We start from the raw sequence: 288,358 nt of genomic DNA on the forward strand, positions 1-288,358 counted from the left end.
TATACGAAATCCGGGGAGCAAGGTAGAGTGAGGAGGGAGGAAGGGAGAAGGGAAACTCGAGGGTCCAGGAACCAGGAAACAAGAGATTAGTTCAGAGATAGCGTTGAGACGCGCGGGGCGTGGTCTCTTTGTAGAATGAGCTACATCTGACGTGGAGGCTGGTGGAAGGCGTACCACGTTAGACGGCCATGTTGGAAGTACCAAGGAGTGCAAGCCCCGATGTGACAGGGACCAGGAAGTCCAAAAGGGGCGCGTTCTAGGGATCATGACAGTGGGGAGGAGAGCCAACACAGCCCATTTATTCTTTATATTTGAACACTGACTTTCCTTTGCATACATATTGTCCTTTTCACACTTTTTGTACAAGATATAGGGCAGGCATTAGGTTTTTGTTAGTAGAGGCTATTTTGATTTGATGGACTCAACTAGTACTGTTTTTTTTATTATTTGATGGTCGAGAGCTTTCCTATCCTAGCAATAGGGCAAAGTAGGAGTTTCTCCAACCCCACTGAAACTTTAATAATGGTTTTACAAATTGTACCTTTTGTGTCAGTGTCATACTTGTGATACCATACCTCCCTTACAGGATCCATTACAAATGTAAATTGACTTCATGATGTACATAAATGTTCAGACAATATATAAGGGGTCAGATATAGGTCACCCCACGTTGCCCGTAAGGGATGTGTTTAAAAAATAATTTAGTTGCACATGAAGTTCAGAAGATGGATTGTAGTACCATAAAGTCTAATTTTGACTATTTGCCGTTTCTTCTCTGTTTGAAGACTAAAACCGCCTTGCTTTAATTTAATATAATTTAATATAGTTTAATGGGCCTCATTACGAGTATGGAGGTAGCCATGCCGCTTTTAGCGGCTTGGCTACCCCCATCCCGGGTACCGGGTCTGGGTTCCTGGAATGGGGAAATACTGGTCCATTCTGATCTTGGAGGGCCCGGTATTTCCCCATTCCAGGAACCTGGACCCGGTACATCCCCATTCCCATTTGAGCCCCCATAGGGCTCAATGGGAATGAGGAGGATGCTAACAATGGGCCCGTAAATGATGGGCCCCCTGTTAGCATCTTGGTATGCTAGTGGGTTCCGCTAAGGATGCCTGGTTTTACCAGACGTCCTTAGCGGCACCCGCCAGCAGACCTCGTAATGGGGTGGTAGAGGGACAACGGGGCCGGAAGCTCTACCGGCGCAGTTATCCCTCTACCGCATTCCTCGTAATGAGGCCCAATGTGTTTCTTCCCAGAACTATGTTTATTTCTCCTGCAGCATGGACATTTAACATAGAAGTACAGTCTGCACTAATGAACACATATAAGTATTCTGCAACGGCATATGTCGTGGTTGTCAGGAAAATTATATAAGACCTTGGTTATTATAGCTGATGGTACATTTCATGAGGCCAGTGCGCCATTATGCATTAATCAAGAGGCCTGGACACTGAAACAATGAGAGACTGGTGTACATGTCGATTTGTGGAAATGTGCTGGCGTGTGAGGTAGCCTCAAGGTTACTGTCGCATTCCCCCTGAGACCCTTAACTAGGAAGGTGCCAGAGGGACTACAATCGCCAGATGGCAGACTTATTGGACAGCTCATCATATGCCCCAGACCTATAACCTCTGTCTGTCACTGCCAACACACTGCTATTCACCATCCTGTGGCAGTCGCATCTACCAGTCCCTTTTTTACATCAGGATGCAGCACATTTTTTAGGAATCCCCACCCCTTACTCCGTCCTTTCTGCTCTGTGTATCATCATGAAGAATCCCCTGCAGCGTTGCAGCATCGCCAATACAGAAGGCCTGGTGTGACCTCAAAACCTAGTGAGTTTGTGTCTGTTGGTGGCAGTGGAGGGGAGGTCTTCACTGTGGACTGTGTGAGAAGATCTTGGGACTTGAGGCAGTCATCAACGTAGACCAGGGATTCTAGGCCCTGGCCTGACAAACACTTGCATTTCCCTGCCCAGACGAGCGCTGCCCTGATGGGCAGAAGTCCCAGCAGGCCACTGAGAACAACACCTCAGCATACAGTCACATGAGGCAACTCACATCCTGCTAAGCAAGGTAAAATGGTTGACTGTACTATACATTACAGGTAGTCCATTCGCTGAACCGAAAGTTCTTGCCTCCCATAACCCTTAGCTGTTGCTTATGGCAATTGACTGAACTATACAGATTGCTTAGCCCTTAGCCTCAATCGGCCATCTCACAGATGCTTATTTTGCTGCACATGGGATATAAGGTATGGGAGGGGTAGAGGGGGGATAGACCTCTTATAATACAGATTCCCCCTCGTGCACTGCAACCCATAGAATACAGCGGAGTCCCTCACAAAATGTGGTCCAGCTGTAACATAGTCACTGACAGCAGTCATCTATGTGCCTGAACACAATGCTCTGCATGATTTTTATATTGTTTTAAATTAGTCATCATTGCTAGTAATTGAATAGTCACCTATTGTAATTGCCATTTGCATACAATGGCATGCTCTTTCCATTTCCATGTTAGCACAGACTATGGTCTTCCGAAGGGCTTGCCATCCCACAGCACTTCGAAGACATAACAATGGCAGTAGGTGCTATACAGATATCAAATAACATAAAAAGATGTACACCTTTCTCAAACAGCGACTACAAAAATATGGTTTTATCACAAACGGTCTTCTGAGGGAGTCCAAGTCTTGAACTTAGAAGACCAACAAGACAATTTACAGAGATCTCAGATTTTCCAATGCCAAGTGTGAAATAATGAACCACTCCTTGCTTTCAGGCCCATAGAAAAGGAAACAAAATGCATGTTTAAAAAAGTGTTTGCATGCATGTTTAACCAAGTGTGTGTATATGTCTGTTAGGACCAAGGCGCAGTTTGTGGACACTAAGAGTGACATGATTCAGAAATATTGGGACAGACTGTAGGAGTTGATTTGGGTAATCGCATGATGAAAGGGCAGAGCGGGCATATATTGTTGAGACAGACCCCATATTATTGGTGAGCATTAGCAGCATGAGAATGTGTTTTACAGTGGCAATCCAGGCAAGTATTACTGAGACAAGTCTCCTTACTTTCTTTGGTCACAACCAGCATGAAAGGGGGGCAGACAGTGTGATTTGATTTGGGCAGAACCTGCTTGAAAGCCAGGCCTAATTTTTTGTTTGGGTATACCTATAAGCCAAAACTGCTGTATAACAGTAGAGACAAGGTGGAAGGGTATTTGAGGAGGGGCACATAAGCCGGTAGGTGTTGCTTGGCTACGTGCAGACCCATGGTTGTAGGTCAAAGGATCGACAACCAAAGGGTCGAATGGTCAAAGGATCGACACCAAAGGACCGAAAACTGTATGTAACATATTTCTATGTTTATAAAAGATGGCTTGCAAAGTACACAAACCATAGTAAGGTATGCACACAAATATATAACATTTATATATATTTGTGTGCATAACCTACGGTTTGCCTAGTTTTCAGGCCATCTTTTTTAAACATTTCAGGTTAATAAAAGATGGCTTTGAAAGTACACAATTCAATCCATCATTTATATAGCTTTGACTACGGACAAAATTGTCCGTCGGCAAAGCTTTATAAATATGGCTTGAAATGTGTACTTTCAAAGCCATCTTTTATAAACCTCGAAAATATGTCGAGGAATCCCCAGGTTCGCCGAGGGTTAAAGACGCCTCGGCGACCTAGGGAAACAAAGGGACAGTTCTTCTTCTTCTTCTTCTTAATTATCGGATGCATGGGCGGACCCACGCAGGTGCTTCCCCATCCTAAAGGATGATGTGCACCAGACCCACCAATCAATACTTAGCTTACATAAACTCACAACTCCTCCCACCGCCCCGTTTGCCTCACAAAATCCAACATCACACTATTCCTCCTCCTGCCTCTCTCCCCGTAACCTCCCAGCAAAATCTTCCCACTCAGCTCAGCCACACCCAGCGCAGACAATCGAACCCTCATCAATTCTCTCTCTCAACATGTCTCTCACAGCTAAGCAGAAAATGTCCCTCAGTCTCAGGCACCCCACACACCGCACAATCCCTCGACTCACGCTTCCCCACTTGAAACAGACAATCATTCAGTCCCGCATGCCCTATCCTCAACCCATTCAGCATCACCTCCTCCCCCCTCCTCCATTCCAGACTCCCCGCATCCACCTTCACCGACACTTTCCCACGAACACCAAACATCCACCTGCCCTTCACCCCACTCACCCACCTCTCCTGCCACTCATCCATGACCCATCTCACCACCACCGCCTTCACCTCATCCACACTCAAAGGTAATCTCACATCAACCGCTCCCCTTCTCATACCCTCACCCGCCGCCAGATCCACTAACTCATTACCCAAAACGCCACTGTGACTGGGGACCCACGCCAACTCCAAATCCATTCCCCCGTGCATGCACCGATCAATCTTCCTCCTGATGTCCATAATCACGTCCTTCCTATCACCATCCCCCGCCACAATCGCCTGCAACCCACTCAATGAATTTGAAAATATCACCACCTTCTCTAACCCCAACTCGCACACCCTATCAATCGCCAATGCAATCGCCACCAACTCAGCCGTACAAATTGACACATCATTCGTCAATCGTCCCACTTTATACTCCTCAGTGCTTTCCAGATAATACGCCATACCCACTCTCCCAGACACAGGATCCTTCGAACCATCCGTAAACACCTTGCATCCTTCCTAACCTGCCACATACGCCTGACCCAAAGCTTTGATCTCACCCCGCAATCCTCTCTTCTTCGACACCACATTCGCTAACTCCAAACACACCTTTAGAGACCCCATCATCCACCTCGGCCATCTCTCCAAATCCGTATCCGTCACAGTCATCAAATCGCCCACGCCCCACTGTGCTCCCTTTTCCCACAAGTGAAACCCAAAAGTGCCCCCCTTCCTCCTCCACCGATCCCTATAATAATCAAACCTCCAATTATACTTCAAACATTCACGCACCGGATGAGCCACACTCTTCGCACTGCACTTCACCCACCATCTCATATTCAACGCATCCCTCCTCAACCCCAACGGCATCTCCCCCACAAGCACCTGAACCGCATTCGCTGGAGAGGACCTCATCACACCCGAACACACCCTCAATGCCCTGTCCAACCGCAACTTCTGACACGCCGTGAAATCCACTGACACCTGACATCCAAAATCCATCACACTCAAAATCAACTCCTTATACAACATTCGTAGACCCTTCTGCTGAGCACCCCACTCTTTCCCAGTCACCGCCCGCAACAAATTCAACCTTCGTTTGCTCTTATCCACCATTCCATTCACCTGCAAATTCCAGTTTAACTTCCTATCCAAAATCACCCCAAGTACCGAAACTCTTCCACGCTTTTCACCCTCTCACCTTTCAAAACCAAGTCCAACCCTTGCTGCACTCTTCTCCGTGAGAAAACCATACTCACGCTTTTATCCAGACATCGAAAAGCCCCATTTCCCACACCACTCCTCCATACGCACTATCGCAGCTTGCAACCGATTCTGCACCAACAAAAAACTCCGCCCTCTTACACATACCACACCATCATATGCAAAGAAATCCACCTGACACCTGAAACCCTCCAAGGCTCGAATCAACCCATCCACCATCACATTAAACAGCATCGCACTAATCACACTCACCTGCGGTGTCCCATTCTCCATCTTCCAAACCTCAGACAACACCCCCCTCACTCTCACCTGAAAGGTCCTGTCAGCCAAAAACGTCTTAATCCACCGAAACATCCTCCCCTTCACACCCATCTCCAACAGTCTCACCAGCAACCCATTCTTCCACACCATATCATACGCCTTCTCCAAATCCAAAAAGAATGCCCCCACCATCTCCCCATCACACAACGCCGCCTCCACTCCAGTCACCAACCTCACTAACGGATCTGCCACTGACCGATTCTTCCTGAACCCACTCTGAAAATCGCTCAGACACCCATTCGACTCCAAATAGAACCCCAAGCGCTCAACTACCATCCGTTCCATAACCTTACACAACACGACAGTCAGCGCAATCGGCCTATATGACTTACACTCCGTCGGGACCTTGCCGCTCTTCAAAATCGCTACCACAATCGCTCTCTTCCACAACCTCGGTAAAACTCCACTCTTCCAGATCTCATTGAACAATGCTCACACCTCCAACTTACATTCCACCGACAACTTCTCCAAAAATACATACATGACCCCATCCACCGCTGGACTTGACCACTTCCCCTTCCGAATCGCCCCATCCAACTCTGCCATAGAAAACAGAGCCTCATACTGCTCTTCCCAAGGCCCAACATTCGCCAACAACTCCCGTATCTCCTCCTCAACCACTCCCATACTTAGTCTCACTGCCTCCGGGAAGTTCTCTGAACTGTGCACTCCCGCAAAATGCTCCCCCATCAAATTCGCTTTCTCCCCATCTTCACTGACCACCTCCACCCCTTTCAACAACCCAGACATGCCACCCTGCGGCTTCATCAACCCTGACATCTGCTTGAACTGCTTCCAAACCTCACCCACGTCAGAATTACTCCCCAGAGACCCACAATAGCCCCTCCAATATCCACGCTTTCTTTCCCTAATCACCCTCTGTACCACCGCCTTCGCCTTCTTATATGCCAACAAATCCTCCAACATTCCCATTCTCACCGCCCTGGCCCTCGCCTTCTTACGTGCTGCCACAGCCCGTGAACATTCCACAGACCACCAAGGAACCTCAACCTTCCCCCATTTCCCCTTCTCTACCTCCGGAACTGCCGCTGCCGACGCCGCTCTCATTCCCTGCACCAAATGCTCATTCCATTCATCCACCCCCCCATCCCTATCCCGAGAAACAATCAATTCCTGACACAATCTTTTATACAACTCCCAATCAGCCTTCCTAAAATTCAACCGACTCCCAAGCATCTGGGATCTGACCCCTACCTCACCCCTCACAGTCACTAAAATGCCAGAGTGATCACTCCCCATATCCCCATCCTCACACACCATCCAGTCACATTCACCCGCAATCGCAGCAGACACCCAGGTCAGATCCAAACACGACAACTTCCCAGCCCTCACATCCAATCGTGTGCCCGAACCGTCATTCAGCAAAAACAGACTCAATTCATCCGCCATACCCTCCAACAGTTCCCCATTTGCATCCGTCCGATCACTGCCCCACAACGTATTGGCACGGTTGAAATCACCACATAAAACACAAGATCCCAAATGTCCCCTTATCACTTCAGACAGCACATCCACCTCCACCACCTCACACGGATTATAATAATTCAACACTAAGACTTCTGATCCCCCTACCTGAATCCCTGCACCGATAACCTCCACTGCTCCATCTACCACAATCTCCCTTGCAACCAACCCCTTCCGAACTGCCAGAGCTACACCCCCCCCCTCCCCTCCGTCCTATCCTTACGAAACAACTCAAAACCCGGAATCACAAACCTCAGATCAACCTTTAACCACGTTTCTTGAATACAAACCACATCAACATTCAATTCCCCACACAACACCGCTTTCAACTCCTGCCCATTCCTCAACAAGCTCCTCGCATTCCACTGCAAAATTCTCAGGCCGACACCCCACTCTGTTTCCGCACTTTAGTAACCTTCTTGAACACATCTTCTTCCGACACATCTACAACATTCAAAAACCTCCTCCCTGCTTCCACCACTCCTTTCGTAAGATTCGACACACTGACTGACAAATTCCCCTGAACCAGCTCCAACACATTTATTATAAAACACATAAACTCAGTTTTCGGGACAACCACCATTTCTACGCCTTTCACCTCTCTCACCACTCCCTTCCTTCCCGCAGCCTCATCCACCACCGGCTCCCTCCTACACATCTCACTCACTACTCAAACCGGTTTCACCTTTGCAACAGCCTCTGCCTAAGATAAACCTTCCGCTGCCCTCACCTGCACCACCTCTCTCGCCACCCTTTGACTCTCACACCCCCTAAATGCAGTAGAGTGCCCCCCCCCACAATTCACACACTTCTCCGGAGTTTCCACCTTACATTCTTTGATATCATGATCTCCACCACACCTCCCACAGTGCCTCTCATTCCTGCATACTCTCGCCACATGTCCAAACTGCTGACACTTATAACATCTCAAAGGCAAGGGTACATAAGCTTTCACACGAAACCTCTGATATCCCAACTCCACCACCTCCGGACACTCCACTCTCGCAAACCTCACTGCCACAGTTGTAGAGACCACATCCCCATGTGTATCTCTCCTCCCCAGCCTCCACGCCTCCACTCCCCCACCTCTGCCAGCTGCTCCTCCACCTCAGACATATTCAGTCAACGGTACCCCATACAACACCCCCTTACATGACACACCACTCTGATCAAACACTTGCACCATGCGCCTACCCAGACAACCCACCTCCAGTATCTTAGCCTTACTATCAGCACCCGTTCCCTCCACCAACAACCGACCCCCAGTCACCACTTGCACCCGAGTGACATTCCCCACAGCCTCTTTCATCCATCCAGCAATCACCATCGGATTCTCCCCTTGAAACGTTTTCCCATGGCTATCTGGCTTCAACACCACCTTCCACACACTGTCAAACTGCATCTGCTCCTCCCCAGTCACACTGCTCCCTGAGGCCCCCAGCCCCTCCAAATTACACTTTTCCTGGGTCCCCGACCCTCAGATACCCCGATCCGTCCCCCCTCCATCATCCCTTTGTGGAGACCTGCTGAGATGATGCCCCTCACTTCCCCCATTCCCCCCTCCACAGATGTAGACTTCACAGTCAGCGTCCTCCCTTTTCTCCCCTTCCTCCACCCCTCCCTTCTTTTCAACTTTCCCACCCCCCTTCCCATTCTTACCGCCTCCTTCCAGCACACTCTGCCCCTGCACCCTCCTAGAGAGGTTGCTCTGTTTCCTCAATCCCAGCACCCTCCACCCAGACACCGCTCCGCCCTACCTGGGTCCGCCCACTTCCAGAGTGCCAAAGCATTTATCTCCTCACACGCGGCTCCCACACGCCTTCCGACACGCCTCTTTCCCGCCCTCTTTTACAAAGGGACAGTAACTGCCTCTGGTGACCTCTCGCGCGAGGGGTCACCAGATGCAGTTACTATGACTGACGGAAGTGGCAGCCAGTCACAGCGTCGCTGTGGCTGGCTGCCACTTCTGTCGGCTTGCCTGACTTCATTGCAGGTGCATCTCCCGTCGCGGCCGCGGCCGCGACAGGATAATGCATCCCGCCAATGTTGCGTCTCCACTTTTTGGAGACTGCCGGGGCCCGGCCCCGTCAGGCCTCGGCCCACTTTAAGCACTGCGTACAAGGCAAGAGGCCAAGGCTTGCAATACCAGACCAATCAACTCTCCTCATTTTCATGAGAGACTCTCATTTTCATGGGAAAGCAAATCTCCCACATCCTGGTGCTAAATCTCCCACTTAACTGTTGTAAAATGTTGGATGGTATGCAAACACCCTACCCCAGAACTGCCACGTGCCAAACATCTAGTGTGACATTCAAGAATGCACTCTGTTTTATTAAAGCAAGCCAAGGACAATGTCAAACATAGGCGAGGTATCAGTGCCGGAGTACAAAACTGCCTTTATATAATGCTCATGCTCAATACATCTGCTGTTCAATTAATTACCTTGCCCTTTCATAGTCCTTATGCCATAGCTCTCAACTCACCTGCTTTTGGCGGGAGTCACCCGCCAAAAGCATCCACACACCCGCCCACCAGCTCCTTTGTTTCACCCGCTTCCGCCACCTCACCAGACTTACTCCTGTTTCACTTAGAGCCGCAAGACTCTGGCGCATGCGCAGGCCTCCTGTCTCACACTATTGCGGCCCGAACGCTGTGGAAGATTCTACCCAGCCTTCCAGACAAGAGCACGGCTGCTGCCCAGGGCTGCCTTGGAAGCTGGCCTTCAGGGCTCGTTATACCCTGGCCCATGCGGAAGTCGGCGTGCGTGCATTTTTCTCTCCTGCATCTTTGCACATCACAAAAGAAATAAATATATATATTTCGCAAATGTATTTTAAATTTGAAAAAGTGGCCAGAGAGAGACTCTGTCATTCCACTTTTTCAAATTTAAAATACATTTGTGAAACAGATATATATATATATTTATTTATTTTTAACACATTATAAAGGCCAGACCGGCTAGCATGTGGCTTGGCAGTGAGCAGTTAAACCTTTCTCTTTGTAATGGTTCTGGCAGGAACTTTGCTGCACGTTTTCTCTATTGTGCGTGTTCTTGGACATTTCCATAGTTTTCCTCATTCTAGCCTTGGGATACCATTCCACATGCTTAAAGGCAGCGTACATAATGTTCTTTTTTTATACGTTTTAAGGAATGTCTCCTTTTAAGCTTACCATGTGGCCACACACTACGCAACACCTGCCTTATGCCTCCTGTACCTTGTTAGCCATACAGAACTTGATTATTTCATAGATCCCAAGTGCTGCTTGCACAACATTCCAACGTCCATTCCCATTGCTGTTAGTGGCAACATTTCCCCATGTCCACTGCTTCAGAACCCTCTCACACAGTGAATTCCTTTCTTTGGAGAAGTGATAAAGCACTGTTCAAAGTAGTGAGAAACAAACTCTATGCCCAAGGTAGCTTACTACAATTTAGTTTTGCCGTTCATATTCGTTGGGATTTTTTTGCGCACACCTTCCTGTCATGTCACTTCTTGTGACACCACTTCCTGTGAAGCAAGACGCCAAACCCCAGTGTCCAACCCAGGCTCTCACCCTCCAAGCAGTTGCGGAAGGTTGAGGGCTATGCCTTTTCTGTAACATGGGTGTGATGTCCAGTGACCGCAGTCACGTGGACAAGTAAATAAAAAAGAGGGCGGACCCGCCAAACAGGAGTTCCCGCTCGGTTTACCAACCACCCAGTGTCTGTGTCTCTGTCTGCGCGCTGCGTGCGCCCTGCGGGTAGGCCCTGCCCCAGCACACCACACTGGCGACGAGGCGGGATCCCTCGAGGACCCGCCTGAAGGAAGAAGGCAGCAGGCAGTCAAGATACCCTGGCAGCGAAGCCGGGGAGCGCAGAAAAAAAAAAACAAGCCTGCGGCCGCGGCCTTTACAGTATGTGCGATGCCCCGCCCGCATCCCCGTCGACAGCCGCACCCCCGCCAATGGCCACAATAAAAGGGGGACGGCCCTGCACGCACACATCACACGGGGAACGACAAAAGAGAATAAAAAAAAGCAAAAACAAACGACGAAGGGGAAAAAGCCCGGGGAGGACTGGCCCACTCTGCTCCTATCACTCCTTCTCCTCCTCCATCCGAGGCACGGAACACTTAAGCGCTCCTTCAATGAGGACTGTGCACAGTGACATGGGGAAATTTACTTGTTTTTGTTTGTAAATGCATGCATCTGCCAGTGAGGGCCCAAGCACAAATACTCCCACCAGTGGCAGCAACGTCAGAGGCCACAGCCCAGACCCGCTGATCCGGCCAAGGACCGAGGAATCCAGCAACGCACTCTATTCACCAGCGCCTACAGCGCCCCCACACGAGCCACTGCATATGCTCTGAATAAAATATGACGCACCATTGGAATGGAGCAACGACATAGCACCCAGGCTGCACCCAGCTAACAGAAGGAGCATGGTGGTACACTCGCTCACAGGCTGAAAACAACAGTCCCCTTCGCTGAGACCTAAGGCCCTAAAGCCAGACTGCACCCATCTACAGGCGCAAGTGCAAGAAAAGAGAGAACATGGCAGATGACATCACAACGCTGCAAAGATTGCAGAGCCAGAGCCCTGCGTAGTACCCAGACACGAGCACGTGGCTAGATACCACGCAGGGCACGTTCATGCAAACATTGCAACCATTTGGTGCCCGCTCCGGCCTCCGGTGGGAACTGTGGTTACAGCTAGGGGTGAACCGAAGAGTGAAATTACTATTCAGCCGAATACCGAATAGTTAGTTAAACTATTCGGCCGAAGCCGAATAGTGAGCCGAATAGTTGTTTTTTTAATACATTTTCCAGCACATGGGGAAATACTGCTTCACAAGACATTAAAGAGCATGTGAATGCATGCATCATGGCTGCACACATTCAGCTGCCCCTTTCAACACCATTTGAGCATTTGCACAATCAAAAGAGGCCCTGGAAATAATTTTAAAATTGGCCCCATATTACACATTTTCAGCAAGCCTTATCCTTTTCCTATGGGAAAATGTGGAAATACCACAGAAAAGAGGCACAGTGTGGCAAGGCTTACCGGGAAATCTCTAGAGTTCCCTACAGGCCAGTCCCCCTCTGGTGACACTGGCATTTGCATCCCATCTCTCAAACAGGGCTAGAAGTGCAGCGACTGGGGTCCATAACTGCACTGTTTTAATTTACTGGGAATAGCGTTTTACAGCAGTGCTTACTATGTCTGAGGGAGACCCAGTGCCCACACAGATGCCCCCATTTTCGCTAGTTCACTATTGCAAAAAGCTGGATGTGTGTGCGGCGTGACCTCAAGTTTGAGAACACATCCCGAATGCCAAATTGGGGCATGCATTCCTGTGTGAGTGTTTGTACTGGTGCAGTGGAACTGGCAATGCACAGAAACGCCATTCATGACCCTTCTGTACGTTGCCATAGCCTGACCCTGCAATAGTTTGAGCTGTTGCTGCGTCAGGTATGTCACGTCCTGGTTCTTTGGGATCGAAATTATGGTGTTCTCAACATGGGAGCGATGGCTTCTGCGGATGCCAGCAGGCTCAGCCCTCTTCTGACGTAGATACTGAGAGCCTGTGAATACATAGGCTACTACATTGTGCTGCTTGTCCAGGCCTCTTACGGTGGACAGGAGACGTTTTCAATTGTGTGGTCCAAGCATGTATTGAATATGGGGATCTTTGCACTGTGCAATATATTTGCAACGTACCATTTTTTTCATGGCCGCAGTTTCATCAAAAACTATTATGATTGCTTTTTTTATTCATATGATTACAGATGCGATCTGAATATTACATTTTGGCAACAGGAATGCACCATGCGCTAGGGCAATTTTGCCATCCTTTCAATTTAAAGACATTAACAGGCAGGTGTTCAGGGCAACAACTTGTTGCCCTGAACACCTGCCTGTTAATGTCTTTAAGTGTATCTGTGAATAATGTCTGCATCAGCTTGTTGCCAACAAGCTGATGCAGACATTATTCACAGATACAAAGTCCACGCTCGCAGAAGCCCGAGAGCTGCACCCACCCCAGCCAGCATACAGCATCTCCTGTCTTCAAGAACACTCGCCGAAACCTGCTCGTCTGCGCGCAACACCGCGGACCCACTACTACTAAAAAAGGAACGACCTACACTTTACATGTTCAAAAGCAACGTTGTGTAAGAGAGACAAAAGACTTACCTGATGCCATCTCGATGTCCGTCTTTCCTCGGGCGTCTTCTTCCAGTCTCTCTCGACCTCGGTGCAGGGTATTTTTCCTTGTGCCCCTTGCAGCAGCCAATAAGCTATCAGCTTACTGGCTACTGCTGCGTCCCCAATGTTCTACCTTCTAGGATTGGCTATCTTCTCTCACACTGAGAGAAGATTGCTAATCATAGAAAGAGGACTTCGAGTAAGTGTTCCAGGAACCTTCGGCCGAAGCCGAATAGGTGATTTTCAGCCAAAATTCGGCCTAATACTTACTTGAAGCCAAAGTTCGGTACACCCCTAGTTGCAGCAGTTCAAACTCTCCCTCCACACCCGCAAGATCGAGGACGAAGAGATGAAGAGGGCATTTCTCATGCTCAACCTAGGCACGATGGCACTTTGCATTTTCAATGACCTACCAAATCGAGGTACAGATGACGACTACGTGACAGCCAAGGATGTCCTCATGAAGAAGTTCAAGCCGAAAGCCAGCCACAACCTCGAAAGATTTAAGATGAGCCAGGCCACAACACGCCCACCGGAGAGTATAGACGACTTCCACAGCCGTCTGAGGGAAATGGCGCTGTCGTGTGACTTCCCAAACGAGGAGTTCTCAGTCAGACAACAAGTCATACATGGGCTGTCCTCAGAGAAGCTAAGGCGCGCTGTCCTGGCAGAAGAGGACCTCCCGCTCGACACCATCCTGGCCATGGGGCGCTTACGCCAAAGGACGGACGAGTATGCGGTGGAGATGGAGCAGATTATAAGCCACCTGCCCTTAGACACTGACCTGTCAAAGAACAACAACCTGACGATCAACTCCCTGAGGCAACAGAGACTACGTGTGGGGCCACCCAACACGAGACCGAGAGACTGCATATGGTGCAGAGGACAACACGGCAGAAACAAACCATGCCCAGCATATGGCACCTCGTGCCACAAATGCGGAAAAGAGAATCATTATGCGTTGGTATACCTAAGCTCTAGACCACCCAGGGACAACGCCCTGCGACACAGAGACGATGCAGGAGCCCGAGGATCCACCAGGCACCTAGGGAGACAACAGCACTGCCAAAGAAAACCAACGGAGAGGCCCCGGCGTAGCAGAAGCGGGCGCACCCGTGCCATCGGCGGTGATGGTTCGGACAGCCCCACTAGCAGCGATGGAGACCAGTCCAGCAGAGAGCCATCCCCCAGCCACAAAAGAAGGGCCTACAACCGGAAAAAGGAAAAGGTGCACATGATCTCAGCAGTGAAACCAGGAGACAGCAACGACGGCAGTGGCACCATGTCCCGCCGATGCACTGTGCTGGTAGGCGACATCCCAGTCACCATGATTATAGACACAGGGGCCACCGTGAACGTCATGCCTGTCTCCAAGTTTGCCAAACTTTAGCCCAAGCCGACGCTCCGACGGCGCTCAGTTCTACTCTACGCCTATGGGTGCAAGAAGCCCCTCCCAGTGGCTGGGTATTTCAAAACGACACTCTCACATTGTGGCATCAGCTGTAAGACAAGGATCCATGTTGTGGATGCCGGTATTGAAACTCTGCTCAGTTGCACCACGCCTGGAAGTCATCCAGTTTAACCTTGCCATCCAACCTGAGAATATCGAGCTCCTTCTCAGGAAGCAAAAGAAACTCTTCACTGGCATTGGGTGCCTCAAAGGTCGATCAGTGAAACTCCACATCGACCCGACTATTGAACCCAGGGCAGTGAGACACAGAAGGGTTCCCTTCCATATGAGGGCCGCCGTGAAAGCCAAACTCAAGAAGTTAAACTCTTAACACTTAAAAATGATTGAAAAGCCGTCAGGAGCAAAACCCAAACAACCCAATGCTGTGCGCATTTGCATTGACATGCACCTTCCCAATGCAGCCATCGGTCGAGAGAGACACATCACGCCAACGATTGACAAGCTGATCGTAGACCTCACAGGCGCAACGGTCTTCAGCAAGCTCGATCTCCGATCTGGCTATCATCAGATCCACCTGGCCAAGGAGTCCCGCTACATCACTACCTTCTCGTCACACTTAGGGCTGCGGCGATACCGCCGCCTCAACTTCGGAATTTCCTCGGCGGCTGAGGTTTTTCAGAACGAGATTCGCAGAGTGCTCCAGGATCTGCCAGGTGTCACCAATGTCAGCGACGACATCCTAGTCTACGAAGGAACCGAGGCTGAACACACTGCCCGGCTAGTGGCGACACTGCAACGACTAGAAGAATCTGGACTCACACTCCATGAAGAAAAATGTGAGTTTGCAAAGAGGTGACTTAGCTTTTTCAGCTACGTATTCAACGAACAGGGTGTCTTCCTGGACCCCGTCAAGGTTAGCGACATCAAAAATGCGAAAGCACCGTCCACAGTGTTGGAAGTTAGAAGCTTCTTAGGAATGGCCATGTACTGCAGCCGCTTCATCCCTGATCTTGCCACGACTGCAGCCCCGCTACGTGAGCTCACTAAAGCCAAGGCTCCATGGCAGTGGGGCACCAGTCAAGAACAAGCGTTCCAAAGGATAAAGGACTCCCTTTCCAGCGACGCCACCATGGCGTTCTTTGACATCCACTGCACCACAGAACTGTTAGTTGATGCTAGCCCAGTAGGACTGGGAGCGGTGCTGACGCAGAGAGACAAGAATGGAACAGTCTACACCATCGCGTTCGCAAGCAGAGCACTCACGCCAGCTGAGAAATATTATGCTCACATCGAGAAAGAAGCACTGGCCATCACCTTGGGGTGCAAACACTTCCATGTGTACGTCTTGGGACACCCGGTGAAAGTGCTAACCGACCACAAACCACTCATCCCCATATTTGGAGGCTCGGCACCACACCCACCTGTAAGAATTGAGCACTGGTTGCTGCAAGTGCAGCAGTTTGACCTGAATGTGCAATATTGTGCAGGCGCTGACAACCCCGCAGATTACTTGTTGCGCCATCCACGGCCAGCCACTGCGTCGGAACGAGAGGCAGCGAAAATCACAGAAGAACATGTCTGCCAAATAATCGAGCATGCCAGACCGAAGACCATGAAGCTAGATAAAATACTTAAAGAAACACAAAATTATCCATGCCTGGAACTAGCAAAGACGGCCATTCTGACAGGGGAATGGAAGACATTCCTGTCGGCAGTGGCCCGGAGGGCGCAACCGGCCCAAGAACTGTTACATGCACTGTTCGGGATACGCCATGTGCTGGCCATGTCAGTGGATGGACTGATCCTGAAGGGGAACAGGATCGTTTTTCCATTGGCCCTGCACGAGAGAGCAATCAGACTGGCGCACGAAGGGCATCAAGGAGTTGTCAAAACACTTGCTTACCTCAAATCACGCCTCTGGCAGCCCCAGATGCAACGAAGAGTGATGGCCCTAGTAGAAACTTGCAATGCCTGCCAGTCCTCACGCCGCCCGGGACCGCCAGAACCCATGGAATGCCTGCCACGGAGCAACCGCAGGTGGGACCACATCAGCATTGACTTTTGCACAGTTGCCAATGAAACCTACCTGCTAGTGGCGATTGATGAGCACACAAGCCACCCCAAAGTTGAGCCTGTCCTCTCCACAGACGCTGCAGCGGTCACCACTGCTCTAGAGAACATGTTTGCAACTCACGGTATCCCGTCGGCGATCCGTAGTGACAATGGTACGCCGTTCACAAGCAAGGAGTTCCGACGCCTCATGGACGATCTGGGAAATACGCCACCATCACGTAACCCCATACTGGCCACAAGCCAATGGGGATGCTGAGAGATTTATGGCATCCATTAACAAGACCATAAGTATTGCCAAGAACAAAGGTCGCAGGTGGCTCCCCGAGCTCTACAGATTCCTACGCACGTACAGGCTGACGCCACACTCCTCAACTCACGTCAGCCCAGCGGACATGATGTTCGGTGTCCCCATCCAAGGAGGGCTGACCATACATCAGTCCTGGAAGCCAGCCCCCGTCGACTTGGAGAGCATAGAAACAAGGAGGCAGTTACACAACGCCAAGGAGGACCTGGCCAGAAAGGCAGCACCCAGTGACCTCCAGGTTGGGGACACGGTGCTGGTAAGAACCAGAAATCGGAAGGGGAAGATGTCACTCCCGTACAAATCAGAACCGTGGACTGTTTCCCATTGAGAGCATGGCCTCGTGTCTGCCACCCGAGGGCACGAGTCGGTGTCGAGAAACATCTTGCGCTTCCAGAAAGTCCTGCCAACTCTATGGGAGGAAAGCAAAGCAGACAGCAATTCCAGAGAGGACCAGCCGACACAGACAGACAACTCAAGAGAGGGCCCTGTGGAGGAGGTAACCCCGGAACCTCCTGTCCGCCATGAAGAAGAAAGAAACGGGGACACACCCATACTCCCCACCGCGAGAGGGGAGAGCGGTATGCACTCCCAAAACAACCAGTGCCATCGACGAGGTTGAAAGGCTACGTCCTCAATGTCATCTACGTGCGGCCAGGCCGTGGGACTGAGAGCCAGCCCTGGTGAGAGACTTGAGACACTGCTTCAATGGCAATCCTTTGAACAGTTACATATAGTTTACATGTTTGAATGGCTATCTAAAGGAAAACAGTTACAAATGATTTTCACGTTTGAATGGCTATCTAAAAGTTGATGAGGGATCACGTGGACAAGTAAATAAAGAAGAGTGCAGAGCCTGCCAAATGGGAGTTCCCGCTCGGTTTACCAACCACACAGTGTCTGTGTCTCTGTCCACGCGCGCCATGCGGGTAGGCCCTGCCCCCGGCACACCACAATGGGCACCCTCTTCCTCATCTACTTCTGCAAACACAGCAAAGCACCTGCTCTCTGCCACATTCTGTTTGGCTGGTGGCATTAGGATGCTTTTGCCCAAGCCCGTTTAAGTATCACTCAAAATGTCACACTCAAAATATGGCACTGTCCCACAAAAATACGTTGAAATATGTAAATGTCACACATACGCAAACTAAAACATTGGCAGCCCTGCCTCGTCACAGTGGACGCTCCGCTGTGGTGAGGTACGGGGTGTAATTAGGGTGGGAATTAGATGTAGGAAGGGTTGGTTGCATGGTGTGATAGGCAGGGATGCGGGGCTCAAGTCGAAGGAGCAAACGGGTGGACGGTGTCCACCCACTTTTTTTTCCAGGGGGAGGGTGCCCTCTCCCCTGTATGTTTTGAATTCTTTGATTATAAAAAAAAGAGCACAAGAATCTCTAAACATACTGCTTTGAAACACTCATATGGACTTTCTACTAGACAGGATAGTACAGTGGTAGAAGTGTAAAAAAAAAGTAGTGGACTGATGTTCCTCTGCCTTGCCCCCTTTTATGGCCCACCCCTTTTTCTGCTCCATTCAATCCCCCATCCAGTGACCCCCAAACCCGTGCCCCGCACCTTCAAATCAAACCACCGGCCTGGGTCCTTCCAGTCCTTTCCTCCACCCCAAAAATCTGCGATTTGCAAATGTTCTCCCAGGACTAAAGAAAACGTGGTGAAAGAATATACATTTAAATGACCACCATTAGTGTGTCATTGCCCCCTCAGCATGCAGCAGTATGTAGCCTCCCCTTCCCTTCACCCACTATGCACAACTCTTAAGGGGCATGTACACAACAATAGCCACTGATGCACCCACGCTCCCATTACCTGCAAAGGATCTATGTGATCACTGAGACCATACATAATTGCGACGGCCGAAAATGCCGACTTTTAAAAAAAATTAAACCCTCTTTGCACCATATAGATATGCAGGGAGAGGCCCCCGCAGGCCCCCATATTACTATAATATCCCATACCCCCCCACATATATATGTGGTGTAAGGGGGTATAAAAAAAGTCGCCATTTTGGGCGGTCGCAATTCTCAGGTCGACATTTTTGTAAGATTCCCCTGCTAACACCTCTGCTGTGGCTAAACAAGCCCTTGCCCCTACAGCAATTACCAGATTGCTGTGCGACTGTCTGGGAATAGCTTCATTGTAAGCAGTCCATTTAAATAAACAAAGCTTAGCAAACACTTGTGAGATACCAAAATGTCATTTAACACAGGATTGTTAAACCAGAGCATAGGTTCAAATCCCTGGCAGGGACACTGTTATTTTCTTTTCTTTTGAAGTGGCCTTTCCTACCGTCCTGGAACGGTACTCGACTAGGTCACATAAAGTAAGGGAACTATGACAGATTTCCCCGAGAAGTAAGGGAACGTCGTACCCTTAAGTTCCCTCACATTTTGGCCTCTGAGACAGGACATATTTTCGTACACAATTTAAGATGTAAAAGGGGCGCCCCTTTTCTATTTAGCAAACAATGCTTTAAGGCATCATGTTGTCATTTATGTTCACGTCCTGCGACATAACTCCCCACTACATGTGACAGAGTCCCCTCTTTTTTTTTAGTACTCAAGCCTTTCAGATATTAATTTGTAGACAGGTGAATTATAGAGGTTTTACTGGACAGTTGATGGCAACTACCGCCTACTTCTCTCTCCCACCCACCTTAACATACCTCTCACACGCCACTTAGCCAGCTCTCAGCTCCATACACGCCCATAGGAATCAATGGGCTGCCACCCGCCAAATACAAAATCGGGTGTTTTCACCGCCCAAGGGCCATGGGAGGTTGAGAGCTATGCACCGACTCCGCACCCCCCTCTGCCTCACCGCTGCCCTAGCTGCCTGCCTTCCAGGACCGACCTGGGGGTAGAAAATTAGACAGGCATAGATGCCTGTGTGGTTGGAAAGGACTGTGGACGAGATGGAACGAGGACAGAAAGACGAGTAGAGGCAGCGGATATAGCCAGCTAAGCGAGACAGACGAGTTCAGTTATGCAAAAAACGTGCAGACTACAGGCTGGTGTGGATGGTCCTCCTGTTCAATAGGTGTCGCTGTGGGTCTGGTCCGGTTTATGTGTGTGGCTCTATGGTTGCCAAGACTTCAGAGAACAGTGTAGGGGAGGCTGGGGAAGGAGAGAGGATGGAAGCAGAAGCTGGCAGCGACCAGGCGTTGCAGGTATTCAGCAACCCTCAGTCCCCCGCCTATATTATAAAGTATTTTTTTAAAGCTATAGAGACATTTTAAATATTTCCTCTTTCATGTGCCCCGGGAAAATCACACACAGGATGCCCCTCTGAATGTTTTTCAATCATTGGGGTCTGGAACATATTTCAACCAGACTGGGCTACCTGCAAGAGAGTGTGTGTACCAAGGGTCACATCCAGCAGCTAGCCAGTGTACAGAAAGCACGCAGCTTTTATCGCAGCTTCTGCAAATCGTAGTGCAGAGGCGTGTGCTGTGTTACTATAACAACCCAACAGTGCATTGCACGCCTCTCTTAGCAAACCTTTCTTCTCCGCAGGGTACTGACAAGACCATCCATGATCACAGCCCAAACAGTACTGACAGGACAGCCACTCAGTAACTGAACACAGCCCCCACAATTCTGACGGCCGAGCAACAACTGGTGGTCATAGATCTCAGCCCCCATGTTGTTGACAGCGCATCTACTATACGGACAAAAGGTTATCACAACCGCCGTAATAGAGGCAGAACTGACAGCCAATAAATTACTGCAAAGGCTCCCCTGTATGCTGCCAGCCAATCAAAACTGGACATAGCTCCCACACTACAGACAGCTACCATTAACTTTTCACAGGTCTGCAATAAAACCAGCCACCTAATAACGGAATGATTAGCGTATCAGCGCAACAATAGAGTCACCACCACTAGTCCTAGTCTCCGCATTACTGGCAGGTCAAGAGCTCACTGGTTGAATTCAGTACACTGAAAGCCCATCAGAAGTCACTCCCAGTTACACAATATTGAAATCCAACTAATAGTTGATGATGGTTTCGATTACACTGTAAGGCTAATCAATAAGTAACCATATTCTTTTATGCAATGCATGGAATACTCAATGGTAATTTTCATTACTCCTAGTCCGTTCTTCCTCGTCCCAGTACGTGCATCACTCTATGGAGGTGTCCCGCCTTTCCGACTGTCTTAACCAATCAAAATTTCAATTGTGTTCTAGGCTTACCCCGTGAACTGCTCCGGTACCAAAGGGTTGTAGCCCCCAAACAATATCCGGATGCACCTCTGACTGGGGTGGGATCTAAGTACTGGGACAAGGAAGAGTAGGACAAAGAGTAATGAAGATTACCAGTAAGTGATCAGAGAATGACCTCCTTGTCCCAGTACTTAAATTACTCTATTAAGAATACCAGCTGTTGTCAACAAAGAGCATGAAAAACATTCCAGAGCACGGAATGCCTGTATACACAATACTGGATTTATTCTGTGACCCATTTCAGTGAGCAACTCTACACCCAGTGTGCAAATGATGATCCTCCTTCCGAAGCAGTATCAGTCGATAGTGTCTCTTAGAGGTGAGGGGGAGAAACCCAGGTTGCTGCCCTACACATTTCCAACACAGACTCTCCCCTGGCATCTGTCCATTAGGCTGCAATCCCCTGAATCAAAACCTTGTGAGGACATGAGCCACACTCGTGTAGGCCTGGGAAATGGTGTCTTTCAGCCATCTGCCGATAGTCAGTCAGGAGGCCTTCATGGCCCTACCTGAAGCCCCAAAGGTCTCAGACAGATTAGGGGAGGACCTCAAGAAAACTGTTCACTCCAGATATGTAAGAAGAACTTCTTTGATGTCAAGATGGGCCAGTCAGAAGCCTACTCATCCGGTAGATCCCTCGGGATTGCCGACATCACAATTTCTTCAGCTAAATGAAAAGGCGAGTTCACCTTGGGCTGAAAAGGGGGTTTGAGGTGATGGCCACAGGGTAGACCAAAAGGTGAGGAGGACACCCAGCTCACAAATGTTCCTGACCGAGACAATGGCTACCAAAAAAGTATTTTTTAGGGTCAGGGACTTCAGGTCTGTGTCACTCAAGGTTTTAAAAGGGAGGGCTCTGTTGGGACCAAAGCACCAAAGGAAGATCTCAGGAAGGCACCAGGTTCCTAACCCTAGGCTGAGTGGCCGATTAACTCTTTAGAAGGGTGACTGCGACAGTACCTGTGAGACATCTCCCCATACACCAAGGTTCCCGGAAGGCCTTCACTGTAGCCCACTCAGGAAGGATGGAGCGAGGTCCAAGTCAAACCCCACCTGCAGGAATTGGTATGAAGCCCCACTCCACATTCCAAAGGAAGGATCCAGTGACCCTTGCACCAGGAGACTAAGTGGTGAACATAGGAAGCTAACGTGGAGGAACGACGAGAGCCCTGAACAGAGGACATTCTTTCTTCCAGATCCATCCATTTTAAGCCAGCCTTTCAAATGCCAGGCCCCCTAAAGCCGGTTGTTGGTCAGCGGGGAGCCGTCCATGTTGTGGGGTGACTCCAAAGCTGCGAAATCGGGAGTGAATTAGATAATCGAACCAGGTAACACCCCCTCCTGGGCCACTAGAATAGCCTGTGCCCTGTTCTTGCTTATGTTAGGGAGAACCCTATGGAGCAAAGGAATCGGGTGGGGGTGAGGGCAAAGACGAAGTCCTCCCAGCCACCGACAGGTCAGGGTATACTCTCCAAGGACTGGCTCCTGAATCTCTAGCGTAAGGTGGGGTGGAGAGCATAACCTGCTGATGCAAACAAGTTAACTCTGGCCACCCCCATTGTTGGTACAGCAACCAGAAGGTCCCCATTGACAGCCTTCAGTCCGAAGATAGGAAATGACCGTTTCAGAGAGTCCGCCGTTAAACATTTCTCCACTCCCTGCACATGTACTGTTCTGAAGTTGAGGAGGTTGCCCAATTTCTCAGGGTGCAGGGAATCCTGTTAAAAGAACTGGCCCCGCTTCCCCGCTCCATGTGGTTCTCTGCAGCTCAGCAGCAGATCATGTAATGTAGAAGGGTCCACCCATCGGGCGACTCTGACATCTATTTGAACGGGCAGAGGAAAAACAGGATGCTGTTTGGCTTTCCTTCCTCTTTAGGGGAAGAAGGATTTTAGGAGGCAGGGTTTAACAGGACTATTAGGGTTTTGATTGGTTAAGGCTGTGCGGGAAGGCTGGACTCCTTCATAGAAAAATGTAAATATTGGGAAAAAGAAGAGGGAGGTGGCGCTAATGTATGAATCAATAGCTGAGCACACTCCTCTTCCATCCCCCAACCCAACAAAGAAACACTGAAATGATTGTAGCAGTTGATAACGAATCTCAGCCATGCTCCATAACAATACAGATAACTAATTAATAATTGATTAAAGCACCCCTCTACAAAACATTATAGTGAAGTGTATTGATTATCGGAACCCTGCATAATGAAAGTCAATCGATGGCTGGGCAAAGCCCTCCACTATATTCAAAGCCATTCAATAGTTGGGTATTTATACAAGCCTGTGTAAAGAGCTGATCAATAGATGATCATAGACCCTTTATAATATTGAAAGCCTTTATGATGGGCACTTAAATCTTTAAGGATTTCTGTAAGCCCTACAGAAATCGAAAAGGAATTTGGGTGTAATTTGCACCCTCAACTGAGCGTTTGCAGAGCTGCAATCAGAATCCAGCTTTAGGCGTGAAGCACAGCCAACTCTGCTAACCACATCATTCAGAACAAACAGCGCTCATGTCAGAACCAAAAGTTGTGGAATAAACCCACACCAAGAAGAGAAGCACCACAGTAGCCACGGCTGAGCTCTAGCACTCAAAACATAAGCAGATCATTCAGAGTTGACCTTCGGTGTTCAGAACAGACGTAACCACACCACGCAGCGTAGTATTGCAACACTCAAACATGACCACAGCAACCGTATCAGAACCGCTTTGCTTAAGACATAACTGTTACTTTGAATAGCAACACTCAACACAATCCTATCAACAGCATTCATACCAAACGCAACTGTACCATTCAGAATATAACCAAACTACTAATACACAACTACAACACTAAAAACACACTTTCAGTACTCAGGACACACCTACATCACTTGGAGCCTCTTAGACTAGATCTGCATCAAAGGGGACCAAACCTGTGGCTCTGCCCTTTGACTTTTAACCTTTCCTCCCAGCCCAACAGAAAAGAGGTGTATCAGCCACTTCTAGCCCCTAAAAATTGGCAAATACTCTGCGTTCACCCTCAGAGCTCCATGGGTATGATGGTGCATGCAGTACAAGAGGACAAAAGTACTATTTTTACTTCCTGGTTGGAAAAAGTAAACATGTATCTTTTAGTATGCATGAATAAATAGGTATAAATAAATATTACAAAAATATTTACGTTTTTCAGTTAAAACATTTTTACCCACTTATAAAATACTTTAATTGGGAATTGGACTTACATTTTTACTCCCTGAAAAATCGATTTACTCCCAACTTCAAAAAAACAAGGAGTAAAATACTCCCACTTCCAAATCTTATTTGGAGCACTGTTTCCTCATCTGTTTTCTTTTTGGGTCTATTGTCAGGATGGTCTTGTTGTCAGGCTAGACATCCTTTCTAGTCTTTTGTACTTGGTAGGGGCTCTTGTCAATGAGTGGGGTCTTTTTGTTTTAGGTTTGCTTTTTGTCGGCAGCTCTTGCTCATCATGATCAGAGGCTTCTTTTCATGGTGAATTGGGGCTCTTGTTTTTGATCGCATTCCGGAGTTCTTTTTCATTGTTTTCGTTTGTTGATCTCGACGAATGAGAAACTATACATCGTTGGGGCAGAGGGCGTTTATTCAGGATTGACCTCCTGGTCATGGTTGGGGACCCTTATGTTTTGCTCAAGTTCATCATGATTGGGGATTTGTCCAATATGGGCGTCTTCATGGTTGGGCGCATTTGTTCCGGTCAGGCTTTATTTTCATCCAATTCAGAGGAACTTCGGTGAGGCATGTTTTCAGGATGAACCTCTTGTTCATCATTGTCGGGGGCTTTTGTGTGTTGTTTGGACGGCGCAGGTTCAGTGTGGTTGGAGGACCATGTTCCAGATCGGCCTTTTGCTTATATTTTAGAGCTCTTGTTTGTGCTTGGTCTTCTGGTTGATTTTGGGATAGGAGCTCTGGATCTAGTTTGGTGCTCTGTTCTATTCAAGTGGTGTTTTGCATGGATGTAAGCTCTGCTTGAGCGAATACTTGAAATTCTAACAATGATGGATGTTTAGGATCCTCCTAACCTTTTTGTCTCCCATCGATTGTGGCGCGGTAATATTGCGGATTGCTCAGTTCAATAAGCATGATCGATCACATCTAGAATCTGTTGGTGTGCAATTCCTTTCTATAATGCTACAGAGAGTTGTTCCGCTGGCTTGGATAACATTTTCTCAGAGTCCCTTCAGACACACATTTAGGGTAAGTAGCAGTAAGTAATCCATCGACTTTGCAGAATAATCGTTTCACAGTCCTGTTCTGCATTTTATTTCATCTCCCTTTTCAGCTGCTGAAACAGTGTGTGATTGAACTGCTACCATGCTATTATTTCCATTTTGTTTTTCTCTCCTGTTTTGGGAGGATTTGTTGACCTTGTGACGCAAGGGGCTCTTCCAATTTCTTTTTACTATTGCATTAGCAATGTCAGTTTATTTTATTTTGTAACGCAAAACCAGCTCTTGATGATTAATTGTATACACTGTAGATCACGTGGGGGGGGGGCATTGAGGATGTGTGCAAATAATTTGATTAGTGAATGAATGCTGCTGCATGGAAGTGTGTAAGGGTACGGATTGAGCAAATGGGGAATTCAGTCGTTCTCCAGTGATGTGTATAAGCCCAGAGACCAGCAGGATTGATATGGGATCCAGTGGAGCATGCGAGGCAAGTGATCTGAGGATTGCTAGACCCCATTGACCGGTGGCAGGTCCTCATAACGTAGCATTATTTTGTATGGTTGCCGAAAGCGTGAAGGGGGCATGGAGCGGAGGGGATAGCTGGCAGAGCGGTAAACTGTGAAAAGAACGGTGCTGTTAAATGGCCCATTTCCCTATTGAACAGTGTGAAGCTGATGATACAGGGAATGGGGAGGACTCCTTGAAACCATTTAAGGCTTGCAATTCTAGGCATTGATAAGCTTTCATGTGGTCCTAACGTTCTGTGGGATGCTCTGTCCGCAGGAACTGGTTGATCGCTTGTACCATTTTCGGGATCACTATTTTGATACGCACAGCGTGGAGGATGCGGGGAGGAAGCAGCAGGATGTGGCTGACGAGTTGGCAAAGACACTGCTTCAGGTTCAAAAATTTGAAGGTACGTAACAAGGTGACTGCCCTTAAAACAAAGGGGGACTGCCATCATCAGACACAGAAAGGGCTTGACACCTCTGAATCGGGGACCCATTAGTCAACAGTTGGCTTAATATTTTAAATGTGTTATGTGGCCCCTTGAGGGGGAGAGAACATTGTCTCCATTGCACCTTAGGAAAGGGAGGGCTACTACTGAGAAGATGGCATCAAAAGGCTCACTCTTAAAAAATCATCAAATCCCCCAACAATTGTCATAGATAATTCTCCATGGGGATAGTGGAAGAAGCCAAAACCCTTTTTAAAGATATCCATCATCTCCTATATATTTTTTTAAATGTGCGTATTTCCTACTTAGGAGGAGCCACATCCAATTAAATATTTCACATTTTCCAAGGCTAGGTACAATTTTTCAGGGTAAAGTGCTCACCACGATTATTTGCTATTCCTTTTGCCTATCAGGTTTTCGATGACAGAGAGGTTAGAAAACCACCTTTTTACAAGTAAAAGAACGGTCGCTGACCCTAAGTGTTTGGGGCCTTCCAGTTGGTTTGATCTTGTTATGTGCCTCTCCAGATTTTCTACAAATGATCACTAATGCGTCCTTGGACCAGGCCAACTCAATGGGAATCTTGGGTGCAGTTCCTCTTTGGAGCTGTTCCTAACAAAGAGACAAACATTGAAGTTGTATGTCTATCACCAAAATGGTCTTAACCTCAAACACAGAGCACTCGTTGGAAACTTGAAAGGCAAACTGAAAATACGGGAACTCCACCTCCACACCAGTCATGGGGAGTCCAGAGCAGTAGCCATGGGTATTAAAGACATTGAGACCCCATAGTAGGCAAGACATCAAGCAAGGGGCGAGATAATCACTATATGAATGATGGAGCCTTAGAAAGTGCGCTTTGCGTTACAGACAATAACATTGCTGGCAAGTTTAGCCACAAAGCGTAAGAATGTCTTAGTTATGAGCTATAGTCATGTTTGCTCAAATATTGTTTTTCCAGTGAAGAAAGTGTCTCTTGGAAAAGCTCTTTTGATCAATTGGTCCAGGATATTTTGTCCCTCGACCACCGAATTGTAAAGGAATTGAGAAGAGATAACGATAAGGTTGCAAATTAAATGATCTTCATTGCTCAAACATTTGCGTCACTGCTGTGGTTCTCAGGCTTATTGGAGATATCTGTTTACCTGGGGACACTTGTTTGTATATATATTTATATATTCTATGTATGTAGTTGATTTCTATTGCTCAAACCTAGCTAGAAAGCGATGGTGTGCTCTGGAATAGAGGGAGAGATGCATTGTGGTGGGGGTCGGGGGAATCCTCTTGTCAGTCTGTGTCCTTATGTCAATGAAGTGTGCCTTGAAGGGCAGGATCATTGGATATATTGTGAATCTCAGGAAGAGAGGGAGCCAGCCTGATGTTAGCAGGGATTTTCTTCCAGCGAGTGGGAGCATAGCAGGAGAATGTTTGTTTCCTGGCCTTCTCCTTCTTGCATTTCTTGGATTCCAGCCTGGCGATATCTCTTGGCTCCAGATGGGTGAGAGCTGTGGTTGGGACAACTGCCAGGCGGGTGTTGCCACCATCCAGAAGGGAGAGCACTAGGGCCTGCATTGCAGGATCTGAAGTTCGGAGCGGGGATGAAGTGTTTGATTCAGTGTGGAGTGAGAGCTGGTACCATGCTGTCCAGTGCTCCAGATAAGATTTTGAGGTGGGAGTATTTTGCTCCCTATTTTTAAACTTTTAGAGTAAATGCGATTTCAAGAGAGTAAAACTGACTTTTCTCCTTTGCAAGAGAGTAAAATGTATGTGACATTCTGCTGACGGGAGCAAAAACTGTATGGAAATCATTATCATGCGGCAGCTTTCTGCATTGTGACAGAATACACCTTTCATTATTTCTCTAAGGTCGGGCCATTTCATCTCTCCTGTATATATTTTAATGTTGAAAACCCAAAAACCTACCCAATTACATAGTAAAGCAAACATGAATTGATTTGTGTGTTTTGAGGTTCAATAGCAGAATTGTCTTTTGATGTTCAATGAAAGTCCTAATTTCCTGGAGCTATTACTACCTTTTGGTATGCCAATAATATGATATAACAGGGCAGAGAGGCAAGGACTCCATGCTAAATTCTATGCCTAATCTCATGGTCAAATTGTTAATTATATAGCACTTTTGGCAAAGCGCTGTAAATAGAACACATTTATCACCAAACCGAAGTTGGTACTCCTTTATCTTTTTTTCTTTAAACACTTTTTATTATTATTTTGCATTAATACAAACATACATAACACTCTTGCTCTGCACAATGTTAGTACCTGCCCCCCGCCCATCCTGATTCAATCTACCCTTCCCCTTATCCCTCCCATCTATGCTCCGGCCGCCCGGCCCACTTTCTGCAACCTCCTACCTACCTACTGTGACTCTCTGGCCCCCAACACCGCGGTAATCGCCCCTTCGACTCCAGGGAACACAGCAGCCCGTTTCGCCCAAGGAAACGAGATGACCAGACAAGCCAAAACCGGCAAGAACGCAGACATTGCAACAATGCTGATGTCAACGGATAAATCTAAAAAACAAGAACCCCCTAGTTCCACCCCCCAGGAAACCCCGGAAGACAAGAGTACCCTAGCAACGGAAAATGATATTAAGGCTTTCATGGCGGACATTAAATCAGAATTCAGATCATGCATGCTGGAACTATCTACCAAACTGGAAAACACCGACCAGAGGGTAACAGATGCCGAACAGAGACTAGGGGAAGTCGAAGATTGAACCCAGGACCAAGCGTCTAACCTGGTGGAGGTTCAGCGCTCAATCAAACTCCTCCAGGATAAATGCGAAATATTAGAGTTTAAACAAGAAGATCTAGAAAACATGGCCCAACGCAACAACCTGCGCATCTGAGGGGTCCCGACCTCAGTCCGCAGAATATGTGGGGGACCTATTCCAAGCCCTCATACCGGACCTAGAAAAGTCACAACTCCTCCTGGACCGTACACACAGGATGCGCCCACGCCGCGGAGTGGAATCAGACTCTCCACCAGATGTCATCACCAGAGTACATTTCTTCACTACAAAAGAAGCCATTTCTGCAATCAGCCGCTCTCGTGATGAGATGACCTTTCAGAGCACCCCATCCAAATTTACCAAGATTTATCCATCCTCACTCTCCAGAAAAGACGAGATCTACGACCCCTGGCTATCTTTCTACAAGACCAACAAATTCGCTATCGTTGGCTCTTTCCCACGGCCCTACAATTCTTCTACAAAGGCTTCCAGAGAAGAATCAGCCATATGGAAGGCGCCGAGAAGATCATGAACTCGACCCCCTCTGAAGCGCTGTCACCCATGAATCCTGAGAAGGCTTCCGACTCGGACCTCCCGAAGTCGCCCATCGCTAAGGCAAACTCCTGTCCAGAGTCCCGAGGTTCAGAAGGAAGAAATAGCCTCACCCAAAGGAACCCCATCATCCATAATAAACGAAAGAATGCCCCAAAGGTCGGGGCGGAGGGCCCCAACCCACGGCCTATGCCCGCTTCCGAGGTTCAATCCATCTAAGTCCTTGGAAGGCGATACCTATAAATTTAGCCATGTTGGCTATGAATAGTTACTTGGCCACGTTGACCAAGGGGGGTGCTGGACCTACAACCCTGCCCCCCCCCCCACAGTTAAATCTCTGCCACCCTGTTGGAGGCCGGAGCAAAAACCTCAATGGCGGGGAAATACGCATCCACAATACCCACGAGATGCTGGCTGACACAACTTCGCCCCCCTGCACCCTCCCCAGACACAGCGACACCCTCGCCTTGCATCCCAGAACACTCCACCCTGAATTCTGTCTTACTGAATGTTAGAGGTCTAAATTCCCCAGCCAAACGCAAGTCAATATTACAAAAACTCAAAAACGAAAAGGCCGCGGTGGCCATGCTGCAGGAAACGCACTTATTGCCAGCCAGTTTGGGCGTCCACGCTCCCACCTCTTCCCGAAACATTTTGTTGCATCTGGAAACTCCAAGAAAGGGGGCGGGGGCACTGCCATTCTCTTCAGGAGGGAGGTGGACCCCCAGATTCTCGACACGAAGCTCTGCCCGGAGGGCCGGTTCGTTGCTGTGAAATGCCTGCTACTTGGGGAGCTATACTCCTTTGTGTCAATATATGCTCCTAACTCGGCTCAAGCTGTCTTCTACGATGCCCTATGCGCTACTCTCCCCTCCTTCTTAGAGGGCCAAGTTATCATTGGCAGCGACTTCAATGGAGTGCCAGAACCCACAAAAGACAATTCCCACCCCCCATCACCCAGAGACTTCACCTCAGCCTTGGCACTTCTACAGCTATTCAGGACCCTGGAAGTGGTAGACGCATGGAGGGTTCTTCACCCCTCGGAAAAAGACTTTTCATTCTACTCCCGCATCCATAGAACATTCTCTAGGATTGATCTCCTTTTGGTCTCCCCCCAAATTATTTTGTTCACCAATGAGGTCACCATAGGCCCACGGATTCTGTCGGACCATGGCCCAGTGTCCTTGGAAATCCGGATTCAGGACCCCCCCCTCCCACCCGGCCCGTCGTAGATGGACGCTTTATGATCCAATTCTTAACGAAATGCCGCTTAGGGACTCGATCGCAACTACGATCAAAAATTTCTTCCTGGAAAATCCCGTAGCAGACACTTCGCCCGCCAACACCTGGGACGCCATGAAAGCGGTCGTAAGGGGGGAATTAATAGCACAGGGAGTGGCCTTCCATAAAGCCAGATGTCAAACCCGCCTAGCCCTCGAAGACGAACTTCGGAAAGCGGAGCAGACTCATAAAGAAAAAGGATGGTCCCCGAGAACCCAACGAGCCATTTGCACGGCACAGAAAAAGATCGAGGCCCACTACGCCGAACACACAGCCCACCAAATGGCAAAGGCCAAGCAATTCTATTACGCCAAAAACAATAAAGCAAACAAATTATTGGTGGCCAAACTAGCCAAAGTAAAACGAAACAACACGATCATTGGTCTCCGGGACACGCAAGGACGCACCCAATACGCAGAGCAAGACAAACACCTGGCAGAGGAGCATCTGAAACAGATAATGACCGCTCCGCCATGGGACGTGAGCGTACAAAGGGAATATCTACGCAAAGCAGCACTCCCTCGAATCCCGGACTCCACGCGAGACCTCCTGGACGCACCAATCTCTACTGAGGAGATAGATGAAGCCATAACATCGGTTAAATTTCGTGTGCCAGGCCCAGATGGCTATACAACCAGGTTCTACAGGGTTTTCAAGCACCAACTACTTGCCCCACTGGCACAACTGTTTAACTCCTTTAGGGAGACCGGCGTGTTTGCCCCCTCCATGCAAGAGTCGATCACTATCCTTCTCACCAAACCGGGAGGGGACCTGAGATGCCCAGCCTCATATAGAACCATCACTCTCCTCAACATTGACGCCAACATCTACTCTAAGATTCTGGCAACACGCCTAGCTCACATTCTTCCAGATATAATCCAACCTGACCGATGCGTTTTTTTTGAAGAACCGATCTACGGCTGACAATATTCGCAGAGCTTTGAACCTGGTGGACCTAGCCTCACGTAAAGCAAGAGGGATGGTGCTCATGGCACTGGATGCAACCAAGGCGTTTGATAAGGTGGATTGGACATTTATGAAGCTTACCCTAGAGACATTTGGATTTGGGCCGGAATTCTAGCTAACTACAAAGCGCCCAAAACCCTACTTAGAATCAATGGCAATCTCTCGGCCCCCATTACCCTGACCTGCGGAACGAGACTATTCGCCTTGATCATGGAGCCCTTCGCCCAACGGATTAGGCTGAACCACCTAATTAAGGGGCTCCAAGTAGGCCCCTCGCACCATAAATTGGCCCTCTACGCGGGCGGTGTCCTTTTAACCATCACCAATCCCTGCAGCTCCTTGGCACACGCCTTTGCCGAACTAAACAGCTATGGAAGGGTCACAGTTTTCACCATTAACTTCAATAAATCAGCAGCGCTGGGAATAGGGATCTCATCGAAAGAGCAAGAAGATCTAATCCCAATGTGCCCGATCCAAAACAAAGGCTATCAATTACCTGGGGTCCGGATTCCAGCTAAGCCGACAGATGTCTATCGCATGAACTTCCCTCTGCTCTTCCAGGAATTGGAGACAGACCTGAAACGCTGGGCGTCCCAGGAGATTTCCCTGATGGGAAGGATCACAGCGTGTAAAATTAACCTACTTCCAAGATTCCTGTACACATGCGCTGCCCTCCCGGTGATGATCCCGACTTCAGAACCTACAGAGGAAAATGCTGCAATTCATCTGGAGGGGGAAAAAAGCCAGAATCCCGAGAGACTCGATGATTGGGAATTCAAAACCTGGCAGCCTGGGGGTCCCAGACCTCCAGAAATACCAGATAGCAGCCCAATTAGCGTGCACCCAAGCATGGCAAACAACCACTAATCGCCCCAGATGGGTGGACATGGAACAATCGCGCTTAGCTCTTCCCCCTATGCTTTCTCCCCCACATCCCTCCGGCAACGAGACGGCCATGGCAGGATCTATTCCTAACCACCAGGCATACTGTCGCCATATGGGATAAAACACTGAAGCAAAAAAAGATCCCAAGGGGACTCAACCCCTCATCCCCGGTCTTTCTGAACCCTGCCTTTTCTCCTGGAACAGCTCCCAAAAATTTCAAAAACTGGATTGCGGGTGGATTGGAGACTGTGGGGCAACTCTTCGAGGGAGTACAACCACTTTCTTACGAACAATGTAAAGAAATCTTCCAACTTCAAGAAACGGACATGTTTACTTACCTCCAACTGCGTCATTGGTGCTCCCACCCACAGACATGCCAAGCAGCAACCCGCCCTCCCACACCCATAGAACTATCTCTCAAAGACCTACCACTCCGAGGTAAGATTTCAGTATTATATAAGCTTCTCCAAAAAGACTTTCCTACCTCCAAATCCCGGTCCATGGCACAATGGGAGGCAGACCTAGGACACCACCCCATAGAGGACCAATCCTGGGTGGACATCTGGACCCGCACCCAATCGGCATCCACCTGTGTTACGAATAGAGAATGCGCCTACAAAATCCTACTGCGCTGGTATTACCCTCCTCTAAGATTGCACCACATGAATCATTCGGTGGACCCAGCTTGCTGGAGACAATGTGGCCAAGTACGATCCTTTTTCCACATGTGGTGGACTTGTCCCAATGCCCAGAATTTCTGAAAGGAAGCCTGGCGGTCATCGCAGAAATCACGCACATTACGCTCCCACTTGAGCCTGAACCTATTCTCCTGTGCGCCCCGGTGCCGGGAATTTATCCACGCACAGGCCCTAAAGCTGAACTGTTGTCCCAATGCCTGTTGGCGGGTATAATAGTGGTGGCCCGCACATGGAAATCGGTGGAGGGCCCACTTCTACCCCTGTGGTGTGTGAAGCTGTGGGATGTGCTCATTGCGGAGAAGGTGACTGCGGCTAGAGCGGGTCTCCTCCACCGCTTCCAGAACATTTGGAACCCGGTCATTGAATTCGATCGAGACTTCCCAGCATTAACATACAAACCCCAGCTGGCCAAGATGGTCCTAGAAAGCTGGCCCACCCCGCAGGAACAGGACCAAGAAGGGGCCCTGAATACGGGATGAACTCGGGGAGGGTGGGGGAAGTAATACTCTCGTATAATAATGCATACTAAATGTAGACATTAAGTGAATGTAATGTTTTTCTGCCTTGTTCCAAAATAAACATATATTTTTTTTAAAAGTTGATTGTCCCATTTCGTCTCTCCCATTTCCCCGCTTGTATGCAGCAATAACGTTTTGGGGTCCTTGGGGATTGGTATGCCTAGAACCCCCCCCCCCCCTCATTCTCCCCAGGACACGGTCCCACAGCCCCGTCACCCGCCGGCACTCCCAAAGAAGGTGGTATAAGGTGCTCACCACCCCCCCACACCACATTTGAAGCATGTGTCTTCCTCAGTCCTTCCAATCTTATATAGTCTGTCCCTCAAGAGATATATTCTGTGCAATATTTTATATTGAATTAACCTCATCCTGGGGGACCCATTTACCTCCCTTGCTGCCACCATAGCTTCGACCCACACTTTTGCTTTCCAAATTCCTGAGGTCTCTATCCCACTTCCACTTAAGCTGCGGCAGCTGGGGGCTTGAGAACTTGTTTATAGCTTGATACAGTGTCGATATCCCTTTTTTCTGACTGGGCTCAATAAACAAGTTAACCTATAAAGGACTATGTTCCGGCAGGTCAAGCACTCCCCCCCAAACAGGGCTGCCACTGCATGCTGCAAATGCGTGTACTCCTCCCCCTTGCTCAGGTCATTTCTGTCCCTTAAGTCCGTGAAGGGTATCGGGCATTGATCCCCCATCATCCCCCGACCTTTGTAATCCGTGCTCTTGACCATCTAGTCTGGTTCCCAAGCTTCTGAATTTCTCCCAGCTTTGGTTTGTTCCATAGCGGTTGTGCTCTTTTGGGATTCCCCTTCCACCTCATTACCTGGTTGACCTCCTCCCTTATCAAAACGTTCCCGCCCTGCTGGGGGAAGTAACATCCATCCCTCACATCTATAGAGCACCTGTATTGATATTTTATTTGTATCGCGCTCATACACAAGTGTTGCAGCACGCAAACGGGTCCATGTCCCGCATTGTAACTAATTCCTGTCTTGTGTGTGGGAGATCCCTCCCGCCGTGTACCCATTCATTTGCCACCACTAGGTGGGCTGCCCAGTAGTACTTCTTTATGTCAGGGAGAGCCCAACCCTCCCTCCCATACCGATCTAGTAAGGACTGTCAGTGCTATCCGCAGGGATTTCCTCCCCACCATACCACTGCCCTCATGAGGGCGTTAATTAACTTGAATTGGTTATTGGTGATACGCACCAGTGCATTTTGTAATATGTGTAGCAACCGAGGGAGTACTAACATTTTGAGTAAATTGACTTGCTCTAGCAGTGTCACTGGTAAGATAACCAATGTCACGCAATTTATTAATAATCTGGTCTAGATTTTTCGCAACAAAGGACCCTAAATCTCTCTGCACCTCGATTTCCAAATATTTGAACCAGTCTATTTCAACCCGAAGGGGGCACCCCGCTGCTAGGGCTGCTCGCCCCCCTTTGACCGTATAATCATGGATTTCCTCCAGTTCATTTTTGCCCGCAGTAGCTCTGGAATTCCTGTAGTATCTGAATGACCCTCTGGCCTGATTTCCCACTATACACAAGGATATCCTTTCTTACCAACCCCCAGTCCACTTGAATCCACGAACACGGGTCAGTATGGAAGACTTGTGCCAGTGGTTCGATTGCCAATAAAAATAACAGGGGGGGTAGGGGACATCTTGTCGGGTGCCCCTCTACAGCAGAAACGCGCATTATGTGTGACCATATTCTCTGATCTTGGCCAGTGGTTTCGCATAAAATAGCTGTACGACCCGTATATATCCAGGCCCCATACCCATTTTGTTCATCACTGCTCACAGGAAGTTCCATCCGATGAGTTGAAGGCCTTCACCGAGTCCAGGGCCATAACCACATGATCCCTATCTAGGGAATCCGACAGTGCCAGTCCGTTATGTAGTCTCCATAGATTCATTTGCGTGGCCCTACCCGGCACAAATCCGCACCGGTCTGGGTGGATCAGTTTGCCGATCCACAGTAGTAGCCTGCTCGCCAGACCTTTTCGTCTCCACATTCAACAGAGAGATCAGGCGGTATGATGGGCAGACGGTCAGCGATTTCCCTATTTTATGTATCACCATGATATTGGCTGTTCTTAGATCTACACAGAGTTCCACCTTTGCCTGGCATTCCTTTAGCATTCCCAGCAGATGATCCCCTACTTCCTCCTACATGCATCTCCAGTATTCCACCGGGAATACATTTGGCACAGATGTTTTCCCAGCCTTCAACTCGTGGATGGCTATGTTTAGTTCCTCCCTTGTGATCTCTGCCTCCAATTCCAGATGCTCCCTCTCCTCCAACTGTGGTAAGGCAATACCAGTCAGGTATTCCTCAATTTCCCCGGTGGCTACTCCAGGGGCCTCAGCCTATAAGGCCTGATAATAATTGGCAAAAGCCTGGGCAATACCCTCCTCCGTAAACTCTATCCCTGTCCCATCTACTATCGCCTGCACCCACCTCGCTCCCTCCACCCTCCTTTCAAGCCACGCCAACATCCTTTCTCCTTTGTCACCCAAGTCGTCGATTCTGGTCCGTCTTGACAGATGTGCTGCATCGGCTTCCTCCATCGCTATTTCTTTCAGTTCCCTGACTACCTTAGCAAGTGTTTTCCTGTTGTCCGTTGGGGCCTGCGCATGGAGCTTTTCAGCCTCCTCTTCTTTCCCCTGCATGTTAGCACCCTGTGTTTTCTCGAGGCCCCCTTACACTGTTTTTGCGGTCCCTCTAATCACCACTTTGTATGTCTCCCATATCGTGGAGTGACAGTCCACTGACCCCACGTTCAGATCAAAATATTCATTTGTGCCCTTTAAGAGTGCTTTCCTCACCTCCTCATTTCCCAGGTGGTACTGATGAATCTCCATTGTCCCATGCCTGCTCCGGCTTTCCCTTGCAATACTATTTGTAACAGGACATGGTCTGACAATCCCTTAGGGAGGTAAAGTACCTCCTGCACCCTGCTGCGCAGGGCAGCAGCATATAGTCGAGCCAGGACTGAGAGTCGTGAGCCCTGGAGTAGTAGGAGAAGTGCACCTGGTCTGGATGGAGGGGTCTCCATACATCCCACAGTCAGGGCGCCCGAGAGAAAGGACGCTAACCTAGTACTTTCCCCCGCCCCTCACCACCCGGGGGTGGAGCCCCCTTCGGATCATCAGTCCTTATCCCGATCCAGGACGTCATTGAAGTCCCCTCCCAGAATGTTAACCTCTGCTCCCTGAGTCGCCAGCAAGGCTTCAATATCCACTGACCTTTAGAACTGATTCACCCCAAAGTTCCCCGGCAATCCCAAGATATCTCCCCCTATCGTCCCGCGTTAATCTGGTAACCTTAAAGGGCAGGGATTTGTGTATTAATATTGCAACACACCGTGACCCCCAGTGGAAGCCTGCATGGTCCACCACATTGAACTGCCCTCTTCCCAAGAAACGGCACATCAAGCCTAATAGGTGGGTCTCCTGTAGTTGGATTATCCCTGCCTTAGTGTCCTTAATGTAGCGCATAACAAGGCCCCTTTTTATGCTATCTAAAATGCCGTGCACATTCCATGTCAAGCAATTTACTGTCTTATGCCCCATTTTTCTCTATTTCCTTATTATTTATTTCTTGGATCTTGGGGTCATCGAGTTTGTTGCTTCTTGGGGCTGGTTGATGGTCTCCCTCCCACATTGTACATTTCAAATCATAACTCCCCCTCAACCCCCCAACTCCCTTCTCCTCCCCTAAATAAAACATTTCCCCATCTCTCCCCATACATCTCCCAACTCAGAAGCATATGTCGCCCCAAAACCAATAAACCACCCTTCTCCTTGACTTCAGAGATGGGCTTTGTGTGGGGGGGGCCACGCGAAGTAGTTGCTCTGCCCTTACTCCCATTGCAGGACCGCAATCAGGACCACAATCGGTCTAGTTGCTTGTGAAGTTCAAGCCCGGACCTCTGAGTGTGCGCATTATACCTGCTGTGTGTCATGCATATACGTCACCACTGCGGCCCGCACTTACCTTCCTGGCAGCTTTATCCTCGTTGGTGCCTGCAGCAGGGGGTCCTCATCCAGGATCTGCCGTCCCGAGGGGTGGCGCAGGGTCAATCTCGGTTCCACAATCATCTCTGGCAGTTTCGGGGTATCGGCTATAGCCGCCTCAGTGGACATGCACAGGGAGTCAGCGTCTGCCCAGCACACATGCACTGCCTGGGGCGCCATTTGTTGCCATGATATCGGCGGCTGACTCTGTTGCCGCGCTTCCTGTTTCCTTGGCTATTTAACTCTGTCTTGCTGGTCTGCGGATGCTTTTTAATTGCGCTCCGTTTTAAACACAGCTCTGTACCAGTTTTCTCCTGCCTTCTGGTCTCCTTTCTCACTTGGCCTGTTTTCCCTCTTTCAGCGCTTCAGCACTTCTCTCTCCATCTCCTCTGCCTTGTTCTCGCTCTACGTTGGTCCCTTTGTTACCCTTGGTCTCCTCACTGACTGGAATTCCATCTTCAGTCAGTCTACCATCTGGCTCCCCTGTCCAGTGCCTGCACTGCCCTGCGCCACGTAAAATTCGGGGGAGCGTACCTTGGCATAGGGAGACGCTGCAAGGCACCCTTTTCTGTTTCAAATTTGGAGAGAGGGACCTTGGGCTGACTCTTGCATTGCACTATCTTCGGGACTGAAGCCCTGGAGAACCCACAAGCCTCGAGAAAAGGTCCTTCCCGCCAGGAGAGACAACGAAAAAGAGACAGGTATTTGAACCATTAGTTCCTGAGCCTCTTTGGGCTGCCGTCCACTATTTAGCATCAGGACCACCTTGATCAGGGGGTCCCTCCCCGATCATGTCGAGTTTGGTTTTGCCTGGAGTCTTCTGCTGTGGGCTGTCCGCTGGGTGTTTTGGCAATGATTCGGCTTAGTCCCATGCTTCTGAGGGCTTGTTGAAAAAGCAGACTCCCTTTGGTCTGCAGACTCGCAGTGTGGCCGGGTGCATCATTGCATATCTTATCCCTTTCTCCCTAGGATTCCTTTTTGTTGCCTCAAATGTCTGCCTTCTGGACCGCTCTTATGAAATCAGGATAGATTGCTATTGGTACTCAGTTGCGCACCTGTGGTCCCCCTCTTCCTTGCCATTTGAAGAACAGCGTCTCTCTCTATAATTTAGCAGTCTGGCAATCACTTGTCTTGGCAAGTCTCCCAGTGGTGATTCCCTTGCGGGCACTCTGTGGGCACGCTCCACTGAGAAGATCCTTGATAGTCCTTGTCGACCCATCCATTGAAGTAGCTATTCAAGGAATAATGCCTTTTCCGGCAGACCGCTCAGTCGTATGTTGTTTCGGCGTAAACGTGCCTCTGCATCCTCCATCCTACTCTCAAGCATCTCCGTTCTCTTGAGCATCAATCGGGTGCCACGCTGTAGCGGAGTCAGGGCATCTTCCTCTTCTGATATGCGGCCCTCGGCTTCCTGAACTCTGGTGGACATGTTCTTTAGATCTTGTCTAAGGAGTCCCACATCCACTCCCACTGAGTCTATTCTGTGTTGTAATTGTGCCATCGTTCCCTGATCGCCAGTAGGATTTCCTGTGTTGCCGTCATTGTTTTTTCGTTATTGCTCATTTCAACCCCCCCACCCCCTGGGTCTGATTGTCCAGCTGCTCCTCCTGTTGTCTAGAAATCCATCTTTGTATGATGTCCCGATCTCTTAGCTTTGTCTTTGCCTCTTGTCATTTCCCTGGTCGTCGGGTGCTGGATTTTCTTTGCCTGTTGCCAATCTGCGTTCTCTTCTCCACCTGGGCCTGCAGGTAAGCACTCGCCTGGTCCTTTGGTCTATCTCCGTGCCAGGATTCTGTGATGCTGCGCCTTCCTCTACTGCCGTCCCCTCCATCACATCCGTTGCCCCCCCCCCCCCCTGCAGGGTCATCCGGATGCTGGATTTTCGGTGCCTGTTGCCAATCTGCGTTCTCTTCTCCACCTGGGCCTGCAGGTAAGCACTCGCCTGGTCCTTTGGTCTATCTCTGTGCCAGGATTCTGTGATGCTGCGCCTTCCTCTACTGCCGTCCCCTCCATCACATCCGTTGCCCCCCCCCCCCTGCAGGGTCATCCGGATGCTGGATTTTCGGTGCCTGTTGCCAATCTGCGTTCTCTTCTCCACCTGGGCCTGGAGGTTAGCACTCGCCTGGTCCTTTGGTCTATCTCTCTGCCAGGATTCTGTGACGCTGCGCCTTCCTCTACTGCCGTCCCCTCCATCACATCCGTTGCCCCCACCCCCCCTTGCAGCTTGCCATGCTAGTGGCACTTCTCATAGACACTAATGAGTTGTTCAGCGGGTGCTTTGTCCTTTTCGATCTTGTCAGATCAGATTATTTCTTGCTTCGGGGCACGAGGGGCAGTGTCGACCAGCTCCTCTTGTTGCTGCAGGGCGTCAGGCCACTACACTCTCTCCCTCTACTGACTTTCTGTATTTGTATTTGTCCTCCCTGACCGTATCTGGCCGTAGTCACTTGTGCTGTTCCCGCAAATGTGTGATGGCAAGTCTCTCCAAGTCTGGCCTGTTAATGTTTACGTCCTATGTCTGTTAGTTGGAGTGCATGAGAGATAAATGGTCTTCACTGCTCTGGTCATTCATTTGCTTCTCCTCTCCCTCCCCTGCCCGTGGATTTCACATGGGTCTTCAGTGTCCTTTGTAGGTTCTAACGTGCACTGTGTAGTCTTCTAGGGGTTGGGGCGGAGATCAGCTCATCCGGCAGTGCTACGCTAACAATATGCCATATTGTGTGCCCGGGTGCTCCTTACTTGTAGTGCCGTGTTGTCTTGGGTTCACCGCGCCACCCAGAACCTGCTCTTGTGCACCTACCGGCTGCGCTGGTGCCGGGTTATTTTCTCCTCTTCGGGGGATGGAAAGGTTTCCGGTTTAGCTTCCCTTGCCGCAGAGAGTCCCCTGCAGATCTGCACCTCCCTCACAGGCCCCGCTCACCGGCCCCTGCTATTTTCACTTCTTCGGAGTTCCGGCTCTCCGCACCTCCGTACGAGAGGTCTGCGCCTGCCGGGGGTTTAGAGTTTCCCAACCAACCCGGACACACGGACCTTCACTTCGATCCTGCTGGGACTCGGGAGAGCCTCCACCATTCCGGTATGTGTTCTGGTGCGATTAGAGTCACTGGGACACTGTACTGGCTACTGTTAATTCCGCCTGCTCTGACTGATTTCCACCGCCACCTCGAGCTTGTGTGCCGTGCCATTTTTCGCTGCGTGAGTTCTTCCTTTTTTCTTTCACGCCGGCCCCTTAGACTGCCTCCAAGTGTGCCCCTCACGTTCCTATCACAGTGGTAGCGAACTGTTGGTCTGGGGTCCACACTTTCAGCAAGTTTGGGGCCCTGCTGCGTGGTTTCAGGGCAGAGCGAAGTGAAAGCCGCTCACTCCATGCTCGGTGCAACAGCGCACCCTGGTTCTCCTTTATCGACCATTGAAAGGATTAAAGGCTGAGTTGGCCTTGCCGAGATTCGAACCTGCAACCTACAGATCATGCTCAGATTGCAGCAAGGAGCGCTCAACCGGCTGAGCTATCTTATTGGACTAATATCCTTCATAGGTCGGTAAACTGGGTATCGACTGAGGTATAATAATCACAGTGCCTAGATGTTGGATGAACCATGTATGAAGCGCCACATAAAGTTAAATACCTAGCTGGATTATCACAGGGACAGGTTTTGCTGAGTTTCTATTTCAATTACAAAAGTAACTTTAATTTGTTTGTTTTTGAACAGTGCTTGCCCTTCCTGGAGAGTTAGGTTTTGGATGTTTTTAATTGTAGTCTTGAAAATGTGAGAGGCTGTAACACCTGTGATTGGGGTAATGATAATCACTCACCCTTTAGCAAAGACTCTGCCACTGACAATTTATAGTAGTGTACCCTTTTGACTGCAAGGTTGAATGGGTATCAGGTAATATTATCCCCACCAATAATATCGCCACATATATGGTCGTCTGGAATGGCCATAGGCAATATTATTAGTGAGGATAATCTTTGGGGTAAATGGTTGCAGGGGTGTCCCTGCTGCCTTTAAAATAATATTGGTAGTTGCGGGGGTGTCCCCTGCAGGTTCAATGGGTTAATGTTGATGCAAACATATGGCGCCATTCTTGTATGGCAATATTTTTGCGGGGATATTAACACATGGAACCAGTTGAATGAATGTAAAGTAGACTCTGCATACTCATCATTTTACAAACTGTTTTTATAATTTGAGTGTACATTAAATTAGAAGTGTAAAAATGATCTGCCTCCGCTTGATTATGCACACAGCACAGGAACTCTGAAAAATACAATTGTGCAATACTGGTTTGCATTCACTGGAAAAAGAAGCATAATTTGTTACAAAAGATTAATTCTCAATTGCAATTTATCTTTCCATTTTATTAATTATACGATCCTAAAATTCTAGGAAAATAAATAATCACAGTGCTTCTGTTTGCTCCATGAGCATCTACACACAACGCAGCAAAAGCTGAATGGAAGGAAACAATTCCTTTTATCATGGTGTGCAGTTTCTTTGTTTGAAAGGCTTTAGAGAAATTCTGTTTCAGACTCTTTTCTCCATGGCTTGCAATTGCATCCATGTAAATAAAAATCAAAAGAAGCATTCTGGTTTCTGTCAAGTAACCCAACCTGTGCACTGCCTTCTGCTCTAAACTTGTGCGTAAAAAATGTACACAGGAAAATAATAAAGCTGTCATATTTACAAGATTATCATGCATAAAAAGGCTGGGTACAAACCTTATCTGGAGGCCTGATGCTGTGTGTGTCTTCTTGGAGAGGTGTGCTTTGGGGGAGAAGCCTTTGTGATCAGTCTGTCAGACAGTTTTGATCTTGGATGCGTTTGGTGGCACCTCGGAGTACAATGAACTCTGTTTTGGTTTGGTTCAGTTTCAGGTAGGCATTTATTTATTTCATTGTTTTTTTATAACGCGCCTAATACCATACCTGAGTTCGATTTCTAAGCGGGGAAACCCGGGATTCGAATCTGTTGCTCTGCGTAGTCTTGCTTTCAAGACCAGCGCGTTGCCCCTGTGCTATCCTCCGTTCAGGCTTGAATGGTGAGAGTGTGGTTGATGTGAGAAACCTGAGGGTATTCTCCCAGGTAGAATTTGGGAGTCCCTTATTCAGGTGGCCAGGGAAGGGCTGGTGCTCTCCGATACCAACCCTGGAGGCGGACGAGCGAAGGATGATCACCTGGGAGGGGTACGCTGGGGGTATGTTTTGGGAAATACCCCAGGTGAGGCGTAGTATTATACCAGGGAAGAGGGCAAAGTCCCTATATAGCTTTTATAGGCTGTTCTGCATCTACCTCCCTTCCGCCCAATAGAGCTCCTCTACTAGAATACAACAAACCCTCTGCATCTTATAAACCCATCAGAAACCACAACTCCCAGAATCCCTGCTATCCTGTCTTCTATCAGGATATTCCCAATCATTCTTCTTCCCTTCCCTCTGAATACCATTTCCTGCATTTCTAACCTGCTCAGATAAAACACTACCATTCCCACAAACCCCCTTGTTTATTTTGTGATCATAATCCAATCACTCCCGTTTTCTTCACAACACCTCTTCATCTCTATATCCCGTAGGATACTCAAACACTCTAACGCCCCCACGCTCCGTTCCAAAACAAACACCATCACACAACACCAAGGAAAACAGACTATTTCCAGAGCTGTTCACCTGACATGTCCCAACCTAAGGGTCAGACAATTGACCAAAATCACACACACCTGATGGCCCTTTCCTTTCCCCACAGGGATAAAAGGTGGAGCATGAGAGCACAGGACGAGCAAGGCTGACCACACAACGTGAGGGCTAACTCAGCACGGCAGTTCAAGAGGAGGCGAAAGACGGCGAATACCGAGAGGGTGGCAAGGAGAGATGTGACCTTGCCCTTTCCAATCCAGGTCCGTGAAACCTCTACATTCGGGAGCATAAGACTGCAAACAAAGGCCAGCGTGTGTTGCAGCAGATGTCTATGGTACCCAAGAACCTCCTCCCCTGATAACCAAGCTTGGGAGAGATGCTTGTCTCAGTGGTACCAACCTTCACTCGAAGGAGAAGAAAGCCAAGCGGTTCATCACAGCCGGTGAGTCGAGGGGAGAGTCGATAAGAAACCAACTTTGAAAAGAACTATTGCGAAAAGAGGGTGAAAACCCGTTATAGAGGTGACTGGCCCCATGTGGGTGCTAACGCAGGAAACTCTCTGTGATTACCCAATGATAAGAGACTACCCTAACCAGAAGGCCTTGTGAGGAGGCGAAGAGAGTTCAAAGTGGTCACACAGAGGTCTTGGAAAATCCTCTGTACCGTCGAAAGTCACCGACCGACCGATGATTGTGAAAGAAAGGTAAGTGAATCCTGCATTGTGAAAACTAGTAGTGAACTGTTTAAGAGTTGGCAAGAGTGAACCCGGCAGAGGGATGCTAACGAGAAAGGGCGAAGTCTGAAGTTCCATAGTGAACTGTCTGTAGAAGTTGGCAAGAGTCAAGCCGGCAACGGGAAGCCGACAATCAGAGGCCTGAATGAAGAACTGTTTAAAAAGACATTAAAACCTGTGAAAGTAAGAAGCATTGGAAGACTAGGGGAAGTGAATGGTCCCCCTTGTCAAGTGGGTCCGAGCCCGGTCGAGGAGATCCACGAGTGAAAAGTCCTCACCCAAAGTCCATTAAGAAAGTAACTTTTTGTTTGTTGTTGACCACATCGGGCCCTTGAAGGCAAGAGACTTTTTTTGTTGAAAAGAGACTTATCCATTGAAGAACCTATAGCTGGAACGGAACTGTTAGCTCGTGCTGAGAGAGCTCGAGCGTCTGCTGTGCCCCAAGGTCTCACCTTGCCCCGTGCTGAAAACGTGGGGAAGGGAGACCCCTGGCAATAACATCCTGACTTAATATTTGTGAACACTTCTTTCTTTATGGAACTCTTATCCCAAACTCTTTGTGTAATTAGTTGTAAGGCATTGGCAATATGTTTTTCTTAGTATAGGCCGTTTTTATTTTGACAAAAGTCACAAAGACTGCCTTATTTTTCATATTTTTGATGGTCGACGCTTGTACCGATCTTCGATTTAGTTTTAGATTAGGCGTTTTCCACCCTGCATTTATAGTTTAATAAACACTGTTGAAAACTGTAATCACTTGTGTCTGTCTTTACTGTTGCCACCATGAGTTCCTTACATAGGTTAGAATCAGGACTCGGACAACAAAGCATGGTTCAAGTGTCTTTATTCAAGGTCCAAAATATCCCTTCCCTAGGCCTACTACACACATCCCTATTCTATAAAAAGGTGCTTGTCAGAAGGTCTAACACATGTCTGAAATCCTACTCTAACCTAACCACTGCTCCCATCAACAAAATAAAACCACAAATCCAACAAAACAACAAGTATGAACTTTTTGGAACTTTTAACTGGAGGGGATGGCTGCTGGCTTATGACCCCAACCCTGTCTGTCTCTCTTTCTCTTTCTCTCTCTTTCGCTTTCTCTCTCTTTCTCTCTCTTTCTCTTTTTCTCTCTTGTTTCTCTTTCTCTCTCTCTCTCTTTCAGACTCTCTCTCTCTCTTTTAGACTCTCTCTGTTTCACACTCTCTATCTCTCTTTCAGACTCTCTCTACTCTGGGGCTCTTCTCGTTCTCACTCCCCACTCTGGGGGTTTCTTCCTGTTTCTTCCCCATTCTGGGCTTACCTCAGACTCTCTCCACTCTGGGCTCTTCTCCTTCCATATCTTGATTTCACCTGCCTTCCTTTCCCCATGAGCCTGTGCGTACCTTACTGCCTCGAGCGGTGCTCCTTGGAAAGGGCGTTGAGCAAAGCTTAAGCAACTTTTCAAATGGTCTCCCGTCTGAGAATCTTCTCTTTGGTTCTTGCAGCTTCTCGGTCGGTGCAGAGTCGCTTATGCAACGCTTCAACTGAGCTCCATGTTGGCCTTCTGAGGATCTCCTTACTCGGTTTTGCAGTTCGGTCTGTACAGAGTCGCTTCCGTGACTTTTCAGATGAGCTCTGCATTAGCCTTCTGAATATCTGACTCCTCGCTCTTGCAGCTTCTCTGGGCAGCTCCGGCCGACTGTCAGCTGCATCTCGCTGCATTCCCCGGTTGTGTGTGCAGTCCTACCTGCCGACATTGGTGTTCTTCCTCTCTCGGCGGCCACACCTCCTTTGGCCTCTGCTACTGGGCGACTTGCAAGAAAAAAAGGTAAGCCGTGAAAGATAAGAGAATAAGAAAAGATAGCAGGCTAAAAGTTGAAAAGAATAATATTGAGCGGAAGGAGGGGCCAAAGACTCTGGCAAGACCATGAATGCAAACAACAGACACATGCTAAGAAAGATGGCTAATAGGGGAAAAGTATAGATAAGATCTAATAAACTGCACAGAATAGCCCAACAAAGAAGCCGTAGCAATTAGAAGTAGCGTCAAGAGGACAGAAATATCGGAACCAAAAGAATGGGAAAGGCAAGAAGCTGAAATACTAGGGAAGAAGAATACCCTGCAGAGGTGCCGGGGAAACATAGTATGAAAGCGAAAGTAACCAAACCTGTGACAAAGCAAGAGAAAGATCCCCGAAAATGTTACCTTCAACTGGAGGAAAATCCTGAGTGTGTCGGAAGACAGGAAAAGGAACAACAAAACGTCTGAAAGACGGCTGCGAGGGAGAAAAAAGTAAGCGAGTCACTGAGAACAGACTAGCGGCGTATGGATACAGAGACGATACAATGCACCGGCTCACAAGAGGAATGGATGTAAATACAATCCGGTGGCCATCTTGGAAATTGCATATACGTCACTGTGGAACATAGACATCCATGTTAGGTGTATTTCCATTTATGCCAGTACTTCCATGTCTGATGCATAACAGATTGGTTGTTCCAGGGATGCTCCTCCAAGAGGCTAGTTCACTTCTCCCTCCTTATGTTTGCAGGAGATTGGGTACACGTAAAGTCAGAAGCAAAGTCAGCCATTAGTACAAGGTGTATAGGGATGTTATAAAACCTAGTCCCTAGGTACCCTACTGTAACTAGGGGGGAGTGGGGGAATGGTGTCTTATGTCTTTATTGGAGTCTCTATCCCCTAAGGGGGAGTCGCTTCCTGAGGGATCCACCTTACCCTGTCCTCTAGGCAGTGTTAAATATAGCAGGCTCACCTCCCTAGTAGGAGAAGTGACAATCCACCTGAAATCATCACAAGAGGCAATATTTCAGTTGTTGAATATCATTGAGTCACTTGACCTTCAGGTATGTATGGGTGTCATCAGCAACATGGTTGATTTTGATGTTGAATCTGGCTAGGAGTACCTTCATTGGCTCCATGCAGGGGTTGAAGATGACTGAGGAGAGGATGAAGCCCTGTGAGACTCTGCAGGCCACTAGAAGCTGTTGGGATCTGCAGGTGAACTATAGAATTACTCTTAACATTGAATCCCATGTGGGGGGACTGGGTGTTGAGTAGTGTTTTATGGTCTGTCGTGTCGAATGCAGCAAAGAGTTCAAATTGGACCAGGAGGCAAGGGCCACATTTGTCATGTACCTAATCAGTGACCTGAATGGTGATGGTCTTGGTGCTACATCTTGTTCGGAAGCTGGATTGGTATTCTTGAAATAGGTTGTGTTGGACAGGACAATCCTTTTGTGTAAGCAGAGCTTGACGGTCCTCACAATGTTGCCGCCAATTAAGTGTAGATATATGGTGGGGCAGTAGTTTGCCAGGTCATCTGGGTTGAGTGTGTGCTTTTTTAATAGAGGTACAATCTGGCAGTTTTCAGTGTGTTGGGGAAGATCCCTTGCTCATACTTAGATATTGTAGAGGTGGAATGTATACTCACTGAGCAGCCTGATCGCCCTGATGAACTTGGAATGGGACCTTTCTGTGGTTTTGTAGCAACACCTTAATCTCCCCTCTATAATCTGGGTCTATCGCTCCTATTCCAATCCTGACTTGGGTGCTAGTGTAATGTATGTATCAGGGGGTGGAATCAATACTGAATAGGTAGGTATTAATCTTCTTTCACCTGGAGGAACTGTCTCAGCCCTACTACTACAGATATCAATCCTAATAGAGCCCTTAGTGGCCACTAAAGGATCTGATGCTCTGGCACATAGCTTTTCAAATTTCAGGGTTCCCCAACGTGTATCGGTAGAGCCACATCCCACCTCTGACACCATTTGTGATGACATCATGAAGCAAGACACAGACAACAGACTTACATTTAAAAATAAAATGCTTTATTAAGTCAAATAACCAAAGTGTAGGGATGTCAAACTCAAACGAAATTGTCAGGAATCGAGGGTGGAAGATATGGAATCACTGGAGGTACTAGCGAGCTGCATTGCTACACTCTAGTCCTCACCCAACATAGCGGAGTCTTCTATAAGTTCTGGCTTTGTGTTCTGACTTGAGTGTCGTGTAGACCGATGAGACCTCCGTCCCCAAGTGACGTACAGGGGAACTAAAAGAAACCCGCTGTACGACCTTTGAGGCCACAGGTGGGAGATGACTTCCCAGATCCACGGAACCTCTGGAACACCGATGCTGCTGTCAAAAAGGAACGAGGTTAAGTACCAGGCAACCACAATACAGTTCAGTAAATCAAAAAGGATCTAGAAGGTCTTACCTATCGGGTGTTAGGAAAACCCCGGGAACCTAGTAGAGGTTCGAGACTCAGATGATGCGGCGGTCCCTGGAATAGTAGGACCGTATGAGAGCGTGGATGAGGGATCAGCCACCTGTAGGAGTGAAGGCGTGACTTGGATCCCCAGAAGGGAAAAGGCGTAGGAGTTCTATGAAGTACCAAGGGATGATCCAAAAGCAAGTCAGGATGAAGTCCAAAGTCCGGCAACAGGTAAACAGTTCCAAGCAAAGGTACAAAGGGTATCCGAAGGAGTCCGAGGTAGAGTTCCGAGATCAAGGTAACAGTGGAGCAATAGGTAACGCCAAACAGGGTCTGAAGACAGCTGAGAAGCAATGAGTGTTCTGTCTCTCCGACCTTTATACTGTGCGTTTCTGGATCATGTGACGTCTCTGGGTCATGTGACGTCCACCAAGGTCACGTGAGGAACGCCACTCTGGATCACGTGATCGACGTGGAGACGTAACACCGCCCCTTCTGCTATACGCTCTCCAAGGCAATTGCCAATGCAGAAAGGGTTGCAATCGAGACCGTACACTATAACTGGTACGGAGTTTCCGGTCCTTTGGGTTCACCGAATCACTTGAGCCTCGAAGCGTGGGAGGAGGTGTAGGGGGAATGTGAGCAGTGTTCTGGTGTGTGTTCTGGTGTGTAGCGGACTGGTGTGCAGGGGATCGCCTAACATAGCCCCTCCCCAATGGCCCACGACCCCGTGGGCAGGACGGATGATCCCTATGGAAGCGGGCTACCAACCGAGGGGCGTCTAAATCCAAGGCGGAAACCCAAGAACGCTCCTCCGGACCGTAACCCTTCCAATCCACTAGATACTGGAGTTTACCCCTAAACCATCGGGACCCCAAAATGGCCGACACCTCAAAGACATCAGGAGAAGCCAGGGACACCGGCGCAACAGGGGTTCTAAGACGGACAGAGTCGGGACAGGGTTTGAGGAGGGAGACATGGAATACAGGATGGATACGCCAGGAACTAGGAAGCACCAGACGAAACGCCACCGGGTTCACAACCTGAGAGATTACATACGGGCCGACAAAACGAGGCAGCAATTTCCGGCAACCCACTAGGCGAAGGTGACGTGAAGATAACCAAACTCTAGAACCCACCACCAAAGGAGGAGCAGCTAGGCGTTTGCCATCCACACGGGCCTTCATAGACGCCTTTGCTTCAGTGAGATGGACCACATTACTAGCATGTATCGCAGACAGATCCCTAAGACATGTGGCCGCAGGGTTCGATGAAATAGAAGCATCAGGGACCGGCAAGACCTTGGGATGTTGGCCGTAGAGGGCGTAGAAAGGCGAACAACCTGTAGCTGAATGAGCCGCGTTATTGTATGCAAACTCAGCAAGCCGCATAACGGCCAACCAGGAGGTCTGGTGTTGCAACATAAGGCAGCGAAGATACTGCTCCATGGATTGATTCGTCCTTTCAGTCTGCCCATCAGTCTCAGGATGATAGGCCGAAGAATACCTGGTATCAATGCCCAACAATTTAGTCAACGACCTCCAAAAACGAGAGGTGAACTGTGATCCTCGATCAGATATAATGACCGAAGGGAGCCCAAATAACATGAACACGTGTTCAAAGAACAAGTCTCCTAAGGCCGGAGCCGAAGGAATACCTTTACAAGGAACAAAACGGGCCATTTTTGTGAACGTGTCCACCACTACCCAGATTGAGTCAAAACCTTGTGACTTGGGGAGATCGGTCACGAAATCCATAGTCAGTGTATGCCAAGGTCTGGGAGGTACCGGAAGCGGAAGCAGTAACCCAACCGGTCGGCCCCTCCGATGTTTAGCCTGAGCACACACCACGCACGAATTAACGTAACACTCCACATCGCGCTTCATAGAGGGCCACCAACACCAGCGCTTGAGGAGATCTAGAGTGCGCTCCTGACCGGGATGGGCATTAAAAGGAGCATCATGAGACCACTCAAGGGCCAGATTACGAGTGTCAGGTGTGGGAAGAAACAGGCGGTCATGCACGAAAGGCAAACCATTTGAATACACGGGGTCCCATTCTCGCAACTGTTCGGAATGAATGCTAGTCCAGGTTCGAACCGAGTCTAATAATGGCACTGAGGGTGTGCAGAGACAAATTACATGACTCTTTCCGAGAACAGTGTCAGGGAAGGTTGGCAACTTGACCCCACCCGGGGAACGTGACAAGGCGTCTGCTTTACCATGTGAAGTACCAGGACGATGCATAATAAGAAAAGATGCCACCAAACCTGTCTGCTATTAATGCACTTCAACGAAGCCAGGTCCTGTAAATTTCGATGATCTGAGTATACCGTGATCGGATGTTTAGCCCCCAAAAGATGATGGCGCCAAACACGAAAGGCGTCCATGACAGCCAGCAGTTCCTTCTCCGTAACGGTGTAGTGAGTCTCAGTACTGGAGAACTTACGGGAATGGTATGCCACTGGATGTAATTTGCCTGTTGTAGGACATGATTGGGACAATACCGCACCAAGGGCAAAAGAAGAGGCATCCGCCTCAACTATGAATGGGAGGTCAGGATTGGGGTGCTGAAGCACTGGTGCGGTAGTGAAAGCGGTTTTCAAAGCCTCAAAAGCCTCCTGATGTTCCCTCTGCCAACGATAGGGTATCTGAGGACTAGTCAGGGCCGTGAGCGGGGCAACGATTGTGGAGAAGGAGGAAATGAAACGCCTATAAAAATTGGCGAAGCCCAGAAAGGATTGCAAGCACATGAGCGTTTGAGGTACTGGCCACTCTAAGACTGCTCTGACCTTGGAATCGTTCATGGATAACGCTCCCGGAGTAATGTGAAATCCCAGAAACTCAACAGATGTTTCATGAAACTGACATTTCTCAGGTTTGGCAAATAAGGAATGTTTTCTGAGACGGGATAGTACTTCTCGGACATGTTTTACATGGTCATCAAGATTACGTGAAAAGATCAAGATGTCGTCCAAGTATACGACCATGTAAACATCCAGTATATCCCTGAATATGTCATTCATAAAGCGTTGGAATGTGGCCGGGGCATTACAAAGACCGAAGGGCATGACTAGGTATTCATACAACCCGTAACGAGTACAGAAAGCCGTTTTCCACTCATCGCCTTCGCGAACGCGTACTAGATTGTATGCGCCGCGCAGATCAAGCTTGGTGAAAATAGAAGCATGCGATAAGTGGTCCAGAAGGGGTGTGATTAACGGAATTGGATACCTATCCTTCTTTGTGATGGCATTAAGACGTCGATAATCCACACAAGGACGTAAATCCCCCTCTTTCTTCGGTACAAAAAATATAGGGCTTGCAGCTGGTGAAGTAGAGGGGCGGATGTGTCCTAAACTAAGGGCGTTCTGTACATACTCTTTCAATGCTAGTTCCTCCGAGGGAGACAAAGAATAAATCCTGCCCGAAGGAATAGTGGAGTCAGGGATTAATTCGATGGGGCAATCATATGGTCTATGTGGAGGTAGTACCTCAGAAGAGCCGCGATCAAAAACTGATTCGAATGCTTTGTACTCAGACGGAATCCCAGACATCAACCCCCCAACGGTATGAGGAGTCATCAGCTCGGATCCATCTACACTCAGCGTGAGATGAGCTAAGGCTCCCAAAGCCCGAGAAGGGGTGTCGATAGTTTGATGGGTCGGGAGACAATAATTCTGACAGATCTCGGATTCGAAGAGCACCGTGCCTGATTGCCAATTAATCAGCGGATTGTGTTCACGTAGCAATGGTATCCGTAAAATGATACCGAACTGAGGTGTGGTGATTAAGTCAAAGCTTAAGGTCTCTGTGTGAATATCTTGTATGGTCAACAAGAGAGGTGCAGTTTGGTGTCGAACAGGACCAGAAATTAACGCAGAGCCATCTACGGCTTGAACAGGTTCAGGTCGGGTTTTTACCACTAAAGGTAGATTGAGGGAATGGGCTAAAGCAATGTCTATGTAGTTTCCAGTAGCACCTGAATCAATGATGATTGTGACTGTATGAAGAAGGCCTGTAGAGGGACATAGTGTAGCGTTCACAGAGACGGGTTGAACACGAGCAAAGGCAAGAGGGGTACCCGGAGATAGAGACTGAACACTCGACCTGTTCTCCGGGTCTAAGGTCGAGCTGTCCAAAAAACCTGGTTCTTCTTGGGACGTCGAGGACACTCTTTCACAAAATGTCCCGTGATGCCACAATAGAAGCATGCATTATCTACCCTTCTACGTTCCCTCTCAGATGTTGTAATAGGGCTACGTAAACCACCCACTTGCATAGGTTCTTCCGCACTGGAAGTAGGAGTACTGGTAAGTGTAGGATGGGAAGAAACCCCCAGCTCGGTTTTACGTTCCAACCGTCGTGCATCTACTTGTAGTGCAAGATCCACTAGTTCCGGATACTGAGTGGGCATAGAAGGGATCACTGCTAAAGCATCTTTCATTGTGTTACTCAGCCCTCTATAAAAGACAACTGCCTGCTTGCTTTCTGGCCATGATGTTTCAGCAACTGATTGATTGAAGCGGGTGATGTATTCTATCAGAGTCCTTCTACCCTGAGTTAGTTCTAACAACTCCAAATCCCTAGACTGTGCCTTATGTCGGGTATCAAATACTCGAGACATTTCTAGAACCAACAGATCGAAATCATAAATGACTGGGTTATTATTCTCCAACAGAGGGTTAGCCCAAGCTGCAGCTGTCCCAGCTAAATAGGAAAGGGCAAAGGCGGCTTTAGCAGTGGAAGTAGGAAAGGCCAAAGGTCTACACAGGAAATGTAACTTGCACTGGTTAATGAAGGTCCTGAATTTCTTGGGGTCACCTTGAAAACGTTCAGGAGCGGCCAGGGGGGTAGGGGTTGGGAGTATCACCGGGGTGGAGACTGTAGTACTAGCCAAGGGAGGAGGTGTGGTGGAAGAACTAGCATCTCCGAACTCAGGGTCTGCAGGAAGGGAATGCTGAACACTCTGTATGGAGTCTAACCTTTGGTGGATCACCGTATTTGCGGCGGCCATATCTGCCCTTAATACTGTAATCGCCTGGACTAAAGCAGCTATGGGTTCTTCCGTGGATCCCTGCATTGTCTAACACGACTATACGGCTTCTCAGTCTGTTCTGACTTGAGTGTCGTGTAGACCGATGAGACCTCCGTCCCCAAGTGACGTACAGGGGAACTAAAAGAAACCCGCTGTACGACCTTTGAGGCCACAGGTGGGAGATGACTTCCCAGATCCACGGAACCTCTGGAACACCGATGCTGCTGTCAAAAAGGAACGAGGTTAAGTACCAGGCAACCACAATACAGTTCAGTAAATCAAAAAGGATCTAGAAGGTCTTACCTATCGGGTGTTAGGAAAACCCCGGGAACCTAGTAGAGGTTCGAGACTCAGATGATGCGGCGGTCCCTGGAATAGTAGGACCGTATGAGAGCGTGGATGAGGGATCAGCCACCTGTAGGAGTGAAGGCGTGACTTGGATCCCCAGAAGGGAAAAGGCATAGGAGTTCTATGAAGTACCAAGGGATGATCCAAAAGCAAGTCAGGATGAAGTCCAAAGTCCGGCAACAGGTAAACAGTTCCAAGCAAAGGTACAAAGGGTATCCGAAGGAGTCCGAGGTAGAGTTCCGAGATCAAGGTAACAGTGGAGCAATAGGTAACGCCAAACAGGGTCTGAAGACAGCTGAGAAGCAATGAGTGTTCTGTCTCTCCGACCTTTATACTGTGCGTTTCTGGATCATGTGACGTCTCTGGGTCATGTGACGTCCACCAAGGTCACGTGAGGAACGCCACTCTGGATCACGTGATCGACGTGGAGACGTAACACCGCCCCTTCTGCTATACGCTCTCCAAGGCAATTGCCAATGCAGAAAGGGTTGCAATCGAGACCGTACACTATAACTGGTACGGAGTTTCCGGTCCTTTGGGTTCACCGAATCACTTGAGCCTCGAAGCGTGGGAGGAGGTGTAGGGGGAATGTGAGCAGTGTTCTGGTGTGTGTTCTGGTGTGTAGCGGACTGGTGTGCAGGGGATCGCCTAACACTTTGCCCCCTAGTTCAGTGCGTTATATCTGTAATTTCACGCTAACGCTCTGTTTACTCTAAAGAACTCACCTTCTTCCTTAGGCTCCCCATAGCCGTTTGTTATGCTTTCTACTTTCCAGCCTGTGCTTCCCTTGTTTCTTGTTGTTGCTCTTTCATAGGTATTTTGATTTTGTCTCCATTTAGGCTCCTGAGCCTGTCTGTTTACCTTTTTGCTTCGGCATCCCTCGCTGTTCCCTACTCCCCGCCTGCGGTCTCTCCGACTGTGCGCGGCTCAACTCTCTTACCTTATCTGCTTCGGCATCCCTCGCCGTTCCCTGCTCCCTGCCTGCAGTCTCTCCGACTGTGCGCGGCTCTACTCTCTTACCTTATCTGCCTTCGGTGTCCGCTGTTTTCAGCTCTCCGCCTGCCGTTGTTCCCACTGCGCGCAGCTCTACTTTCTTACCCTTTTTTGCTTCGGCGTCCCTTGCTGTTTTCAGCTCCCTACCTGCGGTCTTCCGACAGTGCACGCCTCTTCCTTTCGCCTTTCTATTGACTATACTTTCTGCATTGCAGTGTCTTGCCTTTCCTCCCTTCCACCTGGATTCGGCCTTCAATCTAGTTTCTATCCTTTAGTTTCTTGGACCTCCCTCTTTTCTGACTCTGTGCAGTATACCTCTATATCTCATCTATTCTTTTGTAATTTCTTACCGAATCCTGATACTTACTTGCGGGATAGGTAGTTTTTCTTGCTACTTCCAGTTCTTCTGTCTATGTAGAGGATTCAGCCTCTGCTATTTTGTCTGTGACAACTACTCGGCTCCCATCAGCCACCTTCAATGTTATCTTATGGCAACTCTGCTGTTTGAAGTGGTTCCTTCGCTTATCCTTGGTTCCTGAAGGCTTCTCATCCCATCTCCTTCAAACAAGATCCTCAGGGTTTTTTCTGCCTTTTGGCTTTTTCCCTGGATGTGAGGCTGGCCCCCTGGGAGCCCCCGAAGGCAGGTTCCCATCACTGTCAAGGTGGCCTCCGGAGGGGCAAGACCTTAGCTACACAAGCGGAAGGTCCGGACTCCTAAGGACAAGACTTCCAACAAGAAGAAGAAGTGTCCAAAGACCAAGGTTACTCTCAAGGACCAAACTTCCGAAGAATCAGGTGAGGAGCAAGGGGAGGTGGAACCGGAGCCTGACAGAAATGGTGTTCAACTCTAAGTTCTAAGCTTCTTCCAGCTCACAACTTCCTTTCAGCTCCCCTTCACCAAGTGTAAGAAAGTTCCATGAAACAGTCTCAAGATTGCCTTTCTCCAGTTCACAGGAATACAGTTCAATATAGTTCAAAATCAATCCTCGGGGTTCCCTTTCCAAAGCTTCAAGCAACACAGTTCACAGAAAATAGTTCACACCCTGGCGTTTCCCTGTGCTTCTCCTCTCCAGCGGAGGTTTAGGAAACTCACCCTTGCGCACTCCACAAGTCTGCCATGTGTCTTCCTTCACTCGCTGGCTTCCTGGTCTCTGGATGCGGACAGCGTCCTCTCCTCGGGTTGCTCTCTCGCAGCTCCGGCTGCAGAGCATTGGTTATAGAGGCTCCCAGACTGACACAACTTACATGGCCCACCGGCTACAAGCTGTGTAAGTCTTCTGGATAGTTTGCTGGCTCCTCGTCCGGTCCCAATACGGCTGCCTCCTATCAAGCCCGGTCCCCTGCTGGTTTCCTCTCTGCAGGCCTCCTCCTTGCTCACTGTTATGGTTCACCAGTCTCTCTTTATACACCTGCAGCCCCTTTACAGTCTGCAGATGTATCTCCAATGAGACTTGCCTGACCATAATTAAATGGACATGCCTCACCCTTTCTGGTCTCTGTACCAAGGTGATTAACTTGTGAAGTCTTCATTACTCTTAGTTGTTTCTTCTTCATCTCAGTACCGGAGGATTGAAGAGATGTAGCCCTCATTACTCTTAGTTGTTTTTCCTCGTCCCAGTACTGTCAGATGTCATACATGTGGAAATTAGGGGAATAGCCTTACAATAACCTAAAAAAGTCACGGGAGGGTTTGGTTGAGTCTCAAAAGGATAAGGGGGATACCATGTTTCTCCTAAGGGTGCCCCACTCCCAGTTCCCAAGGAGCCTCCACCCAGGTGATCTTCCCTCGCTTCTCCACCTCCAGAGTTGGGTTCCAAGCGAGATGGCCTTTCCCTGGTCACCTGAGAAGAGGATGCAGAGGTCTTGGGAGTGACAATACCCTCATGTTTCTCACAGCTCCCAGACCCTCTTATTCTCTAACAGAGCGGAGGTATACCACGTTCTCTAGGAATGGTCGTCCCCAATCCCATAAGGGGCTTCCACTCCCATGTGATACTCCCCACTGTACTGTGGACGCACTGTCCTGGCCCCACAGAAAAAAAATTAGTTAAGGTGCAGTTAAGATGCGCAGATTTAACACAACAAAACACTTGAAATTTCAGCAGATGTTGGAAGTTATGACCATCTTAACTCTGCACGCTCCCGTTGATGTTCCCCATAATGCCATTTTGAATGTCATTGTAAATCCCTTCTCTTATAGTGGTTTGTGTTCATGGGCTATGCAATGGGAAAGCACTGAGTTAAGCTGGTCATGACTTCCCCCATCTGCTGAATTTCAAGGGTTTTGTTGCGTTAAATCTGTGCCACTTAACTGCACCTTAACTAATGTTTTTTCAGTGAATTTCAAGGTTTTGTTACACCATGGTTTTTTTTACAGACCAGTAGCCATGGCCAGTGGCCACGTCCTTTGGCCCGTGCCCACTGTACATGTTCCCCCAATAGGTTTCTTTTTGACCCAGTAGGTGGCCACATCCTTGGGCTGAGGCCACTATACATGTCTGGCGTAAGCAAAGGGTGGGTCCCAATTTTTTTGTTACAGGGGGATTGAGCGAAAGTAGGGACTAATTGTAAGGTGTGAAACACGCAAAAGAAAAGCTCAATTACCCCTCTTTTAGTCCACTTTAGACTTTGATCAGGGAAAAAGGAGATGGGGATAGATTATCTATTTCATCTATCTGAGAGTCTCACAAAACAAATGTTATTTTCCAAAGAGTAAGCAAAGTAAAAAACACATTTTTAATCACATAATTTTAGTAACACAAAAAATATGGTGGGCGCTTTCCACAAGGCCCCTCACAAACTTGAAACAAATTGAAAAACTCAAATATTAAATAGTCCAGCAAAAACACATTTTTTCTACTAGTGGTGTCTAAAGTTAGTATAGTGACAAGTTGTAACAGATCACCTTGACCAACTGTTTTCAAAATATTGATTGTCTTACAATTTTTTAGGGGAACATACTATGAATGGACAGCATAAAAGTTCTGATGCTGTAGAAAAAAGACACATCAATTATAGTGTCTACGGAATGTCTACATATGTTTCGGCACACAGATTACATCAACACCATCCCTGGTGTTCTGCTGTTTTAGTTGTGGCCCTCTTCAGGACGGTATATTGATTTTTGAGATGACAGAAAAGTTCACAAAAACAAATCCCCAGGTTTTTCACAGTTTTTCAGGTACTGTAAAGAATGGAAAAACAAGGTTTGTGTCAGAGCTTGGTCTACAAAAAGTGCGTGGTTAAAAACTCTTTTGGTAAATGTTTGTGTGAGTTCGGGCTCTTTTATTGCCCATTACTGAACTTTTCACTGACCTTTATAGACTCTTATAGTTGGACTAAAGATTGATTTCTCTGGCAAAGAAGATGGGAAAGTCACTTCCTCTTCGTGAGTTGCGTTATGCAGCTTAAACAGTCAATGTACGGCTTCTGTCAAATGTTATGCCGTTGTTGTTATTTTCTTTCATCAAGGGTTTCCTTTTTATTAGCCGTTTTTTCTGACCTATTTGTGAAAAACAATCATGTATGTAATTTGCGGAATATATCCTGATATGGAGAGTGACACAAGTCGTCATGTGTACTAACCTTATGCTTCTTAAGCAGTCTGTTTGTGGAGTTGGTGACGGATAGAGGAAAAACCTTCACGCTTAACCGGAGTACGGCTTCTCAATTCAGTGCCATTTCTTTCGTGATCTATCTCACCCACCGGTCTGGAGGGACAAAGGGTGGGAAGGGCATTAGGGAGGCTCTAACTTCGTTGCTTATAAAAATTACATACATTGTCAAAAAGCATGTGGCTATTTCTATGCCTCAATTCTCCCCGCTTTCAGGGGTCGTGGATTTTCATTTTTCGAGGTAAATTTACCTTATAATTGGTTTCAATGGGTTCGATGATCCCTCGATTCACAGCGGCTTCTTGTTATCTGCGCGCAGAGGAACGATTCGTCTTTCGCGATACCGCAGAAGAGTTATTTTAGTGTTACGCGTTCGCGTATCACGTGACTGAACGTATACGTGTCTGGTCTGCGTTCCACTTCGGAAACCAATTATAAGGTAAATTTACCTCGAAAAATGTACATCCACGACCCCTGAAAGCGGGGAGAATTGAGGCATGGAAATAGCCACATGCTTTTTGACAATGTATGTCATTTTTATAAGCAACAAAGTTAGAGCCGCCCTAACACCCTTCCCACCCTTTGTCCCTCCAGACCGGTGGGTGAGATAGATCACGAAAGAAATGGCACTGAATTGAGAAGCCGTACTCCGGTTAAGCGTGAAGGTTTTTCCTCTATCCGGCACCAACTCCACAAACAGACTGCTCAAGAAGCATAAGGTTAGTACACATGTCAGATGACTTGTGTCACTCTCCATATCAGGATATATTCCGCAAATTACATACATGATTGTTTTTCACAAATAGGTCCGAAAAAACGGCTAATAAAAAGAAAATCCTTGACGAAAGAAAATAACAACAACGGCCTAACATTTGACAGAAGCCGTACATTGACTGTTTAAGCTGCATAACGCAACTCACGAAGAGGAAGTGACTTTCCCATCCTCTTTGCCAGAGAAATCAATCTTTAGTCCAACCATAAGAGTCTATAAAGGTCAGTGAAAAGTTGAGTAATGGGCAATAAAAGAGCCCAAACTCACACAAACTTTTACCAAAAGAGTTTTTAACTGCACACTTTTTGTAGACCAAGCTCTAACACAAACCTTGTTTTTCCATTCTTTACAGTACCTGAAAAACCTGGGGATTTGTTTTTGTGAACTTTTCTGTCATCTTAAAAAGCAATATACCGTCCTGAAGAGGGCCACAACTAAAACAGCAGAACACCAGGGATGGTGTTGATGTAATCTGTGTGCCGAAACATATGTAGACATTCCGTAGACTCTCTATAATTGATGTGTCATTTTTCTACAGCATCAGAACTTTTATGCTGTCCATTCATAGTATGTTCCCCTAAAAAATTGTAAGACAATCAATATTTTGAAAACAGTTTGTCAAGGTGATCTGTTACAACTTGTCACTATACTAACTTTAGACACCACTAGTAGTAAAAAATGTGTTTTGCTGGACTATTTAATATTTGAGTTTTTCAATTTGTTTTAAGTTTGTGACTGGCCTTGTGGAAAGCGCCCACTATATTTTTTGTGTTACTAAAATTATGTGATTAAAAATTTGTATTTACTTTGCTTACTCTTTGGAAAATAACATTTGTTTTGTGAGACTCTCAGATAGATGAAATAGATAATCTATCCCCATCTCCTTTTTCCCTGATCGAAGTCTAAAGTGGACTAAAAGAGGGGTAATTGAGCTTTTCTTTTGCGTGTTTCAGACTTTACATGTCTGCCAGGACCTTTGGCCGTGCCCACTCTATATTCTAAAACACTACCGGGCCACAAGATGTGGCCAGTGACCATAGTCTTTGACCCTGTCCTCCATACTTATTCACGCAATATTTTTCATTTGGACCCACTGTGTATCCTCTGTGACCACTACCCAGGGTCTTCGGATGTGCCCACTGTATATTTATTTTAAAACACTACCGGCCACTAGCTATGGCCGTCGGCTATATCCAGTGGCCATGTGTCTACTGTTCATGTTCCCCCCAATATGTTGTTTTTGGACCCACTATAGTGGCCACTATAAATGTCTTTTGGGCACACTAGCTGGCCCTGGCTAGTCCACTGTATATTTTAAAACACTATATTTATTTCTTACTCACTAGACATGGCCTTCGCCCATGACCATTGGCCCCGGCCTTCAGCCCTGGCTCCTTTTACATGTTACCCCAATAGCTTTCATCCAGTCCCACTGCCGACGGTCTTCAGCCATGGCCACTCTATATATTGCTCCAATAGACTTCCTAAACAGGCCCACTAGCCATGGCCTTTGGCTATGGCCACACCACTAGGTTTATTTTGGGCACACGAGCCATGGCCTTTGGCTGTATCCATTTTCCATATTGCCCCCTTGACATGTTGCCCAAATAGGTTTTGCTGGGTCCCGCTAACCATGACCTTTGGCCGTGTCCACTTTCCGTATTGCACCATTCAGTTCCTTAAAATAGCCCAGTACCCATATCCTTCGGCCACATTCATTACCCACCCCCCCCACCTCAATGTAGCTGTAAAATTCCTCCTTTTTTTGTGGTTGTATTAATCTCATTTTTTAACTCTTCTCTCTTTTTTCCCTATAACTGTGGTTATATTTGCAATTTTGTATCCCCAAATACCAGCAAATAATGGCAGTTATTTTCATGTGACGCACTTTCATTCCTGATTCCGTGTTCTACTGTAACTGCAGTTATGCAAAAACGTTTGTGCCCTGAACTTGGTCCCCAGCGCGCCTGCTCAATTTCTCATGGTGTCCTCTTCGCACCCCCCCCCCTACGTCTCTTTAGCCATTTCATCATTTTTCCTCCACCAAATGGCATTTTTTGAGTTTTGCTTTTTTTGGCTAACCCAGGTTTCACCTGTTATAACCCCAGTTATCTCTCGCATCAACAAAAGAAAAAGCCTGCTTTTTCATTTCTGCAAAGCCTCTGCTGCAAAGCACCATGGGAGATGTAGCTATAATTTTGGGAGAAGGGGTCACCCCCTTCTTCGTCAAATATTTTAACTACTACTGGACGGAATAACCCCAGACCTCTCCCAGAAATCAAGTCAAGTCAGCACTTTGTGCCCAAGTTGTTTCATATCTGGTCCAATCCCGTCCAGCGGTTCTTGCTGTGCGCTGCGCAGAAAGTCAAACTTTTTCTCTGTGGGGAAATGAATGGGGGTAGGCCAAAAACAGCATTTCTTTTTCTTTCTTAATAACTGTTTCATTTTCTAACACATCTTTCCCAGAATTTCTAGTCTGGGGGTGCCCCCACGACAAACCTTTTCTTTGCAATGTATCAGCCAAATCTGTCATGCAAGTAACAAGTTATCAGTAATTACATTTTTGGGTATCCTTAGTACTTGATATTCAACTTAACTATAGTGCAGCAACTGCCATGCTATATATGAGGTGCTCCTACAATTATTCAAAACTGAGCGCCGTACCTTGTCATCAGTTGAGGTTGTAAATTAATTTACTTTGTTCATGGCATATCGGCTCGGCTCATTGTCACCCTCCACATTTATAAAAACATGTTCTGTTACTCATATACATAAGCCAGTTGTCCTGTATGGAGAGGGGTTTTCTATTGCAATAAAAGTAGGGTGGAATATTGTCTTCAGTAGTAGTGCTTTTTAGACATAATTTCAGGTTGAGTGGATAAATATTCAGAAAATTCTCGATCTGATCTGTGTAAGTGCCAGTATAGGCATATCGATCTATAGATTTCAGAATTTGTTTATTAGAAACCGTAGCCACATACCAAAAAGAATACACATAAAATACAATTCTTACGTTTCACTAATATCCAAATAACTATAAAATTATTACAATAGTAAAACATTCATGAAAAGTTACATTCGATCAGCTCCAACAATTTTAAGAACAATTTCCATACATAAAATGCAGCTGCCAAAGCTACCATAATATCACCTGAAAAAAAACATACTCCAAAGTTGATCTGTAACAATGCTGGAGTAAATCACTCCATAGCCCCTTATATAATTATTAAATAGTATTGGACAGGTAGTAAGGATATGATGACTTGTTTCAACCGCTATACCACAAAGTCGGCAAAGCCTCTCATAGGGCCGCCCTGCCCAAGACCTATTAACTTCAAATGTAGGAAGCTGATTAAGCCTCAGCTGGAGTATAAAATCCTGGAAAACCTTATTCGTCCCATACAGTAAATATTTGTTCAGCAGGGGAAGTTAAAACCTTGTTTAACATATCCTTAAACTTGACTTTAGTTGTTAGTCAATAGTTACACATGTACCGCAATCGGTAGCTTTGCGTTTGAACTCCCTTATAGATACACCCATATCTATTTTTAAATTGACATCATCAAAAAAGTCAAACACTTCATTTTCAAATCTGCGAAAATACCAGTGTTTTCAATCTCATTCTTAGCTATGGAAGAGAAACAACTAAGCATAGTTTTATTTTCATTATTCATACTGAGCAATCTAAGATAGCAAATACCTCCTATTCATTTTCCATCTAGTCAACAGGGAAGACCAAACACAGCTCGCAGTTATTTGCTACTATAGGGATACATTGCAGGAGTCCAGGTAATATTTCCAAACTTTACCTTCAAGGTGATGTAACCACTTTACTTCCTTTTCAAGGTAGGGTTCCAGACCATAAAGAATACCAGGAACCAGACAAGATTTATATAGCTTGACCATGGCCAGTATAGAACAAGCACCCTTATGTGAAACAAAGGATTTAATTACCCACATTTCTTTCAGTCTTAGTAAAAACATAATCACGTAGAGTATCTTCACATAGTGCGTGTGAATAGGGACACCCACATATACATATTTATGGCGGACCTCTATAGAAAGATCACCAAGTTTCCATACACATTTTCTATGTTTTGACTTCTCTCTTCTAAGATCTTAGTTTTTTGAGTATTAATAATAAGCTTGATGGATATAGAGTATTTCTCTAGAGCAGATATGCATCTCTGTAAACCAATAGCGGTACTATCCATAAGCATCATGTCATCGGCATAAGCAAACCATCCTAAGGGGTCATGATTAATATGAGGAGGGAAATTGCGGCCGTCCTTAGATCAGAGCGGCATGTCGGCCACAAACAGACTGTAAGGCAGGGGTGCCAAGTCACAACCCTGCTTTACACATAGTCTATACTGATCTCAGAAGAGGTAGTGCCTACATGATCCAATCGCATGCAAAGAGACGTGTCTTGGAAAAGCTGCTTAACCATGTGGAGAATGGATCAATCATGACCAAGTCTTTCAATTTTTTCCACAATAAGCTCTGAGATTCTATGTCAAAGGCTTTTGTATAATCTATAAAGCAGACATATAGTCTGCAATCTTTCTTAGTCAAATGAGATCTAATCAGATGAAAAAGGGAAACTATATTAAACAATGTCCCCATCCCCTTCCTAAAACCTGTTTGTAGGTGGGATAGAATGCGGTCATCCTTGACCCATCTATTTAATTTTTCTAGTAAACAGGTGGCAACATTTTCTGAAATACTATCAGACGGTGCAAGAAGCCTATAGTCCTTTTTTAAAAATGTTATCCAATATGGCCGCCTTCCAAGAAAAGGGAATGATACCACTTTTGGCTATATCCATAAATTACTGTACAAAATAGCCGCCCACATCTCAGGTTGCTCTTTAATAATAATAATATTCGGAAGCCCATCAGGCCCTGGAGCACGAGAAGATTTTAATTTGCCTATAATTCTCAAAATATCATCATGATAAAACAAAAACCATTTCCAGTCATAACACCAACCATTAACACAATAAGACCTATCAATAGGTTTATTAACATTTAAGAAGATATCTTTTAAAATATAAGCTCTTAATATATTTAAACCAAACAGCATCAAATCAAGGATTAGACCCAATATCGCTATTTGTCATATACAGGGATTGAAATTGGGATTTGTTGGCCAGGATCGAAAAAAGCAGCTCATGGGTATCTGACATAACCAGTTAGGCAGGAGCTTCCTCTTGGGAACCAGGAGCTAGGTCAGACTGTGCAGCAAATATAACTTTGCGCAAGATGCAAACTCTAACTTTGTGTCCATTTCAGGTTATCGAATATGCTAAAAATGTCTGTTAAGTGTATTCTTTATTGTCATTTATATACATCCCCAAACATACATAGTTAATATCACATAGCTAGGTTTCTATGATACCACTTATCCCAGGAGTAAAAAGTAGCTTCTGGTAGCTGTTGCTTTCAAGCAAACTAGGCTCCACTTGGCTATAACCAGGCACTTAATAGCTCCCAGCTCCTGGCAGTTCCAAAACATGCCTATATCTATTGACCAGAGACCAGAACTACTTATTGTCCCTAGTTTGTAATGCCTCAAACATGATATGCCAGTGAGCATTATGATCATGCTTGGACTGTTTATATGATGTGATCCCGTTTTTCAACTTGTTTTTTTGGTTAGCAATTGCTAGAGAGTCAAGTTGCAAATTTTTCTTGATTATTTTGAGCATAGATCAATAGAATTTACTTCTCTCAGCAATATTAGCATCACAGTTGGTTTTATATACTTTAGCAACCGGATTAACCATTACAATTCCTAATATAGGTCTTGTAGACTGACATAAGTCCAATCACCAAGTTTTGAGTCGTGATTATCAAGGTCTAAAACATAGTTTTTCAAACGCCTATACACAAGGGTATTAAATAATGTAATGTTACCAGCCAATCATGTTAGTCGATTTAGTCAAATCCCCTGTAATTTACATAAGAGTTCCCTAAACAATAGATTATGTCTAATGCAATGTAACATTTTTATGTTCCCTTTTAAATAAGGCATGATCACTTCTATGGAATATTCAGAGACAATTTCAGCCAGTGGATAGGATATGGATAGATATATTCCAGAAACTGCCTACACCAATACATCGGTGTAGTCCTGAGCCGCACTCGCGAAGTGAAGAGTAAAGTTCCAGTACGCCAGACAAACTGCACCTCAGTCCAGTCGGTTAAAATGTCCTTTAATGTTACAAATTATTTTAAAAATGATTGCTTGAAGCCCTCGCCCAGCCAATAAACATCGGAAAGCCAGCAATGAATGACGTGTTTCGCTACTACTCGTAGCTTGGTCACAATATATATAGTGTATACATTGCCATTCCTATTACAATTAATCATTTCATCAGGATTGACAAAGGACATATTCCAACTGTTCAGAAACATAGACCAAGGTATAGCTCCATTTCGTTTAGAACAAGATGAATAAAAGATGGCAGAGGGATTAATTCAAGCCTCCCACAACCATAAAAATTGGCCCTTCTCATGATCAGTCCAATGTGATAAAATCAAAGGTATATATCTTTGAATCTCCCCAGTAATATTGCCCTTGGGAGGGTCATATATATTAATCACCAACAACTTCAACAGTTTGCCTTGGGCCAAGTCTGTAATTAAAGTTGATCGAGCATTCTTGATGTGTCAGAGCAGTAAATATTTGGTTGAGTTAAGGTAAGCCCTAACTCCAGTGATAAGACCACCAGAAGGCCTGCCAGCAGATTATTTTGCTGCAAATCACTGTAAGAGTACAAATCCACCAACATGACAGTGACAAGTGAGCCATAATATGATATATGTTATGATATATGATATGGCATTTATTACGCGCCTGTACACACGTGTTTGCAGGTGCGACAAGAGGGGGAAACAGGGAGGACAAAACAACGATCTTACTAGGTCTTATGTCATTCAGATTGCGCAAGTGCAGGGAAGTGCCAAGGTGGGCGGGGGGAGAAGTGGCAAGGGGGGGGGGAGAAAAGTGCAGGTAACTTAAAAAGTGTAGTCAGTGGGTGGCTAGTGCAGGTAACTCAAAGTGCAGCCAACGGGTGGCTTGTAAGTGCAGAGAGAAGGGACTGTAGGGTTGCAGATACAGACCACAAGTGCTGGGATGGCCAGGAGGCAGTGCAACTGGACATACAGGAGCCTGGGCCCAAGTTCAGAGGGTAGCCATGTGACCAGTGCATGGAGCAGTCGGGACATAAGCAGGGGAGAGGAAGAGAGAAAGCGGAAGCGAAGAGGAAGGTCTTGAGCTGCTTCCGGAACCGGAGGTGGTTCTGCTCATGTTGGAGAGAGGGAGGGAGGCTATTCCAGAGTGAGATCTTCCCACAACTCTCTGCTTCGAAAAGCGACTGACCCTCAGAGAGTTGGAGGTGAATGATCGGAGAACTTGAGAAGGTAGATGTTTAGGAAGAGCGAGTTGGAGGTAGTGAGGTCCCAAGCCCCAGAAAGCCTTGTGGACAATGCAGAGTGTTTTGAACTTGATCTGTGCCACCACTGGGAGCCAATTAAGAGATTATTTCAAAGCTGGAGAGATATGATCCCTTGGCTTGAGGCCAAGGATAAGCCTTGCAGTCCTGTTCTGCATAAGTTGTAGAGGCCGGAGAGTAGAGGCAGGAAGATTAAGAAAGAGGCTGTTGCAGTTGTCCAGCCTAGAGAGGAACATAGCTCTGGAGACAGTGAGCTTCTGGGGGAAAGTGAGGAAAAGAAGAATACCTCTGAGGAGGTGCTGCTGATAGTTTGACTTCTTAGAGACATCAGAGATGTGAGGAGAGAAGGAGAGGGTGGAGTCGAAGATGACCCCAAGGTTCTTAGCCTCACAGGGCCCAGAGTGGGTGGCCTGAGAGAGAGAAAGAGAGAAAAGGAGGGAGCTGGTGTTTTCCGATGAGGAGGATCTCAACAGTGGTAACCGTTGCTCCAAGAGACGTCAGATGTCGGAAGAGTGTTTGGCAGCTTAGCGAGAGTTGAGACTTGCAATGTGGAGGAGCAGGTTGCCCCCTTTGAAGGACTTCTGTGGAGGTGTACAAGTCAGAGGTACTCACTGCGAAAATATTGCAGGTGCCTGAGGATGGGCAGAGGAGGAAGGAGGAGAGGGCAAGGTAGCCAGGGAGGAGGATGAGGTGGGTGGCAGAGGGGTGGCGGCGGAAGGAGGCAACAGGGTGGCCAGAGAAGCAGCAGAGGCAGCCATAGAGGTGGCAAAGGATGGAGGTGGCAGAGGAGCCAGAGAGGGGAAAGAAGGGACAGCCTCGTCTCCTTCAGGCAGAATATATCTGAGCATAGCAGATTACTATATCCTTCATGATATAAGAAGGAGCGATGGCCCCTTGAATTCCAAGATAGAAATGTTATATCTGCTAAACTAGTAGAATTAGTAACATTCTACTTAATTCAATTAGAGTTAAAAACAGGTCCCTTTATAAGCCTCCGGATTTAGGGCAAGCTTAAAAGGTTCAAGTTTAGATTCCAATTGCAAGATTATTTTTCCAGTATCAGTCTTAACAATCTCCAAGTTATTCAATTCCGTGCTTGAGTCGGCTTCGAGGTCAGCCTTAATTGTTTGTATTGGAGTGACTTCAAAGCCATTGGTGTTAAGAAGTATGGCATGCAATAATACATGTTCCACAAATAGTGTAGATGAAAAATGAATGATGGCCCAATTTTGATCAACTATAGAATCAGGAAGCTCAATAAAGATAATATCATTGGTCGTAATAACTAAGTTGTGGTGTACTGTTCATAATTTCAAGGACAGGTGTTCTATTTGTATAGGACTAAGATTTGATGCACTTAGCGCTAATATTTTTATTTTAGAAACATTCTGTTTGTTGAGCTTGACTATGTAGCAGAGTGAGCCATTGGGTTCCTCTAAAGCAGTTTGTTGAGACTTTTCAACATCCCTCACACTCAATATATTTTGATTTATGGCCAAAGAAGAATCACTCATATCTAATTGTGAATCCCCATAATTCTTACTAGGCAGAGTAGTCGCATTTTTAATAAGCCATAGTGCTAATAATCTTTTTCTCTTTAGTTTTTATAAGTGGTTGAGCAATATCCAGAACAAACTTAGAAGTTGATGTAACAGGAGAGTTGGTATTTGGAGGTATAGTTATTATTCCCTTACAGGTATCATTTCTCACTCTTTCAATATTGTTTATTTTCAATGTTTCCTCTGTCTTTGAATTCTATTTCCTTCTATTTCTTCGTGATGTGTGAATATAATCAGAGACTTCTATAGGAGGAATATATGAAGGGGACTTAACACTCCCGTGACCGTTTAGCTCAGCTGTATTTACCACATCAGGCTCAAGTTTTATCAAATTGTCATCACTAAATTCTCTTGTTTGTTGGACTTCACGGTATGTAGGATACTACTTAGTTCCCCCTCTGAATTCATACCACTACTGAGCAAAATAATGTCAACAATTTTACTAGTGACAAACAATAGTTCTTTTTGATCGGAGTCCATTTTAGAACAAAGTGCCTTACATGTGTCCGATAATTCAGTCCTTTTAGTCATGTAAGGAAACAGTTATTTAATATTTCCATTTAGTCAGTATCTCTACAAGCATCTTCAGCAATATTTTCCAGCATAGGAGATCTAGTAAGTCTATCGTCTTCCGAGTTGATAGTATTACCTCGAGCCGAAGAAAATGTATTAGAACCAGATATAAACGTATGTCCCCCTATTTCTATTTCCATTTTATTTATATTGCGCCGGTAACTCGCGAGTCTCGGGGCGCAGAAACATGAACACACGTAATACCATCATAAAACAAAGAATGCAGCTAGATGTAAAATGAGGGTCAATTAGCTAAACATATGAGTCTTCACGTGCTTCCTAAAGCTTAAGTAATTCACTTCTTTTCTTATATTAATTGTCGGGAAGGATTTGCCTAGGCCTAGCTTACGATTATGCTTCTCTACCACCACTTTGTTTTGGTCGGCCGATCTAAGAGAGCGAGTGGGCACGTATGTGTGAATTTTTGCTTTCAAGTACAAAGGAGCTTTGCCGTAAATGCAGCGATGTGCGATGGTAAGGGCTTTGATTTGAATTCTATTCCCTGTTCTATGCCAATGCAATTCTCTCCTGAAATTGCTAATATGATTGCGTTTGGATATGCGCTTAATAATCCTGACTGCGTTGTTTTGTATAATCTGCAAGGCTTTAATGCATTTATTGTTTGCTCCTACCAACAGGGCATTTCCGTAATCCAGCCGAGATACAATGGTTGCCCTAGCCACTGTGGTGCAATTAACCTCTGAGAGATAGGGCCTGATGATTTTAAGGAGTCTAAGATAGTATCAGAAAGTTTTTTTTGTGTATTGCGCCTGTGCTTCGGCTCCTAATGATACTTTCATCATTATACCAAGCGTTTTAACTTTATCAAGGACCTTGATCAGTGTGTTATCTATCTGAAAAGATTTGTATTCTGGGAAAAGGGAGTTTCTGACCTGCTGGGAACCAAAGACCATCAACTCAGTTTTCTTTCCGTTTAAACACATCCAATTCAGATCCATCCGCTGCTCAATGCTGGAGTAGATGTTTAGTAGATTTTCATTATCCTTCTTATGATCTCCACAAAGTTCAATCACTAACTGAGTATCGTCTGCGTAGTTCGTAAAGTAGACATTTAACTGCTCCAATACAACGCAGAGAAATCTAAGATACAAGTTAAACAACAGGGGAGACATGCTGGCTCCCTGGGGAACCCCACAGAGGATTTATCTTTCTGACGAAAATGTGTCACCCCAGTGAACCCGAGATCTCCTATTCTTTAGAAATGATATTATCCACCCCTTAGCTGCCTTAGAGCAGTTGGCTGTTTTACTGCGTGCCACTTCGAGAAGGTCATGGCCTAGAAGATCGAAGGCTGCACTGAGATCCAATAAGACTAGGAGGCCTGCTTTCCCATTGTCCATAATACTGAGCATCATTGTCTGAAGGTCTAACATCGCCGTCTCAGTACTATGGGCCGGCCTAAAGCCCGACTGTTGGGGATGAAGAGATTCAGATGCATCTACATGTGCCTGTAATTGTTGAGTGATTCCTAGTGATTCCCTCTGAAGTGAATAAGACCTATCCAGTAACTAATGGTTATTGTCAATGGGAGGAGAAAGAACTACTGATTCTCTGCACAGAGGGCGAAGATGTAATCGGAGCAGGCTGTTTAAAGGACGACATATTTGTTTCAGGAGCAGATTGTCTGGTTTGAAAAAATGCAGTAATTTTTCCAGTATGCTCCGGTGCAATATTTGCTGTATCAAAAGACACACCATTAATTGGAGATAAGTCGCCATCAGCAATAAAGTTCTGCCCAGGGCACTTATCGTCGAATAAGGCTTAGCAGTTTCCTTGCATACAGCACTTCTCAGCTGATTATTTCTTGATCTGACCGACATTGTAAAATGCATTAATATATAAAACAGCCCAAAAAGTACCAGATCAGGCAATCAGTACCAGATCAGGCAATCACATAAATGATGAACTTAGTCAGCTTTAGCAAAATAAGTCGACAAAAGAGCAGAAATCAAAATAGCTAATATACCAACAAAAAAAAGAGCAATACCAGGGCAACTCCTGCAAGTCAGTCAAGTCTTAACCCAATAGCAAACAAGAAAAGCAACTGTTTCTTACTAATATTTAGAAGGAGCCGCTGCCGTCAGCGAGACAGCACTCATTTGATACACACGTGCTGATGCGCTCGCCGTCTGCTTTTAATTCGTTTTCAGGTCGGGAGCTGGCAGCAGCAGCAAGAGCCAATCCTCAGCGTAGCGGCTGTAGACAAAAAGTACAGAGCTCTACTTTCTCCAAGCTTTGTAAAACGGTCTGTCCAACAGCAAAACAGCACTCTTGATGCAGCAGCAAGAGCCAATGCAATGAATGAAGCTCTTAGCTTCCTCCAAATAAATATAAGGAGGTCCGTTTATGCTTCAACTCTTCAGTGTAGAGGCAGGATACGGGGCTCGGAGCTGAGTGTCACCATTTTGGCTTGGATATTGTATAATAAATCTTACCCTGTTGTGACCTTTTCCTTGCATGTTCTCCTTTGATGCTAGGAGTTCTTGTCTTTGTTTGGATTTAGATTTTCTGAGAAATTAATCAGTACATTTCTGTTGATAACCACATTCCTTGAGGCATGCAGTGATTATGCTAGCTTCTTCTAGCCACAGTTATGTCGGTCCGAATGAACACTCCCATTGGTTAGTTATCATTTATACTTCTCTTGTGACCTCTACTGGCATGTAGTATTGCTTTGGCTTCAGTTGTTTTTCTAAAAATGATTGTTTCTATTTTCCTTTTGGATGCATAGCTCACTATGTCTAGAAAAATGATGCTGTGGAAATTACATGTACATGTTAGCTCAATACCAAAAGAATTATTGTTGAGCTTGCTGAACTTATTTAAGCTTTAAAGACAGCGTCCTCAGGCCATACCTGGAGTTATGGGCCTTGCAGTCCAAGTTAAAGGACCAAGCGCAGCAAGGGTGTTTAACAAGGTTTTAGGGCCCATAACTCCAGGTATGGCCTGAGGACGCAGTCTTTAAAACATTTTAAAAAAGGAAATTCGCCTGAAGTGGTTGCTGGGAAGTATTTGTATTTTGTTTATTTGTATAGCGCACCAAGCTTGAGGCACCTGGGCGCATTTCTTACACATACATATGTTACGCAGTTACATACAAGTTAGTGAAATGCAGCAGGTTCAGTGAAAGTGCATCACAGGAGTACAGGCAGATAAACAATTGGAGAGAAAAATGTCTAGGTCTCTTGTGAGAAGAGCCACATTTTTGCATTTTTCCTGAATATATGGTAGGAAGTTTCTATCCTTAAAGTTATGGGTAGTGAGTGCCACAATTTTGCTGGGGGAAAGCTACTACGTCCTGCCTTCTGTAGCTTAAACCTCAGGATCTTAAGGCAGTGAAACTGTGCAGATCTAGTGGGGCGATCTGAAATGTTACGTGAGAAGTTGTTGGTCAGGTATCTGGGCGCTAGATTCGCAAGGCACTTATGTGTGAGTTACAGGGTTTTAAATGCAATCCTTTGATTGACCAATAGACAGTGCAGGTTGCGTCAAGATTCAGAGATGTGTTGGGATCTAAGGATGTTCAACGCTGATCTGATGGGAGTTGTTTTGTATTAATTGTATCTTTTTAAAGTTCTGTTGGTTAGTTCCCAAGTAAAGTGCATTGCAGTAGTCTAATTTTGATAAGACTAATGCTCTGGCTACAGAAATGCAGTTGGGTGTGGTTAGGAACGGTTTGCAAGCATTAATTAGCTTGCAGGTGTAAGCCGTTGAAAAAGCTGTTGCATTGATTTGTCTTGTTAGGTTTAGTGCAGAGTCAATATAGATGTCTATTGTTTTCACATCCTTAGAGACTTGAATGATGTTGCCGTCTATGTCAAATGAGTTATATTGTCCATTAAATGCATTGAGTTTGGATTGCGACCCTAGGAGGAGTAACTGTTTTATCGTCGTTTAGACAAAGTCTGTGCTTAGCTATCCAGGCTTGTATGATAAGGTAGATGTCATTAAGTGCCTTACCGTAAATTTCGTAGTCTCTGGTGATAGGGATGAGTGTCTGGGTGTCATCTGCATAATTGGTGTAGGTGACACCCAGATAGTGAAGGTCATTGAACAGAGGCTTTGTGAACACATTATATAATGTTGTAGACACGCAAGAACTTTGGGGGATGCAGCAAGTGATTGGTGCTGGATCCGCAGAAGCTGAGGGTGCAAAGACCCTCATTGATCTGTTATCTAGGAATGACTGGATCCATGTAGTGGATTTATCAGAGAAGTGTGCAGCTGAGGATAGATGATTTCATAGGACTTTACGATTTACTAAGTCGAATGCAGCTGATAAATCTTATAATAGATGGAAGACACTTTGCCTTTTTCTTTTAGGTCTTCGATTTGTGTCTTGAGGTCAATCAAAGCCGTTTCCGTACCGTGTCTGGGTCTAAAGCGTGATTGCCTGAGACCAAGGAGGTTATTTATTTCTAGATGTTCTTGAATCTACAAGTAGGCTGCTCTGTCCAATATTTTCAGTAGAAATGGTACCATAGTGATTAGTCTGTAATTAGTGGGGATGTTTGGGTGTAGAGTCTGCTTTTGTAGTAAGGGAAGGACCCAAGCATCTTTCAAGTTGTTGGGGACTGTGCTTATTTCAAAAGATGCATTGACTAAGGAGGTGATGAATGGAGACAGTTCCTTGGCTGCCTCTTTGATAATGGGAGCAGGACAGATGTCTCTGGCATCTTGACTGTTTTAGTTCAGTGATTATGTCCTCAACCTCTTTAATAGAAAGAGGAGAGAAGTTAAATAGTTTGAGTATTCGGGGTTGGAGCTGATGGGGCTGGTTGAGATGTGACAGAGGAAAGACTACAGTTTTTAGATTCTATTTTACCTTGCAGAATCATTATTATGTCCAGTAGAGCTTTCTGAATATTTATGCACTAGGTGATATCTTTAGTACAGGTGGTGCGGCAGGGGATTCCAACCCTAGAAGTATATTAAAAAGTTCTTTGGTGCTAGATTTGGCTTGAATGATACGGTCGTTGTAAGTGTCTTCTTTGTCTGGAGAATAGCCTCTTTGTAGTTGAGGGATGCTATTAAAAATGTGTCTTTGTTGAAGGTTGACGGAAGGCTTTTCCAAAAGGATTCTGCATTTCTTTAAATTTCCGTAATGGTCTAAGGTGTGGAGTGAACCACGAGTTTAGATGCGCACAGGGTTTGGCTTTGCACAGTTTTAAAGGTGCTATTGTATTGATGGCCGTGAGTAAGTTGTGGTTGTATAAGTCTACTAAGACGGTAGGGTCCGTGTGTGTGTGGTGGTGAAGTTGATGATCGGCTTTAACAGAGGTAGACGCTTCTCAACTGTTATATTGCGGTTATTCCTTGTGTATATAGGTAGAGAAAGGAGGTTTTGAAGGTTAAGATGATTACCTTCCTTTATAGTGAATGAGATAAGGTGGTGTTCTGACCAGGCGCCCGGTTTGTTGGAGAGGATATTTGTATCGCAATTGAGGTCGGCCAGCCAATCTAGTGTCCTTCCTTTGTTGTGTGTAGGTTTGGTGATACAACGTACAAAGCCTAGTTCTGAGATCGTGTTGGCAAGGGCTAGCGCATTGACATCTTTCGGGTCCTGAAAGCCTAGGTTCAGATCACACATTAGTATTATTTGTGATCCTGGCTTAGTGTTGGCAGTGAGGAGGAGAGTAATGTCTTCTTCAAATGTAGCTAGAGGCCCATGAGGTCTATATATGCGGTGGATGGCAATCGTTTGGGATGCTGAGATAGGTAATTTAATGGACAATAGTTCTGCTGATGGAAAAGATTGACTTAGTATAGGCCTAAGGCCTAGAGTGGTTTTAGCAATAAAGGCGACACCCCCTCCTTCAGCTCGATTGGAATCTCTGTCAAGACAGGTGATGGAGTACTCACCTGGAATGGCAAGCGAGTGTGCGGGCCCTGCCGCAGCATGAAGCCAGGTCTCTGTGATTGCTAAAAAGTCGAGGTCATGAGATGTTATGAGACCAGCAATGTCTAATGGTGAGCTGGCAAAGATCTGGCATTAATGAGTGCGCTCTTGATTGAAGTGGTAGCATTGCTCAGATTACGTTTTAAGTGGGAGGTGTTTTCTCTGGGTGAGGTGACGTTGTTTACTGTATTATTTGTTGTGTCAACTACTTTTATTCTTGTGGTGGGATCTTTGGCAGTGTTAGTGTTACTAGAGTTAGGTCAGGAATGAACAGGCGAGAATCTGAAGCCTAGTCTTAAATTCCTACTTTTCAGGGAGCATGGTTGGTTGGGTGTAGGTCTGGTGGCAAATTGTTTGATCCATTGGGCTGGTGTGATGAGATGAGGATTGCTTAGCTTGGATGGCGTGGTAAGCATAGGTTTGGAGACTGCATGAAGGCATGGGGGTAGAAATGCTGAAGGTGATATACTGTCAGATGGAGGTAATCTCAGGCACATAGATGGAGAAATATTAGAAGTCATGTCAGAGTTAGATGGCAAAAGGTTATTACTAACCTCTTTAGTGGCCATGGTAGGTAGGAGCATGGAGCTGAGCAAAATCGGAAAGTACGATATAATTGGGAGGAACATGAGCATGACTAGGCACCAGAGGTATTAATGCTAGTGTCAGTTGATTGACTTGGATACTGTGCAGTTGTTGCAGCTTAGCATACTAGGATGTCGAGAAGGCTACAATTTAATAGAGTAGGCGGTGGTCAGGGATCACTCAGGGCCAACAGTTGGAACAGGCTAATATAACAGTCTGCTGATATCACAAGGAAGTCCAAGATGGTCATACATGGGTGAATTAGCTCAATTATGATAGCACATAACAGTTATCAGTATGTACATACTTAGAATATATTACAGTACATATATTGCAAAAGAGTGATTGGCGAGTATGATGGTGCCTAAACACGTTGGGCTCTAAGCAAATTGGGCTGTAGTACAAAGGCATGAAGCAGTTGATATTTAAGGTTGGCAGAGTATCACATTACTCAGGTGACTAAACGATACAGTATAAAGGAGTACATATGCATACCGAATATGCAGTAAATAGGCAAAGAGTGCATCACTGGAATATACTAGACAATTGCATAGCGGCAGAGGCGCAGTGTATTCAGTATTAAATAAGCAGCATTGTGATGCAGTGAAAAGCTGTGCTATGAAGTGGCTAGTTCCCAGCAACCGTGTCCAAACATGATGAGGAGGAAAGGCAGGGCTTAATTAGTAGCCAGGCAGCGTCTGCCATGTTTCGCTCAGCGACAAATGCAGGCAACAAGGGGGCAACCATCCACCCCGCCCTAACAAGTTAAGTAATACGGGGAGGGAGGCAGTTGAATTTGCTTGCCCAGGCCGCATCTGTGAGGTGCGGCTGAGGCAGGATGACTGCAGCGCTGGGAGGAGTGCCTCACCCCCTCTAAAAGAAGGTAAGGAGTGGGGGTAGCGGGCAGGTGATTTTCTGTGCCTGGGCTGCGTTAGTTCCGGTGCGGACTGGGCAAGTTGGAGAGCTGCTCTAACAGCATGGCTGGCAACGCAGGTCTGCAGTGAAGCGGCGCATTGATAACCATGGCTTCATAGCTATCAGCGTGGTACTCCTGTGATGTGACAGGAGCACCACGCTGAGAGCCATACAGCTCTGTCAGCATCGCTGCCAGCGCGGTGTTCTCGTGATGAGGCAGCGCTATGCTGAGAGCCATGCTGTTGGCACAGTGAGCCAGGGGGAATGGTGTGGGCTTCCCACATTGGCTAACCTCCGGGCTATCCGAAATTTGAGCTACATACCGGCCCATATAGCCCAGAAATTGGCCAGTGGGGGAGTGCCACGTCACTCCCCCGGGACATAATACAGAGAGTTTTAGAGATGCGTCTTTATTGTGAGACTATGACAAGACATGTTCCACTAGTTTGTCACTGTCTGCTAGTGCATGAGAGGTCTTCCAATATCCCATTAATTGTTTTGTTCTGGATGGTGCATTTCTTGCACCCATACAAACCCTTTTAATCGATGGTAATACTCTGTTAAAAAGGTACATATTCTGAGATGGGTTACATATTACAGTTTCACTTAACACATTGAAATGTGTAGAAACTGATTGCTCTTGAAAAAAGTTATCAAAAGTGTCCAGGAGTAATTGGTGTTCTATGGAATAATACAATGCTTTCACATCAGAAGTTACTATTCAGCACTTTGTATTACACGTTACTCCGTTTAACTTACTGAGACTATCCATGGTCACATGTGTATGACAAGTTTGTCAACCATTGGTCTAATATGTGTAGCAATATATTAAGAAATTGACTTTGACCTGTTCAATACCACTAATATTTGATTCATTAATACTTGGAAATGCTGTTTTTTTTCTATCCATCTATTCCATCAGCTAAATTCTGCAAGGTGGCCACATGGCGTTCTGTGTATGTCTTTGATCAGCCCTACTACTGGTTTTCTTATAATGTGAGAAACCCAAGGGTATCCTCACTCCTATTCCCCTGGGATCCTTTGCTCAGGTGGTCAGGGAAAGGTCATCGCTCTTGAATCCCGCCCTGGGGATGGAGAAGCAAGAGAGGATTACCTGGGTGGAGACACCTCTGAGATGGAAGTGGGACGCCCACAGGTTGATGACCAATCTAGCCCTGCCCCGACCTTTATGGGGTATTGCAAAACCTCTCCCTTCATTTCCCCATGTGGTACTGGGACGAGGAGTATGGTGAGAATCGGGCATGTCCCCTTAATCGTAGTCGGGTAAACCTAATGTAGGGTCCACAACTGCAATCTGTTAGAGGGTTGCAGGTGTATAAAATGAGAGCTGGAGAATGGTACACAGAGAAACAGGGAAGCCTGTGGGAAAGAGACCATCAGGAGACCCTTTCCAGGAGGAGGCAGCCATGGTGGGACCTGTGGAGGAGCCAAGACGCGGGCCAGCAGCCCTGAGAGGGAGCCTCTGTGTTCTGGAACTGTGCAGAAGGAAGGAGGACACCGTCCGCGTCTTCCCTCGACGCAGCAGAGCTACCAGAGTTTGAGAGGCTGGCCTTGGTACGTGAGCAGGGCTCGCATGAGCTGCTCCACCGACCTTCAAGGGAGAAAGAAGCAGCAGGAGCCATTCGGGAACAACACCAAGTACCGGTGAGTGCCGGGGAGAGGCACTCGATAACCGGGGCGTTCCTAAGCGGGCTGCGAGTGGGGAATAGATGCATTCCAATTACCGAAACTACACAGACACTTGAAAATAAACACAATGAATACTTATTGAATACCGAACTGAATAACTACTTGAAATTAAATCCTACTGAATACCAAATTGAAGGAAAACTTTAAACAGTGCATACATATTGAATAGCGAGCTGAAAACATCCCGAGTGCATATTTGAACACCAAAGTGAAAGAGAACTTTAAATCAAGTATAGCAAATGCAATTGAATATCAAACCGGATTAAAGCTTAAAAATAAGTAAAGTGAATATTTGTTGGGTGCCGAACTGAATGAAACTTTGCAATTTCACTGCATATGGAACTGAATAACGCTTTTTATGGGGAAACGAAGAGGACCGCCAAAGAGAAAGTGCCCATGGAAAATCAGTGCGCATGAAAGAGTGCAAGTGTGAAAGAGTATTCTAGGGAGGTGGGACATAAGCAAGACTGTTAGGAAAGCTTTCCCTCTCAGTGCAATTTTCCCTCCATTTGTGGACCCCCCCAAACCTTTTGCTTTTGTTTGGCTTACCTAACCTGACTTTTTCCAGTGGAGCACAGCCTTCAGCTGCACACCTTTGGGCTTTTGCTCATTTGTTATGAGGAAACTGACACATCCTTCAGGCTGTCAGTACTGGGAAACTATGTTTCCCTTAGTCTTCGACTTTGTTGCCATTTCTTGGTACATTTCTATCTATGTGCCAAATACCATACAGTACTGGGCATAGGGATCCTTTTGTTTGATGGCTCTAGCCACCCTCTATGGATTTTTTGGGGTTTGTACAAGTGTGCCTAGGATAAACTGGTGGCAGCAGTTTACTTTTAAAGTATTTTTACTTCATTTTTATGAACCATACCGCGTTTACTGCATCTGGCCGAAGACTGTGGCCAGTGGCAAAATGGCCGTGCCACAAAGTCTTTTGCTCTGTCCTTTGGCCATTTTGTCCCTTTGCCTTCCTCCAGGTCGAGAGACCCGGGTATTCCTTTTTTTGACGTGCAGCCTCAGTTGAAAACTGCATCTTTTGCAGGCTCCTGCATGTCACGTGTGCTAGTGCCCAGGAAGAGGGTTGGGACTGTCTGGTCTCAATCCACGCTACTGGTGCCAGTATGTCTGGTAGCCATGAATGACTGGAACCACCGTGGGCGATAATTGGCCCACGTCTGGGGTGCATGCAAGAGAGCAGATCTTCAAGTGCCTATCTGAGATTTCAGCGCAAACCTAATCTTGGATAAGGGAAGGGGCTCTGCATCCATTCCAGGTCGATCTACTGAGGTTCACACCGAACCTCATAAGGAGCCAAGTATCCTTAAAAAGAAAGCAGACTTGAGGAACCGCTGGTGAAATGCTTGGAAGGTTTGGCACCCTGACCCCGCTGTTGTCCCGTCAGACCCCTGTTTCTTCATCGAACCAAGAAGGCCTGCAAGGGCGCTTTGCCCATTTGGAGTAGTGGGAACAACTACTCTCAGGATCTCCTACTTACCCTCACAAAGAGCCTCTTTGGAAGTGTTCCTGTGACATCCAGTGAAATGATCAGCTCAAACACAGGGTATCGCACAGTAAAGGCGCCGTCCTGAGTTGAGACTCGAGACTGGGAATCGTTAGCTTGTGAACCTGGGCCCTCTCTTGCCGTTTTACTAACTCCTCTGAGTCGCGAATTATGAGAGTGCGCCACGCCGCAAGCATTTGCGGTTCCTGCTTCGACCCGCTGTGATGACCATCGCTGAAAGTGCCTGCAGTTCTTGCCTACTGTGTCCTAAGACGTGCTGTACTGGAACTATCCTTCTCCTTTCTTCGAGAGCTGAGTGAAGGCTACTGTCCCGCCATGGACAATTTTACCGCCACGCAGCCGCTGAGGGCCGGAGCGTCCTGAAACTGCAGGGTTAACACCTACGAGCGAAGTTGGCTAGACTGCCAAAGTTTGGACTGGACTGTGTCGAGGGTCGGTGAGTACTTTCCTAACTTAGCGGTGGCCCCCTGCACTCCCCAGCTATTCCCTAACTCTGAAAGTCACTCTTTCGGCAAGGGTAGACCCTGTTCTAGGAATAGGAACTTATTCTTCATCGCCTCAAGCCCGTTCCTGAGCAGCTATAGATCCCTGATGAGAACCTGCTTTTTCGTTTACGCACAACGGCGCTTTAAGACGCTAGGCTCCTCACTTCGTAGACCTGGACTACATAAATTAGGGATTGTTAATGAAGGACTGCCTAAACTGAACGAATAACCCTTTTCTGTTGCAGGTTGTGGTTATTTTCTCCCCCATCACAAGCCTTAGCCCAATCGCAGTATTGTACGTAAGTTACATAATGAATCAGCGTGTATGGTAATTGTTTTCTTGATAACTGTAGTTTAATTGTGTTTTTGTCATAAAGACCTACCTATAATAAATGCATTTTTGATATACATCTGTCCAAGGGTAATCTGTGGAGTATTACTGTGTGTGCGCTCATTGTGGGCTTCCGATCACTGTCACCACTCCTGAGACTAGTCTTTACCGCCTGCCAAGCTACCATAGATTGGTCTGGTTTGTCCACCCTGTTCCACTAAGCTAGGGTGATCTCCTAAACTTATCTCCACCAGGTCAAAGTTTAGAAATTCATCTTAACAAAGACCACCATACAGTGAACTTTACGGATAAGTGCAGTGTGGCAAGGCCAAAGACTGGCAAGAGGTGTGTGACACTTTGGGGCCGTGCCAAGTGGCTAATCAAGAGGAACCAAAGGAGTGTGAATATTGCACATAAGCCAAGAGGCCAACCAAGAGAGACTACAAGAGCACAACTCTGTACACAAGGGCAAGTTTGGAAGACCTTTGCCTGCTGAGGAGCCTCAGGATCCTGGTTACGCGACCTGTCGTGGGTGCACCTTGTGGTGTGTCAACTGCGCCTAGACCAGTGAGACACAAGGAATTGTGAGTCTTGTCTTCAGAACAAAGCCTCAAGACCCTTTTGCTTTGAACTTTGTTGCTTGGAACCTAGAGAAGGGGTAGCTAAAGAAGAAGCTAAGAGCTGGAAGAAGCTCAGAACTTTGATTATCACCATTACTTTCTTTATTGACATTCCTACACATTGTTTAGCTTTTGTTGTGAGGGCAAGGATAGGCTTTAGACACAGACAGACTTTTAAGTTCAACTCTTTGACTCAGACTTTCCTTAGTTTCGTTCAGGTAGGGAAATCACACCTTAGCAAAGGGCAAGTTAGGCCTTCAACCATCCTGACATTTAAGTTAATAAACTCCTTTTGTTTGAACTTTAAGTCTGTTGTCTGTGTCTTACTTCATGATCCCTTCACAATACCCAGCAACATGCTGTCTAGCATATTACATGCCACTTAACACAAAGCTATGAATTTATAACATACCCAAGTTACATAAAAAGATGTTACTTAACAGACCGGTTGTGCACTTTGATATCTGTTTGAGATGGACATGTCCTACTCAACCTCTTCATAGGGTACAATGACACGACAAAATAAGCAAGTTCTAGAAATTGGAAGTATTATGGAGTTCCTTTCAGTGTATTTAAAAACTGGTCGGAAAGCAAACTATCCAATGTCATAAGTATGCATAGCACGAGTATTATGACAAATATTTTAAGTGCGATAATAGAATCTTTCTTAAAATGAAGAGAGCTAACCAATAAAACCAATGCAGGTTATTACAATTTCAGAGTGACGTGCAATTTGAAACCATGCTTTTATTTCTGCTCTCCTGCTCATATTCTGTGTCTGATCCGGCCATCTTACGTATCTTTGCATCTCACCTCAGGTTGTGTGAAGAACAAGTCCATGTATTTGCTGCAGAAGGGCAAGGCTCTTAATGTGACAGCGGAGTATAGTCGTGAAGCAGAGGAGGCCTTGGCTAAGTCAGTGAAGCTCGACCCAGGGCTGGTTGAGGCTTGGAACCACCTCGGCGAGGTGTACTGGAAGAAAGGCGATATCACCAGTGCCCGTACCTGCTTCTCGGGGGCACTGAACCATGTGAGTATCCTGGAGACCTTCTACTGAGTATATCTGTGTATATGAATCTATCTACCTTTCATGTGTGTAAACGGACCTTTCTTTTATCGGTCTTTTCATTCCTTCTGTTCTCCAGCCATACTTTATTCCTTTCATCAATTCATCCACCCAACATTCCTTGCTCCTATCCAACCTTTCCTTCTGGCCTTCTTTTCTTCCTTCATATTTAACTGCTAGGCTTTTTAGAGAGGCACGTGCCGTCTGGCCTTCTCACAGCATTCCTCAGCTCCAGTCATACTTGGGCCAATTGTTATGACTCATAAAGCCTCTTGGGTCACCAGTACACCGCGTTGGTGCACTAAATTGGTTATGTAAACTCTTCTTATTCCTAATGTGTCCCTATGCCTATCTGCCATCTTTTCTTAGTTCATTGATTTCACTGGTAAAGAGCAGGATTACGTTATTCTTTGGCGCGTTCTCCCTCTTGGTGTAAAACGCATCCTGTGCACCTTTGACCGATTCAAAATAACAACCATCTGTAAAAAGACATCTAAGCTTGGCTTTGTTTGATTCACTGTACATCTCTTCTTCTCAGAATCCTCCTAATGTGTACAACGTGAGCTTTGTTGTATACTTGCATGTAACAAGTTAAAATACAATAGCATCCAATCTTCATTCCTTCTGCTCTTCCTTCCTTCTGTTTCATTCCTTTTGTTCTCCAAATTTCCATCCAACCTTTGACCCGCTTATCCCCCTTTTCGTCTTTTAGTCCGAGTTGTCCTTCCTTTTTACAGATACATGCTCTCCTTCTAATTATACACCTTAACATTGTATAAAAACACACACTAAGCATGTAAGCTTCTGATGGTTTCTGCTTGCCTAATATGATACAGAATTACACATCTTCAAATTCGAGTCCTATACAAAACACATATGGGCATCCCGTATTACAGACGAAGGGTGAAAATGCACATAGCAAACCCTTGCATACAACAATAAATCAATGTTTGTATCTGCAAATTCCCACCAGAATTCTAAAAACGCCTACATTAAAGTTGGAGCTCTTTATGTGGCTGATTTGAGGTAGTAATTTTCCCAGATGACACCATTTTGCAGAAGATGTGATGATAGCATGTAAACTCACAGTACTGGATCCAAAGTGGACAAGTAAGCCTATATGGCTTTTCATCTATATTTTGTTAACAAGTAGAACCAGCCAGGAGCCAAAATATTCACTGTGGTGTTTAAGGGCATTACTGTGTTTGTGTTTATTTTCCGGTAACTCCAATTACGAGATGTGTAATTCCGCTTCATTTTAGGTCAGCAGAAAGACTCAGATAATCACATTAACAGTGAAGCATTGTGAACAGTAAACTACCGTGGAAAGGCGGCGACCACTTTTGGCTGACAAGTTAACCTTCTTATCTTCAAGATCTACTGAGCAGTAGGCCTAATGAACCAAGCCTAAAAAAATCATTGGTCTACGTCTTGGGCTTACTTCAGTTTTTTTAACTTGCATCGCAGGAAACCTTTAGGCACAGTTAGGTTGTACGGAGAATAATATGGAATTACAATTATATGTGAAATTGAAATACTTCTATCTAAATCATAGCTTTGCAACTACTGTAGGGAGTTATGGGGATAATGCCCTTTCCATGGAGAAAATCCACCTGGTTCCTAACATAGCGCAACAATTCAAACTATTGACCTGTATCTCTTTGGCCTTTTGCAAAGCTTGGAATACAGCAAAGTTTCAAATACACATAATTTAAAAAAGACAATCTATTCATAAATATTCTAACACTTTAAAAAACCATCAAAATGTCATCAATTCTGTCTGATTAAGCAACTCACATTGAATAGCTGAATTGCTAAATGGATTTATCTAAATCAATCGTCCAGACCTGTGAAAAATTAATAAACAAGCACTCACACAATCAGACGTGAGTTTCCCACAGCCCGGGAAAAGATTTGCATGCAACTTCCAAAAGATTACTTTTGCAAAGAATTCCATTGATTGTATTATTTTATAATACATCCTCAATTCTCCGGGCAGAATGCAACTGGTGCATTTCCATTAAGTTTTGAAATGAATCCAAACCTTAAAACCCATTCAAATAAATACAATCCTACCTTTGGATTAAGCTTAAATCATAAGAACATGTTTAAATCCCAAAAATTCTGTCCTAACCTAGCACAGCACTGGTTTAATTTTTAGAAATCCATGGTTTCATTTAAGGTTACCTCAGACTACTTTCCTTTGTTGAATAGCGTTTTCGTAGCTGTGGAGAGGAATAATGACGACATGTAACCTCTCTATTGCTTGTCGCGTCTCCTTTAATTCTTTTTGACCCCCTCATCTCATATCTAGTCTGCATCGTGTCTGTTATTGTGGCAATAAGACCCGAGGCGGCGGGCCAATACCGCCCCAGGTAATGCCTCCGGGGTACTAATGGTATTTAGCTGCCGCGTTTGGAAACAGAAAAAAAAGGAGAAAAAAAATCGTAGTCCGTTTTCCCTTTCCATGGCAGCCATCGGGAGCGGACATGCTGGGAACAGAAGTGTTCCCAGCGCGTTCGCTCCCGAGAAAAAGAAAAAAGAAGGTAGGTGGAGTTGGGAGGGCGGAGAGGGGATAGTTTGCAGGGGAGGGGGGTGGAGGAAAAAAAAGGTACCAGAGTCCCCCGTGGGGGACAAACTCAGCCTCCAGCCTTGGGGAGGTTTGGAGCAGGGATTGCCCCGTTTCGAGCCTCCTCATTGGCTAAGGGGCTGCCACGCCCCCCGCCGGGAACAAAAGCAGACAGGTACGTGCGTCCACAGGAATACTGTGCGGTATGGCTCAGGAAAGACCCAATCCACGTGTAGTATTTCCCGTGGACAGCGCGTGCCGGGTACTAATTAAGGGTCTGGCGGTTTGTTGACAAAAACTTCAGTTACGTGACTTTTCATAAGGTAGTTACATAAAGTGTAAAAATACAGCCTTAAAACAGCAATCAAATTCCAGCCAGAAAGGTCACTATCAATCAAAAGCGATCATTAAATGCCACGTTTTGTGTTATTTGTAATCTGATGTGTATGTTGATCAATTTCTGTGGCCCATTGGTGCAAACAGCAATTGAATAGTGCAGTGTCTTTCCTACTTGTTACATTGAGCCAGTACAGAAAATAGTTAAGGGTGGCAATGTAGTAGTTATACAATAACCCGAATGGTAGCGGGTAAGGAGATGAAAACAGTAAATGTGGACAGCACAAGGCCGATCGTAAGTTAATATTCAGTAAATGCAGTATTTATAAATGCAGTCAGGTCATAGTGTTTGGAGACCCTAGTAGGGAGAAGCCCTGATGGCACTATAACTCTTGAGCCCCCTGCTCGGAGAGAAGGTAGTTAATGAGATTGACTTTGAAGCTAGACATTGTTGGAATGTCCTTTTAATTTCTGGACTTAAGCGTTGCGTTAATGAGGCAGCACATGGTGTACTGGGGGGGTTGTTGGGTTGTGGAGGGCTTGCATGCGCAGAGTGTGAGAGGATGAGTAGTGAGAAGTGCATTCAGCCAGGTGGGTGGGGACTTGAAGATGGATCGATGTAAAGGAATTTAAGTAGTGAGTGATTTTGCATGGTGAGCCATCCCGCGTGAAGTCTTTGCACAAAGGTGAGCGAGGATCACTGCAGGTTATGGAAGGTGAAGATGGGCAGTTAGTGATGTGAAAGGACACCTCAGGGATGTTGGAGAGGAATGAGAATATTTGTATCATCAGCATACAGCTGATTTGAGAAGCCAAAAGATGACTTTTCAGAGAGTGGCTGGGATCATTTGTGAGATCCCTTACATTAGGATGGTAGTGGAGGAAATGGAGATTGAGCGATATCCGGGTTTAACAAAGGTGCTTTGCAAGTCAAGATGTGAGAGAGTCTGGGGAATGGAGGATAAACTGTCATATGAGGAGAGAGATCGAAGAGATGAGGTTAAATAGCAGATGGTAGTGATGACCTGTAGCGTGTAAATGAGGGATATGGTTATGCTCAGATTTTGTGAAGTACCTACTTCAAAACACAGATGGGAGTGTGCACTGAGTTTGTTGTCTTCTAGTTATTCATTGATGTGGTTGAAGATTGCAAAAGTGCAATCAGCACAATTTTGGTATTCAACTGTCACTGGGAAAAGGATAAACCATGTCAGCCAACGTTACATGTTGGGTTCCGGAACATATACATCGAGAGACCTTCACAAAATTGTCACTGGCATAAGATGTGATCACGTCTATAGCATGTAGTTCCTTTCTCAGGATTAGGCCCTCACCATATACCAAAATACAACATCCATCTCAGGTCAGAACAATCGCAACAAAGAGTATTCTCCGATCTGGGGTGGTTTCGCTGTCATCAGAGGTCTTTTTCTGAATATTCTATAAATGGCATCCATACATTTCTATATCTCTCGTATTTTCCAATGCTTAATGCTGTGATTCGTTCCCAAATTCTTATCCACCGCATCTGGATAACTGGCCTTTCTGGATTCCTCCAATTGTGAGCAATAGTGATTTTGGCGGCTAACCGGTGGACCTTTAAAGTGACTAAAGGCCCAGACATGGGCAAAATGCCCTCCCCAGTATTTTCTCAAAGGTTTAACTTGAGGGTTCATCAGCAATTGGACACCTGTAATTTCTTTCATTTGCAGCAGTACCTACTTCCAAAAATGTTGCACCTTACTACATGTCCACAATATAGAAGCTGTCCAGCACCCTAAACCAACGATTGCGCCCGCCCTGCCCACTAGAAATAAAAGGGACATAACAAGAGACAAATTACTCCCTCTTATCCTCCCTACCCTCAACAAAGTCTCTGATGCATGCTCTGACCCCTCGATCTTAGCGGATACATATAACCACGTCATGCTCACTGCACTAAACACTATCGCCGCCATTAAACTTAGGAAATCCAAAATGTGTGCTCATCTCAACTTTTGGTTCACACCAGAGTTGAGAGCGCTCCGAAAAGAAAAACGCATTGCTGAAACCCGGTGGAAAAGCCATCCTCCTGATGCCCACAAGGACGGTCTCATCTTAGCTTCCATCAACTACAAAGAAGCTATCTTCCAAGCTAAAAACTATATTTTTAACAATCGTATTACGCAAGCGGATTCAAATACCAAAGAACTGTTTAAGATTCTGAAGGAACTTGAATCACCAGCGGCGACTCCTGATACTTGTACTAAAGATAGCAAATGGTGTGCGAACATACAGAAAGCACTCCTGGACAAAATTGCCACCCTCCAAACTAAAATCAAAGACCAGCAAAATTTCCTACAGAGGGACAAGCCTAAAAACATTCCCTCAAGTGCCATACCTCAGGCCATTCCCAACATTAAACCTTTCACATTCTCCCCACTCACTATTGCTGAAGTGGAATGGATCATCAACAGAATTAAACCATCCAACTGTCATGGTGACTCGTGCCCAGCCCCTATTATTAAGGACGCCGCTCACGATCTAGCCCCATTCATTACTGCTTTCATAAATTCATCCTTCAAAACAGGTCTTGTCCCGGACAACCTAAAGGACGCCTGGGTTATCCCTCTGCTCAAAAAACCTTCCGTGGACCCCAACATACCAACCAATTACTGGCCCATCACTACTGTCCCATTCTTGCTCAAAATATTAGATCGAGCTGCCTACCTTCAGATCCAGGACTATCTCGAGGTTAACAACCTCCTTGGTCTGAGATAATCTGGTTTCTGCCCCAAGCATGGGACGGAAACTGCCCTTATTGACCTCAAAACAAAGATTGAGGTACTGAAAGACAATGGGAAACTAGCCCTACTATTACTACTAGATCTTTCGGCTGCTTTTGATTTGGTCAATCACCAAATCCTTTGCCAGCACCTCATGTCTGCCACCATTTCTGAAACTCTGCCACTGCCTGGATCAGATCTTTCTTAAGCAACAGATCTATGCGGGTTTTCTCCCCATCAGCATCCGGGGATCCTGCTCCCATGTACTGCGCCATTCCTTAAGGCTCTTGTGCGTCACCTACACTCTATAATGTGTTCACTAAACAATTATTTGAAGTTCTTGACTATCTGGGTGTCTCATACACTAATTATGCTGACGACACCCAGGTACTCCTCCCCATCACGGGTGATTATGCAGTCAACACAAAATCCTTGAACAAAGTCTACATGGTCATTCAGGCATGGATGGCGCAACACGAACTTTGCCTCAATGATGACAAGACGGAACTCCTCATTCTGGGTTCCTATCAACGTCTTAACAAACTCGATCATAACCTTCAAGTCATTCATCATTGATGGCAACATCATCAACGTTTCAAAGGATACCAAAACCTTAGGAATCTATCTTGACTCCCCACTATCTTTGTGCAGACAAACAAATGCTGTTAGGTAAGCATCCGCCTATACATGCAAACTTATCACTGCATGTAGACCATTCCTGACCACTCCCAATTGCATCACCTTGGCCAGAACACTCGTCATGTCCAAGATAGACGACTGCAGAGCCCTCTATTTAGCGACCAGTCAATCCAACCTTAACAAACTGCAAGTCATCCAGAACAATGCCATCAGAGAGGCATTAAACATTCCAAGAGACCACCACATCTCCAACCATAGAAGTAATCGACACTGTCTTCCCGTTAAACACAGAATCTCACTGTAATCTCTTGCCTTGACTCACAAATGCCTGTCCAATCAGGCTCCCACTTCGTTAGCCAACTGTCTCACACCTCTGCCCGCCCCATGAGAGCGGCCCAAACCCATAGTTTGGCCCCTCCCAGATTCAAACTATAAAAAGCTGGCCGTGTGAGCTTCCCCGTCCTGGCCTCCAAGCTCTGGAATTCTCTCCCCAACGTTATTAGAGCTGAGCCATCCTTCCAACTATTCAAGAATAAAACCCAATGATGGCTCTCTGCACAAAACATTTGAGATACTTGTCGCTCTATCACCAACACTACCTTGCTGCTATTCACTCTGCACCCTGTCACGGAGTTAGTGTTCTTAATGCCTGTATGATTCATTGTATATGGCTCCTGCACCTAATTTATTGCTATCATATTGTCTTTGCTAGCCTCCCACACTTGCGTGACTTTAGTTTTTAAGCTAGCTATTTGTCTCTCCTGACTGTACATGCTGACGGCATATTACTCTGTACTTACTATTGTCATACTGTAGTCTTACTAGCATGTTGATTGTAAGCTTGTTGTGCTATGCACTGCTGTCTCTTGTGTATAACTGTAACCCTGCTCTCTTAAGATTATGCGCCCAGATGCCTTTGGGCCTGGTGCGCTTTACAAATAAATAAAATACAAATACAAAACGGGTGCATCAGTGAGGCAAACTCAGCACCTCTCCAACAGTTGAGAGAATGTCACATTCATCTTATGCAGCCTCTGCGGGGTCAACTACCACCTATTGCTGATCCTCCCCACACATTCCCTATAAGTCGCACACCTCGAGGAGCCATGGGTACGAGTCCAAGACTGCACATTCGAGAACTTTGGAAAAATTAGCAAGAGAGAGAGAGTTGGGTCGATAGTTGGCTGTGTTCTGCGGCCGCCAGTGTTTTTCTTCAAAATGTGTATGACTATGAAAACCTTGAAACAGGCTAGGAAGACAGCAGAAGTAAGGGAAAGCAGAGGTAAGAGCATGTCCAAGGTGCCAGCTCCTTAACTGCTTGTGGTGCAAGGGGCTCAGCAGGCGCACAGGAGTGGCTTGCAGCCCTGATTATAGTAGTCGGCTCAACGATGGTGCTGGGTGGGAAGTCTGATAGAGAGGTGAGGTTGCGGGGTTGTGGTGGAGAGAAGTAAGGGGCAGGGGGTTGACTAGGGCAAACCGGGTGTCCCATATGTTAGTGAACTTGGATGCAAAGTTGCTGGCAAAGCCATCAGTTTAGCATGAAGAGGAGACATAGCACTCAAGGGTTGGGGGGGGGGCAAGGATGCACATCATGCATAGCATCTGAGGATGAGAGAAGACGGGGTTAGTGTAGTAGTGGACTTCACTGAGTCCACAGCAGTAATGAGAGCAAGTAGTAATTCCTTATAAAAAGCAAGGAGCGATGGAGAGCAGGTTTTGTGGCGCAGGTGGAGGTGCAATGTTGCTGCCAGTTGTATGGCTTGGGAGATCCATAGATGAGGGTGTGCGTGAGAGGAAATGTTGGAGCAAGTAGGGTAATAGTGCCCAAACGTAGATATCTGTGCCGAAGTGAACACCAGAAGTGCCAATTTAACAAAGTTGCCAAAAGGTGGAGCGAGTACTAGAAGAGAAGTTGTGACTTGTTTTGGGTATGGTGCCATAGTGAGGCTTAAATTCACATTTTATGATTTTAGAAGGAAAGGAAGGGTGGTGGAGGGACAGATACTGTAAAATGTATACTAAGTGATTGATCGGTGAGAGATTGGTGAACAGAGGGAGCCGAAGAATTGAGTAAAGAAGATGCGATTGAGGAAGTTTCCACAATTGTGGGTCAGCAGGCAATGGAGTGCAATGAGAGAATGGTCAAGAGAGTGGGGTCTATATGGAGGTTGGGGCCCTGAGCCATTTTACAGAGGTTAACGTCCCCCATTAGTAGGACTCGGGCTTCAGTTGGACGAGACTCAAGGAGGAAGTTGAGAACAAGATGTTCTTGAGGGTTCCAGTGGGCAAGTAGAAGAGAACAATAGAAAAAGGGGTGTCCGCAGCTTCAGCTATGCAACTCTGACCATCTAGGCTTCCCCCTCTTGTGTCCGTCTCGCAGCCTGCATTGCCCTAGACTCTAGAGTTCCCTGGGGTGGTCTGCTTGCATCCTGATTCTCCTGCAGGACCCCCCATGACTGCCTCCCCGCATTCAGGATTCCCTGCTGGTCTCCTTGCTGTTTGTCTCCTCCCTTCTTATACACTTGCAACCACTTGAAAGGTTGCAGGTGTGCGTCCCAAATTGGAATTGCCTGGTGATTATTAGTAAAGCAGTTGGGACATGCCTGACCTTTACAATAATCTGCAAGCCTCATCCGCGTCTCCGCACTTGAGTGTTGAAATAACTTACTAGTGTTCACTACTCTTAGTTGCCTCTTCTTCGTCCCAGTACCATAGTGGGTTCAATGATGGAAAATCTGGGAAGATGTGTTACAATAGCCCATAAAGGCCAGGGGGCGGGGGGTGGGGTTGGGCTGGTCTTCATAAAGAAAATGGGATACTATGTCTCGCATGTGGATATCCTCTCCCCAATCCCCAAGCACCCTCCCCCAGGTGATCCTCCCTCGCTTCTCCACCCCGAGGGTCAAGATCCAAAAGCAAATGCCTTTCCCTGGCCACTTGAGAAGAGGATCGAAGGGGAGTAGGTGTGAGGATACCCTCAGGTTTCTCACAATGTTGGAATTGAAATAATATTATGCCTCCTATCGCAGTAATTGAATGTGTATTGGCCTACGCCAAGTTGTCTAAAATATCATGTAAATGGACTCCGCGGCAAGGTCTTGACCTTAACGAAAAGTAATGTAAGTCGCCATCTTGGATTTAGCCGCCATTTTAGGTTCCCTTGTAATGTGGAAGTCACCTTGAACATCAAAATGGAGGCTGAATGACATTCTGAGTGAGATTCTGGCCGTTGTGACCTCCGCACACACGAATAAATTAATATGCCTGCAGGCCACTTGTCGGGGTCGCGAACTGAGACCTTGTCCTATCACTGACCTATGTGTAAATTAACAACTGTATCAGCGGAACTGATCAAAATGCATACATTATAGGATTGACCTGGCAAGGAACCCTAGGCCTGATCCCAAGAATGGTTAACCCGCGAGGGGGTTGGCCAAGGGCTGGATAAAGGATATAAAAGCCCAAGTATTCCGAATGTACGGTCTCTCTACTAATGCATCGAACCCTCGTTGAAGTTTGTTACGTTACTCTGAGAGCCGAATAGCTATCCGTTTGTCAATTGACTTTGGTAACTGTTGTAGCTTTTAATAAAGCACTTGTATGTCCTTTGTAACCTGTGTTGGTGTGTTTCTTTTGGGCTTCTCAGCCTCATATCAATTTTTATGTTTTCACAGTTGGCGCGCGAATAGGGACCCTCAAGATTGATGCCGGATCATTGAAGGTTGACGCAGACTATCGAACTGGGATCGGACGGTGTGATTTTGCGGGCCCGACCGAACGAGACGCGATACCTCGGCAGCGCTGCACGATCCGATTTTTGGACGATAGTCGTGTGGTCTGACACGGCATCTTGACGAGGGTCCATTTTTGAGGCGGGCAGATTTGTCGAAACCACCAAACACAAGGTAAAATTCGTTAGGTAAGTTCTTTGATAAACCGTACGGTCCTCCTTAGGTTTGGTCAGGTGCAGTCGTGACCCGGCTCTTATTTTAACCCTGACAATTTGAATTTGGCGTATTGTATCTGCAGACACAATTATTGACCAGGTAACACCAATTTTTTGTGAAATGCCTGGGAAATTGTCTAGCTGCTTTAGGGATCTGTTCCGCAGCGATCGACAATCTTTGGAATTTAGCCGCCCGGCACCACAGGAGGGGTCGCCGGCATGTACTATGTACTGTAAGTATGGCATTGGTAGTATAGTATTTAATGATATTTGGCACAGACAGACCAGACATGCCTCCGAATTTCAGTGGCCAATCAATGGCAGTTTTGAGATCTCCCGTATTGAATACCTAGAATCGGTCTTGCTAAAAAAGAAGGCTAGACCTGCAGCCTTTGATGTTTTACAGAATTGGAAAAAAGAAGCGTTACAGCAGCTTAAAAGTAGGGATAAACATGCACGCCATCATAAAACAAATGCCGAAAAAGCGTTGTTATATGATAAAGAAAAACATTCAGCATCAGTTAAAAATATGTATAGGGCTTTTTCACTTGGAATCCAGAAAATTTACCCCTCTAAAGATTTTCATGTTTCCGAAGAATTTATTGAAAAATTGCAGGCCTGGTGCCTCTGCGCCACCTCCGTATGATCCTTTCTTGGGCGCTCTGCCCATTCCTGCTGTTGTTCCTGCTGTTATTCCTGTTCCCCCTGTACAACCTATTGCTCCTATTCCCCTAGTCGTTGTCCCTCCACCTATCGCACCGCCCCTTCCTTCTGCGCCGATAGTTGCACCTTTATTAAATTTACCTGCACCTCCGCTCCCGAGTGGTCCTGTATTGACTGAAGTTGATCAAGGTGCAGGATCAAAGATCGTCACTCGTAATACTGTTTCTGCAGATAAGAAACAGGAATTGTTTGCATGGGCTGAGCACTGTATGGAGAAAGGTGATCAAACTGATGTTTTTCCCACATTATCTAATTTGAACAGTTTTCCCGAGAAAAATGTTTTTATCGAAGGTTTGGGGACTCATTTATGTGTGATGTGGGGTAGATTACAACATTCGGATCTTCCACAAGGGGTGAGAGATCTAAATGCTTTGGCACTTTCGAGGGACACAGAGCAGAAAGTATATGGTCATGTTGGAAGATTGTTTGAGTATAGGAAGGACTTTGAAAAGTCACGAGATGAGGATGACGAAGACGATAGTATGTATGTACAGAAACGGTTCCTTCCGTGTCGTAGATCGGCACCTGAGGAAGTACGAATTTGTACCAAAGATGCGATTCGATGGATCTCGGATTCATCGATTCCGCCAGATGAAGTATATGACACGTATAGTCAGTATACAGTAGAAATGCAAAGAAAGGCAATTCAGGTAATGGTACAGTACCTGCAAGAAGTATGTGTAAGAAAGAAGGTTAGTTGCCCCATAGAATTGTTGGGGATTTGTAAAAGGGCTTTTTCGCCCGACACTTCTTCGGCTGCCTTAGCGCTCGACCTAGCTCTGTTGCTTAGTAAGCGGCCGGAGGTACCTATATCTCAGTTGCCTATGAGAGAGGTTCCTCCGACCTTTGTCCCAAAGGTTGAGATTCCCGCCAACGCTGGGACTGGTGCACCCGCTGTGGATATCCCTGCACATTATGTATCGCAATTCGTTCACGTCCCGTTTTCACGACAGGAAGTAACACTATTAGACAATCAGTTCCCGATATCAGGAAAAACCCGACGGGGTTTTACAAAGAGATAGAGTCCGTCTTGCAGTCCTCTGTGTTCACCTTAAGTGATATTGACTTGCTATTCTCTGTACTCCTACCCGTAGATGTATGGAAGCAGGTTCGGACAATAGACGATGTGCCAGGGTTGGGAGATACATGGGCTAATATGATTAGGATTGATGGGGAAAGGCTAGCAGGTGAGAAACCACCACAGGTAATACTTACTTTGCCTGATAGAATTGTCGCGAAATTAAAAACTATAATTCCAGAGAAAAGAATTATTTGGGACAAGCTTACGGCCTGTGTTCAAGGGAAAACTGAAGGCGCCACCGAATTCTTTAACATATTCGAGCAGGTATTTTCTGACTTCAGTGGGCAGGATTTGGGTACAGAGTCTGGAAAAAGGTTGTTTGTGGACAAATTTGTATGTGGATTGTTGCCCGACATCCAGTCACAGATTATGTCCTCTGAGAGCGCTTGGCAGGCAAAATCTCAATCTGAAGTTTTGCACATGGCTCAGTATTATGAGAACCGTGTTAATAATGAGAAGGAGAAAATAGAAAAGAGGAAAGGAGATTTGAAAACCAAAGTATTATTACAACAAATTGTTAGAAACCCCAGAGGAGGCACGACACAGACTAGAGGTCAGTATCTCCCAAAAGGAAATGCTCCTTTGGGTCCTGTGAATATTAATCAATGTGCTTATTGCCGCCAGGAAGGTCATTGGCGAGCACAGTGCCCCGTCCTTCGACAAAGGTCAAACAGTGCGTTTGGTAGTATGGGTAGACGACCCAGGGGCCGCCCTGGAGCAGGGGGCCCTGATAGAGGTCAGTTTTTGCAAGATCCTCAGCAACCTTTTTCACGGGAAAATCAGACCTCGAGTGTGGACTCGAGGAACATATTTGATCACCCTTCTGCTGCCTACCTTTCTGAAGAGCTTCCTTCCGACGATACTCTATTTCATTAGGACTGCCCGAAGCAGGGTTTGGAACCTTCACCTATTCCCGTTAATCAGAAAGGTCCCTACGTTGAATTATTAGTAGGGAATAGGAAACACCAGTATTTGATAGACACTGGAGCACAGAAGTGCTCCATTGATCATTTTCGGGTTCCAAACATTCCACTGTCAGGGCAAACAAATGTTTCCGTAGGGTTTTCTGGTATACCAATTGTCTGTCCGGTTTCTTCACCGGTGTCTGTTTCTTTGGGTCCCTTTACGGACCATTGCCCTTTTCTTCTCACTTCGAACTGTGGAGAGAATTTGCTGGGGTTGAATTTGTTAAAGAAATTGAATGCAGTAATTCATTGTTCCTCTGATGGAGTACGGCTGACGGTTTCACCACAGCAACTTCCTAATTCTCAGTTTCTAATTCGACCTTTACCTCCTGAGTTTAGCATTGTTCCGGAATGTTTATGGGCGGGTGACGACAATGATGTCGGGGTACTACAGATTGAGCCCGTTAAAATAGTTTTGAAACATGGAGTTAAACTACCACGCATTCCGCAGTATAAAATATCAGTTGAGGGCGAGCGTGCTTTGAAATGCATTGTCTCCGATTTTGTGCATCGTGGGGTGATCGAGGAGATTACAGGTAGTTTGTGTAACAGTCCGATCTTGCCTGTATATAAGAAAGGCAACAATGCAATCCCATACCGGTTCATAATTGATCTTCGTGCTATTAACAGAGTTGTCGCCCCACAATTTCCAATCGTGCCTGATGTGACGACGATATTGACAATGATCCCTGCTACGGCTACGCACTTCAGCGTTGTGGATCTAAAAAATGCTTTCTTTAGCATTCCTATACATAAGGAAAGTAGATATTTGTTTGCGTTCACCTTGGGGGGATGCTCATTTACATTCACTAGGGCACCTCAAGGGTATACTGAAAGTCCAAGCATCTATAGTAGAGCTTTGAAAGAGCAGCTCGACACCCTTGAGTTGCCACCTACTTGTACACTGCTTCAATATGTTGATGATTTGCTTTTGGCTGCAGACTCTGAAAGTGCTTGTAAGGAAGGCACTATACTGTTGCTTGTTCATCTAGCAAAAAATGGTCATAAAGCTTCGCTCAAAACATTTCAATATTGTTGTCAGGAGGTCGCCTATTTAGGGTACCTCCTGTCAAAGGAGGGGAGAAGATTGACACCTGAAAGAATAAAACACATTTCTGGCATGTCTGTTCCAAATACACAGAAGGAGGTCAGAGCCTTAATAGGTATGGCTTATTACTGTAGGTGTGGATCCCGAACTTTTCGCTAGTGATAAAACCGATGTTGGCTTTGACGAAGAAGGGCATTTCTCTGCCACTGCCATGGAAATCGGAACATCAACGATCATTTGAGCTTCTCAAAACCGCGTTATGCTCTGCACCGGTTCTGGGTACTCCAAATTATGACAAGGCCTTTGCGTTGTTTGTGCATGAATGTTATGGATGTGCTTTGGCTGTGTTAACACAGGAACACAGAGGGAAGAATAGGCCGTGCGGCTACTACTCCTCCGCCCTTGATCCTGTCGCATGCGCTTTGCCAAGATGTTTGCAAGCTGTCGCTGCTGCTGCCGCGTCTGTAAAACAGAGTGAGGGAATGGTCCTAGGCCATGATTTGATTTTGATGGTACCTCACTCTGTAGATATCCTATTGAACAAAACCCAAATGCAACACCTCACCTCTGCACGGTTAACAAGGTATGAATTAATTCTGTTTGCTCCTCACATTCAAATTAAGAGGTGTTGTGTTCTTAATCCGGCTGAACTCTTACCTTTCCCGCAAAACACTGTTTGCGGTGACGAAGAATTACATGACTGTCTGTATACCACTGAACAAGAAACGAAGGGAAGGATAGATCTTATAGATACTCCTTTGGACAATGCAGAAGGGGAGCTGTTTTGTGATGGCTCCTGCTTCAAACTTTCAGATGGTACATCTACAGCTGCTTACACAGTTACTACATTGAGTAAAGTTGTTGAAACTAAGAGAATTTCGCATAACTCCGCGCAGGCCGCAGAGATTATAGCATTGACCCGAGCTTGTGAACTCTGCGAAGGGCGTATAGTAAATATATATACTGATAGCCAGTACGCCTTTGGGGTGGCTCACAACTTTGGGAGGCTCTGGTCGGAAAGAGGGTTCCTGACCTCACATGGGACCAAGATTCAGCATGGCCCCTTGATAGTGCAATTGCTCTCGGCACTCTCGCTCCCTAGGCAGTTAGCGATCATGAAATGTGCAGCACATCGTAAGGTCATAGATGATGTGGGAAAAGGGAACGCCTTTGCGGACCTGATAGCCAGGCAAACGGCTACAGACCTTAGCACAGACATGTATGCACTAAGGGAAACAAAAGATGCCTATGTAATGGATGAAGGTATTGGGTCTGTGCGGGATATTCAAACTGATGCTACAGTAGAAGAATCTAAAAGGTGGGCCGAAGGAATGGGGAAACTAGATGATGATGGGTGTTGGGTGGATACATCTGAAGGAAAATGGTTGCTCCCTGATTCATATGTACTGGCAATGGTTACGATGGCACACGGTCCTACACATGTGTGTGCTCAGCAGATCACGAAAATGTTAGAACAAGTTTGGGTGAATAACAAGATTCTGGAGACTGCAAAACGCCATGTTCGGAACTGCATGATCTGCTTACAGCACAATGTGGGTAAGGGGACAGTAACTCCAAGGGGAAGCTTTGGGCCCCCTTCTGTTCCCTTCGAGGTCATTCACTTTGATTTTATTGAGATGGAACGGTGTAACAATCTGAAATATGTAATTATTTGTGCCTTCAGTAAATGGGTCGAGGCTTTCCCCGTTAAAGATGCTACCGCCATGACCACTGCAAAGATTATGGTAAAAGAATTCTTTCCTCGATTTGGGCTCCCAAGGGTAATTTGGTCGGACAATGGTCCTCATTTTGTTGCAGCAGTAATTTTGCAGATATGCACAGCATTACATATTGAGAAACGATTTCACTCAGCTAGACATCCTCAAAGTGCTAGGTTGGTGGAAAGAAATAATGGTATCTTAAAGAATAAGCTTGCAAAAACATGTGCCGATACCAAACTGAAATGGCCAGATGCCTTACCTATTGTATTATTGGCTATGCGTACCACACCTCAAACTAAGACTGGGCTTTCTCCATTTGAGGTAGTGATGGGGAGACCTGCTAACATTTGGGGTCTCCCAAAACCTAAAACCCTGAGAGAGGTGGAAAATGTATTGCTTGTAGACTACTGTAACCAGTTAACTAAAAACCTGTATTTCATTTATCACCAGGTGTATTCGGCTTTACCTGTACGGTTCACGGGCCCAGGACACGATATACAGCCTGGAAGTTGGGTCCTAGTGAAGGCCTACGAAAGGTCTTCCTGTCTCGCTCCTCGTTGGAAGGGACCCTACCAGGTGCTGTTGGTCACCCAGACAGCAGTGCGGGGAAGAAACACTGGATCCACGCGACGCATGTCAAGAAACTTCCTCACCCAACGCCACACGTTACAGAAGAAGCAGATCCCCTCGCTGATGCTACAGTCCCTGATCTTGGAGTAGCAAACAGCGCTGTGAGTGCGTCGGAGAATTTCTCTGAGCCAGTGGAGCTTGGGGAACAGTCCATTTCGTCTCCACACTCTTTTGAAAAATCACTTCCGGAAAGCACTGTTTCAAGTTCTGCGACTTCCGTCGCCTCCGATACGTCGCTTCCCTCAGGAAGTGACGACACCTTGTTTTCGGATCAAACAATCTTGGGTACCACCAGGTACAACCTTCGACGAAGAAAATAGAACTACGGCACAGGTTTTTCCGTGCATTTGGGAAAGAGAAGTGATTGAAAGTTTTCTTTTGTATAAGAAAGTTTCTGTTGAACAACAGGAAGAAAAGGGATTCTGCTGGCTAGGGTTGGGAAGGACTAAGAAATTGCGCGACCGTAGCGTCGCCAGCAACGAACATTGGGGTCGGCAATTGAGGAACTACAATGCCTGCCACCTCCACTGCTGCTCCCCGCACTGGACTTGTGAATAAGGGGGTGACCAACTTGGACAATGAACAATGTGCCTGGGCCCCGAAAACGTATTGCTGTGTTTTGATAACGATAATTGTTATTTTTGCAATTACTTCTGTAGGACTTTGGTTCTTTGAAGAAATCTATCCTCTAAAACCTCTACTACCGACCGAGATTGTACCAACTGCTTTGACTCCCTCTGTACACCTTCACACTCTGTCCCCTAGAGACTCCAAACATAGACAAAAGTATCATAATAACATTCTAATGATAGTAATGAATGCAAGGCATGCCATTTTTAATAAGAGTAATTGTTGGATTTGCACTCATTTACCGCAACATGGGAACAAGGGACTAGGCGGGTTATTTTGGGGATCCTGCTATTCCTTTGTTGCTGTTTTTAATGTCTTCCGAGTATATGTGGAATGCTAGGGGGATGTTGTGTCCAAGCAGTGAGCACAATAGGGCATAGAATATATGCCCCAGATACAGCATCCAAAGAGTTTGTGTTACAAGAGGTTCTGATGAACGACCTAATGGCTATAGATATTACAGACAATGATTCGGGATGTATGGATGACAATACATGGAGTTATTTGCAAAAGTATTAGAAATGATATTAGCACTTGGCATAGGCCAAAAGGAGGGTCTGTTGGAATTGAAATAATATTATGCCTCCTATAGCAGTAATTGAATGTGTATTGGCCTACGCCAAGTTGTCTAAAATATCATGTAAATAGACTCCGCGGCAAGGTCTTGACCTTAACGAAAAGTAATGTAAGTCGCCATCTTGGATTTAGCCGCCATTTTAGGTTCTCTTGTAATGTGGAAGTCACCCTGAACATCAAAATGGAGGCTGAATGACATTCTGAGTGAGATTCTGGCCGTTGTGACCTCCGCACACACAAATAAATTAATATGCCTGCAGGCCACTTGGGGTCGCGAACTGAGACCTTGTCCTATCACTGACCTATGTGTAAATGAACAACTGTATCAGCGGAACTGATCAAAATGCATACATTATAGGATTGACCTGGCAAGGAACCCTAGGCCTGATCCCAAGAATGGTTAACCCGCGAGGGGGTTGGCCAAGGGCTGGATAAAGGATATAAAAGCTCAAGTATTCCGAATGTACGGTCTCTCTACTAATGCATCGAACCCTCGTTGAAGTTCTTTACGTTACTCTGAGAGCCGAATAGCTATCCGTTTGTCAATTGACTTTGGTAACTGTTGTAGCTTTTAATAAAGCACTTGTATGTCCTTTGTAACCTGTGTTGGTGTGTTTCTTTTGGGCTTCCGAGCCTCATATCAATTTTTATGTTTTCACAACAAGACACAGTGTCCCTGTGGATGTTCCTGCCCTATGGAGGGGGCTAGGTTTTGGGTACACTGGGACCTCCCCATACTGACCCCTGGGCTCAGTGTTTACCAATTGTTTTACTGCAAATCTAAATAAAATTTTGGGATTGCAGTTCAGCAATTTGGTCATTCTGATTAGCTCGCTCGGTCGTCAGGTGTTGTGCCTGGTCAGTTGGAAATTGTGTTAGTAAAGATAAAGCCGTTTTGCCCCTAGGAGAGGGCCTTTTTTCACCAAGTTTCCCCATCACCACAGGGCCATCAAGGTCAGGGGTTCTTAAGTCTTCATCCATTAGCCCACTCCTAAGAAAGTACATATGCGACATTCCCAATGAGTGGGTGTGAGAAGAAAAATATTACTCGCACACAATTTTTGTGGCACTATATAACTGATGATGGAGAAGGAAAAAAAAGGAAATATGGACGGCTCGAAGGATCAGAGCCTGCAGTCATCGCCCACAAAAAAAAGACTATTGGCATACAAACAACTTGACTTGTAGAGACCAGTGTTTTAGCGGAGGGAATTAATATTGCTGGGCCTCCTAAAGTATAGACAATTGGCTCAAAGGCACTAACGGCCGGCAGTTAGCAATCCAAAGAGGGACCAATCGATGTAGAGAATGAACAGCTCAAAGGCGTGGGATGCCCACAAACACTACCCACAGAAAACCGCAAACTGCTCTGAGGCACTTAGTCCAGAACAATCACAAAACTGGAAAGGACAGGATTTTATCTGTTCATGGCTCAAAATGTGCTTCAAATCGGCTCAAAGGCACTTGGCCCGCAGTCGCCAATTAGGGACATATTCAAACAGATTGAAATTTGCAGCAGCTCAAAGGCACTCAATGTCAACAGTCACCGCTTGTGAAAAGCAAATATTTACAGCCTTCGCTACCAATAATTCCTGATAAATGTATGCACACAACAGCGCTGCTACAGACTAGGGGGGTAATAGCTGGGTTCCAGATATATGGTCACAGAAGGTGAACACTTACACCAACAACAAGTATGTAAGTGAGGAGTGCTGTAAAAAACAGTACACAGATTGTAGTTGTCATATTCTAAGCAAACAGCTGAAATGCAACTAAAGTTCAGTTCTAGACCAGCTTAAAGTGCTATATTCGGTTTGCAGGGGATGAACAGGGGAAATGGTAAGGATCATACACACTGGAGGGGTCACACACACACCTCTCACCCACTCTGTGTTCCATTAGCTTGGCTCAATGCACTTGCTTTCATTCCATAGAAAAAGGTGGAATCCTCTCCACTGAATGGCTGGTTACCAAGGTTGGAAGGGTTCTGGCTAGAATATAGATAGTAAAAAATAAAAATACCAAAGGCTGTTTTTTTTTCTTTCTACTTTTATGTCTTTGATGTTACATCATCTTCTCCATGTACGGACCTAGCTTATCTTTTAGGATAGGTTCGATTCTGTCCTGGTTTCATGCAGAGACAGATTGATTACTAGGGGTATCCAAGACAAATTGCCAATTTCTATTTGTTCGAGGATGTATTTCAATCATTGTTGATGGTTCCTAGCATTGGGTCCTCTAAACTGTAGCAACAACGATGCCCTATACGTCCCTTGATGGACAACCACCCCGCTAGTCAGAGGATCCAAAAACATTAATGAAGTTACTGTCCCAAACAGTGCCTTCACAAATGTTATTGAATATTCTTGGGCATACCTCTACTGGTGTGTCGGGCGTAATTTACATGTAGAATCATGTTCTGACAACTCTCTGCTTATTTAGGATCCATAACCTACGATGTCCAGCATAAAGTGAGGTTACATCCCTTGTACCAAACTGCAATATTAATAACCTTTGTAAACCTTCGCCTGTACCTATGGATGTGTTTGTCCTCTTTGGTGGAGTGGTCCACAGGTCCACATTGCAGAATTCCCAGGAAATTCAGCGACAATAGGGCATAGTTTTAGGGAGTGACACTCTGTCTCAGCATGCAGGTTACATCTGTAATAAATTAATGACCTAATATCTTATCATCTTGGCATGCTTTCTTAGGAGAATCTAGTAGCCAAATCAAATTAAAGCCGTTGGACCAGCTCTTTACAAGGCATACAATAAGCAGTATTGCATTGCAAATCGCTATGCAATTATGCAGGTTTGCTAATTAAATTGACACTTGTGTAGCAATTACCCTGTTCATAGAAAGCACAGCTCATCCTGCATTTGTCTCTTTCACTCTGGGCTCTTTCTGCCCTCTTTTCACTGCAATTTCAAAGGAGCTAATGGAGAGAGAGTGAAGAAGTAATCATCTCCACTCTTAAAGGTACTAAAGGCATGTGTGGGAATGCTAGGAAAGAAAACATATTTTTCAAATGTCTGCTAACCAGAATTATACTTTTATAAAGCTAACTATGTTCTGTTTGGCAAAGAACAGTATGCATTAATTTTGTTTGAAAGACAGTCCTGCAATTCCATTCCTAAAAATTGTAAGTTATTACATAATGCATCATTACAGCATTACTACTGCAACACGCTGCATTGTCTCCATGTTTTTCAGGAAGGTTTAGGTTAGTGTAGCTAAATCTCACAGTGGCAACTATATTTCATTTTGTTGGTGGAAGATGCATCACATTGACAAGTGAACACTTTTGAAAATGTACATGATCACACAGACAAATGCTTTAAATGGCAAACCTAGTTCTGTGACATGTTGGTTGCATTAATCCGTGCAACCGGTGCACAACCGATGATCCCAAACTCCTTGACATTCTATCTAATCACCCTGTTGTTTTATAGCAGTTAGTCCAAAAGTGAGATGGCAGCAAACTACAATATTTCACCTAGTTTGCCCAGTTCTCTGCCTGCTTTGTCATCCATTCTGCTTAGTCTCTTACTTTCTTTCCTCTTACACAATGAATACACAAACCTAACTAAAGGTTTATGCAAACTAGTGATTAATAGTTCCCTCCAGTCTGTACACCTACAGATCTACTGCAATACCGTACACTGTAGTTAGCCTGCAGAGCTCGCTTTACACTACGATTATGATTGCATTATATATTGGCACCTGCGAGAGAGAGCCGACAAATCCAAAGCCAGTAACGCGAGCGAAGTCTGCAAGCAGGCACCTACATTTCATGCCAGCCCTCTGCACCTCTGCCCAGCCTTCACCCTGTCCTTGGAGGCGATGACATAGGCCGAGTTGCCACTGGAGTACTACACCTCAACCCTTTTCCCAATCACCTGCACACCTCCTGGCTCACCTCCAGGTCCTTGAAATGGTTATTTCCAATTGTGGGCATATTTAATTTTATGGGACTTATGAATTGCACAAAGCCAGGTTCCCTTAAAAACAAAACAAAAGAAATAGTATCAGTACTCCAGATGGCGTCTCTGAGTGCTAATAGTGGTACATGCCGCTTTCATAGGTGCGCAGGGCTGGAATGGTGCACTTGGGCCTACCTGGCTCGGCTTGAGTGATGTTAGTGGCCCTGCCCTCGCCCTAAAGTGGTATTTAATGCTATATTGAAAACAGTTGTTCTCAATGACATGCAGGGCCATCTGGTGCACCTGAAGGTGACAATTACATTGCTACTTATGTACTTAGTCTCAGGCTATACATTTACTTTAACATTGTAAAGTTTTTGATTCATGAAACGTCTGAACTTCTCTTTGCAGAACAAATTATTGGCCAAACCTATTTTATATATACAGGACACTGCTGTGAAACACAGACTGCACCCAGCTGCACAGAGGCTTGCACTGAAAACTCTGAAGTCTTTTTATGTTATCTATTTATTTATGTCCTAACAGGCAGTTTATCGTTCCATTTTCCAAACACTCCTCTCACTAATGTCTTACTTCAGCAATACACAAAAATGCTGTGTTGTTGCAGATTGTGTGTCTTGGGTTCAAATAACTTCTGGTTGTGTTACAAATAATAGTACACAATTGCTAATCAAATAAGTTGATTTGCTAATCAAGAAAACTGTAATTAGGTAACTCTGCTAATCAGTTTTTGAAAAAGTATTTATGGCTTGCTTTATCAAGAAATTCTGGCTCTTCCAGTCGTCAAACCAGGACTCACACAGCATTTGCTGCAGTTACCCCACAAGATTTGAGAACTGCTTATAGTCCTTGGCTGCAATGGTCGCTGTGGCTTCTCGGTCATAGGTATTGATTGTAGCTCTTATGAGAGGTACCACAACTACAATCCATGGTATCTCTCACACAAGGTTTTCCGTGAACCTTATTGATTGAAAATGTAGTCAGTGGCCCTAAATGTAACCAACAAGTCACTTCATTGAAATACTGATCTACCTTTACATGTATTCGTTCTGTTCAGGTGGCAAATTGGCTTCTACAAACCTTTAGGAGGAAGTGGGTTTAGGAGGGGGGTTCTAAGGGCCTATTAAACACCCATCCACCAACCATTAATGAAACTAAAATAGGAAAAACGCCCTTGCTTTTCTATTGCATAACTGCCTGCTACTTTAGTGCCCAGATATGCTCAAATAATATCAGTAAATGGACATGAAGTATTTAAGAAGCTCAGTACATGGTATCTACTGGAAGCCTAGATTCTTAGTGTCTGGGCACTAACATAAGGAGATTACCTTCAACTATTCTCTATGGGAACACCTTTCCAGGGTTTGGGCTTCCACTCACAGGTTGAAAAGGATTTTCAGCCTATAGCGAAAATCCAGCCGGGTGTACCGACCGCTATGGGAGACTTCACTTACTTATTGTTTGAGGCAGGCGTCGCCACACTCCGATCCATGAGTGGATCAAATGGGCAGTCCTTGAGAAAAGGATTAGGGTACTGTACTGCCACATTGTATTTTCTGGGAGCCATTTCACTTGGACGGGTTCTAAGCAATGGACGATTTAGGACCAGCTACTTTCGGTCCTCGGTTTGAGGGTCAGGGGGTCTATAACGGACTGGCCTAAGGTATTTGCAAACAAGAGAGTTGGAATGCTACATAACTCTAGGTGTTAGTCCCTGTACCCTCCTAGGTTCACTAATCCCTCCAAATGCTCAAACAGGACTAAGCTCCATTCAGCGCTCTCTGGTTGCTCGCCCGGGCTGTTTAGGTCAGAATAGGTGACATTAGTTTTGCCCTGAGTCAAGACCTGCTCCAGCATCCAGCAAAGAAGATGTCTGCGTGCTCTGTAATGTGGATGCCTGCTATCACAGGTTCATCATGGGACCTTAACCTCTACACTAAACTGCCAGGAATCTATCTTCCTCACTCTGATCTGCTCCAGGTCTTATCTCCTCTCATTCCCTGGGCTAAGCCATCTCACTCACATACACACAAGGCCTGGCATGCCACATTGCCTGGCACTTTCTAATGTAACTGTCTGTTTCTGGGGAATGCTGGCTGCATTCAAGTTGGCCGAGGGGGCTTATAGTATACCCCACATTACCCTCTACTAGCAACATTAATGGTTTCTGTATCCCCAGTTTCTTTGTTGTTATTTTGTTTATTTGTTATCCCTTCCATAGCATACGCTCAACATTTTTGCTATGTATGCTTACAAAGATCTAACCTTATTGTTGGTTCCCTGTTTTTAATTTGAGTACTTGAACATACTTTTCCTTTGAGATGAATGACTCTATAGGGCTCTGTGTGAATAAAGTCACACCAGCAAGAGATCAATGGGAGTTTTACTGGGGGCAAGTCCTCAGCTAGTGGGCGGTATGGGCTGAAGCGGTTGAAAGAGATTGGAAACAGTTCTACTCACTCTGTTTCCATTCCTGCAGTGCAAGAATAAGGTGTCTCTCCGGAACTTGTCCATGGTTCTGCGACAGGTACACTCTGAGGATGGGGACGCGCGCTCCCAGAATGTCATGGAGAGCGTGAAGCATGCCAAGGAGGCTGTGCAGATGGATGTGCAGGATGGCACCTCATGGTGTGAGTAGAACTGGTTACCTGCATGAACTGCTGTTTCTCCCAATAGTGCTAAACCTTTCTTCCTCCCACTATTTAAAGATTGCACGCTTATTTCTGAGTTTTGTAATGTGTTTTGCCATTAGGATTATGTGGCCCTGTGAAAAGATTTAATTCACGTTTTATTTTAAGAGGACACAGAAATTGATTTGTAGGCGTCACACCTTAACCCTAGTTTCAGGGATGCAACATTTGGTTCTTGCCTTCATTCAAGTAAACCTAGCCAAATGTTATGTTCATCAAAATAAGTAACTGTTCTCAATGCTGGTAAATGTTCTGTGCAGTCAGAGATTGGGTTGGAAAAAGGGGGCTTAGTCTTTTTAAGCAAGGCACAAAGGAGGAGGTGGTGGCCAGGCTACTCTTTATTAACTACACAGACCGCAGGAGCATCTGACTAATTTTGCCATTTCTGCTTCTCCTTCTAACCCGCTCCACACTACTTTTTTATTTTTTAGAACCTTGCCACCATAGTTGGCAGAAGTGGAGCTATACAAGCCCAAGTCACGCTATACAAGCCACTGTTTTATTACACATTACTGTGTAAAAGGAAAACCACCGGATTGGAGCTAACCCATACATTTTACCTTCAGGCTTCCCGATAAAAATATGAAGTGGGAGTATTTTACTCACTACTTTTGGAAGTTGAGAGTGAAATATTTTTCGGTTGTACTAAAGCAATTCCTATTATCGGGGGTATTTTTTAGAATTGTAATCCAGACCTCTTTCCACCTAGTAATTCGTACAAATTAGAGGATGCTTCTGTACCCTCAAGTTCCTCTTCGGATCAGGCAGTGATAATATTAGAGCACTTTCCCGCAGGGCTGTTCATGTTGGTGCTGCATGCTTACAAAGGAACTGTAAACTGTGAAAGCCATCCAGCTCCGACTCTTCCAAGGAACACATAGTGGCACCCTGCCTGCACTCCCCTGTCCAAGAGATAAGTTATGTCCTTCCTACTATCCTCCCTCCCCCAGTAGCCTCTGTCCTGCGAAAAGCATGAACCATCCTAGTCTCTGCCAGCAGGAAGACATCAGTGAATGGCATTCTACTGGCCCTTGCCAAGGAGCGAATTGTGGAAACCATCAGACTCTTCCTCACCTCTCAGCTGTGGATGGAGAAGTGGAAACATTTCTATTATCCTCTGCAAAGCAAATGATAGTGAAAGGAATAGTGGGAGCCCTTGGATACTAATCTGCGAAGGAGAGCATAACGGAAGCCAGCCTATGCTGCTCTCAGCTGCCACTGAAGGCAAACCTCACCAGGTTCTAAAAGCTTCTTAGGGCTTCTATCTGTGAATAGAGGACATCTGTGTACTATAGCACAAGTTTTACAAGATTTAGAATGTCTGGAGTTATTTAAATTGTTTCAGTATACTTTGTCAGCCAATCAGTGTAGTCGATGGTGTAAAGGGAATCCCCGAGCAATATAAAAATAACTAGCATCTTTGAGGGGTCAGTAATGTGAGGCGGACAACTGCTTGTGTTTTTCTCAAAATTAAACACTTTAATAAAGAAAACATTTTCAAATAAATCCTCGCTAGCCCTAATCTATTAGGGAATTCCCTAGCTAGTCTAAATGCTAAGGGAGAAACTCCTAACATAAACAAACTGGCCCTCACGCTAAACAACAAAACATTCAAAGGAAACCAAAGGCAACATAAAAAAGTGAACAACAAGTAACCATTATTTTGGATGACCTTCGCCTGTCCTGGGGAATTCCCTTACCCAAGATTGTCCAAAGTCAACTTCCCAAATGTTCAAAGGAAAGTTTTAAACCAGTTCTTATTCGTTCCAAACAAAGGTTAATCAAACAAAAATCCACTGGTAACAGTACCTCAGCTTTCAGTTGAAAAATATCCCCTTTCCAATTCCAGCCAAGAAAATAGCACCAATAGTAATCCAGGATATCCTCTTTCCAAGATTGTTTTGCCACAGTTCAAATAATGGATGAACAACTTCTCCTTCTACAACTTTACAAGTGGTTATGACCTCTGTAGTGTATTTGGTATAATTGTCAGGATGCTTCTTCTTGGGTTATTGCTTTCCTCTTGACAACCAGCCTTCTACTTCTGTTGCTGTGGGAACAGACTCCTTTTGTTCCACAGTATGCCACTACTTCAAACAACTTCACAACTTCAATGTTACATCCACTGACACTGTTATACACAACCACTGTTCAGGTATTTCTGCTTCAACTTTATACTTCAGGATTATAAGGCATATAAAGACAAGACACTTCGACCTCTACAGGTAGGCAAGGCACTCTTCTTTCCTATACACCAAGAAAAGGGCAGCCTCTTCTGTCTGCCTTACTGCCACAAGTATAACCTGCCTCTGCTTCAAGACTGACTTTCTCTCAACTTCAGCAGTCTCAGAATTACAATTTTTTCTCAATCTTCTTTACAAGCACCCAGCTCCCTTCCCCAGCTTTGTTCACACCGCCTTGGTTCTAGTAGCTACCCTGAAGCTGGATTGCCACCCTTCCAACTTCAGGCAACAGTCACACTTGTATCAGAGGACACTGAACCCTTAATAACCTTGTAGATCAGGTCTTTTAGATCTAAACGGGTCTTGCTTCACTATAGAAAGGGTTTGCCTCCTGGCTTGGGTACTGCTTGTTCTTCTCGTTAGTACAACAACTTCTGGGTTTAAAGAATTACTGTTCTTAATACTACAAGGTTTAGTCTTCAAAGGAAGAACAGATATTGGAACGCCAACCACTCTTTACGGTAGAACTTCAACCTTGAGGACAGAAAGTGATTATATTCCCTGGTAATATCAAAGAGATGCTTTTTAACTACTGTCGGGAATCATAATTGGCCACATGCAACCTTCCTTTGATTCTGTATATACTCGTAAAACTGGTGAAAGTCAATGTTAGGGTTTTCGTAATGTTTTAGCAAGCTTTCCCTCTTTAATTAGAGACACGCGAGCACTCCGGCAAAAATGTAATAACTCAACAATGGAAAATGAGATGCTTTTCTTCTTACGTGAACACTACGGCTTTCACTATTAGTACGCGTGATACATTTCCATTATTAGAAATACTTTTTATAACAGCAAACAATTTATACTCGCTTCTTTCTATTCCTGCGCAAGTTACTGTAGAGCTGGTAACAGTTACCGGCAAGGTTTTCTGAGTGAACCTGAATGCCAAGCTTCACTCACCGGCTCCAGGAACACTGCAGTGGTGGGCTGCTTCACCTTCCTGTCTTCTTCCACTTCTACTAGGGCACGTTTGGGACCCACACCCTTCTGCAGCACTGGTGTCTTAGGTTTGGCCATGCCAATTAGGAGTCTCCTTCACTCCTCTATCCTTCGGCTTGCTTTCTGCTACTGGCCTCGTGCTTCAGCATGTTCACAGCTCTGCAATAACAGTCACTAGGCGCACCTGGGAAAATCTCCACTCTCAGCACGTCTTTCTCAGTGTAGCCATGACAATGCAGGGTTTGAGAAAACCGGATCCTCTCAGAACTTGCAACTTTGGGCGAACTTTTCAAAATCTGCAAGGAACTGACCAACCCTGCTGCAGTCTCTAACTCTCCTGTTGCCTCCCAGACCCTCTGCAATGCCCTTGCCTCTCACTTCATCTCTAAAACCCAGAACATCCTGTCCATCCACTCGTCCTCTCCTCCTAATCCCCCTACTGCCTCTGCTAACTCTGACCCTCCTGCAGCCTCCCTCTTCCTTTACTCTTTTCTCTCCCAACAATGTTTCTAGACAAGTCCGATCTGTGAAAGTCTCGTCAAAACAGGTTCTTGCCTGTTCGTCTAAAAGCATCAAGGACCACATTGACACCCTTGCCCCTACTCTGGCCAACTTCTGCAACCACTCCTTCGCCTCTGGAATCTTCCCCTCCCCTCTTCTGATGAATCCCACAGCCACCTCAACATGTCCGACCTACTATCGCCCAATCTCCATCACTCTTTTCCTGAGCAAACTCTTGGAAAAGCTGGCCATCTCCCAGCTTAGTCTTCACACTGACACTGTTGGTTGTCTCCATGAGCACCAGTCTGGCTTTAGAGCTGCCAGAAGCATGGAAACTGTCCTCCTGAACCTCCGTGAAGACCTGCTCTTCAACCTTGACTCTAAGATCCCTTCTGTCCTCATCCTATTCGATCTCTCTTCTGCCTTTGACATGGTCAACAATGCCATCCTGCTCAACCGTTCCGTGATAACCCGAGCATCACTGGTTAGGCCCTCGCCTGGCTGATCTCTTTCCTCTCTGATCGGCCCTCCCAGGTCCAACTTGGGTCCTTCCTTTCCTCTATCTCACTTTCCACCTGTGGTGTACCCTGTCTTGAAAAGGGGTAATTGCTCCCCGGGACCAGCCCGTATTAGCATAAATTACCCAATTCCACCCAATTACAGGTCCGCTCGTGCTGAGCAAAGAACTCATGTGTGAGAAATGGCACCTTCAATATAGATTTAGCATTTATTAGACATATAGCATAATATAATAGTAAATATAGCAGAAATTTGGCAATGATGGAAATGTCAGTTAGAGAAATCACAAAACTTAGAGAAACACAGTCTTACGCCCCTTGAGATGGTATCTTCCGCGCTAGGAGACCCTGGTTGTATTAAGCGAGCTGCTGCCAGCCCCTTCAGATAACAGCGCTGCAAGGTGCCGCACGAGGCATCTGGCTCCGGGCACTCGCTCTTGCTTGAAGCAGGTCCGCGGATGAATCTCCCACCCAATTCTGGGTGCTAGCACCTTTTGTGCTCTCGTGCCATCAATCAGCATGACGCACAGTTCCAGAACCTTTGTCGTGCAAAATATGTTTGCCAATGGAAAAACCCAACTCTCCTTGCGATGCTCCGTGCTCTTAACCCTCCCTTGGAGCCCTGTCTGCAAAAGCACTGGATGTCTTATCAGCGTGGGGAAAGCCGTCCCAGGCCTTCTCAGAGAAAGAAGGTATGTTTACAGAGCCATGGTTGCAAAGACCTAATATTCTAGGAGAAGCTGAAATCAGTTAACCCCTAGTGAGCAAGCCTTACCAGGCCTGCATTCTGCTAGCTAGTGTCTATAGTGCTTCAAAGATTGGCTATCTAAGCGCAATATAGGTGCTATAATGCTCCAAACACTCAAATACAAGTCTCTATGAGATACTAAACTGGGGCCTCGGCCCTGTCTTTCTATGCATAATGTAACCTCCCACCCCTCCTAGGCCTGCACATTCCTTGTAGATCACTAATGCTTAATGTAGGCACTACCAACACCTTACTTTCAGCATTTAGCACATACTTTGAATAAGCTATTAGGCTTAGCTGTTAATGCAGCCATCTAAGGCCCTAATATGCAAATATGCCACTTTGTATTTCACGCCATTACCCCAGGGGTCTAACCTCTATCCCTGGCTTTTCAGCCAATACTTGGCACTCCTTGCCCATCGCATTGCTGCTTTCTGCTCCAACTTTCAGTGCTATGCGGATGCCACTCGGCTCATTTTTAGGCTTCCCTCTGCCACCTCTCCTTCTCTCACCTCTGACTGTCTTTCTCCTATCCAGGAGTGGTGTGCCTCTAATGATCTATGCCTTAATGCTAGTAAGACAGAGATTCTCCTCATTGGCACACCTGCACGCACCTTTCCTGTCACTCTCTGGCCATCCTCGCTTGGCCCTCTGATCGTGCCCACCTGTGAAGCCAAGAAACTCGGGATCATCTTCGACTCTGCTCTCTCCTTCTCTCCTCACATCTCCGACGTCTCTGAGAAGTCAAACTATCAACTGCACCTCCTCAGAGGTATTCTTCCTTTCCTCTCCTTCCCTCAGAAGCTTACTGTTTCTAGAGCTCTGATCCTCTCCAGGCTGGATTACTACAACAACCTCTTTCTTAATCTCCCTGCTTCTACTCTCCACCCTCTGCAACTCATCCAGAACAGGACTGCAAGACTTGTCCTTGGCCTCAAGCCCTGGGATCGTATCTCTTCAGCCCTGAAATCTATCAGTTGGCTCCCAGTGGCTGCAAGGATTAACAGAGCCATGGTCCACAGGGCTTTCTGGGGCATAGGTCCAAAATACCTTCAACTATCCCTCTGTACATACCTTCCTATTCAAGCTCTTTGCTCCTCCACCTCCAATTCCCTCCGGGTCAGTCGCTTCTCCAAGCAACAAGTTGGCGGTAGATCTTTCCCCGGCCGGGGCCTCCCTCTGGAACAGCCTCCCTGCCACTCTGAAACTTCAGGAAAACCATCTCCGGTTCCTGAAGCACCTCAAGACCTTCCTCTTTGCTTCTGCCTTCGCTCTCCCTCTCCCCTGCTGATCTGTCTGCTTCGGTACCGTGCACCTGGCTTACCCTCTGATTTTGGGCCCAAGTCCATGCCTACCCAGCCACTCACCGGCACTGCCCCTGGCAACCCTTGTACTTGGGTCTGTATCTGTTACTCTACAGTCCCCTTACCTGCACTTACCAGACACCCCTTGTTTGCGACCATAACCTGCACTTGCCACCTTAATGGCTGCCAGGGGTAGGAGGGTCCAGAGGGCCAAGTGTGGGCGTAGGGAGGTCTAACCGATGGGAGGAGGTTTCTGTGGGGGTCATTGAGCCTAGTGATAGTTTAGAGAGGATTTGGGTAGAGCCGAGTCAGGATGGAAGGCTATTAGAGATTGGTCATTCTGTCTCTCTTCTGGCTGACCCCTCCCCCTCCCCCCAGGCCATCTGTAAGAGAACACAGAGGGTCCTACAGAACATTCAAGGACTGTTTTAGACATGGGGTATGGGACCCCAGAAAGTCCACACTTAAGCTCAAAGGAGCAGAAGATGTTCTTGGTTCATCCTGGAGCCTATAGGGAAGAGTGGGGTAACTCCTCAGGGTCATGGGAACAATGACGGGTAGGCTTGAAACCCTGACCACTCACCATGAGACTGGAAAAACCGCTGTAAATGAAATTTGCAGAAACAGGCCATCCTATGTTTTATTATTTCTTAGCAGACAATCAAGTCCATATTTAACATATTTAAGTTGGCTCACCCCTGTACACAGTCCTGAAAACGAATGTTGAACTTTGTGCATCTGATCTTGGCATACTTCCTGGTCCCAAATGTCTGATCTGTAACAATATGAGGAGTGCTAGTCCCAGAGTCCTCCTTGTGTTCACCTTCTTTACTTTAGTGTTTACCGCCTCTCTTTCAGGAGTTCGCTTTCCACAATGGAAGCGTTTATCACAGCCTCCCTAAGGCTAATATATACTGTTTTTCAACTCTTCTTGTGACACCTACCATGATTGAGCCCCTACCATTATTGGGCTGTTGAGCCATACAGAAGCGAGTTAGGTTGGTAACCTCTTATTGTGTCGTGTCATGACCCTGTTGAGCATTCTGAAATAACTTATAAGGAAAGAAACATACATGACCTAGGCCTGGGGTGAAGGATGCTGAGTCCATGAAGGAATGGGTAAGTGCCCCAGATGCAACAGAGATGCACCGCATAAATGTGATAACCCCCAGGCGTCCCCTTTAGGTGACCGTCCTCTTGGTGGCAGGTTGAAGCAGGTCGTTCTCTAAAAGGGACTGGGGGCTTTCCCAGCCCCTGTTAATTTGACACTCTAATATTTAATAATGACCAGCTAGTTGCAGCCTATTTTAAACCCAAGCCAAGTGGTCGTGTTTTTTTGCCAAGTCCAATTGTTTCTGTGTCCGAATGTTTTTGTGTGTGTGTATGCTATCGGTTTGTGGTTGGGCAGTAAGAGTGGGTGGGCAGCCTGGCCGTGGGGCTACCCAGACCCCAGTCACAAAATGTCTTTTAGGGGCACAGCTAGCACTTTGTCACGATGCTTAGCAGCTTGAAATGCTGAACATAGACCTGCGTTTAACCCATAGGTCAAGTGCCTTTGATCCATTGTAACTAAGGAAATTAGACAAAATAGCTAAGATGTTAACATGTGTTGTTTTCACGAAAGCATCTTTAAACATTTGTGTACACCTGTGCAGCAAAGATAAGTATCCAAGGAGAGGTATTTGAGTGGAGTGTGCCAGAGGAGAAAAACACATCCTGTAGTCTGTAGAAAAAGCAGCATTCACAGCCTGCTCTCTGTGTTGTGTTGATCTCTGCGTGCAAGCTCGGGAAGAGAACGCAAGGTGAGCACACACACACACACACAAACACACACATCTTACAGCAAAACTGGACCTGGCTCAGTCTGAAGGCAACACTCAAGTTGTTTTATACTGTAGGATCAGTCTCACTGATTCCATAGTCCACCATGTTGTTTTTGGTTAAAGGTAGGAATGGGTGTTTTCTGTTCTAGTGCATCTCTCAAGTTCCTAAATGTCTTCAATGCCTATTACCCTTGCTCTGGCACACGCTTTGCAAGCTGTATGTTTTTGTGTCCGAAAGACGCTTCAAAGTTCATCTTATGATCGGAAACCATTGCATGGAAATCTGTTCGGCAGTGATGGAGTAGAAATAGTTGAGGGCTAGTGCCAGCCTGGCTTCATTTTCCTGGACTAAATGTAACTATTTTAGTTGACTAGTGACAGCCTGGCTTCATTTTCCTGGACTAAATGTGACTATTTTAGTTTGGCTAGTGCCAGCCTGGCTTCATTTTCCTGGACTAAAAGTGACTATTTTAGTTTGGCTAGTGCCAGCCTGGCTTCATTTTCCTGGACTAAATGTGACGATTTTAGTTTGGCTAGTGTCAGCCTGGCTTCATTTTCCAGGACTAAATGTGACTATTTTAGTTTGGCTGGTGCCAACCTGGCTTCATTTTCCTGGACTAAATGTGACTGTGTTAGTTTGGCTTGTGTCAGCCTGGCTTCATTTTCCAGGACTAAATGTGACGATTTTAGTTTTGCTAGTGTCAACCTGGCTTCATTTTCCTGGACTAAAAGTGACTATTTTAGTTTGGCTAGTGCCAGCCTGGCTTCATTTTCCTGGACTAAATGTAACTATTTTAGTTTGGCTAGTGCCAACCTGGCTTCATTTTCCTGGACTAAATGAGACTGCGTTAGTTTGGCTAGTCCCAACCTGGCTTCATTTTCCTGGACTAAATGTGACTGTGTTAGTTTGGCTTGTGTCAGCCTGGCTTCATTTTCCAGGACTAAATGTGACGATTTTAGTTTGTCTAGTGCCAACCTGGCTTCATTTTCCTGGACTAAATGTGACTGTGTTAGTTTGGCTTGTGTCAGCCTGGTTTCATTTTCCTGGACTAAATGTGACTATTTTAGGTTTATCTTTCGGAAAGCCATTTAGCATGATTTTACACTAATCCCAGTGTGACAACACTAGGGCTCTCACAAGATCTACTTTGTGTGTGAAGCTGAGAAAAGAAATCACTTTGCTAAGCATGGCGAGTTGGTACGAACCCCCAGGATTCTAGCTTTGTTCCCTGTTCCATGTTGGTTTCCCAAAGAGAAGTAAATCATCAAATCTCAGTGGTAGGCAACTTAATTTAATTTTAATTTAATTTTAATCAGTTGAGTTTTTTTCTCTGATCGCGCAGTGTCGCTCCCTTGTGCTGCACTCAAGTGTGTGGTAAACAACTTGGAGGTTAGAGCTGACCTTTGCGGTAGAAGTAAATAGCAATTACTGTGTTTCCAAGATTTTCTTTTCTTTTTGTTTTTTTTCTTTGATAGTGCTTTGTATGTCCAGTATCACTGTATTTCGTAATCCAACTTTTGAAGTTGGTTTGACATAATCAATTACTGTAGCATAAAAAATTCAATATAACATTGTTTTTGGATTTTGGACACACTACATGCACGTTTCCAAGAATATACAATACATTATAACAAAATGAAAGATTCAGACAACTGATACTTATATTAAAACTCCAAATACTACATTGAAACAAAAACATGTAATCCTGTGATTCTACTTAAATGAGCCTTCATCTGACATGACATTGCCCAGGTTTTGCTGGCCTCCACTTTTGTAGTGCAAATGAAATGTTGAAATAGTTGTTATTCTAGACCAATGGCTACATAGGTTTACATTACATTTAAATAGTTCTGTGGGATGCACTCCCTAACATTATTTAATTGTTCCTATGTTCTCCGCTTGTCCTATACCTTGAGTATCAGATTGAAAGGGACAGTGACATGCGTTTTTACATTCCAGTGAATGGTCCCATCTAATCCTGATACTTAAATCCACTCTCAGTGCTTCTATTTTATTGATCCCGATAACCTTACGTTTTTTAATTCTCCATTTATGTACTTCCGTTTTCTACTTCTTAATGTTTTCCAATACAACTTATCAAATGTTTTTTGAAATTACACTTTAAATGTGGCCCATTGAACTACCTGTTGGATATGGTATTGCATCCTTCATCGTCCTGGTATGCTCTGGTTTGCTTTACTTAAGAAAGCTCATGTTGTTCCCAATATAGTATTGGCCAGCGATCCATTCTATAGATGTCATTTCAAAGAAATTCATTATTAAGTAATCACAAATGTAAATTCTTTGGTTGTCGAGGACACAGCTGGACATGTCCTACAGTCTTTGGTCTTGAAATCTATCTGGCTCCTATCTGATTTGCCATGGAAAATAATATAGGGTGTCTCATCTGGGACTCTTCTGAAGGCCTTGCACTTAAAGATGATGGAGCAGATTTTTGATAAAAGATGCCCAGTTGGTAGCTGTTGGAAGAGGAACCTTGCCCTTTAAGATAATGTTAAGTGGTTGGCCCACATCTATGCTTGGATGTAGTTGCGATCTCTCAATGTAGTGTAGGCCTCAGCATTTGCAGTTGGTTAGTGATAATTGACTCTTGGCTCTTAAGAAATGGTGTGCTGTGTGTATACGAGGTTGGAGGGACTTTTTTTATGCCTGGCTAGTAGCTTTACATTTGAAATGTGCACCCCAGAGTAGTGGATTAGTATATCATGAGCATTAGAAGCAGTCTTTGGTTTTAGGGTTACAGCTGCATGAAAAAAATGTACAGTCCAGTTTAGGTTGGATGACACGTTCTCTTCAGTCACAGCTTTAGAAGGTTCAGTCTTCGCTGGGGTGGGGAAGAGCCTAGACTTACTAAATACACCATTCTGAAAATTGTGTTTGTTGAGTGGTGTTTGTAACTTGTGGCTACAGTTGTGTAACCCTTCTATTTGGAGAAATATGTTGAGGACTGCATTGAAAATTGGGTTCCTAATTCACAAACCGGCTTCTTTGTCACTCGGCTCCTGGACTGATTCATATACTAGCCCAAAAAGGTGACAACAATCCTTTCTCATCTGCCCTTTCTAGCTCATCAGTTTGGCAATACCCACTGGAAATACTTCTCTTTGAGAAGTGAAAACCCAGAGATGAAGGATTGAAAGATTTTGCAACAATTAAGTAAATCACAGACAAGAGAACCTATTCTCTCTCTCTTTTTCCCCCAGATTTATTTCTGCCCTCCCGTGCTCCCTTCTCTCTCTCGCTGCCCCACACAGTTGCCACCCATTCTTTTCCCCATCTGAAGGTGCCCAGCTGCTGCAACACAGGAGCATTGTTCTTGCTACTTATGGCTGTGGGAGGGTGCCTCTTCGGATTGACCATTCCACTTGTTATTGAAATGCGTTTTCCCTTTAATCCCCACCGCATCGGCATCTCATTGTATGGTGGCGTAGAAATTTCAGCAATTGAACTAATAGTGGGGGCAGGATACAACAGGGCTAAGTACAATCACATTTTAAACCAATGAAATGTACTCATAGATTGCGTTCCTGATTTACCATAAAGTCTGATCATACACTATGTCTCATCCCAGAGAAGAGGAAACTAACGTGTGTCAGATTGAAGTACTTAACTGAGGCTCAGGATCCACTAGTCCAGATAATGGTCGATCCATTATAGAACGTGGAAAATCTGTACGCATTAACACGATGCAGAAACAGCTGTCCAGGTTCCCTTGTTTGGGAAAGTAATGGCACGAGAATCATTTAAAGAAAAATACATAATATATTAACAAAAATTTAGATTTGACTCTGCACCCTAGCACAGGCATCTTTTTACCACTGTTGCTACATAACTGTGTTTGGTTGCTCAGCTTCCGCGTTTCCCGCTTTATGCTTTTAACTCTGATTATTATGTCTTTCTTTAAGATCGTGTTATTACCAATACGTCTTTACTTTGATATTACTGCATTCTATAAGCGTCTGTGTTCCAGTGGATATGTCACAGTCCCTGAGACGCTTAATTTAGTTTTGGGTGTCTTGAGTTATTGAAGACTGGTGACTCCCACCGAAGATCTGAGACATCCAACGAACTGCTGCTTGACTGTGGTTTCCAACATAGTCTTATGTACACCCGACACTGCCAGCTTTTGTAAATAGGATTGCATTTGGGTCATGTAAGTGGTATTGAAGCCGACTTTGGTAAACTAGGTTGCTAATTGAAATGTAGCAGTATTAAATAGCATGTTTTGCCTGCCTTACTTTGTTCTGTTCCTTCCTTCTGCCACCTCAGATATCCTGGGTAATGCCTACCTCTCCCTCTTCTTCAGCACGGGACAGACCTCCAAGATCTCCCAGCAAGCACTTAACTCCTACGCCAAGGCGGTAAGTTTTATTCTCACTACTGTTCCCCTACTTGGGTATTGCCCTCAGGTACTGTAGATCCAGCCATGCTTCTCTGCACTTATGGGATGTCTTGGCTGCACAACAAAACTGAAACATCGTTTAACACAGAAACATATTTCCATACACAAACCCACTTTTTCTCTGCAGGCAAGGGAGCCTGGCCTTCTACAGCACCTGGCTTCCTGCTCTTCATAACCTTTCTTTTGCTGATTGACACGGGCATTCTTTGGATGAAGCAGGTCCTGGACTTCTCCACAATTTTGTATTTTCTCAAAAGTGCTCACTCTTTCCTAAAGACCTGCTTCTGTACCATCTATAGTAAATGTGCTAACTGAACTAATCCCTACCATGTCCATTTAGCAAGAAGTGTACTGACTTGCACCTTTCTCAACAGCCATACCTAAACTCTGCACTACAGCTGGACTAGCCTATTGTACATAACAAGGCCACCTAACCTCACCTTCACTAATTTCCCCCAGAAGAAAATTGACCCTTATAACACATAATGCATGTCATTGCTTTTCAGCTAATTGCTCTCTGGACAACATTGACCTTTACTCTTAATCTGCCTTACTATATTATTAACGCTATATACCATGGCTCTTAACACCAGAGTCCCAACTCTAGGCAGGGAATATACCCCACGTGAGCTAACCAACTTCAACCACACCCCAAATCTTCCAAGAACTAACATCCCATGCAACTCTACGTATAGAAACATTAGATTTCATTCGAGACTATCCAAATTATTCGAACCGGGTACCAGCCTCCGCACCTTTACCAACCAGCAAAGCAAGATCCTCTCTAATAAACAAGATACCACATCCCAAAAAATGAATCATACCAATTTAAGTGCCACAACCAAACTTAATTCTAGAATACCTAAACAGATCAAACCCCCTGCATACTCTATTGATCTCAGCAACAAAGCCCCTTACACACCATCGACAGCATCCCCTGTTCCTTTCCTCAAAGGAGTGCTCATTAATGCAAGGTCCCTAGTAGCCCACGCTAAAGAAATTGCTGACCTGATACCAACAGAAAACTACGATTTCGTGGCCTTTACTGAATCCTGGCTACATCAGGCAGCAGGCTCAGCCCTGATGCTGGCAGTGCCAGCTAACTATACTAATCTTAGAGAAGACGGAGCCAATACACGGGGAAGGAGGCTTAGCTATTATAGCCAAAACTAGCCTAGCAATGAGAATAGTGAACCCTCTCCACAACTCTTGCGAATCCCTCACAGCCAATCTGCCCATATCAAACTCCCAAACTATCACCTTCCACCTAATATATAGCCCTTCAGGCCCCACTGGCTCATTTGAGGAGGAGCTATCCACGATCCTCTCGGATAATCTAAAAAATGCTTCACAGGCACTCCTACTAGGAGACATGTACTTGGGCTTCAACGACCCCAAAGACCTACAAGCAACCTCTATCGCCAATGTACTCTCTGAGCTTGGCTTCACACAGAAAGTGGCACAGCCAACCCATGAGAAGGGTAGAACATTTGGACTGGGTGTCTGACTATAACTGCAACACCACCATTACAGCCATCAGTCCTCAGATATGGACGGACCATTCACTTATAGCTTTCACATTAGATGCCAAAACGAATACAACTCACAATAATACCATAGCACCTCCCACGTTAACAAGGAATAAAAAGAATATTACCACTGACAAACTTTTACTGCTGATACCCCCCACCCTAAACTCACTACCAGACACTCTAGATCCATCGATCCTAGTTAACGAATTTTACAAAGTCATGACAGAAGCCCTTGACTCTATTGCCCCCTTAAAAATGAGGAATAGCAAACCCAGAGCACATCTAAATGTCTGGTTTACTCTGTATTTGAAAACACTAAGGAAAGAAAAACGCAAAAGCGAATCTACTTGCAGGCTAGAGCCATCTGAGATAAATAAAGCCAATCTTATCGCTATCTCCACTAAATACAAAACTGAAATACGGCGATCTAAAAAGGAAAGTTGCGATAACAGAATTTCGCAAGCAAACTCAAGTATGAGGGAATTGTTTGCCATGCTAAAAGAACTTCAGAACCCGATCCCGGTACCGGATAATTGCGTTAAAGACAAGACCTGGTGCTCCGGCATACAAAAGGCCCTCACGGACAAAATAGCTACTCTCCAAATCACAATTTCCAATAAGAAACTAATTATACCCTCCACAATCCCTCAAATTAGCATGCCACCCATTCTACCCAAACCTGCTCATCGCTTCAACTTTTCTAAAGTCTCTATACTAGAGGATGAAAAAATCATACTCTCGCTCAATCCTTCCAATTGTCGCGGAGACAAATGTCCTGCCCAAATCATAAAAGACACAGCTAGAGACTTAGCACCTTTGATTTCTAAGTTTATTAACACGTCATTTACTTCTGGCACCATACCAAGTAACCTTAAGGAATCCTGGGTCCTTTCACTTCTTGAGAAAAGATCACTTGACCCATCCATACCCACGAATTATAGGCCTATCACAACGATACCACTCCCCCTAAAGATCTTAGAAAGGGTGGCTTACCTACAAATTCAAAAATTCTTGGAGCAGAATCTACTTCTGGGTACCCGGCTTCAGGATTCAGGCCACAGCATGGTACCGAAACTGCGCTTATCGACTTCAAAGCCCAGGTCAACGAGTTAAGAGACAAAGGCAAATCTGCACTACTGCTTCTTCTGGACCTCTCAGCAGCGTTCGACCTGGTGGACCATAAGGTCCTCTGCAATCATCTAGAGTCAGCAGCGCACTTTTCACAACAAGCCATAGCCTGGATCCAAACGTTCTTAAGCAGCAGGACTATGAGAGTCTTCTCTGCCACAGCAGCAGACAACCCTATCCCCATCGCTTGCTGTGTTCCTTAGGGATCCTGCGTGTCCCCTACCATGTATAATATATTCACCAAGCCCCTTTTTGATGATCTGGATTGTCTCGGTGTCACCTACACTAACTACGCAGATGACGCCCAGATTCTCATTCCACTTACAGGGGATTACAACAAGGATTTGTCCTTGGTGAATAGAATATACCTCATCGTCCAGGCATGGATGGCTCTCCATGGTCTATGTCTGAATGATGACAAAACAGAACTCATTATTCTGGGGACCACGGCTAACATTAACAAACTTGGCCACAAATACACCTCCTTTGATATAGATGGTAACACAATCAAGGTAGCCAAAGGGTAAAAACCTTAGGCTTTTACCTGGATTCCAGACTCACACTGGCAAAACAAGTGAATGCAATTGCATCATCCACAGCCTACACATGTAACTTGATCAGGTCGGCCAAACCCTTCCTTTCAACAAGTAGTTGTACCACACTGGCAAGAGCACTTGTGCTGTCCAAATTGGACTAGTGCAACGTCCTATACCTTGGCTCTAACAAATACATCACCAGGAAAATTCAAACACTTCAAAATAACGCCTTAAGTGCAGCGCTAGGAATATCTAAAAGAGAACATATCTCAGTGGCCAGGAGATAGTCTTATTGGCTTTCCGCTATCGATAAAATTAGACTAAAAACTGCCTCACTAACATTCAAGTGCCTCAATATCGGGGCACCTCGCTACCTGACAGACAGAATCAATAGAAAACCTACTCTCTGACCCACCAGAGCAGCTTACGCTAACTGCCTGACAGTCCCCACCTTCAAAACTACAAAAATTGGCGGCAACAGCTTCCCTGTCAAAGTTGCCCAACTTTGGAACTCCCTCCCCCCTTCCTTGAACGGACCAAACTTACTCAAACTTCAGACTAAACATTATCAAATGATTCAAAGAAATTGATCTTAAACCTCAGCACAACCTCCCGAATCCTCACTGCCGCTGACATACTCAGCCCTCTACCTACTATTGCACTGTTTTAACCCCAACTGTATCTCATTTGTTTTTGTCACCCGATCATGCATTTGGCACCTTGTATTATATCTGTTTGCTGTGTCTCCCTATTGTAATCTATTCTGTATCTTTTACTGCATATTGTAACATTTTTAAGCTGAACATATACTTGTACTCGCGTCCTGATACCTTTGGGTCTGGTGCATGCTACAAATAATAAAACAAACATAAAGAAAGCTGGCTACCAGGAAGACCTTCTGCGCCCCCCTATTGAACACTGGTTTCAAGCAATGCTGTTAATCTCATTTTTCGGAAGCTGCATTTCAGTGTCTAGGGCTGAGAAACCTCTTGCCTACTACACCTTTTGTGATTTGCTTTTCTTTCTGTCTCTCAACAAGCTTCTTCAGCGGCCCAGTAGGTTTTTTGCCCATCATATCTGCAGGATTGTTAGCTCGGAAGCAAAGGAGACAGCTGAAACCTTTGGCAAATCAACCCCTGTTTTTCCTGTGTCTGGAACACGTGAGTGGCTTGTTCCAGGCACCTCATTCCAACAGACAGGAAACTGCTCCCTGAGATCCAGTTTGTCATTACCCAGTCCTGCTCTCAAACTACAATAACCGGCAAACCATGAGGTGCTTTCAGCACCCTGAAGCTCTGTCAATGCCTTAATCGATCAGGTCCAACCTTAAATACCAACAAATGTAGCTCTGAAGTGCCCTCTAGGTCCAACATTCCCAGACCTTGACAACAGGGCTATAGGACCCTAACACTAGAGCTTACATAATGGTAACTGTTGGTCTGAAACCAGAAGGAACTCCCAAGGTTCTGTAGAAGTCAAATTAAGTTGGTAGGGGTTCCTGTGAACCTCCATGGCACAGCTGACCTAATGGACATGTCTCTAAATGATAGTTAAGGACATAACCACACAACACCTTCCTAGCTGGGTTTGCTCTTCTCTTAAAGCCAATCCTGGATAGCATTTCCCCAAGCTCAGAGAAACTCAAGGTATCGGGTCAGACCCATTTGTTTCACTGGATTTTCCTGTCTCTTGAACTCGAGTTTATATGTGGCGTTCTGAGCCATATACATGAATCCACAGTGGAAACTGCACTGCACAGGTTTAAAGCCCCTTCCTATTCATCCCCCTTTTTAGTTTTTTACCCATTGTTCGAAAACTCTTTGAGACTGTACCTTTATCTCGGGTTGGGCTTGACATTCACATATGTCCTGTGACTGGGTTTCTCTTTATACAGTGGCATAAAGAACCGCTCCCTGTCACAGGTGTCTCCTGACTCCCCTCAGTTGTTGGTGCAGAAAGTGGCTCTCTTCAGGGTTTTGCCAGTCCTGGTCTCGCTTACCGACATTGACGTGACTGGATCATGGTTGTGAGATTAGGACCACCCCATCACTACTGGTTTCATAGTAGAATTTCATGTTTTTGCTGGTGTATCCTGTTACACTTGTTTTCTTGTGAGGAGCTTCTTTAAACCTTAGCATTGGTATTTCCAATGTTCGTGGGTTCTCATTTTTTGTTAATAATACATTTAAATGTTCTTTTAAATGCTATTTGTTTCATTTTAATTTATTTTTTTTGATAAAAGGAATTGTTTTCCTACCACCTGTGATATCTTTTAAGTATTGTCTTTTGCTAACTGCACACAAGTTAAGACGTATCCTGGGCACTTTTCAGCCTAGGTAACGGTAAAGATTTTTGGAGCACCACCTATGGCAAGAGTAGTGCAGGGAGGAGGCACGAGTTTGCAATTGTTGAGCTCAACATGTGTGAAGAATTGCTATCAGTTATGATGACCTCTACAACCCCTAACTCGTTTACATTTTGCGCTGCAACCATAATGTCCTTTTAACAACTTTTTTGTTGAATTTGCATGGTTATTTGGGTGTTAGCTTAACCATAACGTCACTTCAACATTAAAAAAAAATATATATATTCTATGTTTTTTATAACTGAAGTTGTCTGGTCATTTTACTGCACATATAGTCACTTGTTATAAAGCCCTCTTTCTACCAACATTGCTTAACCATAATGGCCCTTTCACACTTTTTTCATTGAATCTCAACGATTTCTATAACTGAAGGTGTTTCATAAAGTTCCTGCACACTATGTAGCTTATTAAAATGCCCTTTTTTTATACATGTGACTTAACCCTAACAGGACTGTGATGAGGAAGGGGAATGTAGGGGTAATGAGGGACTGTGACAAGAATGAGGATGCTGGATAAAGGTAACAAGGACTGGGGTGAGGAGGGATGCTGGCTTAAGGGTAATTGCAGACTTCAAGGATGGAAGATGTGGAGCTGATGAGAGACTGTGATGAGGGTTGGGAATGAGGTGGTATTGTGGGACTGACGAGGATGAAGGATGCAGCGGTAGTGAGGGATGGATGTGGATGAGGAATGATGTGGTAATGATGGGTTGTGGTGAGGTTGGGAGATGTAGTGTGTGAGGAATCCACAGTATTTGCCCCTTCTCCCCATGAGGGAGTCACCCCCTCTGAGGCTAGGCAGGTGAGTACGCTGAACAAGAGGCTTCCTAGGGGTCTGGGCAAGTGGGACATCAGTGGGAGTGACTCCCCTCTTCGAGGGATAAGGAACTTCCATTTCGGAATGCATTATCTGCCTACATGAGAAATGGAAAATGTTGTTACTTCTGATTTGACTTCACCCAACAGTGACATTTTTCCAATCTTTTTGGTTTCAAGTAACGCCGGATCTCGCCTGAACACCACAGTCACAGAAGAAGGGCACAACCCTTTTTTTTGTGTTTGCGTGTATAAATACACAAGGAACTTTGAATCAAAGAGTCTGAGAAACTCCTACACAGTGGGGGAGAATCCTATGCAGAAGCAATCCTGTTATTGGAAGATGTCCTGGACGGGCGGTGGCACACTAGACCGCAGAGCCAGCGGTAGTGAGGAGAGCGAGTGACGCACTCCTAGGATGCCGGAAGGCTGTCGTTCTAACTGACCATTAAGACAAGGATGTTAAGGGAGACTGGGAAGCAACTTTATCATCTGGTGGCATGACAACAAGGAAGCTGTGGTGGGCCCGACAACAATTGCTGATACCAGACTGCAGAGAGGAGCCTGTAACACATTTGGAAGGTATGAGCATTGTTAAGCAAGGCTGGGGAAGCCAACAAGGTTACGGGAGCCTGTAAACTCAAGTCGAGATACAGCAAGTCTATCAGTGGGCATAATGGCATATGGAAGCCCTGAGAAGCCAAACAATATCAATAGTCCCGGCTGGAGAAGCTACAGGGGTTATGGGAGCCAGGAACACCTGAACAGGCAGACTCTATACCGAGGCCCTGCTCAAGTAAATCTGACCAGAGGACTTTGTTAAATCTGAACGGGCAAGTGCCCTATGTGAATCAGATTGTAATAGTTAAGAATACTGTGCATCCAAGGCTGGCGAAGCCCACAAGTTTACAGGACTCTTAAGAAACCAGAACAGGCAATTGCCCTATGCAAGGAAGGCATGGTATCACAAGTAAGACACTGACACAAAAGGTACACTTTGTAAAACAGTTATTTGAAGTTTCAATGGGGTTGGAGAAACTCCCACTTTGCACTATAGCTAAAATGGGATTAGTCTTCTACTCTTCTGTTAGCAACGAGCTTCAACCCACGATGTATGATTGATAGTGCACCTCTAAGCCAATTCTTGCGATACAGGAGAAACATCTTAGACATTGAGGAATATAGACGACAAGCAAACAACTTGGAGGCCAAGTTCCTGGAGAGGGGTTACCAACAATCCTCCCTCACAGCTATAGTGAGACGGGTTGAAAATATAGACCGGAATACACTACTGGAACCGAAACGTGAAGGCCAATTAGTTTATGTTACTACCCACTCTATACAGAGCAACAAAATCAAGGGAATCATAAAGAAGAATTGGCAACTGTTACAACTAGACTCGAAAATTCAGAACCTATTCCCCACTGTCCCTGTATTTGCTTACAGGAACAGCAAATCACTGCGGAATAGTCTTTAAGGCTGAAGTTCTAATGATACAGACTCAAAGACCAAACTACAAAGGCATGCAAGCGTGCCGTAACTGCCAGCATTGTGGCAACATTATAACTGGGACAAAAATCACCCATCCACACACAGGCAAGACCAGTGTACTAAAACATTCATGCACTTGCGATGCCACCAATGTGGTGTACGCATTAAAATGCCCCTGCGTATTATACTACGTGGGCATCATGTCCCGTAAAGTTAAGCTCAGATGGACGGAGCACAAGTCCAGTATTCAGACAAGAAACACCTAGTCCCCTGTGGCGATACATTTTATAGAAGCAAAACATTGATTGCGCAATTGAGGTGCATGATCTTAGAGCAGGTGAAACTAGGTCCCCGGGGGGGAGGGGGCGATGTTCAGAAAAGACTCTGTTACAAAGTGAGATTATGTGGGTTGACCTATTAGACTCATTACACCCGAGGGGCATGAACACGGAATTTGATTTGATGTGTTTTGTTTGATATACTATGGACATGCATTTATGCAAACTGCTGTTTTCAAGGTAAGACTGCAAGTGATGCACGAATGGGAGACCATCAAAGCATCACTGCGGCATCTAACAATTCGGCCGAATTCTTTAAAATCTGCAAGGAGCTGGCCAACCCTGCTGCAGTCTCCACCTCTCCTGTCCCCTCCCAGGCCCTCTGCACGGCACTGGCCGCTCACTTAATTTAAAAAAACTCAGGCCATCCTGTCTTCACTCTCCTCCTATCACCTCCCCCCCCCTCTATTCCCTGCTCTCCCTCTGGCCCTTCTGCACCCACCCCTCCTCAGTCCTTCTCTGCCTTTCCCCTTTTTTCTGCTGACGAGGTTTCGAGACAAGTCCGATCTATGAAAGTCTCGTCAAAACAGGTCCACCCCTTTTCCTCCAAAACTATCAAGGACCACATCGACTCCTGGCTCCTGCCCTGGCCGACTTCTGCAATCACTCCTTCGCCTCTGGAGTCATCCCATCCCCCCTCGAGCACTCCCTTGTGCACCCCCTTCTTAACAAACCCTCTTCCGATCCCTCCTGCCCAGCTAACTATCGCCCAATCTCTATCACTCCCTTCCTGGGCAAGCTCCTGGAGAAACTGGCCATCTCCCAGCTTAATCTCCATGCTGAATCTGTTGGTAGTCTTCATGACCATCAGTCTGGCTTCAGAGCTGCCAGAAGCACGGAAACTGCTCTCCTGAACATCCGTGAGGAGCTGCTCTCAAACCTTGACTCTAACACCCCTTGTGTTCTCATTCTGCTCGACCTCTCTTTTGCCTTTGACACTGTCAACCACATCATCCTGCTCAACCGTCTCCTTGATAACCTGGGTATCACTGGTCAGGCTCTGGCGTGGCTGACCTCCTTCCTCTCCAATCGACCCTCCCAGGTCCAACTGGGTTCCTTCCTCTCTGACATCTTTTTCTCTACAGGTGGTGTCCCCCAGGGATCTCACCTCTCCCCCTGGCTGTTCAAACAGTATCTGGCACTTCTTGCTCACCGCATCGCCGCTCTCTGTCCCAACTTTCAATGCTACGCGGATGATACCCAGCTCATTTTCAGGCTACCCTCGGACTCCTCTTCCCCTTCCCTCATCTCTGACTGTCTTTCTGCTATCCAGGAATGGTGTGCCGCCAACAACCTCTGCCTTAATGCCAGTAAGGCTTAGATTCTACTTATCGGCACACCCACTCCCGCCTTCCCTGCAGCTCTCTGGCCGGCCTCCCTTGGCCCTCTTCCTGCTCCTACCTGCAAGGCAAAAAACCTCGGGGTGACCTTCGACTACACACCCTCTTTCTCTCCGCATATATCTGACGTCTCTAAGAAGTTACACTGCCAGCTACACCTCCTCAGAGGTATCCTTCCTTTCCTCTCCTTCCCCCAGAAGCTTCACTGTCTCCAGAGCCCTGGTTCTCTCGAAGCTGGACTACTGTAACAGCCTCTATCTAAATCTTCCTGCCTCTACTCTCTGCCCTTTGCAACTCATCCTCAACAGGACTGCGAGACTTGTCCTTGGCCTCAAGCCCAGGGACCGTATCTCTCCAGGACTGAAATCACTACACTGGCTCCCAGTTGCTGCGAGGATTAAGTTCAAAACCCGCTGCATTGTCCACAAGGCCTTCTGGGGCCTTGGGCCAAAATACCTTCAACTCTCTCTTCCTAAATATCTTCCTTTTCGAGCTATTCGCTCATTCGCCTCCAACTACCTCAGGGTCAGCTGCTTCTCCAAGCAACGAGCTGGGGGTAGATCTCTCTCCGCAGCAGGGGCCTCCCTCTGGAACAGCCTTCCTGCCTCCCTGAAACTTGAGGAGAACCATCTCCGGTTCGGAAGCACCTCAAAACCTTCTCTTTGCCTCTGCTTTCTCTCCCTCCCTCCCCTGCTAAAACCACTGAACCTGCACTGAATCTGCAACTGGGCCACTCACCGATCTCGGTCCTTGGCCCAGCCACTCTTCCCCGCACTGCCTACCTACACTACGAGGCTGTCTCTGTATCCTACAGCCCCTTCTCCCGGCACTTACCCTGCACTTGCCACCAGCTGGCCCTATTATTTTTCTTGTATTCTACTAACCATGTACTGCACTTTCCTTGCACTTGCCACAGCTGGCCCTATTATTTATCTTTTTTTCTACTAACCATGTACCGCACTTTTCCCCTCTCCCCTTCCCCTTGCACTTTTCCCAGTCCCCTCTACCCTTGCACTTGCGCGATCTGAATGACACCTGGCATAGTAGGATCGATGTCTGTCTCCCTTTGTCCCCCCCTCCCTGCCTCGTCGCGCCTTGAAACACTTGTGTATAGGCACGTTACAAATGCCATATCATATCATATCATATATCACCATGGTTCTGGGCTATGGGTAACACAGCAATTTCAGGACTATGTTATGTGTATGATTATGATCTTGTAAAAGGATTTACTGTAATAGGTCTTTCTTTTTCTGATATTGATCATTGAAGTATTTGTGATGGAACTTTGAATAATGATTGGGATTTGGCTTTGGATTTCAATGGAGTATAGTATGTCCATTGATGTGGGTTCAACTAAAACGGATTATTCTCTTAAGAGGTATTTGGTGACTATGGCTTGAAACAACTGAGCTGCGAACAATGGTTTGAGTTACCCTGTTAAAGTCTGTTATTCAGTACACCCGAGTACACCCCAGACCATGTGTGCCAATAAGGGGCACAGACTCTATGTGGCAATCAGGAATTATGAGGGATTTGAGTTTGCTGTAGACGTAAGTGGGTTCTCTCCATAGCCTGCGAGGGAAGAGGTGACCAATACTGGGTACGCAGACATGCTGAGGACTTTGTGACAATTCTATATTCTTTAAAGCACTTTCGTATTTATACTCCTGTGCACTCATACTGATATAACACCTAGTAAGTGATGTCTCATGGACTGATTTAATATGGAACTTAAACATGAATATCTGGCATGATCTGTGGTGCGGAGGAGAGACCATTGGGTGCTCCGATTCCATTTTCCCCTCCATGCTCATATATTGTAGATTCTAATCGACTCGTGATGCGGTCCTATGGCATGCGCCACATAAATGGTTGGACCAACAACGATACGTAAATAAGTGTTCCTTAGCAACCAGCCATACACGTCATAAATGCACTTTCTTATTGATACTCCCTGTCAGGTGACGTCTCATGGACCAATTTAATATGGAACTTGAACATTAATATTTGGCACACTCTGGGGTGCAGAGGAGAGACCATTGGGTCCTCCGATTCCATTACCCCCGCTGTGCTCATACATTGTAGATCTAAGCCTACTTGTGATGCGGACCTACGGGATGTGCCACGTAAATGGTTGAACCGACCAGGATACACAAATAATTAGTGAGGTGTTTGAACCCGCATCCATAGACATGTGGGGTGCAATTAATAAATGTATAATAAACATGTACGCGTTCCTTGGCAACCAGCCGTACACGTCATAAATATTGGCTATACTAAGATGATGACCCAGAGAGTGCAATGTTACCATACCAACAAATATATACACCTTACGAAAGCTGCGCCACTTTCTGGCGGCACTATTCTCGATACGCGCTGCTATCGCTCATGAGACTGTTAATGACTCTTACAGGTAAGCGATAAGTGCCAGCATGCTGGTGATAAGGGGAGACACAATAGCATTTTGTAGTGGACACTAATTGAGAATGTTAACTAATCAGGGCGCATAGGGTATAGAGTATACACTGTATGCAGTGGGGGAGAATATACAAGGAAGAAGTGGGTGAGCATGTAGATAGCTTAAATTGTAAGTCTTCTTTTATTCTTCTTTTTTTTAGTAGTCTCAACCATCAAATAATAAATAAAATGGTACTAGTTGAGTCTGTCATATCAAAATGGCCTATACTAACAAAACCTGATGCCTGCCCTATATCTTGTACAAAAAGTGTGAAAATGAGGATATGAATGTAAAGGAAAATCAGGGTTCAAATATAAAGAATACATGTGGCTGAGTCAGCTCTCCTCCCCACGTTGGACAGCAAAGAGTAAGGCGGTCCCTGTAGGCACAGTGACACACTATGGCTCAGCTTCTTAACACAAAGGCAGTTTGAAAACGTTGATCGAGGCCCACCTGGTCTTCCACGTTAAAGTCTTCTTTCCAATTTCCAAAACACAGTTCACCATAAAGTACACGTCGGTCCCCCTCTGTCGGGCTCGGACCTCTTAAAGCAAAAGTACATGTCGGTCCTCATCAGTCAGGCTCAGACCTCTTCAAGCAAAAGTTCACATCGGTCTCCCTCAGTCGGGCTCAGACCTTTCACAGCAAAACAAAATCACTTGCAGGGATTCCCTTCCCCTAACTTATTATACTTGCGCTCTCCCTCAGTCGGGCTCGCACTGTTTCCTGATGTCAAAGACTTTCAACCGTGCGTGGCTTTTCTTCAGACCTCCGCAGGGCCACTTCGACTTTCCAGTTTTCAACTCACACTCTTATGTTAATTTCCCCAGTGTTTCCTGGTCTGTGTAGTTCACTGTCTTATGCATCAAAGTTCAACATTCACCTTTGTTTACTTTCCCCTTCTCTATGGGTTAATTTTCATCAGCTCGCTTTTACAGTCCTTTCGCTTTATTTCACCTTTCACAAAGACTTTCAAGTGGGCTACTTCCTTTCACCAGACCACTGTTACTCAGTATCGCTGACTTTACAGCTATCGTTAATTTAGTGTTCATTCGCAGGTCTGCCTTTCTTCGCATATCACCCACACGTATGCAGCCTTCAATTGTGCAATATAATGTTGCCACATCAATCTTTCTTTAGCACACACTGGTCTCTCATGTCGCTTGCCAACTCACCGGCTGTGTGCGTTTCTTTCTTGTCTTTATTGTTTTCCAGTTTGCTAGACAAGGTTAGTACCACAGGCTTGGCCTTGCCTCCCCAACTCTGCCGTTCACCCGGGAGGGTCGCTGGCATCCTTAAAACACAATACAGTCTTCTTGTTTGGGCTTTGGCCTTCTCCACGTGTCTTTCACTGCCTTTTGGAGGCAACAATCTCCTGCAGGGAACTCCTGGAGTTCTCCACCCATGGCTCTCGTCCCTGGATCCATTGCTCTGCTCCAGTAGGTCCGCCTTCGCCCAGGAAGCTCTACTCTTACTCGTGTTCCACCTTGCTCAGAGTGTGTCTCTATGTTCTGCCTTTTATCCATGTGAAGAGAGCTAATTGGTATCAGATGTATGCGCTTAAGAGGCAAGTGCCTGACTTTGCCTGACCCAATTAGCGGGACATCTCCAATGCGATATGTAAGACTTAACATTGTTACTCTGTCACCCTCTTCCTCGGCTCAGTGTTTTTGTAAAAAGAGGAGGGGGGTTGGAACATCAGAGAATCCTATGAAATAGGTGAGGTCATGAATACGGGAAAGGGAGGAATACTGCGTCTCACCATTGGCTGTCCCACTTCCACTCCCTGAAGACCCCTCACTCAGGTGATCCTCCCGCACGGTCCACCCCAGGGTCTGGATCCAAAGGCGATGGCCGTGTCCTGGCCACCTCGATGACAAGTCCCTGAGGACTAGCGGGTGAGACGGCCTTTGGTTTCTCACACTTGAGTCAGAGTGAAGGAGATACAGACACTTTGCACCAAGACTTAGAAAGCCGACGAGTTTACAGAGCCTGAGAAACCTGAGTGGGCAAGCATCCTGTGCATATTACATTGATTGAGAGACAGCTAGTCTGCCAGAGGGCTGGAGTACTTTGAAGAGTCCATGAGCCACAAACCTATAAAGAGTACTGTGTTAAGGGGAGCCTGGAGAGGTTCTGAGAACAACCCTTGTTTTCCTGAGGAAGAGGGAACATATAGAGGATTTTTTCTTTTGACTAACAAGGTCTGCAAGAAGTTGTTAACTGTTTTACTATATTGCTAAACCTTGTACATTGTGGAACTTTATACAACCCCGCTTCCTGAGAAAAGGAAGAACTTCTAACACCTGATTGGAAAAAGAATCCAAGTGTGTGGGCCAGGCAGAAGTCTCAGGCAGGGCCCTTGTGCTGGTTTCCTTTTTTTTCTTTTCTTTTTTTTTTGTAAGGCAGTAGGGCCAGTTATTTGGTTAGGATTCTGACTTTTTACTTTGGACTTTAAAGCGCACTCTTGTGTTTAGTTTCATTAGGCAGTGAACGTTCCCCATAGCAGTAAGGCTAGATAGGCGTTTTTCTTTTACTTTAAATAAAATCCCTTGATTATGGAACACAATAGTCCGAGTCCTTCTCCTGGGTTGCCACATGTGATAATGAGGGACTCTGACAAGGCTGATGGGTGTGGGGGTAATTCAGGATTTCGACCAAGATGGTACTTATCAGGGTGGGAGTAATGAGGGACTGATGAGGATAGGGGATGCTGGGGCATTGCGGGACTAGGATTGGCATACCAGGGCAAGGGCAATGAGAGAATGTGGCAGATTGTGATGATAATGACTAGGATGAATTATGCAGTGGTAATGAAGCACTGTGATGAGGATGGGAGGTGCCAGTATTAGGGTAATTAGTCCTTTTTGGTTGGCCAGGGAGACACAAAGAGCTTGCTGCCAACTTTCCTTCCTGCAAAAAATCAAACCCCCTGTCCCAACAGACCACTTCAAATCTACTGTCCAAGCATTGGTGCTCTCCCACTGGAAGATTGCAATGTCCTGGATGAGGCATGGCATGGCATGGCAGGGTAAGGGTAATGAGGGTCAGTTATGATGATGGTTACAGGGATAATGCTGGCCTGTGCGAGGGTGAGGGGCACTGGGCTGTTGTATTTGTATTTGTTTATTTATAACGCGCAGACCATCGGGCCCGGGGGCACCAGGGCGCAATTTGTACAGGGTTGCAAGAAAAGAACATACAGGCAGATAGATTACAATAAAAGTATACCAATACAGCATAATAACAATCTTAATAATTACACATATAACACATGGTACAGTGTCCCTAGGCTCCGCAGAGGAAGTATCCCTGAGGTAGTTGGGAAGGTAGCAGACCGGAAATCGTGCAGGGGAACAGGCGGGCTGAGTAAGTAGGACAGATGTCTAACACACCTATTGCTAGTCAAAGAGCCAAGATTTGGTTTTATTCTTGAAGGTGTTGAAGGAGTCTTCAGCTCTGATGGCAGCGAGGAGGGTGTTCCAAAGTTTGGAGGCTAGGACAGGGAAGCTAGTGCCTCCCGCTTTTTGGAGCTTAAACCTAGGGATAGTAAGGCAGTGAGTCTGAGCAATTCTTAGTGGACGGGCAGTGGAGTGGCGCGAAAGCCGACTGCAGAGATAGATCGGAGCCTTGTTGGCTAGGCATTTGTGCGTGAGGGCAAGCGTTTTTAGGGAAATTCTCTGCTTCACGGGTAACCACTTTAGGCTAGTTCTGGCTTCTGAGATGTGGTGGTTACGAGGGATGTTCAGGGCCGCTCGAATTGCATTGTTCTGGATGGTTTGGAGTTTGGACAGGTTTTCTTGGCTGGTGCCTAAGTATAGAGAACTGCAGTAATCTATTTTTGCCATGATAAGTGTTCTCGCTAGTGTGACGCTATTGTGGGTGGTGAGGAATGGTCTGCAGGCTGAAATGAGTTTGCACGTGTAGGCAGAGGTGGACCTGACTGAATTAGTTTGTCTTGACAAGGATAAGGCGAATCCAGGTAAAAGCCTAGTGTTTTAGTGTCTTTCGAGACTTGCATGGAGTTGCCGTCTATGATGAATGACTGATAGGATGGCTCAAGTTTGCTCAGGCGTTGTGATGTACCCAGGATAAGTAGCTCCGTCTTATCGTCGTTCAGACATAGCTGGTGCTGGGCCATCCAGGCTTGGATGACCAAGTAGACGTCATTGAGGGCCTTGGTGTCAGCAAGATAATCACCAGAGATGGGAATGAGTATCTGGGTGTCGTCCGCATAGTTGGTGTAGGAGACACCCAGATAATCAAGCACATCAAAGAGTGGTTTCGTAAAGATATTGTAAAGAGTAGGTGACGCGCAAGAACCCTGAGGAACACCGCAATGAATAGGGGAGGGATCTGCGGCAGCGGAAGGTGCAAAGACCCTCATAGATCTGTTGCTCAGGAAGGATTTGGTCCAGGCCGCTGCGGAGGAAGAGAAGTTGGCAGCAGAGTGGAGGTGCCTGCAAAGGATCTGGTGGTTAACCAAATCAAATGCAGCGGAAAGGTCGAGGAGTAATAGCATTGCTAATTTGCCCTTGTCCTTCAGGACTTCGATCTGGGTTTTTAGGTCTAATAGAGCCGTTTCGGTCCCATGTCTGGGACGAAATCCGGATTGTCGTAGACCTAACAGATTGTTTGATTTAAGGTAGTTTTGGATCTGCAGGTAAGCTGCACGGTCCAGTATCTTCAGCAGAAATGGTACTGTAGTAATAGGTTGGAAGGTCGTGGGTATGCTTGGGTCAAGGGAAGGTTTTTTTAGTAGCGGGATCACCCAGGTGTCTTTAAGGTTGTCCAGGACAATACATGTTTCAAAGGATGAGTTAATGAAGGCTGTAATGAATGGGGCTAAGTCATGGGCGGAGTCCTTAATGATGGGAGCTGGGCACGGGTCACCTTGGCAGTTGGATGGTTTCATCCTGAGGATGATGTTTTCTACTTCGGTGACAGTGAGAGATGCGAAGGTGAAAGGTTTGATGTTGGCAGAGTTGGAGAAGGTGGGCCTAGTAGGGGAGAGTGAGCGGTTGTCACGCCTCAGGCAGTCCTGCTTTTCTTTTATTTTAGATTGGAGCATAGAGATTTTGTTTAGGAGGGCTGCTTGAATGTTAGCACACCATTTGCTGTCTTTCGTGCAAGAGTCTGGCGGGGAGACTGGGGTTTCGAGCTCTTTTAGGACTCTAAAGAGTTCCTTGGAATTAGAGTCGGCTTGCATGATACGATTATTAAGCGATTCTTTTTTAGCAATGATGATGGCGTCTTTATAAGTGAGGGAGGCGAGGAGGAAGCCGTCTTTATGCTCATCAGATGGGTGGCTTTTCCAGCGGTTTTCCGCGCAGCGTTTGGCTTTGCGGAGGATTCTTAGCTGTGGAGTGAACCATGAGTTGAAATGTGCTCATGGTTTAGCCTTCCTAGGTTTGATTGGTGCTATAGTGTCAATAGCCGTGAGCATCGTTTGGTTGTAGATGTCTGCTAGGGAGGTGGGATCAGAGCAGGTGTTGGTCGCCGCATTAAGAGAGGGGAGTAACAGTGGGAGGAGTTGTTCTCTTGTTATATTTTATTTATTGCGGGTGGGGAGGGCTGGGGCTATGGGTCTTGGGGCTTGCGGGGTAGCTTCAATGTTAAATGTTATGATGTGATGGTCAGACCATAAGCATGGGGAGTTATTGAGGACCTGGATGTTGCAATTAGAACCTGCTAACCAATCGATGGTCCTGCCTTTGATATGGGTCGGTTCTTGTATGTACAAGGTGAGGCCAAGGTCAGTAAGAGCATACTCCAGATCAGTTGCTACAGGAACCTTAGGGTCGCCGCGACCTAGATTGAAATCACCTAAGATTATTGTTTGGGAGTTGTTTTTTGTTTTGTCAAGAAGAAGAGTGGAAATTTCACTGACAAAGGTGGGTGCCGGCCCCGGGGGCCTGTAGATAAGGTGAAGGGTGGCCGTTTGGTTAGGTGTTAGTAGTAATTTGATTGTCAGCAGTTCAGCTGATTCAAGTTTGGAGTCGGATACCACTCTTAGGTCAAGGGAGTTTTTATGGATGAATGCCACGCCGCCACCTCTAGTATGGGCAGAGGAGCGGTCACAGCGTGTGATGCCATAGTCAGGCGGTAAGGCCAAGGATAGAGAAGGGCCAGAGGCGGCATGTAGCCAGGTTTCGGATATGGCAATGAAGTCAAGGTCGGCAGTGGTGATGAGGTTGGCTATGTCAAGAGCGTGTGCTGTGAGAGATCTAGCATTGATGAGGGCACCCTTGAACACAGGCAATTTAACTCCTGTGGTCTTAGTTTTGCAAGTGGCGGTGGGCGAAGGCGGGCTGGGTGGTGTGCGTGGGGCTTGCTTAGTGGTGTTGGTGCGGGAAGGACGAATGCGGAATCTGGTGCCTAGTCTCTTGTTCCTGAGAGTGAGGGGGCAAGGTTGGTTAGGAGTTGGTTTCGTGGCAAAGTGTTTGAGCCAGAGAGCTGGGTCATTAAGGTATTGGTTAATCTGGTTGCAGGGGTGGTGAGCGTCAACGGTAGTTGCTGAAGGACTCGTTGAGGGTGTCAAAGTCATGGTGGGTGATGCTGGGTCACGTAGGTAAGGGCAGGCCAGGTTATTAACCTCAAAGGTAGGAGTGGTTGATTTGGGTGGTTGAGTGAATAGGGCAAGGTGTGTGGCTAGGAGGTAGTGCAGTAGAAGGTGCACGCTGATGTGCATGATGGTGGTGCTGGCTGCCAGAATAGGTTCCCTATGAGCTTGTTGACAGGGACAAGATAGGGTCACCTTGAGTGGGACTGGTGAGGTAATGGAAGGGAGTGAGGATGCTATGGTATGGCTGGAAGCCTGGGCACCTAGATAGGGATAACCCACTGGCTGGAATGCACAGGTCAGGGCAGCCCTAAATTAGCGTAATCACAAGGCACAATACAGTTATAAGGTGGTCTACTAGTGGCCATAATGCACCACACAGTCATAAAAGTGGTCTGTTGGTGACCATAGGGTACAGCGCAATCAAGATGTGGTCTACTAGTGACCATAAGGCACAAAATACTTATGATATGCTAAGGATCGAGAGTTTCAAGGGGGGCCTGAAACTCATTCAAATAGTAGTGGCTCAGAGTACATGCCTACAGTAGTGTCCCCGGTACTGGCATGCGTGATTATACTGCTTGATATGACGGTCCACGTAGTAAATGGAGTACAGATATATGCCGACTGAGGGGGAGTCGTATCATTGCAATGTCAGTAATTTAAGCAAATACGAGTAGCTTACAAGGACAGGGGCAAAGTACTTACAGTAAGTTCTCCTTGTATGAATGGAGATATTTGGATACTTGGTTCCGATAGCTTGCCTCGGACTTTGCGGAAGGCGGTCGGCGAAGTTAAATTGAGCAGGGGGGGTGGCCACGCCGCGCTCCCATGCGCGAAAAGGTGCAGGAACAGGCCTTTGTGTTGCCTTCGTGCTGGCCACCGGCGGTTCCGCCTACTGGCGGATGAATGCAGTTTTACACTGCTACAAGCGAGGATCAGCCTCGCTTTCGTGCCGCGCGACGCCCGGCATGCGGGAGTCAGGCACCTTTGAGGACAGGGTCAGGCAGGCCCTTCTATGATGCTGGCGATGGTGCTGCAATGCACTCCATGTGCGTGGAGCAGCTTCAGGGATGGGAGGGGGGGCTCCTGCACTCTACCCTCGGCGAGGATGGATGGAATGGGGGCACACGCGCAGGAACAGGCCTTTGTGTGGCCTTCGTGCTGGCCACCGGCGGTTCTGCCTACCGGCGGATGAATGCAGTTTGAGGACAGGGTCAGGCAGGCCCTTCTATGATGCCGCGATGGTGCTGCAATGCACTCCATGTGCGTGGAGCAGCTTCAAGGATGGGAGGGGGGGCTCCGGCCCTCTACCCTCAGCGAGGATGGATGGAACTGTGATGGAGTTGTCAGGGGTAATGAGGGACTGTGACAAGGTGAAGGAGTGCAGAGGTAATGTGGGTCTGACCTGAAGGATACAGGGATTTGGAAGGACTGTGACCAGGATGAAAGATGCTAGGGTAACAGTATTGAGTGACTGTGATGAGGAGAAAGGATGTGGTGGTGATTGAAAGTCTGATATGAGGTTGGTGAGTACTAGGGTAGTGAGGAACTGTGACGAGGATCAGGGATGCTGGGGTAATGGTCGACTGTTGAGCATGGGAGGTACGGGGCTAATGACAATGAGTTGTAATGAGGTGTTGATAACCTTTGTATGTTTGTGTATGGCATTGCACATTGTGATTCTTTTGCTTATTTGTATGCTTCTTCTTTTATGTAATAATACACATTACAAGGGTTCAGATTGTTTGTATGCTCATTTATGCTCATCATATTATGCATTGAATTTTTGGCTTTTGTGTGCTTGTCCTTGCTCTTAATATTACACATTGCAAGTGTTTTGCTTATTCATTTGCTTGTGGTAGTTCGTAATATTACACATTGACTATTTTCAATGGGACCGTTCTTATGATTAACAACAGGAATCTATGTGCATTTCCTTGCACAGAATGAATGCCCTATGTTTCAGTCACCCTTTGTATGTGTATATATGACAAACATGACATGTTTACTGCTGTGGATAGTGAAGGAGTGTGACAGAGGATTGCGACCCATCTTGGACCTGAGACGCTTGAACATGTTCCTCAGGAAGGACAAATTCAAGATGGTTGCTCTTCAGCTCCAAGATTGGATGGTGTTACTTGATCTTCAGGATGCTTATTTTCATGTGCCTATACCTCCCAAGCACAAAAAATACCTGAGGTTCACTATTGGCAATTCTCACTATCAGTTTCGAGTACTGTCTTTATGGCTCACCTCTGCCTCAAGGGTTTTCAGCAAGTTGATGGAGGTGCTGTCAGTAAATCTAATGAGTGGAGGGATTCACATCTTTCCCTACCTAGATGATTGGCTGATCAGAGCTTGTTCTCCCAACCAGGCTATGGAACATCTGAACAGTACCTGCCAGTCTCTCCACAAACTGGGCTTCTCCCTCAATTTCAAGAAGTACCAGATGACACCTTCTTAGAAGCTGCAATTCATTGGAGTAGTCCTGGACTCTTCCTCGGGGAAGGCTTCACTTGCCAAGATGAGGGCTAAAAATATCTTGCAGATAACAAGATTTCAGAATGCCCAATATCTTCTGGCATTTGACTTTCTGAGGTTGCTAGGCCTCATGGCATCCTGTATTTTCCTGGTGCCAGAAGCCTGTTAAGGATGAGGTCCCTCCAGTGGGCTCTCAGATCCCAATGGTCACAATTCTCAGGCAGGATGGGGTGGCAGACCTTCTTCAGGTCCCAAGCTAGGTCGCACCGGATCTCCTGTGGTGGGCCTACAAGAAGAATGTGATAAGGGAACCTTTTTGGCAACCCTGTCCGGAAATAACAGTACTCACGGATTCTTCCTTCACGGGATGGCGAGCTCACATGAGCGATCTCATTATTGGTGCACTTTGGTTCCCATCAGAATCACATACACCTTTTGGAGATGAGGGCGATCATACTGGCGCTGATGGCCTTTTTGCCATCCATACAGTGAAAGAACGTCTGATAATGACGGACAACACAGTGGCCATGCATTACCTCAACATGATAGGATTGGGATCACTACCACTGTGCAGGGAAGTGATGCAGCTCTAGTTTTGGGCACTGCAAAACAGAATCTCTCTATCGGCTGTTCACCTAGCCGGAAAAGCACACAACAGTGTACTCTCTGAGCAGGCAAGTTGGCTCAGGAAGCCGTCTAGAGATCTTCGCCCTTTGGGGAACCCCTTAAGTCGATCTGTTTGCGTTCAGTATCAACAAGAAGTGCAACCTATTCTGCTCCATGAAATTTCCTCAAAGAGGAGCTCTGGGGGACGTGTTCATAGTGGACTGGAAATGGTCACTCCTCTACGCGTTCCCAGGCGTTCCCACCACTCCCTGTCATTCCTCATGTCATCTGGAGGTTCAGGAAGTTTGGGAAGTCCATGATCCTCCTTCCTCTGGATTGGGCAGGGAGGCCGTGGTACCCGGACCTTGTAGGTATGTCCCTCTACCCTCCATTCCTTCTTCCCCAGAGAGTCGACCTACGCTCACAAGAGGGAGGCCGCCTTCTTCATCTTGAAAACATAACCCTGAACCTTCTTGCCTGGTTTCCGAGGGGTTAAGCTACAAAGATGGGGACCTCCCAGAAAACGTGATGGCGGTGTTGTTTTCAGCCAGAAGACCAGCAGCAAAAGCACTATACCGCTGCAGTTGGAACAAGTTGTGCAGCTGGTGTAGAGCTAAAGATACTGATCTTGTACCTGCAATACACCTGCAGTGCTTTCTTTTTTGCTGCACCTAGCCGATCAGGGGCGGCGGGTGGCTACCGTCAAGGGATACCTGGCAGCGTTATCCATTTTGAAACATACGCCAGAGTAAGGCTCTTACTTTAAGATGCAGATTGTCATTCAATTCCTCAAAGGACTAACAAATACTTTCCCACTGGTCCCTTTTCTGGTTCCGTCCTGGGATTTGAACCTGGTTTGATGAGAGCTCCATTTGACCTCTGCATTCTTTCCCTCTCAGGTTATTAACCCTGAAGACCATCCTTTCGTTGGCCATCACGTCTGCACTTGCAGAGGGAGTGAACTAAAAGCTTTGTCATGTAAACCTACTTTTACAATATTCTCCAAGGAGAGTAGGTTGTTTTGAGGGTTTGTCCCACCTTCCTGTCCGAATTCCACCTGACGCTGAAAATGACGTTACAAGCCTTTTAGCCACCTCCTCACCCTTCTAAGGATGAAGAGAAGTTACACAAGCGACCCAAACGGGGCTGTTAGCTTCTACGTTTCTAGGATGGCAAATGCCAGGCAAGATGATCAATTATTTTTTGGTTATACAGCCCACAGGCTCTGCCAAGCTGTAACCAAACAAACTTAATCGCGCTCGATCAACCTTTGCTTTCGGAGTTCTACTCCATTACTGGGAAAGAGGTCTCTGAAAACCTAAGAGCTCCTTCCACCCGAGGAATGGAAACCACTTCAGCTCTTCAAAGAGGTGTAACAGTGCAGGACATTTGTAATGTCGCAACAACAGGCAGCACAGAGGAGACGCAGGAGGAGAAGGAGGGTGAGACAGGCCCAACATTTAACACCAGTGCAGCCAGTAGTACCTCGTAGGCAGCCAACAATCCCTTGCATCAGACCCAGTCCATTCAATCTAACCCCTGAGCAGATCCACACCCTGTACCGGTTGGACCGGTCCACCATCACCACCATTGTGGACATGATACATGACGACATCGTCAGCCTCATTGAAATACGCACTGCCATCCCCCGCTACTAAAGGTGGTCTGTGCTCCACTTCCTAGCCACAGGCACCTACCAGCACACAGTGGGCCAGCTGCATGGTATATCGCAACCACTCTTCACGCATGCTGACCCAAGTGCTGGATGCCCACCTGAAGCACGCTAGCACCCACATATCCCTACCACGGTCTACCCAGGAGATTGCTGACACCAAAGTAGGCTTCCATGTACTGGAAGGCATGCCCAATTGCTTCGGTGCCCTCGACTGCACCCATGTTGAATTGGTAGTCCCTCATGCCATAGAGGCGGTGTACCGCAATTGCAAGCAATACCACTCCATCAATGTGCAGATGGTATGTGACTCCAGCAAGATCATCACACATTGTTGTGCCCGATATCCCGGATTGACACATGATTCCATGGTGCTGCGTAACTCCACGCTACCCCGTCAAATGGAGCGACATGCTGGACGACGTGCCTGGCTGCTTGGTGAGTTGCCTGACTGGCCCATGGCAGTGCATCGGGGTCGTGATGTGGGTGGATGTGGGAATGGGGGTGGGGGGTGCATACCCCACCTGGGTGGGAATGGGCGGTGAGCGGACAATGCACTCAGAGCTAAACACTTCTGACCTGAACCTCCCAACCCGAACATGACACATCACTGCCACACATTGGACCAATGCTGTACATCAATGACAACATGTAAGACGCACAACCAGGCCACCATGGGTCTGTCAAGCGATGCATGACTGAACATGATTACAACTGTGCCAATGTGGCCAGTGTAGCATACACTGCAATCATGGGAGGCAAGACATTGTTCCACATCCAGAGTACATCCGCATCAGCATGCAAGTTAACACCCTGCATCATCTGTACAACGCCATCCAGACTAGCAGACCATATTGTAGTACAGAATGCATCCAAATAATCTTTGTGCAAACGTACAGGGACACATGCATGTCAACAGCAAATAGCTGCGGCCATGGATGTGAATCCTGAAGGTGTCAGCTCAGAATGACTCACACAGACCTCTCTGTACTCCCATGCAGGTGATGGAGGATATCCCTTGAAACTGTGGCTACTTACCCCCGTGCGGAACCCGCGGAACAGCCATGAAGAGGAGTACAATCAGGTTCATACACGTACACGTGTGGTGATTGAGCAGACCTTTGGCCTGTTGAAGGCACGATTCCGCTGCCTAAGCAGGTCTGGTGGAGTAGGCCTGAGAAGGTGGCAAAGATGACCATGGCCTGTGTCATGCTGCACAACATGTGTGTCCGGAGAAATGTACCACTGACACAGGGTGAGGATGATGAGGATGAAGATGGAGGAGAAGCAGCAACCCTGCCAGTACGTGATGCACAAGATGGCCGTGCTGTACGCCAATCACTGATTGACGAATACTTCTGACCCACAGGGACGTTGATGGATATGTGTCAGTACTACACTGAACACTGGGTGCATGTGGACATGCACACACCGAATGTGGGGAGTTGGGCACTGTGCACTGTCATGAATAAAATGAATACACACAAAATGAACAATGTCCAGGCATTGAATGATTTTGTACACAAGTGGTGTATTAATGTAAACTACAGAAAAGTGCCTCACCCCTCCACCACTAACATGCCCTCCCTCCTGCCCCCTCCCCCCAACACACCAAAACTCCCCATACGCCCATTGAACTCCCCATACCCCCAATGAACTCCCCATACCCCCCCATGAACACCCCCTTATTCCCCTGCACAGCACCGACACCACCTCCCCCACTCCCATTGTTGTCCCACACTATTTTCGTGCTTTCTTTGTGTCCAGGGGCAGCATTTCCGACTGCCTCAACTACGCCTTGTCTGTCGCACAGGGCTGAAGGGTGCAGAGGATGCGGGTGTGGTGAATGTGAATGCTGTAGTGATTGGCACGGCTGGCGCCAGTTGTTGCTGCTGCATGTGTTGCAGTATTGCAGTCAGGACCTGCGTGACGGCCCCCAGACTGTCCCGCATCATGACCGCAGAGGCATTTATGGCGGCAGTGTTCCCTGCAATGGCCTGCGCAATCTCTCGCCTTGTGTCCTCTCCCTCAGCCACATATAGCTGAACAAGTTCCAGCATGGAGTCCTGCCTTGCCTCCACCCTTGATAGCTGTGCCCAAAAGTCAGTGGAAGCAGCAGAGGTTGAGGGTGCTGCGGCCGGGCGTCCAATTGCAGGGCTGGCCTCGGTGGTGGTGCTGAGGTCGGAACTGTGGAGTGCTGGATCCGCAATGGTGCTGGAGGGTGTGGCCCAATTGTGGGGTTGGGGGGTGGACAGGGGGTTTGGGGTGTGTGGACATGCCACATGGATTAAACCTTCCTCGTCCACATACTCCTCCACTCCAATGTCGATGTCGCTCAGTGGGGCTGTGGCTGCTGCCTCGCCCACGGAACTTGTTGCAGCAGAACGGGTGCCACTGGCCTCCCCTTCCGCTGGTGTTTCAGGCTCTGTTGTTCCGGTGTCATCCGTAGCTGTGGGGCCCTCATGTGCCGGCATGGCCTGTGTACTCGCCCTGGCTTGTAGTGTGGACTTGCGAGGCTGCCCGGAGGTGGTTTTGCCAGTGGCAGTTGTTTTGGCCCGGGATGTGGATGCCCTTGTGGCTGGATCTTCACTGCCATCTTCTCCATCAGTGCCTGGGGGGGGTAGAAGAGATGCAGGCATCAGTGATGGTGTTACATGCAAGATGCATCATATGGTGCTGTGGAGATTTTCATTTATCATGCATTGATATCTTACAGGTGTGTTTCACAGGGTAGTTTGGAGGGGGCATTTTGGCATTTGCCGTGTCGTCTCAATTCAGGAATGCTGCATGGCAGGTGGCATGCCGTTGTATTGGGGTTTGTGTGATGTATGACATGGGAATGGTCCCTGTGTGTTGGCTGTCTGTTGGTAATAGGATTGGCACTCAGCATGCATTTCAGTGTGGCAGGGTTTGGGCCTCCATCTGGACATGGATATGTTGATGTGTGTGTGTGTTGGGCATTGCATTGCCTTGCCTAGCCTCTACTCCAGATCACTTGTGCTACGTCATGGTTTGCCCTACTGGGGTCTGCAGGGTCACTCACCTCCATCTCCAGATGTTGCGGCACCCGTCTCCATCTCCCCGAAGCCCTCGATAGACTCTGTCTGGATGAAAGTACTACATGTCTCCTCCCAGCGCATTAGTTTGTTGGGGAGTGGGCACCCCGCCTGTGGCCATGGCCTCCCTCCGATTGCTGGACAGGATGTTGCAGACCCTAAGGCGGAGGTCATCCCACCTTTTCTTGCAGTCTTTGACTGTCCGTGGGGTGGTGCCGACTGCAGATACCTTGCGGGCTACCTCCTCCCATATCTCCTTCTTCCTCTGCTGTGCCTCCCTTTTGAGGTTATGGGTGTTTATCTCCTCAGCATGGGCGGCAAGGGTGTCCTCCAACATGTTAAGTTCCTCATCAGAGAAACGCTTCTTGCGCAGGCGGGGGTTGGATTTTCTGGTTGCCTTAGACATGTTGTTTTGAAAGGCCCTGGTCGCTCCTATGCAACACTGGTGGTTTGGGAGGATTGCAATGGATTGTGTTTTTAAAGATGGCCGCTGGCACATTTCCCATTGTGACGCAATGACGTTACTTCTGGGTCCGGTATTACGAGCCCGGTATTAGTATGATGTTATTACCGGGTCGGTATTAAGGGGTGCCTCCTAGGCGAAGGCGGTATCGGCGGGTGCCGTGATGGCGCTATTGGGGGGGTTGGAGGGCCTTTAGCGGCATAGCGTTATGGCCATTACCAGCATGGGGGTTCGCGCGTGCTCGCGCACGCCTAATCAGCCGCTATTAGCGGCGCCAAACGAGCACGGACCCGCTAGTTCCAACATGCCGTTAATGACCCCGTTTTTAGCGCACTTCTCGTAATGAGGCCCTATGTCTCTAAGGAATTGACCTAAAGTGAGCAAATCGACTCTGCAATTGAAACTGAAGATTCTGCCTTCACGTGGGTGGTTGAACACTTAAAGGTGTACTTGTGCTGATTTCATGTTACATGCCAACCACAAGCTGTTAGTGAATGCCCTGTCCCAAAAAGGAGAAAAAGAGTTATCTTTTAGGTTGCTCACTCACGACCGAGTGACATCAGTTCTGCTTCCAATACAGGAGCAGTATTTAGGTAGATATCCTTTTCAGGTTGCCCGTGCACAGTAAGACTAAGGATAGCTATAATGACTGTGAGGACCATGGATTCATGATTTAAGACCTGCAGATTCTGATGTGATGTTTTGCAAAGACCATGGTTCCATAAGAGTAAGAGGCATAGTTACGGGGACAGCACCTTTGATTGAGTGGAAAGCTATTATCGTGAAGGGTAGCCTCCCTAATGTTGTTGTCCTTGACTTGTGCTTCAGTCCTTTAGCAAGGTGTGTGTGAAGTTAGGTGTAGGAATGGGTGTCATATGTGAGGTGATACAATTGTACCAGCACAGGGTGTCCATTCCATTTGTCAGCCATGTGACAGTTACCACCCCTGAAGTCTTTCCTATGACACTTGTAGCACTAGCAGACAGGCTGCGGCAGAAAATTGGTCCTTTTTTAGTTGTGCCTGAGCAACGGAAATGTTTGGTGACGCTGGTGTACTACTACTTTAAATGGGCTTTTATGCAGCCCATGAATGATGTGGCTTCTGTGAGATTCCTGGAAAAAAGCCTTCATGGGTGAGAGGTTACCTAAAGAATTGATATCTACCCTACCCTCAAAGTAATGGTTTCATTGAACGCTTTAATATTAACCTGATAGACCTGGTCCAGATATGTGCAGAATATATAAATGTTCAAGGATGAGCTTATTACATTCCTCCACATTCCTTTCTTCCTCCGTGAAACGAGCCCGTGGGCTTGGCAGAGCGTTTCATATCCAAGGCGCCAAGGCCTGGAATGCCCTGCCAGCTACTTAGCGTAAACCCAGGGACCTACTTGTGTTTCGGAAACTTCTGAAGACTCACCTTTTCCATTAATACGTTTCCATTACTGGTGGCCGCCAACTTTTCTGTCTCTCGGCGCCTGGATGCCTACGGGCTTTGGCGCGGTATAAGAAAAAATAACATAACATAACACAACATAACTCATAATGCATCATTCTCTACAATACTCTGGGCACCTCCCACACACTGACAATGCACCATTGTGTGGCACATGAGAAAGGAACATGCATTTAGTGAAGAGTGGAGGTAAAGCAACATGCTGGCAAATCCTACAGTGTTTGGTGCAGAATCAGACCCAGACAGGTTTCTGTAGGTGTGCGTTTGTGTGAGATTTTGTACAACTTGTGAATGGAGACAAATGGAATATGAACTGTGAATAGATCTTGTCAACAATGACATACCACAGCAGTCCAACAATTCTGTATATTCTGGCTGGCATGCATTTTCTCCTTTTGCTTTATGTCCACTTTCCTCATCTATTGGGGATGAAGGTATTAGACGGGCAAACACTCACTCCCAGTCTGGCGCTTAGGACCAACATGAGGGGCTACCAGCCTGGTTTTTGTGCTGAGTTCGTCCGGGCTCTTGCTTAGTTGTTCATCAATTGTTTGTTTATAATTATTGATGATCTTTTTCTTCTTCTAATGGGGAAAAGTGTACTGTAATATAGTTCAGGGCTTACATAATATTGATTGAGGCACTCTTGTGCGAGCTACCTATAGAATATTCTGGCTGGTTAGCTCAGAATTACTGTGCTCCCAGCCATTCTGTGCCATACTACCACTCAAATCCTTTCTCCTGTTGTTAATACATTCTCCTCATCTGTTGGCCTGGTGTCTTCCTCCGTCTCCACATGCCTGCTTGCCTTTTTTTGAGGATGAATTGGAAAAAATAACCTTGGGGCATTAATTTGCGTTCATTCTTCCTGGCTACCCACAGGGCCTTTGCGGTTTGATGGTGCAACTACAATACTACTAAGGTGTTGCGGAGATTAATCATTTTTATGATTCATACCCTCTCTTAGTGAGATCCCCAACACTTTTTGCTGGACTTCTGGACCTTTTTCTTTATATCTTGAATGAGTGGAGCCTTTTTCCACTCATTCATTCTTATGGGCTCTGTCTTTTGGAACTCTGTTATCTGTTTTACATTTTTTATCGAGTCTACTTTCCTCCATATCTCTTTTAAGACATCTGTATTTTATTTTTGCAGCACACAGCTCATTATGGGCAGTGTTGCTGAGACCCTTTGTGTACTCCTTTGAGATTCTTTCTTTATCTTCGAGTAACTACAGTTCTTAATAAGAGATTAGTACACACCACCTTATGTGGAGTGCTAAGGGGATACTTGGTATCCCACTTCTCCCTGCTCCTGTTATGTTTTAGTCACATAGACAACCCCTCTAGTTATGGCTGGTGGCAGTGGGCGTTTTCTACCAACTATTGTGCTATTTCTGTACTGCAGACTGTATTTACAGTCCCGGTTGTGCACAATAGGGTCACCTAAGTACTAACTTGGTGACTCCTTTAGTTGTTTGCCATTTCTAGCGTGGTCGTTCTTTGTTAGCCCTTCTTCTACCATTCTGGGAGGGTGAGGTCTGCGTGTGTGTTTTCCCTTTGGCAGCAACACTTGGGGGACCCCGCCTAGGCTCCAGTGTGTCTGGGCAGGCATGAAGTGGGGGAGAATTTTTTCACTCCCCTGCTCTTTGTCTGCCTGAGTGCCTGAATGGAATCCGCTCCCACTGGGGGGTCTGGCTGTCCTGATTGAACAGACGCCCCTTTCTGTAAACTGCTGAGAAAGATTGCAGAGGAGTGTGTGCGGAAACTGAATAAAATGAGGTGAAAGGTAAGTTGACCACTGGAACCTGAAGTAACTGAAGAAGGAGACGATCAGAGACACCTGCAGACCCTTTGCAATACCATGAAGCGACCACTGCTGTCCTGACCCTGTTTTCTATGTGACAGAGGCGCTCTGAAGAGGACAACTCCTTCCCTTTGGTTGGTGGGATCAACCAGCCCTGAGACGAACTACAATCTGAGCCATCACTCGAGGTGCAGTGGCGTTCCAGAGCTGCAGACAGCGAATGCCAGGAGCCCTCCGACTCAATCGTAGAGCATCATCTTGCCAAGATCCAATCTGTCCAAGTCTTTGCTGAGCTCCAGGTGAACCTCCAGAGACACAATCCAACATTCAAGTCCCCTCACCGGCGTGCAGGACTCCAGGAATCAAAGAAGATTGACTGGGCGAATTGTATTCTTTGTCGGTGCTGCAGAAAAGGCACCAAAACTACAGACTGACCAGAGGAGCTGAAGAAACCCGTGCCAGAGGTCCTCCCTCGGGACTACTGCTGAGCTAGCCTGTTCATTGTCCTGCCTTTCATCACCAGCCCAAGGAATCCGGAGACTGGGTCCAGCACTGCTACATCGAGGAGAATCCAGCCATGAACATTTCTTCTAACCTAAGGTACTGTGGCGTAAAAAGCTATTGCTTACCTTAAACCTAGAAGTCGCTTCTGACTGTTGTGCACATAGAGGTGTCCACTCTTACCTCAGACCCAAGCTATTGGCTTGTGTCCCTTTTGGGAGTCATTTAACAGGGTCTCTAACATTGTGTCAATACTAACAGCATCTTTAACTAGAGACTGAAAGTATCCATTGGAAGCTTTGCTGTTCTGCTTTGAGAGACGGTGTGCCCATTCAAAACTGACTTTTCCATATAGTTAGGGATCAGACTTTAAAAGTGTTAACTTGTGCTAAAACTTTCAATAGCAACTTAAGCTTTGCTACTGTTTGAATAACGCACTGTTTTCCTTCCAAAAATAATTTCTTATGTGGTTTTGCTAACTAAATACAATTACTGTAGATCTTTGTCTGTGCGTGAGTCAACGGTAGAACTGACATTAGTGTAAAACTCTGTAACAAATATAACCACAAACCACTACACCCTAAGCAGTGGCCTTTGAAAAGTATCTACAAATATTCCTATGTATATTGGTTTAATGATTTAAGTATTTTAAGACATTCTTTGTGTAACTATAATGTATATTATATATACATTTATTGGTGTAAGTGTTTCTTTGATCTGCTTTACTAACTGGGTTCAATGTACTTACCTACAGCTCAGATCTTCATTTTATGATAAACCTGAGTGCTCTGCCACTCAACCAAGGTTCCATGAGTATTACAGACTGATACTAAGAGTTGGGGACCTGTATACCATTGGGATATTTTATTGAAGTCTTACCTCAAGTGTACTTTAGGAAAACTCCCCTAACACTGGTGTTACAGCTGGTGGAATTTCTGTAGGCTGGATTACATTGACACCTGGTTGTGTAGTGTTCAAAGAATCCATCTTCAAGGCTAGTTAGTATACTATACAGTACTAAACCATGTCCACTGTGGAAAACTAGAAGGCAGAAGCTCTTATTAATCTTACTGTTGAACAACTGAAAGAAATGTGTAAAGAAAACATTCTTAGTACTAAAGGAAAGAAAGCTGAGTGAATGCAAGGTTTGTTGGATTACCAACTTGTAAGTAAGCCTGTAACCTCCACTGCCTGAATTCATCTGGATAATACTGATGGTCAAAGTATAACTCTTAGCCCTCATCTTCCAGAAAGTGAGGTAGATGATGATATGGATGTTAATATGATTATTGATCCACCTCCAAATCTCATAACCTCACCCCTACCTATGCCTAACATGTCAGCAGACCTAATCATAGAGTTAGAGAAAATTAAAATGCAGCTTGAATACAGAAAGCTGGAGTTACAGTCTGAAATGAGAGACAAAGAAATGATGAAGGAACTGCAACTCGGGGGGGAAAAAAGATGCAGCATGAGCTTGACATGAAAAAGTTGCCCCTTGATTCCACTTCTGTTTCAGAGTCCTCTCTGCCCGACACCTCCAGGTCCAGGGAGCCTCATCTCTCCAACGCTTTGGTGAGTGTGTATGATGCTAAAACTGATATTCTGGATTGGCTGGGTACATTTGAGTTTACATGTAAAGTGCTAGGTATATGTGAAAGTGAGTTTATTCCATGGGTAATCTCCAGGCTCCCCCAGAGTGGCTGTGATGGAGTTGAATGATGCTGATAGATAGGATTACCAGTTGGTAAAACCTGCTCTCATTGGCAGGTTTCGGAGGACCCCTTCACAATAACTAAAAAGGTTTAGGGACCACAACAAGAGCGATGGCAACCCGTGGGACACGTGGGTGTGTGAAAGCCTGAAACGCTTAGATGGGTGGCTTAAGGGCTAAAAGGTGAGCACTTAATGGTGGTTTGAAAAGCCTCTCCGTGCTGGAAAGTATTTTTGATGCCTGTACTCCAGAGCTGAGACAGAACCTTGCTGACTCTAAAGAACTGGACCCTAAGAAGCTAGCACCAGCTGCTGACATGTGGGTGGCCAACAGGGCTACTCGCAATGATTCTGGGGCTCCTCACAAAAAAGAGAATGGGAAGAATCATAAGAAGGATCAGAAGGATCATTCCACAAGAGGGCCACGAAAATAACAAGGGTAGAAATCCCCCTAAACAACCATACAGGGCTAGTGAAACCTCGGGCTCCAAACCAGGGGGAGGTTACCAGAAACCCTGATTCCAGAAGACATTTGGGAAATGTGGTGTTTGTGGGCCCATGTGTAATTAGATCCCAGATGTAAGGGTAAACCTTCAGGGATCCCATCTGTCAGCTTAGCATTCACACATGATGTGGAAATACCAATGATGGGTGCTAGCTTTTTTGAATTTCTTTAAAAAAATGTGTTTTACAGCGTGACATTGGACAATGTACAAAGCAAGCTTTTCACAAAAAACAAAAGGACAGCACAATTTGTTTTAAACGTATAAAACATCGGCATTGTATATAAAAGAAAGAAAAATAGAACTTATATACATTTATACACGTTATTCAAGCTTCTCAAGTGTCTCCTTTAAAAAGTTATACAATGCTAAAACGAGTGAAGTGTTGTCCCCCAACACGAGCCCAGCACAGAACAGTTCTCCCAAGGTCTCCCCCTCAGTCCCTAGGTAACCCCCAAAGTAAAATGTTGTGTGCTCTGTTAGGCTAGTACAAAAGAGCATTAGATGTTTGAATTACTTTGTGCAAGAGGATTTCCTACATAGTCGGCAAACTGAAGACTGTATACCATTAACAGCCCATTTATTAATACGGTCCAATGTGGGTAAGCTGTTCAGTTTTAGCTTTTCACACTCCAGCCGAAGAACCCAGCTTGGCGTTCAAGCTAGAGATTCTTCAGTATCTCTGGGACTGTGGGAACAACAGAACATTGAAGTCTATAATTCCATTCCTGATAATACTAAAGTGTTCTATAAAGACGGTGTACTTGTTAATGGTCAGGATACCCCTGCCATTAGAGACACTGGGGCCAGTATAACTGTAGTAGATTAAAGGTTTTTTCAAGCTGAGGAAGTTGCTAAGGCTCCCAAAAGGCTTACCAAGTTAGCAGGGGGTCCAGTCCAAACATGTCCCATACTGCCAGCTATCATTAAATGTAATGACATGACTGTTAAAATCACTGTGAGTGTCCAGTCTGAAGTGCCAGGTAGGGTACTCTTGGGAAATGACTCGAAGGCCCTGGGTGTTGTTTCCAGCACCCCATCTTCTGAGAAGAGAAGGGAGCTGACCAGGAAAGGAGGGAGGCAACCTTAAGAGACCTTCCAACTGAGTCTCCAAAGGAAAGAAGGGCCCCAGGCCCAAAAGGAAGAAAGTTCCTGTAGAAGTAAAAACTAGAGATCACACCTGTGACCCCACCACCAGCTGAGGCTGAGTTGGCCCCAGAAGGATCCCCAGATGGACCATCTTCTGATGAGTCAGAGGTGGAGGAGATTCAACCCTCTATGGAAGATTTGGATCCTAGAGACCATACTGAGCTGCAGACTTTGCTTGCAGAAGGTGGATACTAAAGAACAGATTTCAGTAAGGGACAGAGAGAGGATCCCTCTCTAGAAGGTCTGCGTCAGCAGGCAGCATCCCAGAGTGAAGGGTAAGAACCTGGGAAGCATAGGCTGTACTGGGACGATGGCAACCTCTACAGTGAGCATATGGAATCTATTCCAGTGATCGCAGGAGACTGGTGGTACCCCAAGAATTGAGAGCCAAATTCTTAGAATTAGCACATGAAGTCCCCCTGACTGGTTATTTGAGCGTTGTATCTGACAGAGGGTCACATTTTATGTCCTACTATGTGCAGCCCATGTGGAAAACCTGTCGGATCACTTACAAGTTATCAATGTCCTACCACCCTCAGACAAATGGGTTGGTAGAGAGGTTTAACAGGACGATGAAGAGCAAGATTGGAGCGTTAGAAGAACCACTTAAAAGAAAGTGGGACCTTCTGCCAGGCCTTCATTTTTCCTATAGAGAAGTACCTCAAGCTGGAGTGGGCTTTAGTCCCTTTGAGTTACTTCATGGTCATCCTGGCAGAGGCCCTTTGGCCCTAATTATGGGGGGTCTGAAAAGTGCCCCATCCCTCAAGCCAGTAAAGATTGCTGACTCTGTGCTAGGCCTCAGACAGAGGATGGCACAGATGATGACTGAGGCTTCCGAGAACTTGAAAGCTGGTCAAGTTCTGGCATGACCAGAAAGCTAACATGGTGGAGTTTATTCCAGACCAACAAGTTCTTATCATGGTTCCAGTAAGACAGAGGGTCTTACAGGACAAATGGACAGGACCCTTCACGTTTGTAGGCAAATTTGGAGAGGTGAATTATTTGGTAGACTTGGGCAACCCCAAGGGTGCCCCTCAGGTCTTTCATACCAACCGCCTGAAGGCTTATGTTTCCAGACCCGAGACAGGAGCTTTGCTTTTAGCTTCAGATCAAGAAGAAGGGGAGAGTGAGCCTCTCCAAGATCTTCCCAGGGAACACCCTTCAGATGGGTCTATAGAAGGAGTTAAACTCTCTTCTAATCTGACTCTACAACAAGAGAAGTGCAAAACTCCATAAAATCAGTTTGCCCCTATGTTCTCACTTAGTCCAGGCTTGACCCCTTGGGGCCAACATGACATTGACACTGGTGATATTGTATGTGTTAAAAGCAGAGGCTACAGGATGTTAGATAATGTGAGAAACACATTAAAGAAGAGGTCCACAAGATGCTTGACCTTGGAGTGATTGAACCTTTCAGAAGTCCATGGGATAGCCCAGGTGTGTTGGTGCCAAAGACAGGAACTAAGGAACTTAGATTCTGTGTGTACTATAGGGCCTTGAATTCTGTGACTAAGACGGATGCCCTTCCCTTGCCATGGACAGATGAACGGATGGCTAAGATGGGCTCAGCAACATTCCTCAGTACGTTTGACCTGACAATTGGTTATTGGCAGATTGCCCTTACTGACCATGCCAAGGTGAAAACAGCATTCTCAACACCAGAAGGCTTATATCAGTTTAAGGCCATGCCCTTTGGATTAAAGAATGCACCTTCCACTTTTCAGAGAATGGTTAATCATGTTCTGAATGTGTTAGGGAACTTCTGCTTGGCATACCTGGATGATATGCAGTGTTCAGCCCTACTTGGGAAGAACATATTATGCACCTCGCCCATGTGTTGCAGGCCCTTCAACAGGCAAATCTGACCATCAAAGCAAGTAAGTCCCAAGTTGGCCAGAGTAAGGTGGTCTACCTTGGTCATGAGGTAGGAGATGGGGAGATTAAGCCCTTACCCAGAAAGGTACAAGCTGTAAAAGACTAGGCCACTCCAACTACTCAAACTCAAGTAAGAGCCTTCTTCGGACTTACTGGTTACTACAGGAACTTCATTGAGAACTGTGGGACCATAGTCTCTCCTCTGAATACTGTATCCCCTCGCAAGTACCCAAAAAAGGTCAAGTAGAATGAGGACTGTGAAAAAGCTTTCCAGATGCTGAAAGATGCCCTCTGTAAAGCTCCAGTGCTGAGAGCTCCAGATTATACTCAGGCTTTCTAAGTCCAGACTGATGCTTCCAACACAGGGATAGGAGCAGTCTTGAGTCAATTTGATAGCAAAGGCAGGGAGCACCCAATCTGCTTTATTAGTTGAAAACTATGAGATATTGATTGATATTTTATTTCTATCGCGCTCGTACACAAGTGTTTCAGAGCGCGACAAGGCAAGGGAGGGGAAACAGGGGAGAACAAAACAGAGATCTTACTAGGCCCAGTGACATGCGCAAGTGCATGGGAGAGGGGGAGGGGAAAAGTGCATGGAAGGAGGGAGAAATGGAAAGTGCGAAGCAGAGGAGAAACAGATAAATAACAATAAATAAATAATGAAGGCAACAAACAGTGGTAATGCAGCCAGCAATTTGCAAGTGCTAGGTTTAAGGCTGCAGACAGGGTAGGTCTGATAAGTGCAGGAAGAAAAAGGGGGGCGCTGTATGGGTACAGATACAGACCCCAGTGCAAGGGGTGGCCCGGAGGCAGTGCGGGAGGGTGGCAGGGTGAGTAGGTATCTGGGCCCGAAGGACAGAGGGTGGCCAGGTGCACAGTGCCAAGAGAGAACAGATCAGCAGGGGGGGAGGGAGAGCGAAGGCAGAAGAAAAGAGGAAGGTTTTGAGGTGCTTCTGGAACCGGAGATAGTTCTCCTCAAGTTTTAGAGTGGCAGGGAGGCTGTTCAAGAGGGAGGCCCCAGCCGAAGACCGAGATCTACCCCGAGTACGTTTCTTTGAAAAACGACTGACCCTAAGGGAGTTGGAGGTAGAGGAGCGAAGAGCTCGAGAGGGGAGGTATTTGCGGAGGGATACCTGAAGGTATTTTGGACCCAGGCCCCAGAAAGCCTTGTGGACAATGCAGAGGGTTTTGAATTTAATCCTTGCATCCACTGGGAGCCAGTGGAGAGATTTCAGAGCTGGAGAGATACGATCCCACTGCTTGAGGCCAAGGACAAGTCTTGCAGTCCTGTTCTGGATTAGTTGCAGAGGGCGGAGAGTAGAGGCAGGTAGATTTAGAAAGAGGCTGTTACAATAGTCCAAGCTAGAGAGAACCAGAGTTTGGGATACCATGGGCTTCTGGGGGAAGGAGAGGAAGAGCAGAGTACCTCTGATGAGGTGCAGTCGGAAATTTGACTTTTTAGAGACCTCAGAGATGTGGTCGGAGAAGGAAAGGGTGGGTCAAAGATGACCCTGAGGTTCTTAGCCTCGCAGGTAGGGGTAGGAGGAGGGCCAAGGGAGACCGGCCAGAGAGTGAGGGGAAAGGATGGTGAAGGTGTGCCAATGAGGAGGATCTCCGTCTTGCTGGCATTCACACAAAGATCATTGGCGGAACACCAATCTTGAATGGCAGTTAGGCAATCAGAGATGCGAGAGGTAGAGGAGGTGACAGAGGGCAGCCTGAAAATGAGTTGAGTGTTGTCTGCGTAGCACTGGAAATTTGAGCAGAAGGTGGCAATGCAGTGGGCGAGAGTTGCAAGGTATTGGTTGAAAAGCCAGGGCGAGAGGTTAGACCCCTGGGGAACACCACAGGTAGAGAGGAAGATAGATGAAAGGAAGGACCCAAGTTGGACCTGGGAGGGTCGATCTGAGAGGAAAGAGGTCAGCCAGGCCAGATCCTGATCAGTGATACCCAGGTTTTCATGGAGACGGTTGAGCAGGATGGTGTGGTTGATGGTGTCGAAGGCAGAAGAGAGATCGAGGAGGATGAGGACAGAGGGAATGTTAGAGTCAAGGTTGGAGAGCAGATCTTCACGAATGTTCAGGAGAGCAGTTTCCGTGCTTCTGGCAGCTCTGAAACTAGACTGGTGGTCATGGAGACGGCCAACAAAATTGGAATGAAGGTTAAGCTGAAAGATGGTCAATTTTTCCAGGAGTTTGCCAAGAAAGGGAGTAATGGAAATTGGGCGATAGTTAGCTGGACAAGAAGGATCAGCTGTGGGTTTCTTGAGAAGAGGATGCACAAAGGAGTGCTTCAGAGGGGAGGGGAAGGATCCCGAGGCAAAGGAGTGGTTGCAAAAATCAGCAAGGGCCGGAGCAAGGGTGTCAATGTGGTCCTTGATGGGTTTAGAGGAACAGGGATGAGCCTGTTTTGACGAGGATTTCATAGATCGGACTTGTCTGGCGACCTCGTCAGGGGTGAAAAGAGGAAAGGACGAGAAGGATGGGGAAACCAGGTGGGCCACAATTGAACGTGAATGTTTTACTATTGTACGGGCCTTGAAGAAGTTCAGGCCATACCTCTATGGAACTACTTTCAGGATTCAAACTGACCACCAACCCTTATGGTTTGTATCCCTTCTAAAACTTTATACTATGAGAGATAAACACACACCACCTTATCTGGAGTGCTACGGGGATACCTAGTATCCCCCTTCTCTCTGCTCCTGTGACTTTGTAGTCACATAGACAACCCTCTAGTTATGGCTGGTGGCAGTGGACGTGTTCTACCAACTATTGTGCTATGTTTTACCGCAGACTGTATTCACAGTCCCAGTTGTGCACAGTAGGGTCACCTAAGTACTTACTTGGTAGCTCCTTTCTTTTTTTGCCATTTCTAGTGTGGTTCTTTGTTAGCCCTTCTCCTATCATTCTGGGAAGGAAAGTTATGCGCGTGTGTTTTGCCTTTGACGGTAACACTTGGGTGTCCCCTGTTAGGCATAGTTTGAATGCAGTACCCTCTGGGAACACTACAAACAACTATGACTACAGGTATAGGCAACCCAACCTTTGGCATAAGCTTGTACTACACAGTTTTGGTAGCGTGTTGAGCAGCCAGGCTTATCTCAAGAGGGGAATGTGAGCTGTAGTGGAGTTACACAAAGATTCACAGTTACAGGTATTAAAATAAACTCATACACTCAAGGTTTCTGGCATAAACAATTATTAATATAAAGCCTTCTTTAGAAGGGAGCAATATACTAGTAACATACAAATACACTTCAATACTGTACACTCTGAGTTTCTGAATCAGACAGAACCCTTTTGGGATGGCCCACAGACACAACCTACACCCACAGGTGACTTCAGTAACCAGGGTGCTGGGGACATTAATATCTTACTGTTGGCATTCAGAACACTCTTAAAAAGTTGGTAAAAGGCAAAGGTTATTAGAACACAAGAACTTAAAAATATTCTTAAGCAGGGTAAATAGCACTTATAAGAGTCATCCAATTCAAATAGACTAAGCCAAAGTCAATGGGCAAAAGTCTTTGTATAGGATGCAGCGCTTCAGATAAGTAAATGGAAAAGTCTTTGCACAAGTTCTTAGGAGACTTTGATAAAAATGAAGTATCAAATTTAGGGCCACAGGCTGATTAGACTTGTGAGTTGCAGAAGTTACAAGCACTTCCACAGTAAGAGGTACGTTCTCTTAGACTTGTTTTACAGTACCTTGGTAAAGAAGAAAAGATGCAGCTGATGACTTATGTTCCTGTGCAGCTCTGCAGATCTCACTGTTCATGGGCGTCAGTCGTGGGGACAAGAGGGAGGATGTCGTGGGGACTCCTGCACTGGCACTGTCAAAACTGGCAATCGGTAAACTTTACTTTCAGTGGCTGTTACGCATTTCAGTTCCTTGCGGTACAGAAAATAGCAATAAGCGCGGTTCCTGGCTGTCAAGGTGGACTGTCCTTACTTCTGGGGTCCCGCACTCTGCTGAGGGTCTCAGGCTTGGTCAGTCCTGCTGCGTCGGAGTCCGGAGGATCTTCCAAAAGCTTTTAGGCCAGCTTAAAAGTAACGCACACAATCTGGTGTCCCTCTCCCTGGCTATACGGTTCCTTCTGCAACTCTGAAGAAATTCAACAAGCTCCGAGATGGGTGTCCAGGTGGCTTACTTTGGAGTGCATTGGTCCCACCAACTCAAAGGGAGAAGTCGTCCTTGCAGGGGCTTCTCTGTCGATGGAAACTTGGCAAGTAGTCACTGCAGCAGGGCTTCACCGGGCAAACCAACGGTCCAGGAGTTGCAGCAGGTGTCCTCTTCAAGCTCTTCTTCGGTTCCTTCGTCCAGTGGTCGACTCTGCCTTCCAAGCCAAAAGACTCGCCTTTTATTCAGTTCTCTCCCTAGCTGTCACTCACCCAGCAGGATGGCTGCCCTTGCCGGACAGTCAGCCAGCGAATCACCACAGAATGCATTTGGGTCTCCTAGGAGACTAAGCACAGGGAGTTTTGGGCACCTCTCTCACTTCCTGCCTACCCCAGACACTCTGGAGCCAGAGGTGGGTTTCACTCCTGAAGCCCACCAAAGGCAAAATGAACAAAGAGACCAAACCTGGTTTGGCACGCAGAGAAACTCTCTAGAAGGACCTTTCCACAAAGACATGGTGAAAAAACAGACTGGGGACCATTTTGTCAAAGATGGCTCTGTGCCATTTTGAAAAAGATGGCTCCCGCGGTTAGCATTACCGGAGCTGCAAACAGCTGCGTTAAATGCTAACTATGGTAGGTTGGAACAAAACCACTGCCACCAGCCATTCTGTGAGGAAAGGGTAACATAAAAATCTTACATGAGCAGTTAGGCACGGGTGATACTAAGTAACCCCTCCAGCACTCTATTGTAAGATAGGTTGTGCTGGGTCTAGCAAGTACACTGCTAAGTAAAGTCAATTTCACTTTACTGCTCTGGGAAACAGTAGATTATCCCAGAGAAGGTATTTAAACCTTGGGAAATCTGGAAGACTTCCCTGTGTCACTGCACTGAGGGTGCTTTGGGACCAATTGTAAAAGATGATGCCTGTGGAGCTTGTTAGACTCCATAACCAAAAAGAAACAAACACAGAAAACACATTGAATTGAAAAGTCCAAAGTCCCAAAGTTTAGCAAAAGAGCTGGAGGGCTCTAAGGTGGGAGGAATTAACACATTTTTGAGAATTCTCCCCAACTCCCCGCCTAGGCTCCAGTGTGTCTGGGCAGGCAGCTCTTTGTGTGCCTGAGTGCATGAATGGAACCAGCTCCTACTAGGGGTCTGGCTGTCCTGATCGGAAAGCCACATGCCCCTTTCTTTAAACTGCTGAGCGAGATTGCAGAGGAGTGTGTGTGGAAACTGAATAAAAGGTGAGGTCCCTGAGGTGAAAGGCAAGTCGACCACTGGAACTTGAAGTAACCCGAAGAAGATGAACAGAGACGCCTGCAGACCCTTTGCAACACCATGAAGCGACCACTGCTGTCCTGGCCCAGCCTTCAATGTGACAGAGGCGCCCCGAAGAGGACAACTCCTTCCCTTTGGCTGGTGGGACCAGTATTTTAAGACATTCCTTGTGTAATTATAATAAATATTTTATGTACATTTATATAAATTTATTGGTGTAAGTGTTTGTTTGATCTGCTTTACTAACTGGGTTCAGTGTACTTACCTACAGCTACTCTTATGATAAGCCCGACTACTCTGCCACTCTACCATGGTTCCATGAGTAGTACAGACTGATACTAAGATTTGGAGATCTGTATACCATTGGGATAGTTTTATGAAGTCTTACCTCAAGCGCACTTTAGGAAAACTCACCTGACATAAGGCACCTTCATGGCCTACCAGGGAGCACATGGCGCCAAAGTATTTTTAGAGTAAAGGACAAATGTTACGCCTGTAAAGGAGCACATGTGGCTAACATCTTTAAGGCCTTTCACCCGAGTTTCTTTGGAACTGATGAGTACAAGATCGGGACCTGCTCACTTAAGGCCAATAAAGTTTTATTTTTCTTTGTGCAGAGCCTACATGCATTTTCAATACAGGATAAAGTAGACATGCAGCAACCGTTTGTATGGCCCGAGCACTTAATGGGACTAGTTGCATGTATAGAGCTCATTGGTAGAGTAACCAGAGAGGAGCAGTGGTAGACCACCTGAGCGCTTAAATACCTGGAAAATGGAGTAGCGTAAAATGACCTTTTAAGGCCAGTTTTAGGAAACCTCACCCTCACCCCAAACTTTCACCTGGTCACTGTGGCAGAACTTTCTGCCCCAACTGCCAAGCCTGCAGTTAAAGCAGATGGCGCAAGGACATGGCTGTCCACTTCCATGCCAACAGAGAGGGCCAGCCCTCGGTGTGAACTGCAAAAGCAGTAAAGCATTTAAATATTTACAGTGTATTCAGTTAGAGAATATAAACATGCAAAATCATTGTAAGACACTTTCTTTGTGGGTAAATAGGCAACCATGAGTCTAGATATTTGTACACCTACCATCCCCCTGCCAATGGGCCCAGTGAGTCGCTGACCCTCCACACCCCTTCAAACCAAACAGTCACTCAACCTAGAGGGACAGTCCAATCCAAATAACCAGAGGTGTGGGACATGGGCCTGAGGTCTGTGCGCTTCAAAACCATAGAACCTACTGGAGAGTGTCACACACTACAGTCTGTGACTCAGTACAAATGAGAAAAATAGCAATGCATGTAGTCCATTGGATCGATCCTGAGGTTGTTGGGGCCAATGTAATGTTAGTCTTTGCTAGTACCTTTCTATGGCAAGCTTTTTCTTGCTTCATTTAGATGTTAATCGGTGGTGACGTGTGAATTTATTAATTGGAGGGGTGTAACCCTTTCCCATTAATATGCGTGAGTGAACAAACATAGCAAGGGAGCCTGAACAAACCAGTCAAGAGGGCTTGGGGGTGCGGGAGTGGGGGGATGTTCTCTCCCTGAGAATTTATTTTTACTATATTGGTTTAAAATGGTTAATTTCACAGCACACTGCAAAAAGCTGCATAGTTTACAAACTGTTTTGTAGGGTAAGACATGAAAGCTTTCCAATAGCTGCAAAGTTAGTAGGGGCTCTATCACAACCATGGCTGTATCCCAGTGGTTAATAAGCTGCAAAATGGCAACATAAATTGCGTTACCGCAACTCCGTCTGGCGCTGTTAGCGCTGGATCCCGAAGCTGGAGGTAAATCTCCCACTCTCTGGCCAAACTCGGGATTGGGCAGAGCGGTAATACGACGGTAATAGCGTTACTGCCGCGACTGCCGCATTTGTGCCGCTCTGTCCAACCCGTAATGACCCTATAGAAGTTCAAAGGAGCATTGCCCAACACATTTTCATGATTTCCTTGTCCAATCTTCTGCCAGTGTATAAAAATGTTTTTACATGCTTGTTGTACCCATACATGTCAATACTAGCTGCACAAATATATGCCAATATTCCCACGTAATTATATGAGAAGAAAACCATGCTGGCTCTTCCAGTATATCTCAGTTGCCCCATTTCACATGTAAGCTCATACTCTGTAGTCTTTGTCCATAATGCCAGTAACACATGCCATGCCACTGTCAGAAAACCTGTCCATACCGGCTGCACCATTGGACTGTAAGGCCCCGTAAGAACACTCATCATGTTGGCTTTGACCACAATGTCATTAGAAATGCTAAGCCCACTGTAACAAAATAACCCCATGATTCCTGCACAACTGTAGCCATCTCAACCACCCCCATAAAAGAACATTGTTGACTTCACCACAATACCAGTAGAAATAAATGCCTCTAGCCCCTGTAAAAGCGACATATCCATGCAGGTTACTGCTGCACCAATGTAGCCCCACCCTCCCTCTAATCAGAGGTTTGCTGCCAGACACACACACACACACACACACACACACACACAACACACACACACTGTTATACACACATGCCCATATGACATACAAGCTAGCTCATTCACGCATGCACCCATGCAAAATGCACTGTATTCACATGTGTATGCAAACAGACAAGCCTTTGCCTACATATAGATGTATTTTCTTACCTGCAGCCCTGAACTCCAGTCGCCACCTCAGTCGTACATGTTATCCACAATGATGATTCGGCTCCTGCACAGCATACAAACAGGAAGAAGGGAGAGGAACATGTGCTTGCGTGGTGGAGTCGGAGTGCCACCATCTTGCCACCACAGGCCCTGTAAATGTGCGGCGAGGCGCAGGAGCACCCCTACATACAATTTGCCTTGCATTTCCCCAGCCTGCAACCCCAATGGGCCATTCAGTGCTGGGGAAGGAAAATGTCACAGGCTTTGCATGGTCCATTGGGCATGCACGCAGAGAAGCTGTACTTGTGAAAGGGAAAACACTTTTCCCCACACAGTCAAAAGCCAGAGGGTTGTCTTTGCTCCTCCACGTTGGGTGGCAGGTAGGCCCTACATCACTCATTATAGACGAGCCACTCCTTATGTCAATCTGCACTGCTCTGGTTTCTCACTACTTAATATTCTGATCTTGGTTTTCTTACCCTTGTGTGCTTGCATCTTCTCCTTAATATAAGCTACTAAGCACAGAATGGCATCTGAATTTTGGATTACGAGCTACAGCATTCGGGTCATCTGACCCTCAGACAGAGGCTTTCAGAGGAAATGAGTCCCCCCAGGTCGTCAGTCTAGAGTTGCCTACCTGTCGCCCCACAGATGTTTTGGCCTACAGCTCCCAACGGGCCATCACCACTTGCCATGTTGGCGGAGGCTGTTTGCAGTTGGAGCATTGGATGGTGAGAGGTTGGAAACTCTAGTTGCCGTATCTCTGATCGAGAGATACAGCAACTTCACCTTCTGGCTGAAAGCTGGCACTTCTACTGGGAAATGTTCATTTATTTTTGAGTACAAAGACCACAATTCACAAGAACTCTTCCTTCTTCTGTTAGTCATGTATCTGATAGTGTATCTGGCTGGAATGGCTACTGTACTATTACCTCATTCGGCTAAGTGGGAGCATACCCTCTCTTTGAGCCTTTTTTTGCTTTCTTTCCTTTTTCTCTTCTTAATTCTTTATTTGTTCCTTTTGCTTCTTATTTCTTAAGCATGTGTATGTGCTGAGCACCTTTCTTTAACACCATGTAGTAAATAACACGTACCCCTTTCGACTGGCTCGAGCAGGTTCTTCAGCGGTCCTGAAGATTTTGCCAGGCAGTCAAATTTTCCATGATGCTATGTTTATAGTGGTATCAGTATTAAGTCTATGGCAGATTGCCTTTTGTAATGCCTGAGTGCTAGCCAATTGCAAAAAGGAAGTAAAAGTCATATTTATTACCCTTCTCAATGCGCATTCACAGTCCCTTTGCACATTTAGGCATATATTAGATAATTTAGTGCCAGGCTTAGGCTCAAGTGCACAACAGTGAATTAGGGCTTCACTTATTGACATTAACGCAAGGCAATGTATGAGACTAGAAATATCAATTATCTGCTTAACGAGCTACACGTGGGCACCTCCCTGTAACTCTTTAACTACATTCGAGCTCTACACATTTCCCGATGGACCCCAATTGGTTTTGTGGACCAACGTCAGCATTCCCAATGTTTGGAATTGGTAACTCTCTTAACATCGCAGGTTATGGATGTTGCAAACAATCCTCCCAGGCAGGGAGCTAGTTTCACTAGAGGATGCCATGAATCTGAAGATCTCGGGGACCTGCAGTGCATTCTCAGGTTCTTTTAGTTTTAAAGAAGCCTTTGTACAGAGATGTTGTTCCCTTGGATCAGTGCCCAGTTACAACTCACTGAGGACCAGGAAGGAACTAAGGTGAAAGGGTAGATGACCTGCTGTGCCCACTCAATTAGATACCCCTATCTATGAAATCAAAAGTCAGATTAAAATGTTTTTTTATTAGAAATGCAATAGTAGGAAAGGTTTGGTTGGAGGTTGTACGAGGCGGTTATGTCTGGGTGTTCCAAACCACTGAAAGGACGGTCCACACTTTATAAATACTTAAAGCTCCATAGGCCTCAGCTCTGCGTTATGGTTCGGCCTAAAACTGCCAATGCCGAAACGTCCTTAACGCCGCCCAAGGGCAAAAGCAGAATAGCGCATAAAGGTATCTGAAGATTTCCCACCAGACCAGTGGCTTGAGAAGGGTTTGAGTATGTGAATGACTGCTCCATGCCTAGACGTCCCTGCCTGTTGGAGCAATCTCATGGATTTCAAATGTGGCAGTTGGCCTTTTCGGTGCTGTTGGTTCTTGGGGACTTTTCACCCTGGACGGTTACCGTGAAACTTGATCAATAGGTGTAATTGTCACCAAGCAGCTGCTTTACTTTTTTGGGGGGAGTTTCTCTTTATTGTCTCTTTTTGAGTTCTGTATGGTTTCTTGGGAATGGTAAATCCAGAAATCAAAGCATTGCTTTATAGATCTTATATATATAATATGCATTTTCACAGAAAATATTGAAATCTGTAATGTTTCTGTGAGGATCCATGGAGCTGCCTTTGGGTTCTCTATACACTAGTACAATTGTTTCACTCTCTGATCTACATACACATTGTTTTAGAACATTTCTTGAAATACATATTTGTTTAGCTTGCTGAATAGAGGATCGTATTTTTTAAGTAAAACTGTTTGCTTTGATTTTCAGTAGAAAAGGTTTCCGACCACATGATTTCAATGGTGGTGACCAAAAACCTTCTGTATGGTTGAGGGGTCAATGGAAGGGCAGTGTTGGTCAGAGATTCTTCCTCCAACTCCCTGCTGGCTAATGTTATCCTTCGGACTAACACACTGACTGTTCTCCTCTCTGCCTGCTTTAGGAGAAGGTAGACCCAACAGCAACCTGCAACCCAGATCTCCACCTGAATCGGGCCACGGTAAGAAGGGGACAGTAGCCTTGCTGATGTGAAATCCTGAACATGTCAAGTTAAGCATACCCGTCCACATGTCTTGCTCAGATTGCGTCTTTCCCACCTGTCAGGCAGTCCAGCTCTTACTGAGAGGCAAGTAGCAGGGGTCCATTATTCCCTGTTGCACTATTGTGTGGCCTGGTGGGAACACTACTTTGTGCGAGTGACTGTGCAGAGCGTAGCTGCCCTTTTTTGTACTGTTACCCATGGCTCTGTCACTTGCACTCTGAGAGCCAGGGGGTTGTACTTCTCAGTCTTCCTTCACCTCCAAGTGCTGTTCATGCACCATATCATTTTCCTTGGTCTTGGTGGGAGATTTTCCAACAAGCCCCTGACACACACATTCCATTCTGGACAGAGCATACCACTTTTGATCTGAATGCTGCACTCTAGGAGGCAGAAGAAGATGAAATATTTTCCTGGATGGAGTCCATATACGTCGCTGATTCATAAGTGCCAGTCATTACATTTGAGCAAACGGGGGTCTTTCTGTTGTTGTTGTCATGAAAAATGTTTAATCGGATACCATTCCATTACCTTTCATTTTGTCACTTTAAAAGAACAATTTCTTTTTAATATGTCCTTCGCATTTAATGTCTTCATCATTGCATGGGCCTTTTCCGCAGGACTCATTTTGGTCAGTGTATTTTGACAAAATGGCAGCCGAGCCCAACCTCCAAGATGGGTTCGAAGCAGTGTGGTGGAAGCAGGCACTGCTGGGGGGGACATCTTTCGGTAGCACTCTCGTTCTGTCAGCTTTTCAAGCAACCGGTTGTCAATCAGAAATAGCTCCCATACATGATTTTGATTGTAATATGCGCTTAGCAAATTACCAAATTGCAAAGACCATGGTAGAATTGGGCATTTTAATCTAGCAGCATGACTAGAGGCAGAAGATGAACTCCTCTGTGCAGCTGCATTGGAAACTGAACCTCCAAATCTAAGGCACATAATTGTTCAGTGTGGTAGTAAATATGTGGACTGGAGTTTTGAAAATGTGGTGGTTTACTGATCTGTACTTGATTTGTATTTATTTTCTTCATACCAGCTGCATACATATGAGGAAAGTTATGCTGAGGCGCTGAAGGGTTATGCACGGGCTGCCCAGCTGGACCCTGCCTGGCCAGAACCTGCCCTCCGAGAGCAGCAGCTGCTTGATTTCGTGAGCAAACTGAACACCTTGCTGATGAATAAGGTAACACCTGGTGGTGTGTGGAAAGACAACCGCAGTCAGGATGAATAACATAAACATTGAGGGTTTAGCTAGTTATACCCTGAGTTTGATGGCGCAATACGTTACCCTGACAGCATGGAGGGTATGGCTCCACCACCTTCCTAGAATATGGAATTCATAAGGTAACCGAAGACTTCATGAAATAACCCTGACGTTCCTGACACAAACTGTCCTAACCTGACAAATGTTTCCTTCGGTTTGGCTATTGATCTTGTCTTCACATCCTTAGAATAAGTTATCCCCATTAAGGAATGCCTTGAAAATCATTTCACCTGTCTTTAAAGACTTGAAATTGAAGGATTTATAGTTTTTCTGAGATGTAGACCCCAAAAATAAAAAATAAAAAAGGGTGACCTAGGCACTGAAGCGAGAACTAGGTATTTCATTTTTTTTATTTTTTTTTAAAGCTTAGTGAATGTCTTTCTTTTTTGAATTGTCATGAGTTTAATCAATTGATTTACATTTTGCAACATGTCCTTTCTGTCCAGTAAACCCAGTATCCATATTTATAAACTACAGATGTTTCACATAGAAAGGCAAAGGGCCTCATTACACGGTAGGCGGTAAGGGATTACCGGCACCGGTAAGGGCACCGGTGCCGGTAATCCCTTACCGCCTTACTACGAGGTCCCTTAGCGGCTCCCTTCCCTAACGCCTATTCCGGGAACACGGACCCGGAATGCGGTAAGGGGGTAGCCATGGCGCTAATAGCGCCATGGCTACCACCTACCGTGTAATGGGGCCCAAAGATTTATTTAAATATGGCATGAATACATTAATGTGACTGACACAAAGAGTCATCAGTTTGATGTGCAGTATATAGTACTGTGAGGGTGTATTTTCTCCTAGTGCAAAATGAGTTATTAAAAAGGGTATTTACTTCGTGAGTATGTTTTGGTAGAAGAAATGAAATATTCTTGTGCTTCAAGATCTTAAACTGTTTAATTAGTCAAACATATTTTACAAAGGTACAATAAAGTAGATCTAGATCAGTTCGCAAAGTCTAGGTATTTGAATTTTGCAAGTTCAAAATGATAGTCCAAAATTAGATATTATTAGTTGTCTGAAATGAATAAATTTGCCATCCTTACATTTGTGTTTTGCTTCCATATGCATATAAAAAATGCCCTTTCTTGAATGCCTTAATTCCGTGTCCTAATGTTGGGATCATTAGATGATTCATAAAACAACTTGATAGACCATATCCGGTTTTATCTAAAGATACACGTTTCCATTTTCATACTGTCCATTAACTCCTCTTATTTGTTTATCCCCCTTTGTTCAATCTCATAACAATCATTTGGTCCTCTCTGTTTATCCCCAATTAAAAGCTTTTCAACAGCACAGAGTTTGTTCAATAGAAATAAAAACATAAAGGCTGGGCAGCATCAGGTGAAACAATGGCAATGGGTCAAGACACCTTTTAAAAAATAGATTAAAAAAAAGAAAAAAACAATTTAGAAAGACAGCTTCGAGGGAGACCCGGGGGTGGGGGGACGTGTGTCTGTGTGTGTGTACGTTTGTGTGTGTGTTGTACGTTTGTCTGTGTGTTGTATGTTTGTGTATGTTTGGGTTGGAGGAGTCATGGGTCAGGAGGGAGGTGGAGGGTTTAGGGCAAGGGGTGGGAGGGTACAACCACCGATTTCTAATTAATGGTGTCAGAGGGGGATGGTGGTAGGGGTCGCAGTTGTGCGTATGGGGGAGGGAGGGAGGGAGCGAGGGAGGGCGGGCGGGGACGAGGGAATGTTGTTTTCTCACTTTTTGTAGTCCGCCTAAAAATGGCAAAAAAAGTATTTTAGTTAGGCGACCTACAAAAAGCAAAATTATGACATAGAACCAAAACAAACCCCCCTTCAAATAGGACTCAATTATTACATTGAATGTTGTTATATGTGCTACAAAAAACAAAGGGCAATTGATCTTCTGTTGTATTAGAGTTGCACGTACAGTATTATTGTCGGTCAGTATTATTGCCAACCACACCAGATGTGACAGCGTGGAGGGTTAGTTGGTTAGACCCAACTTTTGCCAGGAGCATCCATGCAAGCAAAACTGCTTTTTATTCAAAGAATGTAAGACTGTTGCAAGGTTGGTTTTTAAAGGACAATACATTCTCTTTGTATCCTTCTGTAATTCTAAAGCTTCTCTCCTTGCATCGCATTTGTTATACAAATGTGGTTTAGTTATATATTTAACATTTCTGCCCAAATTTTCCAGATTTGTAAGCCAATATTTTAGTAATTTTTTTTTAAACATATGTTAGCCAGATAGTACTACCAACGTTCTCACTTTTCAGGATATCCCTAAAGAGGCCCCTTGTCAAACTAGCATGGGGATTTAACACACAGACACCACAGCAGCAGTTGCAGCCTTAATGAATCATCCACATTGGGGATGCATACTTCCAAATGCACGATAAAGGTCAGAGTTGACTGGAAACCCTCATAGCGTCTGGAAAAAAATATATTCTCTGTGGTACCCAGGGACACTGAGAAATGTGTCTGTAGCCAGAACTTTAGAGCTTCTTCTCTGGGCTCTATCATCCCTGAGCAGACATGTTCAAGAAGCAGACCGAATACCCCTCTTTATACATCATGGTTGCAGATCAATCTCCTAAGTGTGATTCGCTGCAGAGGCCCAGTATACAAACGTGCATGTCCCACTGAATAACTTTTTTTGCTCAAACCCCTTCATAACATTTGCTACCCTTGAGAGAAACTATTAACTACAGCATCCTGAGGAAATTGATGGGGTTCCTAGGAACGCATGAGAAAATGGCAAAGAAAAAAAACCAACAACCCTGGGTACCACACTTAATATCATGTCATCACTGAAGTTCATCACAATTGGCTAATGGAGTATTGCTGGCCCTAAGCAGCCACGTGCACAAGGAGTCTTTTATATCCTATGCCAACATATTTTATGTTTTAATGCTGCAGGAAACTTGCACGGATAAACAGGTTAACATTGCTGGCTTTGAGTTTCCATGCTAAGGCGAGTAGCCAATGGCATTAATGCCCGGCAGCCGGGTAATCTGGATTTCTGTTGGGCTAAAAATCACAACAGTAGACCTTACAACACTGACAGGATTCTTGTGGTCAATTTGAAATATTTACTCAATAACAGATTAACACTGATGAATATTTATAATGCCACCAAGTGATAGAGAATCTCTAACTAGACAATCCTTTCTGTAACTTTATTGGATGATCTTGAAGTCCCTAATGAAGGAATAGTTGTGGGTGGTGATTTGAATGGTAAAATGGGTGATTCGGGGGAGCATGATACGTTGGAAAATCTAGAAGATCTAGTCTCTGGCATTTCTCATCCAGTTGCTGGGTGACAGGAGACATACAAGTAGTTTCTGGTTCCTTTCATGTCTAATTGAGTTTAGCCTCTGCTCACTTAGTGGTAGAGCACTGTAAATATCCCTTGTAAGAAAACCTACAAGAAGACCCTAAGAAAGAGCAGCACAATTGATTGCTTTATAGCCTCAACCTCCTACTAGGCAAAGTAATAGATATTGAAGTAGCTAGCCACAATCAAAGACCATAATAGCTTTGTTCTCAAGTATGGATTGAATACAGATATAAAGAAAACTAGTTGTGAGGCAAGAGGAAAGGATGGATAAAGCCATGCTGAACAGGCAATGCCTTAGCCATTTAAGGCATATTTTGCGGTAAAACCTGTCTTCCCTTAAATTTTCTCTTGCCTCGATTACATTATAAATATTTAATGTTTTTTATTTACGTTTATCTGGCTAATCACTAGCTTTTTACACTACACAAAAGGCATAAATATACTCTACGTAACACTTTACGAATTAATCAATATCAAACAATTTACTATATGTATTTCAACCATTTCATCATCTCTCAATAGTACAAAGTAAAATAAAAAGATAAAACCAAAATAAGAATTAGAACACCATCATCCTAGGTTAGATCTGTATTTTCTTACAAGCTATCTTCTAAGCAAAATATGAAGCTCCCGTAATAACCAATGAACTAGCTAAATATGCCAAGGACCAAAACTGGTCTCTCGTCACATTTGCCAATTTATTACAAAATTAACTACAGCTCTGTTCATAATCCTCCTTAAGCACGGGACAGCAAGTCACTACATTTCTATCTGTCTCAACATGCATTTTGCATAGTGCACATTTTCTCTCCTCATACAAAAACCTCTCCCAGGATCCTGTGTATTCATATACAGGTAAAAGAATAAAATGAAGATGAAGAATAAAACACTTTAAAGCAGGACTATTCAGTTTGAACAAAAATCTTTTGGGTTAATCAATTGGGTGTCATTGTGTAGACAATGTTGCCTATCTTTTCATACAGGCCAATTTTGCTAGTACAATTAATTTGGTCCCAGATGTTTTACGTTTCAATTCAAAATAAATGAGTCCTAGATTAGATTCAATTGACGCAGCTAATTCAATTGCACCAAGATGTGATGCCACATTTATTTCTAAATCCGAAAGAGCTGCATTCCTAGGTTCGTGTAAAGCATGTTTGGCAAACAAAGCTGACATATAACTGATCTTATTTTCCTCAGATTTCATCTTTAAAAAGTGCTTAGTTCAAGCAATTTTCCAGAATGATGCTAAAGTGGAAACTCCAAGTTCAAGGCATATTGCCTTGGTAGGTACAGACTTGGGTAGTGAAAGTAGGGAACGTAGAAGCCTACCCTTAAGTCGCCCCAGCCAAGCCACATATCTAAAGGGAAGTGCCTCAAGTGCGTACAAAATGCCTAGTACTAAGCATCTTTCGTAAGCTTATAGTTTTCCCTCTATAGACCCAAAACATCTATTATTTATGTACTTGTTTATCAATTTCCACTTCGGGCCAATTTGAGAGGAGAAATATTCCCAGTAGAAGTTTAGGGAGGGGTGAGATTCAATCGGCTGTCCAAGATAAATATATATGTATGTATCACTGCTAAAGTCCCTTCTTCAATATACCATGAGAAGGCATTTCCTTTTGTGTTCTTGTCTAATCGTCATGATCCTAGTTTTTGCTTGGATTATCTTAAAACCATTCTAAAGTGCGTATTCTTGAAGTGCATTCATGGGCTGTTGGAGACCTATAGGCGTTAAGTACATTAAGTTAGTGTCATCTACATAGCAGATCCATTGTATAGGTACTCAGCCAGTCTAGGAGGATGGGCATTATATTCAACTAGATGGACATCAAGGTCCGCAACCTAGAGATTATAGAGGAGTGGAGCAAGTACACAGCCCTGCTTTAGGCTGATATTTGTTGCCATAGCTGGAGTCAGTCTACCTTCTAAGGAAGTTCTCAACAGAACTGACGTATTGGTAGATAAGAGTTGTTAATAATAAAGCCGGGTTGGATCAATGCACCACTTCTCTAGTTTGCCCCATAATCTAGTTCTAATTACTTGGTCAAATGCTGCAGAGTAATCAATATAACAAATATACAAGAGGGGTCCCGAAGTCGATCTGGCATCCTCAATTAACAGTTGCATTGCCCCCAAGCCATGTAAACTGCTACAGCCTCTACGGAAACCAATCTGCTGCCACTTAATTATGGCAAGAGAATTGGCCCAGGACAAAAGACGCTGGTATAGTAGTGAGGCAAAGATTTTGCTACTCACATCGAACATAGCCAATAATAAAAAATTAGCATGGTCTGCATAACTCCCTTTTTATGCATAGGTATTAATATTGAGGTACGCCAGCTAGGAGGTATTTCTGCCGTGCGTATGAGCCTTTGAAACTGAGCACTCAGAATCTCTGACCAGACTTCCGGGTCCCCCCTGTAGACAACATTTGCCAGACCATTTGGGCCAGGGGCCCTTGAGGTCTTCAATTTACGAATCAAGCTCTGTATCTCTTCAGTATCAAATATTACGGCACCATGGATAGTATGTGGCTTAGCTGGTACCTCTAACTGTTCAGGCAAATACCCAGTACTGTCTGGTCATAAACGTACTCCACTCTGCATCAGAGATGCCACATAATTCCTTAGGTTTTTAACCAAGTAGAAACATTTTTTGGTAAAAAGACCAACATTTTTTTGAATATTTGGCCTTTAATGTAATGTATAGTCGCCTTATTTAAGGTACTTTTGTAGTACCGTAGCAAGTTTTTGTATTTGCAGCAAAGGACACTCAGACGAGATTGTTTTGTACTAGGTGTAAGGTAACCATTTTAATAATGCACCTAACAGATTTCTGTAGCAAATTTGTTTTATATGAATATTGCGATCATATGGGGCCCTATATTTACATGTCTCCTTATACATAACTGGTTTAATGAGCAGTTAATTCACCATATGCTGCAGGCTCAAACCCAAGTCCCAACCGTTGTTTTCCAAAAAACACCCGAGGGGGGTAATATTGTTGGTAAATTAATTGTTTACCTTCGTAACATTGTTTTGGAACCATAAAATGCCATTTCCTTTTACATTACAGGTAGTATCCCTGGTCTTCCCACCTTTAGGGTGACTTTCAAAGTTTCTAAAGGACAACTTTAAGGGTGCGTGATTACTACGCTCTGTGAACCTGATATAATCCTCAGCCAGTATCATTAGTTCTTCAGTGGCAAACACACAATCCAGATGTCAGATTAAATTCCCATTTCACCACGTCACTTCCATCATGTAGGAAAACCTCTTTACTGGGAAACAACAGAAGAAGATCAAAATCAGACATCACACCAGTCCACACTTGTCCCTTTGTTATAAGATTTAACTGATGTTTTTCACGAGACCTTGCTTACAACTGATGCCGGTTTCTCCAGAAACTGTTCCTCGTGTCCTGGGCTCAAACAATGAGCATTTAGGGGACCTGCAAAAAGGATGGACCATTTAGTGTGTTATAATCGCCACCTTGTTATTATATTCTTGACTTTGCCAATCAAATTATTAGTTTAAACACCCTGTGGAGAATCGTACAACGTGATTAAAAGCATCTTCCCAAATCTCTGGGAAAGACGATCTACTGTTGCGCATAACAAATTAGGATCTGAGTTAGTGCTTGAAATAGAAGTATTTAAGTTCAAATCTGTTTTATCTCAAATACAGAAACCCCCTTTAGGGTGGTTAATGGCTCCACTATGGGCCTTCCTTAGTGTTAGAGCAAAACCATCAATTGTCAGATCATTTGTTAGCCATGCCTCTTGTAAGAAGAAAATAGTGGCTGATGTAAGTAATTCAGTCCCTTCATGATGATTTAAAAATGAGTTATAGCCATGAGAATTCCAAGACACAAAATGGACAAGATTATCTTCTTTTGTATTTCAATGTTGGGTGCCATGGTCCATTAATGGTATCCAAACTCTTTGTAACTGTCCATCTTCACCATATTTCTAGATATGTTACCATTGTGAATTATTCCGATTTTTTTATTTTTTTAAACCTAGAGGTCTGTGAGCACACTTGTACCAGAAAGACCCTATCAGCCTAGCTTTGTAAAAGGTCCAACATAGTTTTATAAAGGTTGTAAATAAATGAAGAAAAACTTTCCAGGAGAATTAAAACAAGTTTACTCTGCCTCTGGTGAAAGAACAACACAGGGCGATGTATAAAAAAAGTGATTGCACACTTAAAAAACATGGCTAAGAAGAGAGTCTCGGAGGTCCTCAACCAAGTTATCTGTGAAAAGACAAATTCCCGAGGGTTTTGGTCACAGCTAGCTGACGAGTGCCAGGAACCCAATGCTCTAAAAGGACTTAATGAAATCGCAGGAAAGCAATGCATTTTTGGCACAAAATCATTTACAAAATGTACATTGATATCCGAGCGGAGGACATGGGTCATTACAATGGGGTGAAAGAATGTAACTTGAAGACCAGATGTTGCAGGAGAAGGGGAAACATAAACCAGGTACGAGGACAAGGTAGAATAAAATAGGATCGCGATAGAAGCGGAAGTGTTAAATTAAAATAAAGATGTAGAGCTGACAGAGAAGTGCTTTAGGGTTGCACGTGAGGCTAGACGTGAGAGAGGTAAGCAGGATGATGGAGTAACATAGATTGATAGGAAATGGGTTCTTCCAAAAAGGAGGAAGGTTTTGAGGTTGGATTTAAATAGTGGTAGAGTTGGAGTAGTACGGAGAGGGAGAGAATAGCCTCCGGAAGAGATGATGTTGCTGACATTTAGGAGAGTTGTCTCGGTAGAATGCAGAGGGTCCCTGAGGTTGTGAGCATTAAGGAACTCAGTGTCTCGATTGAATACTACTCGTTCTAGGATTTTGGAATAGTGTGGCAGAAGAGAGACAGGATGAAAGTTGGGCTCAAGACCAGATATCCTAAGGAGAGGGATGACAGTAGCTCACTTATAGGATGAGGGAAAAGTAACATTATCAAGAGAGGAGTTGAAGAAGGAAGTAAAATATGGAGCAACAGTGGTTCAAAATGTGCGAGGGCAGTGGGTCAGTGGGGGTACAGGAAGGGTTAGCAATGAAGAGTAAGGCAAGAATCCCATCAGGTTTGGTGGGGGCAGAGGAAGACATAGTAGTGGGAGAGGAAGGTAGGAGTGTTCGGGAAAAGTGAGCAGGAGGAGGGCATATAAAGTAAGTAGCTATGGAACTGAGAATGGTAGACATTTTAGAAGTAAAGTAGCGAGCAAAATAATTTTCAGAAAGAGTGGAGGAGATGGAGGAGCGTTTAGGAAGTGAGAGAATTGAGTTGAGAGATTTTTGGTGAGGGTTGAGAGGATTAAGATGAATTGAGAGAGAGATAGAAGTCAGGTTTGGCAGAGTCGAGAGCAGAGGAGTAGGTAGAGTTGGAGATCTGAGGCGTGTCTTGAAATTTGCCAAGTGTAAATCTTTTTGTTGTTTTCAGGGTGTGTATGAGCGCTGTATTCCAAGGCCATGGAGGGCAGGATTTTTAGAGTAAATGTTGAAACAAGGAAGTCAGAGGAGAAGGGAGCTTTAAGAGCAGTTTTCAGGTTAGTAAAGGCTTCTTAAGTGGATGGAAAGGTGAGTTCAGTATTGGGAGAGATGGTAGAAGAATTAATGTACTGGACAAGGTGGCCGATACAGAGAGATATGTATGCCATAGGGGGCAGTTATTATGGGGATAGTGTATTCATAAGAGGGCGAATTAGCGGGAGATAGGGGAGTCGGAGAGATACAAAGTTTGGAAGATGAAAACAGTCCTATACCACCACCCCTGCCAGTGAGGCAGGTAGAGTGGGTGAAGGTGTAGGCAGAGTCATGAAGGGAGTACGGGTTCCAGAATAAGAGGGAGTGATCAAGGTTTTGAGAACGGTAATGCGGTCAAGCGAAGGAGCATGAGAATGAGAAAGGAAGATATCCGAGGTAAAGGAGGTTTCATCACAGACAGACTGTGCATTTCAAAGAGCAATAAAAAGAGAGTGAGATGTAGAAACATAGTCATGTTGAGTCTGAGAAACTGGGATGCGCTGGGGGCATATGCAAGAAGTGTAATGAAAGCTGGGTTTCGAGTAGGTTTTGGTAATGGAGAAAGCAGTGGAGTGAGGAGTGGGGTAGTGTCGAAGAGATAAGGGTTGGAAGAGAGTTGAGATGGATCTGATTGGAGCAGACTTCAGAGAGAAGTAGAAGGGAAAGGAAGCGATAGCATGAGAATGGTGTGGGTGAGGCTGAGAAGAGGCAATAATGGATACTTACAGACAAGTAGCTGAACACAGCAAAGCAAAGGTTGAGGGAAGAAGGCTGGCCCTTTCGTTCAACACCATTAACTGAAGACGCCACTAGGCTGGACGCCCATATGAATCTCCTAAATTATGTGACGGGGTAAAGTCACCTTAAGATGACTGCCGATTTCAGCTCCAGGACCCCGGTCACGTGATCTTAGACAAGTGCCCCCAAGTGTTGGTTACAATGGAGACCGGTCCATGGGAAACTGGGAGCAGGCGTTGCTGCTGGGCTCTCCGGCGGGCAAAATAACCTTAAGCTGTCTGCCTCTTTTAGTATACAGGCGCTCTGGACCATGCCAGAATAGGCACAGGAAGATTAGAAACATGCATATTGGAAAGCTTTGTTTTTAATAAATGTTGTAGAGGAAGCTTTGGAGGGGGGAACGGCTGTTGTCCAAAATTGTTTAACGCTTACAACCATAGGATGAAGAACACAGTGAGGGAAACAGAAAAAAGAAGCAGGGGGCTAATAGTGCGAACAGTGGAGGGCAAGGGTGGGCAATTGGCATTCAAGGGATCTACAAGCAACAAGGGGGTGCCACTGGGGAGCAGATCATGGAGTATCGGGTATGGTGGGGAGTGCAGGGAGAGTGGCACTAGGTGTTAAGGAGAAGCCATTCCCTGAAGAGCAAGGTGTTGAACTCTTTCTGAACTGTAGAAGTGATGAGGCAGGTCTGGTGTTCACAGGGAGGAGGTTCCAGGGTCTTGGAGCATAGGCAGAGAAGGCCTACCATCTGGTTCTTTCCTTCCTGTACCCTACTAATTGAAGTCTGCACATTTCCTTACTTCTGGTGGATCGCAGGTCTCCGGAGATGAGTTTCTCAGTGAGGAAGCTTGGGGACCTCTGGATGACAGCCTTGTAGATGGTGCAACAGGATTTGAAGATGACACAGGCTTGCAGTCAGAGCCAGTGCATTTCGATAGGGTCGGGTGATGTGGTCGAATTTGCGAGTCCTTTAATGAGTCTTACTGCAGCATGCAGGACAAGTTTCAGTGGTGCCAGGATAATCGTCGGAAGGCCTTGCAAAAGGGCATTGCCACCATCCAGGTGGGACAGCACAAAGGCTTGGACAGCAGATCTGAAGTTCTTTTCTGCGATGAAGGGCTTGACTTTCCACAGGAGAGAAAGTTGGTACCAGGCCATTTGTGTCTTCCTCGCTATGTGCTTTTTAAACGTGAGGTGTCTGTCGATGTTGTACCCAAGGGACTTGGCACATGTGGCCAGTTGTGGTGTGAGTCCCTCGAGATTAATAGCAGAGAGCCAGGTCTGGATTACAGGGTGTTAAGTGTTGTTGGTCAGCAGTAGGAATTCAGTCTTGGAGGAGTTAATCTTCAGGTAAGCACTGAGGACTCAGGACTGGATCAGTGTGAGGCAGGCCTTGAGCCTGTGGATGTCTCTGATGAGGGTAACTTGAGGTAGATCTGCGTGTCATCTGTGTATTAGTGGATGTTGTGTGGAGAGAGGAGGGTTCTGAGTGGTTCCATGTAAATATTGAAGATCACAGGGGACAGTATGGATCCTTGTGGGACTCCACAGGTGATGGGTAGAGTTGTTGATCTGGAAGAATCCATTAGTACGAACTGTTGACGATTCGTAAGGTAGGATTGGAACCAGCCGAGGACGATATCGCTGATCCCCATGCAGCAATGTAAATTGTCGGTGAGTGTCTGTTGTTCTACTTTGTCAAATGCTTCTGAGAGGTCAAGGAGAACTAGGAGACAAGGATGGCCATCATCGAGGATTTTAATGGCATCGTCGATCACCTTTTTCTGTTCTGAATCTGGGTCTGATTGGTAGGACTGAAGGGAGTTATTGGCTTCAATGTGTTGGAGGAGTTGTGTGGCTACTGATTTCTCAAGGATCTTACCTAGTGTTAGGTAAGATGTTCATATCAATGATAAATCTTCCTGACCTGTGTCAACCTCAGAACCTTTTGCTTTGACTAGGTAACTATTTTACCTTATCCCTAGGTGAAGGGGAATCTTTTTCCCCTCTCACCTAGTCTTTTACTCTTTTTATGGGTGACTTGTATATGTGTCTCCATAGTGCATGGTTGAACTTCTAGTTCCTTACAACTTTTGGGGTTAGACTGGGTTGCCCCTTTGGGCTCCCCTGTTAATTTCTCTTTCATATACTTTGGTGAACTACATTCCCCCTTTACATTTTATATAGTGAGCCACTATACCCCACCTTATGTAGAGTGCTGGGGGATACAATGTATCCCCTTTCTTACTTACCTGGTAACATTTTGTTACAATTGTGAGTTTTACATGAATGGCTGGTGGCAGTGGTTTTACCTTTATGACTTTTAGTATGTATTACTCGCAGGCTCTTAATTCAACCTCGGTAATGCACAGAAGGGCCACTATTTTTCTAAAATGGTGGGCTCCCTCTTTTTTGTGCTTGCTGTTTCTGAGGTCTTCCCCTGCCAGTCTATATGGGAACATCCTCAGTGGCTGTTTTGTCTTCGGGAATCCTGTGGATTCCCTGCCCAGGCTCCAGAGTGTCTGGAAAGGCAGGAAGCGAGGGATGAGTCCAAAACTCTGCATCCCTTTGTCTTCCACCTTGCCAGAAAGTAAACAACTCTCAGTTGGGGGCTGGCTGTCCTGATTGGACAACCAGACCGCCCCTTGCTGTAAAATGCAGGGAAAGAATGCAGAGGTTGTGCTGTTCTTGATAAAAACTCTGAACCTGGAAGCTGCTGACAAGTCGACCACTGGAGCTGAAACCGAAGAGGAAGATGAAGAACCGAAGGCCATAGCGAATTCCAGCGACCAGAGAGCCTGCTGTGTAACCAGAGCCTACTGTAACCCTTCCTTCCAATCGACCTGGGATCCCAAAACGGACATCCCGAACCAGAGCCTGGTGCGATCCACTAAACCCAAAAAGTCCTGCATTTTGAGCCTTCCCATGTCGTGCTGTGACCTTGCGGGCCGCAATATGATATATTTTATTTATAGCGTGCCATACACAACTGTTTCAGGGCATGACAAGGCAAGGGAAGGGTACATGGGAGGACAAAAACAACAATCTTACTAAGCCCAGTGACATTGAGAACGTGCAAGTGAAGGGGACGGGGCAAAGTGCAAGAGGTAGGGTAGGAGTGGAGAGTGCTGAACACATGACCAAAAAAACAGGTAGTGCGGCCAGCAGATGGCAAGTGCAAGAAATTAAACGAAGACAACATGTGTCTAATAAAGGCAGGTGATTGGGACTGTAGGGTTGCAGATATAGACCCAAGTGCAAGGGCTGCCAGGGGGCAGTGATGGTATGCAGCTGGGTGGGCAGGGATCTGGGCCTGAATTCAGAGGGTGGCCAGGTGCGCAGTGCAGAGAAAGACAGAGATCAGCAGGGGAGAGGAAGAGAGAAGGCAGAAGCAAAGAGGAAAGTCTTGAGCTACTTCCGGAACCAAAGATGGTTCTCCTCAAGTTTCAGGGAGGCTGTTCCAGACAGAGGCCCCATCCGAAGAAAGAGATCTAACACCATCTCGTTGCTTGGAGAAGCGACTGACCCTGAGGGAGTTGGAGGTGGAGAAGCAAAGGGCTCGAGTAGGAAGGTATTTCCGAAGGGAGAGTTGAAGGCCTTGCGGACCCATTGCCCCAGAAGGCCTTGCGGACTCAGGCCCAGAAGGCCTTGTGGACCCAGGCCCAAGAAGGCCTTGTGGACAATGCAGAGGGTCTGAACGTAATCATTGCAACCACTGGGAGCCAATGAAGAGATTTCAGGGCTTTGTGTTTGCGCCAACAGGAACTGTTCCTTCAGTGAGTCTATGCATTCACACTGGCTTCTCCATTGTGTCAATCCATGTCAGCCTTGTGATGTGTTGGGACCATATATGCGCACACATAGTCTCTATTTGGATATTGCTTCTCCACTGTACTTGATCAGTCCATCTGCAGGGAATGTCACTGTGATGCCCTGCCATTTGTTGGGCTGCGTTGGGCAGAGGTTTGATGCAGTGTTTGATGGCTTTGAAGAGGGCTCTGCTTTCATTGTTGGTCTTGACTATGGTGTTTTGGTAGTAGCTGACCTTGGCACTGTTGATCAATCGCCTGGTGTAGAACAGAGTTCCATGAGCAGGGCGAGGTTGGATGCACTGCAGGATTTTCACCAATTCTTTTCTTGCTTTCTGATGGCTCGTTTGTTGAGGTTGAGTTCTTGAGTGTGCCAGGGTGCTGCAGGTTTAGGCTTGAGCGTGCGCCATTTCACTGGGGTATGGTGGTTGGTGCTGTTTGTGAGGTAGGTGTTGAGTTCTTGTAGAATAGAGTTCCAGTTCTGGTTCGTCAGAGTTACATCAGCCCATGTGAGATGGAGTTTGGTGTGTTCTTCTGTGAGAACCTCCACTGGGGAGTTCTTGAAGTATCTGAGGGCTTGATTGCCTAGTTTTCAATGTGTTTGCTTGAGATGTGTGGTGTGACTAATCTTAAAGGGGATTGTGAGATGGTCCAACCAATCTAGCGGAATAGGAGAGCTGTGATGGAGGGGGTGCAGTGCGGTGATGAGGTGGAGGCTATTACCTTTACTGTGAATTGGTTTCGTTTGTGTGCTGTTTGAGATTCAGTGTGTAGAGTAGGCAGTGGAGATCTTTGCTCATCGACTTGGTTGCTGGGTTGCTAGGGATGTTGTAGCCGCTGAGGAAGATGTTGGCATGTTTGAGATGCATAGTAGTGACCAAGTCCATGAAGTCTTCGATGAAAGAGCTGTTCGGCGTGTGTGGTCTGTAGTTTAGATGAAAAGTGACTGTATCCCTTAGAGAGAGCGGGAGGTGGCAGGAATGGGTTTCAAAAGAGCCAATGGTGACAACGTCCAGTTAGGTGCATGGCTATGATGCCTTGTGAATGATGGCAAGGCCTCCGTCAACCTTGTTTGTACAGTCTCTTTGCAGAATTCTGTAGCCATTGGGGGTGAGGACATTAAGGCCGCAGAGCCTACAGTAGCGTGGAGACCGAGCCTAGCACTAGGCGGATGCCGGGAGGCTGACGTCCCATTCGACCAAGAAGCCAAGGTTGAGGGAAGAGGCAGAGACTGGGATGTACCCATTTCCTCTAGTGACGATACCACGTGGAAGCTGTGGTGGGCCTGTGGCCCGGCAACCCCAGCCGAGACCAGATCACAGAGGAGAGCTCGGATCCCCAAGCTCTATGCCCAAAGGAGAACCTACCCCTGGGAGGTCTGGACACTTTCAGGTAAGGCGGGGAGAGCTGATGAGGTTATGGGAGCCTGAGAAACCAGAGCAGGCAAACGGTTCCTGTATATCAGAACGAGAGAGGTACAAACACTTTCAATTAAGGCTGGTAGAGCCGACGATGTTGCAGGAGCATGAGAAACCCGAGTGGGCAAGCGGCCCTTATAAATCAGAACAAGAGGAATACGAACACTTTGAATTAAAGCTAAGAGGGCCAACAAGGTTACAGGAACCTGAGAAACCAGAGCGGCCAAGCGCCCCTCTGAAGCTGAACAAGAGTGTCACAAACACTTGGAATCAAGGCTGGAAGAGCCGACGAGGTTACGGGAACCTGAGAAACCCAGGTGGGCAAACGCCCTATGTGAATTACGCTAATTGTGAAGAAAGAAGTTTGCTAGAGAGCCATCAGACTTCAGGGCATCCAGGAGCTGGAAACTATTTTATCTTTTGACCAACCTGAATCTAACGACGAGCTACTCCAGCGATTGGACGAGGCAGAAGTCTAAAATAGAGGCTATTGCTCCAGCTTCTCTTTTAGTTAACTTTTTCCCAAAGTAGTAGTGCCCGATTAGTTGAATAGTATTTGGGGAAAGGACTGTTTTACTTTTGACAAGCACCATTTGTTTTAGTTTTTAGGTAGGGAACTTCCCTCATAGAGACAGTGCAAGCTAGGAGTTTTATTTATTTTCAATTAACATACTGGAAATGTAATCTGTCTGAGTCCTTCTGGTTTGCCCCACCAACCTATTATCGTGAATGGGAAAGACACTGAAAGGTTAGCAGCACCCAATCAAGGTAAGGCAGCAGAGAAGCAGGGTTTAGTCTCAGGGTGGTCGTGAGAGTGGTCTAGGGCTGCAATGAGTCCTCATAGAGCAACACTAATAATTCTAGTTAGACATGCAAGTATACAAATATGCAATAGTTTATTAGGCCTTTAAAACGCACACCAAGGAATGATGAGACTGAGCAAGTAGTGCCATGATGATTGCATAGACTTTAATTCAACATAAACATAAACAAATCTATCCATAACTCTAAAACGGGATTTCCCTACCTAAACTAAAGAAACTCAGGTGCTCATCAGGAAGTCCATGTAAGTCCAAATCAAAAGGCACCTTTCCAGTCAAAAAGGCTCCTACACTATCCCTGTCAAACAATAATAAAATTCTGCTCATGACCCAGGATAATGGCTCCCTTCCCCTAGATGTAGTGTCCCAAAGACGCTTTTCTCAAAATAAAATTTCCATAAAGTCCTGGACTTTTTGTAACCAGAAAAAACGAACAAAACAGTTCTACAGGATCATCGAGTGGCTAGGAGAATTACTCCCTTCTCCTAGCTAGTTCCACAAATGTCTCTTATCATGCTCAGCAAAACTTGCAGATTTTGCTCTCTTGATATTCTTTATCGTGCCCCCACTGGCGGACGAAGATGTTCCCCGAGTCCCCCTCGACTACCCAGACCACACTCTTGTGGAACTGCCCAGGGAATTGTGGTAAAAAGTGATTTACTACTTTCTCTTCTTCAAAATTTACAGTCTTGAATCTTCCTGGCCCGTTCCCAGACTTGTTCTGGTTCCTGTTACCTTCTTCTGGAGAACTCTTCACCGGTTTCGCCAGAGGCGTGGGTCCACTCTCTGTACTTCAACTTTTTCTTTCATGCTGCTTCTGTGGCCTGCTTCTCTCCACTGCCAGTTACTGCTGGCGGTCTCGGCATATTTGTCGAACCCCTCGGTCCACCCATGACAGGTCATGCCAGCCCTGCAGTCTCTTGTACTCCCCACACATTCGCCTACGCAGTTCTGCTCTAGGCTACGGCAGGCAATCTCGGCACCGTTGTCGGACCCGACGGTCCACCTATTAGATGTCGCGCCACCACCTTTCTGTCTCTCCAGGTTCACTGCACCAGTTCCCAACCGACCTGTCAGACGCTTCTCGGGCATCCTGCTGCTTCTCTCTTCAGCTTTGCAGACATGCTATGCTGCAGTCTCCCCAAGCCCATATTCATCCTTGCAGGCTTAGATGTGGCCCTCTCGGTCGCCGGGTTCTCCTTCTGGACATACAACAGCTCTCATACCAAAACCACATGGGCCACTGCTAGACTGGTCAGAGAATGACAAACGAACACAGTCCTTCTTTGCTGTACTGTTTAAATAGCAGGGATGTCTGCAGCGTAACGTGAGTCCAATTGTCAGCAGCGGATCGAGGCTTCATCCCGCTCAATTGTAGCATTCTCAAGCTTTTCTTATCCCTGTGCTTATGACATCAGGGTGGTTTGATATTTTACAATGACACATGGTTTCGGATGAGAGCTTGGATGAGTGCTTATGTGTAGTACATTCGGCACTAACATCAGCCTGCAGGGTTGCGGTTTAAAATGACTGTCCCCCCCCAAATGTGTCCTTATCCCCAGGAGAGGAGTCCCTCTGCAAGAGATCCTCCTGCATGTTACCACCCCTAGGGGGGGACTGGCCTTATGAAAATGGGCTCTCTCCTGGGGAGAAGTGATGCTATCTAAAGGATTGTCACAGCAAGTAAAACCTTTAGTTGAATATAGTCACAAAAAAAAAACATATAACACAAAAATATGCATTCACCATTTGGAGAAATAGAATGTCATTTGATTCCATGACCAGTTAAAAACAGGCAAGCACTCCTATGCTTTAGAAATGGAAAGAATAGTTCAGGATAATCATAGAACAGCTTCCCTAAGTATTTACTTCCCAGTTAGGTTTATGACGATATAGTAGTTACGATTAGTAAAGTCAAAAAGTTAAAGTTCAGTAAAGTCAAATCCAATCCCAGTTCTTAGGATAGTCCTAGGAAAGGATTTTTGACCAGGCCTCCACTTTCCAAACTCAGGAAAGGACCGGACTTTCGCCAGCATGGGGTCTGGTATGGATTCACATGATCATGAATATTCCCTGTCGTCAGGCTGGGAATCCTCGGTCAGGAAAGAAAAGCAGTATTGGTTTAAAGGCTTAAATACTGCCTTTCGTCAGTTATCCAATCACTGAAGACCGAGGCATACTGCACCCATCCAATGACGGTCATCTCCCTGAGTCCCGCCCCCAGTGGCCATCTTCAGATTTCTACCGCACGCTTTGCTCTCAGAGTTTTTTTGATAGAATTAAGTATTTGGGCAGAAAATTCCCTTTTTGGTAAAATTTCAATGACTAATGACGACTAGTCAGCTCTGGTAACGGGGCTCCCTTCCCAGTTACATTTTCGAAGTCTACACAACGTGTCAAGTGGAAAGGCCTACCGAGGCCTACTTCGTGCCTCGCCATGTCGGATGAAGGCAGGAGAAGTCTCTTCAGGCTCTGCTCCCAGTTTGGCTAACGAAACATCTATGTAGAGGACAAACACACTAGATGTCTCTACTGTCTGCATCCCGACCATGAAGAGGACCGATGTGACATCTGCTGAGGTTTTTCGGCCAAAACGAAGAGGGACCGCTACAGACGATTGGCGTGGTTGAAAGAGGACGGGGGCCCTGGCGTGCTACGAACACAAGTGGAAACGCTTCACAATGTGGTGCATGACACAGGGAAATACGCCGCTGCATGGTTCTGGTCCTCAGCTCGTGCCATACCTTCTCTCACTGGCCAAGTCTGGTTTGGCCCACACCTCCATCAAGGTGCACCTGGCATCTATTTCAAGGTATACCCGTTCACCTACAAGGTCATCGTTATGGTCCCACAGACTGGTCAAAGAGTTCATGAAAGGCCTATTTAAGTCTTTCCTTCCAGTGAAAGCTTGGGCCCGGCGTGGGATCTCAATGTCCTCACGAAGCTCATGGGGCCTGCATTTGAACCTTTACATCGTGCTCCTCAAGTTTCCTTCATGGAAGGCTGCGTTCCTGGTATCGATCACTTCGAACAGGCGGATGGGGAAATTCAGGCTCTTTCCTGCAAAGCCCCCTACTTATCGTTTTAACTTACTAGGGTGGTGCTCTGCACTCACCCCTCCTTCATGCCGAAAGTTATACCTCAACGAACCTGCAGTACTTGAGTCTTCTTCCCGAATCCGGTTTTGGATGCTGAACAGTCCCTGCATACGCTGGATGTTGCTCATGCCTTGAAGTTCTATGTGGCCCCTTCGAAAGATTTCAGGAAGACTTCTCGGCTCTTTGTGAACTTTGATCCTGTGAATCAAGGGAAGGCCCTGCCCATGGCCTCCCAATCCAGGTGGCTCTCAGGCTGCATCATGCTCAGTTATCATCTGGCCGACAGGCCCCTTCCAGGTTAGCCAAGAGCCCACTCCACCAGACCCATCTCTGCTACAGTGGTGTTTCTCTCTGGCGTTCCCCTACTTCCCCTGCAGGGCTGCTACGTGGAGGTCGATGCACACTTTCATGAAATTCTACTGTATCGACAGGGATTTCATGGAGGAGACCAGGGGCGGGCAAGCAGTGCTTCACAAGCTGTTTGCTTGAAGCGAGTCAGTTCCAGGGGTATGTGTTGCACTTCTGTTGAGCCCTGCCACCTCCTGTGGTTGTGTTACTGCTGTATAATTGTATTCATGAGCATGTGAATCCATGCCAGACCCCATGCTGGAGAAGGAACAAGTTCTGTAACTGTTCTCCAGCAGGGTCCTGACATGGATTCACATGCAAACCCTCCCTCTGTCCCCTCTGTTGCTCTTCTGGGTTCATATTGGCACCTCACTTGCTTCTAATCTGAAGATGGCTGCTGGGGGCGGGATTCAGCGAGACGAGCGCAATTGGATGGGTGTAGTATGACCCGATCTTCAGTGATTGGATAACTGAGGATTCCCGGCCTGACAACAGGAAATATTCATGAGCATGTGAACACATGCTGGAGAACAACAGTTACAGGTAAGTAACTTGTTCCTTACTCTCGTGTAATTCTATGGAGGACTCCGATTTCTGCAGAGACCACTGTTTGTGTACCGGAATCCATTGGGGACATTATCTTCTGTGCTTGGTCCGGTCGAGGAAGGCCCAAAGGTTGCGGGTGCAGAGGTCACTTTCGGCATTGGGGTTGCTCATGCTATGCAGGAATTTGTTCAAGACAGTTTCCAATAGAACACCCAAATGAGGAAAGGTGAACAGTCTGCAGTGCAGACCACCTCTGGAAATCTCCTTGGATTGAAGGACTGTTGAAATGGGAGTTACCACGGTCTTCAATGGACAAACCAAGGCACCTGCCCAGCACAGCTTCCGTTCATACAAGAAGGTTGAAAATGCAGGAGCAGGCATCTTGTTACATAAGTTGAAGATCCCCCCAAGTTCCAAGAATGTACTCGGAACAGCAATGAAGGCAGTGAGCTAGCCCAGAAGATAGCTGGCCAGTCCACTGGTTGGTCCAGGGACACATCCGAAGACTCAGAAGGTGCAGATACTTGAGCAGTGGTCGAGACTGGTTGTTCCCACCAGTCCAGGGGTCAAAGCACTGAGCAGGGTCTACTTGAGATTAGGCAAAGGAACAAGGCTTCACTGGGACAGCACTGGAGTTCATGGAGGTCAGCTGCAGAGGTTATCCTCTGGTCGTCAGCGGGCTGCTCTTCTTCGTGGGGGTTTGGCTCCAACAATGATCTGTCAAACAGCTGCAGAAGCCTTCCTTTTATTCATGATTTGAGCTGGAAGCTAGCCCAAGCACACCAATGGTAAGTAAGGATCTGCACCACTCAGTCAGTGGCTTTTCAATCATGGATAGACACTGGCCATAACATCTGCCCTGTAACATACATTCAGGCACAAGAGCTGTGGATTGGGAATAGACTGCCCTAGCCCCTTCCCGTGGTCAAACACACAAACTGCCCTTTGGCCTGTGAAAACCACAGGAAAGGGATTTCGATATAAGACATTTCCCGACCTGTGATGGCAGGAAGAAGGCCAAAAAATAAAATGGCCAAAGGACAAGCGAAAAACCTTGTAGCATGCTCATCTTGGGGCACTGGCCACTTTTAGTAGCCATTTGTAGTAAATGCAAAAGGGCATGAGTAAAATGTATCTAAAATGGTACAAATATGACTGCAACCACCAACTTGCGCATTGTAAAAGTAATCAAAAAGCCATTATATAAAAAGACATAGTGATAGAAAGTATCCCACTGTACAGTGATGTTTGCAATTTTAACTATACAAGAAATTCACAAAGAGAGACATAGAGACATAGTATGTTAGTGCAGATAATCATACAGACTAGTTAGTTTCACCATAAGAATGAGCAAACAGGCAAGGAAAGCATATAAGGCTTCACTTGCCTCCAGAAATTCAGGACAGGGTTAATAAAAAGGAAGGATGTTGCATGGAAGTCAATGGGAGGAAAGCAGCAACAAGAACATCTTTCCCAACTCTGCCTTTGGGCGCAAGCTGGCAAACATGGTAGATGCACTCATCATCGGTGTGTGCTGGAAATGTTGGCTACAATGTTGCTGAAATGTTGGCTGCAATACTAGAGTGCATAAAAGAGGGTACCACACAATCTTCCTCTTATTCTTTGACTAATGCCCAACCCACTCCAGTCTGTTGCCCATTAAAATGTTGTCCCGCCCCACCTGTACCAAAAAGCAATGTTCATTTAGTCAGTGCATGCTCTTGTTGATGAGGCTGTCTGTGTCTTCCTTGGTATGGCCAATTGCTGGCGGGACATTGACGAGTGTTGGTACCAAAGGAGTACATTGTGAAGGAAGGTCCAGCATAACAAGTGTTGTTTAGCTCTATTTTAATTCAAGCAATAGTAATCTCCATTGACTTTTCAAGGTGACATTGAATAGTTACCAGATCTGATTCACACTGGTGGGCCAGGTATGGGTTCCAAGATATTTCCTGTGTTGGCCAGCTCGTCACACAGATTGTCCTTTTGGTGTGTTGCTCCGTTTTCCCTCCTAGATGTTTTGCCTGATATCTTTAGTTAGGGCATTACTGATTTGTTTGACAGGGCTGGGCGATGTTTTTCTTGGAAATTCTCACGAATACATAGCATACTCTTACGTCTCGTCCCCTTTCCTCGATACTGCATGGGCGTCCCTTCCAAGGGATTGGAGACGGATCCTTTTTCACCAGAAAAAACCTTCTTCCCCTTTAAATTTATAGGCGCACTGGGATGCGGCGCAGGGAGCATGCGCTGCCCTGACTCCGCCCTCCGGCGCCACACCTCAGCCCCTTTTTCCACGTCAACAGGAACGGGCTGAATTCACCAGCGCTCCTGGGTCTTGCTTCGGCCATGCAATTCCACGCACGCATACTTCTTCTCTTTGTCTTTTTTGTCTTATTATCATTCAGGTACTCGGTCCTCAGGCATCACACTCCTCCTCGGGGCATGTCGCCTTCCACAGGGTTCAGCAGGTGTCCATCCTGCAACAGGCTCTTCCCAACTTCAGACCCCCACGCCCTCTGCCTACTTTGCCTTGGCCCAGACCATGGTTGGCAAACCTGTACAGCATGTGGCTCACTTTCCTCGAAACTGCTGAAGAACAGAAGTCGCCTCCAGAGGACCTAAAGAACTTTGTGAAACACAGAGCCAGGCCAAAGGAAGGGCTGCTATTTTCCATTGCACTCCGTAAAGGAGACTCCTTTCCATGGACTCTCCCGTGCGGGAGGGACCGTTCAGGTCCTTGTACCAGCACGTGCACCGAGGCTGCTACAGCTATCGGGCCGAGGGATCCTCGGATCCTCCTGGTGGTAGTGTTGAGGGACTGGAAGGTTCTTGTCATCCGAGGGGCTACACCCTAGTACCGGCAATATGGCCAAGGGGCTACTTCCTAGTACCAGCAATACGTCCAAGGGGGCGTTGAAACGAAGCTCTACCGACCTCTGGGTCAAGGGTGTCACACCTACCGGGCCTAGGCCCGAGGAGCAGGGTAGCTCTCGTGATTCACACGCAAGAGTCTTGGAGGAGGCTGGGCCCAGTGAGCCGAGCAACATGTCGCAGGCACGTGGCAGGCAGCTTGACAAGATGGCCGCCGCGCCAGACGGAGGCACCCGTCCGACTTCATTCCAGGAATGCAGCGAAGAACGAGTGTCAAGGTGGGACTGCCCTCAACAAGGTATGTGGCCTACGGCCTATCCCTCTTATGCGCAGGGCAGCTTCCCACTGCGTCCATACAGACAGGGTATGCAGCGGCTCCAGCAGCTCCCATTTACCCCGTCAGTACCACCTCTACTGCCTGTGAAGAGGGGTTCTTTGAGAGGTCTCTCGGTCTCATGAAGTCCCCTCGTATGGGGGCTATCCTCAGGACATCATCAGGGAAGTCCTCCCGACTATGCTAGCAGCACCACAAGCACCTCCACCGACGCCCCCAGCCCCGGTGCAGCTGCTGGTCCCGGCTCCGCAGACGACTCCTCGGGCGGTTTTGTACCAGCCTTCGCCGCCTCCACCTCCGCAGGATCCTCCTGATCCACAGGACATGGACGAGGAGGAGGATCCGGACATGCCATCCTCACCCAGGGCCTTCCACGAACGTCTTGCTGGGCTAGCGGAATACCTGGGCCTACCCCAGCCCGAGGTCGAGCGGCCGGCAGAGGGGGTTCTGGCTGAAGTCCTCATGCAACACCCCTCTGACAAAACAGGGATTCCGCTGCAGAATGATGTAGTCTCTCTGGCCAAGAAGGGCTGGCTCAAGCCCCACTCGGCCCAGCTTGTCAATCGACGACATGGGCGCCAAGTACAGGCAGATGGAGGGGGATACACTCTTGCTCTCGGCCCATCCGCAGCCACACTTCTAGGTGATCGCTGCGGCATCACTATACTCCAAGCCTCAGTTGTCCTCAGCTGCCTCCTCTGCGGCGCTGCTAGGCAAGGAGGAGAAGATCTTGGAGGCGTAAGGCAAGAAACTCTATTCCAATGTGTCCTTGCATCTTTCGTCAGGCCAACACAGATGTCATGCTGGCGGCCGCTAACCAAAGGTTATGCTGGGAAATTGTGGACTTCCTCCCGGAACTCCCTACTCGGACCCAACCATGTTTTAAGGCAGGGCTCGCTGAGGGAAGCTGGTGGTGCAGGACCTCATGGAATCCACTGTGGCCCATATTGACACCTCTGGCTGTGCCATCTGTATCGCCATGGACATGACAACAGCCTGGCTTTGGGTGACGAAATTCAATCCTGACACCCAGGAACGCATTTTAGATCAACCGTTCAAGGGGGGAGCCTCTTCCACTCCACCATGGACAAAGAGCTGGACAAGAAGAAAAACAGCTCAGAAACGGCCAAATCTTTATCCATTTTGACAAAGACCACGCCCAAGTCGTACACCCAGTCACAGCAGCTCTCTGACAGGTGGCATACATATGGAGGGTTCTGCGGCTTCCAAGAACGGAGGTCCAGGCAGCCGGACCGCTCGCCATCTAAAAATCAGCACAAGCAACAAAAAGGGGGTGGGGAGGGAGTAAGAACTTCTTCCAGTCCCCCTCCTCCGCGACAGCCTCAGAGGGGAAAAAAGGCATGACACGCCCCTTCGGGTCCACATGTCTCCCGTGGGGGGCAGGCTCGCTCTCTATGCACATTTCTGGCGCCAGAATTTCACAGACCCCTGGATCCTCTCCGTAGTCTCCACAGGGTACCGCCTCCCTATCCCAGCCTCTCCTCCCTCCTCCCCTCCACTCCCTCAAGTTGGGACAGCAACCCTTCTGGCGGAGGTCCGCTTGCTCGTAGAGAGCCATGCAGTGGAGGAAGTCCAAGCCCCCCAGCGAGGCTTCGGCTTTTACTCCAGGAATTTCGCCATTCAGAAGAAGAACCAGGCGGGCCTGAGAGTTGTACTGGACCTTTCCACCCTCAACCTCTCCTTACCCCTTCTGAAATTCAAGATGGTTACGCCAGCTTTTATAGCAGAGACATTGTGCAAGGCAGACTGGATGTGCTCCCTGGATCTGAAGGACACGTACCTACGCGTCCCGATTTGGTGGCCCCATTGTTCTTTCCTAAGGTTCAGGATCATGGGCTACCATTTTCAGTACAAGGTCCTTCCTTTTGGCCTCAATTCGGCCCCCAGGGTCTTTACCAGGCTCATGAATACGGTGGCTGCCCTCCTCAGAGCGCACGGCCTCCACATCTACCCATACCTCGACGACTGGCTCGTCGGGGCTACATCTCCGGAAGTGGTTCACCACTCTTCACATGCCCTTATGAACACACTGCACGATCTGGGCTCCTCGACCAATCTCAAGAAGTCACAGCTGCAGCCCACACAGACTCTGACATTCTTGGGCCTCATCTGGGACATGTACTCCGAGAAGGTATTTCCGTCGGAGGACAATATCTTGGCCATCAAGAGGGCCATCCGCCCACTTTTCAGCATAGAGTTGACCTCGGCATGGTGGTACCAGCATCTCCTGGGTCTCTTGTCGGCGGTCCTATTAGCTGTTCCACACACGACATTGAGGATGAGGAGGATTCAGCTGCACTTCGCAGCCTCATGGAATCAGGAGCGGGGCTCTCAATCCGAGATGATCAACGTTCCTCCATCTCTCCACCCGGTCCTGACATGGTGGTCCAGGGACTGCAACCTACGGATGGGCAAGCCCTTTGGGCCGGCCTCCCCACAAGTCACCATCACCACAGACTCCTCGCTCGAGGGCTGGGGAGCCACCCTGGGCAATATTTCAGTCCATGGCACCTGGACTCGACAGGAGCAGGAATACCACATGAATTGGATGGAGCTGAACACCATCTGGCTAGCGCTCAGAGCATTCCTACCACTTCTCAGGAGCAAGGTTGTCCTCATCCAGACAGACAACTCGACCTGCATGTACTATGTCAACAAGCAGGGAGGCACCAGATCCCCCTCCTCCTGTGCAGACTGGCAATCAGCATGTGGGAGGGGCCCTGGAAAACGACATCCACCTCACGGCAGTCCACCTCCCGGTGGAATCCAACCTGGAGGCGTACAGGCTCAGCAGGCTACAAGCTGACAATTAAGCTTGGCAGCTAAATGACCTTGTGATTCAGGAGATCTTCAACAGGTGGCGTCATCCCCAGGTGGATCTCTTTGCCACCTGGCACTACAGGAAGTGCCCTCAATTTGACTAGTGGCAGGGACAGGGCCCCGGCTCCCTGGGCGATGCATTTTGGCTTCGGCGGAACGGCATGAAGGCTTACGCCTTTCCGCCCACACCGCTTATTCACAGAGTGATTTTCAAGATCAAGGTGTCTCACCAACTCAACATCATACTAATAGCTCCATGGTGGCCGGCCAGGCCATGGTTTTCAGAGATGCTCAGCCTCTCGGAGATACCTCCGATTCACCTCCCGATGTGCCCAGCTCATATTCTGGTGCAGCAGGGGGGCAGGGTCATCCACCCAGCGCCTCAGAAACTAGCCCTCACAGCGTGGTACCTGAGCAGGTAACGCTGCGGCACCTCAGCCTCCCCCAGGCTAATCTGGAAATCATACAGGGCGCAAGGAGCAAGGCTACCAGGGCCTAGTATAAAAGCAAATGGGCCAGGTTCTGCCACTGGGCAGACTCCAAGGGAATCGACCCCCTGGCATTTACTTTGGACGACGTGCTCTCATTCTCGGCGCACATCGCCCATTCGGAGGTTCAGGTGGACACCTGTCGTACATACATCGCAGCCATCGGGGCTTACAGGAACTCCAAGGAGGGGATCTTCTCCTCCAATTCTATCGTCAAGAAACATTTGCTCTACCCGCCCATCAAGAGGACACACCCTGCGTGGGACCTTAACATAGTATTGGGCGCCCTGGCACACAAACTGTTTGAACCAATGGCGTCCGCTGACATCAGGCTGGTCACGATCAAGATGGCCTTACTGGTCCGCCTCACCTCGGCTCGTAGAGTCAGTGAGATCCAGGCGCTGGTCGCCTTGGAACCATATACTACCTTTCACAGGGACAAAGTAGTCCTGCGGCCACACTCAGCATTTCTGGCCAAGGTGCCGTCTGCTTTCCACTTGAATGAGGAAATAGTCCTTCCTATGTTCTTTGCTGATCCTAAGGACGAAGCACAGAGAGTGCTGCACTGCCTGGATGTCAGACTTGCTCTGAAGTTCTACTTGGACAGGACCAAGGGCTTCCGCAAATCGGATGCCCTGATTGTCACCTTCGGAGGCTCAAGACCAGTCTATCAGGCTTCCAAGGCCTCCATATCCCGCTGGATGGTCTCTGCCATCAAAGAAGCGTACGAGGGCCAGCGCAAGCCACTTCCGGCCAACATGCATGCCCACGCAGTCAGGGTCAAGGCAACGGCCATCGCATTCCAGCGCCATGTCTCTTGGCAAGTCATAAACAGGGCGGCCACTTGGGCCACTCCCTCGGCTTTCTGCAAGCATTACTATTTGGATGCCAGCACTAGATCTGACGCAGCTTTTTTCTGACAGGCGGTTTCAGGAGCCTATTTGCTTAAGGAGTGTCTCCTCTCCACCCTAGGGCTACATTCAGTTGTAATCGCCCATGCAGTATGGAGGAAAGGGGACAGGACGTAAGAGTAATTATAAATTACTCACCGTACTCTTAGTCCATAGTCCCCTTTCCTCCCCATGTCCCACCAGCCTCCCCCCTAATATTATTGGTGTCATTAGACAATGTTCACTCTATTGTCGATGCGTAAATGGGGACTGAGGTGTGACGCCGGAGGGCGGAGTCAGGGCAGCGCATGCTACCTGGGCCGCACCCCTGCGCGCCTCTAAATTTAAAGCGGAAGAAGGTTTTTTCTGGTGAAAAAGTTTCTGTCTCCCGTCCCTTGGAAGGGACACCCATGCAGTATGGAGGAAAGGGGACTATGGACTAAGAGTATGTTAGTCACTATGGTGAGTAACTTATAATTTTTACAGCAGGGTGCCCCCTGTTGTGAACTCAAACATAACACTCACCCTGAATCGTTCTCACTTGAGGGGGTAGGCTTCACTGCATACTTGGCATTGTGTGAGGAGGTATTCCCTTTTCTCCAGCATGGGGTCTGGCATGGATTCACATGCTCATGAATATTCCCCATCGTCAGGCTGGAAATCATCGGTAAAAGAAAAATCAGTTTCAGTTTTGTTTCTGAACTGTCCGTCTCCTATAAACCAATCACTGAGCTATGAGTCATACTGCCCCCAGCCAATGACTGCCCTCTCCCTAAGCCCCTCCTCTGGCAGCCAACTTCAGATTTTGACTGCACGTTCTAGTGTTGGGAGACTTCATGCTTTGCTCTTTGAGCTTTTGCTGCGTTTTTCCACTTTTTGAGACTTAAACTCTATTTTTCTGTCAATCGAGCCCTTGTGCTCCATCGATCATCCTTCCGACTAACGGGGACCCATTTTTTTGATTTTTCAATGCCCCTCAGGGGTGGTTTTTCGTCGAGTTTTCTTCTTGGAGGCTTCCCGAAGATTCTTCAGGCCTACGTGTGGATCATGTCAGACGAAAAGAAGGAGGGCGCTGCCCTCTTCAACCTGTGCTCAACTGCGGTTTGCAGAATGTTTATATGAACGACAAGCATTCCCAGTGCCTGTACTGCTTGCACCCTCCCAATAAGGAGGAAGATTGTGTGACTTGCTGTGGCTTCACGACGCGCACGTTGAAGGATCAGCGCCAGTGACTGGAGTCATGGCTGCAGGACAAGGCCTCTGCCCTGGGTGGCACCTAGGGGCATGCCTCTGGATCAGGAAAGTCTGAGCAGGCTTCTAAGACCTAAGAGGTCCCCACAGAAGGCCAACCACCGCGAGTCAGCTTCCGTCGGGGTCGCCGCTACTGTGGGTCCCACGACAGCCAGAGAGCAATCATCATCGGCATTGGTCTCCAGCCACCACTCCGGGTCTTCATCCAAGAGGAAGCCGGCTACCCTGGGGAAGCTGAGGGAGAAGCCGGAGAAGACCAGGCCGGAGAAGACCAAGCAGGGTGCGGTGACTGACCCACCCTCGGCAGAGAAGGCCAAGGGAGACCGAGTGTCTGACAAGGCCCCGAAGGAGAAGGCCAAGCAGGACAAGGTGTTAGAGACAGCCAAGAAGGACAAGGCCAAACTGGACAAAGGATCCACCCTTTCCGTGAAGGCCCAAGTGCACCAGGCGAGGATGCCCCCCTCCCTCAAGGTAGTGGTGGCGTCACTTGCGAAGAACGTAGGGTGCAACGGGCAGAGTGTCTCTTCCTTCCAGGAGGGAGGCTTCGAGCATGCCTGTTGAGAAGACACCGGAGAAGAGGATGCTGGACCTCAGCCTGAGACTGACCCCTCTGGACCCAGGAAAAGGGGGGGGTGTTGAAGGCCTACAGGGCACAGACATCTCTTCGTCTGCACCGTCCAGGAGGGCGATGGCGACAAGGGTAACGCCAGAGACTCTCCCCACGACGGGGGAGACGACGACGGTGACGACTGGGATACCGTCCACTAAGGCGACAATGAGGTTCCACCTGGTGTTCCTATCGATCGTTCATGGGGCATTCTCTCCACCCTCCACACTCTACTGTCGGTGATGCAGAAGAGGATCCCGACAACCCCGGCGCCCGCTCCACCCGCCGCACCAGTTCCAGCCATCCGTTGCCATCGGGGGAACCACCGGCCAAGAATAGGAGGAGGCACCCTACGCCTCCATGCTATTCATCGCCTCCCTCTACGCTGCCACTCTCCCACTGCCCCCGAGGGTGAAGGAATGAGACACAGCATCCACGACTGACGAGGACGACGGGATGGGGGACTTCCCATCGCCATAGCGCAGGGCCTCTCCGCCAGACGAAGTGGGACCCCTCCATGCGATGATTGCCTGGGCGTTTTGAGCTGTTCCAGCTCACACCAGAAGAAAAGAAGGCGGGCTTCTTGTACCAATGCCGGGAGGCGAAGAGAAAGACCATCCTTTCTGTCCCGCTCCTGGACGATGTGTGGGATGATGGACTGACCCTATTGAAGAACACTGCTACGGCCTCAGAGAAGAGGAACCGGCTGGGGGAAAAGTACAGGGTGCCGGACTCTGCACCCAAGTGCTTGCAGGCTCAACCTTCTCCGGACTCAGTGGTCTCGGCGGCTGGCAAGAAGAAGTAGTCCGGCTCAGCCTCGTCGTCTTCTTCTTCCTCCACCCCTCCGGATTCTGAGGGAAAGAAGTTGGATTCGATGGGTAGAAAAGTGATCTACTCAGAGGCGACGACAATCCAGGCTGCCAACGCCCTCGCGATCGTGGCCAGGTATGGCCGAGAGTTGTGGTTTAACTGGCTCCGTTCCTGGACTTCCTCCCAGAGGACAAGCGGGCAGAGGCATTGGAGATTCTACAAGAAGGCGAGGTGGCGTCAGACCACGCCATCACGGTGGCCCTAGACTTCGTGGATACGGGGTTCCGCCAGATGGGAAATGGGGTCTGTTAGTTCTTCAGGAGGGAAGTTGTTCAGGTCATCAAAGGGGTTCACCGGTACTCATCCTCTTACCGCCAACTCTCTCATTCCTCGGCCCAGGAAGCCAACAGGGGTCGATCCAAAGACTTCGGAGGCAGACGTCACCGTCGACAACCGCAAGGCGGCCTGTCAACCTCCAAACAGGAATGAACCGGCCGGGATGTCAGGGGGGGGGGGGTCCCCACCGTGCACCCCGGTGGAAGGCCGGCTGGCGCATCCCTAAGCTGCTGGGGGAGGTTCGAGCAACGTTACAAAAAAAGGGCGATAGAGCTTGTTCCACGTGGACTCGGGGGCTCTGGAGTACACTCAAGGTACTTCCTCGTAAGAATGACCAGGGGCTGGAAGCCCATTGTCGACCTACGAAGGCTCAACAAATACATAAAGTCCCAGAAATTCAGGATGGTCATGCTACAGCACGTGCTTGGCCAGCTGGAAGAGGGGGGTGGGGGGTTTCTGTTGTCGTTGGATCTGGAGGATGCGTACCTCCACGTCCCCATTCACAAAGGACACCGTAGGTTTCTGCGCTTTGAGGTTCAGGGGAAGCATTATCAGTTCAAGACGATTCTCTTCGGGCTTAAGTCGGCACCCAGAGTCTTCACCAAGGGCTTGGCGCCGGTGGTGGCCCATCTGCTTCTGCAAAGGATCCATGTCTACCCCTGTCTGGACGACTGGCTCATCCGGGCCAGGTCAAGGGACATCACCGTCGATCACACAGCACGGACTGTCCGTCTGCTGAAGGACCTGGGGTTCTCAGTGAACTATGCAAAATCTTGCTCGACTCCATTGCAGGATGCGCTATTCCTGGAATCAAGACTCAACACAGTGTCACGCCTAGCCTCACCGTCTGAGGACAGGACATCGGCCATCTTGGGCATGGTGCAACAGCTGTTGGCACTGAAGATCGCCACGGTTAGGACCATTGAGTTGCTGCTCGCCATGATGTCGTCATGCATCTACCTGGTTCGACTCTGCAGGTTGCGGATGCGCCACTGCAGGAGTTCCTCGATGCCCGGTGGGTCCAAGTGTCCGAGGCTTCCAGGACAGGATCACCCTCGATGAGGAGTTTCGACAGGCGATCAGCTGGAGGGGCGGACGCTCCAATATCACCGGAGCCGTGGACTTCCAGAACCCCCGTTCCAGGAGACGGTCACAGTGGATGTGTCTCTTTACGCCAGAGGCCTGTGGCTGCCGGAAGAGAAGGATCTGCACATAAACGAGTTGGAACTACAGGCTGTATTCTGGGCCCTCAATTCTTTTCTGCCAGTCCTCAAGGGCAAGGTGGTGAGGGTCTCCACGGACAATACCACCACAATGTTTTACATCCGGAAGCAGGGGGGCACCAGATCCCTGGCGCTCTCCAAGGAGGCGCAGGAGTTGTGGCACTGGGACGTCGCCCAGAGGATGTTCCTTATTCCGTTCCACCTGGCAGGGGTACAGAACGCCGTTGCGGATTCCCTCAGCGGGGAGCTCCGCCAAGATCTAGTGGACAATCGGTTCAGCAGATGGGGCAATCCCCGGATCGATCTTTTTGCAACAGCGACAAACACCAAGTGCCGGATGTTCGCCAGCAAGTTTCCCCAGTCGGGGATCATGGGGGACGCATTCACATTCTCCTGGGATGGCCTGTTGCTATATGCGTTCCCTCTGTTGCTTCTTCGAGTCATCAATCAACTCAGACAGTACCGGTACAGGATGATCCTCGTCACCCTAGCGTGGTCGAGGCAGATCTGGTACCCGGACCTTCTCACCATTTCAGCGTCCCCCCAAGTCAAGCTCCCAGTGGAAGTGGATCTTCTCGCCAGGGAAGGAGGCGCAATACTGCACCACGACCCAGGATCGCTGAACCTGAGGGCCTGGCTCCTGCAGCATTACAGTTCAGAGGCTACGATCTTCCAGCAGACTGCAAGGAGGTGCTTGCCAAGGCCAGAGCGTTATCTACGTTAAAATGCTACAGACACAAATGGAAGCGATTCACAATTTGGTGCCGTTCAGGGAAGATCGACCCTCTGAGTGTCACGACCCCTCAGGTACTGCCGTTTTTGCTATCTTTGGGTAAAGCAGGGCTGTCTCATGCCTCCATCAAAGTAAATCTAGCGGCTATCTCCCTCTACACCAGATCTCTGGGACGGTCCTCTTTGTGGTCGCACTGTCTGGTTAAGGAATTTGTCAAGGGACTATTCTGTTTGTTCCCACCGGTGAAGGCTCCCTTATGGGCACTCAATGTGGTCCTTTCTAGGCTCATGGGAGCTCCGTTTGAGCCTATGTATTCTGTTCCACTCAAGTTCCTGTCGTGGACGACAGCTTTTCTTGTGGCCATTACCTCTGCACGACGAGTGGGTGAAATCCAGCCCCTGTCCTGTAATCCACCTTACCTAAATGTCCACGAGACGAGGGTGCTGCTGGGGACGCACCCCTCATTCATGCTCAAGGTGCCGTCGGATTTCCATCTAAACAAACCTTTGGTGTTGCCTGTATTTTTTCCGACGCCTTCGTCGCCAGCTGAAAGGACTCTGCACTCGCTGGATGTGGCTAGGACACTGAAGTTCTATGTGGACCGCACAAGGGTTTTCCTGAAAACTTCCCAGCTCTTTGTGAACTTTGGTCCTGTTAACCGTGGGAAGGCTCTAAGGCTTCCATTTCCAGGTGGCTCTCCGGCTGCATCGCCCATTCTCATCGGTTGGCAAACTGACCGTTGCCTGGCCGTCCGAGAGCCCATTCTACCAGAGCGATCGCTGCTACCACTGTGTTCCTGTCTGGTGTGCCCCTGCTGGACATCCAAAGGGCTGTTACGTGGAGGTTGATGTACACTTCACGAAATCGCAACCTGTTAACTTGAATGTGAGCCTGGTGAGGAGGTAAGATAAATTGCTTCTGTTGAGCTTTGCCACCTCCTATGCATGTGTGTACTGCTATGTATTCTTTATTCATGAGCATGTGAATTCATGCCAGACCCCATACTGAAGAAGTAACAAGTTACTTATCTGTAACAGTTGTTCTCCAGCATGGGTCTGGCATGGATTCACATGCGAACCCTCCCGCCTACCCCTCTGCGGCTCTTCTCTTGGTCCTACTGCCAATTTACGTGCTACCAAATCTGAAGATGGCTTCCAGAGGAGGGGCTTAGGTAGAGGGCAGTCATTGGCTGGGGGCAGTATGACCCAGAGCTCAGTGATTCGTTTATGGGAGAAAGACAGTTCAGAAACGAAATTGAAAATTATTTTTCTTTTACCAAGGATTCCCAGCCTGACGACATGGAATATTCATGAGCATGTGAATCCATGCCAGACCCATGCTGGAGAACAACAGTTACAGGGAAGTAACTTGTTCCTTCTCCCTTTTTTACATATGAACTTATTTGTTTTTCAGTGGTTTACAAGTTCTTTCGTATGTATTCCACCCCTTTAGCCTTGCATGTTGTTTTGCAGATGGTAATGCCTCGTCTCTATCGCTCACAGGTTTTCCTGTTCTCCTTTCAGTATCTTGGCTACTCTAAGATTGCTCAGCCAGTGGGAAGGGAACACTGTATACACTGGGATGGTATTTTCGACTTTGTGAATCGGCGGCAGCCACAGGCTTTTGCTTTCTAGGAAAGTGTCCAACAATGTGGGCAGAGTCACTTTGGTTCTTTTTTTTATAGAGTTCCGATTAATGGTGGGGAAGAAAGCGCCCTGCGTTTTCATTGTGTATCCACTGGAAACTTAAAGACCTTAAGAATGATAATGAGCAATTATTCCAGTTGGCTTATTGTGGCTAACTAGTAAACATGCTAACAGCCCAAACTACTATGCAGAGATCACATGTTGGAACTATGATTCGTGTTTCTGTCTGTTTGGTGCTGTAGTAGTACGTGATTGGTTACACGCAATGAGAGAGGAAAGTCCACAGCCTTAAAGTTTGGCAAAGGAATCTGGGATCGACGCCTGGAACGCTGGTGTTGCTCATTTGCACTAAGAGGCGCAAGCAGAGCTATCAAGCCTGTGGGCCCACCATCATTGCCCTATTGGGTATTAAATTAGATTTAATCGCCCTCACGTCCATAAACATGCAATTATGAACTTTGCCCTAGTTACTTTCTATCCAGAGAACTGGGGCGACTGATTTTACAGTAATGATCTGTTGTGTGATAGTCATCTTATTGATAAGTAAATTGTTTATAGTATTTTATTTTTCTGTGATCTCATGGAAACTGGGATGGGCATTGTGTTTGAGCTGTCTTTGACTGCTGTGAAGTGAGTTTTACTCTTATAGGTTGCTGCAAAGATAGTTAATGAGTAACATGTGATTTTGACTTTGTTGATGAGAGAAAAGCAACCTATGTGAGGTGGTCTTTGTTCCTCTGAGTTTTACACCATCATTTTTAGAGTGATCAAGAAGTATGCTTATTATGGATTAGTTCCTTGTTGCAGTGGGCATAGGGTTCAACCGTGATGAAATGTAGTTCCTGGAAGGCATGTACGTCAACCATGTCTCAGGAGGTTAGCTCGGGGGCAACATGCTCTCCTTGGAAGCAAGACGAGATGGCGCTACACAGGTTTGATCCCCGGGTCCGTGCTTAGAAACCTCTGGGTATTAAGCACGTCAAAAATAACCTATCATATCATATTTGCATTCTCGTTTGGCTGAAAGTTGATAACTTATTGTGATATTAAATGGGCACTATCTTCTTAATCATGCGTTTCATATCTTCATATATCTTTATATTTAAAATGAGTATTTATATAAATTGACACCCTAGTGACCGTTGTTTTGTTGCATGTAGTCTATAATAAATGAATGATTTAAAGTACACGTCAAAAGGTGGTGGTTATATTTGCAAAATGATCCTTTCATTTGTGATACCTTAGATCATATATGCCCTGCACAGGATCCGCTTTATGTGAGCACATGGGTACAGCTTCTTGCACTCCCATGAATGTAATCGGCTAGTTTCTTGTGGGACCTTCTGGTCACTACAAATTTATATAGTATGAGCAGCATTTACAGTGTAGTACAGTTTAATATAAGCGTAATTGCCAGCCAGTTTGTTCTGGATGAATGATAGAGACATGTTTAACAAGTGTGTCGGGGTGCTTCACATGAGGCGTGCACAACGGCATAGTAGTATTGCAGAACCTCGTCTTCATTTGGAGCCTTCACATTCAACAAAATGCCTTGAGGGATTTCTGCCATTAGACAACATCCTTGGGGCAGCGCCCCGGTTCACATTCAATTGATTCAAACGCACCTAATAAAAGTAGATAGTAAATGAGCGAAAATGTGCATTGTATAACGGGTGCAATGAAGCTTATCAGGCAGCTTTTCGCCTTTGCACAGCCACAATTTCAGTTTCCAGACTGTTTTGTGCGGGCTGCTTTGCGGTCTTGCATCCACTCTACAAACTGAACAAATTCATGTTCTCCCAAAACACAGGGGAAAGTGAAGGCCAAGAAGCTTCAGAGCATGCTGGGAAGCCTTAAACTATCCCACCTAGGCCCGTGCGCAGATGGGAACTACCAGACGGCATCAGGCAAGAAGGCCATATTGGAGCAGAAGCCTTTGAGTGCCCTGGTACCTGGAACCAATGGCGGATCTGTGGTGCTAGGGAAGGTGGTCTTCAGCCTGACTACAGAGCAGAAGATTCCTTTGTGAGTATGAGGAGGTTGTTGGGTATGGTAGGCACCAAAGAGCTCCAGTAATCAGCCTTTTATCTTTCAGAGGTACACATTTCCCTCTTCCAACCGGCCAATCTACTCTCCTCAATCCCATCACTCTCTTCTTCTTCTTTTTTGATTCCCCACTCACATCTCTGCACGCTCTGTACCCATGCCTCGATTCTCACATACTCCCTCACATCCCATATTGTGTTGTCCTCTGTATTCCTTTTATTGTTTATTGAGAAAGTGGCTTGTACTTGAATTTGTTGAGGTGTACAAGGTGGTGCAAGCTTTTTTTGTAGATGACCTAGTCTGTTGTCTAAACAAACTCCTGGCCTTAACTGAGGTAGTCATTACATGTTTCATCTAAAATGATGTGGATTTGATTGAGATTGAATTGTCCGATTATTGTTTAGCTTGACACCTGTTCCTCACTCATCTGGTTCTTTCCATTTGTCTTTTTTTTCCTCTTCCTTCACTGTAATTTAAACTTACATACGGGGTGTTTACATACTGGGGTGTTTACATACTGTCCTTCACACTACCTATGTTGACTCCATAATTAAACATATCCTTCTTTCCTAACCTCCCGCGATTATTTATTTTTTTGGTACATTTTTGTTTTATTTAAGCCTTTCTCCTTGTTCACTTGAACCTTCCTTTATTTTGCCTTAGATTTTATTTTATTCACTCCTTTTTAATTCTCCCTTCATTCCTCTCTTCATTATCGTTTTCTTTCCATTTTCTTTAGATTTGTACGTATTTGTCTGTGTTTTTATTTCTTTTTGATGCTTTGCTTCCCTTTCTCGGTTTCTGTTCCCATCACAGTACATTTGGTTTGGTGGACATGGAGAACTCCTGTTATGCAGTGATGGTTTATAACATGGCTGAAAGCTGGGGAGTGCTTATTGGGGACTCCGTAGCTATCCCAGAACCTCATTTGAAGCATCAGGAAATCCAACATAAGGGCAAGGTTAGTAATTTTCTGTATTCATGTGCAACTCTGTCATCTTATATTAACAAATACGTTTACATATAACCTCTGAGGACAAAAGTGTGCTAAAGCAAAAAAGAATAAAGGATACAATAAATGCATGAATAATCAAATCAAAAGCGGATACAGTATATGAATAATAATACAATCTCAAACAACAATTGAGTTTTTAAGGGTGTTTTTGAAAGCTGAATAATTTGACAATAGGTGAATATTTGGAGGGAAGGAAATCCAGACTACTCTTGGTTACGGAGAACTCTTGATTGGAGAAGAACGACTTCCTACAAAGAGGAATCTCTACTCAAAGGATAATTCTACTGCTAGAACTGCGATCAATCTTTAATTTGGTGACGAGAGAACTTGGATGTCTTAAATGTGAAACGGCAAACTTCCGCACAGAGCCCAAAAAAAAGATGGTGAGCCAATGTAGATCAACAAGAATTGGGGTAATGTCCTACTTTAAAGACCTAATTGCTAAAGCAGCAGCAGAGTAGGAGACTGCTTTAAGAAATATTAAAGCGGGAGATGATTACTGCATAAAACAGCATTACCTTCACCCAGGTAAAAAATATCAGAAGCCTAGATGGCAAAGTGATAGTTGTTCGAGGAGATGCAGAGCTTGATACATTTGAGAATGGAAAACTGCTATATTACACTAGCTTGTTACAAAGGTGCTCTTGGATTTCAGGTGAGGCAAGGTTTATGTACAATGGGTTCTATGGTCTTTTTCCACCAGGTTTTTTTCTGATGAATTGTTTTAATAAAAAACGTATCAACTTTTTCTTTTATGTTTGGGGGGTTTCCACCCCCTTTCCCAATTATTTAGTCCTGATCCCTAACTCCCTACTCCTTCTATCGTCTTAGTCACCCACGCCCCTTTATTTTTTCGATGAGTTTTTTCAATTAATATTTTTTGTAACAAAAAACAAATCGAAAAAAACCTGCCAGCAAAACGACTGTATAACGTATGGAGGATGTCAAAACTGGATAAATGCAGAGAGTGAGGACTGCATCAGGTGAGTGGAGCTTGAAGGAAAAAAGTGTACTCTGTCTTTGTGTGGTTAACCACACATTACGTGACATCCAGTTTGCAGTGGAAACTAGAGGGTCACTGAGGTGGTGGATACAGGGCAGGATGGTCCCCTTGGTAAACCTGAATGTTGTTTGCATAGTGATGTATGAAACTGCACCAGGTCACCTAACGAGCATCTTCTGTAAACAATCTGAGGATGTCGACACGTTAAAGATCATGGGTACCCACATACATAGGGTAGGGATAGTGTTGCAAGGACACCACTGAGGACACCCATTTTTGAATTCGGTAACGCACAGGATTTAATACTCCACACCAACCACTAGATGGTGGCCTATGCAAAGCATGTGATTCTAAGCAGATGCAGCAAGCCACAGAACGATGATTACAGTTAAGTAATATTTGAGATATGTATGTATATTCACTGAACTATTAAGGTGAGCTGATTTAGCACAACAAAACCCTTGAAATTAAGTGGGTGAGGGAAGTGACAACCTACTTAACTCATCTTCGCCCTGTTTGTGCCCCCACAACATGTCATTTTCTGTGCCAATGTAAATCTCTTCCACAACATAATGTGGGCGTGGGCTTTGCAACGGGAGGGACACCGAGTTAAGATGGTCATCTCTTACTACACCGTCTGAATATTGAGGATTTTGTTGCGATAAATCAGCTCACCTTAACTTTGTCTTAAAATGTTTTCTTTTCAGTGAATTTCAAGGGTTTGTTCTGCTATATTTTCTTCAGGGCCCCTAGCCATGGCCTTTGGCCATGACCAACGTGCATGTTATGTTATGCGACCTTTATAAAGCGCTCTGACCCAAAGGCAAAAGAGGGCTAGGGAAACAGATAAAAAAAGACATGTACTACAGTGTAGATACAGAGTTTATCTGAGAGATAGTGAAAAAGAGAAAGGTTATAAGAGCTCTTCTGAATATAATGAAGTTGGATTCAGTCATAAGTGTTACCGGAAGTTTGTTCCCAAGCCTGGTACCATAAACTGAGACAGTTCTTCAACAGGCTGAGTTTAGCTTAAATCTCAGCGGAATGGTTTGGGTATGTGTAAAAAGCACTAGGGTGGTGGACCGGCGAGGTTGAGCAGAAGAATCAGAAGATAATGGGCCTTATTACGAGTCTCCCAGTAACCCGCCGGTCTCGACTTGCCGTTCCCGGCACCTGATATCCCGGTATCACCGGGATTTTATAGGTGCCGGCAGCAGCAGTAGGTTCCCATTCCATGGAGTCCCATAGGACTCCATAGGATGGGAACTACTGAATCACGAGCACTGTTAACAATGGTCCCAGTGATTCAATAATTTCTCTGCCGGTAGGGGCCTGAACTCCCGGCAGGTCAGGCCTGCCAGTAGTTCACTGCCCCTACCGGCAGACTCTGAGTATGCCGGTCCAGGAAAAAATCTAGCTTATGTGCTACCGGCCGTTTTACCAGCATTTTTCCCAGACCTGCATACTCCTAATGACCCCCAATGTATTTGAGGGATAAAGTGGGGCCCTGTCATAAATACATTTGTCGATCAGGGTAAGGATTTTAAATGAGTGAATTGCAATAATCAAATTTTAAGCAGGTAATAACACGTGCAATTAAAATAAAGTAATCTTGGAAATGAAAAGACTGAATATATAAGCAACCGGATGTAGTAGGACGTATAGCTAACAATCGGTTTGATTTGAAAGTTAATATCCGAAAGAGAGATCTGAAAAAGGTTATAATTTAAAGGTTAAAGACTTGACCTTGTTTTGTAGTGGAAGTTGGCTGGGAGAAAGAAGGAAGGAACAACGATAAGAACTGAGACTAGGAAAGAAAATTAACTAGGAGTAGTTCTGTCTTGGTGGTACTAAGGCCAATCCAATTGGTGCACATCCGGGATTTAACCTGGGTCAATATATTAGATAGAATAGCATTATCATCAATAGCACTGCCCATAATTTGAAAGAAGGCCTGAGTATTTTCAGCATAACAATGGAAACTGACTTTCTGATAGGCAAAAATATAATGTAGTGGCATGACCTAGATATTAAAAAGCAAAGGGGAGATAACTGAATCATGTGGAATACCAAATTTGCTATCAAAGAGTCTGTGGCAAAGTCATGCCGGGGAAGACAATACCGCCAGCCACTTAAATTACGAAATTGTATCAGCAGTGACTTAAAAAAGTTAAGGCTGCCGGCCTATCGACTCACCTTAACTCTCTTTTAACTAAAAAATCTAAATGAACTGGAAAAAAACCAAATGGGATATTTATTCGAATTTCGGCTATATGAAAAATTTGAACAGTTGAACATTTCGAATAGATGTCCCATTCTGTGCAATTATTGTGAACAAGGGGAGGGAGCAGGGTTTGCGGGAAAATGTTTCAAAATGTGTTTTTAAAAAACACTAAAATGCTGTTTTGACCAACTTCACATTCGTTTTTCCCATAAAGAAAAAGGTTCTTCTATTGAGTATATGTAGCGCGAAACGGCTGGATGTATTTATACCAAATGGGAAACAAGTTGAGCACAAAGTTCTGCAGGCATTCCTTTTTTGTTTGGTGTAAACCATCCAGTACTTCCAGAAGACGTTTATATATTTCCCGTAGTGCACCGTGGCACAGGCTTTTCAAAAATAAAAATTAAAAGGACTCAAAATGAGATTTGAGGGGGCAAAGGAAAGGTCTGTTTCATCTAGAGGAGACCTGGGGGGGGGGGGGGGGTATAGGACCACATGTGTACTTTCAGAGTTTTGTGTAAGATCATTTTTGTATTAACACAGGAATGCTGCAGGATTCTCAAGGCAACGTCACAAGATGCGGCAAGAAAACAAGTGTCACATGAACCAGCTAGTGAAAGGGGGTCCTAGAAAGGAAGGTGAAGTAATTTCGGTGAAATCACGTACATCCAGGGAAGCACACCAGGCAAGGACAAACAAAACAGTATATAAGAAATACATCACCTAAAGGGGTACGGAGAAGGATATATCAGGACTAGCCAAAGGGTGTGTGAAACCAAGGCGAAAAAGCACTGAAAACCTGACCGGAAAGTACACCAGTTATACTAACAAGATAAAGAGCAGCGTTGTTTTTGTGCAACAGTTTCATTCGATATGGTAGAGTGGATGAGTTCCAGTGATCCAGGTTGGTGGCGGGACAGTGCTCTGCTAGGTTGAGCCTTTGGCATTTAGAAGGTTCAGTCAAGAGTTTGAGTTGGTTCCTATCAGAGAGTCAAGCTGACGATTGAGTCGATCCACTTCAACGGGCCTAGTCAGCGTTTGGAGGCTCGCAGAGCAGGTAAGTGATTTGAAGTGCGTAGAGTTCCAGAAGCAGCACCACACCTCATTTAGTGCCTCTAAGTGAGTAGAGTGTGCTCGTGCTGGCTAGAAGATGTTTTGAGGCAGTAAACAGAGTTCTGGGCTAAATGTGGGTTTCTGAGTTGCTTGCATGCCCAACCCAGCAATGGACAAGGCTTTCTGGCACCTAGAGGGGGATTTTCACTTTTGCAGAGAAGGATCCTTGTTCCAGCGCACAGGCAGCAGAGAGGCCCTGCTCTACAGCACAGTCACCTCAAATGTGCCCCTCAGGTGGGTTAGGCAGAAGAGCTTTCCTCTTCCTTGGAAGCTTCTGTCTTCACCTCTATGGCAGAGGACTTTGGAATAGACTGTATCCTGCACAGAGTTCCAAATGAATCCTCCTTTCGTAGCCCAAAGATGAATCAACTAAGAACAGAGTTCCTTTCCCTTATAAAGGCAAAATGCTACAGTGGGTTGGTACAAAACAAGCCTGTTGTCAGGGGGCCAACCCAGGATGCTGCAACGAGTGCCCTTTGCTTTCTGGTATCATACCCAGAGTGTTTTGTGTGGAGAAAGTGGGTAGGGACAGGAAGTTTATGGAGACCAAGTAGAGTCTAAGATTATGGGCTCTTTCTCTTAGCCTCACTCTTTTCTCTGGCTACTCTTCAGTCTAGCGTTTTCCCACGTCTGTCCAATGCAACAGATCAGCACCCTGGGTTTATATCATGTCAGATCGGAACTATCTTTGAAGGGTTCCTGTGCCCTGTGTGAGACACCTTCTCACCCACTAGTCCCCGGGATCTGCCATCCAGGTGGCCAGGACACAGCCATCGCTTTTGGATCCAGTGCCTCGGGGTGGACCAATGCGGGAGGATCACCTGCCTGACGGGTCTTCGGGGAGTGGGGCATCGAATGGCGAGACAGTGTTAGGCAGAAACCTGTGCAGTTCCCTCTGGGACCACTGCAAAAGATTTAGGACTACAGGTGTTTGGCAGTAAACCCACTTGGTAGCAGTCTGTACCACACAGATTCACTTGGTAGCTGTGGCTGAGCAGTCAGACTTCCCTCAAGAAGAGTTAGGCAGTATACAGAGTATTCACAATAGGTCAAAAGAACACAATAGAACAAGTAAACACTGACCAGGGCTTGGTGTAAAAGAGATATCATTATTTATTTAAAACCACATCTAGAAAATCACACAGGCACTAATAGTAAGCAATCCAAAAACACGGTCACTAAAAGATATACGCTCCCTTCAAAGAATATTAGACAAGTCTTAAGTAAAGCCCCACTTATTTTCAGACAGCGGTGAGCGCTTAACGTAGATGGCACTCTAATAATTTTTTTTTAAAAAAGGGAGAGAAAAACAGTATAAATTGGAACAGATCCCAACACTTTTTCATGAACACAACAAGAGAGGAAGGCAAGTAACACTGTGAGTTTAGAGTCACACAGTTGCAGTGCACAAGAGTCTTGTAAAGGTTCAAAAAGGAGTTGGACCAAAGAAAGGGGCCAGTTAGAAGGTCAAGGTGGCCAGCCCAGTCCAGAAGGTTAAGGGGTTATTATTACCTTGTAGCAATCTTTAGAAAGGGAGGTTTGGCGGACACGGTACCTTAAAGTGGTGAGAAGACTCCAGCTGGGGCAGTTGTTCCTGGCAGCGGATGCAAGTCGGTGCTTCGTCCGGGGGAAGAGAGGATCTCGTCGAGGAGGAAGACAGGATTCCGTTGCACTGCCAGGGAAGAAACCAGCCGCAGAGTATCTCAGGTGAAAGGAGCGGTCCTTTAGTTCGCGGGCCAGTGGTAAGTGGCTATCCGGTTGCCGGGGTGCTTGACACGGGGAATTCGACCACTTAGCCGGTCGGGGGTGCGAAGAGAAGAAGGTAAACTGGTTGTGGCCACCAGTCAGGGTAAGAAGCCTCTCCAGCCAGGAGATCTTCTCTGTCGTCGGGAAGTGGTGAGTCGGTTCCGCAGGGCTCCACCGGTGGTGTCGTCGTGGTAGGTCGGCTCAGCTTCTCCCTCGTCGGATTCTCAGGTCCTGTGGCGACTTCTGAAGTTCCGGTCCCCAAAGCCCTGCTTTTATGCAGCATACCCCCATTCACTCAGCCGAGCTGTCAATCAAACATGCTAAGTGGTGAGCCGGCCGGCTCACCACTTGGGCCAATCACACAAGAGTGCGACTTGAGTTAACAAGGTAACTCAGTCCAGGGTGCCTACACCCCCTGTGGTACCCAGACAGAGTTGCAACACTTTTGGAGGCTTCTGTGGAGAAGCCAGCCAAAAAGTGGAACAAAGGGCTTGACTTGGGTTGGAGTCACAGAAGAGAACACAAACGCCATTTTAGAATCGAGTCCTGGCAAAAAATACCAACCGGCGAATTAATGTTAATTAAATAAACCGGCGGTTTGTTTGAGGCTATGAGAATTAAATAATTAAAGTTGGTAGCCTCGAACAATGGGAAAATCCCATAGGAATATATTTGCGGTCGAATATAAAAAGTAGTATCCACTGCCACCAGCCAAAACTCGATCAGGGGGGACGGAGACGTGCCCCCTCGACTAACAGACCCCAGGGCAATCGAATTCCCCCGACCAGTACGTCCACAATATAATGGTTTGTACTGGTGTCTGTCAATAATTTGGGACTAGTAAAGCCAATGGTGACTTTACATGCCCTGGGAGACAGTAGTCAGTCCCAGGGTATGGAGTCTATGGTGGGGTGTCACTATGACACCCCTGTGTTACTGCACGGAGGGTGCTGTGTAACACACATGGTAAAAACACATGAGGCCCTATGGAGTAAAGGACTCCATAGCCATAAAACACATTAACAGTCAAAGGAACACCATAAATTATGTCCAAGAGTGGGAGAAAAAGAGTCTCACTCTTGGCAGGAGACAAAAACAAACTCCAGAAATCCAGCAAAGCTGCTGGGGGACTCACTAGGTTAGGAAATTCAGCCTAAAGAGAGAATTCTCCCTAACACACGGTATCCCTCTGCCTGTAACACCTTTACCCCATCCTATGAGGTAGGATATGTGGGAGCGTTGTCCCCCCCTCCCCCTCCCCCTTCCCTTCACAAACACCTCCACACAGATAGCCCGCTCTGAGAGAAAACAGACTCGCACCCAAGCAGTGTACTTGACATGTCCCACTACTATGGTCAGGCGAAGTCAGACAATTACTGACAATCATTCACACCTGACTTCCACACGGATAAAAGGTGGAGCACGAGGGCACACTCAGAGCAAGGCAAAGCACACGAAGGAGTAGCAGTTTCGAGAAGGCAGCTGAATAAGGGGAGAAAGACACCAAACCAAAAAGGGTTCGCAAGGAGGGAAATACCGTTGACCTTTCGGACAGGAACCCGTTACTTTCAAAAACCTTGTAGATCAGAAACCGTAATGCCAGGAAACAAGGCTAGAGAATCCTGCATTGTGTGTCAGAGATACCAGAGGCTGCCCTGCTTAGCTGACCGAATCGGGGAGAAGCAACAGCCGCTGTGGTATCATCCTTGGCTCCAAGAACAAAGTAGCGCCAGAGAGATCAACACAGCCAGTGAGTTGGGGAGGCCAATGCAAGCCCAGTCTGTGTTGAAGTCACGGTTGCAAGCAGCAACATTGTAGAACGAGCGAAGGAATGAACATTGTTAAACGCGTCTAACAATGTCTGTGATGAAAGATGCGAGTAAAGCTAAATTGCTCATGAATGTTTGAACTTTGAGAAGGAAAGATAAGATACCAGTGACAGAATGCTCCGGCGCCGCGTAGGTGCTCAATCGAAGGTCTCTGTAAAGACATCCAGCCAAGAGGTGGCAGAAACAAAAGTAACAACATTGTGTGAAGTGAATTGAAGTGGTCCTGCGACGGTTAAGCAAAGCCCATTGCACATTCGAAAGTCTTTGATTTTTGATATCAAGAGGAAAACATAGAAAGTAAGATTGCATGGTCCGAGCCCGAACAAGGGAGACAATTGTGAACATTGTGGTAAAAAGGGGTTCAAGGCTAAAGGAGAGAGACCCATGATGAATATAGAAAATGAGAACTTGGGGTAGCTAACCCAGAGACCTGCGATTACACATATTACTTAAACGCACACGGGGGGGCACTCCCGAATCGACCTCTTATTAGCCACCAGCACTCTGTTCCCCTGCTTTAGCAACATTGAAATCCACACACGCATGGTATCCGATCACGTGCCAGTTTCGGCAGACCTTCGATTCTAGGGGGCCCTGACCATCCTCCCAGATTCTGGAAGCTCAATGATACCCTCTTGCTGGATCAGGTAATAAGGGGGCAGGCGGAAGACGCCCTGGTCAATTATTTTAAGGAAATCCAGACCCCCAAAGTCACAATAGGGCTACTGTGGGAGGCCATGAAACCGGTAATAAGGGGGGTGTTCATCAGCGCAGCCGCTGAGCAGTCAGAATTTCCAAGCTCCACACACAAGCTTTACGATCCAGCGTCTCCACGTTAGAAAAGGAATTGAAGGCCCAATACTCTAGAAAGGCGGACAGGGAGATAAAAAAAGCCAGAAGGGCCCTAGAGATGCACTGGGCTGACCGCACCGCAAAGGCCTTGGCGTACACAAAACAATTCTATTATCAGAAGGGCAACAAGGCAAACCGGTTACTAGCATATAAAATCACAAGACACACACAACAGGAACAACATCACAAATCTTAAAGGGCCAGATGGGAAGAACAAATTCACTACTCCAGACATAATAGAAACCCTGGTAAACCACCACAAGTCAATCATGCAGGGGCTCCCCTCGTCCCCGGAGAAAAGGGACCAGCAGAAACACTATCATCATTTCTCGCCCCAGCCACTACTGCCTCCCTCGACTCCCTCGACTCCCTAGAGGCTCCGATTACTACAGAGGAAATTCTAGATGCCATAAAATCACTAAAGAACACTGCCCCAGGCCCCGATGGGCTAACGCCCAAGTTTTACAAAACATTTGCACACGTCCTAGTCCCTCAGCTATCACTATTGTTCAACTGCTTCCTGACCACTAGAAAGGTAACGAACTCTATGGCCGAGTCAACCACTATTCTACTCAAGAAACCGGGGAAGGACCCTGAGCAGGCGGCCTCATACAGGCCAATAACACTGATGAACACTGAGGGGAAAATCTATTCCAAAGTATTAGCAACCAGACTGGGCAGGTTTCTCCCCGAGTTAATACACAAAGATCAGACGGGCTTTATCCCGGGTAGAGGGACACACGATAATATCAGACGAACACTAAACATTATTGAATCTGCAAACAGAAAGGGGACTCCTCTGCTAGTCATTTCCCTCGACGCACACAAGGCGCCTGACCTAGTAAATTGGGACTATATCCGGAGCACCTTAATCAGCATGGGAATGGGATGTAACTTTATAACTTGGGTTATGGCAAATTACGTGTCCCCCTCCACACAACTCCGAGTCAATGGCAGGAAATCAGAACCCATCCCCATATCCAGAGGTACTCGCCAGGGGTGCCCCCTGTCCCCTCTAGTGTTCGCCCTATCCATGGAGCCGTTCGCCGAGAGAATCCGCCTAAACCCAAGCATCAGGGGGGTCACTGTGGGCGGAGTAGAGTACAAAGTGGCGCTCTATGCGGACGATGTCCTCCTAACCATTACTGACCCGGACAAATCACTGCAGCCCCTGCTTGAGGCACTAGAGTCATTTGGGGCAATCTCCGGATTCAGAGTGAACTACGATAAGTCCTCAGCATTACCGGTCAATTTACCAAGGCGACAGAGAGACAATCTGAGCCCCAAACTCCCCATCCCATGGGCCAACGCCACACTGGAATACCTGGGGGTCCAGATCCCTAAAACCAGCGCTCTGATCTACAAATATAATTTCCCGCAGCTATTTAAAACGCTCCGCGCGGACCTGAAACAGTGGAACAAGCAGGAGATCTCCTGGCTGGGCCGAGCGGCAGCGGTGAAAATGAACTTGCTCCCCAGAGTGTTGTATCATTGCCACGCACTCCCAACCCGAATTCCAGAGGAAGACCTCATTTCCTTGCAGCGGGAAATTATTAAATTTATCTGGGGGGGGAAGAGACCTTGCATCGCAAAGATAATAATGACCCGGAGTCGCCAGCTGGGCGGGCTGGGAGTCCCGGATATTTCTAGATACAGGCGAGCGGCCCAACTAGCACACGCCTTTGCCTGAACCCGCACCGAAGATCGTCCGTGCTGGCTGCAGCTGGAGGAGGCATGGTGCAAGACCCCACTGCACGACTTGCCGCATATCCAATCCCGGCAATCCTCCACCATCACGAACCCACTACCAGCAACACGCAACACGGTGGCCAGCTGGAAGACCGCAGCCGGGAAATGGGGAACCAAAAGTTCACTAGGCCCACTAACCCCAATCTGGGGCAACCAAGGCTTCTCACCTGGCCTCTGCGACCGCAGTTTCGCCAAGTGGAGGGAGGGCGGCCTCTGCAGGATCTCGGACTTTTTGAAGGAGAGCCAGCCCCTCTCGTTTGCGGACTGCAAGGTGAGATTTAATGTCCGCGAGGAGGAAAGGTTTCGCTACTCACAGATCCGAACTGGATTTCTCAGCGCATTGTCAAAGAACGCGGCTTCAGGGACCTAACGCCCCTAGAACTCACACTGACATCCTCCCCTCCCAGGGGCAAGATATCCGCTCTCTATAAACTTTTGGAAAAGACTAATCCAGAGTTGAAAGAAAGATATATGCTGAACTGGGAGAGGGACCTAGGGCGCCCCCTAGAGCCAGAAGCGTGGGGCAGAATATGGGCAAGGCTGCACAAAAGCACCCAGTGCGTTACCAACAGGGAAGGTGGATATAACGTGTGTCACAGGTACTATATCACGCCAGCTCAACTGTTCAAATCGGGGATAAGCTCATCACCGAACTGCTGGAGAGGCTGCCTACAAGAGGGATCACTATTCCATCTCCTATGGGACTGCCCAAAGGCAGCACACTACTGGAAGGGGGTGCTGAATCACGTCCAAGCAATCACGGGCCTCAACATCCCGCGGGCCCCCGGAATCATTCTGCTGGGGCACACGGGGAACGGGGAGTTGCCGCTCTCGGGGAACATAGCCTGTCTGTGCACACATCTACTAACAGCAGCCAAGATAGCGCTCGCCCGTCTTTGGAAGCACCCAGAGGGCCCCTCGATTCCATTGTGGTGGGCCAAGTGCTGGGACATAGTCATAGCGGAAAGGATCACGGCACTCCGCATGGCTAATCTCAATCCTTTCCGAAACACTTGGGCACCATTTATGGACTATGCAGAACGCTATCCAGCTCTTACGCAAAAGCCTCCGACCGCCCGCTCGCTAGACTGAACTATAAGCCGAAGTATTTTCCCAAGCCAGGCGTTTTTCTGCTGGCCTCCTGATTCAGCGGCCTAGTAATGTATAGAATGAATTATGTGATAGCTTATGATTTTTCTCACCATTGCAATGAATTGTGCCATCTTAAGCCTTTGCCAATACTGATGTCTATTGTATGATTGTTGTCTCTTTGGTTAAAAAATAAAATATCTATGTTGAAAAAAGAAAATGAGAACTTGTACATGTGAAAGCCCTGATAAGAAACAAACTTTGGTGCTTATTTGTTGCAACAGGCCATCTGCAGTAAGAGACCGTTATTGTAAAAGAAGCTTTGGCAGAAGGCCTTGATACCTTTGCTTTGAACTGTATCCTCGTGGCACAGAAGCCAGAGAGTGTGCGAAGCTTGAGTGTGCCGTCTGCCTCGTGCTGAGAACGTGGGGAAGGGAAGCCAACTGCTCAACCAGTCTGACATATTGCTTCTTGAATACTGTTCATTTTGCATACACAATTGTCCCACACCCTTTTGTATTTAGAAATAAGGAATGGCAATAGGTTTATTAGTATAGGCCCTTTTATTTTGACAGACTTAACTAGGACTGCGTTATTTTTATTTGATGGCTGTAGCTTGCTCCCATCTTTAGATAGGCATTCAACCAACCCATTGAAGTTCAATAAACACACTTGAACTGTGATCACTTGTGTCTGTCTTCACTGTTTGATACCATGCCTTCCTTACACCTGGGAGGAAGCTGTTGTCTTCCTCATGAGGGTCAAGAGTAGCTTCCTGAGCCTGGTTCCACCTGGCTGTTGTGGAGACACACTGGCCAGACAGTTAATACAAAACAACTCTTTCATGACTGGAGCACTGCACTCTGCATGGAACTTAAGCTATCGTATTACGTGTGTAGTTGCAAACTGGTAGTGATTAGAGACACTTTTTAATTTTTCGGGTAGGTAAATGGAAAGGCATGAAAGCTGTTTGACTAATACACAGCCCGGAATATGCATTTAGACATCCTTATGCAGGATCTTTATTACATCAGTTATAAGTAGGATGTTTACATGAATGTTGATGCCTTTTTTGCATAAGAATGGTAAAATGGGTCTTGGTACTGTGCAATAGTCTCATCTTGCTGCAACCTATAGTTATTTCAGCAGTATATGCCCCCAGGCAAACATTCTCATGTATTGTTGTCTGTATCCCATTTTATGGGTCATGGCTGTACTCTTTGGCCCTGTGGTGAACACATTGTTAGGAGTTACACAGTTCTGTTGGACAAAGTTTGCAGCCCTGGGCAACTGGGATTTGAAGGTTTATTTCAACATTATTGAAGATGCCAGGACTGATGGTACAGAGGTCAAAAGTATTTTATGAGCCGACTGTAGCATGCTGTGCAAGCTGCAATATGTGTCTCAGCTGCTCATGTAAAACGCATTTAATCAGCCAGCAGAGGCTACCGGCTCATCTAATACAAGTCCCATGATGATCGGCACTTCAGCTTGCATGTTCTTTGAGCTGGGCCTATTCTTTATGGGGCTGGCACAATTTCATGCCTATCAATGTAAAATGCAATGAACAACTGCAAAAGCCAATATTACCATTGCCAATCCTTGTTATAGTTAGTTCTATTTTGAAACTTTCATTACTCATTCGATCTAGGACTCTCCCCCTCCCCTCCCACGTGGTTTCCAGGTGTGCTTGAGTAGCAGACGTTTGGGTGTTAAACACAGGGATTCACTATGTTTTGATTTTGTGATTTGAATTTGCACCCCTGTTTCTTTTTTTCTGTGGGCTAGTTCTAATACTTTAAACAAGCAGGAGTGGGACATATGTCCTGGGATGTCGAGAACTTCTGCACCAAATTATTCAGCAGGAGCGAAAATTAGTGTATTTTGTATCTGCAGATTCTGATGGGGATTGTAATAAGAAAACAGTTTGTCGATGAGGCTGTGCAGGAGATTAATAAGGCATAATGCATGATACAACCAGGCCAGGCAACTTACCTGCTTGGAAACCTAACTTTGAATGGATTGTGTCCTCCAACGTATTCCACATCTTTGACATGTAATATCCACAGCTGTGCCGCTTTGGAAATTTTTCGGCAGAGGGCGTCCTGCGTCGATGCCGTTGGGTTGATGTCCCTCAAAGGCCTCCGTTGAGGGTGACATCATCGGATGTTATAAGTAGGACACACGGCACCCGTAGCCTCAGTTCCATTTTTTCCGCAAATGTGTTTGCTTCCAGAACTCGGCACGCCTCGTGTTATCTACTTCGATAATGTCTTCTTCTACCCCTCCGACCCCGTGGTCGGGCTTTAAAAAGTGCAGGGACTGTAAATCCAAGATGTCCATCATGGACCCGCACCATATCTGCTTGTGGTGTCTGGGTGAGAGCCACGACACAGACGACTACTCGAAGTGCCAATCGTTGACTGCCAAGGCCTTGCGGGAGCGTAAGGGGAAGTTGAAGGTAGGTCAGGTATCCAAATCCAGTAAAACTGCTGGTCTTTCCACCGACGACTCAAGGGGTGACTCTCCCCGTCGGAAGGAGTCCAGGGCATCTTGGTCCGGGAGTGGTTCTCGCCACTTGTCCTCCTTGTCGAGGCGCTCCCTGAAGCAGCATCACTGGTCACCTTCCCTGTCCTCGTCGGATGATGGCTCGGTAAGGAAAGTGGCTTGCCCCACTAAATCCTCTACTCCGGAGGAGTTGTAGGCATTCAGGGAGAAAATGCTGGAGATTTTTCAATCCCAGAACGCTGTCCCATCCGCGCCTTCGGTTGAAGCTGGCGGGGAACAGTCTCCATCTGATGCTCGCGTGCCTTCTGGGTCCAGGCAGTCAGTGCGATGAACATCGGGAACTGTCGAGGTCCTGTTTGGACAAGGCTCCGGTAGATTGCCAGATCCAGGTCGTGGTCTTCGTCCCCGACGAAACCGTCGAAGTCTTGGAAGGTGTTGACACCATCAGCGCCCTGCCCATCGAGTGCAGCTGTCGGGGCCTTGCCCTCAGTCAGGCCCTCAGCGCCATTGTCGATGCCGAAGCCGTCGGCGCCCTCCACAGCATCGGGGCCTATAGGCCTGAATTTGTCGGTGGAGGCCCCTAGAGCTGTGGAACCTCAGAGGAAGGCTCTGTCTAAGACTGTGAGGCCGCCTCTTCACTCCAGGTCTGCTCCTGTACCTAGGAGGAAGTTCTTTCATTCTCTACAGGATATCTATGAGGATGAGGAAAGGTCTGATGTGGATTTGGAACCTATTGATGCTCATAGTGACACTCCTGAAGCTCCGGACGTGGTCTTTTTTATAGGACAGTCAGCTGAGGATCTGCGTCAATCTTTACATGATGCCATTGGCCTGGACACATCTCCTGAGATGGAGTTTGTCCGGCCAGAGCCTGGGGCTCATGCTGAATCCTCCTATAGGAGGTTGATGTTGAGGGTTACCAAGTACATGGGGTGGTCTGGCCCTCCAGTTGAATTTGATCAGGATGACCTGGCGGACATTTTAGATCAGGGTCCGTCCACTGGCCCAGTGTTGCCTTTTCACATGGCGTTACAGAAAAGGGTGTCTGCTGTTTGGGACACCCCAGAGTCTCTTCCAGCGGTCAACAAGTCGTTGACTAAGAAATACCGCCCATCCAGTAGCGACCCCAGCTACCTATCCACACGCCCCACTCCTGAGAGTTTGGTGGTCCAGGCGGCCACAGCCAACTCGAGGCAGGCGGCGTACCCTACCATCCCTCTAGATAGGGACGAGAAGCGCTTCGTTGGATGGGCACGCAAGGTATTTTCGACTGGGAGTATGGCCCTTAAATCAGCAAACTCCACCTGTGCTTTTGTCAAATTTTCGCACACTTTCTGGAATTGTGTCTCTCTGGCGGCTGAGCATATTCCTGAAGGGGAAGAAAGGGATGGGTCCCTTGCTATTGTGCAGGATGGCAAGGATGCCATGTGTGAATCCCTTCAGTCTGGGTTGGACATGGCAGATAGTGTGAGCCGCACCATGATACGCAGGTTTGCGTGGTTGTGGAAGTCAAGCTTTGCACCGGATGTGCATGCCCGTCTTCTAAACATGCCTTTTGACAGCTCTCATTTGTTTGGCAGCAAAGCTGACGAGAGCCTTGAGAGGTTGCAGACCTCCAAAGCAGCTGCTAAATCTTTGGGCGCAGCTGTGCGTCAACCTCTGCCTTTTCGTCCCAGGGGACAACAGTGGCGGGGTTCCTTTCGTTACTACTCCTCTTTTGCTAAAGCAAGAGGAGTGAGCCAGTCAAAGGGGTCACTGTAAGGGTCTTCGCGGTGGACGGGGACGAGGTGTCAAAGCCGCTCAAGCAGCTGCCTCTTTGCCTTCAGACACTGCCACAGCCGCTCCGAAACAGCTATGAGGCCAGTTCTCATTGTTCACCGGGTGGAGGCAGACTGTCTCAGCATCTCCAAGAGTGGTGAGCCATTACTTCAGATGCGTTGGTTCCTGAAACAATAGCCCACGGCTACTGCTTACCCTTCCTAAATCGGCCTCACGACAATCCACCGGGGAAACTCTCTTTGAAGATTCCGGATCCGCTCCTTGTGCAGGAAATCTTGACCCTGCTAGAGAAAGGCGCTATACAACTAGTGCCTGTGGCGGAGAGGAACAAGGTCTGGTATTCCCCATATTTTTTGATTCCCAAAAAGACGGAGGACTGAGACCCATCTTGGACTTGCGTCGCTTGAACAAGCTCCTCAGGAAGGTCAAGTTCAAGATGGTCGCTCTTTCTCAGGTCCATCAGGCCCTTCGACTTCAGGATTGGTTGGTGTTATTGGACCTACAGGATGCTTATTTTCATGTGCCGATCCATCCAAAGCACAGAAAATACCGGAGGTTCGCCGTTGGCAGCTCGCACTTTCAGTTTTGGGTCCTGCCATTCGGGTTGACCTCCGCCCGAGGGTTTTCACCAAGCTTATGGTGGTGGTGGCAGTGTATCTCAGGAGATGGGGTGTTCACCTCTACCCCTACCTGGAGGACTAGCTGATCCGAGCACGTTCTCCCGAACAGGCCTTGGATCATCTCAGCCTCACCTGCCACTCCCTTCACAAGCTAGGCTTCTCCCTCAATTTCAAGAAGTCGCATATGACACCTTCCCAACAGCTCCAGTACATGGGGGCTGTGTTGGACACATCATTGGGGAAGTGCTCGCCTCCCTAGGTGAGGACTCTTCACATTGTCCAGATGGTCGACAAATTTTAACATGCCCAGAGTCTCCCGGCTTTCAAATTCTTAAGGTTGCTCTGCCTCATGGCTTTCTGGTGCTGCAGGCCAGACTGCAGATGAGATCCCTCCAATGGGCCCTGAGGACGCAGTGGTCCCAATTCTCGGGCAAGATGTCGGATCTCCTTCAGATAATGCTCACGGTCTCACAGGATCTTCTGTGGTGGGCCAGCGAAGGGAATCTGATGAAGGGAGAGCCGTTTTGGCAACCGTGGCCCGAGGTGACAGTAGTGACGGATGCTTCCTTCACAGGATCGGTGGCTCACGTGAACGAGCTAACCACCACCGGTCGTTGGTCTCTGTCGTAGTCCAGACTTCACATAAATCTTTTGGAGCTGAGGGCCATCAGGCTAGCCCTGAAGGTTTTTCTGCCATTTGTACGTGGGAACAGTGTCCTGATCATGACAGACAACACAGTGGCCATGCATTACTTCAACAAAAAGGTGGGTGTAGGGTCGTTCCCGCTGTGCAGAGAGGCGATGCAGCTCTTGTTCTGGGCAATACAGCAGGGAATCTCACTCTCTGCAGTTCATTTGGCTGGAGAGGAGAATGTGGCGCTGGATGCTCTGAGCAGGCGGAGTGTGGTCTCCCACGAGTGGGAGTCAGCTCAGGGAGTCCTTCAGGTGATCTTTGCCCTTTGGGGAACCCCTCAAGTTGATCTGTTTGCGACCAGTGCCAACCGGAAGTGCAAGACATATTGCTTAAGGTAATTTCATCCGAAAGGAGCTTTAGGGGACGCGTTCGTCGTGGATTGGTCATTCCCACTTCTGTACGGGTTTCCTCTGGTCCCAGTCATTCCTCAGGTTCTAAGAATGTTGCGGAGGTTTGGGTCCCACATGAGCCTTATTGCTCCGGATTGGGCCAGTAGAGCGTGGTACCCGGACCTTCTAGAAATGTCCATCTGTCCTCCATGCCATCTTCCCCACAGAGAGGATCTTCTCCATCCAGAGGTCAAGACTCTCAACCTTCACGCTTGGTTTCTGAAAGGTTAACAAATAAGGATTGGGACCTCCCGGATGACGTGATGGAGGTGTTGCTTTCAGCCAGGCGTCTGGCAACCAAATCCCTGTACCATTGCCGTTGGTGTAAGTTTTGTGACTGGTGCAGAGGACACGATGTCGATCCTTTTCATTGTTCCATTCCGATGGTTCTTTCTTTCTTGCTTTCTTTGACCCACAAGGGTCTTCAAGTGGGTACCATTAAAGGTTACCTGGCAGCGCTGTCTATTTTCAAGCGCTTGTCTGAAGAATGTTCTTATTTTAAGATTCCTTTCATTACCCAGTTTCCAAAAGGGCTCAGGAATGTGTTCCCGCCACCCCCTTTTCAGGTGCCGGTTTGGGATCTGAATCTAATCTTGAAATTCTTGATGGGTGCTCCGTTTGAACCTTGCACTCTTGTCCTTTGAGACTGTTGACCTTCAAGACAGTTTTCTTGATTGCAGTGAGCGAGTTGCAGGCACTTTCGTCTAAGCCACCCTTTACTGTGTTCCACAGGGATAGGGTTGTACTGAGGGTACATCCTTCCTTCCTACCTAAGGTAGTGTCTGAGTTTCATTTGAGCCAGAAGGTGGTATTTCCTGCTTTCTATCCTCCTCCTCATCATCCTGGTAAGGAAGAGGAGAGACTCCATAGGTTGGATACTAGGAGATCTTTGAGCTTTTATATTTCTAGGATGTCCAGGGTCAGAGTGGGCAACCAACTTTTTGTGGGATACACTGGACACTGAATGGGCCAGGCTGTTACCAAATAGACCTTATCCAAGTGGATTATCCTCACCATTGCTGAATGTTACAGATTGGCTGGCAAGGACCCTCCTGAGGGTTTGCAAGCTCACTGCACCAGCGGTGTGGCTACATCCACAGCCCTACAACAAGGAGTTCATGTTAAAAACATTTGTGATGCTGCAGCGTGGTATTCAATCCACACCTTTGTCAAGCATTACTCCCTGGATACTTTCCATGGTCAAGATATGGCCTTTGGTAAAGCAGTTTTCTATTCTGCCATCTGATTGGATATATCCAAATTGTTCTCCCTCCTCCGTTCACTGATATTGCTTTGTGAGTCTGTCAAAGATGTAGAATACGTTGGAGGACACAATCCATTCGAAGAGCAAGTTACTTAGCAACTGGTAGCGTTCTTTCGACTGGATGTTCTTCCAACATATTCCACATCGCCCTCACAGCCTGCCCCTCTGGAGAATTTCCTATGCTATTACAGCTTACTTTTCTACAAGGCTATGTGCAGTCATGGCGGCTTGGTGTGCAGTTATGGCACACGTTGTGGAGGGAAAAAACATGAACTGAGGTTCCGGGCGCTGTGCGTCCTACTTATAACATCCAATAACATCACTCTCAACGGAGGCCTTCTAGGGACATCTACCCGACGCCAGTGACGCAGGACGCCCTCTGCCGAAAAAACCCCAGAGCAGCACAGCTGTGGACATTACATGTCAAAGATGTGGAAAACATTGGAGGAACATCCAGTCGAAAGAACGTTACCAGTTGGTAATTAACTTCTTCTTCTGAATAGAGCTAGGTCCCAGCAGTGAGCCTTAATGTGTTGGAGAGAAGTGAGCATTTGACCAATATCATGCGCTGTAATGAATTTGAGGAATGTGTCACTTTTGGGTCTGGTAGGTACGTCTACCCAGAATTTGAAGTGCCCAGCATTCGAAAAGTGGCTACACTCAAGCCCCAATAAGACGGGAACTGAGATTGTAAAAAACTGCATTTAGGACTTGGAGGGGGACCGATTACCCTAAAAAATAGTAATAACCAGATTGTCATTCATCCTTAAATTGAGAAGCATACTTTGTGCTGGAGACAATAGGAGTGGATGCTTAAACATTACAGCTAACCCTCCCCCCCACACCATTTAGATTCCCTGTTTACCTATAAGTTGCTATAGTTGTCTTAAATTAATGTATGCAATTTTGAGTGGCAATTATCTTTAAGTCATGATATGGTAATAACTAGAACATCAAGGTCAGATTTGAAAATAGTATTGTAAGGAAGGTATGGTATCAAATGGTAAAACAGACACAAGTGATCACGGTTCAAGGGTGTTATTGAACTTCAATTGAGTTTGGAAACGCCTGTCTAATCCTAAATCTAAAGATGGAAGCAAGCTACGACCATCAAATAATAATAACGCAGCCCTGTTCTAATAAACCTATTCCAATCCGTACTTCTACATACAAATAGTGTGGGAAACAATGTTAAGCAAAAGAAAGGTGTTCAAGAAATAATATGTCATGATATTTAAGCCGTTGGCTTCCCTTCCCCGCGTTTTCAGCACGGGACAAGGCGGCACACTCTAGCTTAGCACAGTCTCTGGCTTCTCTATCACGAGGATGCAGTTCAAATCTCAGTATCGCGGCCTTCCTTGCCAAAGTCCCTTTATCATTCAAAGTCTCTTACTTCAGAGGGCCTGATGCGACAAAAAAACATGCAAAAGTTCCTTTCTCCTCAGGATTCTCATGTACAACTTCTTGGGTGTTTTACTGTTCACTCTGGGACCCGCTCCGCCGGGCTCAGTCCCACTTTCTTCATCATGGGTCCCACTCTGCCGGGCTCAGACCCACTTTAATGCAAAGTATTCAATTGATCTCCCTCTGCTGGGCTCGGAACAACTTTCTCTACTTTTCCAAGCTTTCTTTACTTTAGAAATTGAAGGCGTTCGACTCTGTACAGGATTCTGCTCAACCTGTTGCAGGACCACTTTGATTAACAATTACTCGCTCTCTTCTTGATATGCTTTCTTTCTCACTTTCACTTTGTCAATTCTCAGCTGGATACGTTACAGAGACTTTCGACTGAGCACCCACGCTGTGCTGGACCACTCTGTTAAGGGTATTAAATCTTGATTTAAAAGTTCAATCACTCGTCAGCAGTTCAACTTTACTTGCAGTCTTTCATCACACACCTTTAACAATGTTCGTTCCAGCGCTCGTCATACAATGTTTAGTTTAGTTTGTTTATTTATAAAGCGCGTCCGAACCCTCAGGTAGCTGGGCGCATAATCATGTGCACAGCAGAGTTGCATATCGTTACACAAGCATCATAATACAACAGACAGAGCATACATTGGTCCAGGCTCTGAATGTTTACATACAAGAGTAGAATATACAGAGAATAGAATGTACAGAGAATAGGCACAAAAGTAGTTACAGTGGCGAGTGAGGACCGGGTTACAGTTGGTCCTGAGTAGGCTATAGATAGAGTAAACATTACTGCAGGTAAATAGAGGCAGCTGGCTGGTCGTGTCGGTGAGAGTCTAGATGTTTAGGCTGGTAGCCAAGATTTTACCATGACTCTGAATGGCCAGAACGCGGTTTCCGATCTGATTGAAGGAGGGAGGGTGTTCCAACATTGTGCTGCGAGCACTGGGAAACTGGAGCCTCCTGCTGTTTTTAGGTTATAGTTGGGTATCTTTAGTTGGTGCAGGTAAGGGGTTCTGATGGGTCTAATGGGGCAGTGTCTAGAGAATTTGTCTGAAAGGTAGCGTGGGGCAGTACATGACAGGCACTTCTGGGCGATGACCAGGGTTCTTAGCTTAATTCTGTCGCGGATTGGGAGCCAGTGGACTTCTTTGCTAACCGTGGATATGTGCGCCTTACGCGGGAGGTTCAGGGCACATCTTAGTGCATTATTTTGCAGGATCTGGAGCCTGTTCAAATTTTTTGTGCTAGTACCTAAGTAGAGTGTGTTGCAATAGTCTAATTTAGACAAAATCAGCGCTCTAGATAGGGTGAGGCAACTAGAGGTGGAGAGAAAAGGCCTACAGGCATTAATCAATTTATTGGTGTATGTGGTAGCTGAGATGGTAGAGTTTATTTGTTTCTTTAGTGACAAGGTAGAGTCGAGGTATACACCTAGTGTTTTGACCTCTTTGGATACATTTATGATGTTGCCATCGATGGTAAAGGATTGGTACCTTTGGTCCAATTTGTTGAGGCGAGTCTGGGAGCCTACGATAAGCAGTTCTGTCTTATCGTCATTTAGGCAAAGACTGTGTGTAGCCATCCAGGCTTGGATTTCTAAGTAGATATCATTAAGCTTTGCAACATCTTCTTCATAGCTACCAGTGAGCGTGATGAGGACCTGGGTGTCGTCGGCATAATTAGTGTAGCTGACACCCAGATCATCAAGACGGTCAAATAGGAGCTTCGTGAAGATGTTGTAAAGTGTGGGGGAAATGCTAGAGCCTTGGGGCACTCCACATGTGATTGGGATAGGGTCCGCAGCCGCAGTGGGGGCGAAGACTTTAGTCGACCTGTCAGACAGAAATGACTGGATCCACTTAGTGGCATTCTGAGAGAATGCAGCAGCCAAGGAGAGGTGTTGGGTGAGGATCTGGTGGTCAACCAGATCAAAGGCAGCGGAGAGATCCAACAAGAGCAAGATGGCCAGTTTGCCCTTGTCTTTGGCGTCATCCATTTGGATTTTTAGATCCAAGAGGGCAGTTTCAGTCCCGTGCCTTGGTCTAAAGCCAGATTGTCGCAGGCCTAGGAGGTTGTTGTCTTCCAAATGTTGTTGTATTTGGGGATAGGCTACCCTGTCCAAGATTTTGAGAAGAAATGGGACTGTGGTGATGGGCCTGTAGTTTGTGGGGATGTTGGGATCTAGGTTAGGTTTTTTGAGCAGGGGTAGGACCCACGCTTCTTTAAGGTTGTTGGGGACCATTGAGTTTTTGAAGGAGTTCATCAGAGAGGTGATAAGAGAGGCTAGCTCATTAGCACCGTCTTTAATGACAGATGCGGGACAAATGTCACCTTTGTAGTTAGATGGTTTGAGACTGGCGATTATCTTGATTACTTCCTCTTCTGTGACTGGTGAGAAGTGGAAGGAGGGGCAATTAGGGGTGGTGTGGTTTATTTTGCAGCTGGGGTTCTGCTTGGAGGCGAGGCTAGCTTTTTTTGCTTCTATCTTAGTTTGTAGGAGGGCAATTTTGTTAGCGAGGACGAGCTGGATATTGTTACACCAGGCCTTATCTTTGATGCAGTCCTCTGTAGGAGGCAATGGTGATTCAAGTTCTCTTAGTATAGTGAAAAGTTCTTTAGTGCCAGATTTGGCATTTTGTATTCTCACGTTATAGATTTCTTTTTTAGCATTTAAGATGGCGGATTTGTAGGTGGAGGCAGCTGAAGCGAATTTGTCTTTAGTGGAGAGAGAAGGGGCTTTTCTCCAGCTAGTTTCTGCAGTTCTTTTAATATTGCAGAGAGTTTTGAATTCTGCTGAGAACCATTTGTTGGAGTGGGGAATAGGTTTGGCTTTTCGTTGTTTCAGATGAGCTATCTGATTGAGGGCTAGTTCTAAGGTGTTGTTATATAAGTCTACTATGGCTGCTGGGTTGGCGTTTTGCATCGGTAGATTAGCTTTACTGATAGGAGCGAGAAGAGGTTTGAGGTTCTCTATGGTGATGTTGCGGTTATTTCTGGAGATTATTTGAGGTAACTTTGTGGGTCGTGTGGTAGATGGTAAGGATCTAGGTAAAGAGAAGGTAATAAGGTGATGGTCAGTCCAAGCACAGGGAGTGATGTCAGTCAGTGAGAGGTTGCAATTGGCATCTGCAAGCCAATCCAAGGATCTTCCTTTTGTATGTGTAGGTTGATTAATGTGTTGGGTGAAGCCTAGATGAGTAATCGTGTCATTAAGGGAAGTGGCCTGGTTGTCATTGAGGTCATTGAGTCCCAAGTTGAAATCTCCCAGAATGATGATTTGGGATTTCGGTTTCAAATTGGTAGTGAGTAAGAGAGAGATATCCTCTTCAAAGGTAGAGGGGGATCCTGGGGGTCTGTATATGATATGGATCAGGATAGTTTGTGTGTCAGATAATGGGAGTTTGACAGATAAAAGTTCCGCTGAGGGTAGGGTTGTGCTGGTTACCTCTCTGATGTTTAGGGTGGATTTCGCAATAATTGCTATTCCTCCTCCTATTCCATTTTTTCTGTCAGCTCGGGTGATGTAGTTGTCCGGAGTGGCTAGAGCTATCGTGGGACCGGCTGCTGGGTGGAGCCAAGTCTCCGTGATAGCGATAAAGTCTAGGTGGTTAGTGGAGATAATGTCGGCGACATCAGTAGCGTGGGCTACCAATGAGCAAGCGTTGATGAGAGCTCCCTTGATAGAGGTCTGTGGAGGGTTGGCTTTCGTGTGTTGTGGCGAGTGATGTATTGCAGGGTTGTGACTCGGTGGGAGGTCAGTAAGTGAGGTAGGCTGCTTGGGGTTCTTAGTCTGATTGGTGAGTATTCTGTTAAGTTTTGTATCAAGGTTAGTGCGAAGCTGAGTCTATCATTTCTACTCAATGTCGGTGGGGCTGCGTTCAGGAATGTGGTAGTGGGTGCAACCAGACGAGAACCTAGTCTTATGCTTCTAAGGGGTGTGGGACAGGGTATGCAGGGTGAAGGTGGGCGGGCGAATCTGTTTATCCAATCTATTGGAGATAGTAGATCTGGGTAAAGTGGTGGGGTTGTGTGGGCGCGGTTCTGAGGTGAGATATTCTGGAGCAACGGGAGGAGGGTAGCCATAGTTAGAGTGGCGCCTCTAAGTGTGGCCATTGTAGGTGACTTGGCTCTAATGATGGAGGTAGTGAGGTTCATAGGTTATTAGCAAGAATAGTTAGTGTACTCAATTAACGTATGTGTAGACACCTGATAGGCACTACAGTAGTAAAGTACAGTAGTAACTACAGATAAGGCACAACACAGATCAAATGTGGTCTATTAGCGACTATGAGGCACAACACAGATCAGATGTGGTCTATTAGCGACTATGAGGCACAACACAAATCGGATGTGGTCTATTAGTGACCATAAGGCACCACACAGATCAGATGTGGTCTATTAGCGACCATAAGGCACAACACAGAACAGATGTGGTCTATTAGCGACCATAAGGCACAACACAGATCAAATGTGGTCTATTGGCGACCCTAAGGTGCAACATATGAAGCAGTGTGGTGGCTTCTAAGTCCAGAATAGCACAATTGCTGAATTAGGCAGCTGGGTTTGGGTAGGACACTTACCATATCTAAGAAATAATATAATCAGTCTGCTGTGTTAAGTCAGAGAAGGCTGGTCTGACCAGGGTCTGAGTGCAGATGGTGGGGAATGGCCTGGACTCATTACGTTAGTAGTACAGTAGGTCGTTATAAAATAGGCCTGAACTCATTAGGACAATATGGCGACAAAGGTTACTAAATAATGTTGCACAGTAGGCTGGTCCCAGATACTTGGTAAACACGTTGTTCTGCTCTGTAAAGTACAGACAATGCCGTAATGTAGGCCTGAACCTGATATATTGATGAGACAGGTTACAGTGTTTACTTTGATGCTAAAAGGTTATAACACATAATTGTAGAGTCATATTTTCACAACGTGCGGAAGCAGGGCAGACAGTATATGAGCACTCACCGAAGGGTCTGGAGTTCAGTTTATGCAGATGTTCTCTATGCACACAGTTAGGCAAACAGGGGGCAAACAGGGGCCTTTGTATGGGCCTTCGAAGGCGGCCGCCGGCGTTTCCACCTGCCGGTGGATATGGCCGCTACTAAATGTGGTTAGTAGCTTAGCAACGAGGCACCAGCCTCGTTATGGTGCCGCGCCCAACATCACAGGGTCAGGCAAAGAGGGCAGGCGGGCGAGTTCAGCGGTGCCTGCTCTATGGGGAGTGCAGGAAAGGTGCTTTTGCGTAGGTCGAGTGAATGAGGGCAAAAGGGCCTTACCAAGGCGGAGGACTCGGAAGAAGGGTAAGGTGTAGCTGGAAGCCTTGCGTCCGCAAGGCTCGATCCCCGCTCCGGCTTCTGATGCGAGGAAGAGGAGGGGCTCCTGCCCTCTCCTCAGGTAGCTGTAGTAGGCGCAGACTGGGGCTCACTGGGGGCAAACAGGGGCCTTTGTATGGGCCTTCGTAGGCAGCCGCCGGTGTTTCCGCCTGCCGGCGGATATGGCCGCTACTAAATGCGGCTAGTAGCTTAGCAACGAGGCACCAGCCTCATTATGGTGCCGCGCCGCACCCGACATCACAGGGTCAGGCAAAGAGGGTCAGGCGGGCGAGTTCAGTGGTGCCTTCTCTATGGGGAGTGCAGGAAAGGTGCTTTTGCGTAGGTCGAGTGAATGAGGGCAAAAGGGCCTTACCAAGGCGGAGGACTCGGAAGAAGGGTAAGGTGTAGCTGGAAGCCTTGCGTCCGCAAGGCTCGATCCCCGCTCCGGTTTCTGATGCGAGGAAGAGGAGGGGCTCCTGCCCTCTCCTCAGGTAGCTGTAGTAGGCGCAGACTGGGGAATGTTTCTGCTTGCAACCGTGGCTTCAACACAGGCCGTTCTTGTATCAGTCTCCCTAACTCACCGGCAATGTTGATTTCACTGACGCTGCTTTTTTGTTGGAGCCAAGGACAGTACCACAGCGGTTGGCGTTTTTCCCCGCCTTGATTATTGATGTGGGAGGGCCCTGGGTACCTCTACACACAATGTAGGATTCTTCAGCCTGGTTTCCTGGTCTTACACTTTCTATTATCAAGGTTTCATGAAAGTAATGGTTCCTTGTTGAAAAGGTCAAGGGAACTTCCCGCCTTGCGAGCCTCTTCTGTTTTGCCGTCTTTCTTCTCTGTTAAACTGCCATCTTGGAACTGCTGTTTCCTCATGTGCCTTGCCAAGCTCGGAGTGGACTCTCATGCTCTGCCTTTTATCCATGTGGGGAAGCTTAATGGAAGTCGGTTGCGTGTGATGTTCAGTAATTTCCTGACCATGGTATTGGGACACGTCAGGAATGTTGACGGGTGTTAGTCTGTTTTCCCTCATGGCAGGCTGTCTGTGTGAAAGTGTTTTGTGTTGTAAAAGGGGGGAGGGTAGAGTTCCTAAATATCCTTAGCACGAGTAAACCCCTGTCCCCCACCCCCAACACCAGCCAGAACACGCATGGCATTGTTCACTACTTTCACTGTGGCTGAGTGAGGGCCACACTTCCCTTTGACCTCCAGCCTTCAATGCTAGCCCGGTAAAGAATGCATCTAACTCTTCTTGAGCACCCCTGTCCATGACCCTCTGCAATCCTGGCTTTTCTCTTTCTGCGATCCACAGCTTGCACATACAGTTTAGCCTTTGCACCTCAATCCTAGCGCACCCACTTTGTCAGCTGACCTACACACAGCTCTGCCAATTAATCTCAATTGTGATTTTCAGTACACTGTGCTAAGCTATTGTGTTAGGGTGATGTATCATGTTTATGCTTCATCCCCTCTCCCAGTGAGACCCCATCACTTTTTACTGGACTTCTGGACCTTTTTCTTTCTATCATGAATGAGTTGAGCCTTTTTCCACTCATTCATCCTATGGGCTCTTTCTTTTGCGACTCTGTTCTGTGTTTTACCTTTACTATGGAGTCTACCTTCCTCCATATCTCTTTGAAGGCATCTGTGTTTAACTTTTGCAGCACACAGATCCTTATGAGCAGTGTTGCTCGGAACCGTTTGGGTTCTCCTTTGAGATTCTGACTTTATTCTCGAGTAACTACAGTTCTTAAGGATGGAGGATACTTTGTATTCCTCCTAAAACTTTATACTTTGAGAGATTGGCACAAATCACCTTATGTGGAGTGGCAAGGGGATGCCTAGTATCCCCCTTCTCTCTGCTCCTGTGACTTTTCAGTTCCATAGACAACCTTCTAGTTATGACTGGTGGCAGTGGACATGTTCTACCAACTATTGTGTTCTTTTCTACCACACACTGTATTCACAATCTCAGTTGTGCACAATAGGGTCACCTATGTTCTAACATGGTGGCTCCTTTTCGCCATTTCTAGCATGGTTTTCCTTGATCCCCCTTCTACCATTCTGGGAGGGGGAGGTCTGTGTTTTGCCTTTGGCAGCAACCCTTGGGTGTCCCCACGTAGGATCCAGTGTGTCTGGGCAAGGCAGGAAGCGGGGGAGGAGTTTTTCACTCCCCTGCCCTTTGTCTGCCTGAGTGCCTGAATGGAACCAACTCCCACTGGGGTCCGGCTGTCGTAATTGGACAGCCACCCACCCCTTTCTGTAAACTCCTGAGAGAGATTGCAGAGGAGTGTGTGCTGAAACTGAATACAAGATGAGATCCCTGAAGTGAAAGGCAAGTCGACCACTGGAAACTGAAGTAACCGAAGAAGATGTCCAGAGACGCCTACAGACCCTTCGCAACACCATGAAGCGACCACTGCTGTCCTGAGCCTGTTTTCTATGCAACAGAGGTGCTCCGAAGAGAACGACTCCTTCCCTTTGGCAGGTGGAACAAACCAGCCCTGAGACAGACTACAACCTGAAGTATCTCCCAAGGTGCTGTGCCTCTCCAGAGCTGTGGACCGTGAATACCAGGAGACCTCTGACCCAAACGTAGTGCATCACCTTGCAAGGCCAAATCGACCGGACAGATTGAGTCCTTTGACAGTGCTGCAGAAAAGCGCCAAAACCATAGACTGAATAGAGAAGCTGAAGAGATCTGTGCAGAGGTCCTCTCTCGAGACTGCTGCTGAGATATCCCAATCAATGTCCTGCCTTTCATCACCAGACCAAGGAATCCGGAGACCCGGTCGATCACTGCTGCACAGAGGAGAATCCAGCCACAAAAATGTCTTCTAACCAAAGGTACTGTAAGGAGAAAAGGTATTGCTTACCTTAATCCGAGAATTTGCTCCACAGCATTGGAACTCACATAGAGGTGTCCACTCATGCCCCTGATCCAAGGGGCCAGCTTGTGTCCCTTTTGCAAGTCCTTTAACAGGGTCTCCACCGTTGTTATTCTTCTACTATCCTTACCTAGAGACTGACAGTATCCACAGGAACCTCTGCTGTTCTGCTGCTTCCTGAGACTTTGAGCCCCCTCCAAACTGACTTTTCCATATAGTTAGGGATCAGACTTTAAAAGTGTTAACTTGCGCTAAAACTGCCTCTAGTACCTTAAGCTCTGCTACGGTTTGCCTAACCAACTGTTTTCCTTCCAAAAGACTTAACCTTATGTGGTTTTGCTAACCAAATAAAATTACTGTATTTCTTCTGTCTTACGTGAGTGTGCGGTAGTACCGATAATACGGTATAACTGTCATTAGTGTCAAACGCTGTAACAATTGTAACCGCAGGCAACTATAAACTAAGCAGTGGCCTTTGAAAAGTATTCTTAAGTAATTTTGTGTGTTTTGATTTAATGTGCTAAGAATTTTAAAACATCCCTTGTGTAAATATATTTTTTATATAAATGTATCTCTGTGTTTCTTTGAACTGCATTACTAACTGGGTTCAGTGTACTTACCTACAGCTCACATCTTCCTCTTATGATAAGCCTGACTGCTCTGCCGCTCTGCAAAGGTTCCATGAGTAGTACAGACTGATACTAAGAGTTGTGGACCTGAATACCATTGGGATAGTTTTATGAAGTTTTACCTCAAGTGGACTTTAGTAAAACTCCCCTAACATATTGCAAGGAAGCAATTACTCTTGTATAGCACAGCCTGACTTGCTTCAAACCTGTGATGGCTTCCCAGCCAGGAAGGTGACCACAACATTTTCTACAAGGCATGAAAAGGAAAGCTGGGAATCTCCTGGCACTTGGGTCTCAATAGCTGGTGACAAAGCTGTGCATTCAGGTTCTCACTACTGAATTTACAGGAAGATGGTCTTTCAATGGCCAGGCGAAGCAACCTTCCATTTGCTTTTCTGAAAATGTTCTCCGTTCCCAGAGTAACTGCAACCAGATCTCTGCTCCCGTGTGTATTGGTCATCAAGATCAGGTATCTTTTAACTTGCTCGCTTGGCTCCAGAGGTTTCCTAGTGTAAACAAGCCGACCCTCCTCCATAAATGCATGGATATGAGAGCTAAGAAAATCTTATATAGGTGTTGCTACACTTTAAAATTGAATATACGTATTGTGTGTTGCCCTCAAAAAGGGTTTTGCCTTCTATCCTGCCAGGCACCAGCAATGTTTGCATATTTAATGCAGGTTTCTAGATATGGATCTACATATCTCTGCTTTGCAGCTTATTTATACTGTGCATCGAAAAGGTGCATTGCAAGAATCCTTCTTGGCAGGCCCTGTAATCTTAGATTACTTACAAGTGTTAAGGAAAGAGGTTCCAGGATTTAAGCTCAATGTTCTGGCAAAGTTTGTGAGGGGATCCTTTTACGCCCATTCATATCAGTGAATTCTACCGCAAATCATGAAAAGGGATGCTTTTGGTAGCCATTCCTTCTGTTTGTACAGCAAGCGCATTAGATGATTTTTCAACTGATGAGCAATTGCTATTTTTCATAATGGTACACTGTTGGTTTTCTGTCCGAAGGTGATTTCAGATTTTCATTTTAACCATTCAGTCTTTCTCTTCCCAATCCCTCTTCACCACTTAAGCAGTTTTTCAAGATAACCTTGCTGTGGTACCTGCACAGAAGTAAATAATGTTCATGTTTGCAGGTGTTTGTTTTACGTTTTGTGACTTATTCTGGCAGGCAAATCAATCTTTGCCTGGGCACGCAAGCCTTATCTTAAGGGCTGCAACAACAGGACATCTGAAAAGAATCCCTATGGAAGCATTTAATTGGAGTAGATCCATGCCTTCTGTGGACGCTATCTAGATTTAAATGCCACTCTCCGTGCCAGATTTTGATAACAAAAAAAAGATTTCCTGAAATCTCTCTTCCCAACTTGATAAAGATAGTAGTGCGTGCCTTTCCTCCCAAGACGGTATGAAAATAATAGATATTCCATTAATGAAACGGGGAAAGTTACTTTTCAGTAATAATTATTCGCTATTATCATTTGTATCTCACTTCTATTCATCACTTTTTTGGCAAAGATTTTGTTGGACTACTTCACAAACGTGTTCCTAAATAGCTTCCTTGGCATACAGTTTTGTCGGTGTTCCTGTCCTCAAGTGCTCCCATCGCAAAAGCCAGATTCCGTAGTTTCAATAGAAAGTGTTCTTTCGCTTTAAACCGAAGCAGATTGCTACGTGTTTTAAAAGGGGGCTACAGCATCTTCTAAGTCGAGAAATGTGTCAATCTCAGATCATTATTTATTATTGCTTGTGTTTGATCTTTTTTTCTTAGCAAATGTTATGGTGAAGCTTCTCAATGTCACACATTCCATTCATTAATGAACGCACACAAAATATTCAGCCACCCCATATAATCTTGCATTGCTAAATTCCTTTCAATGTTATATCAGTATTGGGAAGGTATTTGCTTGTGTTTTGGGGTGGGAATTGTGTCCCAGGACTCTGGATGCCTTTACTCATTGTTGTTTTTCTCTGTTTCCCCCCCCCCCCTCTCTCTTTTCAGACCTTTGCCTTCCGCAGCCTGCGAGTGGAGACCCCTCTGCTTCTGGTGGTGAATGGCAAGGCGCAATCGGCCAGCTGCCAAGCTGCAGCTACAGTGGTGTACCGACCACAGAGCGAGTGAAGCAATGCAACATTTCCCACGTGCAAAATCCCCCAGGAGTGCTAGGCAGCTCCTGGCTGCTCTGCTGTGGACCCTAACCTGGACAAGCTTGAAAGGGAGATAGGCGTTCTATTTCCCTGCCTGTCTCCGACCCTTGGTATTTTCTTTCCCCTTAATTTATGGCTTCATTACCTTTGGGGATTTTCTCCATTCTTTCTACGGTACCAGTCACCTCTTTTTTTGTTAGTTTCTTAACGCCTTCTTTCTTTACATCTACTCCATACTAAGCTCACCTCCACCATTGGGAAAACACACGCTTTTCCTTTGGGCCTTCTTCTGTATTTTAAATCCCTTGTCACTGCTGCTCGCTTCTCTCAACACCTATTTTTCGATTTTTGTTGTTCACACAAATTCGCAGTTCTTCTCTATTCTATTTTCATATTGTCCCTCATTCTTTTGCATTGTCCTGTCTCTGTGCTTTCTTTACCCTCACAATCACTCTTGCTTCCTTCATCTCTTTCAGCCTGTCCGTTTTTGTCCTTCCTTTGCATCTGACTTTTCAGATTTGTATTGTACGCCTTATCTCCCTTTCCGTCAGAGTGCTTCTAACCTGGCCGTTAATGTTTGCCTATTTCCCTGCCTGTCTCTTCTTATCCCTTTATCTGTCTTGCTGTTTGTCCCGCCTCTCATCTCTGCCCTGGCCTCTTTTCTTCTCACTGTTGCTATGACACCCTGGCTCCTCCTCCTATCTTTCACTGTGCATGCCTTGCTCTCTTTTTCATTCTTTAGAATAAAAGTTGTGTACTACACTATCTTCTCTCTTCTCCTTTCTTCCTTCTTCCTTCCTCTCTCATCAGCCGTTATCTCTCACTCTTGCTCGTCCTGTCCATTATTTCTCTTTACCATCTCTTTTGATTTCTCCCCTTTTGCCTCATTATCCCTCTCACTCCTCTCTTGCACTCTCCCTCTTTCCCTCTCTCCTTCTCTACTTTCCAGTACGCATTTATTATTATGGCTTGTAGATTCATGAATAATGCCAAAGCTTTAAACATGAGCCTTTAGATTCTGACATTATTAATCTTCCAGATATGTGAAGTTGTTGATCTTCTTAACAATTCCCTATGGCAATAGTTCTGTTCTGTCATATTTGGGCAGTGTGGGGGGTGGGGGGAGTGTCTAAATTCCCATGTGCCCCAGGCCATATTGCTAACAGCTCTAGCCTGAATTTGAGTCTGTCTGTACCAGGCACCTCTGTCAGTCACCAGCCTTGGGTCTCTTGGTCCTTACTTTCCTCATTTTTTGATTTGTGTGTGTGACTCTATTCTGCATGAGTGTAGCTAGTCTGTAGCTTTGTGGCTTTTGCTGTTTCTTTCCAGTTGCCAATTCAATGAAGTTTGCTTCCAAGTTGATGCTGCTTTTCTTGAAAGTGTCAGCCATGTCCACTAGAATGTGGAGCTCTTCATATATTGGGGGATTAGTTCATGTTGACTTTAAGGTACCTTTGGAAGAAAAGAATGTCCACTATTTTTGCTATGCACACAGAATGCTATAGCCTGTTTCTCACTATGAAGCAGCAATGAGGAATTCCCAACTTCCGCAAAACTTGGACTGTTGGGCACATGTCTGTTAAAGGTTTGTATTTTCCTTATGACTAGCTGCTTGTGTTTGTTAAAATTCTACCTAGTTTCATAGACGTCCCTGAAGTTGGGCAATAGTATCCTAAGCTTCACAGGAGAGTCGTTTATTATTTGTCCACTCTCTTGCTCTCCCTTCCCCACTCTTTCTGCCCCCTTTACTCTTTCTCCTCTTATTCTCTTCCTGGATTTTCCACCCTTTCTTTTCTAGGTTTTTATCCATCCTCCTTCTCCTCTTGCCTCATCTCCTGTTTTTTTCTCATCCTTGTTCTTCTCACTGCCCTCTGTTGACAGACGCTGGAAGTACTATTGGCTTGGGTAGTGTATCCTGAATTGACCCTCACTTGGTGTCTTGGGATCTTTTCCCAACCACATTGTTGGAGAAAATGTCCTCCTTCCTTATCACCTTCTTTCAAACCCATTTGTAATAATGAAGAACATGTTTTATTTTCTGTTAATTATTTATATTTTTTATACTTAAGATGTTAATACTCTTTCTCATGAAGAATAAAATCTTAGTGAACTGATGTTTCTTTGCCTTTTTTTGTGCATACTCTTTGCAATGAATTCTCCGATGGTTGAAAACCAGCAAGGATTCCAGACAATTTAGTTAAGTGGGAGTTACACCATTTATTGTGTTGGAAACACTTAATTATTCATACACAAAAGGTAGAAACAACATTATCAACAGTTATTCCCTCATAGAGGACTAATACCAATCAATTTGATTTTTACAGTACAAAACAATTAAAACAACTCTTCCAATATGCACATACATTACAAGTGACACCAAATTCTTATGGATAGAAGGCTGGATGTTATATACATCCACTGTTTAATAGAACAACACTAGAGAGAATATATATTTCTTCTACTTGTTCTGACCCTTAATCGGTCTATACATCAACTTCTAGGTTTTAACTACCACTAGAGGCAAAACTCAACATGTTTTCCTTCCTCAGAGTTGTTACGGGACTTTCATCAGGAGTGGTCACAAAAACTAGAGTTCCAATGTTTCACTGTCTTTCTTTCACTGAAGTATTGGTCACGAGTTAGTGGGTGTAACTGGTCAGGCTGGTGGAGCTAGTCCTCCATGGTTCACTTGTCTTAAATTGGACTGGTGTCACCAATTAAGTTCAGAGGTAAATTCCTCAGGCTGTTCAATCAAATTGAAATCGTGAAGTTGAGCTAGAATTTTCTGAGGACTGAAACATGTTGAGTTTTCCCTCTAGTGGTAGTTAAACCTAGAAGTTCATCTCTAGACCGATTAAGAGTCAGAACAAGTAGAAGTAGTAGATATTCTCTCTAGTGTTGGCCATAGTATGTAAAACACTCATTTACAAAAAGGAACATTGCATATATTTGTTGTAGATTACGGCTGTTCTTACTATATAGGCAGGAAATGTTTTTTATTTTGTACGGAATATATTCATGGCCCAATTCTTGCATATAGCTGAAGGATGACATAGCACACAGTGCATTAATCTTTCTTCAAAGTGACAAAATCTGTCTTGTGTTATAGTTGATCCAGAAGACAATATGATTCCAAACACCCCTTCAGCATTAACTGAAGTATGTAATAATTTTGGCCCTCAAACATGCCTCTCGGAACAAGCCCAATGTCATGGAAAAACAACCACAGGCTCTTCCAGTGCATTGGTGAACGTCTTTTAATGGCAGTCAGCAAAGCCAGCATACACAAAACAGCACACAACAACAGAATTGGACTCGACACTGCACCCCTCTCCTCCCTCCATACACTGAGATTTTATACATGAAGGCACACATACATTTCATTGGAACGGGAGACTCGGATATGGCACGATATCGCCAAGAAACAATGTTTTGGGGGAACGAACAGTGTCTCAGCATACAAGTCTTGGCCAGAGGCTGCGTTCTCACGCTCGGGAGGCATAATCAGGTTGGAAGGCAAACAGTGATATATTTCCCTTCTGGCTGTGCAAGCTACTTATACACTTCACACATGGCTCGGGGCATGCAAACCCACTTACTATATGACAACTTCCATATGCTAAAGCCGTCTTGCCAAGGAAAGAGCACTCTAAAACATTCTATGTATGCCAATAGAGAAACATTCCAGAGACTAGAACTATGGAAGCAAGCACAGCTAGGTACTAGGCCTACGAGGTTAGGATGTTAGGACATGCGGATTAGAACATAGGGCTCACACAAAAATGGCAATAAAGCACTTGTTAAACATGGCAGTTAGCATTGGCTGATCATTATAAAGCAGCAAAGTGTTTGAGGAGTTCATTAACATTTTCAAAACCCAGTTCCCCCACCCCACAATTACCTCCTATGAAAGACCTTCATTCCAGTCTCATCCATTACATATTTGGGGAACACACATCACATTCTGCGACACACTTTACTTCTTCTGTAGTACAACAGTAAAACACCTAAGCGGTCTGGGGAGCCTCTGAGCATTGGGCACATGTGCGAAAATAGAGGCATTTGCAACTCATAACCAGACAGGACAGATGTTAGGAAAGATTTCATTCTTGTGCAATTGTCCCTCCATTTATGGACCTCCCAAACTTTTTGCTTTTGTTTGGCTATCCTACCCTGACTTTTTCGAGTGGAGCCCAGCCTTCAGCTGAACTCCCCTCGGCTTTTGTTCACTTGTTATGGGCAAACTGACACGTCCTTCAGACTGTCAGTACTGGGAAACTATGTTTCCCTTAGTCTTTGACTATGTTGCCATTTCTTTTTTTTTGTATTTACATGTTTATTAAATTTTATATACAGAATATAACCAAGACAAAGAAAAACACATAAACCATATTACAACAAAAAAGAAACAATCCCATAACTAAGTTCATCACAGTTAGAGTACCCAAGACATTCAAATAAAAGAGGTTACTCTCAGGAAAAAAGCAATACAAACACATTTTCATGGAGGAGCAAATAACAACTTAACTTACAATTCCAAAAACCTTCCCCAGATTTGTTCAAATAAGTTCATTTTCTTGTCTCTGTGAAGAATAACTTTCTCCACCCTCGACACTTGTTTTAGGTCAATCAACCATTCTGATATATCTAGAATTTCCTCACTTTTCCACTTTCTCAGGATGATTTTCTTTGCAGAGTTCGACGCCCTGAAAAACCAGCATCGTTGTGGAAAAGAGAGATTTTCTACAGAGTCATCCTCACCCAGAATTATACCCGCATAATAACAACATAATAACCTTATTCATTCTTGATGTGACCTCCCTCCAGAAGTTTCTCAATTTGTAGCAATCCCAAATCATGTGTTCAAAGGTTTGCCTGACATGCTTACACCTCCAGCAGGCCTCTGCGTCAAGTAAACCCCTTGCATATGAACTTTGCAGCGTCCAAAATACCCTATTTAATATTTTGATTTGGCGACTCCTTTCACCGAGATTCAGAGGCAAGAGCCACATTCCTGCACAAATTCCTCCACCTATTCTCAGTCATCTCCGCACCTAGTGTTTCTGACCATTTCTCCAAGAGATCTTTATTTGGATCTCTGTACTGTTCCAGATTCTTGTACACCCTAGAGGCCAGGTGACCACCTGCTTTGTATTCTCTTAACCAGATATGCCACCCTTTGCTATCCTCTAGAACCTTGTTCGCCAGAGCTTTCTTCAGATTTCTATATTCACCCAGTGTGCAATCCTTGAGACCTTTTTCTAAAATGAATCGCTTAAAACTGATCCATTTTTTGCCCTCAACAAGATCTTACAGCCACTGTATACCACCCAGCAGCCAGTTTGGCCAGAGTAGAGATTTCCCTTCCAGTTTTATAGCTGGATTCAACCAGATTGAAGTAATACTATTGCCAACAACATCTTTAAGCGATTACCTATGTTGCCTTTTCTTGGTAACTTTTTTTTCCAAATAGATTCTTATTGGCATTTTGTTGAAACAGAATAAACTTGAACTAGTAACCTTCCCTCCCACCCACCAAATTCCCCCTCCTACTCCCAGGTCTTGGTTAGTCCAGTCCTCCTCTTCCTTTTAGTATTGTTCTTTCAATCTTCCAATGTCCCCTTTCATACTGTGTTTCCTCTTCCCCTGTCCATCTTATGGTTAATGGGTCGCTTTCTTTTCTTTTCCCCCTGTTCGTTCTCCTCTCTGGATTGTCTATGGGTTGTTGTGTCCGAATTTGCGGATTGAGAAGGCCGTTATGATTCCTAGTAATCTCATCTTTCTTGAGCAACACATGTTTTTGGAGTCTTCCTTTAGGAATTTCATCACCAGGTCCCAATCCATAAGAAATTGTGGTGATTCCCACACAGGGAGTACGACATCCATTCCATGGCTACAAATTCCCATACCTTCCCTACCCATTCGTGCTCTTTGGGTGCGTTCTTCGATTTCCATTTATGGGCCAGAAGCAGGGCTAAAGCCATGACCAGTATCACGTAGTATTTGCGTTGTGCTGTTGTGGGAAGGTTGGCCAGTCCACCACCAGACCCATTATGAATAGCCCGAGGTTGCCCTTCTCTCCCATCTCTAGAATTTCTTTCACTGCTTCTTGGATCATCTTCGAGAATGGGCGGATTTTCGGGCACTGCCACCAGATATGCCTCCAGCTCCCTTCTTCCCTCGCATTCCCTCCAGCAGAGTTTAGATGAGGACCAGTAAAATATAGCTAGTTTTGTGGGGGTTAGGTGCCATTGATAAATCATCTTGAGCCATATTTTCTGTATTTGTATTGACTGCACGACTTTTGGGATGTTTGCCCGTAGTTCTGACCATTAGGCCTCTTCTATTGTGTTGTCCATCTCCTTATCCCATTTGGCCATGAAACTTCTTTCACCACCTTTTCCACTCCTTTGATTAGGCCAGATATAGCCCTCACTAAATGTTTGTCTCCTGCGTTGGTGGTAACAGATTTCTCAAATGGGGTTAATTCCCTTTTTGCCGCCTCTTTCACTTTGGTGTGCTGGAGCCAATGTCTCAGTTGGGCCTAGCGAAATCTCTTGCACTCTCCGACCTCAAAATCCGAATTGTACTGGGGGAAGGATTTTATTTCTCCTCCTTCGAACATATACCTTAACCTTTCGCACCCACCTTTCTACCACCTGTCGAAACCTTTTCCGGTCATTCCTGGAGTGAATTGGGGGTGTCTATATAGCGTTATTAGGGGTGATGGGAAGGTAGTCATGTTAGAACTTTTTGCCACCGCGTCATACGAGTTAGCCACCGGGGATAAGATTTTGCTGCAGTACATGTTGTGGGGTCTGTCTTTCTTGTGGAACCAGAGGACCTCTTCCAGGTTCGTCCGCACCACTGCCCTGTCCATGTCGCTCCACTTCTTCCCTCGGTCATCCTTAGACGAGTCCCTGATAACTGGTCTGTGCTGCGTGGTAGTATGCTTTCAGGTCTGGCTCTCCGATGCCCCCTTTGTTTCTTGGCATTGACATCACCTTGCTTGAGAATCTTGGTTTTTTGTGGGCCCAGATGAAAGCTCTTGTGGTTTTCTGGATAGATCGAAAGTATGACGGTGGTATTTTTATGGTGAGGGCCATAAAGACATATAGCAGCTTCAGTAATAGTATCATTTTCAGGACATTGACCCTACCCATCCAGGAACCAGACAGAGGGGACCAGCTTTGCAGCATATTTCTAATGGATTTCAAGAGGGGGGGCAGTTTGCGCCGATTATTTGGGAAAGGTTTTAATGATGTGGATACCTAGGTATTTAATGTTGGCTGGATTTGAGGTTGTTTTCCCTATCGGGTGGCACCAACAGGTTCAGTATTTCTGATTTACTTCTATTTCTCTTTAGGCCTGCTACCTTCCCAAATTGGGCCAGCTCCTCCTCCATTGCGTTTAGTGATTTTTCCGGATTGGTTATTGTTAACAGCAAACCATGCCACCTCGTGTTCCCTCTCCGCTACGAATGAGACTCCTGCAATGTCTTTGTTGCCTCTTATCTTACTCAATAGGGGCTCTAGGTGAATGGCATATAGGAGTGGGGACATGGAGCAGCCCTGCTTTGTTCCTCTTGTTACCTCTATTGGGTCCGACAGGTCCCTGTTAATTAGTAGAAATAAAGAGGAGGGGTTGCGATAACTAGCCGCTATTTTGGCCATCAAGGGTTCCCCAAATCCTATTTTGTTCATGGTTTGTAATAAAAATGTCCACTCCACTCTGTTAAACGCTTCTCGGCATCTAGTGCTACCAGCAGTGCAGGTATGTGAGTTTTACTAATTTGTTCAACTATATGGGCTATCTTTCGGGTGTTGTTGTGGGTTTGTCTGTTCCTTATGAAGCCTGACTGGTCGAGGTCTATCCGTTTGGGGAGGAGGTGTTCTAGGGTTTTGGTGAAGATTTTGGCATCAGCATTAATGCGTGCTATTGGCCTTAATGAGCCGCACGAGGTCGGGTCCTTCCCTGGTTTGGGCAGCAGTATAACTTTTGCCTCAAAGCATATACTCAATATAGACAGGTGCCAAAGTTCAATTTGAAGGTTTCACCATTTAATTAACCCGTGTGCGTCCCATTTCGCCTAATCCATTGATGGCGTGATCCCACCCGCTGCCCCATTTTGTTGAAAAGGGCGGTTAGGTGGGGGTAAGGTTTCCCGGAATTCCCTATAGAACTCTTTCTTAGAGCTGTGTGACCTGGGGCTTTATTAGTTGGGAGGGACGTGATGGTCTTGCAGAACTCCTCTATAGTTATGTCTTTCTCTAGCTCTTCCCTCTCCTGGATTGTTATTTGTGGGATGCTGTAGTGTGTCAGATAGTCTAATTGGGTCTCAATCCCTTCCGTTTCTGACCTGTATTGGATTGTGTAGAACTTTGTAAATTCCTTCTTTATGGATGCCTGATCAGTTCTTATTGCCCCCTCTGGCGTTTTAATGTTGAGGATGGTCTTATCTTTTTCCTACTTTCTCAACATCTTCGCGAGCAGCCCGTCTGCTTTGTTTGCTTTCATATAGAATCGCTGTCTGAGATATGTCGGGGAGTGATCGGCTCTTCTTATTTGTAGGAGTTCTAGCTGTCCCCTGATTGCCCTGTAGTCCCTCCTTTACTCGCCTGTTTCCCCCATTGCTATTTTAAGCTTCAATTCCTTGGTTTTGGCATCTAGGCCCTCTTCTGTTAGTCTGCATTCCCTGTCCCTTCTGTCCTTGATTGCTATAATCTTTCCCCGTATTGTGGCTTTAAAATAAAAGCATCCCAGATTATGTGGGGGGATGTCTCCTGGTTTTCATTGGTCTGAAAGTATGTATCTATTTCTTTCCTTAATTCACCTTTCAGGGAGTCATCTTTAAAAATCTGGGCCGGGTATTTCCATTTCCATTACGCCGAGCAGTATTGTTTCCTTTTAATTGTTATTATGATAGGGACATGGTCAGATATTGTAATTGCTCCTAGCTCCACATCTTCGACTTTGCCCAGCAGGGAGTTTGATATCCAAATGTACTCTATTCTTGACGCTGACCTATGTACCTGCAAGTAGAACCTGTATCCCCTCGACATCCCTCTCTTTTCCCTCCAGACATCTACCAGGGCTAGGTTGTCTATTTTTTCCTGATGGTTTGTTTTGGGAGTAACAGATTCTAGCACTCCTATCCTTTTCTGGGTCCCACGCTAGGTTAAAGTCGCCAGTTAGTATTATTCTACCCTTTGCAAACCCCTCTACTTTTCTTTGAATTGTTTGAATGAACCGGTCTTGTCTTGAGTTAGGAGCATAAATAGTGGCCAAGGTGAAATTCTCATCCCTCCCCTGGAGGTGTGTGGCAACGTACCTTCCTTTGGAGTCTTTTTATTGACATCTAGCACCTTGAGGTCTGTATTGTTCCTTACTGCTATTAGGACTCCCCACTTCTTTGTCGCATCGTTCGATTGTTAGATTAGGTTGTTTCCATGTATTCAGACCTTATACGTGTCTTTCTTTTGTATGTGGGTTTTTTGCAGGGTAATCGGGTCTGGCTTTTCTCTTGACAGGAAGTTGTCTAATTTGTTCCTTTTTATGGGGAAGTTCAGGTCTTTAATGTTTAATGAAAGGACTTTCATGATTGTCTCCTTAGCCATTGTCTGGGGGTTTTCTATTTGCTGTCTGAGGATTGTTTGCTTCCGTGACTGGACTTGGACCTGGATCCCCTGTTCCCGTCGCCTCCAGCCTCTCATCCCGCCCCGTCTGTGGTCTCCCCCGTACCTCCTACCTCTCTCCTTTACCCACCTCCACCTTGACCTCCCCCTCGCTGGGTGGACCCAACCAGCCTCTGGCCCCTCCCGATTCTCCTCTTCAGGGGTTGAGATCCCGTTCTCTCCCAACTTGGTCCCTTGTGGGTCTCACCCCACCCATTTATTGTGATTGAGGCCCCTTCCACTGTCTCCCCCTGCTGTGAGTGCTTTATGCTTTCCCCTCCCCGGGTGTTTGTGATCTGCACTTCATCCTCCCGCCTTGCTTTACATGGAGGGGCTCCTCTCTGGGGAATCTCTGTTTCGTTGGTCCTTCTTTGGTGATGGGCTCAGGCCGATTGGGCGCCTCTTTTTCTCCTTGACTCTTGTGTGGACCATTCACAGGCCTTTCTTTTCAGTTGCTCTTTCGATGGGCCTTGGGTCTAGTTGGTGGTTGGCTCGGTGTCTATTCCCATGATGGACGCTTCCTCTTCAGCTGACGTGACTTTTCTTTGCCTCCCATCTAGCTCAAATAGGAGACCAAATGGGAATGTCCATCTGTATTTGATCCATCTTTTTGTCAATTCTTGTACGACTGGCTGCATCACTCTCCTCTTGGTGAGCGTCACCTGAGATAGGTCCTGGAATAGATGGATTGCCGAACCATTGAAGTTAAGGTCTATTGCTCTTCTCACTGCGGCTGGAACTATTTATTTTTGGGTGTAGTAGTGCATTGCTGCAAGGATGTCTCTTGGTCTGGCCCCTGGTTCGCTTCTTTTAGGGCCCACCCTGTGTAGGCGGTTGATCTTGATTTCTGTCGGTTACGTTGCATCTATTAAGTCAGTGAATATTTGAGTTATTGTTTGGGGCAACTCCCCATCCAGGACTGCTTCTGGTAGTGCTCTAATTCTAATGTTTCATCTCTTCGATCTGTTTTCAAGATCCTCTGTTTGGATCTCCAGGTTGTGCGTAGCCCTGGCTAAGTGGTCCATTCGTTCCTCGACCTTGTGGGAGTCGTCTGCCAGCCCCTGCAGAGATTTTTTGTTGGTGTCTACTCTAGCTTCGAGCTGATGTAGGTCTCCCTGCACTTCCTTAAGCATTCCTGTTAGGTCTTTCATTTTTTCCAATTGGGATTGGATGGTGTTTGCCATTCTGTCCCCAAGATCTTGGAAACAATAATCGAGGAATTTTTTGTGACCCCTCCCCCTCTGGATTTTCTTCCTGAGGGGCCTCTGTTGCTTCTCTGTCCGCCTCCAGTTCTTCATCGGACTGCGACCCCCCCACCGTCCTTCCTCCACAGCTTCTGAATGGACCCTTCATGCAGCCTTTCACCCCCTTTTGCGGGGCACTGGCCTTCTTTCCCTTTATTTTTCGACATGTCCCCTTGGGCTATGGGTGGGTATGCCCTAGGGGTGACTTTGTGGGTGGCGCTGTTGACTTTAATATTGGTGTGGCTGAGGGGCTAGTGATGTGGGCTCTCCTGTCGTTGGTGGTTGTGGGAGCTACTCAGGCCCTCTGGTAGCCCTTCCTTTTGTTGATGAGGTGGCTGTGTGGCCCCGGACCAGGGTGTACCCGGTCTTCGCCATTTGCTGCGGAGAGGTCCTCTTGAGGTACTCTTGTTTGCCTTAGCCTGGGGGGGGGTCTTATTTCTTACCCCCGTGCCACTCCTGCTTGCCCCTGCCACCTTGTGCCGTTCGCTTGGCTTGTAGGGGTTTTCTTCTATCCCTCTGTTTTGGTTCCTCGTGGTCCGGCCGTTGTTTCTTTTAGTGGGCTGATGCCCAGTCCGTGGTGCGCCTATGTAATTGTGCCTCCCACACCCTTCAGCGTTAGCAGAGAGCTCTGGAGCAGTGGTGGTGTGCCTGGCCCCCCATGCCCTCCTGCGTGGCCCAGTGAACGTATAGGTGGATTTCCTGCATGTGGTTACCCTGGGCCTGTCGTTTGAGGGAGACTTCCCTTCAGGGGACGCCTCCTTTATTTTAGCAGACTGCTGTGCTGTCCGTGATGACCCCGGTGTTGTTGTTGGGGGGCGTGGGTGTTGCGCGCTCGCTGCAGCTTAAGTATTTGGCCCCGTGACCCTGGCCAGTGGTGCTTACTTATTTGTTCCTCCTGCAGGGGCCCGGAGGACCTGTGATTGATAGACCAGTTACTGCAGGTGGTAGGGGGGGGGTGCAGAGTCTTACCAGGATCACGGTTTCCAGCTGGCTGCTCCTCCCAGCCCGACTCTTCGCTGCTTGTCCCTCCTCCTGGATGTCTTCACTGGGCGACAACGCCGTCTCCCTCACGTCCGCTGTGATGCCCTCTGTGCTGGGGTTCCCGCTCTCCTCTTGCCTCCTTGGTCATTCGCTTATCGTTGCCCCACCACATGGGGCGATCGCTGCGGGTTTGGAGCGGGCTCCCACCAGAAGGCGGCCTCTGGCTGCTCTTGTGATCTTCTAGGTACCCTTGCTGGTTCCTCGTATGCCGTTGCTGTGTCTCCCTGGGTACTCTTCTCAGTTGATTGTTCCTTTGCTGGGCCTCTCCTTGAAACAGCTTTAATCTAAGCGGCTTGTGTCCCGGGGAGGGGATTTTCCAGCTTATTTAAGCCTTTTTTAACAATTTTGGAGGGATGGAGCACACCTCGTTGTGGTGTGCTCCATACGGCGCCCATCTTCATGTCCTTGGTACGTTTTTAACAGTGCACAATGTACCTTCCAGTACTGTGCACTGTGGTCCCTTTTTGTTTTATGGCCCTAGACACCCTCACAGGATTCTTTGTACGAGTGTGCCTGGGACGAGCTGGTGGCAGCAGTTACTTTTTATGATGTTTTACTTATTTTTATCCGCGTTAAATCGTGTTTACCGCATATGGCTCAAGACTGTGGCCAGGTACGAAAATGGCAGAGCCACAAAGTGTTTTGTTCTGTACCATGGCCATTTTGTCCCTTGCCTTCACCCAGATCAAGTAACCCGGGTTTTCCTTATTTGGGCATGCAGCCTCCCACAAAAACAATCTCTTTCGCTGGCTTCTGCCTGTCGCATACGTGTGGCCAGTAAGAGGGCTGGAACTGTCTACTTCCAATCCACACTGCTGGTGCCAGGATGTATGGAGTGCCTGCAGGGCAGTTTCTAGTTCATTTGGTGCCCAGGGTGAAACGCTAAAATGCGCCCACCCCCCCATGCACTACATGCACGCGACACCCTAACTACACTCCACGGTTAAGTAACTCCTACTCAACGTCAATAAATCACTGCTATACAAATGAAACCGGTTTTATTACATTGTGATGCCTAGTAGGTCCCTCATTATTGCCACGTAGTATGAAGTCACCTCTGACATATTTTTAGTATAAAGTCTATGTTGCGTGAAAAGATCACTGAGAGAAATTGAGCGTCCGTCCGTTGATGTTCGTTGAAACTCCCTGTTTTAGATAATTGTTAATAAAACAGTACTTTGCCATCTCCCTGAGTTGATTCAGTTATTTGGACTCAAGAGTTATTCTGTGTGATCCTTCCATTAAATGCACGTTCCTAAAGGCCCCTGAGCTGAAATGGGTATCAACAGACCTGGTTTGAGTTGATAGGCATGCAGCATTGTAAGTGAAGGGCACGCATCACATGCAAACTCCCTCTACTGCTCCACATACCCAACAGCCATCCACCTTCCTGTGGGAGACATCATTACAGGTATGGCTCTGGCACTGGCATATGTAGCAGTCATGGGTTGAGCTAGCGAAATGTTCATGCTTGCTGCACAAGCCATATTTATAGAGTATGTAATGCTATGTTTACAGAATATCTCTTCACGCCTTTGTGGCAGTACAAGACGAAGGTGTTTGCAATCCAAAACATTCACCACTTTAGGAAAACAAGCAATTCCATAAAAGCGCCCCAACAGCACTTGTGTCTTAAATTAATGCACGGCCATAGGGTTCCTTTCTTATGTTCCCAAAATGCTCCTTGCTTGTCGCCACACTCTCATCTCCCTACCCTCGCCTCCTCAGGAGGAAATGGTTCCCAGAGTAAATGTTTCCATTTCCAGCACTGTTTGCCAGGCTCTGCCCTAACATTATCACCTGGACATAAGACAGTAACAGCTGGAAAATGTGTACATGGGCAAATTCCTATTTAATACCTATACCCAAGCCCAGATTTCAGTGCAAAGAACAGATACAAGGACACACCTTCTGCATATATATTAAGTTGCTGAAGGCACATCTTGTTAAGACTTTTTTTTTATTAAACCAGTAGCGCATTTAAAACTACAATTAAGCCATTAACGCTCAGAAGAGTACTTCAATACTCTAGCAGGCCCTAAACCACACAGTTGATGCTATACAACGCGTAGCCCTTCCCACCCCGCTCTTAAACTTTAAAGGCATACTATAGTAAAAAATGTTATTGTCCCTATGGGTCGGCCATGGTTTTTTAAGGCTAAGTGGCTCGATTTTAGAAAACTTTCCTATGGACCTTACCCGAGTTTTCGTCCATTAAACGCACGCGGAAACAAGCACCTGGGAGCCGCCATTTTCTGATAATCCTATCTTTTCCCTGATCGCCCTGGCGGACCTGCTTTTGCGGCACTAAATCAATTCCCCCGCCTCTGAGCCTGTCATCAGCAGACTGGTACCGCCCATTTCCCAACGCCAAAGCACGTCTCGTGTCAACATTCGCTGCGCTTCAGCTAATGACGTGTCGCCATGGAAATGGCAGGACGCCTCTTTCCTCAATAAGTATAAACAGACCGTTTCACAACACACAGCAGCCGATTTTCGATTCCATTCCTCTCTCTGTGTTACTTTGAGTATTCTGTGACTCGTTTCAGTGCTCTGGTTAGCTACCTTTGCCGCTTGTAGCCCATGTGAACACCTGTACCATCTCGGTAAATTATTTTACTCTGTTTACCACACAATGGCTACAATAATGCCCTACATGTACGAGCCTGAGTATACCGAGGAGGAACTACTGGAAAGGGAAGCACGCGAAAACGATGGGGATTCGGACGGCAGTTGGGAGGACGATTCAACGGATGAAGAGCCTGGGCCTAGTCGCATGGACGGCGTCTCCACCTAGTGCACATGCAATCGGTGCGAGCTAATGCCAACCAAGGAGGAGAACTGCTGCTGCCGAGAAAACTCGGGATGCCTGGCCTACATTTGGGAAGGCGAGCCATGACCGCAATGCATCACCGAGCTGCCAGACTTCAGGGCAGCCTGCCTCACACGGGCCGTGTTGAGAATCTTGATGGTGCTTATGCACGAACTTCGAGCAACTGTTCGTCCTCGTAATCCGAGTAACGAGTAAGTATACTCTGCTTGTCATGTCACTCCTATTTCATGGTCTTCTACTATATCCAAAATTACATCTACATATCATTGTAACACATGTAAGGCGTTGAATAGTGTGCATTGTCTAGATAGCATTTGTCCGTGTAAAATGCCATTAGTTACAAGAATTGTCATTGACAACAAACGTTTATTAAACTTATCTGGGTCATTTAAAAACAGTTTGTTTCATTCCTTTTCAGAGGTGGTACAGGCTGGTGGCCTATCGTTCCTATACATGGTGGCTTCACGGGAGGCTTGGACACCGGGTTCGAAGAGTGATACCCGCCTGTGCCGTTCGTGCCATTAGAGAAACGTTCCCGAGTGACAGCGGTCAGTACAGGGAATTTTCTCTCGCTGTGCTGCAACCTGACCTGTATAATCTTTAAAGTCTTGTATTTTTGTGTCATGAAAATAAGATACAAAATAAAACACCACATTTATTTTAACCACGTTTGTCTCGATTTTTTTAAATGAATCACATATATCTATACTATCAATTACCATTGGATTATACAGACCTTTGGGTCTTGGCCACTATAATACACTGGTTGAAGTGTGGGTCTGGGCTCACAAGAATCTGCGGTATGTGGCATTTGTTATTGATAAGCAACGATATACTATCATTCATATAAAGGCGATATACTGTATATTGATATAAAGGCGGTTCGCACCGGTGGATGCTCGCTGGCATGGGGGGGGCTGTCCGGGGCGCGAAAGGCCAAGGTGCCAAACAACATGTACACTTCAAAAGGTGTCCCACGCCAAGGGGCCATCGGTCACATGGCCTCCTCAGACCCCGTGTCTCCAGCCAGGCCTCCCCTTGAAGCAGGCCGCCTCCCTGCAATCCACATAAGTGTGTCTCCATTCAGCAGTCTTCCTGTGCCTTATCTGCACGCCCCAGGCCCATCCATCCCACCCCCTCTATCAAAGGCGGTTCGCACCCGGGGATGAGCGCTGGCATGGGGGGCTGTGACGGGCGCAAACGGCCAAGGTGCCAAACAGCATGTACACTTCAAAAGGTGTCCCACGCCAAGGGGCCATCAGTCACATGGCCTCCTCAGACCCCGTGTCTCCAGCCAGGCCTCCCCTTGAAGCAGGCCACCCCCCCTGCAATCCACATAAGTGTGTCTCCATTCAGCAGTCTTCCTGTGCCTTATCTGCACGCCCCAGGCCCATCCATCCCACCCCCTCTATCAAAGGCGGTTCGCACCCGGGGATGAGAGCTGGCATGGGGGGCTGTGACGGGTGCAAACGGCCAAGGTGCCAAACAGCATGTACACTTCAAAAGGTGTCCCACGCCAAGGGGCCATTGCTCACATGGCCTCCTCAGACCCTTTGTCTCCAGCCAGGCCTCCCCTTCAAGCAGGCCGCCCCCCTAAGACCACGACATACATACGTCATTCATTCACAAACACACCCCTGTTCCAAATACTTTATAAACCACTTGATATGTCTCATGAGAACATCTTTGTGCTTTGCAAGTCAACTCCTGAAAGTTTTACCTGGCAACCACCGAGATCTACGCTAATCTGGTCGTCATCGTGCTATCCGTGAACTTCTGTGACCGCTTAGAGCAAACCCATCAGTGTGCTACCTGTGGCCACCCACCTATTCTCCTGCAACATACTGCTCTGCTTGCTGAATCCGACTGTTTGTTGGTCAAGGTAAGGCCATGTATCCTAGTCATATTTCACAGATTTTTAAATTTCTATCTATTTGCGAGTAGAGTACACAATAGTGCTATGTTCATTGGTCCCATTGCTATTGACTATAGTTTCCATTGCTATGCTATCAATAGATCCATTTATTTTCATCTGTGTCTATTGTCATCGAATTGCATCCTTCGGGGATCCAGTCTATGATGTAAGCATGTTTCCTTCTCGTGCAATACAGAACATCCAAGGGATGAGTCACATGTTCAGATTTTAGTCTCATCATTTATACATTTCTGCAATTTATGCAAATACTAAGCTGCACATAATGAACTGGTACAGTTCCTGCGACCAAAACAAACCTTGCATTGATCATTGTATGATTCATTTACTTTTGTATCAAATCTTTATTCTTGAAGATTGTATAATAATGTCGATATTTACTTTTCAGATTTATCAACAATGCCTGCCTGTTCGATTAGCGGTTGCCCTTCGAAGACCCATGCAAAATCTGAAGGAACTACAATGCATGTATTCCCGAAAACTGTCGATCGAATAAGAGAATGGGTGAGACATTGCGGATATCCACTGGATGAGCTGGAAAGTAGAGTCCAACAAGTCTTAGAGGACAAGAGGGGCGATCGATACCGCATTTGCAGCCGGCACTTTTCCTTGGACATGTACACAACATCTTGGGTAACAAAGAAGAATAAACGGCGAACGACACGGAAATTGCTCGAAAACGCTATTCCCACTCTATTCGTCCACATTCTGCCACCGGTGAGTCAAGTGTCCGTATTTAGCTTTAGGCCTTGCGGTAGTGTGTAGGTAGCCGAATGGATTAATTGATAGTGTAGGTGTTCTATCCCTTGTAATAATTTCGATATTGATATGAGTGTATAGGTTTTTGAATAATGACATTTATCAATATATTCTTTTTCGATTTCATAACCCACAAACGCAATGTATATATATATGGGGACAGGGAACTGTGCTGTATTGAGCATTTTTCAAGTATTCTGTCGGCTTACATGGCTATTTTTAATATTGGCATTTCATTATCAATCATTAATTGACCTTTACAACTTCTTGACTATCCCTTGAATCTGAAGCAAGAACAGTCTACATCCTTGACGTGGTCGCAGTTATCAACCACTTCTAGTGCGTATCAGGTAATCTTATTAGGCTAATCCGCTACATACTTGTTTTATGCATGTCAAGTAATAGTTTTATTCTATAATTATTTTACCGAATGTTTGGTTACTGCTTTCCAATTGATATACACCTTAGTTATCGTCCACTGGTGTTTGTTTTCAGTTATAATTAGTGTTATCCATACTAATGCAAGTACTGTCTTTCAGGGAGATGCTGAAGCGTCCGCCACATCTACAACGTTTCTAGATGTTCCTCACCAGCAGGAGGTATGGATACTGACAGCTCCATCGAGCGTCATCATCAGAGCTGGAATTCTTGTCGTTTGATTGTTCTACACAATGTTTCATTCGTGGTTAGACGTTGATATGTACCTGTGCTGTCGACCCCAGGTGTATGTTATGTTTTCACAATAGTAATCCTCACTAATGCAAGTACTATGTTTCAGGCAGTCGATGGAGCGTCAACCCCTACACTTGTTGCAGAGCCTGACATTCAAGTATACGAATCGGCGCAACAGCTTTCGGAAGTGCGCACTACATTTGCAACATCCATAGATATTCTTCAGCAGCACGAGGTATGGATACTGACAGCTCCATCGAGCATCATCATCAGAGCTGGAATTCTTGTTGTTTCATTGTTCTACACAATGTTTCATTTGTGGTTAGCCGTTGATGTGTACCTGTGCTGTCGACCCCAGGTGTATGTTATGTTTTCACAATTGTAATCCTCACTAATGCAAGTACTATGTTTCAGGCAGTCGATGGAGCGTCAACCCCTACACTTGATGCAGAGCCTGACATTCAAGTATACGAATCGGCGCAACAGCTTTTGGAAGTGCGCACTACATTTGCAACATCCATAGATATTCTTCAGCAGCACGAGGTATGGATACTGACAGCTCCATCATGCGTGATCATATAACGTGATTCCATTTGCTATACTTTCTTCCCTATAAACGCAAGTGCTGTGTTTCAGGGAGACGACGGAGCTTCCACCCCAATCACAACATCTCATTGAGATGATGCAGATGTAAAGGGATCGTTGAAATAAGTCGATGAAATGTGATCATATTTGGATTTTCCTTGATTCTTTTGGACAATGCATCTTTCGCGGTTATCTCTTTATATGTACCTGTGCGTTCGACCCCAAGTGTGTGTTATGTTTCCAATATTGAAAACCATACTAATCCAAGTGCTGTGTTTCAGGGAGACGACGGAGCTTCCACCCCAATCACAACATCTCATTGAGATGATGCAGATGTAAAGGGATCGTTGAAATAAGTCAATGAAAAGTGATCATATTTGGATTTTCCTTGATTCTTTTGGACAGTGCATCTTTCGCGGTTATCTCTTTATATGTACCTGTGCGTTCGACCCCAAGTGTGTGTTATGTTTCCAATATTGAAAAGCATACTAATCCAAGTGCTGTGTTACAGGGAGACGACAGAGCTTCCACCCCAATCACAACATCTCATTTAGATGATGCAGATGTAAAGGAATTGTTGAAATAAGTCGATGAAATGTGATCATATTTGGATTTTCCTTGATTCTTTTGGGCAATGCATCTTTCGCGGTTATCTCTTTATATGTACCTGTGCGTTCGACCCCAAGTGTGTGTTATGTTTCCAATATTGAAAACCATACTAATCCAAGTGCTGTGTTTCAGGGAGACGACGGAGCTTCCACCCCAATCACAACATCTCATTGAGATGATGCAGATGTAAAGGGATTGTTGAAATAAGTCGATGAAAAGTGATCATAGTTGGATTTTCCTTGATTCTTTTGGACAATGCATCTTTCGCGGTTATCTCTTTATATGTACCTGTGCTTTCGACCCCAAGTGTGTGTTATGTTTCCAATATTGAAAAGCATACTAATGCAAGTATTGTGTTTCAGGGAGATGCGGATGCCTCCTCTCCAATACAACCATTCATGGCTGTCCATGCAGAGCCGGAGGTATGGATACTGACAGTTCCATCGAAATAGATCATCACTGGTCGAATACTTGTCGTTTGATTGTTGCACACAATGTTTAAATCGTATTTGGCTATTGAGATGTACCTGTGTGTTCGTCCTCACGTGTTTTATGCTAACAATATTTTGATACATAGTAATGAAAGTACTATGTTTCAGGGAGACGATGGAGCCTCATTCCTTTCTGTCTATGCGGATACAGAAAATATACTTGTTGCAGCGCAAGAGGAAGGGAGGACATGCGGAAACGAATCGGAGCTACAGCGTGCAGATGTTGAAGGTCGAGTCAAAAAAGTTGAAAAGTTGCAAAGAAAAAAAAGCTAAAAAAGGTTAGTTACAAACAGTTAATAACTTTAAAAACTTTTTTGTGGTGGGGACTATTTTATGTTTTTTTCTAGTCAATTCTACTACACTCCATCTTGTGTTTAAACTGAACATCCCTGTTCCAATCTCTCCTCCAGTTACCCGTGGGTGTCAGAACTATACACAGACAGACAGTGAAGCGAATGAGAGATGTGGCTTGCCAGACCATGTACACTATGGAGGAACTATTAATTGAGGCGAGGCGTGTTCAGGCTCGAGATGCTCATGTCCAATGGCCAGAACATGAATTAGCTCTGATTGGAGACTACAGCAAAGTTGCATTGGACCATAGCTACTGTGCGACCGGACCACTACAAGAAGATGTTATTGAATGTATTGGAGATAGCTCTGAAGTATTTGCAGATCAATTTACACAATCTACACCAGCCAAAAAATTGCCACCAAAAAACATGTCGACATTGTTGTGTTCTCCCATCAATGTTGAATTAGCAGATGTTGAAATGAGAGAGAATGAACCAGCCGCAGCATCCATAGACGCAACAATACTTGATAGCAGCGATAATACTTTCCAATGTGTTGACATCTCCACAGCGTCAACAGCTGAAACAACGTTGACGCAGGATGACAGTCTAATGAAAGAGAGCAAATATATTGTATTCGACAGTTGCTTGATGGAAATTATAAGCATGCTGAAATGTGTGCATTCCGTTAGAGGGAAAGTATGTGGGAAGCCATTGATTAATGTGACTCGTAAAATGAAAGGCACTAACGTCAAAATAAATGCCGCCTGTAGATTAAATCATAGGTTCTCATGGTCTGCACAACCGATGCTGGGTAAACTGCCAGCAGGCAATCTACTGTGTGCAGCAGCATCACTTTTTAGTGGCTCCAGTTTTAGGAAGTTAGAGGCTTTCTTTCAGTTTGTGGGACTCCATTTCATTTCTAGTGCGCTGTACTACACATACCAACGTGATTATCTGTTTCCGGCCATTAGTGATGCTTGGAGAATTGAACAATTGTCTCTAGCAAGTACATTCGAAGGCAAACGATTCAGGCTAACAGGCGATGGACAGTGCGATAGCCCTGGGTTTTCTGCCAAGTACTGCACCTACCACTTTCAGGACATGGAGAGTAAGAAAATTGTGAGTTTGGTGGTCGTGCAGGTAACACAATGTACATCCTCAGTGGCCATGGAGAAACTAGGATTTATAAAATCAGTGCAAGATCTACAATCGAGGGGGATGGACATCGAGCTCATAGCCACGGATAGACACGTTTCAATTGCCAAGACAATGAGAGAGCAGTTCCCACATATTAAACATCAATTTGACGTATGGCATCTTGCTAAATCTATCAATAAGAAAATCTCAGCTGCAGGAAAAAAAAAAAGGTTTTGAAAGTATTTTGCAGTGGTCACATTCTATCACCAACCATCTTTGGTGGAGCTCAAAAACTTGCGAGGGGTCAGTGGAAATACTACTAGAAAAATGGCGGTCACTGATGCACCACTGTACCAACGTTCACCGCTGGACAGCAAATGAACATTTCCACCAATGTGAACATGGCCCTTTGTCCCCAGAGGAGGCACGGAAGAAGTGGTTGATTCCATCATCACTGACACACAAAGCCATTGAGAAGATTGTTTTCGACAAAACTCTATCAAGAGATTTGAGAGGACTGACAGAATTCTGTCACACAGGAGATTTGGAGGTGTTCCACAATATGTGCCTAAAGTACAGGCCAAAGCGCTTGCATTTTAGCTTTCGGGGAATGAAACATCGCACTCTACTAGCCGTCTTGGCCCATAACAGCAATGTCGGACGTGAACAATCTAGGACTAGGGGCAAAGTAAGGATGCCTCGCTACACCAAGGTGTTTTCAAAACGAAGTAAGCAATGGGTGATCAAACCAATCTATGATGAAATGCAGTTCGACTTTGTGAAAGGCCTTATTGTTGCTGTGTTAGAGAAGCACAGATATGGAATTTTGGACGTTTCTGTACAGAGCAGTGATCCATTGCCACCAAACATTGCGACTGTGCCATGCCCACCCGATGCACAGCTGATTGTAAAGTACAAATCGTGGTTTAAATAATTGCAATAGGATTGTATTTTTGTAAATAAATGTTATTTTACAGTGTACCAGTAAACCTAACCCCCAACTTCACCATCATGGGTGGCGAAGGAGCTGGGTGTCATCTTTGAATTCTCTCTATTCACCTCACATATGTGTATGTATATATTTTTCTCATGTCTCATCTCATGTAAATGTAAATGCTGCACACTGTTAACGGAGGGGAAGCTTGCGTATTGCAAAAAATAAAACAAACAAACAATAAATCTCCCTTTTAACTCAACTCCTGTTGTACTTTATGCTTTCCCTGACCTTCCGCAAAAAATTAAATGTTTCAATTTGGGCTGCAAAGCTCGCAGACAATGGGGACAAAATTGGGGCACTTAGAACGCGCCAGCCAAGCAGGCCGTGGCATTTGGGAGAGAAGCCAGTTCGCATTTGCACATTGAGGCGCACTACATAGACGGATTCTAAACTTGAAGTTCTCACAGATGCCTATACTACGTGATGTTGCAAATAAAGAATGCTAAGGACAGTGCGCAGATGAGGCCCACAAGTCGCACTGGAAGTATAAGGGTCTATTGTTTTTTGACCTTGAGACAGGGATCATGCAGAAAGAACTACATTTGAAGGGAGTGCGCAATAACGTAAGAGACGATAAGGCAGAAAATTCAGAAACTAGACCGAGTTTCAGTTTTAGGTCAGTATACGAAAAATCATTGTCAAGAGCACGGTCCGTTTTACAGACTGCATTACGAAGAGACACAATGGAAATTTCAAATATAATGTAAGTAAATCTTTACACGCTTTTATACCGGAATGAAGATTTAGTGAATGGATGCATGAATAAATGAATGAATGAAGACTGTAAAAGATGTTAAAACTGTTCGTAGTGGGCACATGGGCATGCAGGTTCACTGGTGTCACCGATCTCGCTCCTTGGCCCAGCTACTTTTCCCTGCACTACGGGACTGTCTCTGTATCCTTCAGCCCCTTGTCCCGGCGTTTACCTTGCACTTGCCACCAGCTGGCTCTATTATTTAATTTGTATTCAACTATCCTTGTACAGCCCATCCCCATGCGCGATCAGTATACACTTGACACTCAGTATCACTATACACTTGAGTATACGCGCGTTAGAAATGCCATATCATATATCATATCATTCCTCATGCATGTAGAGTGTCGTTTATCATTGTGTGTTGCCCTAGATTTATCTCGTTACTTTTCGCATTTATGTTAGAGAAGAACATACTCCATTGAACTAACCTTGCAAGCAAATAGTTTCTGATCGGCCGTAATGAATGAAATGAGTAATATTAATGAAGTTCGGCTAGTGAGACTAATTATCATTTATTTGTTTTCTTAAAAGGTATTTCATCCCGTTCTGCAACTGCCACCTGTTTGAGACACCGGCGGACGGATTCTTCAGCAGACACCTGCAGCTTCGTGTCAACAACTGGAGCACGATCACCATATTATGGGACGATCGCCAAGGGCCCACATGCCCTTACGCTGTACTAGTGGCTAGAAGCAACATACCAACCTTTAGGCTGGACTAGTGCCTAGTTGATGGAACAGCCTTGCGGTTCACCGTGCTTCCAAAGTGATTCTTTTTACGAAAATGAACACCCTGTGTGCCATAATGGAACAGCGCGTGACCCAAGATGAAACGGAACAGTTATTGCGGATACAGATAAAAGAAAATAAATGTCTTCCGGAGTTCATATGAATATTCTCTAAACATTTGATGCCAAATAAATGTACTTTACCAAATGTACCGTGTTGCTGTTTCATTGTAAAGTTCAGTTTCATATTCCGAATTGTGGCGCGCTGGGTTGTGAGTTGATCTGTGTTGGTTTCCGGGTTCTCTGTGGAGTCGCGCAGAAGACGATTGGGCGCGTTTGCCTACGCAGCACAGTAACGTCACGGGGAGAGGCGGGGAATATGAATGTTTTGATAATGTCAGGCTCAGGGGCAGGGGAATTGATTTAGTGCCGCAAAAGCAGGTCCGCCAGGGCGATCGGGGAAAAGATAGGATTATCAGAAAATGGCGGCTCCCAGGTGCTTGTTTTCGTGTGCGTTTAATGGACGAAAACTCGGGTAAGGTCCATAGGAAAGTTTTCTAAAATCGAGCCACTTAGCCTTAAAAAAACATGGCCGACCCATGGGGACAATAAAATTTTTTACTAGAGTATGCCTTTAATATTATCTATAAAGCATAAACTTACTTCATCTCAAAGGAACATCATGGTGCTGGAGGACTGATCAACACGGCAGAATTGGCGGATGCCGGAAACCATCACAAAGGATTTCGGTACAGCGAAATACTTTAAAGAAACGGTGGCCCAGGCTGCACCCCTCTGACTCACTTAACGTTACGTGGGTTAGAAGAGGCAGAGGCAGCACCTGCTGCTGCTACTCGCTGCAAGGCAATCGCACCCGAGAGCGAAATTTCATCTCCCATGGCAAATGCTCCCCCTGGGGCAATTGCGCCCCAGGCAGCCGCCTGCTTCGCCCAGGCCAAGAAACTGGCCTGTTTGCAATGGCTCAGCCTGTAATTGACCAGTGTGTGTAGGAGGATGTACTGGCTCTGACAATTCTGTAGTTTTTGTGAGGAAACTTCCACTTGCTCCGCCTATACTGTATCATTTGTGAGGGGTGCTTAATTTCCCCATGTGGTAAATTTAAGTGCATTTGTTTTGTGCTGTGTTTTCTGCTTGTTAATGCATTTTGGGGGATCGGTGCGCGCCCACGCGATCGGTGCGTGCCCACGAGAAAAGTACACTTTTTGGGGTAGGGTATATGGGGTGGGTGGTGTGCTAAAATCTTTGCACCAACCACATCTGCCCTTACATTACGCCCCAAACAGCGGGTCTCCTCTGCAGCTCTTCTTTTCTTCACAACTGAAATGAAGGAGCCCCCGCTCTTCCCCCGCCCTCTCACTGGGCAGATCGCCTTTTGCGGTTCTCGTCCTGATTTCTAAAAAGATGGCTGACGGTGACCCAGATAGGGCGCCTGCGCTGGCGAAGAGTGTAACACTTCACGTGATCTCTCTCTCTCTCCGTGTTGCCACTCCAACCTGTGGGCAACCGATGTGTTTGCATGTTGTGTATATTAGTGCTTAGAAGTGGGAGGAACGCAAAAAAAGTGCTAAATAAATAAGGCATTAAGATGTTGTCCAGCCCGGTGGCCTCCTCAGAACGTCAGTTTTGATGCAGTGATTTTACAGGTGAGAAACTGATTAATGTGGACAGCAGGAGCACGACAGGAAGACAGATGTGGCTGCTGTTTACCCCCAGTGCTTAAGTGTACCATCACACAAAGGATTTTGGTACTTTAAGAAAATGGTGACCCGCGCTGCACCTCTGACTCATGTAACGTCACATGGGTTAGAAGAGACAGCACCTGCTGCTGCTACTTTAAAAAATGGTGGCCCTGGCTGCGACTCTCTTTCATGTGCTGACTCACCTGCTGCTGCTAGCTGCAAGGCAATCGCACCTGAGAGCGAAATTTTGTCTCCCAGGGCAAATGCGCCCCATGGGGCAATTGCGCCCTGCGAAGCTGCCCACTTAGAAACTGGCCGGAGTGCCTGAATGACTGAAACCACTGTGGGCCGCGATTGGTCCACGTCTGGGATGCCTGCAAGAATGCAGATCTTCTATTGGAAGTCCTCGATTTTGGCAAAAAACCAAACTTGGATTAAAAAATGGGCTCTGCAGCCATTCAAGGTCGATCCACGGTGTTCTCACTGAATTACAAAAGGAGCCAAGTCTCCTACATGAAGAAAGGGACTTGTAATACCGCCAGAGGCACTTTTTGGAACCCTTTGCCCTCTGCTGTCCTGTCGGTCCCCTGCTTTCTTCTTCGATCAAGAAGGCCTGCCAGGGCACTTCGCCCCTTTTGGAGCAGTGGGAACAACTACTCTCAGCACCCTCTGCTTACCCACTGAACGAGCCCCTTCGGAAGGTGTTCCTGGGCCAACCAGTGAACTGTCCAGCTCTAACTCAGGGTATCCCGCAGCTCTGCCGCCGTCTCGAGTGCAGACTGAAGACTTGGGACATTGCTTGCTTCTGGTCCCATGCATTCTCCTGCCAGATTTCACAGGACTAGCTCCGCTCTGTCCCGAATTAGGAGAGTGCGTAACACGACCTGCATCCCCGATTCCCGCGTCACTACCTACTGGTGGCGGTCGCTATTGCTCCCCTGCTGTTCTGCTCTCCTGTGCCCTGAAGCCAGCTGCACTAGAATTTTCTTCATACCTCCTTTGGAAGCTGAGAAAAGGCAACTGTCCCGTCAAGGACGATCATTCTCCACTGCAGCTGCTGAGAGCCGGAACGCTGTGAAACTGCAGGACTCGAACCTACTAGCGACCTCAACTAAACTGGCAAAGTTTGGTCCGGACTGTGCCGAGGGTTGGTGAGTACTTGCATAGCTTACTAGTGGCCCCCTGGCACAGCTGATTTTTTTTACGCATGAGTATCCCTTCAAGGTATGCGAACTTGGCTGGGTTAGCCTGCGCTCCCTAGCTATTCTCACCACTTGAATACTGCTTTGCCGCCAAGGGTAGGGCCTACTCGAAAAGTGAGAACTTATTCTTCATCACCTCAAGCCCCTTCCTGACTTGCTACAGCCCTGCAAAGAAGACCTGCTCTTTTGTTCATCTGCATGATAATGCGTTTTTACGCACAACTGTACTATTGAGCACAAAGCTCCTCTCTTCTTAGGGTTGGACACGAAAGTTAGGAAACGTACTCTGAAGAATAACCTATTGTCATTTGTGTACTAAACTTCACCCCTTTCTTCACAGGTTGCGGTTGTAGCTTGTAACTGAATTGTTCTTGGAAATGTAATGTATATATACTGTATAGTTTAAGGATTTGGGTGATCATTGTTTTACTCACTGCTAAAGTTACTTGTTTCTGTTTGGTCCGGCCGACAATAAATGTATAGATATTTTTCATATACACTTGTCTAAGAGTAATTTGTGGTTCATTGCTGTGTGTGCTCAATGTGGGCTTCCGACCACTCTCACCTCTCCTGAGACTTAGTCTTGACCGCCTGCAAGCTACCTAGATTGGTCTGGCTTGTCCATAAGGTTCCCCTGTTTTACTAAACCGAGGGTGGCCTCCTTAACTTCTGCCCACCAGGTCAGAGTTTAGAAATCCATTTTAACAACAGACTTCGGATTAGAACTAGGATTATGAGTAGGATTTGGCCGATGAATGCACCCATTTGTCCCAGAATACCCACTGCCGTGGAATCTAAGGTCCACGTGGCCTCAGGCATAGTGTGGAGGCGACCTACTGTGCTACAGGTGTGGGTGGCAATGCCTGAGATGTTGTTTGCATAACTGGGTATGAAAGTGCAGCACTCGCTCTTCACGATTGCACGCACTTCTTATTGCGCTAAGAGGGTGTCCAGGTCCCTACAGTTCTGAAGAATCATAATTGGGATGGCGATTTGCCCATGGGAAAGTAGTGTCAGAGAGGATGCATGGGCATTTACAATATCCTCAATCAGTCATGACAATCTCGTCAGTCAGTCCCGATTCAACTTGATCCCAAGGGCTGGTATAAGGTAACCCATCCCAGCAACAAACCCTTCCCAAGTGGCGCTTCTTTACGAGGAGGGTTGTGTTGGAAAGGTGCAGGTATGCAAAACGGCAGGTAGGACATATCCAATGTAACAACCCCGTCCCCAATTAATGGGCATCCAGGGATAAGCGTTATCATCACAGATGAAATAGGTCCCGGAATGAGTGGCATACTGGGTTGGGTGAACAAAAAATCAAGATTAAACGCAAATTAGACATTATTGATGACTGCACTGGTGTTGGTTGAAAGGTAATATCGACACTTGCTATTTCCCATGAATAGTGTACCCATGCTGATGTAACACACAAGGCCAGAAGTCTGAGATGAAAGGTGAAGTGCTGCTGGCCTCCTGAGTTACCTGGTCTGGGGTGGGGCGGGGAAATTTGGAGGACCAGTAAGCCCTTTCTGGGAATGTGAATTACTACAGGGTCCAGAGTATGAGATCCAGGCAGACATCCCCTCGCCCAGTTCAAGGGAATAGGGGCTATGGGTAACTTGGAAGGCACACCATGAGGTAGGTGAACGCATACCCAACAATCAGTGGTATTAAATATGCAGATTTATTGTCAGGTCAGGAGAATGTAGGTGTTCTCACTTTGAACCCAAGGGTGAGCTGATAGACTGTTGTTTTCCTGACATGTAGTTTTAAAACAAGCAGTCACAGTGAGACAATAAAAAGATTAATCAAGCTGACAACAATAACAGTAGTGAAATAATCGGACATGACATGCGGACCCTACCGTCCTTGTGGACACCTACAATCGTGCTATGTTAAAAGCACTGGACACCATTGCACCTCTTAAACAGCGCAAAGAAAAACCACGCAACCACCTCAACTCCTGGTTCACCCCACACCTACGTGAACTTAGGAAAGACAAGCGTAAAGCCGAGACCCTCTGGAGAAATTCACCCACACCAGCAAATAAAATCAACCTTCTAACCATCACCCTTTCGTATAAAGAAGCCATACTAGCAGCAAAAAAAGAAGTTTACAATAATAGAATCATGCAGGCTCATTCCAATACCAAGGAACTCTTTAAGATTCTTAAGGAATTAGAGTCCCCAGCTGCTCCCATTGACACTTGCACCCCGGACACCGAATGGTGCGCCAACATTCAAAAAGCTTTACTCAACAAAATCACCACTCTCCAAACCAAAATTAACACAAAAAAAAACTATCTCCTTGACTCAGTAGGTAACTCCCAACCCGCCAATCTCTCCTCCCACAATCACCACCACAAACCTTTCAGTTTCTCTCCCCTAACCATTAAGGAAGTGGAAATTATCATCAAGAAGTTAAAGCCATCTAATTGTCAAGGCGATGCCTGCCCGGCTCCGATCGTACAGGAAGCAGCGCTTGAGCTCGCCCCCTTTATCACCACCCTTATCAATTCCTCCTTTAAATCTGGCATAGTACCAGATAACCTCAAGGATGCTTGGGTAATCCCCCTAATCAAAAAACCTAACCTAGACCCTAACATCCCTACCAACTATAGGCCCATCATGTCAGGTTTCCTTCTCTTATTCAAGTTTCCTTTTCATTATTTATCCTTTTCTGATTAGCTTTGTGTGGGTGGGAAGTTTTCCATTATAGTTGGTTAGGCCTTAACTAGATGATTCAGAATCCTGGTTCTGACCCAAGGCAAGATGGAGCCTCACAGTGACAGCTCTGATTGGCTAGAAGACAATGCTGAACAACAATGAACATTCTAAACTGTCACTCTGTGCCTTTCATCATCAAAACCCCATCTGAGAGGATGTGTTCAGTGGCTGCTCCTGCTTTAGTATTAGGCCTGGTGGATTTTATCCTTCAGATCTCAGCAGTTGAGCGGCTACTTTCTTGGGGGTTCAGGAGAAGTCTTCAGCTGGCAGGAATTCGTTTTGGAAGATAGGAAAAGCAGGAAATCTTTGTGAATTCGCTAAGGAGATAAGTGACTTTATTTCTACTGTAAATCTGTTCTTCTTAAATACAGTCTCCTTGAAAATTCGTTAAAAGTAGTGTTTCAACTAAAACAATTGAACTATCGTTGTGCGCTTGTGTTTCCAGTGCGGTGTTCCTTAGCGCGAGATTTTGACTGTAACGTGCGTATTCCAGTGAGCGCGTGCTTTCTAGCGTTTGTATTCCGAGCGCGAGCAGAGGTTGGTCTCGTGCCATTTTTAAAAGCGCGTGTGAAATACAATGCGCGTGTGATTTTTAGCGCGAGTATACAAAGCGCGTGTGAAGTATAAAGCGCGTGTGAAATACAATGCGCGTGTGATTTTTAGCGCGAGTATACAAAGCGCGTGTGAAATACAATTCGCGTGTGAAATATAAAGCGCGTGTGATTTTTATCGCGTGTGTACAAAGCGCGTATGAAATACAAAGCGCGTGTGATTTTAAGAGCGAGAATCTGTTCGTCGCGTGCCTTGTGAGTGCGCGTGTGTTTTTTCCATCGCGAGTAATTTTGCGCGTGACAATCACTTCGTTGCTTTTGAACTCAATAGCGCGGGTGTTCTTATTTCGCGTGTCTCGCAGAAGAATATTATTGCGCGTGCGGACCATTGCGCGTGTGAATTGTTGCGCGTGTGGATTTTTGCGCGTGTGGATTTTTGCGCGTGTGGATTACTTGGATCGCGCGTCTTCATCCGTTTGCGCGTGTTCTTCAACCAGGAAGATTTCTATGTGAAGTTCAACGATTAATGGAAATAACCTGCGTGTGCAGTTAGCACGTTTTTTCCTCTTTCTTCAAGGATTAAAAGACTCAAGATAATTATAAATAGTTTGAAAAGTTTTGATATTACAAGAAAGAACATTTTAAAGACAATCTAATTGAACTACCAGTGCAAGTTGGAAAAAAGACAAACAAAGAACTAAAACTTCCAGTTTTGCCTAATGTAAGACGTTGCTGGGAATTTCTAGTATCGCAAGTAAGAGAGATTTTCAGCTTCTTATCCGCTTCTCTAAGAAATTTCAAGAGAAGAACCAGGTAGGATTCTCAATTATTAGTTAAGGATTAATTACTTCCCATTCATAAGGTTAAGTAAGTGAATTAAGAAAGTGTATATGTTATTCTTTATCCTCTGCAGGTTCAGCACTGATTAGCCTTGACGCAGTCTGCCTGGTGTTGTTTTGTTGTCCCATTCCCCCTTTCCCTTTGGGGTGTAGTTTACAGAGCTGTATTGAAAACTAGTTCTGGGAAATACATCTCAGGGGGATTGTCGGGGGTTCAGCAGCTTCCGCGGATACAGGACCTCTCAGCCTGACAGAATGAAAGGCCAATAATTTAGTCCGCCCGAGCTGTCATGAACCCCGACGAATCCATGGAGATGTTAGGATCTTTGATTAGGGAGTTACGGGAGGAGTTGAAAATTTCTCGGGATGAGAATGCTTTACTTAGTCAAAAGGTGGATGACTTAAGTGTTAAAGTTACACAAATTCAACAGAGGGGAGAAAGGAGAGAGGATGAGGTTTCAGGGGGCGCAGGTTCTCCACCAGAGTTAGAAAGAGAAGATCAGTTACCACACATACAACGGGCGCCTACAGTGGCAGAAGGGGTAAGGAGTATAATTATGCCAGTGCCTTTGGCGTCCCCAGAACGTTATCATGGGGATTCCAAGAGATTTAGGGTGTTTTTAACACAATGTGAATTACATTTTATGAGTAGACCAGAATTATTTCCATCGGATGCTTCTAAGATAACATTTATGTTGTCATATCTTTCTGGGGAAGCATCTGCTTGGGCTGGGTTGTTGGTGAGTCAAAAGAGTGCGGTTTTAGAAAATTATACCAACTTTTTAGAGATATTCCGAAAAATGTTTGATAGAAGACAGCTATCTCTGGAAGTGGATGGTGAACTTTTAGAATTAAAACAAGGTAATAGAGACTTGATTGCTTATATAACACAATTTAAATCCCTTGTGTTAGAAAGCAAGTGGCCCGAGGCTAAACAAGCCTCATTGTTTTATCGGGGCCTTAGAGATGAGTTAAAGGATGCCTTGTCTGGAGTAGTTGAACGCCCTCCTACTTGTGAAGGTCTGATTGATTTGGTTATTCAATTGGATTTCCGTTTGAGTGAAAGGAAGGCAGAGAGACGTCATGGTCAGAGTGATGTAAAGTCTATACTTAGAGTAGATAGACCCAAAATAGAGAGTAGACCCAAAGGGAATAATTCATCTCCAAGAATCAGAGGCCCGTTAACAGTGGAGGAAAAGACTAGGAGGAGAGATAATAATTTGTGTTTATACTGTGGAAGAGGTGGGCATTTTTTAGGAAACTGTCCTTACACTCCCAAGAAGACTTCTTCCTCAGCAGTCAAGGTACAACAGATCGCCAATACGGTGCAGACAGCGGTTCCTCATATAACCATAAATGTATCCTTATTTTTTGATTTGGAGTGGAAGGGAAATGGTCCTGTAATGATTGACTCTGGTGCGACTGGGAATTTCATGGATTGGGGTCTGGCCAAATCGTTGGGAATTCCAATTATTCTGAAGGAGGTTGTAGAGCAGGCTAGGGCTGTTGATGGTACATGTTTATCTTCTGGTCCTATTACTCATAGAACTGGTTCTTTAACTTTGGAGTTATCAGGAGGTCACAGAGAGATAATTTCATTTGAGTTAATTGATGCCCCTTTGTTGAAGATTATCTTAGGCATGCCTTGGCTTACTCTTCATAATCCCCTAATTGATTGGAGTGCTAGGACAATTGACATGCAATCCGATTTTTGTAAAGAGAATTGCTTTTCAGGAAGTCTCTTAGAGGAAGAGGTAAAACAAAGTAATTCTGTATCTAGTTTTCTGGCTGAGACTGGAATTGGAGGTCATGATGTGGGAGCTGTAGTGGGTCAACTTCCCCAGTGTTACAAAGATTTCTGGGACGTATTTGATGAGAAAGTGGCAGGAGAATTACCACCCCATAGATCCTTTGATTGTAAAATTGAACTGGAGCCAGGAACAATTTTGCCTAGTAGTAGGGTATATGCTCTTACTGAGAAAGAGAATGATTATTTAAAAGAATATTTGTCGGAAAATTTGGCCAAAGGATTTATTCGTCATTCTAAGTCACCTGCGGCCTCTCCTTTATTTTTTGTACCAAAACCGGATGGCTCGCTTAGAACTTGCATAGATTATCGAGCAGTTAATAAAGTTACTATTAAGAACCGGTATCCTCTTCCTCTCATCTCAGAAATGCTTAATCAAATACAAGGAGCAAATATTTTCTCTAAATTAGATCTGAGAGGAGCTTACCATCTTGTACGTGTGCAGGAAGGGGACGAATGGAAGACAGCGTTTAAGACCAGATTTGGGCTGTTTGAATATCAAGTTATGCCATTCGGTCTATGTAATGCTCCAGCAGCTTTCCAATTTTTCATTGATGAGGTTTTTAGAGAATTCTTGGATATTTTTGTTGTCGTTTATATCGATGATATTTTGATTTTCTCTTCTGACCTAGATCAACATCAGAAACATGTGCGCTTGGTGTTACAAAAATTGCGAGAAAATCATTTGTTTGCCAAATTGGAAAAAAGTCAATTCCATACCGATTCTGTGGAGTTTTTAGGTTTTATAATTTCACCTAAGGGTTTAGAAATGAATTCTAAAAAGGTGCAAGCCGTTCTTGAATGGCCCCCTCCTACTAAGGTTAAGGAAATACAAAGTTTCTTAGGGTTTGCCAATTTTTATAGGAGATTTATAGAAGGTTTTTCTCGACTGGTTGCTCCTATAACGAGACCTTTGAAAAAAGGAGTGAAATTTGACTGGGACCTTGAAGCAGAAAAGGCTTTTCAAGAGTTAAAACAAAGATTTACTTCTAGTCCAATTCTAATTCATCCAGATCTTTCTAAACCTTTTTTTGTGGAGGCGGATGCTTCAAATTTAGCGTTGGGGGCGGTGCTTTCTCAAAGGAATGAAACTACTGGTCAAATACATCCAGTTGCATTCTTTTCTAGAAAGTTTTCTGCTGCTGAAGTGAACTACACAATTGCTGATCGGGAACTGTTAGCAATAAAGTCCGCTTTTGAAGAATGGAGACATTTTCTTAAAGGAGCAAGACATACAGTAACGGTCCTTACTGATCACAGAAATTTATTGTTTTTAAAATCTGCAAGAACTTTGTCTCCACGACAACTTCGTTGGTCTTTGTTCTTTGCAGATTATGATTTCATTGTGACTTTTAAACCTGGAAGTCAGAACAAAAAAGCTGATGCGTTATCTCGCCAATTTCCTGGAAGTGAAGACAAAGAGATTATAGAACCAGAACCTATAATTGCTCCAGAACGTTTTTTGTTAGCTGGAGCCATTAAAGAAATGGATTTTTTGAATGAAGTTCGTCAAAATATGTCCTTGCAGAAGATGGAGGAGTGGGTGAGACTGGATCCAGCTAGAAAGTTGAAAGACAATCTTCCTTTTTTTGATAATAAGCTTTATGTACCTACTGATGAGTTGAGAGAAAAGGTTTTGAGAAATTGTCATGAATCCATTTTAGCAGGACATCCTGGGTTCAGAAAAACTCTGGAACTGGTTCGAAGAAATTTTTGGTGGGAAAAAATTCGCCAAGACACATTGAATTTTGTTAAAACTTGTGTAGTCTGTGCACAAGCGAAAAGTCAAGTTGGGAAGCCGCATGGTTTATTGGAGCCGTTACCTGTTCCTCCTCGTCCTTGGCACACAATTTCTATGGATTTCATAGTAGATCTCCCTCAAGATAAGGGTTGTACTACCATTCTTGTTGTGGTCGATCTTCTTACTAAAGAAGTACATTTTTTACCAATAGAGGGAGAGGTTACCGCGGAAAAACTGGCTCATAGTTTTTTGCAAGGTGTAGTTCGACTACATGGACTCCCAAGTCAAGTTATCTCTGACAGGGGATCTCAATTTATTTCAAAATTCTGGAGGGCCTTCTGTAAGAAACTTGGAGTGGAAGTTAGTTTGACTTCTGGGTATCATCCGGAAAGTAATGGACAAGTGGAGAGAGTAAATCAAGAATTGGAGAAGTTTTTAAGGTGTTATTTACAAGCTAGAGAGGAATGGGTGGATTTGGTGTGGTTGGCAGAATTCTCTTACAATAATTGTGGAAAAGATGCTACTTCTATGTCCCCTTTCTTGTTGGGTCGTGGGTTTCATCCTCGCTTTCTGAGTTTTGAGGTGTTGGAGGAGGATTCAGGGAATCCTAGAGTGGAAGATCGCTTGTTGATAATGAAAAATAACTTGGATAGAGCAAAAAAGGTTCTGGGAGAAAATAAGTTGAAATATAAGAGATATGCTGATTTGAGAAGAAAAACTGGTCCTGAATATAAGGTGGGAGACTTAGTTTGGCTTTCTACCCGATACCTGAAAATTAAGGGGAAGAATAAGTTCAGTCCAAGATTTGTAGGCCCTTTTGAGGTAGAGAAAATCATCAACCCTGTGGCAGTACGATTGAAATTACCCAAGCAGTTGAAGGTACATCCTACCTTTCATGTTAGTCTTTTAAAACCAGTTTGTTCAGGAGCTAGATTCAGAACACCACCTTCCCCTGTGATTTTGGAGGATTCATCTGAGGAATTTGTGGTTAAACAAATTTTGGATTCTAGGAAAGTGAGGGGAAGATTGCAGTATTTGATTGATTGGGAGGGATATGGACCGGAGGAACGATCTTGGGAAGATTCAGTTGATGTACATGCCCCCCGTTTAGTTGCTAAGTTTCACGCTAAATACCCACACAAGATAGGCCCAGAGACTGGGCATTAGGAGGGGGGTACTGTCAGGTTTCCTTCTCTTATTCAAGTTTCCTTTTCATTATTTATCCTTTTCTGATTAGCTTTGTGTGGGTGGGAAGTTTTCCATTATAGTTGGTTAGGCCTTAACTAGATGATTCAGAATCCTGGTTCTGACCCAAGGCAAGATGGAGCCTCACAGTGACAGCTCTGATTGGCTAGAAGACAATGCTGAACAACAATGAACATTCTAAACTGTCACTCTGTGCCTTTCATCATCAAAACCCCATCTGAGAGGACGTGTTCAGTGGCTGCTCCTGCTTTAGTATTAGGCCTGGTGGATTTTATCCTTCAGATCTCAGCAGTTGAGCGGCTACTTTCTTGGGGGTTCAGGAGAAGTCTTCAGCTGGCAGGAATTCGTTTTGGAAGATAGGAAAAGCAGGAAATCTTTGTGAATTCGCTAAGGAGATAAGTGACTTTATTTCTACTGTAAATCTGTTCTTCTTAAATACAGTCTCCTTGAAAATTCGTTAAAAGTAGTGTTTCAACTAAAACAATTGAACTATCGGTGTGCGCTTGTGTTTCCAGTGCGGTGTTCCTTAGCGCGAGATTTTGACTGTAACGTGCGTATTCCAGTGAGCGCGTGCTTTCTAGCGTTTGTATTCCGAGCGCGAGCAGAGGTTGGTCTCGTGCCATTTTTAAAAGCGCGTGTGAAATACAATGCGCGTGTGATTTTTAGCGCGAGTATACAAAGCGCGTGTGAAGTATAAAGCGCGTGTGAAATACAATGCGCGTGTGATTTTTAGCGCGAGTATACAAAGCGCGTGTGAAATACAATTCGCGTGTGAAATATAAAGCGCGTGTGATTTTTATCGCGTGTGTACAAAGCGCGTATGAAATACAAAGCGCGTGTGATTTTAAGAGCGAGAATCTGTTCGTCGCGTGCCTTGTGAGTGCGCGTGTGTTTTTTCCATCGCGAGTAATTTTGCGCGTGACAATCACTTCGTTGCTTTTGAACTCAATAGCGCGGGTGTTCTTATTTCGCGTGTCTCGCAGAAGAATATTATTGCGCGTGTGGACCATTGCGCGTGTGAATTGTTGCGCGTGTGGATTTTTGCGCGTGTGGATTTTTGCGCGTGTGGATTACTTGGATCGCGCGTCTTCATCCGTTTGCGCGTGTTCTTCAACCAGGAAGATTTCTATGTGAAGTTCAACGATTAATGGAAATAACCTGCGTGTGCAGTTAGCACGTTTTTTCCTCTTTCTTCAAGGATTAAAAGACTCAAGATAATTATAAATAGTTTGAAAAGTTTTGATATTACAAGAAAGAACATTTTAAAGACAATCTAATTGAACTACCAGTGCAAGTTGGAAAAAAGACAAACAAAGAACTAAAACTTCCAGTTTTGCCTAATGTAAGAAGTTGCTGGGAATTTCTAGTATCGCAAGTAAGAGAGATTTTCAGCTTCTTATCCGCTTCTCTAAGAAATTTCAAGAGAAGAACCAGGTAGGATTCTCAATTATTAGTTAAGGATTAATTACTTCCCATTCATAAGGTTAAGTAAGTGAATTAAGAAAGTGTATATGTTATTCTTTATCCTCTGCAGGTTCAGCACTGATTAGCCTTGACGCAGTCTGCCTGGTGTTGTTTTGTTGTCCCATTCCCCCTTTCCCTTTGGGGTGTAGTTTACAGAGCTGTATTGAAAACTAGTTCTGGGAAATACATCTCAGGGGGATTGTCGGGGGTTCAGCAGCTTCCGCGGATACAGGACCTCTCAGCCTGACACATCACCACGGTACCATACCTTCTAAAAATCTTGGACCGGGCGGCATACATCCAAATTCAAAGCTATCTTGACAAGAACAACCTACTAGGACTTAGGCAATCCGGTTTTCGGCCGAGACACGGCACAGAGACCGCTCTAATAGACCTAAAAACACAAATTGAGGACCTGAAAGACAAGGGCAAACAAGCGCTCCTACTCCTCCTAGATTTATCAGCCGCTTTTGATCTGGTAGATCACCAAATCCTTTGCCAGCACCTTAAAACGGCTGCCCATTTCTCTGATGCAGCCACCTCCTGGATCAGTTCATTCCTTGCAAACAGATCCATGAGAGTCTTCTCATCTCATGCCGCAGCTGACCCAGCACATGTTCCTTGCGGTGTCCCACAAGGCTCATGCGTATCACCCACGCTTTATAATGTCTTTACGAAACCACTCTTTGATATTCTTGACCATCTGGGTGTCACCTATACAAATTATGCGGATGACACCCAGATACTCATCCCTATAACGGGTGACTACGCAACTGACGTCAAAGCTCTCAATGCAGTTTACACCGTCATCCAGGCGTGGATGGCCCACCACAGACTCTGCCTCAACGACGAGAAGACTGAGCTACTCATCTTAGGCTCCCAATCTAAACTTGCAAAACTTGGCAGCAAATATGATGCATTCAACATTGATGGCAACATTATTAAGGTCTCCAACGTTACTAAAACACTTGGAATCTACTTAGACTCCACCCTCTCGCTCACGGACAAACTAACTCAGTAGCTTCAGCATCGGCTTACACGTGCAAACTAATCACTGCCTGCCGTCCTTTCCTAACTCTGGACAACTGCCTGATCCTTGCCAGAACCCTTATTTTATCCAAAATTGATTACTGTAATGCCCTGTACCTCGGAACTAATCAAAGAAACATCGACAAACTTCAGGTAACCCAGAATAACGCCATTAGGGCTGCTCTCAACATTCCTAGGCGCACCCACATCTCATCCATGAGACGGAACTTGCGATGGCTCTCTATCCCACAGCGTATTGCCTTCAAAACTCTTATCTTAAGTTACAAAGCACAGAACAACGCAGCACCAGCCTACCTGTCAGAACGCTTTACACAACACACAGCCCACAGACCACTAAGAGCTGCGCAAGCACATACACTCATTATTCCCTGCTTTAAACTACAGACTGCCAGAGGCTCAAGCTTCCCGGTATTGGCAGCTAAGCTCTGGAACTCACTACCCAATGACCTCAGGAACGTCCCCTCCCTCCAATCCTTCAAACACAGAACAAAACTATGGCTCTATGAGCAAGACGAAGAGCTGACCACCATGAGGTAATCATCCACTGCATGCTCTACAACCCCATCCACTGTTGTATTTATTGTGACGACTTTCTATGTATGCTTATCTACTATGCAATTTGTAATCTATCTTTCTGTAAACTTATGTAACCCTTCTAAACATGCGCCCTGATGCCTTTGGGCAGGCTGCGCAATATAAATAAAATAAATACAAAATACAAATACAAAAATACCAGGGGCCTGAGCCTAAATGTTGTAATCCGGGTAAACTGACCCATATTGCAATGTCAGAGTTTGTGGCTAGGGCAATAGAGTTCAGTTCATATGGGGATGGCTGGGTGCACGGTGTAGTCCCCCAAAATCTCTTCAGTTCAGGGCATTTACAGTCGATAGTTCGGCAACAGGACAAACGTGAATTTCCAAAAGAGTTCCAACCTCGACTATACAGTTCACTGTTCGTAGCTGTGTCAGTGCACTTCTTACTAAATGTTTGAAACTAGAAATATCTGTGCTAACAGAGCCCCACAAGCTCGCAGTGGTCATCGGGGCAAAGTGAATGGTCAAGAGGTAGTAACAGAGCCCAAAACCGGCTGGCAAAGGCATATCCATGGTAGTGGCATAACCTGGACCGGAGCCTGCCCATTCCTTCTTGGATTGTGGTGTGTGCAGCTCCCCTCTCTCCACCCCTCCCACCCGTGCTCTTCGCAATCGTGGGCAGTGGAGCACATGTATTTTGGGTAAGGCAAGAGCGCTGCATTACAGCAACGTGTTTTATTTCATTTTACTATTACGGGCTGCAGGAGACCCGTTTCAGAAAAGCACGTTTCTACTAACAGTAGACCCACGTGTGGGTTTTCATTGAGTGCTCGCTCTCCTACATAAAATGGCCGCCCTCATCCTGCGCACCTGAGTGCCTCAGAGGGTAACCATAGTGCCGGGCAAACAAGGCTCCTGATTGGTCCACCTTGCTTCATCTCGACCTATTGGGAGCTGACAGGCAATTAGCCGGCCCCCTGCGCGAAGGCCCACCACCAAGGCCCAGGTCTGGAACGGAGCCCACACTTTCCTCCTTCCTTCTTCGATTGTGGTGTGTGCAGCTCCACTCCCTCCACCCAGCAGTGCTCTTCGGAATCCTTGGTAGCAGAGTGCATGCATTTTGGGTCAGGCCGGAGTGCCGCATTACCGTGACATGTTTTGTTTCCTTTTACTATTACAGCTGCAGGAGACCAGTTTCAGACAAGCATCACGCTCCAACACTGTGAACATTTCTACTGACAGACCCACGTGTGAGTTTTCACTGAGTGCTCGCTCTCCTACATAAAATGGCCACCCTCATCCTGGACACCGGAGTGCCTCCGAGGGTTACCATGGTGCCAGGGAAACAAGGCACCTGATTAGTCCTCCTTGCTTCATCTCGGCCGATTAGGAGCCGGCAGGTGATTAGCTGGCCCCCTGCACAAAGGCCCACCACCAAGGTCCCTGAATGGACCTGTCAAGCTTTAGGAGGGCTCAGAGGGTCACCTGCCCTATGTCCGCAACATACCTGCTGCCTCTCCTTCCACCAGCCTGGACTGTTCACCAGCTTGCAGCCTGTAACTCCACAAACTTGTGCCTCACTTGAAACTTTTCTTCCCGACTACCTGTGAGTTTTGCTCTGTCCACCGAACTTCTATCCACTTATTCACAATTGTGTACCTAGCTGAGCCTTAAGTCAACCTCTGTCTCTTCCTTTGCCTCACTCCCATCTTCCCTCTCTACAGCATTTGTGTACCTCCCGAATAATTGGAATCTAGGTGTGTTTTTCAACTCTACAACCCCATTTTGCATTGCATTATGCCTTTTTGAATAATTCGGATATCGGTGTGTTTTTTCAACTCTACACCCCCATTGTGCATTGCATTGTGTGACTTTTTGAATAATTTGAATCTAGGCATGTGTTTTGACTCTCCACACCCATTTTGCATTGCATTTTGTGCCTGCATTCGAATCTAGGTGTGTTTTTCAACTTCTACACCCCCATTTTGCAATGCATTGTGTGCCCTTTTTGAATAATTCGAATCTAGGTGTTTTCCAATTCTTCACCACCACTCCTGTGCTCAAGTGTTGCTACTGCACCTGTTTGCCCTCTCACGACTACTAGGTCACATGGTGAGCCTGTGCAGTGCAGCCCCGATATTTCCTCCATCCTTATCTCTCCACCACCACCCCTATGGCACTCACCATCTCCCTATCTATTATAACTGATTTACTATCACCTATCCCCCTTCTCTCAAAGTCTGGAAGGAAAAAGTTTTAAAAATATTTTTTGGATTCCAAAATGGCAGCTGACACAAGGTGACCTGTCGACGGCTGCTCCTGAGCCCCAGCACGAACCACAGAGAAATCCACCACCCAGACAGTTCACAGCGCAGGGAAAAGAAGGTGCACACCCCCCAGGAATACTGTGCACTGCCTGGTGAGGAGGCATTGGGGCGCAAAGGCTTGGAACGCAGCAACGCAGGCCGGCTGAAGGAGAGAGAGGACCCATATAGGGCACCAAAGCGGACACAGCAGTGAGATGAGAAGGGGTACCGAAGGTGACCACACGCCCCCTTAGCTTGAGAAGCGCATCCGGGAACAAAAGAACCACAACAACCATGGCGGACACGGGCAGGGAGAGACCCGGCACCGCAGAGGCACCAACGACAGGCGGGAAGGAGTAGTCCACCAGAGGAGAGGAGCGGGCAAACCGAAGGGAAGAGCGTCAGGGCAACAAAGGCAGAGGGCTGGGACACCAGCGCACCCGGAATTGAGACAGGGGGTATCTGGTGAGCGTCACTGTGCAGAGTGCCCCCAGGTGAGAGGATGCAGAGGGGAAGCAGAGGACAGCACCTCCCCACCCCAGCAGCGAGTCAAGGCGGTCCCCTCCACCCCAGTGGGGAGGCAAGGACCTCTGCGGCCCAACCAACCAGCGAGGGGGCGAGGGCCAACCAACATAACGGTGCAGCAAGTGCGAGATGAGCGGACGTAGAAGCCACGGGAGCCCAGGGAGAAGAACGGAGCCTCAAGCTGGGCTGGTACGCAGCCCCTCGAAGAGTTAGCATCGCAGAAGTCCCGGAGGAGAGACTGAGGACAATCCGACTCAAGCGGGAAGCACAAGTAAGGAGGCAGGCAGGGGATGGGGGAAAAAAGAAAAAAATAAGAATTATTTCCATGGGAGGCACTGGAAGTAGGCGTGGGGGCCGCCGACAAGTCACGGGAAGCAGAAAAAAGGGACTGCACACACAAGTAAAGAGGCAGGCACAGACACAGCAAGGACACACTCCTCATAACGGAAGGCACGCAGGACGGGACACCGAGACCGGGCATACATAGTGCTTCCCCAGCATGAACTTGATGAATATGGACAGGGGGGCTGAACAGCATTGAAGGAGAGGACTGCAGAGACAATCAAGCACCAAAAATGACAATGAGGACAAAGAAAGGGGCCCCATGAAGAGACAATCACTTTCAGTTAGGGGTGCCTGGGAAGGGGGTCCCAGGGGGAGCAGCAAGGTACAGGCCTACCCAAACAGCAACCTGACGGAGAAGACCAAAAGGGCTCTAGTGGAAACGGGGAAATCAAGAGGGTGCCAGGAAATGGTTCACCCAGTGCGAAGGCAATCGCCAGGACCCGGGGTGGAGGGGACCTACAGCCCCACAATCCCCGAAAGGGGTTAAAAAACCGAGTAAGGTGCAATACACATACCCCCATAGCAGAGGCAAGAACAGAGGGGGGAGACAACCCGTAGGGAATATTGAGCAAATAGCGAACAACGCACAGGGACCTCAAGCAGAAGAGGTCCCAGAAGAAGGTGCAGAGACGAGGAGAGCAGAGGATCGAGTCAAGGAAAGAGGATAGTCGAAGGGCTCCAAGAGAAGGGACAGGCATAAAACGGCCAGAGAGTGGACGAGGCGGACCCTGTAGAGTAGAAAAAGTCTGCCTGAAGCCTAAGAAACTGCAAGCACACCCAACGCGATAACGGGTGACAAAAGGGATATCCCTCCGGCCCTCAATGACATAGAAAGCGAAAGGATGACAAATGAAAGCAATCCATTCCATAGAGTATACCCCGGGCACACCCCCCACTATGTGGCCGGCTTTGGAGTCCTGAGAACAGGGCAGGGGGACAGGCACTGCCCAAAGGACCGAGCAGAAGCGGAGTCAGAGGAAGGCAGTGCACTGATGACTAAACAGGACTTTCACGGGGAAATGCGTACACTGCAAGCCACCCTAGCCAAAACCTTGCAGGACTATTTCCAACTGATGAGAATGGACCTCAACTTGGCACTCGGCGAGATGAGGCACGAGATTGGACAATTAGGGTAACAAACAGACTTCTTGGAAAGGGGCTTGCAAGAGCTGGACAAGGCGGCATCAGCGAACAGTGAGGCGATAGAGCGCCTGAATGTGGCCACCCAGAATTTAGAGATACAGATGGAAGACTTGGAGAACAGGTCGAGAAGGGTCAACATTAGGATAAAGTGCCTACCGGAAGCAATAACCGATAAAGACCTGAAGGGGGAGGCGCAGAAGATCTTTGCAAATCTGCTGGGGGGAGAGAATCCGGAAGCAGAGGAACTGGATTTGATCCATAGACTGGGACGGCTGAACAGGGGCCCCAACGCCAGACCACGGGATGTCCTAGCTGCATTCACTAGATATGGTCGAAAAGAAGCTGTGCTCAGAGCAGCGAGGCAACAAGAACTGGTTATGTACCAAGGACAGGAAATAGCTCTATACTAGGATCTGGCAAGCAGCACGCTGGCTAAAAGAAGACAGATGGGCCCTATATTGAGAGAGTTGATCACAAAGAACATCAAGTATAGATGGACATTTCTGTTCGGACTCCTGTTAGAATGGGAGGGAGTCCAGAAGCGGATAACCTCACCACAAGAAGCAGCAGACATCAAGCAGCTGGACATAGCCGAGGGCCCAATGGGAGAGGAGTCCCCACACCTGGAGAACAGACCTAGACCCAGACCATGGGAACGGTCCATCGTGGGGGAATGCCGGAGGAGAAGAGCACATTTAGAGGCCCGACTCTGAGAGGGGGAGAAGTGCCTGAAAAAAGTGATAAGTAACGAAAGTCACTGATGGCCCAGCAATGTCCACAAAGGGAACCATAAGGGGGTGGTGGACACGAGCGGTAGGAAAATGGGCAATGGGGCAGAAAACAGATTGGAACCAGTAAGGGTAGAGGCACCCGAGGGAGGGGGAAGGGGGCAAGGGAAGGGAAGTTAATGAGCGGCTCACTCCAAAGTTGGGGATAGGAGTGACGGGGGAGTGGCAGGAAAGGGCGGGTACGCCCTTTGGGAGGGAGAAGGAGCGAGAGGGGGAAGGAGGACAGGCACACTCCAAAGTTGGGGCTAGGGAGGGTAAGGCGGGGAGGGAAGGGAGGAGGAATGAACCAGAGCAGCCACACAAGAGGGACAGAAAGAACAGAACAGGAGGGTGAAATAGAACCAAAACAGGAGCACCAGGGAGCACAGATGGCAAGGCACGAGGAGAGAACGCACACCCCGAGGGAGGACCCAGAACGGGGTACAGGGGCATGGGCAAACAGCGCGCCAGCAGACTGGTCCAGGTTCAGATGGATAACACATAACGTGAGGGGGCTCAACACCCCCCTCAAACGGACCAAATTAGAAAGTTTCATTAAGGTGCAGGCCCCAGACATCCTCGCATTATAGGAGACCCACCTACTGAAGAAAATCGGAGGCGCCTACGTCTCAGAGGCTTCTCACAGATGCTCTTTGCCTCGGGTCCCACGAAAACAGGAAGTGGCACTCACCTTCAGGAACAGTCTGGACTTCAGAACACGGGTCATCCTTAAGCATAGAAATGGCAGGTACATCATGGTCAAGGGAGATTATATGGGCACTCCCTACACCATAGCCTCAGTATATGCACCAAACACAGGGCAGGAACAATTCCTACGCAAGATATTGGGGACAATGGAGGGCTTCGGGAGGGGACAAGTCATAATAATGGGGGATCTCAACCTGGCATGGAACAAACACATGGACAGGACAACGGACTGGTGGCAGGGGGAGGCGCGGTAGCCTCCCTGCAGCTAGGAGAGTGTTTTGAGGTAGCCAGAATGAGGGATGTGTGGGGAGCACTACGGAGCCATCAGGAATGTCACACGTTCCTGTCCGGGGTCCACGGGACCCAGTCAACGATAGATTACATTTGGGTCTCAGCGAGCCTGGTGGGCAAAGTGGAACAGGTGGAGTTGGGTCCCTTGAGCATAGCTGACCATAAGATAGTACAAATGAAGATGGGTCTGGGGGGGCGCAGGTCAGGGGTTTGGGAATGGAAGTTCCTGGAGGAGCTACTCAGATGATTCGGGAAGAAATGGGGGACAAAATCAAGGCTTTCTTTGAGCTGAATAATGGTATAGACACGAGCGAAAGCACAAGGTGGAAAGCATTTAAGACCACACTAAAGGGGGGAGGGGGGGAGAATCGTAGCCCAGAAAACAATAAGAGATAAGCAAATGAGGATGTACATCCTACAGGCCCATCACACTCATCAACACAGATGCGAAAATATATACTAAGATAATGGCGAAAAGGCTGGAGGGACACCTCCGGTCACTGATTCACCAGGATCAGGCGGGGTTTGTGGTGTGCAGGAAGACGGCTGACAACATTAGACGTGTGGCCCATCTAGTGGAAAAAGGGCAGAAGACGACCACTCCGGCAGTTCAGCTGGCCCTGGATGCGGAAAAAGCATTTGACGGGGTGGAGTGGTTGTTTCTGTTTAAGGTTATGGAGAGAATGGGCCTTGGGGAGAAATACATCAAAAGGGTTCAGGCCAATTAAACCCCTCCATGCATCTCATGGTGAATGGAATGCCAACAAATCCAATAACCCTGGGACAGGGGGACCAAGCAGGGGTGCCCACTTTCCCCCCTGCTCTATGCGATATACCTGGAGCCCCTACTCCAAGCGAATAGCGAGGCAGAGAAAATACATGGCATACCTTTTGGGAGAAGACAGCATAGGGTGGCAGCGTTTGCCGATGATATGCGAGCTAACCCGGAGGAGTCAATGAAGTCGAGCATGGTACTCCTGATGTAATTTGGGGACGTTTCGGGCCTACGGGTCAACCTGCAGAAATCAGAACTTCTGAACCTAACGCTGGGTGATGAGGCGGCCAGCGGGACTAAAAGCAGGATCCCCATTCAAGTGGATCCCCAGGGGGATAAAGTACTTAGGGGTCAAAATTACCCCATCCCTGGCAGGGCGGTATGCAGACAATTATCTCCCTATGATAAAAGCAATAAAAAAGGACCTGCAGAAATGGAAGAACTTGAGAATCTCTTGGCTGCGGAGGGTAGCAGCGCTCAAAATGGTAATCCTGCCCCAGCTACTCTACCTGTTGTAGGCGATCCCATTGACGGTCCCGTTGGGCTTTTTCAGGGAACTTGCAATAACAACGAGGGAGAGTTTGTTTGGGAAGGTAAGTGATCGCGTCTGGCCCGACGCCTAATGATGGCCCCAAAGAGGGATGGGGTCTAGCCTTACCGAACTTCCACCTGTACTATTAGGCGGCACAGCTAAGAGTAGTCCAAGAATGGTTTACGGGGATGGAAGAGAAACAATGGGTACAAATGTATAGGGCAGTGGCCCAGCACGACTTAGGGGAGGTCCCCTGGCTCCCACGTCACCATAGACCGCAATACCTACACTTAAGTGTCATAACAAAGGGACTCGCGGATATCTGGAATAGGGCAGTGAAGAAACTGAGGATCACAACCTACCCTTCACCATTCACCCCGATCTTCAACAATAAGGAGATCACCCCGGGGATGGAATAAGGGGTTTTTGAACAATGGGGAGGCTGCAGGAAAATAAGGGACCTGTTCGGGGTCAAAATGTGAAAACATTTAAAGATTGTAAGCAGGACTTCAGAATAGGGAAAGGGGAAATGCACAGATACTTTTAGATTAGGCATTGGGAGATGAACACGAAGACCAGGGTGGCGGCTACGCAAACCAGAACGCTGTTCGAACTGTTCCTACTGATGCAAGAAGGGACAAAAGGACTGATCTCAGATTTATTCAAACTCCTGGAGAACGCTGCCAAAAGGGAAACCTGGGCATACATAATCAACTGGGAACAGGATACTGGAGAAAAGCATAGAGAGGGAGGAGTGGGAGAGATTATGGAGAAGGATACCGAAGATGGCAAGGGCGGTACAACTCCAAGAGGCCTGGTACAAGTATATATATCAGTGGCACTACACCCCAGCACGCTTGCATGCTATATATCCGGTAACGACCAAAGAATGCTAGAGAAGGTGCGGGGAAGAGAGAACAGCAGCACACATCTGGTGGGAATGCCCCCAGATCAAGCCCTTCTGGAGGGAAATCAAACTGGCACAGGACCAGGCGTTCGGGGAGGGAGCTGGCCGAGATCCCAGAATGGTCCTGATGGGGAAACAAGACATCGAGGCGGAGAGGGAGACGAGGGTGGGGGGGAAAGGCAAAGGACATATTCACATTGGCGGCAATTGCCCTCATCGCACAAAGGTGGAAAGGGCCCTTGATCCCAACAGAGAAGGACTGCCTGGGGAAACTATGGGAGTTGTTAGCTCTGGGATTCATATGCGATTAACAACAACCTAGCAAAATTTGCGGCTGAATGGGGAAGAGACCCTAACCTTTCTAAAGAGAGACCTCAGGGCTCAATGGTGCCCACAAAGATTAAAACTCCTGGACCTTCATTGAGGCCCCACCAAAAGTGGGGAAGTACAATATGAACAACCACTGGCGCTCTGGTGAAAGAACTGGTGGGAGGGAGGAAGGAGGGCAGGAGAGCGGGACTGTTTCTTAAGTTGTAAAAGAATAAAAAGAAGGTAAAGAAAAATATTTCTTGACCGCCAACCCTAGTCTACCCATCGCAGACGCCTATGTCAGTGCAACTTCCAGACAGATTGTCAATGACATCCTCTTTTCTGTCCCCTCTCCAGATCTCTGGACTCCTCATCTTATCTCTACCCTCCCTCCAGTCTTATCCTCACCCATTAATGATGGCACTAGATCGGAAGTACTCTTGGCGAGCTTCTCATCCTCGAGATGTATCATTAATGTCTATCGCAATGGCACTATCATGACTCGGGGTCCTCAACCCAACCTTCTCCTCTTTGACCGGCACTTGCCAGCTCTCATCAACTTCCTTCCTGCACCTGCTACCCCTTCCTGATCTCTTTTATCCCTCCTCCTGTTTCTGCTCTGTCTGATGTACCACGCCCCTGTAACCCTCATTGGAATACCTTTAAAGGCAGAGACCTGGTTCACTTAGCCATGATAACCGCTTGTTCAGCCATCAAACACTCTGCTTCCATCTGCCTCCTCCCTGAAGACCTTGACCTCGATATATTCCTCACCCTGACTGAGAAATGGGTCAATGTCAGCTAAGTCACTGCTTTTGACTCCCTTCTCCCTGAGGGCTACAAGATCATCTGAGCTTCGCCCTAACCGTGATGGCGGTGGGGTCGCCCTGATCTTCCCTTATACCCACCTAGCCATACTCCTCCTTTGAGAGCCTGGTCTGCGAGTTAGTCATCCCTCCTAGTTCCTCCCTCACCATTGCCACCATCTATCGACCACCTGACTATCACCCTGTTCCTCTCTGGATTCTGTCATTTCATAGACACCTGTTTTTACGACGGGTGATTTTACAAGTTTTTGCCAAAAAACTAATCAAAATAATTTTTTAATTATTTTCAGGGGTTTCCCCACCCAAGCCCCCTGTTCTCTACCTATTTTATGTTATTCATGACCCCCAATCCTTTATATTGCTCTTTCCCAACCCCCCCAAAAATGTCTAAACGTTTTTTCAGCAAAAACCTGTTGTTTAACTGGTGTTAATGAAAGGATGTCATACCCCTCTCTGAATGGGCTAATTGTTCCTCCTCTCGCCTGACATCTATCTCTAAAATCCTTCTCCTTGCTGACTTCAACATCCACCTTGACTCCTCAATCATGGCGACCACTTCCATGGCCTTTGCTCCTTGCTCTCCCTTTCCATTCTCTTCTCTGGTCCTACCCACTCGGCTGGACACACCATTGATGCCTTTATCCACACTGATCTTTGTCTCATCCCCCCCCCTTTTGCAACCCTGCTCAGACCACTCCTTCCTCCTCCTCCTCTTACCTGGGCCCTCTCGGTCCCCTGATCTCACCTCCCCCAGCTCTGCCAACCTCATTCTCGGACATCCACCCGATTAGAGAGTCTGCTGCCTTCAAATCTACCTTCAACCCCCCGCAACCCGAGCATACTCTGCCTCTGACTCTGCTCTTAGCAACCTCCATCTCACCATCATTAACACTATCGACATCCTTGCCCCAGTCATGAGGATCCGCCTGAAACATGCCACCAAGCGTAACACTTGGTATGATTCTGATTCAGAAGCCCTGAAGCGCAAGTGCAGAGCTGCGGAACGAAAGTGGCATACCTCAAGCTCATCCTCTAACCAACTGGCCTGTTGCCTTCTCCAAAGGCAATATTGTTTCTCCATTCACTCCAAGAAAAGGGCCCACGTCCATGCTCGTATCTCTGATGCATCCAACAACATGGCTGAACTCTTCAAAATATGCAAGGAACTAGCCAATCCTTCTGCAGTCTCCAACACACCTCTTCCTTCTCAGGCCCTCTGCCCTGTATTGGCCACCCACTACATTGCTAAAACTCAGGACATCTTGAGCCCTCTCCTCCCCCACATTTCCCTCCCCCTCTCATCTTCCTGCCACCCCTGGGTTCCCACCGTCCCTCAGCCCTCCTCTCCTGCTTCTCTCCTATCACATCGGAAGAGGTCTCTAGGTCGTCCGCTCTGATTGTCTCCTCCAAACAGGTCCTCCCATGTTCTTCCAAACTATTAAAGACAACATTGGCTCCCTTGCCCCTGCACTTGCGGATTTCTGCAATCACTCTTTTGCTACTGGTTCTTTGCCCTCTTCCCTGAAGCACTCTCTTGTGTGCCCCCTCCTAAAAAAGCCTTCAGCCAACCCCCCGTGTCTGGCTAACTACTGCCCCATCGCCATCACTCCCTTCCTTGGGAAACTCCTGGAGAAACTGTTCCTCCCATGACTAACCCAGCATACTGAGCTAGTTGGCTGCCTACACAACTATCAATCTGGATTCCGAGCATCCAGAGGCACGCAAACTGCTCTCCTGAACAACCTTGAAGAACTACTTGTATCACTGGACACTTAAATCTCCCGCTGTTCTCATTCTACTTGATCTCTCCCATGCATTTGATACTGTCAACCACTCCATCCTCATAAAATGGCTCCACAATACCCTGAGTATCTCAGAGCGGGCACTGGACTGGCTGACCACATTCCTCACTGACCGTCCTTCTGAGGTTATCATGGGCTCTTTCTCCTCCTCCACCTCTATCCCCACATGTGTTCCCCCAGTGCTCCAACCTGTCCCCTTGACTCTATAACATCTATCTTGCCCCACTTACACACCTTATTTCCACTTTCTCTCCTCACTTCTAGTGTTCTGCAGATGACACCTAACTCTTCTTCAAACTTCCCTCTGATCCTCTCAATACTTTCTCTATCATTCCTGACAGCCTCTCTGCTATGCAGTCCTGGTTTGCCTCTAATGCTCTCTGCCTCAATGCCAGCAAGACTGAGATCCTTCCTATCAGGACTCCTGCTCCCTCCTTCATTCCTTCTCGCTGGCTGCCCTCTATGGAATCCCTCCCTCCGCCTTCCTCTGAAGCCAGAAACATTGGAGTGATCGACTCCTCTTTCTTTTCTCCCTCACAATCTCGGGGACCATATCTCTCCAGCTGTAAAATCTCTCCACTGGCTCCTGGTTGCTGCAAGGATCAAATTCAAATCCCTCTGCATCATCCATGAGGCTGTCTGGGGCCAGGGACCACACTATCTACAACTTCCTCTAACCAAATACTCTCTCTCTAGATCTTTATGCTCTTCTGGCTCCAACTCTCTGCTTGTCAAGTGCTTCGCTAAGCAGCGAGCGGACGACCAATCTCTTTCTTCGGCTGACTCCCGTCTCTGGAACAGCCTCCCCCTCCTTTTCCATCCTGAGCGGTATCCCCTTCAAATTAAGGAAACGCCTCAAGACTTTTCTTTTCACCTCCTCCTTCCACCTCCCCCAGTCGTTGAGATTGGTAGCTTGGGCCATTGTGCGTCCTCCTGGGTCCTAGCCGCCTGCCCAATCGCCTTCAGCCTCCTCCTGCTCCTAGCACTTGCCCTTGGGCACCCAATGGCCTGCACTTATTTTATTGACAGAAGACCACTCATTACCATGTGGCCTCTGTCAGACACTTACCAGTCCCCGGTAACTGACTCTCTGGCACTTCCCCCCTCCTTGGAAATCCCAGCACTTTCCCCCTCCCCTTGTCCCTCTCTCGCTTCTGCACTTGCACACTTCGAATGCTCACATGGCCTAGTAGGACTGCTTCTATCTTGCTCATCGTTGCTTTTCTATTTGACTTTGTCCCATATTCCCTCCCCTTGCCCCGTGGGTGCTTTGAAACTCAATTTCTTTGATGTATAAGCACCTTACAAATGTAAAACCTAGATTTTCACACACCTGAATAGAGGGACATTGGGCTAAAATGGGGCTACAACTGTAAATACAGTAACACTTAAAGTTATGGTTTACAAAGCAATCGGTCTAAATGCAAGATATGGCTAAATAAACACAATCAGGCTAAATGCGAGGTAAATTTACTATACAAACTTTGGGGTGGGCGCATCAGACCACCAGCTAATAGAGAATATGATAGTATAATGTTAATGTTAAAGGTCATTTGTACCGCGCACTATCACCACCGGAGTGGTCCCCTGGTGGCTCTGAAAGAGGGAGGGAGGGAGGGAGGGGTGGGTTAGTGGGTGGAGGCTGGAAAAGTGCAAGAGAGCAGTGATGTACTGTTGGCAGCCTCAGCCCGGTGGTTCCGTCGGCTGGGCCTGGGGTGTATGCGGCCGGTAGTCGTCGTGTGCTGATGTGCGAGTCTGTGTGCGTTTTGTTTTGTTGTTGTAGTGAAGTTCTTGCGGTTTGCTGCGCTAGAGGTTTGTAGTTGTGTTTGATTTGGAGTTTGAGAGGTGTATGCAGAGAAGGAAATTGTTAGTGGTATTGGTTAGTTGCTATCTCTATCCTGGATTGAGCAAGTTGGGCTCGTGTAATCTTACACGACGGAATGCTTGTACGCCCTGTGACTCAGGAGGTATGTGCCCGTTTTTGCATTCGAGGCCGTTTGAGGATTTAGCTGTCCCCTCCGCCCGCTCCCTTAATAACTTTGCATGCTCCTCACCCGCCCACATGATTAGCGCAGCTGCTAGTGTCCATACTTCCGATTGTGGGGTGATTGGTGGTATCTCGTCCGTTCCACAGCCCTGTGGTACCTAGTTGTGGCTGTACGGGCGGTGGGGGATGGTAAGGGTTGGCTGGAGTTGTTGCCTCTGTCTCCCTGGGTCTCGCGGGTGGACCCTTGTGTCAAGCGTCAGCCCTACTGGTGCTTGGAGTACTTCTGTCGTTCTATGGGTTTGTCAGTGTCCTTTTTTGAGTTGTTTGTTTTATTGTTGTTTCGGTTTTAGTCTCTGGTGTTGAAGAGGTAGGTTTTTAGTAGTTTTCTGAATTTAAGGTGATCTTTGGTGTTCCTTATTACTTTTGGGGTGGTGTTCCAGGTTTTCGCGGCTAAGTGGTAGAAAGCGGTGCCTCCGAGTTTCTTCTTGATGTAAGGTTTTTGTTCCAGTCGGATTTCGTTGGTTGATCTGAGCGATCTCATTCTGCTCCTTGTCCGCTGATTGCCCTGTGCGTTATGCACATTGTTTTGAAGATGATACGCTGTTCTACTGGGAGCCAGTGTAGTGTTTTTAGGGCCGGGGTGATGTGGTCTCTTCTGGATAGTTTGAGGAGTAGTCTGGCTGCTGTGTTTTGGATCCGTTGTAATTTCTTCAGTAGGTATTCCGGTATACCGAGGTAGAGGCTGTTTGCATAGTCGATACTTGACATGATGAGGCCGACGATGGTGAGTGTTTTGTGTGTGAAGGAGAGGAAAGGTAGTATTTTTCTTGCCATGTGGAGGAGGAAGAAGCATTTCTTGACTGTTGCGTTTATTTGCGGTTCTAAGGTTAGGGTATTGTCCTTCAGGGCTCCCAGTTTTTTAATACCTTAGATGGTGATGGTGCAGATCCCCTTTCCATTGGCCACGGGATGGCGGTTTCCTTCTCTTGGTCTTTGGATATGATCATGATTTCGGTTTTTCCTGGGTTGATTTTCACATTGTTGGCATTCATCCAGTTGAAGACTTCTTTTAGACAGTCAGTTAAGTTTGAATGATCGGCTTGGGTGTCTTCGATCTTGTAGATGATTTGAGTGTCGTCTGCGTAGTTGTAGCATTTGATGTTGTGTTTCTTGAAGATTCTGATTACTGGGGTTTGGTAGATGTTGAAGTACAGTGGTGATAGTGAGGATCCTTGTGGTACTCCACAGTCGTTGACTCGTAGGGTGGATTTGAAGGGTTTGATCCAGACGGTTTCAGTTCTGTCTGCTAGGAATTATTTAGTCCAGCGTAGCGCTGTGTCTGTTATGCCTATGTCTTCTAGTCTTTTGGTTAGGATGTCATGGCTAACTG

The 288,358-nt window shown here is 46.4% G+C and overlaps 1 protein-coding gene across 1 annotated transcript; it reads left to right on the forward strand.

Moving 5' to 3' along the window:
* The first annotated feature begins 20,308 nt into the window (after positions 1 to 20,308).
* On the forward strand, positions 20,309 to 237,278 carry TTC5 (tetratricopeptide repeat domain 5). Its single transcript, XM_069651773.1, has 10 exons — positions 20,309 to 20,384; positions 26,415 to 26,547; positions 82,124 to 82,335; positions 106,425 to 106,575; positions 119,003 to 119,094; positions 165,805 to 165,861; positions 166,943 to 167,089; positions 202,648 to 202,862; positions 203,700 to 203,844; positions 235,019 to 237,278. The coding sequence occupies exons 1-10, from the start codon at positions 20,349 to 20,351 to the stop codon at positions 235,136 to 235,138; spliced, it is 1,308 nt and encodes a 435-aa protein (XP_069507874.1). The 5' UTR covers positions 20,309 to 20,348; the 3' UTR covers positions 235,139 to 237,278.
* The last annotated feature ends 51,080 nt before the right edge of the window (positions 237,279 to 288,358 follow it).

The sequence above is a fragment of the Ambystoma mexicanum genome, chromosome 3p (assembly GCF_040938575.1).
Source record: "Ambystoma mexicanum isolate Mex_15411 chromosome 3p, UKY_AmexF1_1, whole genome shotgun sequence".
In the NCBI taxonomy this organism is placed as follows: Eukaryota; Metazoa; Chordata; class Amphibia; order Caudata; family Ambystomatidae; genus Ambystoma; species Ambystoma mexicanum.

What these genes read in the sequence shown, in the direction of transcription:
- TTC5 (XM_069651773.1), top strand. Translation starts at nt 20,349, where the DNA reads ATGGAAGCAGAAGCTGGCAGCGACCAGGCGTTGCAG. An exon ending in GCAGGATGGCACCTCATGGT is followed by an intron (nt 106,576 to 119,002) that starts GTGAGTAGAACT and finishes CTGCCACCTCAG; the next exon opens with ATATCCTGGGTAATGCCTAC. An exon ending in TTAACTCCTACGCCAAGGCG is followed by an intron (nt 119,095 to 165,804) that starts GTAAGTTTTATT and finishes TGCCTGCTTTAG; the next exon opens with GAGAAGGTAGACCCAACAGC.